We start from the raw sequence: 288,358 nt of genomic DNA, 5'->3' as shown, positions 1-288,358 counted from the left end.
CACTGCGGAAAGTATTGTAGTGAATAATAAGAAGTGGAAGGTGAAAATAAAGCTGATACAAGATTGGGAGCTAAAAGGCAAACCTAGACAAGAAACTAATGTGGTTAAATATGTAAAGATGAGCAGGGTTGTGCAACCACTCAACTACTGAGGGCACCTGTCGCAATAGCATGAAGAAGTCACATTAATTACCAAAAAACTCAATACTTAAAAATACAATACATTACATCTAGAATAAGCACCAACTACATACATGCAGTATTACGAGAATGGGACTAAAAAACTTAAGAAAAAAGTCGTACTTCGTGACTATTTCACTAAAATTATCTCCTCTATACATGGCTGACGTTCTCGAACACTAAACCGGGAAAAGGCTGGCGCATACGACCTCGTGTGAACTGTCTTAAATGTATTGATGCCAACATACCGTTCACTTTCACAATAGCTCCAAAAACGTAATCAGTAGAGCAAATATGAAATCAGGATTGAAAATGAACACAAAGACCAGAAACTTGGATGGCGTATACTCTAACGGAAATGCAATACCCATTATCGTTGACATGCTTCTGACAAAAGTGCGCATCTGTTAAAACTATAAGTAACCAGCGCGTGATAAATAAAGCGAAGGATGATGATTTTCACCTCTTTGAAAATGTCATTTTCAGTTTATAAGTGAATATCCCTACGTACATGAGAAGCATGATGTACAGTCATTGTATATTTTGGCTTCGAACACAGTTATGAGACATGTAACCTTTTGTGTATAGGTGAAGAACTAGTTTGCAGTATTCATCGCGATAAGTAACTAAATGGACAATCGAACTGAGTATCAGCAGAAATTCCAGGAAATAAGCAAGACTTTTCTAAGGGAACCCAAAGTGGAGGGAAGTGACTAAGGTTGAGGTAGAAATAGAAGGTGACGCGTTTCATTGAATTTCTTCGCGACTTGCCCTAAGAATAAACTGCCTGCCATTTCGTAAATGGTACTACTATAATCCATCAAAGGATAATGTGCGGTAAAACAGCGTTCCGTGTTACAATTAACATCTGCCATTTCGCATCCATTAACCTTTGTGGGAACACGCTGAAACAGTGTTGGACAGAGGGGCTTTCAGCTTGATGACGCAAGCCATAATGACCACTTACGTAGTTGACAAATGACCAAGAGCGTCGTCTATTCGTCGAGTAACAGCAGACGCCTGGCGCGTCATGTTTGTTTGTTAGTAAAGATTGCTTATCTTCAGTTAGTGAAACGCCGTGTTATTCGGAAATCTACACATTTCAACCACCCAAATGTTGGGCATCATCAAAGCTAGACTCTATAAAATATTAGAAAGAGTTTTCTTCTGTTGAGCTGTACAAGGAGAGAAAATGCAACGCCGTAACTGAAATCAAAGCTGGAAACTTTATCTTTGAGACATGCTCAAAATCGTATTTCTAAACCTGCGCATTTCTAAACATGATAACTTTCATCTTCTCGAATGTGGAATGTGTAATTCTTAGAATTTCTCAGTGGAAAGCACGTAAATAGTAAGAAACTCCTACGTCGTCTTCAAAACAAGCTGCAACAGATTAGTCGATATAAACTACTGTATAGTGTTTGTTTTATTTGAGAACGGAATGTGTGGCAACACTTACTACATCGTCTTATCGCACAACCAGCTAAATTTCGTATCACTCAAATAATTGTAACCAAGGCAAGCTCAAAAGTTAAGCAAAGAAACCATATAAAAATGGCAGTATGGAATGTTAGATCACAAGGAGTTCGTGAGACTCTCGATGACATAAAACGCTTGACGATAAGGCTGCAAATAGGTAAATTAGGAATGAGCGAAGTTGAATAGGGAGGTGAGGGGGATTCCTCGAGCGACAATTTCCTTGTAATAGGCGCTCAAAAGAAAATACGCTCTAAGACGGAAGACATAGGCGCACCACGAAGGAATTATCCGAATGGGACGAACATCGAAAGATATGATGTACTTGTACAGGAAAACAATTGTTTACAATATCGGAAATTTAATTCAAGAGAAGGAGCTCCTCAAATTGAGCATGTCAGTGACGCATTTGTACACCTATGGTCCGTGCGCAAACAGTATTCGGCTTGCCATTGATTGACAGAGTTATTGGATGTCCTTCTGCGTCACATCGTACCACATTCTTTCCAGTTGGCGCGTTAGATCGTCAAAATTCCGTGCTGATTGGAGGGCCCTGCCCTTGACGCTACAAATATTATCAATTGGAGTGATGTCCAATGACCAATGACGTTACTGGCCAATGTTGGTTTGGCAAGCAGGAAGACAAGCAGCCGAAAAATTCGCCGTGTGCGGGCGGGCATAACCTTGCTCAAAATGTAAGCTCGGGATGGCTTGCCTAGGGACAACAAAAGGGGACGTAGAATATCGTTGACGTACCGCTGTGCTGTAATGGTGCCATGGATGATAACCAAATGGGTCCTACCCCCATGAGAAGAAACAGTACGCGGCTTTGCTGGTCATCGGAGCTGAGTTCGAATAGGGCATCACCACTGCAGATAACTGTACTCCAGTCAATACCAGGCCGAAGACGTGACCAGGAGCTGCGATCTGAAGGTGGTCATTATGGACCAAAGTCGATAGCGCGATGACAAGTTTTTATTATCACAGACTGCAATTAACGAAACTATTAATGCCAATGATTACCTTGAAAGTTTTTGTGGTCATCGACTGGAGTTACGGAAACTAATTGTGTCACTGATTACTTAAAAAATTTTTGCATTTTCTGATACGACCATCAAGGTGATATTGGCAGGAAAATAATCTTTCTAGTTGATTAACCTCTTGCACGAAGTTAGCGCTGACCACTATACCACACGCACGAAATCAATGTATGATTTAAAGCATTTTCTGTGTTAGTCCCCAGGAGAAGTTAGGGATTATTATACGCCACTCTTGTAGAGATGACTACCAAAATTTACTTGATGGCACAACATTCTTAAAACTGACGTTAAATATCGTGCACTACGTGCGAAATTTGGTGGGTGAAGGGGAACGTGGAAGGAACTAGCAGGTTGCCAAGGGCGAGGAAAAGACTTATTATTGTGAAGGATACTTGAGTTAGTTCAGAGAGCTCAAAAAAAAGCATAATGACAGTGAATGAATTATAATGCATTAAAATATAATCGTGTTAACTTCTTTTATGTGTAAATTCAAACCTTTTTGGAAAAATAAGAAATGTAAGAGCCAGAAGTGATTATTTTCTATTTGATTGCGGTGGTGGCATTATGTTATCTGTGGAGCACTGTATAAACTTACGTTATTAAAGCCATAATTCTTCATAACGAAATAGTGTGTAAAATTAGACCGAATTCCTACATGCATAACAAAATTTGTTACGATTTCATGTTATTATTATTATTATTATTGAGAAAGGGAAGATAGATTTATATGTCAGAGAGGTTGTTACACAGTCTGGTAGATAATTACCAGCAAAGATCCAAGATGGAAGCCAGATTCCGCAACTTTATTCTACTAGAAAGGTCCATGGGAAAATTTTTGCATAATACTTTTAGTAATATAGTAATATAAAACATTACTCTTTTCTTCGTATTCCTTTACTGTTGTCATATTTAACTCTCATAAATAATACGACATAAATCATCAAAATATAACGATGGGACTGTAAAGCAAAATACCAGCAACATTTAATGTTAAACCATGAGAACGTTCGACGGAGATTTTCGAGCAAGTTCCGCTGTTGGCTCGAGATCTCACTACTTCTACTGAGACGCCTTAGGATGATATCTTGACTGTCACTGGCCATTAAGATAGTAAACAAGGACGATATTAATCATTCGTCAAAGAATATGTAACTGCGCAAAGGGAGCTCAAATTATTGTTAAAGAATTTCACAAAAGTAGTGGCTTGTGCGAGTTCGTGTTAGTGTGTTTGTATGTTTGTATGTGTGACTGTGTGTATTTGCGCGGCCGTATTTCCTTGTATGCGGTCCTCATGAATTCAGGATCTAAATAAATTTATTGCCATTGATACACTGGCTTCATCCGCCCCACGAAGGATATACGCATGCATAAATCCATACAAACGACCAGTATACACCAATAAATAAAGCCGAATCAAGCGTCATTAACTATATGCAATACTTAACCTTTTCGATACCACCGTTGTACACCATAATACATCATCAACGGAAAATACGAATATCAGTAAAACGTAGTATCGTGCTTGTCGCGGCTAGTCCTTTGTTTAAATGCAGATGTTTTATACGTTGTTGATATACTTCAAAAGTAGCAAGTTAAAGTGCTACACTATTAATAACACTTGTTTATGGATGGTAATATTTAATTTGACTCCATGCGAAGCACGTTACACGGGAAGCAATGCAGCTCAGTTTTATGAAACCGAATAAAAATTATGTTTGACTACGGAAATATGTCTGTGCTGCGTCTCAGTAAAGTCAGATATCTGCAAAACGTTGCATCTGTGTTGAAACGATGTTTGAATGATAACGGGTCTAAAGACTGCAGAAGCCTAACTTGCGGAAGAAGAAACACAGTCTGAGCAACAGTCATGACCGCCAGATTCAGAGGAGTCGAAAAAGGGGAGCTCATACGCCAATACAGATACTTCCGTTTGGGGTAAACGACTCTGTAAGTACTTCAAATGCATATATTACTGGACGGTGCACTACACTTTACAGCGATGACCATTTTATACGCGTAATGGGTCACTGCTTTGTAAACAAGGCTATGGAACAGCTCACAATTCTTGTTATCGTTGTATATACTTTTCTCACTATAATATCTCAAGTACAGTTGCATCTGGTGCTATGTTTACTAATGTAACTGTGCACTCTCCTTCTTTATTAACTGCTACTTGCGAGATTATGATTTACAAACAGTTTCGCTCTCAATGATGTTCTTAATTACGTAGTGTCGTACTCGTGTTTGCCAATGACATGTCTTTGAACGCATCTAATGAGATGTTTTTTTCAGTGCTTATTCAAGTCGTTTTTACGATTTGAATGATATGAATATGGTTGTAAAAACAGCTCAAACTAGTCAAAATGCTTTAATTGTATAATGAAAATGCGGTCTAGGCGTTAAAAGAATTTTCATTAAAATTTTTGTTTAAAACGTTACTTTAAGACAGCTGTCTCCTTCCTGACAATGTCAGGCCTCACCAACGTTTGTATACATGACGGAAGAAAGGGCCTATTGTAGCCATCCTACAGTAAACGGTCAAAATTTAAACATTACACACTTCCTCCAGACCAGACAAATTGAAAAAAAAGGTTCAAGTGGCTCTAATCACTATGGGACTTAACATCTGAGGTCATCAGTCCCCTAGACTTAGAACTACCTAAACCTACATCCATGCCCGAGGCAGGATTCGAACCTGCGACCGTAGCAGCCACGTGGTTCCGGACTGAAGCGCCCAGAACCGCTCGGCCACAGCGGCTGGCCGAATTGAGAAAATCGGTTACATCTTTTCTGTTGTGTGTGGCCTAGTGTGGGCCCTAGTCTGCTTCTATAAGCATCATTTGTTCAGGGATACTTCCTGAGAAAACCCCGAAAGACGATGTCTTAAGTACGAAAAGTAACAGTTGTGGGTATGGTCACTTGTATAATTTCTGATCAAGGCAGATCGTCAGTATTTTTGCTGTATGTTATGAGGATGAAATTCTCAGGGAACTTCAAAACTTTTTCCATATCTTTATCAGTTACTGAGATCTAGAAGTTCGAAGTTACCGTCCTTACGCACGTAATATCCGGTCTGAGTCGTAAACGCAGTCTTAACCGATGTAGTTTTAACGTCTTAACGAGACTTGGTCATAAATTCAGTTTTAACGGACGTATTGAACACACTGCAAGGGTTCTCGGTTAATCACAAGGGTTCTGAGGTCGCCAATAAAATTTTATGACGCGTTGTTTCTGTATGATCGGCAGTTTATGCCTGCACAAATATGCCCAAAGTGGTACTGCAGTGACAAAGAATGGGCTAAAACGGGTATTAACAGAGCTGAAAAGAACTTATCATTTAATTACTACCGAAAATTATGTAAAATTGGAACGACTGCAAATTCAGCATAATATTTCTAATAATTTTTTTAATCTTTTAAGATACAAAGCATAAGCAGGGCGTTTTCTATCCATGAGCAAACCATCCAGAAATAGTGTATAGCAAACGATTATAGTTAACCTTGCATTACATATATTCATTTGTTGTTTATATAAGTATATAAAAGTGTCGAAACATTTAATGAACTGTCAGAACTTGAATGGCCTATAGGAATAGTTTTGTATAAGCAACACACATTGTATTAACAGGGGAAAGAAGGGAAGGAGAGGAAAAGTGCTCCTGTAGGAACACAAAAAATGCGAATATCTCTCTCTTTAAAAGACTGACAGGAAAGTGGGGATACAGCGGATTCAGTCCTCATTCTACCTTCATCAAAAAAATTTTGGCATGCAGACATATTGGCCCCTTTTCCCGCTGAAAGATAGTAATAGAGACATAGTGACGGTGGAAGAGAGACAACACAGCGCCATTAAGAGAAAGAGAGACAGTGATGTGAGAGAGAGAAAGTGGCAGTGAAATAGGAAGAGATGTATGACGACAAATGCAGTGGCAGTAAAGGAAAGAGGAGATATTGATGATCAGTGAGGGACAGTGGCAGCTTAAAGGGAAGAAAGGTGACAGAAACAGTGGAAGCAAAAGAGAGGGGAGGGAGTGGAAATTAAAAACACAGATGGGTGGAGACTACACACAGGCGTAGGGGTTCTGGACCCTCCCAAATGGGAGGCACAGCAGACGTAGCATTTTGGGCCGAAATTTTAAACACATGGTTATAGGGGAAATAAAGTTTTGAGTTGCCGATTATGGTGGAGACAGTGGCAGTGGGAGACACAAAAAAATAGACAGTGTAAGTGAGAGAGAAGGCAGTGGCAGCAGGATATACTGTAAATCAATCAGAGAAAAATGGATCAGTTGGAGATATATAAAGACATATAAATACAGTGACAATGGGAGGCAGATAGTATGAGATCTTAACTATAAAGAGAGTCTGGGTTAAGGGCTTGAGATTGTTCTGTGTTAAAAAAGCACGAATATGTTCGCATGCCCAAATAAAATTTTTGGAGAGGACTTCTTGTCAGTGTTTTTCGTAATCTCCTTTCTTCTGAGTCATTTCGTACCATTTATTCACATTGGAGGCTAATTTTTCAAATGTGAGCCCCGAGATTTCGGTCGATCATGGAAACGCGTTTTATGTAGTTGCTAAGCTTCCATCCTCTAAAAAAAACATTTCCATGATTATTAGCGGTCGTTAGTTTAATTAAAGACAATCGAGAATTATTTAGGCCCGACGAAGAACACATATACAGTTAAACAATGGAAGTTTAAGAGCTTATGATCCTGCGTCCAACAGCAGTCTCATTCTCCTGATTTCTCAGACATATTGATGAACTGTCCATTTCAACAGATAGAAGAAGCTGTAATTACAGGTGCTGTCTACTATAGAAAAATTTCAACCTTAACAATCTACACTAGCATTCATACTGTACACTGCATTACAGTAGTATTTATGCTCGGTTTAGACTCAATCTAGAAATACTGAAGTTCAGTAGAAATCTCGTGTGGAACAATTACCGCTTCTCATCACGCATGCGACGCGCGATTGTTAACCTTCATCACTTCTTCTAATTAATTTCGAATGCAGCTTCCTTCATAGTTTCTTATACATTTGTTTCCTCTGACTTATCTAATTAATACTCTTTATCTCATCACATTTCTGCTTCTTACGTATCGTGGATATTTATTTAAGTTTTAATCGTGAATTATTTGCAATATAACATTGTTACACTCTATATTCTGTCTGCGTCTACTCGCGACGCAACATACACGCTTTTCGGTCCCATAACGCACATACGCTCATGTCGTCGCATTTCCAGCACGACAGTGCCCTGCAAATGACCACATCCCAGAGAAATTTGTCCAGGTTGAGCGTGGTACACATACAAGTAGCACTGGAAATTATCGGAGGGCCGGCAGAATTCAATGCATTGCCTATATCAAGATCAAATGAGAAGGAAAACTCGATTGTAAGAACTGAAAGTCTGAAGTCACTGTAGACATAAAATCTTTAAAGGCACAACCTTAAGTAAATTGTTAATTAACTTATCAAGGATTTCTCTGAAGGATCATCATTCGGTTAATGTGATCGTGCAGAACTCTGGAAACAATAAATAAGGATGACTGGAAAGGAAATTGATCACGCTCTCGTCAAATACGATTCCAGTACCTTAACACTTCTGTCAAAAAATTTAATTATGTTTTTGGAAGGCACACTGCAGGATATATGAAATTTATTTCAAGCAAATTCAGAGAAAATTACGTGGATGTCTCCTTGTACAAACAGTGCTGCAAAAGGGAGAAAAAATGTGATATTTATAGCGGCGTAGCACACTGCTTCATTGACTGCCTATTTCATAAACAATCATACTTCAATTAAAGTAAGTAAATCTAGCGTATGCACATTTAGAACCCCGTGGTTAAATAAAATTTTTATTTCAGTCGCGTTGAGACATCTCATGCCGAGCTTCTTGAATCTATTCGTTTACTCCGGAACTGAACTTTCCAGCATGTGAGCGCACGTAAGAAACAACCACAATTTTCACGAGTTGAGACATTAGTCGCAGTAAAATACTGAGTGATTCAGAAAACCGTTTACGTCTTTATTCCCCTCCCAAACCACAGTCTATAACAACAGTTAATTATTTCTGTCCTTGATGAGTTGAATACAAACGGTTTCCTGAAACATCGAGCCGTCATACACAAAGTACCGTAAGTACAAATGTTGGCTGTATGTGCTAGAAAAGCATTTATACTCATGTCTTGAAGATGATCATCATAGACCGAAAGTACTATTGCTTTAGATTTGAATCTGTAATTGCAATAAAGGTATAAACGATAATTTTAACTGATTTAAATGATTTTAGCTGATTTGCACCAATTCAAAACGAAGAGTCCCGGTGCTGTATGCACCTGCGCGTAAGCAGAGACAGTGGGGGCAAAGAACGCATCTTCCTCCTCTATCTACATAATTTTTCAGATAGGAGCCGACTTCAGAGTTACATCTTTGGTTGCCACAGAAGTAGTATTAACAAACAGAAGGGCAAAGCAAATGAGAAGTGATAGCTGTAAGTTGATCCAATGTTAATGTTGAATGGCTGCGGCCTTTAATTTGAAGAGTCAATTTAATGTTACGCACACTCGGCTCTCATGAATAAAATTACGCAAAAAATAATTTAAAATGTTCCCTAACCATCCACCCCTTTTCCCCCAGTTACGACCAAGTTTATCAGAGAGGGTTTACCTCATTGTCAGGTATGTACTGTAACTGATAACTTCCTCCCATTTATTACTGATAGGGAATCCCCTCTGTCATGAGCTCTCCTGGTAATGGGTGAAATAAATCGAGGCCGAAACTAAATATGTCCACCCTATTCCTTGGAGAGAAGAATGAAAAATGCAAAGGAAGCTCAATTTTAATCGCCCAAGCTAAAATTGCGTGGTATCTTGGCTTATGCACTTTCGCTAATTTCCAACAGTCTTTTCCTGAAGGGAATAAAGAGTGTCTGTAAAACCAACACAGCTTCCAGAAGGGAGAAAGAATCTGGAAGCCATCAGTTTGTAATATGGAAGGGAAAAAAAGATGACGAGGTGGTGAATCCGGTAATGCAGAATTAACGAAGACGAGAGAGCAGAGAGGCGAAAATTAATGGTTCTCACGATCGAAGACGAACACGTTAGTTTGGGGAGCGTCCACCAGCCAGAGGCCAGCCCCAGCGCGCCGTAACTCGCAGAGCTGCTCTCGCGATGCAGCGCGCCCGTAAATCTGTGAAGCGCCTGAGAGGTAGGCCGTCCCGCGACGCGCAGCCCCCACCCCGAGGCGGCTCCCGCCCCGCCTTGTTATCTGCACGGCAGCCCCTCTGGATTTCGCGGCCTCGTTACCGTCCCAGACCCCACCCAACCTCTGGCCGTTTACCCTCCCTCTGCTTTCGGCGCTCTTTCTTCGGCGGAACCGCAATCTAAACGACTCTACAAAAGCTGCGGCTCTAACGCTCGGGGGATTAAGTTCAGTGGTAGCGGCAGTAGGCCGAACTAACTGTTGGCTTTTTACCAGCATCCGTAGCAGGAGTCGCTCACGCACGCTAGTGGAGTGGCGCTCTACTTCGAAGTAGGCAGTTCGAATCACACCTGACCGCCTCGTGCAACCTCTGCATGTTAAAAGTGGTTTCATTCACACCGGAAGTCATGTAATCAGGTCTCAGAAATCTATATCTGCAATTAAAAGACACTCACGTTAAGCGGATACATAAATTTCAACCGTTGACAACGACAGTGTTACTCATCGTTTTTTCCGCATTTTTCAACACCAGAGTACGGTGCCACTGCTTAACCCCTCCTCTAATATTCCGCATCCCAGATATATTGAATTGAGTTACTGAGCACCGTAAGTATCCAAATAACAGAAATTCAGTTTTGATAAAAATATGTGTTCATGAGAATCAAAGCTATAGACAAACCAGCAGTCCCATAGGTCTTAACCGTATTTGAACCAAGTCTGAAATCCTATACTTCCTATGAAAAAATAATGTATGTTATCTATTAGATGATATACAAATACATACACACACACACAAACACTGTTAATTCACAAAATTTCTATGTATAGGCTAGCGACAGTAGCTTTTTTTGGCAACTGCAAAGTTTGTAATTAATGTAAAAAAGAAGCACATTCTGTGCCTTGAGTTTAAGATAAAACTACAGGTACACCTCCGATTATCGAGTATTACTACTACTACTACTACTAAGTACTTGATATAGAGATTAAATTATGTTTTAAAACCCCAGATAACAACTGAGCAGCGCAGAGCAACAAAATTATGCATATTGCTTTGGGCTCCTATGGAAACGAGTGTCTAAGGTAAGGTGAGACTGTTTTGCGTGAATGACTATACACTCAGGTACCAAAACTCATGGGACAGCGATATTCACATATACAGACAAGACATAAAAGGGCAGTGCATTGACGGAGCTGTCATTTGTATTCAGGTGATTCATGTGAAAAGGCTTCCGACGTGATTATGACCACATGACGAGAATTAACAGACTGTGAATGCGAAATGATAGTTGGAACTAGATTAGATGCATAGGACATTCCATTTCCGACACGGATAAGAAATTCAATATTCCGATACCCACAGCGCCAAGGGTGTGCCTAGAATACCAAACTTCCGGCATTAGCTCTCACCATGAGCAAGAAATTTCTGAGAATGTTTGTCTGGAATATAGTACTGTATGGCCGACGGCTTTCACTTAACGACCTAGAGCAGTCGCGTATTCGAAGAGTGGTCAGTGCTAACAGGAAAGTAACACTGCGTGAAATAACCGCAGAAATCAATGTGGGACGTACGACGAACGTATCCATTAGGCCAGTGAAGCGAAATTTAGCGTTAATTGGCTATGGCAGCACGCGAGCGCCGTGGTTGCCTTCGGATATCACTTGCAGCGCCTCTCCTGAGCTCTTGGCAACATCGGTTGGATCCCTCTTTTCTGGGGGGGGGGGGGGAAGGGAGGGTCATCAGTCTTCTGACTAGCTTCATGCGGTCCGGCACGAATTTCTCTCCTGTGTCAACCTCTTCGCCTCAGGCTAGCACTTGCAGCCTAAATCCTCAACTATTTGCTGGATGCATTCCAATCTCTGCTTCCTCTTCTGTTCTTGCCCTCTACAGCTCCCTCTAGTACCATGGAAATCATTCCTTGATGTCTTAACGTATTTCCTATCATCCTGTCCCTTCTCCTTGTCAATGTTTACCACATATAAATTTCGTCTCCGGTTCTATCCAGAACCTCCTCATTCCTTATCATTCTACCTATATTTCAACATTCGTCTGTAGCACATATCAAAATCTTCGTTTCTCTTCTGTTCTGGTTTTCCCACAGTCCTGTTCCACTACCATACAATACTGTACTCCAGACGTACCTTCTCAGAAACATCCTTCACAGATTAAGGCCTATGTTTGATACTAGTAGACTTCTATTGGGCAGGAACGCCCTTTTTACTGGTGCTAGTCTGCTTTTGATGTCCTTCTTCCTCTGTCCAACATTGGTTATGTTGCTTCCTAAGTAGCAGACTTCCTTAACTTCATCTACATCATGAACATCAGTCCTGATGTTAACTTTCTCGCTGTTGTCATATGTGCTATTTCTTATTACTTTCGTCTTTCTTCTGTTTACTCTCAGGCCATATTCTGTACTCATTAGATTCTTCATTTCATTCAACAGATCATGAAAACTTCTTCACTTTCTCTGAGGATAGCAATGTCTTCAGCGAATTGTATTATCGACATGCTTTCACATTTTTTTTATTTTACTTCCACTCTTGAACCTTTCTTTTATTTCCATCATTGCTTCTTCGATGTACAGACTGAACAGTAGCGGGGAAAGACTACATCCTTGCCTCACACTTTTTAATGCGAACGCTTCGTTCTTGGTCGCTCATTCTTATTATTCCTTCCTGGTTTTTGTACATATTGTATATTACGCGTCTCTCTGTATAGCTTACCCCTACTTTTCTCTGAATTTCGAAGATCTTGCACCGTTTTACGAGGACTATTCGGAAAGTGAGTAACGATCGGTCGTGAAATGGAAACCACTGTAAAAATCGGGCGAGACTTTTCACAGACGTTTTGGGCAGTGTCTCTAGTATGACCGTCGATCGCATCAAGACGCTCTTTTCAGTTGTGAGCGCACTGTGAGCGAGTAAAGGTGCCTAGAACAACGATGTCTCCCGCCAAGTAGGAGGGCCCACCGAGAGGCTTCGCCTTAATGAATGCAGCCCACCTAACACAACTGCCACGCAGTTTCTTCTTCATGGCAATTCTCAGCCGCACTCTGCGTGCGCAGTGAAGATCCTCCTGCAGCCTTTTCGGGGGAAAGTGTTCGAACACCCACAACACAGCCCTAATTGGTTCGTCCTGAGTATCATCTCCGTTCACATGAAACGCTGGAAACGAAGACAACACTTGGGTGCACGCTACGCGTTATAGACCAGCGTACATAATTATCAGAAAGCACAGGCGGCTGCCTTGTATGACGATAGCGTTGGAAATAACGCTTCGACAAATGTCTAAGTCGGAGCAGCGACTATATAGAGAAGTACCTGGAAGATGTAGCTAAACATGCAAAGAAAACAGTTTTGATTTTCACAATGGTTTCCTTTTCGCGACCGATCGTTCCTCACTTTCAGAACAACCCTCGTAGATTGTCGAAAGCTTTCTCCAGGTCGCCAAATCTTATGAGCGTGTCTTGATTTTTCTACAGTCTTGCTTCCATAATCAACCTCAACGTCAGAATAGCCTCTCTGCTGCCTTCATCTACCAAATCCCCAATTTTCTTTTCCCTTCTTCTGTATATTATTCTTGTCAGCAGCTTGGGTGCATGAGTTGTTAAGCTGATTGTGCGATAATTCTCACACCTGTCAGCTCTTGCAGTTCTCGGAATTGCGTGGATGATATTTTTCCGAAAGTTAGATTTTATGTCACCAGACACACACGTTCTACACACAACCACGAATAGTCGTTTTGTTGCCACTTCCCCAATGATTTTAGAAATTCTGATGGAATTTCATCTGTCCCTTCAGCATTATTTGATCTTAAGTCCTCCAAAACTCTCTTAAATTCTGCTTCTAATACTTGATCCCCCATCTCTCCTATATCGACTCCTGTTTCTTCTGTCATTTCATCAGACACGTCCTTCCCTTCATAGAGACCTTCAGTGTACTTTTCCACCTAGCCGCCCTCTCCTCTGCATTTAACAGTGGGAATCTCATTGTGCTCAATGTCACCACCCTTGATTTTAATTTCACCAAAGGTTGTTTTGACTTTCCTGTACGCTTGTCAGTTCTTATGAAATCATTTCTTTTTCTATTTCTTCACATTTTTCATGGAAGCATTTCGTCTTAGTTTTCCTGCCCTTTCTCGTTATTTCATTCCTCGGTGACTTGTATTTCTGTATTACTGAATTTCGCTGAACAATTTTGCAATTCCTTCTTTCATCGATCAACGGAAGTATTTCTTGCGTTAAACATGGTTTCTTCGCAGTTATCTTTTTGTACCTATGTTTTTCTTGCTCCTGTAATTGCCTTTTTAGAGGTTCGTACTGAACTAATCCTTATTGTTGTATCTATAACCTTACAGAACTTCAAGTGTATCTCGTCATCAGTATTTCCGTATCCCACTTCTTTGCGTATTGATTCTTAGTGACTAATCTCTTAAACTTCGGCCTACTTCATCGCTACTGCATCGTGATCTCAATCTGTATCTGCTCCTGCGTAAGTCTTACAATCTTGTATCTGATTTCTGAATCTCCGTCTCACCATGATGTAATCTAACTGAAATCTTCCTGTATCCACCTCCTGTGACTCTTGAACAAAGCATTTGCTAGTACTAACTGAAATTTATTACAGAACTCAATTAGCCTTTCCCTGTCTCATTCTTTGTCCCAAGCCTGTAATCTCCTGTAACCTTTTCTTATGTTCCTTCTCTTTCAACTGCCTTCCAGTCTCACATGACTATTAAATTTTCATCTCCCTTTACGTACCGTATCACCCTTTCGAAATCCTCATATACGTTCTCCATCTCTTCATCTTCAACTTGCGAAGTCGACATGTATACGTGAACTATTGTTGTCGGTGTTGGTTTGCAGTCAATTCTGAAAAGAACAACCCTATCACTTAACTCTTCGCAATAACTCACTCATTGCCCTACCATCTTATTCATAACGAATCCTACTTCTGTTATACCATTTTCTGCTGCTGTTGATATTACCCTATACTCATCTGACTAGAAATCCTTCTCTTCTTTGCATTTCGCTTCGCTGACCATTATTATATCTAGATTGAGCATTTGCATATCCGTTTTAAGCTTTTCTAGCTACCGTAGAACGTTCAAACGTCTGACATTCTACACGCGGATTCGTAGTATGTAATTATTTCGGGTTTTATTCGTTTTTTGCTCATGGTCACCTCCCACTAGGCAGTCCCCTCCCGGAGATACGAATTGGGGAACTATTCCGGAATATGTTTACAGTGGGGAAATTATTATGACGCTTTTCCAATTACAGGTCACATGTCCTGTGGATATACGTTACGTGGCTTTAATACAGTGGTTTCCATCGTCTTCTGCCGTTGATCATTGCTGATTCTTCTGCCTGTAGGGTCAGTTTCCCACCCCTTGGACAGGAGAGTGCCCTGAGCCTCTGTCCGCTCCTCCTCCCTCTTCCCTCTTTGACAAGGCCGTCGGCTGAATGAGGGTGACTTCTTATAGTGGAACTCTTCAGTTACCAATGCTGATTATTAATCAAAATCTAAGCGGTGGCGGGTTTCGAAACCAAAACCGTGAATGTTTTGATTATTTATCAAGTACGCTACCCCTACTCCTAGAGTGCGCCTTGACTGGATCCTATACGACTGGAGAACCGTGGCGTGTCAGACGTGTTCCGATTTCAATAGGTAATAGCTGCTGACGATGACACGCTTTACATACCCCCCCCCCCCCCAATTGCCAGTGCTGCCACCTGCTGCTTGCAAGTGATTACTGCACGTTGACATCGAACATAGGTGGCGGTAACATCATTGTGACAGGACCGCACATGCCATGAAGCCATGGAGCCATGTGAGACAAGGCACTGTGCAAGCGGTTGTGGCTCCACAATCATTGTGGGGCTGTGTTTGCATGGAATGGACTGGGTGTTCTGATAGAACTGAACCGGTCAATGGCTGGAAATGGTTATGTTCGGCTACTTGGAGAGCATCTGCAGCCATCCATTGTCTTCATGTTCCCAACAACGACGAAATTTTTGTGGATAACGATGTGCCAAGTCACAGGGCGGCAGCTGTTCGTGACTGGTTTGAAGAACATTCTGGACAGTTCGAACGAGTGATTTGCCAACCAGGTCGTCTGACATGAATCCCATGGAACATTTATGGAACATAAGCGATAGGTCAGTTCGTGCATAAAATCCGGCACCGGCATCATTTTCGCAACTATGGACGGCTACAGACGCAGCATATTTGTGCAGGGGCTTCCAACGACTTGTTGAGTCCATGCTACATTGAATTGCTGCAATACATGCACTACACCGGGTAAAAGTAGGTCCGATACGATGTTAAAAGGTATCCATGACCTTTTGCACTTCGGCGTACATACAGTGTACAAACATTTCAACAGATGTCAGAGCATATATACATGCTATAATCTAAAAATTAATACGGTTTACTTTAGGCTCTCAGAACTTCAATTACATTGTCTTGAAAAAAAAAACTGTACAGGATTTTCCAAAGTCTTTGCTTTAAACTTCCATAGGTGATAGATCACGGCCATGGAAAACAACTTTTGTCAAGAAACAAAACTGCTAATGACATTTCGCTAGGCATGCTTTAGTATTCGCTGGCCCTGGGACGATGTGGTTTCAGACAATTAGAAGTGTCCACTAACTAGGTTTGCTGCATATTACTTACACCAGTAAATTAAAAGTGATTTTCAACTTGAAAACCATGTCTCTAAGTGGATATGCGGATCAGAAACTTTAATTTTGATTCGACTCAGCATCACAAGATGCATGCAACGTTTGTCTTCTTCTTTATTGAATTTCAGTTCCCCATCTGTGGCGGGCTGGCAGCAGCATATGCACTGCTTTTCAGCCAAAAGACAATAATGATACAAAAGAAGACATTTAAAATTACAAAGGAGAAAATACGGCGGACAGGGGGAACATAATGGACGAGAAGAGACAAAAAAAGGGGGCTACTGTAAAATGGAGACAAGAACCTTAAAAAGTATTGAGCACAAAAAACCTCACACTTTGACAATTTAAAGAACACAGGCGAAGTATGGCTGCAGCATAAAAGTATCGATTGACGGCGTAGCACATAACGATCACTGACAGTAACACTTATGTACAAGTCCAGCACACAATTAAAATCACAGCTCTCGACCCACAGGAGAACAGCACCAAACACAACACTGACGTAGCACACTGATGACAATGAGCAAAAAATAGGATGTGGCAGGGGGATGGATATGAGGGAGAAGGGAAGAAGGGAGGGAGGGTGGGTAGAGGGGGAGACGGGTGCGGGCATGACAAAGGGGGCTGGGGAGGGAAGGACGTGAGACGGACACCGTTGGGGAGAGGCTGCAGGAACTCAGAGGAGGGGGGGGGGCGGGAGGAGGGAGGAGGAAAATTCGCTCTGGGATGCAACGTTTGTGCACTCCAGTTGATATGATGCAATTACAGAAATCTCCACGAAGGAGAAGAAACACTAGATCAACCTTGCGACAATCCGATTTTATGACCAGTGCCAAGTTAGTGAGTCAGAATCGCCCAATTTTCTGTGCCAACAGCAAATATTTATGTGAAACTGGACAAGGTGGAAAACCAGTGCTCATGAGCAGCAGAGTACCCCATTCTCGACCCTGTCACATTGATGTTACCGCCACCTATGTGCGACGTCAACGTGCAGTAACCAATTACAAGCAGCAGGTGGCAACACTGGCAGTGGAGGGTATATAAAGCGTGTTATCGTCATAATGCGGCCAGAAGTAAAATATCTGACACGACACCAAAAAGGGCATCACCATTGGATGTCGGGTCAAGTGGGAAACGTTTACAAAACGGCTAAGGTTGTACACAATTCACGTGTCGCCGTGGTTAAAATATAGAGCTCATGGCAAAACAGTAGCATCCAAAAATGATGCCGAGACAACTGTGGTGAGCCATGGGCCATAGATGACACTGGTGAGCGACAGATGCTGGGATATGTACGGGCGAACAGGTAGGCTTTGTTCTAGGAATAAGAGGGGAGAAAGACTAATTGGGTTCTGATAGAAAAAGCGAATACCATATACAAGAACCACAAGGAGGAGGATCTATACCTGTAAATGGCTGGGAGATATGGGAAGATTTAGATTATATCATGGTCAGACAGATATTCCAAAACCAGATACTGGATTGTAAGACGTACCCAGTAGCTGATTCAGACTCATATCACAATTTAGTAGTCATCTACATCTACATCCATACTCCGCAAGCCACCTGCCGGTCTGTGGCGGAGGATATTTTGAGTACTTCTATCGGTTCTCCCTTCTATTCCAGTCTCGTATTGTTTGTGGAAAGAAAGATTGTCTGTATGCCTCTGTATGGGCTCTAATCTCTCTGATTTTATCCTCATGGTCTCTTCGCGAGATATACGTAGGAGAGAGCAATATACTGCTTGACTCCTCGGTGAAGGTATGTTCTCGAAACTTCAACAAAAGCCCGTACCGAGCTACCGAGCGTCTCTCCTGCAAAGTCTTCCACTGGAGATTATCTATCATCTCCGTAACGCTTTCGCGATTACCATATGATCCTGTAACGAAGCGCGCTGCTCTCCGCTGGATCTTCTCTATCTCCTCTATCACCCCTATCTGGCACGGATCCCACACTGGTGAGCAATATTCAAGCAGTGGGCGAACAAGTGTACTGCAACCTACTTCCTTTGTTTTCGGATTGCATTTCCTTAGGACTCTTCCAATGAATCTCAGCCTGGCATCTGCATTACCGACGATCAACTTTATATGATCATTCCATTTTAAATCACTCCTAATGCCTACTCCCAGATAATTTATGGAATTAACTGCTTCCAGTTGCTGACCTGCTATACTGTAGCTAAATGATAAAGGTTCTTTCTTTCTATGTATTCGCAGCACATTACACTTGTCTACATTGAGATTCAATTGCCATTCCCTGCACCATGCGTCAATTCGTTGCAGATCCTCCTGCATTTCAGTACAATTTTCCATTGTTTCAACCTCTCGATATACCACAGCATCATCCACAAAAGCCTCAGTGAACCTCCGATGTTATCCACAAGGTCATTTATATATAATGCGAATAGCAACGGTACTACGACACTCCCCTGCGGCACACCTGCAATCACTCTTTCTTCGAAAGACTTCTCTCCATTGAGAATGACATGCTGCGTTCTGTTATCTAGGAACTCTTCAATCCAATCACACAATTGGTCTGATAGTACATTAGATGACTGTGTGGAACTGTATCGAACGCCTTGCGGAAGTCAAGAAACACGGCATCTACTTGGGAACTCGTGTCTATGGCCCTCTGAATCTTGTGGACGAATAGCGCGAGCTGGGTTTCAAACGATCGTCTTTTTCGAAACCCATGCTGATTCCTACAGAGTAGATTCCTAGTCTCCAGAAAAGTCATTGTACTCGAACATAATACGTGTTCCAAAATTCTACAACTGATCGACGTTAGAGATATAGGTCTATAGTTCTGCACATCTGTTCGACGCCCCTTCTTGAAAACGGGGATGACCTGTGCCCTTTTCCAATCCTTTGGAACGCTACGCTCTTCTAGAGACCTACGGTGCACCGCTGCAAGAAGGGGGGCAAGTTCCTTCGCGTACTCTAAAATCGAACTGGTATCCCATCAGGTTCAGCAGCCTTTCCTCTTTTGAGCGATTTTAATTGTTTCTCTATCCCTCTGTCGTCTATTTCGATATCTACCATTTTGTCCTCTGTGTGACAATCTAGAGAGGGAACTACAGTGCAGTGTTCCTCTGTGAAACAGCTTTGGAAAAAGACATTTAGTATTTCGGCCTTTAGTCTGTCATCCTCTGTTTCAGTACCATTTTGGTCACAGAGTGTCTGGACATTTTGTTTTGATCCACCTACCGCTTTGACATAAGACCAAAATTTCTTAGGATTTTCTGCCAAGTCAGTACATAGAACTTTACTTTCTAATTCATTGAACGCCTCTCGCATAGCCCTCCGAGAAGAGGCTGAAGTTCAAGAGACTAGTCAGTAAGAATCAGGGCACATGATGTGGGATGCGGAAGTACGAAGGATGTGGGTTAGGGAAGTACTAACGAATAAAGAGATACACTTTAAGTTGTATGAGGCTACAGATAATGCGATAACGAATAGCTGAGTAGGCAGTTCAGTTAAAGAGGAATGGACAAATCTGAAACGGGCAATCACAGAAGCTGCAAAGAAATACTTAGGCACATAGAAGGTAACTGTGAAGAAGCCACGGGTAACACGAGAAATACTTCAGTTGATCTATAAAAGAAGGAAGTACAAAAGTGTTCAGGGAAATACAGGAATACGGAAATACACGTCATTGGGGAATGAAATAAATCGAAAGAGCAGGTAAGCTAAGGCGAAATGGCTGAATGAGAACAAAACGAAAAAGAAATGATTGTCTGGCGGACTGATTCAGCATAGAGTAAAGTCAAAACTACCTTCGGTGAAATTAAAAGAAAGGTTGCTAGCATTAAAAGTGCAATGAGATTCCCACTGTTTAATGCAGAGGAGAGGGTGGATAGGGGAAAGACGTGTCTGATGTTAGAAGAAAGAGGAGTCGATATAGAAGAGATGGAGGATCCAGTATTAGAATATGAAAGAGATCTGGAAAACTTCAAATAAGGTTCAAATGGCTCTGAGTACTATGGGATTTATCATCAGAGGTTATCAGTCCCCTAGAACTTAGAACTACTTAAATCTAACTAACCTAAGGACATCACACACATCCATGCCAGAGGCAGGATTCGAACCTACGACCGTAGCAGTCGCGCGGTTCAGGAATGAAGCGCCTAGAAGTGCTCGGCCACCGCGGCCGGCTATCAAATAAGGCCGCAGAGATAGATAACATTCCATCAGACTTTCTAAAAGTATTGACGAAAGTGGCAACAAAACAACTGTTACGTTCGTCTATATAATTTATGAGTCTGGCAGTATACCATCCAACTTTTGGAAGAACATCATTCACACAATTCCGAGGATTGCAAGAGCCAGGAAGTCCGAGAATTATCAGACAATCAGCTTAACGGCTCATGCATCCAAGTTACTAACAAGAATTTAATACAGAAGAGCGGGAAAGGAAATTGAAGGTTTGTTAGATGACTATAAGTTTGGGTTTAGGAAACGCAAAGGTACCAGTTAGGCAGTCCTGACGTTACGGTTGATAATGGAAACAAGACTAAAGTAAAATCAGCAACATGTGTTGTCAGGTGCACTCAGTGGTTGCGGAGCCTCGTTCGTGATGCAAAACAGCGCGAATGCAAGAGAAACGCGTGCAACGCGATATAATGGGTTTTATGCAAGTCAGTAAAATTAATGATCAATATGAACAAGGATTACAGTTATTCGTGAGATCTGGGAGAATTGGAACGTTTTGAATTCATTTAATTAGTGGCGTCACTTACTGCGGATCCTATTAGGTCACCTCGTACCGAATGCGGCCTTACACAAGCTAGGTACTTGGGCTGATTGTAATAAATTATTAGCATTTACCATTTCAGTAAGTAATATTCTCACGCATTACGTTGCCATGTTTAGATTTAAGTTCCGAAGGCCATCCGTTGGAATTACGTATTCCGTCAATGCGGCCTTTTCCTAAGCCGCTGTAGCAAAGCAGCACTGACTATTTGTCAGAGCTGCAACCCAAAGCCATACTCTAACCATAGGAAACGTTTTTATTCAGTTCGTCAATGTACTACCTGTTCCCTGTATCTAGCGATATACAACTCGACTGAAGTAGAACGCCTCTCGGCTGAGAAGGACTTACACGACAGTCGGAATGCGACAGATGCCCCAGAGGTTGCCTGATGACGTCTTTTCTCCTTCAGTATTCATCCAATCTTCTGACACGTTATCGCATGTTAGGTTTGAGGAGTTATTATAAAAGTTTGCATCATTATCGCAATCTGGGTCACTAACCCATGATCAGCACTGTATATGACACACAACGCTCCATCGCAGCGCTGCACGTTAGACGCTGAAGTGTGCACGGACCTTAAGCTTTCGGCACACGAGCTGTGCAATCGAACGTCAACGTTCGGTGTGCCGCACTGAACAGGCTGCTGAACGCTCAGAAACGATGCAGCGTGTGGGTACTGTACGCGTGTCTCAATGTGGTATACGCGATCGTAGCGCGCACCAGCGACAATTATCGGCTATATCACACAGTTTGTTTGCGAAATGGACTAGCGTAAAAGTCCTGTACAGCTCTGTTAAAATGCACATTTCCTTCCTTGTACATATCATAGTCATGTCATTATGTCTCCAGTATACATGAATAAAAACTTCTGTATCCATGTACATGTTGTAAGGAAAAAAAGCGAAGTTCCATATGTAGTCATGAAGGACGTCGGCTTCAAAAACTCCGCTAAAAATTTATAAATTTACAGTAGTCTTTCACATCAGATAAAAATTCTTTCATCGTTCCCATCTTTCAGTAAAACTCTAAGGTGATTCTCATTTGATTGCTGTTGTTATTCAGTAGCAGAATCTTTACAGTATGTGGAATACAAGGCTAAACAAGAAAGTTCAAAATGTCTTACTGCGAGTAGTGCAATCTCTCTTTCAGACAAATCCAATCAAACGCACGCATGATCCTGAGAGAGAACGCAATCAACGCAAGTACGTTTACATGACACTGAATATTATAGAATGCACTCGTGTTAAAATAGTAAGAAGGCCTGTTTTGTATCCCGCCTGGAAGGCTGCGCGTGGGTCTGCTCCTGAAAACTGAAGGGTAGACTGAATGTATGAAGCTAGGAGGAGCAGTGAGGTAGAACTCTCGGCACTCCAGTATGAACTAAAATCACCTTCACTTAACTTTGCGTACAGATGAGCACGTAGGTGCGAAGCCGTACATAAAGTTACTAAGTTACAAGTAATCGTTAGCCCACTGTGATATAGAAACAAAGTTGCTAGGTCGTCTCCTGGGAATGAAACGGGTAGACTCTCCAGCGGCGCTCGTAGAGCTGAACAGCGCCGGCTAGAGGGCGCTGTCGTCGGTGTTGGTGTCGTAGTGCCAACCTAAGAACTTGCACCCACGCCGTGGCATCGTAGCTATTGATACCACAGTCTCAGAACCTGTCGGAAAACGCGCAGGTGAGTGAATGACATCTGGATGCTGTTGGACGCGAAATTATAATACATCAGCATCACTTCATCTAAATCTGCATCTCTATTCATTACGCTACCCTGAACTGTCATAACATGCGACCTTTCTGGTATCTATCTTTCGAAGGCTTTGATCGCAGATATCTCACTAGCTATCATTTACGAATAATTGTAACAAATCGTACCAAAGATAATGTGCTTTCGATGGATCTTCACTGAAACGGCGTACTTTCATAGCTCACAAGTTACAATTCTAATTCTCTTTAACCACGAAAATAACGTTTCCCGTCATTTTATGATAATAAATCTTGCCAATAAAAAACGTGTTTTCGGGCGATCAGTTTTCTGGCGCTTAGAAATGGCATATATTCATAGGACGTAGGTTATAATATAAAACCCAACACATGTGGGTTTCAACTGAAAGCTAACATGGCGTCTCTAGACCGTCCTGAAAAGATATGGCGTATTTGTGACGTGGGTGGCGTTCTTCCATCTCATTGGCCTGTGTTCAAACAAACGTTCGGGATTTTTGCTCTACATCACGGATGGGCAACCAGATCCGTTTTGAATCCTGCTCAAGGAAGAAATTCCTGGGAGAGAGAGCGAGGCGCTGCAGAATTTTGCAACGAAATTTTTAAGACGGTTTTGTAAAATGTTGTAAACAAAGCTACAATGTTCACGATGCCTAAATAATTTTAAACATCTTAAGATTGGGTGAACATAAAATGAATGTTTACTATTAAAAACAGTCTTGATCACAATTTATTTAACAAGGTGACCGGTTTCAACCACTACTGTGGTCATCTTCAGACCATTGAGTAGGAACCTCTTTCCTTGAAGAATCACTACTCAGTAGTGATTCTTCAAGGAAAGAGGTTCCTACTCAATGGTCTGAAGATGACCACAGTAGTGGTTGAAACCGGTCACCTTGTTAAATAAATTGTGATCAAGACTGTTTTTAATAGTAATTATTTATAAGACATTGATCACTGTTGTGCCCATAATGTATTCAAAAGTAATAAAATGAATGTAGTTTCAACAACGCATGTATTGAGGCATAATTTGTGAACGTAGCACTTCGCGAAAGAGGTGTCACTCATACCCCATAAACCACTGACGACAAGAAAATTACTGTTTCACCTTCATGCGCTAAAAGCGCTGTTGTCGTGTCACGAGACGAGGTTGCCCATGAGCTTAAATGAGTATGTGAATCAGGCCAAACTGTTTGAGAAGGCAACGCACTCTAGAACTATATCTCAGCTTAACAACAATATCATCTTCATCAAATCAGAAGAGTTCCTCTACTGAGAATTCATTTATATGTTCACTCACCAGATTTTATAACTGTTTAATAACAGAAAAGCGTCCGTTGGCATTTGCTGTGATATGTTTAAAGATTTTGAGTGTGTGGATCACAGTATACTTCTAGATAAATTGAAGTTTTATGGGATTGATGGTATAGCCAACCAATGGATGATGCCATATCTATCCAAAAGAATGCAGAAGGTTTTACTAAGTAATTGTACCACTCTAGCCCGGGATCATAATTGTAACTGGGGAGAAATCACATTGTTCATCACACATGAAAACGATCTTGCATCCAATACATGACAAGCGTAGAGAAAAGGAAGGAATGGTAAACAATGTTCTTAAAAATATGACTGACTGGTCTTCTGGGAATGATCTCACCTTCAAGGAAACGACAAAATCAGCCCATTAAAAAAAGGAGGACATAATTTTCGCCGTTGACTGTAGAAATTATTTATTTCACTATGACAATTTCGGTCTTCTGGCTATTTTCATGGGATACAAGACCGAAATTGCAACTGTGAAAAAAAATAATTTCTACAGTCAACGGCGAGTATGATATTCTTTAAAAAATCCTGCATGATTGTGAACCCTGACCACGAGAAGTTAATCATATTCAGTTCTGGACGTCTAGAAGTGCTACACCAGTGATAAGTGTAACAAATAATAAATAGGGTAGAAACTTCAAAATCCTTAAGAGTCCACAACGATTATAATTTACACTGGGAAACGCACACTTTGAAACTCCTAAAACAACTTACTTCAGCCACATTTGTAATACTTGGAGACAGACAAATCAGTGAATTGACATTTTTTTGAGTATTTTCATTCAATAATCTTACATGGAATAACGTTCTGGGGTAACTCATCTTTAAGAAAGAAAGTTCAAAAAATGGTTGAAATGGTTCTGAGCACTATGGGACTTAATTTCTAAGGTCATCAGTCCCCTAGAACTTAGAACTACTTAAACCTAACCAACCTAAGGACATCACACACATCCATGCCCGAGGCAGGATTCGAACTTGCGACCGTAGCGGTCGCGCGGTTCCAGACTGTAGCGCCTAGAACCGCTCGACCACTCCGGCCGGCAAGAAAGAAAGTTTTCGTTGCTTAAAACGAATCTATAATAATAACATGTGGCGTTCAGCCTCGATCATATTTATTCCCTCAAGAAGTTCGTTGTAAATAATCCACTACAATTCAAAAGGAACTATGGTGTTATGCAATGACGAAAAATGACATTCATTACTCCATTGTCTTTAGCACAAACAGAGGTGAACAATGCTCCAACAAAAATTTCTCATCACTTACTCAGTGATATAAAATGTCTGACAGGCAGCAAAGTGACGTTTGAAAACAAACTAAGAGAGTTTCTCCTTGACCACCATCTTCATTTTATTATTGTAGCATGTAAAAGGCAGTGGCTAGGAAGTAGTTAATCACAGCTGTACATTTTTTCCCTACGAAAAAAGAAAAATACCTTAGAAATACTCAGCATGTAACCATATGCAGAATTAATTAGCAACGTGAATGTAAAATGACTCGTTCCTCATCACTACGATTTATCGTGTTAAATGATACTTGGAATATGAAGGTAAGTAAGTAACTAACTCACCAAAGGTTGCTCATGCTACCTCTACATGTTCAGGAAGACTCCCCAACATGCTTACTTCACACTGTGACGTCAGAAACAGCACACTCAACGTGGGCGCTCGAATGCAGGCACCGTGTGCCGTCGGCTTTAGCGTGGCAAACAGTCGCCAGATCGCCAGATTCGAACTAAGCCACCTAAGGCTGAGCTCCCCGGGGTGTGCGTCATTCACCACCGTCCACAGGCGCGCGGAGCTTATGGAATGCTACGGACACACCCCACCCGCCCCCACCTAAACGTGTCATCCCTCACCCCCAGGCGACCTCGCTCCATGGACTTGAATCCGATTGAATATGCATGGGACGCACTAAGCCGAAGGAATTGAGCGTTAATGCTGTCACCACTGACAATTATTGACCACTAGAGGGCGTTTGTAAAGCGCTAGGTGACGTTTACACAGGACATGCTGTACACCCTGCTCCTCTACAGATACGACTGCTGTGTACACCGTGTCCCCATGCGAGGACATCGCAGTGATTTGCGACGTCACACTAAGCAATACTCAGGCTCCACAGTCGGTTCCCTGTTATACTTTCTGTTGTTTTCATTGTGCCACCTGTCACAAAGTTGCTAGTGATGACATTATCGATACACTCCATGTGGTTCCGTTGATCTCGATGACTCATTACCCTACCTGTATGATCTCTTCCTCTACTTTTGCTTTTTAATTATGGATTGTTGCTTCATAAACCAATGTCTTTCTTTTTAACAGCTGTCGTAACTTTCTGTAACCATCTATATTATGGTGTGTGTGTGTAAGTTTGTGCGTGTGCGTGTGTGTGTGTGTGTGTGTGTGTGTGTGTGTTAGTATATACAAGAAATGTAACTTTTATTTCTAAAATTGTCCCTTCTGTCCTACTCGACTATCTTCGATACCGATAATGTGATTTCTAAGTTTTCACATTAATGGAGAAATCTAGTCGTCAGTGCACTTTTCCTCTGCTAATCGACACTAATTCTGAGGATGGCAGGGGTAAAATACAGGGAGAGAAAGGCTATTTACAATTTGTACAGAAACCAGATGGCAGTTATAAGAGTGGAGGGGCATGAAAGGGAAGCAGTGGTTGGGAAGGGAGTGAGACAGGGTTGTAGCCTCTCCCCGATGTTATTCAATCTGTATATTGAGCAAGCAGTAAAGGAAACAAAAGAAAAATTCGGAGTGGGTATTAAGAGCCATGGAGAAGAAATAAGAACTTTGAGGTTCGCCGATGACATTGTAATTCTGTCAGAGACAGCAAAGGACCTGGAAGAGCAGTTGAACGGAATGGACAGTGTCTTGAAAGGAGGATATAAGATGAACATCAACAAAAGCAAAACGAGGATAATGGAATGTAATCGAATTAAGTCGGGTGATGCTGAGGGAATTAGATTAGAAAATGAGACACTTAAAGTAGTAAAGGAGTTTTGCTATTTGGAGAGCAAAATAACTGATGATGGTCGAAGTAGAGAGGATATAAAATGTAACCTGGCAATGGCAAGAAAAGCGTTTCTGAAGAAGAGAGATTTGGTAACATCGAGTATAGATTTAAGTGTCAGGAAGTAGTTTCTGAAAGTATTTGTTTGGAGTGTAGCCATGTATGGAAGTGAAACATGGACGATAAATAGTTTGGACAAGAAGAGAATAGAAGCTTTCGAAATGTGGTGCTACAGAACAATGCTGAAGATTAGATGGGCAGATCACATAACTAATGAGGAGGTATTGAATAGAATTGGGGAGAAGAGGAGTTTGTGGCACAACTTGACTAGAAGAAGGGATCGGTTGGTAGGACATGTTCTGAGGCATCGGGGATCACAAATTTAGCATTGGAGGGCAGCGTGGAGAGTAAAAATCGTAGAGGGAGACCAAGAGATGAATACACTAAGCAGATTTAGAAGGATGTAGGTTGCAGTAAGTACTGGGAGATGAAGAAGGTTGCACAGGATAGAGTAGCATGGAGAGCTGCATCAAACCAGTCTCAGGACTGAAGACCACAACAACAACAACAATCGACACTCAAGACATGCTTACTGCACAAGAGATATTTTCACTCGTAACACGACGTCGTCTTCTGAATTGGTTGCAAAACTTACACATTTGCACTTATGCTTCAATGTTTGTCACTAGACGGCTTGTACTATGACGCAAGACGTCGTATTACTGGCAAGGCCATCCCTAACCTCAAAGCTACAGTCTTGCAGCCCATGATGAAATGTCTTTTAAGAGGGTACTTAGTATGTTTTGTTTTAAACAGTTATTTTCTCGGTGCTTCTATAAATTTAATGGTTCATTATAAATACTCTGCGATTAGTCGTTTATTATTGCAGCTTATGCTCCCTATTTTATCTTAAAATATTTTTGTATAAGAGGCTGATGCAAGAGCAGCACGGCATGCCTTGTCTCGTTGAAGCGCTCGTGAGTGCTCACGGTCTGCTACATCCAATATGCCTTATGTGGGCTGAGGCACCGACGCATAAGCAAATTATAATAAGCAAGAACGCCTTTCGCAATCCTGGCTATTGTGCGGTATTTTCAAAGACTTGAAGAGAAAGCCAAGTTGGATGAGAAGAGCTAAACCTTGGCAGACTGGAGCCAACAGATGTCATTTTACTAATGGTAAGAAGTTGACAGCTGCTCGAGATGTTCGCATTACTGATGCTGTAACGTGCGCGTGGGGCACACAATACTCTTTAAAGCCTGTACTATGGTAAGTGAGTGGGGTTTACCTTACGAGACAGGATTTTTGTATAGATATTGACCGCGTGTACCTGAATGGAGGCAAATCAGACTTACAGCCACCCTGTAATAACAATGATACGTCAAGCAAGTCCGAAATGCAACTACACGTCAGGACGGACAAGAAACAACACAGAAGATGCTGCCAATTTGTTAATAATACGGTCGCCAGCCTAATTAGGCATTAACTGAGTTTCTTTCCTGTACAAGTTAGTGTATATTCATGCAAACCAACACGTAGTAACACTGCATAATATAGTAAATTTTAGAACCAGAAAATTTATTGAACTGATAGTTTCACGTTCTGTACTGATATGGAAAAACCATAAATACATAACACTACACTATAATGTATACTACAAAACTTCGTACTGTCTATTGATGTGATTAAAATCGGGCATAGGTTACCCTAGAAATAGTAATTTCAAGCCACAAACAAAATGTCAATTTTAATAAAGATAAAACACTGATAAAGTTTTGCTTTTATATTGACTTTAACTTTTGCTGGTCAAATCAATTTAGAACACTTCAGAATTCAAATGAATAAAAAAAAAAAGGGGGGGGACCCCTGAAACTGTCATGATCACAGCATAAAAAACATTAATTACTGACACCATTATGCGCTCAAGATTTCCAATATATGAGTTACTATTCTCTTTATCTTATTTCCTACTCATTTAAATACCTTTATATCTGTCTCGAAATAATAAAACTTCATTACTAAATCAATATTAAAGTTATCCTCCAACTTTATCAGACCTTCGTTATTCATTTACAGGTTCATTAACAAAACAGTTCTTTAAACACCATTCTAACATAGTTAGGTCTGCAAGTAATTATTATTAACACAAAATTTAATTTTTCATTTCGGGACACTCGGATTGCACAACATTTGGAAAGGACCCTATCTAGGTTAGTTGTGAGGATAATTAAATGGTAGGCCGGCCGGAGTGGCCGCACGGTTAAAGGCGCTTCAGTCTGGAACCGCACGACCGCTACGGTCGCAGGTTCGAATCCTGCCTCGGGCATGGATGTGTGTAATGTCCTTAGGTTAGTTAGGTTTAAGTAGTTCTAAGTTCTAGGCGACTAATGACCTTAGAAGTTAAGTCCCATAATACTCAGAGCCATTTGAACCATTTGAACCAATTAAATGATAGGAAAGTTCTGGTAAAATTTAAGTTGTTATTGAACAGTATGGAACAAAAGTAACCCTGGTCCATACGAATACAGTACTAAAAGTTTCAACCTGTTCGTATCGATGCGGCGGTTGGCAGGTGCGAGATGGCGAGGCACAAAGCACACATACAACCACAGCTATGGCTCTTGACGTATCGGCACTTTATTTCTTCATAGCGTCGCAATACTTTTCCATTTAGTGCCTATGGAATTTTGCCATGCTGTATGGGCGTTGGAACGGCAGACCCGAGGCTCAATGAAACTACGTCTTCCAGGAGAGCCTCCTCGCTCCAGAAGGTGTTGCTCAGACCAGTGCCAAACTCCAACTACTACTGCTGAGCCCGTTGTGCCGTGCAGCGCCCGTGCGCATTTTCCCGTGCTCGCCTGCCATCCACCTTTCACCGCTCCCTTACAGACAGGGTATTCACCCGAGGTTTTGCATTCTACATATCCTAATACATTGCCTACGTATGGACCAGACGCACAGTTACAATTTTAAACATCTTACAACAGTCTCAACATTTGTTACATTTCAATTCTATTACAATATTGTTTGACATTTGACATAAACATCAATATTCACATTGAAAATTGTTTACAGTTTTCTTAACACAATGGCATGAAACAAGAAAACAAATGAAATCAGAACATCAATTACTCCAAGTTTAACGAAAAATCACATGGGGAAAAAATTTACTTATACGTACAATAGTACAGCGTCGTTGTTGTTACAATGCATTCTGGCAAAAATTCGCCTCATTGTCGTTGGTTGACTTAGATCAGTAATTTCTTGATGCAATAATTTACCAACAGCCGTATGATTTGTAGAAGTTTATTTTATTTTATGAACTTCTATGTGCTACTAGTTTCGGCTTTACATTGATGCCATATCTTCAGGCCCCACTCGTCATAGTCGTAAAATCGCTATACACGGAAGGAGCCATATAACTAGATCCTTGAATCAATCGTCCTGCACCAGCTCTTGGTGGCCACCAAGAGCTGTTCATAAAATAAAATAAACTTCTACAAATCATACGGCTGTTGGTAAATTACTGCACCAAGAAGTTCATGCCAGCCGTCGTCCCACGATCCATAATGGATCCACGAAGATTAGATCACTAATTGATTCGTTATGAAAACGCTAAAGGAATGTGTCTGTAAATTTTTTAACATTTACTCTCCATGCTGTCTCTACTGTTCATCGGAATCACATTTAAAAATATTCCGTCAATAGTCAAAAGGAAACATTGCTGTAGTATTAACGCGACAGGAAACGAAGGTACTAACAAAGTTATTAATACACTTTTACATCAGTATCTACTTTTATATATTAAGCGAATTATTCATACGCAAATGTCTGTCACAAGATGGATGCGTAACATTAGCTTAATATTTCCAATAAATAGCACGTTTTCACGCTGCGCTGCACTTGAGATAATTAGATTTCAATGCTACTCGTATAAAATTTATATTATTAATATCTAGGTTTCGTTTGTGGATGATACTCTCGAAACATTTTAGTTGCAATTAGTCTACATCAGTGAATGCCACTCGTCGAAACGAATTTTTTAGTGCCGACATGTGCCGCGCACGTGTGGTGAGAGACAGTTTAACGCCCGAAAAATTTTAGACCAAATTGTTTCGCTTCATGCTTTAAACGCGACCGTAATATTCAGAATTTGACAGGTGTGGAAATGAAGTTCTGCGTGACATATTTCGGTGCTAAAAAGACAACATTAAAAATTTCCGGTCTTAATTCCTCAAATGTGACGCGTTTGAACCACATTCCAGTTACGTTCAGATGAATAAATTACTAGGTTTCAGAAGACTTCCAAATGCTGTAAAACTTTTCTGCAGTGAAGTGGTGCACATGCTCACAAGAAACAAACTGACATGGTGATATTGTGATTTGTCCTCGCTGAATCTGTGCTGAAGCGGTACATAGTTTACTGGAATAACGAAAGTGTGAAATAAATTAGGCTACTCGAGGCGCTTATAGTGAAATTTTCATTCATAGTGTTGTACTAGCGTCCAACTAATTTATCGATCAGAATTCCTCCAATAATTTTAAATTCCGCTATTGAATATCACTTAGCACTTTCGATAAGAAGATCATGGAAAAACGATTTTTCTCATGCTTACGTCATCTGTCAACCAACATTCAAGTAAAACGCCCAAAGATAGCATAGAATTTGATTTTATAACCGATAACGCTCGTTAGATGCGATCATCATCATTGTGTCGTTGTCCTAACGACAGCATGTTAGCGTAAGCCCCACAGTTTGAATGCTATAGTGGAGACCGGAGGTGATTCTGTGATGTTCTTCGTAACACGACTGGGCCCTAGTCGTTCAGGTTACAATGAACATTAACTCGTATGTTGATGTCAACATTACTGGTATCGGTGTGTAGCCTCTGCTCTGCATCTTCATGATGAGTGTGCTTTCTTCAAAGGCGACGACAGCCGTCTTCACGGGGTTGCACGCATGCGTTCCTTGCCTGACAAACCCTGTCGCATTCTGGTACCTCTACGGGATCCATTTCAGATGGCCTTGAAACTCACTGACTGCAGCAGAATTATCTTCATTGATAACTCCCACTTCGGACTGACCTCCAACGATGTGTCGGCAGACGTCCCGCATAGCAGTGGGATAGCAACCAGACCGTCGCCCGACATATGACCTGACAACAAGGAGCAATGATCTGGGATGTCGTTTCATTTCATAGCATGAACGCCTTGGTTAGCATCCGCGGCACTCATACAGCACAGATATTACACGCCCTGTTTTCTTACCCTTCACGGCAAGTCATCCTGGACTTGCATTTCAGGAAGACAATGCACGGACGTAAAGGCCAGAATTTCTACCCTTTGTCTTCATGTTTGTCAAACCCCACCTTGGCCAGAAAGGTCACCGGATATCTCTCCCAACTGATAACGTATGGAAAATTTTCGGCGGGGTCCTCCAGCCAGCTCGGGATTGTGACGACCTAACGTGGCATCTGGACAGAATTTGACGCGTTATCCGTCAGGAGAGCATGCAACAATTGTAGCAATTAATGCAAAACCGAATAACTGTTTGGGTAAGGGTCACAGGTGAACAACGCGTTATTCACTTGCTCAATTTGTGAAGGTCTTTCTCTTTAATAAATCACCCAAATTTTCTGAAATTGTAATTATTTGTTTGACTCTACCTGTACATCACGTCTACCAGTTTCCGTCAGATTAGGATAATTCCTTTGTGATGCGTCTTTTTTTAAAATTTCTTTTCTCTTAGAGTGTATTCGCCGTAAGCACACACTTAAAATACGGTAGCTCTTCCCATTCATCGTTTTATCGCTATTCCGATTACTAGCTGTAACGAAAGCGGCTCCATCGAACTAGCAAATCAAAACCATGCATTGCACGAAAACGTTTGAGATTTTTTAGATTTGTACGTTTCGTCTCAGGGACATAGAAAAGTCTACCTAACAGATCAAAGTGTTCTGTACTAAAAAGCAGTTATCACTTTAGAGTTACAAAATTATTTGCGTGGAACTCTGATTACCAATTGTTCTTCAGAATAGTGGCTGAAACATTTTCCTAAAATTATTACTGAATCTGGCAAACCACAAACATATTTCTCGCTTTAGAGGGTTGATTCTAGTAGAACTCTGGCAGGAGTGCTTTTACTAGCCACCGTGTACCTTCTGTTAGCAAATTACTACACTGAATTTCTGATTCTAATTTGCTCGTTTGAGTTTGTTTCAAATGATGGTGTGTGGCTGAAAATAAAGCTCTGTAAGAACAGGGAATAAGAAGTTTATTTTTTTTTATTTTCTGCTTTTCATTGTCTCAAAACTGGAATAAGTATGCAAAGAAATTATCGACGGCACACCTCTAACTAAAAGTAAATCTTTAATATAACAGACGAGGCAATGAAGTTTTCTGGTGCCTTCTATATTCTGCAGTCTCCAATGACGCACCACTTTTAAGCAGGCCAAGATAGTATTAGACGTATTCCAAGGAAATGAGAAATCGACATGTTTTGTGATAAAAACAGGCAGCAGAAAGAAAAAGTCAGCTGACGTGTAATCTACGAAACTAGCTTTCTGGTTCCTCCTATTGTCTACTATCTCCTTTTTGTGGTACCTACTATTGTCTACTATCTCCATTACCCATCACTTCTAATACTTTTGCACGTATCCAAGAAAATTAGGAAATCGACATTTTTTCAGATGAAAAACGAAGAAAGAAAGATCAGCTAGAGTGACTGAATTTAATAATAATATTATATATTAACGACTGAGGAGTATCAAGTGTGTTGTTAATTCCATTCTATGTGAAAGTGTCTTCATCAGTGAATAGTATTAATTGAAGCAAATGACGATTCTCAGCCAACCAGTGACAAATTCAGGTCGTCTCATATTGTCTGAAATGGGTACAAGTTTCGCATGTTATGTTCACCCTACACTTGTTCGTGGGACACTGATGTATGTAGAAACTCGCCGTGTGCTGGTAGTAGAATTGCGCTACATCATTTGAACAATGTGTTGCTGCTCCTGCACAAGTTGTTGAATTATACATTCAAGAGAAAATGGTAACTTGGTGGAAGAATATTTTCTTACACAGTGCCATGAAAATTCTGGTAAAAATTCTACGATCAGGAATTCAATAGGTCGGAAAGCGCTGACGGTATTCTTCGAGCAGTACGATCACAGAAGCCACTCACGTACACCATATTCTTTATTAGTGTAGACGTGTGTATTTTAGCCAGCACGTGTAGAGACACAGGCGACTGACGTTTCTTTCTGATACTCTCAATCGTTCATGCTACTTCACACACAACACACCACTGTGCGTTCAGTGTGCTCGTTTGAAGGCAGAAAGACATAGCGAGCGAAGAGGTCGAAAGCGACAAGGTAGGTTGGGATAGAATAAAACGTCAAAGTGGTTGGATGGGTAAGACACGTATGTGCGCGCCGCTAGCCCATGAACAAATGTACTTCATAGATGTTCTATCTCGGGAACTATTCGGAACAGTGCATGTCTGCACACAATGGCTTTTTTTTCTTTTTTCTTCTTCTTTTTGCTTCAAATGACCGTTCCCGTCATATCACTGATTACTGATAATTCCTCTGGGGCTCCAATCAATAATAAACTGTGTATTATCACGCTTCTCTTCACCTTACTCTTCTACCCCTCTCTGTTATACCCATTACTGCCAGCGCTCATGATTAAGAATTACCTTCCCGTAAAGACAATTTATTGTTGTACCTATCATGAACTAGTATCAAGTACAATTTTTTATTTCTAAATATAGTATAGCATTCTCATCGTAAAAAAGGGGAAAGGACTTTAGAACATTGAAAACTCATGCTGATTTATTCATTTAACTTGCAGATACGGTTTAGGTGTCATTTTGTAGTAGAACACATCTAATTTTTTACCTTATCAATAAATGTGATTTCCATTGGTTACGCGTCGCACATCTCATTTGAGTCGATTTCTTGCCAAACTTGCGCCGGCCGAAGTGGCCGCGCGGTTCTGGCGCTGCAGTCTGGAACCGCGAGACCGCTACGGTCGCAGGTTCGAATCCTTCCTCGGGCATGGATGTGTGTGATGTCCTTAGGTTAGTTAGGTTTAACTAGTTCTAAGTTCTAGGGGACTAATGACCTCAGCAGTTGAGTCCCATAGTGCTCAGAGCCATTTGAACCATTTGAACCTTGCCAAACTTGCGGCAGTATATTAGGTGTGACTAGTTCAGTTGATAGATTCTAGCTCTGAGCCCTAGTGGAGATGTTGGTATGTGTGGAACAAACACGGTATCCTCCATGAGTCCACGAAAGGAAAACTGAAGAGGTGTCAAATCCAGTGAAAGTGGTGGCCATGCTCTCGGCGCATCTCGCCCTGTCCACTTACTTGGAAATAGAGCGTTCTATGGCTTGAGAGGCAACCCTTTTCTTAATACGAACAAGTCATACGTGGAATACACAGCTCTCGAGAAACACGCCTGGTCGATTTTGTAGGACTGCTCACGAAGCTTTTATCTCACGTACTCTACGACGTAGTCAGACGCACGGGGACGACTTGCAAACTTTTTACGTCTTATGGAACATCCGGTTTCACTAACACTCATAAACAGTAGCGCTATTGGGAGGACCCTTACCCAACGTCGTTCGAAAGCCACTTTACACAGAGGTCGCAAACTCTGACTCCTCAAACCAAAACACGTATTAGGTATGCACGGGGCTGGTAATGGCAGCCATCTCTACTGCAAGTGTCGCTACTGCGTTCAGTGGTAGGATTACGTACTAGGACAACAAGAGAGTCAAAACTTCATCTATTTTACTTCAGGATGGTACGAAGATTATGTATGCATAACGTATGAATAATTCCATACAAATTTTCAAAGTTGCAAAGTCCACCGTCTCGTTAGTTGTTCGAGAGGACCTGATGGCCCTAATCTTGCCAGGTTAAGTGGATCAGTAAGTAAATAAATTAATACATTCCAGAAAAAAAATTCGTACACCTTTTTAAAGGTTTCTAATACACTGAAGATTTGTTGCTGCAACAGTGAATTTGGAGTACATGTTAGGATTACATTTACAGATCAATAGTGCAAGCGGTTCTGAGGTATCAGGTATCAACCCATGGTGAAACACCGAATTTAGTACGTGGTGTAGCCTCCAGGTACGGCAATGATGGCTCTGACCGTGGCATCCATTCTGTTGTGTCTAGAAATGCTGCATACCCGGTTCGCTAGACGAACAATCAAACAACTCGCATTAATGAGTTTTATTAGAATAACACAAGATACAATAATTAACTTTGAAACATGTGTCACGAGCAAAGGGCGATATGCAAAATAATCAGTCTACTTCAGACTCTTCAGGCTTTCCCGGCGATCTAATGACATCTTCGGTTGTCGGGTGTTCTGCCAGATATCAGCGTCGTACTTGCACGATATTTCGGTCACGTAGCTCGTAACCTTCATCAGGTGCGACCTGAGACTGCTCCTCGAGTGTTTTTTTTTTTCTTTATTGTAATTTTAATCACCTCATACAAGGCGGGCTGGCAGCAGCTTAATACGCTGCTCTTCAGCCTTATGGGGTACAATAATATGATATAGGTGACACAGACAATACAAAAAATGGCGGGCAAAGAAAGTAGTTACAAAAAACAAAAAACAAGAAGCCTTTCACGTTGGACGATAAAAACACTAACACTTGTTGACACGGCGCACAAAACACGGAGAACGGCGACGGCACATGTGAACAGTTGAGTTGTAACTGCACGAAACACAAAACGAAGCACACACACTAGACACTGATGGCGATGATCTCCGGCGCGCGAATGTTCACTATGCGTGTGCGAGTCCGGGGACCTGCCAAGAGAGGAGGAGGAGGAAGGGGAGTGGGAGAGGGAGAGGGGAGAGCAGAGATGCCACGGGCAGTGGAGAAAGGGGGGAGGGAGGAAGGGGGAGGGGAAGCCCGGGGGGAAGAAGGGTGGAGGGAGGGGACGGGGGAAAAGGGAAGGGAAGGAAAGAGAAGGGAGGGAGGGAGGGTGCCTAAAGGAAAGGACACTGGAAGTGGGGGGTGGGGCAGGGTCAAAGTTGATAGGAGGGGTAGATGGAGGGGAGGAGGACATCATCAGGGAGGGGGAGCTGGCGGAAGCCACCTTGGGAGAGGGTAAGGAGGGTGGAGAGATGGAGACCAGGTGGGACGTGGGCATACAGGCACGGCAGCGGGCGGGGGTGGGAGAGGATTGGGGAGACGAGCGGGTGAGGAGGATCGAGTTTGCGGGAGGTGTACAGGATCCGTATCCTTTCAAGGAAAAGGAGGAGGTGGGGGAAGGGGATGAGATCATACAGGATCCGCATAGGGGAGGGGAGACGGATGCGATAGGCGAGGCGGAGAGCATGGCGTTCAAGGATTTGGAGGGATTTATAAAAGGAAGGGGGGGCAGAGATCCAAGCCAGATGGGCATAACAAAGGATAGGGCGGATGAGGGATTTATAAGTGTGGAGGATGGTGGAGGGGTCCAGACCCCACGTGCGGCCGGAGAGGAGCTTGAGGAGACTGAGTCGGGAGCGTGCCTTGGCTTGTATTGTCCGGAGGTGGGGAGTCCAGGAGAGGCGACGGTCGAGGGTGACGCCAAGCTACTTAAGGGTGGGAGTGAGGGCGATAGGACGGCCATAGATGGTGATGTAGAAATCAAGGAGGCAGAAGGAAGGGGTGGTTTTGCCTACAATGATCGCCTGGGTTTTGGAGGGATTGACCTTGAGCAACCACTGGTTGCACCAAGCTCCTCGAGTGGACCTGGTCCAGTATTTATGCCTATGGCCTTCCCCCTCCACCAACGGCTGCAGGCGCTTCCTCTGTGGTCCGCGCCCATTCCCTGCGACCTGCTGGAGCGTTGCTGCTCCGTTTTTCGTCCACTGCAGCTCTGGATGTTCCCTCTGCGGTCCGCGCCCACCAGTCCCACTTCTGGGTGTTCCATCTTCGGTCTGGTGCTCCTGGCAGTCCGTCAGAGGCTCGTTTTCCATCTCCATGTCTCTGGTTCTTCTGTTTGTGCAGTGTTGCAGCTGGCCCCGTTGCTCCTTTAACAATTCCAGAGCCGGATCCCAGGCACACTAGATTAAGACAGGTGACTAAGTCAGCCATTGCTGAACACTGTCTATAACTAGATCATGCCATGAAGTATGAGGATACCAGGATTCTAGCACAAACACCCAGATTTTGGGACAGTGTTATAAGAGAATCGATAGAAATTAAAATGGCTGACGATCTTATGAACCGTGACACAGGGTACCAGCTAAGCAGAGCCTGGGATCCGGCTCTGGAATTGTTAAAGGAGCAACGGGGCCAGCTGCAACACTGCACAAACAGAAGAACCAGAGACATGGAGATGGAAAACGAGCCTCTGACGGACTGCCAGGAGCACCAGACCGAAGATGGAACACCCAGAAGTGGGACTGGTGGGCGCGGACCGCAGAGGGAACATCCAGAGCCGTAGTGGACGAAAAACGGAGCGACAACGCTCCAACAGGTCGTGGTGAGCGGGCGCGGACCGCAGGGGGAACGCTTGGTACCCCAGACCGTAGATGAAACCCCCAGGAGCGGGGTTGGTGGGCGCGGACCGCAGAGGGAACACCTAGAACCGCAGCGGACGGAAAACGGAGCAGTAACGCTCCAGCAGGTCGCAGGGAATGGGCGCGAACCACAGAGGAAGCGCCTGCAGCCGTTGGTGGAGGGGGAAGGCCATAGGCATAAGTACTGGACCAGGTCTACTCGAGGAGCAGTCTCAGGTCGCACCTGATGAAGGTTACGAGCTACGTGACCGAAATATCGTGCAAGTACGACGCTGATATCCGGCAGAACACCCGACAACCCAAGATGTCAGTCTACTTCAGAATAGACTAACAACACAGGTCTGTGCTACGTAGAAAGTACTAACGAAGTGGCTAACAATGAATTTGCTATCGAAGTGGGTGACACCAGTCGGGAGCGGTGCTTATGTCCTCTTCACGTAGGGGTCACTGCTGTATGTAGCGTTGTCATCCTGGAGGGAGGTCAGTCAGCGTGCGATTGGCTGACTTCCTTTCATATGGTTCAAAAGGTTCTAAGCACTATGGGACTTAACATCTGAGGTCAGCGCGGCATTAGCCAAGCGGTCTAGGGCGCTGCAGTCATGGACTGTGCAGCTGGTCCCGGTGGAGGTTCGAGTCCTCCCTCGGGCGTGGGTGTGTGTGTTTGTTCTAGGATAATCTAGGTTAAGTAGTGTGTAAGCTTAGGGACTGATGACCTTAGCAGTTAAGTCCCATAAGATTTCACACACATTTGAACATCTGACGTCATCAGTCCCCCAGACTGAGAACTGCTTAAACCTAACTAACCTAAGGACATCACACACATCCATGCCTGAGGCAGGATTCGAACCTGCGACCGTAGCAGCAGCGCGGTTCCGGACTGAAGCTCCTAGAACCGCTCGGCCACAGCGGCCGACTGACTTCCTCTCTGCGACCTAACAGCCCAAAGATGTTCTGGCTCACATGCGGATCCTCTCTCTTCGCCGAAATGTCTTGGCTCAAACTCGTCTAGTGGTGGAACCGCACGTGTCGCATTACTCGCCCTAAATTAGACATATGTGATCCTTTGGTTAAATTGGCTGGCTGATGGCAAGTTTGCAAAATACAAAGTTAACATAACATATAATAACAGTAATAATAATATCGGGAACTAAATTAACGACCCACAAATGATGTAGGCCACACAGTTGCGATTTGGTTAGAACAATGTTTATTTAGAAAGCAAACTAATAGCGAAAGTGGTCGTATATAGAGTTACTGTTACACTCGAGAGCATATCCATTTGACACAATTCGATCAATCACAATCTTATCTACGCGAAAAGTTAGAGTTCACACCAGGCGCTCGGCTGCTCACCGCTTAGAGACCAAGTCCCGCGATACCACACAACGCGAAATTTTCTAAGTCGTTCCACTTCCTAACTGCCTAAAGACCGACCGTCCGCTTTCGCGTCTCAATCCGAACTGTACCTTTTCCTGTCTCCAGCCGAACTGTCCGCTTTCGCGTCTGCACCAGCACCGTCCCTCTGCCCGTCCCCGGCCGCGTTTCCGGCGTGCCGAGCACCCTCGCTCAACTGCGAGGGCACTTCCCTTCCCTCAAGCTGTCCGTCTGATTGGCTACAGCTTATTATACATTATTTTACATTTTAAGATATTTGAATAATCAAAGCTTGACCCCTTTCACGTTCTAAATCAAGTGACAATAATATCCATTACATAATAAACGTTAAATTCTTTTACGTGAAACCAATAAAATTTCCTTCTTAACTTTGAAAGCCAATGTGGTTTCTGATAAATAAATAAAGAACAAAAGTAAGTATTATGCATTAAATTTTACAGCAAATATTCTATTACCTAATGGTTCAGTAAGGCCCCATGCTGTCATCGTTCAATGTGTTTTGTGTGGAGGAAAAGATGATGCTTAACTGAAAATACCGATAATTTAAATGTACTATATCTTTTAAACAAATAAAGTTACAGAGTTGATACTTACATTGTTTGTCATTTTAATGATGCTCTTCTATATGAAATATCGGTCGTTAAGGTCGACCAAACCATTCCGATTTTAGCATTCAGGTCTTTGTTACAAAACTTATTAATTTCACTTTAATAGTAAATCCTAAACTGTTATAGATATGATCAGCATTCAAGTTTCGTTCAGATCACTATGAAAATTTATGAAGTATTGTAAGTTGGCTGTTTAGGTTTTTTTATTGGTAACGCCACCTCTGTATGAAAATCACTGGCTGTGCTGTGTGCAGTCTGTGGCTGCTTTGCATTGTTGTAATACTCGCCATTGTAGTGTTAGGCACCTGGCTGTGAACAGCGCGTAGCGTTGCGCAGTTGGAGGTGAGCCGCCAGCAGTGGTGGATGTGGGGAGAGAGATGGCGGAGATTTGTAATTTGTCATGAACTGCTATATATATGATGATATCAAGGTAAATACATTGTTTGTTCTCTATTAATATCTTTCATTTGCTAACTATCCCTATCAGTAGTTAGTGCCTTCCATAGTTTGAATCTTTTATTTAGCTGGCAGTTGTGGCGCTCGCTGTATTGCAGTAGCTTGAGCAGCGAAGATTTTTGTGAGGTAAGTGATTTGTGAAAGGTATAATTTAATGTTAGTCAGGGCCATTCTTTTGTAGGGAATTTTGAAAGTCAGATTGCGTTGCGCTAACAAAAATATTGTGTGTCAGTTGAAGCACAGTCGTATGTAAAATTGTTTAAAAAGGGGACGTTTCATATGTCGACCCTTAGCCGAGGATACCTCACTCGAATCTTCTGATTTTTTCCTTGTAGTTTGTGTAATTAGTGTAGCTTTTGTTTATTGCCAGCGCGTGATTATAGAGAGAATTTCCTTTGTAGTTGTAGTTTTTCATTGTTGTACAGTAAAACAGTTGTGGCATGCATGTAGATTTGCACCAAGTATTTCGCAGCTGCAATTAATTAGATATTATTTTCAGTGTTATGTTAATGTGTTCTCTTATTTTTGCTCTTCAAATTGTGTTTTTCTGTGTTGTTGTGTGAAATACTGTGACAATAATGGCGTGTGAAAAACGTAATACTAGGCTCCAAAGTAAACTGCGAAATGACAGTGAAAACGAAAGCAGTGTGTTAGCGCCACCGAGTAATGAATTAACTGATGTTCAAAGTAATAATTTGGTAATTGTGCATAGGGAAATGGAGCGGGCGGCAAACAATGGCGTGGACAGTGAAACAATTAGTGAGCAGGGAAGCATTATCGATCGATCGGTCGGCAATAGCTCGCCTCAGGAATCCGAAATGACAGGACACAATTTTGCAAATACTGTAGATTCAGGTTTTGCGTCCTCACCGTTTTCTCAAATAAGTCAAGACACAATTTCTGCTAGTCAAAATGTGAATGTTGCCGGTGCAAATGCACTGCCGAAAAGCATAGAGGAACAGATTCCAGACACTCATTCATTATTATTGCAATTAATGCAACAAATGAAACAAAATCAGAGACAAACACAGCAACAGCTAGACACAGTGGAACAAAATCTTAAAAAGTTAGACACAATGGAACAAAATCAGAGACAAACACAGCAAAAGCTTCAAAAGTTAGACACAATGGAACTAAATCAGAGACAAACACAGCAACAGCTTCAAAAGTTAGACTCATTGGAGCAAACTCTTGAACAAACACGCGAGGATTTAACTACTGAGTTACATCACATTGAATCGAAATGTCAAAAAGTCTGTAGTGACGTAAAAACACAAATTTGTGAGCATTTCCAACCTATTTTTTCGCGGCATGAAAATGCACTACAGAATCACGAAGCAGCCATAAAAGAACTGCAAACTACTGTTCACGAAAATCATGAGACCTTGCAAGCTAAATTTGACTCAGTTGCATCTACCGATTCGGTTACGCAACTTGCAAAAACTCAGGAAAACTTGAAGGACACAGTAGATTCGATTTCAACACAAATGGACACTCTGAAACTTGGTTCAGAAAAACACACTGAGGAAATGTGTTCACTATCGGAGAAAGTAGCCGAACTTTCGGATCAGGTCACTAACTTATCTACAAAGGTAGATGATGATCTGAATGACACAAGACCTGTAGCCTTCACTGACACAGAAGAGTGTGAACAAATTAGAAAATTCAAACAAAATCAAAATCAAATCAATACACAGTACAAAAGAGAAATCCGGGAAGTACAAGATCAGTTGACGCAGGTAATACAAGAATTACATATTTCAAAGGACACTCGCGCTCCAGTATAGGAAGAGGGACATAGAAATACGGAACAGCCACAAAATAATAACACAGCACATTCCGGAAATTATGAAAGAAACTGGCAAGGTGCACCGAATTTTGAAGTGGAACCGCCGAAACGACGTAACAATGACCGATATGCTACTCGCCGACACAATGATTTTTACTATAAGCTGTTAAAAAGAAAAAAAAAAAAAGAGGGAGGCAGAATAACTTCAGACGCAACAGTTCGGCGCGCAGTTACGATTCCGGGAGAAATTCTCCACCACATGACCGACAAACAAGAAACTATGTAAACTACCGACATAACGACAGACCTGAATTTCATCAGAACTGACGGGATTATAACAGAGCTGGGCCCTCTCGGCAAGGCGAATTTGTAGAAGCTAGGTCTCCTAATCCCAATAACGACGCGCGCCAACAAGGGAACAGACAATGACTCGCACCGCAGGGAGCCGCGTGCGCCGGCTGGCTCAGAGAAAAATAACATAGACGCTAACCTTGAGAAAAATTTCAGTATTCTTTACCGATGTATACCGCACGATAATTGCATTCAAGTTCAAACTCTGAGTACTATGAAGAGTAAAGGATTGCACCACACTTCACATGTAAAACCGTGTATTGAGAGATAATCTTCTTTTTAACTTTGTCTTTGCCATAAAACTTTCCACTTTACATTACTAGTATGCTTTGTCAGACTTAAGAAACTGTTAACATGCAACAATGTTTGTAGTTGAATATCCAGTCAAGAACCAAGAGATCTTATTTAAACAGAAATTACGAATGCATTGTTATTGTGAACAGACGACACAGTGTTATTGTGTGTGTACATTTTTGCTTGTTAGTTGCTCGATTACGTAACGACTATAAGGCTCACATACTTAGAACATTTACCAGTACTGCTAATGAGATTTTCATGCAACATTTTGGTTTACTTAAAAAAAAAATTCTGGATTTAAAGTACTTTCTGTGAAATACCGTAGGACACAGTGGTTAGTTTATGTGACAGCTACATGATGTTATCACGACGCTACTAATGAGTGACAATTTACAATGTTGCTTTTGCAGTGTATCTGTTTTACATCTGCACAATTTTTCTGAATTCTTCTGGAAAGTGAAACATGTTTTAGTATTTAACTTTTGTGGTATAGCAACAATGAGACAGCCTTTTTCGTGGCACAAAAATATGTTACAGTACAGTACTTTCTTCATCACAACAATAAGCGTAATAACTACGATATCTATACACAAAGCATTTCACTTTTGTTTATCATGAGGTAAGTACATTGACTTCTGCAGAACTTAGCTTTCGGAGGACGATAAATACGAGACTTCCACAGAGATTATCTTACAACATGACGCACAGTTTAGCGCTACAGTACACGTATTTGAGTGATTAATTTCGCACTTAAAACATTTATTTTTTTTAAGATATTTGAAGTGCAATGATACAAGGGTTTTCCGTGATACATTTCATTCCATTGCTGTAATCTGTAACACCTGAGGTTATAATTACATTAATCCTCAGGGGGGTACACGCCTACTTTGTGTACCATGTGTTTGGCAAGCACAAGGAGCCCTAGCTAATATGGTATTTGCTTATAGAACTTTACACATCGGTACCATATTCCTCTAACACACAAATTATACACAGCTATCTGATCATTTAACTGAGAGATAAACATTTTTTTTATTACGTCAGTGACACATGTTTACGCAATTACAGAGTTGGATTACTTCACACTTACGAAATTGTATTTTGTCTGTACATTGTGAACTGTTCATATTTTTTTCGGAACCATTGTGATATTATGAGAGCTTTGAATGATATATTTGGTATGAGATCATGATTTTTAAAGTACGTTTGAGGTAGATGACACTATTGAAATGAGCAGAGAATTTTTTTTAGGTTTTGAAATTATTGGAGGAAGCTACGACGATTTTGAGAATTGACTGAGATGTTATGATATTATTACGACGACGATGTGTACTATGCTGTTGAGATATGTTTATGATCAATAAGATGATGCTACCGTATATGAGGAATAAGAAGTATGTTGGAAACCAAGAATCGTACTTTAAGAGTTATGAAATGTGTGTTAATGCGTGACTGTATCACAATGTTGACGAATATTTTTTTTTTGACACTTATATTTATAGGATTTTGTTTCTACAGATTTGTAACCCAGATTCTTGACCTGTGAAACATATTTATATGAGACTGCCACTGTAGCGGAAACTGCTGTCGTAAATTTTTCCGTACGAAAGTTAAGTGACCACCTGCACGTAATGCGTCGCGGGCACCCAGCTGTGTCAGACGCCTGGAGAAAAAGCCATTATTGCGAGCCCTTTTCAGCGGCACAGGTAGAAAAAAAAAAAGGGAGGCCATTATCTTCGCTATTGACGTTCCTTTGTAGAGAGCATCGCAAAAACGACACGGTCGAACTTGAAAACATATGATTACACTGTGAAGCTCTTAATTTATGATATTTACTAAAATGCCTAATGAAACGATGAGAAACATTTCACGGCTATTGTCTTGCTAATTGAGAGAAATGCCATATGGCTTGCTTTATGTATTTGTTTACTCATTTCGTTTAATATCTAGTTTCTAGCTGCACTGCAGCATTGCTTAAAATAAAATTCTATAGATGTACTAATACAAATATTTTCTGTCTACAGATCGAGTAAATAATAATTTTTTTCAAAAAAATGAGGGAGCACAAAATGACATTTACCTTCACAGGAACTGCATACATAATTTTCTTTTCTAGTACTTAGTAATTTTTTGTATAATTAGCTTTTGTGGTGCACCACTTTAATGACATAGGTATTAAGATGTGAATAGACATTTCCCTTATCTGCATTGTTGTCTTTAGTGTAATATTTTTTCCTGCTTGATCTTTGCCATGGTTAGGTATTAGCTATAGCATTTGCTGCTGCTGTGTGCCAGGCATAGTGCTACTGAATTTTAATTTGTATTACTCTGTTAAGCTAGTTTTACTACTGATTTATTTTTCTTGTTGCTGCACATTGGCTCATATTAGTGGTAATGTTGCATTGCTTGGTAATTTAGATTTACTGTAGCTTGCTTTGCCATTTGAATATTTTATCATTGCTGTTTGTGTTAATTGTTTTGTGCTGCTGCATTGCCTCGTTCCTTAGTTTAGCATCTGAGCTCAGTAGATTTAAGTTAGCTTAAGAGGGGGTAGACTATATAAGAGACTGCATTGCGATGAATTGGAAGAAATGCATTGAGAGGTTATACAAAAAAAGTACAGAAAGCAGGTATAGATAGGACTTTTTGGAAATAATGAAGAATGAAGGGAGATCTCCAAGAAGTAAAGTAAGTTTTGTTTGCAAAATACTGCAGTAAAACAAACCCTGTCCTTTCCTTGTGTTATCCCACAATGTTTTTGAGTACCCTTGGGTATTTATGTTTTTCCTGTATTTATATTTTTATCTGATAAGACTTATGTTTAGAATTTTTCAACTACTATGTTATTTTCTTTGTAAAGATGTTTAGACATTATTTATTCTGATCTGTTTTAATGCTCATGTGTAAAGTTGATGTTTCAAAAGTTATTCTGATCTTTTATGTATGTACTCATGTCATAATTCCTGTAACACTGACGTATATGTTATTTCGATTCTTTTGTAAAGCCTGTATTACAAATGTTCTCTGTATTGTTATGTTCTTTAATGATGTATTGCGTACCATTGTAATTGTATTCTTATGTTATATAATTGTATTGACACCAGTTCTTCAAATTAAGTATCATTTCACTGCACACGTTTTTGTTGGTCATAGTATATGGACAATATGTGAGAAGTAGGGACTGTTAGTGTTTGCACGTGTGTTAATAATTCAGCAAGGGACTGGATAACAGCATTGCTGGTTCTAAGGACAATTCAAAAAACTTTGTGAGTGCACAAGTGGTGGTTATGGACTTGCTATATTAGCCGCAAGACTCTTCAATGGTGATTGTGCACCTGCACAGTCACAACAGATGGCTGCTGGCCATCTCTACAAGGACTACAGTGGGTCTAAATCTTTGATGATCCATCAATACCATTATTTGCGTTATCAGTACCTCTACATCTACATGATTACTCTGCAATTCACATTTAAGTGCTTGGCAGAGGGTTCATCGAACCACAATCATACCATCTCTCTACCATTCCACTCCCGAACAGCGCGCGGGAAAAACGAACACCTAAACCTTTCTGTTCGAGCTCTGATTTCTCTTATTGTATTTTGATGATCATTCCTACCTATGTAGATTGGGCTCAACAAAATATGTTCGCATTCGGAAGAGAAAGATGGTGCTTGAAATTTCGTAAATACACTCCTGGAAATGGAAAAAAAGAACACATTGACACCGGTGTGTCAGACCCACCATACTTGCTCCGGACACTGCGAGAGGGCTGTACAAGCAATGATCACACGCACGGCACAGCGGACACACCAGGAACCGCGGTGTTGGCCGTCGAATGGCGCTAGCTGCGCAGCATTTGTGCACCGCCGCCGTCAGTGTCAGCCAGTTTGCCGTGGCATACGGAGCTCCATCGCAGTCTTTAACACTGGTAGCACGCCGCGACAGCGTGGACGTGAACCGTATGTGCAGTTGACGGACTTTGAGCGAGGGCGGATAGTGGGCATGCGGGAGGCCGGGTGGACGTACCGCCGAATTGCTCAACACGTGGGGCGTGAGGTCTCCACAGTACATCGATGTTGTCGCCAATGGTCGGCGGAAGGTGCACGTGCCCGTCGACCTGGGACCGGACCGCAGCGACGCACGGATGCACGCCAAGACCGTAGGATCCTACGCAGTGCCGTAGGGGACCGCACCGCCACTTCCCAGCAAATTAGGGACACTGTTGCTCCTGGGGTATCGGCGAGGACCATTCGCAACCGTCTCCATGAAGCTGGGCTACGGTCCCGCACACCGTTAGGCCGTCTTCCGCTCACGCCCCAACATCGTGCAGCCCGCCTCCAGTGGTGTCGCGACAGGCGTGAATGGAGGGACGAATGGAGACGTGTCGTCTTCAGCGATGAGAGTCGCTTCTGCCTTGGTGCCAATGATGGTCGTATGCGTGTTTGGCGCCGTGCAGGTGAGCGCCACAATCAGGACTGCATACGACCGAGGCACACAGGGCCAACACCCGGCATCATGGTGTGGGGAGCGATCTCCTACACTGGCCGTACACCACTGGTGATCGTCGAGGGGACACTGAATAGTGCACGGTACATCCAAACCGTCATCGAACCCATCGTTCTACCATTCCTAGACCGGCAAGGGAACTTGCTGTTCCAACAGGACAATGCACGTCCGCATGTATCCCGTGCCACCCAACGTGCTCTAGAAGGTGTAAGTCAACTACCCTGGCCAGCAAGATCTCCGGATCTGTCCCCCATTGAGCATGTTTGGGACTGGATGAAGCGTCGTCTCACGCGGTCTGCACGTCCAGCACGAACGCTGGTCCAACTGAGGCGCCAGATGGAAATGGCATGGCAAGCCGTTCCACAGGACTACATCCAGCATCTCTACGATCGTCTCCATGGGAGAATTGCAGCCTGCATTGCTGCGAAAGGTGGATATACACTGTACTAGTGCCGACATTGTGCATGCTCTGTTGCCTGTGTGTATGTGCCTGTGGTTCTGTCAGTGTGATCATGTGATGTATCTGACCCCAGGAATGTGTCAATAAAGTTTCCCCTTCCTGGGACAATGAATTCACGGTGTTCTTATTTCAATTTCCAGGAGTGTAGATCTCGCCGCGACGAAAAACGTCTTTGCTTTAATGACTTGCATCCAAACTCGCGTATCATATCAGCCACACTCTCTCCCCTATTACGTGATAACACAAAACGAGCTGCCCTTTTTTGCACCCTTTCGATGTCTTCCGTCAATCCCACCTGGTAAGGATTCCACGCCGCGCAGCAATATTCCAACAGAGGACGAACGAGTGTAGTGTAAGCTGTCTCTTTAGTGGACTTGTTGCATCTTCTAAGTGTCCTGCCAACGAAAAGCAACCTTTGGCTCGCCTTCCCCACAATATTATCTAAGTGGTCTTTCCAACTGAAGTTGTTCGTAATTTTAACACCCAGGTACTTAGTTGAATTGACAGCCTTAAGAATTGTACCATTTATCGAGTAATCGAATTCCAGCGGATTTCTTTTGGAACTCGTGTGGATCACCTCACACTTTTCGTTATTTAGCGTCAACTCCCACCTGCCACACCATACAGCAATCTTTTCTAAATCGCTTTGCAACTGATACTGGTCTTCCGATGGCCTTACTAGGCGGTAAATTACAGCATCATCTGCGAACAAGCTAAGAGAACTGCTCAGATTGTCACCCAGGTCATTTACATAGATCAGCAAGAGCAGAGGTCCCAGGACGCTTCCCTGGGGAACACCTGATATCACTTCAGTTTTACTCGATGATTTGCCGTCTATTACTACGAACTGCGACCTTCCTGACAGGAAATGACGAATCCAGTCGCACAACTGAGACGATACTCCATAGGCCCGCAGCTTGATTAGAAATCGCTTGTGAGGAACGGTGTGAAAAGCTTTCCGGAAATCTAGAAAGACGGAATCAACTTGAGATCCCCTGTCCATAGCGGCCGTTACTTCGTGCGAATAAAGGGCTAGCTGCGTTGCACAAGAACGATGTTTTCTGAAACCATGCTGATTACGTATCAATAGATCGTTCCCTTCGAGGTGATTCATAATGTTTAAATACAGTATATGCTCCAAAACCCTACTGCAAACCGACGTCACCCAGCTGGCATATGCCGTCACCGGATCTAAATCGACGTCGTCTTTCTAGGTGTGCTAATCCTTTTTCCCGGTGGGGTATACTGCAATAAGTGTTCTAAGTGGAATATATTTCTCATAATAATGTTACGGCAAAAGAGAAATTTGTTTCTGTAGCGCACCCCTTCAAGAGCCAAACCGTATGTTATAAATTGCACGTCGCTTCCACGTCACTTTCCTGCGAATTATTGGCGCCGTTTAGTTAAGTCGTGTATTCAGCAGCACGAAGCAAATATCCGCACGTGACAGGCGACCCGACACCGAAATGTCGGGCACGCAGCGAGGCAGATGCCATCATTTCAAATACTGCGCGTTAAACCACGACAGATGACATAAACTGCGATTTGCAGTAGCTTCGCGTTTCACACCGCGTCGCACATGCACTGCTGTGTCACCATCTGGCGCCCGTGTCACGCAGTCAGACTACAGAGCCGAAAAAAGCGGGTAACACCGCGTCAGCAACAAATCCAACACGCCGGAAAGAGTCACTTGCTGCAGAAGTGGCCTCTTTTGAGTTATGACGCGTGCGTGCGTCCCTCTCTCGTGTGTGTGTGTGTGTGTGTGTGTGTATTGTAACGCCGGAAATGCATATCCTCCTATTTCCATCTATTGTACTGTAAGTTTTTTCCCTATTTTGTTACCTGAATATATGACATTTCTGTGCCTTTATATATTGTAATTGTTTTACTATTTGTATATATATATATATATATATATATATATATATATATATATATATATATATATATATATGCATTTATGTCGATGTATAATTGGTTTGTTTCGTAAATATTATTTGTATTTTTACGCTGGGTCTTGCCTAGGGAAAACTGCTATCGATCGATTACATCGATAGGCCGTGTGAAGAATCAAAGTGTGTAGGATCTTTGGTAGTGTTAACTCTGCCGCGTGGAGGGCGGGCAGGGCAGTTGGAGTCTGGCTGGAGTAGCGAGTGGAGCAGGTGTGTGGTGTGACGCTCCCGCGAGTTGCCGCGCTTTCGGGGTTTAGCAGCATGTAATTGCGCTCGACTTGCGATGATAGTTTCTGACATGGTGTCGCGGACGGGAAGCATTAGCTGGCGCACATCAAGAGCCCGTTTCGTCTGGTGACCGTGTTCAGAAGAACGCGCGCCAACATCCAGCTTCTGCAACAGCGACGGCCGACAATGAGTGACTGTCGCCACCTCCTCGATCGACGGCTTCAAACCTTCAATCAACTAACAAGGAAGACCAAAAGCACGTAAAGTTTCAGAACTGTATGGCAGACCTCAGCTTTTCACATTGTTCCATTTGCCTCGCAAAATTACAGCAACTTAGCATGAACCTTTGTTGCTCATTGTCCCAATTGCATTACCAAGCAGGGTCTCTTCCTTTTCCGAAATGAAACCGAGTGTCGTTGAAATTCAGACGCCAGCATTAAAGTACTATCATTGCATTTCATTACTTTAGTTTCCAAGTGCAGTTAAAGCATAGCTGGCTACAATAGTTAGATTACACAAGCACAAATTAAGAGTGCGAGTTTTGTTAGCATATTTTAGCTTACCTGTGACTGCAGCTCAGCTTGGTACGTACTAAATTTTACTATTGTTAATTATTCAGAATCATTTAATTCAAGTTCAAAGTTAAATCTCTTGTTTCTAAATTGCGTAGAGTCAAGTTGCTTTTGAAATGATTGTTGAGGTAGTCCAAGGCTAACCGTATTCTGCTGGATTTCGATGTGCTTCAGAAAGAAAGCTCACTATTAACTTCAGTCACTAAATTAACTTTCGATTTTCCGGATTTATTAATTCTTTTGCTAAATTAAGTCAGAGTGTAGCGAAATTTATTACTTCTGACAAACTTTCAGTTTTCACACTACACGTGTCAATCTTCAGTTGCCACGCTTCTAGTGCTAATTATATGTGTAATAACCTTTCTTTTTCAGTTACTATAGTAATTGTCCTTAGGACTGGCGACCGTGATTTCCCCCAAATCTCAAATATCTAATTACCGCTAGTTAATTGTTGACGTAACGGCCGCACATTTACTTTCTTTATTAACTTTACCCCTTTTCAAAATTAATTTCCACCAGTTTCATTTGCATTTTTCCTTTCATTTGGATGTAACCCTTTCCTCCCTCTTTACCGACAGATTAACTTCGGTGACGATTGCTTTTCCAAAATTCCCATTAGGTACACGCGGTTTAATTTTTCACTGTCACTAAGGTCGATAAGTGAGGGGGAGGTTACAGTATGTCTTCCTCTCTCTCGGCTTTTGTCGTTTTTCCGCTGTACACACCGATTCTTTAGTTGCGCACCATGATATAATGGTCTCTGTAATTTCGTCACGTTTCACGATATTCGTGTATTTCATAATGAAAACTTCTTTGGTCATGTGACTAGCTATTTGACGTTTTACCTTGCAGTTCTGAGATACCAGAGTACTGCTGTTTCCCTTATTGTGACCACCAGCGCTAAAACGCTCGTCTACACCTATATCTATATCTAAAAACATACTCCGCAAACCACCATGCAGTGTATGACTGTGGCTACCAAACAATCGCAAATTGCTGCTTGCCCTGCTGTTGTCCTAACGATACATTTGTCTCCGATTAATACTCGCCATCCAGGCTAACGGACGTCTTCGAGCCACTTCATATACACTCCTGGAAATGGAAAAAAGAACACATTGACACCGGTGTGTCAGACCCACCATACTTGCTCCGGACACTGCGAGAGGGCTGTACAAGCAATGATCACACGCACGGCACAGCGGACACACCAGGAACCGCGGTGTTGGCCGTCGAATGGCGCTAGCTGCGCAGCATTTGTGCACCGCCGCCGTCAGTGTCAGCCAGTTTGCCGTGGCATACGGAGCTCCATCGCAGTCTTTAACACTGGTAGCATGCCGCGACAGCGTGGACGTGAACCGTATGTGCAGTTGACGGACTTTGAGCGAGGGCGTATAGTGGGCATGCGGGAGGCCGGGTGGACGTACCGCCGAATTGCTCAACACGTGGGGCGTGAGGTCTCCACAGTACATCGATGTTGTCGCCAGTGATCGGCGGAAGCTGCACGTGCCCGTCGACCTGGGACCGGACCGCAGCGACGCACGGATGCACGCCAAGACCGTAGGATCCTACGCAGTGCCGTAGGGGACCGCACCGCCACTTCCCAGCAAATTAGGGACACTGTTGCTCCTGGGGTATCGGCGAGGACCATTCGCAACCGTCTCCATGAAGCTGGGCTACGGTCCCGCACACCGTTAGGCCGTCTTCCGCTCACGCCCCAATATCGTGCAGCCCGCCTCCAGTGGTGTCGCGACAGGCGTGAATGGAGGGACGAATGGAGACGTGTCGTCTTCAGCGATGAGAGTCGCTTCTGCCTTGGTGCCAATGATGGTCGTATGCGTGTTTGGCGCCGTGCAGGTGAGCGCCACAATCAGGACTGCATACGACCGAGGCACACAGGGCCAACACCCGGCATCATGGTGTGGGGAGCGATCTCCTACACTGGCCGTACACCACTGGTGATCGTCGAGGGGACACTGAATAGTGCACGGTACATCCAAACCGTCATCGAACCCATCGTTCTACCATTCCTAGACCGGCAAGGGAACTTGCTGTTCCAACAGGACAGTGCACGTCCGCATGTATCCCGTGCCACCCAACGTGCTCTAGAAGGTGTAAGTCAACTACCCTGGCCAGCAAGATCTCCGGATCTGTCCCCCATTGAGCATGTTTGGGACTGGATGAAGCGTCGTCTCACGCGGTCCGCACGTCCAGCACGAACGCTGGTCCAACTGAGGCGCCAGGTGGAAATGTCATGGCACGCCGTTCCACAGGACTACATCCAGCATCTCTACGATCGTCTCCATGGGAGAATAGCAGCCTGCATTGCTGCGAAAGGTGGATATACACTGTACTAGTGCCGACATTGTGCATACTCAGTTGCCTGTCTCTATGTGCCTGTGGTTATGTCAGTGTGATCATGTGATGCATCTGACCCCAGGAATGTGTCAATCAAGTTTCTGCTTCCTGGGACAATGAATTCACGGTGTTCTTATTTCAATTTCCAGGAGTGTATGAGAATCTGTTTCACATAACTGGGTCTTTGTTAGTAGTCTGCAGTTTGGCAGTTTGTCAAACGCTTTCGGTAAATCTAGGATTATACTGCCCTTCATCTGTGGGTCGCAGGGAAGTAAGAGAAGAGCAAGCTGAGCTTCGCACGAAAGATACTTTCTAAATGCATTTTGATTTACGTATAGTAGCTTTTCTCCCAAAATGAAGGTTATTAGTTGCATATTTAACCTTGAAATATGTTTAAGAATTCTGCAGCAAACCGACTAGAGGAGATGCTTCTCTAATTTTGCGGGCCGTTCTTTTAGAATTTCTTTGTACGGGAATAATCTGCACTTTTTTCCTGTCGCTTGGAACTTTCCGCTGGACGAGGGATTCGCGATAAATGCAAGCTACGTATGGGGCCAGTGCCGAAGAGCACTCTCTGTAAAACCTAACTGAGATTCCGTCTGGATCTGGTAACGGATTTGTTTTTGACTTCTTCAGCTTCTTCTCAACCTCTGAGATACCTATTTCTGTGTCCTCCATATGGGATATTGTACGACGGTCACACTATTGTAGTATTTACGAGCCTCCTATGCGAATGAGTACAAAATTTAGAATTCCGCTTTCCTTCTGTTGCCTTCGACTGCCCATCCATACTGCTCTACTAATTAGTTAATAGAAGCCTTCGACCCGCTAAGTTATATTACCTAGCACAAGAATTTTCCTGGATTCTGGGCAAGATTTGTATTGTGATGGAAGTTATTACCTTCTTTACTCATCCATTTTTTATACGCGAAATAATTTCTACTACCTTTTGTCTGTTTACATTTCTGGTTGTTTTTTGAGACGAGAGTGCAACAATCTCTGCTGTGTTTTCTCAGTATTTTTTCGAATTTTGCTAACGAGCCACAGTGGTCTTCCCTTTCTTAACCCATTTACTCGGCACATACTTCTTCAGAGCTCCACTTTCCAGTTTACTTGCTGCAAACAAGTATGTTAGAAATGTCCTTAGCGGAGCTAAGACGAGATTACTTCGTCGATTAAGTGTGTATTTGGAGTGAAAACATCGCCCCCTTTGTTCTCAAGATCTGTTTTTGTTAAGATATACTCTTCTTAACATTTGACACCAAATAATCCTAGCCCCTCCACTTTTCCGTCCTTCGATATGTCTCCTCCTCTCTCTCCCTTCCCATCTTCTAGCGCTTTACGCATTGTTCTTTACTTAAATAACTGTGAAACACGAACTGATTTGAGTAACGTGATGTGTACCTATAGAACCAGTTATCTATCCATTGATGCTGTCTTTTTCAAATTTCTTTATTTTGCAACACCAGGCTTTTATCAGCAGACTATGACCGACCGTCAAGCTGAACAAAACGGCATCATTGGGTTGTCAAATTACTATAACCCGTTTATCCTCTTGTTCATCAATTTAAACAGGTAATTATTGTAATTTTTTCATTCTACCTGAAAGTAACCATTCTATGTGATCAAATCTCGTCATCAAGAATTTATGACACGCAACTGCGATTCTAAAGATATAATTTATTTAACTATAAATGTGGCTCAGGAATATATGTCACGGAATGTTGAAAAATTTTAACTGCAGCTGTAGAAAAACACCTACATGGGGAGTTCAACACCATTAGTATATTGCATAATGTATAGTACCCTCTGCCGGACAAGTTACAGTAACTTATCATATTTTAAGAAGTGTTGAAACTCTCCAGATGTGAATAAATTCTGCGCCTCACGTATTAGCAGTCTAAGCGTTGCGATGAAAGAGAATAATCGCTTACTGAAAACTTCACAGTATTATTAACTTAACGGTAGGTGTTCCTTAAATGGAGAGGAAACTAAAACTTCAGCTCTGTTGAATTATGCACTACACTAAAAATGTCTCCGGACGTTGTTGCCAACGAGCGATCTCGAGAGTCCCGGCACCCTTGAAAAACTTGAGTGATTTTCATTTAAAAGAGCCTCCTGAAGCTGCATCTTTCGATTGCTTTCACCCATCTCAAGACTCCAGCGGGAGTCTACAGCAAAAACGTTGAATGATAAAGACGAATGAGTAAGGCGGAAAAGCAAATCAGCATAATTATTTCCGGCCTAAAAAAAAACTCATTTTCCACATCAACAGTGCGTCAACGCTCTCTCGCCCTACGGACAATCTTGTAATACCACTACTCACCGAGCTCCTTTCCGCCCACGTATTACTAATATGCTGCGACCTTATTTTATGGTGCCGCACCGGTCCGTCTATGGCGATTTCAATAGCGCACACAAAGGGCAGTGCCAACTGACGTAAGCCGGCCGGTCGCACGCGGGCTATTGTGTGACTCTGACAATCCTCTGATTCCGTCCACAATGGCGCGGGTCGGAGTCGATAGCGCGCCTTTCGATTAGGCTCCTTGTACAGCTCTGTCATTGTGCTCGCCGGGGCATTTAACCGCCCCAAATTGGTGACGCCGAGGCATTTGTCTGCCGTCTGCGTTTGCAATGGCAGAACAAGCCAGTTTACTCATCTTTAGCGGCTGCAGCTCTTGTCTCTTCCTCTCTCATCTACTCCACTAAATCACGTCGCAACTATGGCGTAATCCAGGAATCAGTGTAGATAAATGTCTTTAAAAGTCCTACACGCGTATCTACACCTATACTTCACAAGCGACTTTCACGTCCCGCTCGTACAGGGTGTTTCAAAAATGACCGGTATATTTGAAACGGCAATAAAAACTAAACGAGCAGCGATAGAAATACACCATTTGTTGCAATATGCTTGGGACAACAGTACATTTTCAGGCAGATAAACTTACGAAATTACAGTAGTTACAATTTTCAACAACAGATGGCGCTGCGGTCTGGGAAACTCTATAGTACGATATTTTCCACATATCCACCACGCGTAGCAATAATATGGCGTAGTCTCTGAATGAAATTACCCGAAACCTTTGACAACGTGTCTGGCGGAATGGCTTCACATGCAGATGAGATGTACTGCTTCAGCTGTTCAATTGTTTCTGGATTCTGGCGGTACACCTGGTCTTTCAAGTGTCCCCACAGAAAGAAGTCACAGGGGTTCATGTCTGGCGAATAGGGAGGCCAATCCACGCCGCCTCCTGTATGTTTCGGATAGCCCAAAGCAATCACACGATCATCGAAATATTCATTCAGGAAATTAAAGACGTCGGCCGTGCGATGTGGCCGGGCACCATCTTGCATACACCACGAGGTGTTCGCAGTGTCGTCTAAGGCAGTTTGTACCGCCACAAATTCACGAAGAATGTCCAGATAGCGTGATGCAGTAATCGTTTCGGATCTGAAAAATGGGCCAATGATTCCTTTGGAAGAAATGGCGGCCCAGACCAGTACTTTTTGAGGATGCAGGCACGATGGGACTGCAACATGGGGCTTTTCGGTTCCCCACATGCGCCAGTTCTGTTTATTGACGAAGCCGTCCAGGTAAAAATAAGCTTCGTCAGTAAACCAAATGCTGCCCACATGCATATCGCCGTCATCAATCCTGTGCACTATATCGTTAGCGAATGTCTCTCGTGCAGCAATGGTAGCGGCGCTGAGGGGTTGCCGCGTTTGAATTTTGTATGGATAGAGGTGTAAACTATGGCGCATGAGACGGTACGTGGACGTTGGCGTCATTTGGACCGCAGCTGCAACACGGCGAACGGAAACCCGAGGCCGCTGTTGGATCACCTGCTGCACTAGCTGCGCGTTGCCCTCTGTGGTTGCCGTACGCGGTCGCCCTACCTTTCCAGCACGTTCATCCGTCACGTTCCCAGTCCGTTGAAATTTTTCAAACAGATCCTTTATTGTATCGCTTTTCGGTCCTTTGGTTACATTAAACCTCCGTTGAAAACTTCGTCTTGTTGCAACAACACTGTGTTCTGGGCGGTGGAATTCCAACACCAGAAAAATCCTCTGTTCTAAGGAATAAACCATGTTGTCTACAGCACACTTGCACGTTGTGGACAGCACACGCTTACAGCAGAAAGACGACGTACAGAATGGCGCACCCACAGACGGCGTTGTCTTCTATATCTTTCACATCACTTGCAGCGCCATCTGTTGTTGAAAATTGCAACTACTGTAATTTCGAAAGTTTGTCCGCCTGAAAATGTACTGTTGTCCCAAGCATATTGCAACAAACGGTGTATTTCTATCGCTGCTCGTTTAGTTTTTATTGCCGTTTCAAATATACCGGTCATTTTTGAAACAACCTGTATATTCCACTCGCGAATCATGTGCGGGAAGAACAGTTATTGGTAAGTCCCCGTGTGAGCACCAATCTCACTATTTCTTTCCACGACATATAAGTGGGAGTAATGAACATAATAGTTGACTTATCTAGGAACGCAAGCTTTCTGAATTTTATATCACGCTGTGAGGCACAAATCCTCTCTCGTACCGACTGTCATTGGTGTTCTCTGAGCTTCATCGTGATGCTTTCCCGCGGACTAAGCGAAACTGTTACGAAACACACTATTTTCGAATTTTCTCTGTTTCCTCTATCAATTCGACTCGTATATACTATGGATTCCAGACTGACCACTTTTTGGGTGGATCACACGTCCTAAGGGTTCTACCAATGGATCTGTCATCTGCCTATCCCGCGATTAGGTTTATATGGTCATTAAGCTTTAAATCGCTCTGTACACATGCTATAAGATATTCAACGAGTATTGTTTCTTCTACTGATCGTTCGGCAAAAATGTGATCATACAATTGTAACCTCCCCCTCACTTATCGACCTTAATGACAGTGAAAAATTAAACCGCGTGTACCTAATGGGAATTTTGGAAAAGCAATCGTCACCGAAGTTAATCTGTCGGTAAAGAGGGAGGAAAGAGTTACATCTAAATGAAAGGAAAAATGCAAATGAAACTGGTGGAAATTAATTTTGAAAAGGGGTAAAGTTAATAAAGAAGGTAAATGTGCGGCCGTTACGTCAACAATTAACTAGCGGTAATTAGATATTTGAGATTTGGGGGAAATCACGGTCGCCAGTCCTAAGGACAATTACTATAGTAACTGAAAAAGAAAGGTTATTACACATATAATCAGCACTAGAAGCGTGGCAACTGAAGGTTGACACGTGTAGTGTGAAAACTGAAAGTTTGTCAGAAGTAATAAATTTCGCTACACTCTGACTTAATTTAGCAAAAGAATTAATAAAACCGGAAAATCGAAAGTTAATTTAGTGACTGAAGTTAATAGTGAGCTTTCTTTCTGAAGCACCTCGAAATCCAGCAGAATACGGTTAGTCTTGGACTACCTCAACTATCATTTCAAAAGCAACTTGACTCTACGCAATTTAGAAACAAGAGATTTAACTTTGAACTTGAATTAAATGATTCTGAATAATTAACAATAATAAAATTTAGTACGTACCAAGCTGAGCTGCAGTCACAGGTAAGCTAAAATATGCTAACAAAACTCGCACTCTTAATTTGTGCTTGTGTAATCTAACTATTGTAGCCAGCTATGCTTTAACTGCACTTGGAAACTAAAGTAATGAAATGCAATGATAGTACTTTAATGCTGGCGTCTGAATTTCAACGACACTCGGTTTCATTTCGGAAAAGGAAGGGACCCTGCTTGGTAATGCAATTGGGACAATGAGCAACAAAGGTTCATGCTGAGTTGCTGTAATTTTGCGAGGCAAATGGAACAATTTGAAAAGCTGAGGTCTGCCATACAGTTCTGAAACTTTACGTGCTTTTAGTCTTCCTTGTTAGTTGATTGAAGGTTTGAAGCCGTCGATCGAGGAGGTGGCAACGGTCACTCATTGTCGGCCGTCGCTGTTGCAGAAGCTGGATGTTGGCGCGCCTTCTTCTCGACACGGTCACCAAACGAAACGGGCTCTTGATGTGCGCCAGCTAATGCTTCCCGTCCGCGACACCATGTCAGAAACTATCATCGCAAGTCGAGCGCAATTACATGCTGCTAAACCCCGAAAGCGCGGCAACTCGCGGGAGCGTCACACCACACACCTGCTCCACTCGCTACTCCAGCCAGACTCCCACTGCCCTGCCCGCGCTCCACGCGGCAGAGTTAACACTCCCAAAGATCCTACACACTTTGATTCTTCACACGACCTATCGATGTAATCGTTCGATAGCAGTTTTCCCTAGGCAAGACCCAGCGTAAAAATACAAATAATATTTACGAAACAAACCAATTATACATCGACATATATATATATATATATATATATATATATATATATATATATATATATATACTACAATACATAAAGGCACAGAAATGTCATATATTCAGGTAACAAATTAAGGAAAAAACTTACAATACAACAGATGGAAATAGGAGGATATGCATTTCCGGCGTTACACAGTAACGGTCTTTCGGCATATTCATGACCAATACGTTATATTTCTTGCTTGCTACTTTGTGAAAGACATCATTGGAGACCGGGGCTGTTATATGAAATAAATTGGTGTACAGCAACCAGCCAAAAACTGGTTTCAGGCTTTATTCAAAAAGTACCTTTACCGGCTTAGAATTTACACCATTAGACGGCTTTCATGCTTTCTTCAAAACATGTGATGCATCGGCTTACACATGAGTTCACCGCAGTTAACCAATAATTCAGAGTTACAAACGTGTAACAAAGATGGTTGCGCTATAGATATGGTTGCGCTATAGATTTTTGACAGAATGGAACTTGAGTAAAATGTGCAGCTGGAGCATTTGTTATTGCAGTATTCTTCCAACGAGCTATATTCGCAAAAACGTTTGTATTTTCACCATCACATACGTCGGTTTGCATTTCCGAGACCCCTACAGTAAATCAGAGTTACGTATAAGCTCCAATGTGATTGGTGCTCATAATTATACATTGGTAAGACAGGCAGAAGTTTTGAGATAAGGTACAAAGACCGTCTGGATGGTTTAATGCTTGGACACGTGAACAAATTTACTTTTGCAACCTACCATACAATGGAGAAGAAAACCATTCAGGGAGAAACATTGACAGCAACATGCAAGTACTACTTTTAGCATAAAACAGTCACAATGACTCGGCCAGAGAAAATAGTATACACACACACACACAAACACACTTCCTGACAATACAATTAATGAGCAAACTGAGTTGGCTAACAATCCTTTCCTGAAAAACTTCTACAAATGTAAATAATGTGTGATGATGATGATGATGATGTTTGGCTGGGTAAGAGGGGGGGGGGGGGGGGGCTTTCAACTGCGCGGTGGTCATCAGCGCCCATACAAAGTCAAAATTTTTACTTTGTCCAATTTGTTACACAGCGAAATCTCGCAACTGTCACGAAAGATGATGATGAGGAATTGAAGAGGACAACACAAACACCCAGTCCCCGGACAGAGAAACCCGGCCGGGAATCGAACCCAGGACTCCGTGACCCAGAGGCAGCAATGCTAGCCACTCGACCGCGAGCTGCGCACAGATATAAATAATGATCGTACATCTGTCAGCAGAGCAAGTAACTGATCTTATAATACTGTATGTATCTACAGTATTTAATGTTATGCATGATACTAAATAGGCTATTAATAAATTAAGTTCACTGTCGTCATCACAGTTTAGCACATACGGATTTCACATACTTTCTTGTACACATTTGTTTCTATATTATTTGTAACTTAAGTTTGTAACGCCGTAAAAAAAAATTGATCTTTGTCTGTCTGCATTTAATGCCCCACATTTAATGTAAAATACTTTTGAGTTTAACAGAATAATAATTTATGCTTCTTGACAATAATGCCATATCTTTATTTCATTGCATCACAGCATCTTTGACAGTCGTGTACTTTGTAGACATGGTATTTGTTTTCGTAAGTTGTGAATCAAAACATGCGATGGAAATTCGTTTTTCCACCAAACGAAAGTGTTTCGTAATGCAGACTTTTGTAATTCAGACCGACGTATGTGATGGTGAAAATACAGACATCTATGCGAATAGAACTCGTTGGAAGAAAACTGCAATAACAAATGTTCCAGATTGACATTTCACGCGAGTTGCATTCTGCCACAAATCTGTAGCACAACCACCTCTGTTATAGGTTTGTAACTCTCAATTATTGTGTATCCTGGGGCAGCTCAGCAGTAAACCAGAGCATCAAATGTTTTGACGGAAGCATGAAAGCCGTCTAATGGTGAACTGTGTAAATTCGAAAGCGGTGAATAAAGTAATATAAAACATTTGTCTCTGTTGAACGTCAACTATTAATCCCTGCACCGAGCATCGATCCTCTAGAGATCATTCTGCGCTTTTTTTTCTTTTTTTTACAGTTTTCTAGCGCTGCAAATTCTTCTGTATACAACAGCGTCATCCGGGAACTATCTCATGGCGCTTCCGATGTTATTCACTCAGTCAATCATAAATTGAGACGCCCTGATAAACTCGCAGGACAGGACTGGTAGTTTGTAGTTTAAATTGTGAAAAGGGGCCAAAATTACCGGCTGTAAGTTACACTCGAACATACAACTTTATTTATTTGTTCAAACATTACAAGAGCCAAGAAAAATATTCTTAAAGCATTAATTTTTGAAACTTAATTACCGGCTGAATGCGCCATACAATTCCATGCCTTAAGGACAAGACCACTTTAATTTAAAATCGGCTGAAAGCCAATAACTTAAGACTCAAATCAAAATCAGAAATCTAAAAGGCAGAAGGCCTTAACTTAAATCAGTTCTTTCAATTAGTCGGAAGGCGCAAACAATCTCACACGTTAAGAGCAAAACAACTTTAATTTTTTTAAAAAATTAAATTTTTAAAAGGCAAAAGGCCTTATCTTAAAACAGTTCTTTAATTAGGTTTAAGGCCCAAACAGTCTTACGCCTTAAGGGCAAAACAACTTTAATTTAAAAATCGGCTACAAGCCATACAAATACAAACAACAAAACCAAATAAGAAAAGGCAGTACACCCAACGGCGTTCAGAAATTTCCGAGGGTCGGCCTGGAATTCAAACACTAGCGCTCCCTTTCGTGAGACAGGCAGACGGCCCAACCATTCTCGATCCGACTACAACCCAACCGACAGACAGTCAACGGACCCACCGACAACATAACTTCCGCTCCACCCGACCAGCACACAACAGCACTACACACTGTGCCGGACAGAGACAAGACGATGAGGAAAATTCGCTGCCTTAATTTAAGTCAACGGCCAGAACAGGTAACCGGAACGTTAACGGCCACAAGGCAAAATATTCCGCTGGTGCACTTCAATTCAAAATAACCAAGTACAGTTAAACTCCACCGGAGGGTGGCTATAATTTGCAACTTGAAACCACACGTTGTTGCTAGCGGGAATGTCCCAACAGCCGACAGCGAAATCCAAACGACACAATGTGAACAGTCTTGACTTGCTGGTAGATTAAGTCAAAACTCAACTTTCGTGTCCAGGATCGGTGAGCCACGGACGTTCGTAGCACTGGGAACAGCACCGCACACTCAGACCGCGCGTGGACGCCGCAAGCGGCCTCGGCAAAACTACGAGGGGCAGAGATTTCCTCGGTGCTCCACGCCAACTGACCAACTGCCCAGAGCCGGAAACTGTGAAAGGACCAAATACACGTTGGCCGATAAGGCGACCAAACGAACACCAACCAACGGTCGTCCCGCTCCAATCTCCCTCCGTCGGACAGTTCATGTGTGTCGCCAGCGGTCAGCGAGCACTGGCTGTCGGCGCCTCACCGGCGCTCCGTCCCAGACTTCACTGCTGCTGCGACTCCAACTGACTGATAGGCGCAAGACGACGCGGAAATACTATCGGTAGCTCCAGAGATGGTATAACAGTGCTCTTATCGATACGCGCTGCTGCGGCTGCTTACGGGGAAGTAAGGCAGGGAGTTATTGACGCCAGTAAATGGAATAAGAAAAAAAGGCGGCAGTACTGTAATAGAAGATGACAAACAATAAATGGGACAAACGCGAGCTGTCACGGCTCATAAATATAGTGAGCAGTAATCGTCCTAGAATACTCCCCTGAGGTATACCAGAAATTACTTCAGGTCTGAAAATTTCCTTCCACTCAGATTGACAGTCTTTGATCTACTTGCTAGGAACCCTGCCATCCAATTACAATGCCGGTCTGACGATCTGTATGTTCCTATTTTCTTCATTGGGAACAGTGCAGAACAGTCAGGAACGCGGTATCAGTCAATGTGCAATATCTACTGCCTCTGATCTCCTAAACGGACAGAGATAGATTTCGCACCATCGTTCTTTACTGACATTGCTTCCATTGTGCCTTCGTTCCTACATGAATCGTTGCAGAGAGTTTCACTGACGCCAGTAGTCGGACGCTAGGAGAAAGCTAGAAGGAGCTACGTGAGCAGGCAGGCAACCTCATCGTAGGAGTGTCGAACGGGTTGCCTGCCCTCAGGGGCTACAGCAACCGCGAGGCACCACACGGCTGAATGGGTGTCGAAGCTCTGGCAGATACGTTTTTAAAACCCTCAACATAGGTGCGTCTATGGCACGGAGAGTGTTTCCGAACTGGGTGGTTTTAGAGCGATTCTTCGCCGTTTTATTCACGCACATTTCAATGTTGCACCCCTCCGTGATCACTCTACCGTACGAAGCGAAGAAGCACAAACACACTGCTTTGGATCGTTCCCAAGTTTCGTCGAATGTTTTTGAATTGTCCCTAGTGGTTTCACCCTGTATACCACTGCGAAACCTGCCGTCGCACTACACTCCAAAGGGGTCACATAACGTTCAGTAGGATTACAGACCCACGATGTCCCTAGAGTAGCAACTGAAAGGAAAGAGCTCTCGGTCACTATTTTTAACGAACTAACCGGGTTTCGACACTGCTAGGAGTATTTGCTATCAAAAACAGACTTGATCACAATTTATTTATTACGGTGACCGGTTTCGACCACTACTGTGGTCATCTTCAGACCAATGAGTAAGAACCTCCTTCTGCTGGAGAATCACTACTCCAGCAGAAGGAGGTTCCTACTCATTGGTCTGAAGATGACTACAGTAGTGGTCGAAACCGGTCACCGTAATAAATAAATTGTGATCAAGACTGTTTTTGATAGTAAATATTTGTAACACATGGAGCACTGTCACTCCCATAATGCATTCAAAACTAACTGCTAGGAGTGTCTTCCTCAGAATTTAAATCAAAGAATGGTCTATAACATGGTCAGAGAATTATGGCTAAAAACGTATGATACAGAGTATAAGTGCAGAATCATCGTGAAAGACTGGTAGTATTTATGTCATTTATATGTCAGTCCGTTTGCAACCTGTAACCACGTAAGTAACCAGCAGGCCTTAGTAGCTCGCCATCACAATTTTTATCTTAAATATCTTTGTGACTAATGCCCCTTTGGCATATTTATTATTTTATAAATCACATATAAGTTCTGCCTGTCTTTGACGATGATTCTGCACTTAAACTCTGTACAATACATCAGTAAACACTTCCGGGCAAAGTAGCCGTGGTCGATCTGTAGAACTTCTTCTCCCTGACGTTTCGTTCTCAACTACGGAGAACATCTTCCGAGGTGAGTCGACGACTGGCTGCTAACAGCTGGGGCCGCCGCTTATATGGAGATCGTAGGGGGCGCCACCACACGTCACGTGGCGTCGATGTGCTATCTCTGGCTATCGTCTGTTCTCTCGATTGCAGGCAATCGATTGTCGCGTGATTGATGCAACGTCGACCACCATATCTTATCCAATTGTAATCCTTCTTCTTTACGATTAAAATTACTGGCTTGTTTTCGATTATCTAAAGACATACAATTTATTATAACTCTGTCACCGAAATGGGTTATGCGCCAGCCATCATCCCACTTTGGTCACTGATTTTCATCGATGAGCCTAAAAATGATAATCTTATTTAAATAATTCTATAGGAATATCTTTAACAGGATGCTGATTTTTCTATGGGCGTAAGTAGTCTTCTGTTGAAGTTTCATTTGCGGCCTGTCGTTCAGCTGCAGCCTGGGTGACTGTGTAAGAGTAGCGGAGTCGTTCTTTCTTTACGCCTCGCATTATCGCCGTCTGCCGTAGACCCTCATCGGATGCCCTCCCTCTATAATCCTGACGACACGGATCCTGAAGGCACTAATAAGCTCCGAGGCTTTGACGTTGCCAAGAGGCGGATATTTTCTTTTCACAGTAAAGCATAGAGGCTCTTCAATTACGCTTTGCTGGAGCAAAAATAGCTCCGATGGTTGAGAGCTAGCCATCAGTCCTTTTATTCCCTCTTGATGGGATGGCTGGCTGGCTGAATGATGAAAAAAGAAACTATGTTTATCGGTATAGCTCGCCCATTGTCGAGGATTCTCAAGAAAGGTTACTGTTATATTTCTTGAATGAATCCAACACAGCTGCCTGTAGTAACAAAAATGTTAAAAAAAAGTCTTGCTGAAAATCTCACAAGGAACCTTTCTTATTCCCGTGGTCGCAATGTTCCGTTAACAAGTGAAAGAGCGAGGTGGTTCTGTCTTCCGGATGATTCGGACCTCGGTACTTGATCGTAGAAATAGGATCCAAATCGCCATTGCGTCATCTTAGTTAAACTTTCCTGGTATTCTTATACCTGATTGGGTCTTTAAATAAATCATAACCGATTTCTATCTCCATCCTTGTCAATTCTCTCACATAATTTAAATTGTATAATAAGTCTCCCATTAAGATGTTTGAGAAAAGAATATTTGCACCATCAGCTGTACAACTATATATTTATTCAATAAATATACAGTTGTACGGCAGATGGGGGAAGTTTGCTTTTTACAAAATAAATTATGTGAAATATCTTCATATTCAAAGCGTATTTCTTACCTCTGTGATAAAATTTGTAAAAATTTAATTTCATTGAGAACAAATATGAAATTTTGTCGACTTCAAGAATTGGTAATAGAATTTTAATAATATTATTTCTTTTCTCTATACATGTCATCCGTGCATTTTCTTGTATACTTTTAGTTTATAGGGTTGTACAAGTGAAACTTGACTACCTTGACCTTGGAGTTAACCTGTTAGTATTAAGTATCATTTCAGCAAATAATATGATGATAATCACAGTTATTTTAGTGTACAGGTGAGCGAAAAGGATATCACAGCCTCCAGGATATCACATTTACAGAAATATTCCAATTATTTCTCGAGGCACTCTATACTGCCTACGTGTAACCATCTATTTCTCTGTTGTATACAGACAAAAATCCCATTGTATTTCGAATTTTCACTAAATTTATTTATTTGTTTACCGAAGTTCGTAGGACGATGTGGAACAAAGAAGCTTAGTCATTGAAATAGTCAGTAAACAGGTCTAGTTTACACAATTTTTTTAGAACATGTATAAACAAACTAATTAATCAAGTACGAAAAAAATGTAGAAGAGTATATGAATAAATAACACATTCCAGAGCAAAGTTACGAAATACGGCTAAGACCTCCTGTGCAGAATAAAAGGAGTGTGCCACAAGGAAACTTTTCAACTTGTCTTTGAATACCTGGGATTTATCAGTCAATTTCTTTCTCAGTTCTGTTGGTAATCTATTGAAAATGGAAACCGTTGAACAGTGCCCACCTTCCCTACAATGCTTGAGGAGATGTTATTCAGGTGTACATAGTTTTTTCTCGTATAGTATTTGTAAGTTACTTTCTATATTTTGTATTTATCCGTTATTTAAGCCCAGCTTTACAGAACTTAATATGAACTGAACTGTAACTAATATGAATGCAGCTTGATTTTGTATTAAATGCCCAACGGAAGTCAATCAAGTATCTGGCCCTTATTAAAATTTCCACTTACCTCACGTCTGGAAAACATTGTTACAGATTTCTCGAAAGCACAACGGCAGACAGCAAGCAGGCAGTGGCTACGCTAGAGTTTTGTTTGTAAATACGTGTTCAGACTGTTGCTTGTGGCAATGCCTAATGATAAACAATAGGGTTGGCAGAGTAAATATTCCTATGAAACGGAGTTCAGAGCGAAATATACATTCAAAAGACTGAGTAATACTTCGCGTGACATTTACACATAACAATGGTCTGAACAATACTATGGTTATGAAACGGAGTTTAGAGCGAAATATATATTCAAAAGACTGAGTAATACTTCGCGTGACATTTACACATAAGAATGGTCTGTACAATACTATGGTTAAAGTGAATAATGATTTTTAAAAAAGGCTGCAAAGTTAACAAAGATTTTCTATTAAAAAAATCAAACAGCTTAATCAATTAATATGCATATACATGACTCGGGGAAGTGAGGTGCTCTTTCTTTCAGCTCTGAGCAAGTTAACTAGCTCACAATAATCATTCCTAGCTGCGCAATGCTGCAGTATTACCTCAAATTCCTTCTCTTCAAAAATAATGTCATTATTAAAAATTTATATCCCTTTCATTTTTCAATGTACCCATCATTCTCATCCTTGCTGTACCTTCTTCATTTAACAGATACAATCACAAGTCCACCACGTCCATCTGCTACCACACCTCAACTAAGACTGCACAGAGGCGAAGGATGTGCCACAACAAGGCCAAAGATTTTGTAATACTCATAGTACTGCAATTTGCTCTCTCTCTCTGAGATGCACACCGATGATACACAAAAATCAAAATGACATGACCACCTTACAAATTCACTGAATGAATGATGCAGCTTTTTCTGAAAGACACAATATTCTCAACAACAAATCCCGTGATAAAATGTATGTACAGGGCCGGCAGAGTCAGAATTCCGAGCCTGTTGAACAACAGCCTACACGAAATTCGCCAGTTGACACAGTCTGACCGATCGTTTGAGAGCTGATAATATTTTTCATGAAAGTAAAAAAAAAAAAATGGTTCAAATGGCTCTGAGCACAATGGGACTCAACTGCTGAGGGCATAAGTCCCCTAGAACTTAGAACTACTTAAACCTAACTAACCTAAGGACATCACACACATCCATGCCCGAGGCAGGATTCGAACCTGCGACCGTAGCGGTCGCGCGGTTCCAGGCAGTAGCGCCAGAACCGCTCGGCCACCAGCGGCCGGCCATGAAAGTACAGAGTTGCGCAAAAATATAGAATCTTATGAGAAAATAAAGTGAACAAACCTTCGTGTTTCAGTATTAGAGACATTGGATATCATTTCTATGGTGAAAATAGCAATATTGAGTTTTTGCGCAAGACATTGAAAGTGATATTTCCAAGAAAGCCTCCCAGCCACACTCTTTCCTAAGAATATCATTGGCATGACTGTTTGACCACTTTGGCACACTAAAATTTCGCTTTCATACCATTTCCTTGTCATAAACTGTATGTACTTCATTTTTGTTGCAGTTAAGCATTAATCTGTTCCTGGAAGCAACGTGCTGTTTTGCTCACAACCCTAGCGTCAACATCGTTTGTCTTACGTTCCACGTCTTTCTCTACAAATCTTTAGCCATTTGCAAAGAGTCATCTGTCGTGTTCAGTAGCAGATAGTTGACATATTTCAATAAAAGACACGAACCCAGAACAGAACCTTGGTGACTCCCTCATTTTCACTTCCCAGCCAAGAGTCAAATCTCTTCTCTGTTTGTTAACACTGGAGAATAACATTTTGCTTAATATTTTGAAGATAAAAAGTGACTGCCGAGATTTTTCCGTAATTCCACGATGTCCCACCTTAGCAAAGAGTATGTCAGCACACTTTCCTTTAGCCTTCACAGTGCCTCACACACAAAACGATAAATTGCGTTTTCTGTGGACACTCCGTACCTCAAGCGAAACTGCGAGTCTGATAACATTATACAGGCTGTTAGGTGCACAGGTACAAGTATTATGATCATTGGTATCTTCGATGTGTGTTTTCTCTGTGTCCGACAATCTTCCCGCAAACGTATCACTTAATTTACTACCTGATGTTTTATGAACAGTCGTAACTGCACCGCGAAAAGGACTACGCCTGTGAGTACAAACTATCCTTTTGCTCCCACGCATCCATATTTCAAAACCTGACCTACTGCTTACAGGAAAATAAACTTTAATTGCTTGTGCCACACGTACTACTCAACCCAGAACATCTACATCTACATCCATACTCCGCAAGCCACCTGACGGTGTGTGGCTGCTTGTCACAGTTACAATCGTTAGTCTGCGAATGAAGTAAACACTGACGTAACGTTGTTCAGTGTACTGTCCTCAGTCATCACTAGAAATATATGCACCTATACCCCCTAACACCCTGTATGTAGTGAGATGTAGCACAAATCACTTACTCAGTGCTTCCTCGAAAACAACAACGCTTGAAGCAAAGAAATTGGCAGTAATTGCCTATAATATCTCCTTCGTTAGTTTTATGAAGTGGCTTCAGTAACGAGTATTTCAGCCTGTCAACAAACGGATAGCATGTGAAAGATCGTTGCATAGGTGGCTGTGTATAGATACGGTGCACCGATCTTGATAATCGAACTTGAAATTTCATCATACCAAAGGGAGTCTTCCCTCTTCAATGATTTAATAACACAATTAGTTTCATCTTTCCTTGTTTCCTATACTGCATGTGATATAGTTGCGTCGGAACATCGCCTTGCAAGAGTTCTGCGTGATTACATGTGCTAATAAAATTTTATTCTAACTTCCAAAACGATATTATTTTGCACAACTCTGTTGAATGACTAAAAGTTTGATTCTCACACAAGAGTAGTTTGTTATACCGAGTCCCTACTTCGTGTCCCAAGAATTATCTACTCTCTTGGTGCAATATAGCGTTTTCTTGAGCACTTTGCAGTATGTATGTAGTGAAATCCTGTAAGCGGGCACTGACATTTCTTCACATTTTGGTACAGCTCCCGTCTCTTCCTATAAGATGTCTTATTACCATTAGTGTCTATACTGTACACTATTTGCCAAGTATACCTTTCTAGATTGGCATTAAATGTCTGCGTGGCAAGTGAACTCACATCTCTAAGTCTTTAGCTTTTCTCTGTGGGATATAACTGCGGCGATTCCTTAAGCTCTACTGCACTATCTATGCAAAGTGAAGTGACAGGACGCTACTAACTTTTGTCACACTATTTTCAATCTCATCTACTGTTCATTAGAACAGTCTATGAAGATGTTTGTGTGAACATGCTGTTGCTTCCACGGACAAGCGATTGTAGATCCCTGTTTCATAGGAAGGGAGGAGGTATGAAACGCCTTTGAAAGAATAACAGTAAATGAATAGATCTGGAACACGAAACGTAGGCGTTGTAGAATGAAAACATGAGAAATCTTGGCCAAGAAGGGTGTTTTCTTACATAGTAAACTCACAGACATTTTCCCTCAGAATTTCGTAACGGTAGTTTAGAGATAATCCTACATAGCTTGAATAAATACGCTTCTTAACTGCCGTTGTTTGTGTTATTGTTATCATCGCTGTAAGTGCTTTACTTCGCCATATTTAGCACTTATTTATTCTATACAGGATCACTACTTGTTAAGTAGTAGTTTCCAAATTACTACATGCGGCCAATGTGGGCTTATGCTTCAGAAACAGTAGTTTTATTATCAGGAAAAGGTAATGAAAATATAAGGGGAAAACATATATCGCGAGGAGATTACTGACCAATAAAAAAAAGGACACAGAAAAAAAATAAAATTAAAAATTAGAAGCCTACTGGAGAAGTCATGGAGAAGGTCCCTATTTTAGGTCATATCCTAACGTGCTGACAGGAAAGATTGGACAGCATGGTGAAAAATCGGAAAGTACTCCAATTCGTGTAGGGAAAACAAACGGGGATATGGAGGAAAATGGCAAAATTAAGCAGTAAACTTAATTCTATATTCATAGAAACAAAAATAAATATGTAGGAGAAATTCATTGCAAATCAAAAGTGCAAGGCAAAAATCACAAGCCAAAATGTGAATGGGTAATACTGGAGGACAGATTAAACTGCCTTTCATGTCTATAACTGGCTTGTTGCAGGCGTATATCGGGAAAAAAATACTATAGGATATTTGACCTCTCCACACTAAAACACATTTAGATTGCTGTTGCACGCAAAGTCTACAATCTTTTTAAATGCAGACGCGTGGCACGCTCACAAATCGAGTGAAGTAGAACGAAAGTGACTTGATTAATACAGAAAAGCCTGTTCCCCTTTAAACATTTCGTGGTTGGACGATATAAATGTGTCATATATTTGCAGGTAATAAGAGAAATACGTCAACAATACGTTTAGTTTACTGAATTTTCTACTTTGCAATGTTTTAAAGTGTTACATATTCACGTCGCCGAATTTCAATTTTATTTTATGCGTGTCCTTTAAAAAAAGCACTTTATAAGACTGAGCGCATCATCACATGTGCTCAAGTGGGATACTTAAGCGTATTACAACGTCGTCAGACTTCTATGATGTTTCTCACATCGCTACGCAGCGAAGAGTCACGAGACCTCTTTTCTTAGAGGCATTTAATTATAGCGCCATCGTGTTGTTGGTGAAAAGCTGAGTCCACCGGTGTGACGGCACACCATAAAAGCAAGAAAGACTGTAGTTGGCCGCCCCAGTCAAGGCGACTTCCCAGTACCCCAAGGCATACTTGAGGACAAAGAAGGTCACCCATATGCATTCATGATGTCTACGATCTTTTGTTCTATGAACTGTGTTAGTAGGTGGCAACTACGAAGCGCACAGACCACACTGATGACAATGAACACAAGAGCATGAGTCTAGCGTGACTGTGAGAAAAGATAACACGCCGGCACCTCAAGGCCAAGAAGAATGACCAAGAATGACTGAAACAAATAAGATAATAGTTTCAGATCAACGAACTGTCCGTTTAGTCTGGCAGAAATAACAGTACCGGTATCTCACCGATCACTTTTTTTAGCAAGGAAAACATCGTACACAGAGATACCTCGACTCTGGAACTTATCTAGAGATGAATCAGTGGTTAACAAATACTCGTAAAAATGCTCTATACACACTAACGTTTGGGTGTTACTTACACCACAAACACATCACGGGAAAATCTTAAATATCCCCTCACATATGTCGTAATGCAATGACTGGACATTCAAAACAGGTAGTGAGACATATCCTTCTATTTGTGGATTCTTACAAGGGAACCTCCCCATCGCACCCCCCTCAGATTTAGTTATAAGTTGGCACAGTGGATAGTCCTTGAAAAACTGAACACAGATCAATCGAGAAAACAGGAAGAAGTTGTGTGGAACTATGAAAAAAGAAGCAAAATGTACAAACTGAGTAGTCCATGCGCAGGATAGGCAACATCAAGGATATTGTGGGCGCAGGAGCGCCGTGGTCCCGTGGTTAGCGTGAGCACCTGCGGAACCGGATGTCCTTGGTTCAAGTCTTCCCTCAAGTGAAAATTTTAATTTCTTTATTTTCGCAAAGTTATGATCTGTCCGTTCATTCATTGACGTCTCTGTTCACTGTAATAAGTTTAGTGTCTGTGTTTTGCGACCGCACCGCAAAACCGTGCGATTAGTAGACGAAAGGACGTGCCTCTCCAATGGGAACCGAAAACATTTGATCGCAAGGTCATAGGTCAACCGATTCCTCGACAGGAAAACACGTCTGATATATTCTATACGACACTGGTGACGGCATGTGCTCCACATGACAGGAATATGTTGTCGACCCACCTAACTTGTACACTTGGCGAATGGGTAAAAAGATTCTTCTACCTTTCCCGATTTAGGTTTTCTTGTGGATGTGATAATCACTCCCAAAAAAGTGATGAAAACATAATGGTTTGTCACATAAACTGCAACAATTGAATGCAACAGTTTCATAGTCGCACAGTTTTCACTGTGCTCTGTCAAAACATATGTTTTTAACGTTTTCAAATTTTTCCGTGTGTAGACCGTCAAATCCTGCATATGTCCAAGCAAATCTGAACATGTCCTGGAATTTTGGAGAGCGAAGTTGATTGTGTGTGAGTGCCTGAACTTTGATAATTGTGTGAAAATAGAAAATTTAACTTTTGACTCGAGGGTAGACTTGAACCAAGGACCTCTCGTTCCGCAAGTGCTCACACTAACCACGGGACCACGGCGCTCCTAAGCTCACATAGTACTTGAAGTTGCCTGTACTGCACATGGACTACTCAGTTTTTATATTTTGCTTCTTTTTCATAGTTCCACACAACTTCTTCCTGTTTTCTCGATTGATCTGTGTTCAGTTTTTCAAGGCCTATCCACTGTGCCAACTTATAACTAAATCTGAGGGGGGTGCGATGGGGAGGTTCCCTTGTTAGGGACAAGTTACTTGGGGGACATAAACGAAATGTGCTGTTACTCATAATTAATGACACAAAATAGAGATGTTTTCCTTTTCAGGTACCGGGAGCATAATGTCTAGAGTGTGAACTCTCATATCCTGCCTTATTTATTTCTCAAGACCATAACAGTTTTATCGATAAATAAAGCATAATAATTAAGAGTAACATAGAACAATTTTTAAGAACACGCTTTAAACAGTTCCATTATATCCTACCTGAAACGAGGTCACAAATTATTTAATTCCCATTTTTTCATTGATTTTATGAGCTACGGCGATAATTGAGCAACGTTATTCCTGGTACAGATTTGAATGGAGGTGGTGTTGGGTATGAGAGATTTTCTTATTTTTAGTGATTTTTCTCATATCCTTAAAAGTGATTTTCGTTAATCTTCAAATATATATCACACAACTGTCCAAAAGATTGTTTTCGTAGTCAATACATGCGTAGTGGAGTTTGAGACCGTAGCATAATAAATAAATTGGACTAGCGCAGCTGCAGCTGAAGTATGTAATGTATCTTCTGGTTACTACTGTGATACAAGTCTTTAATAATCTGTGCTAGATCTCCAAATACATTCAGCACTTCTTTTGTTAAATTTTTCAGCCTCGGCTCACACAAAAATTATCGTTACGGGTTTCACCTCCCTCCATCTTAGCAAGTTCTTTTATTTCCTTATTGCTTCTCCGACGTATGGACTAAACAGTGGAGGAGAAAGACAGTGTCGCTGCCTTACACCCTTATTAATCCGAGGGATTGTGTAGTCCTCTTCTAGTCTTACTGTTCCTTCGTGGTTCTTGCACACGTAGTACTTACCTGTCTTTCCCTGTAGCGTATACTACACTGTCCAGTCACATTAACGTGACCACCGGTCAATATCTTGAATAAGCAGCTTTTTCAAGAGCGGGCAGCTGCAAGATTTGCAGGAAGAGGATAAAGGAGGTTCCGTAATGTATTGTCAGGTATATGCCGTGGGCAGCTGCGCTAGGTTTCTTGCCTGAGGATCCTTGGTGTCGTATCCTGCCCACTCGTCTAATATAGCGTGCCTAGTGGGAGTTGACGAGCATTGCGCTCTCATTGAAATATATGGCCGAAAGAGTCAGCCTTGAGGAACTGTGAAACGGACGCTGTCGTCCAGGACCGGATACCACAAAGGGCGCAGATTCACCTCGAGATGGGGAAACTCACAGGCGTCTATTGACTATTGAGGCCTAAGCGCTGCAGTGTGCGAGTGAGACGGACGAAAACCTACGTCTTAGGGAAACCCAGTAGAAGTCTTTTGTAGCCAAGGAGAAGTGGCAGTGTTTAATAAAATGGTTCAAATGGCTCTGAGCACTATGGGACTTAACATCTATGGTCATCAGTCCCCTAGAACTGAGAACTACTTAAACCTAACTAACCTAAGGAGCCGGCCGAAGTGGCCGTGCGGTTAAAGGCGCTGCAGTCTGGAACCGCAAGACCGCTACGGTCGCAGGTTCGAATCCTGCCTCGGGCATGGATGTTTGTGATGTCCTTAGGTTAGTTCGGTTTAACTAGTTCTGAGTTCTAGGGGACTAATAACCTCAGCAGTTGAGTCCCATAGTGCTCAGAGCCATTTTTTAACCTAAGGACAGCACACAACACCCAGCCATCACGAGGCAGAGAAAATCCCTGACCCCGCCGGGAATCGAACCCGGGAACCCGGGCGTGGGAAGCGAGAACGCTACCGTACGACAACGAGATGCGGGCGGTGTTTAATATGGCGGACCTAAGATCGGCCATAAAGGGAAACATTTATGAAAACCGTTTAATTCTGTAGTAGTGCACGGAATCAAGTCACAGTAATTTTAATCTGCCGTCCTCCATAAATTTTCATGGTGATCCCAATAAAACTTGAATATTGATGATATCTATAATACGAGGTGTGGCTAGAAAAAAACCGGACTAGTACTGGTGAAAGAATAAAACGAATGCAATAAGGCTGAAAGTCGCGTGGCCTTTCACGTGACTCTCGCTCCGCCTACTGCTCGAGTTTCATCTGCCTCCTGCACTCAGTCTGCCCATGGCGTCTGTTTTAAGTAGTTGACGTTTTGTCTGTGCGTCGGAAAATGTTGAGTGTACAGAAAGAACAGCGTGTTAACATCAAATTTTGTTTCAAACTAGGAAAATCTGCAAGTGAAACGTTTGTAATGTTACAACAAGGTACGGCGATGATTGTTTATCGCGAACACAAGTGTTTGAGTGGTTTAAACGATTTAAAGATGGCCGCGAAGACACCAGTGATTACACTCGCACTGGCAGACCATTGTCAGCAAAAACTGATGCAAACATTGAAAAAATCGGTAAACTTGTTCGACACTTTCCTTGTCAACTCCTGTTAACTCAGACACTGCTCTGATTGTTAAACGGCGATCTTGTCGAACAAGTTTACCGATTTTTTCAACGTTTGCATCAGTTTTTGCTAACAATGGTCTGCCAGTGCGAGTGTCATCACTGGTGTCTTCGCGGCCATCCTTAAATCGTTTAAACCACTCAAACACTTGTGTTCGCGATAAACAATCATCGCCGTACACTTGTTGTAACATTACAAACGTTTCACTTGCAGATTTTCCTAGTTTGAAACAAAATTTGATGTTAACACGCTGTTCTTTCTGTACACTCAACATTTTCCGACGCACAGACAAAACGTCAACTACTTAAAACAGACGCCATGGGCAGACTGAGTGCAGGAGGCAGATGAAACTCGAGCAGTAGGCGGAGCGAGAGTCACGTGACAGGCCACGCGACTTTCAGCCTTATTGCATTCGTTTTATTGTTTCACCAGTACTAGTCCGGTTTTTTTCCAGCCACACCTCGTAGTTTAGGATTTACTGTTAAACTGATATTAACATGTTTTGTAACAAAGACCTGAATGCTAAAATGTGAACGCTTTGGTCCACGTTAACGATCGACATTTCATGTAGAGGCGCGTCATTAAAAATGACAAACGTTGTAAATATCAACTCTGTAACTTTATTTGTTTAAAAGATATAGTAAATTTAAATTATGAGTATTTTCAGTTAAGTTTCCTCCACACAAAACACACTGAACGATGACTGCATGACACCTTATTGAATCATTAGGTAATAGAATATTTGTTGTAAAATATAGTGCATCATGCCTGCTCGGTTGGCCGTGCGGTCTAACGCACGGCTTTCTGGGCGGGAAAGAGCGCCTGGTCTTCGGCATGAATCCGCCCGGCGGATTTGTGTCGAGGTCCGGTGAACCGGCCAGTCTGTGGATGGTTTTTAGGCGGTTTTCCATGTGCCTTGGCAAATGCGGGCTGGTTGCCCTTATTCCGCCTCAGTTACACTATGTCGGCGATTGCTGCGCAAACAAGTTCTCCACGTACGCGTACACCACCGTTACTCTACCACGCCCACATAGGGGTTACACTCGTCTGGTGTGAGACGTTACCTGGGGGGGTCCACTGGGGGCCGAACCGCACAATAACCCTGGGTTCGGTGTGGGGCGGCGTAGGGCGGAAGTGGACTGCGGTAGTCGTCGTGGGGTTGTGGACCACTGCGGCTGCAGTGGGGACGGAGCCTCTCCGTCGTTTCTCGGTCCCCAGTTAACATACAATACAATAGTGCATAATAGTTACTTTTGTTCTTTATTTATTTAGCAGAAAGCACATTGGTGCAAGGCAACAGGCCGTGCATTTAAAGTTAAGAAAGAAATTGTATTCGTTTTATGTAAAAGAATTTAACGTTTGTTATGTAATGGATATTATTGTTAGTTTATTTAGAACATGAAAATGGTCAAGCTTTGATTATTTAATATGTTAAAATATAAAGTAATGTATAATAAGCTGTAGCCAATGAGGTGGTCGGCCTCAGGAAAGGGAACTGCCCTAGTCAGTTGAGCGAAGTTGTTCGGCGCGCGGGAATATGCGGCCGGGGCACGGGAAGAGGGACAGTGCTGGTGCAGGCGCGAAAGCGGACAGTTGTGGTCGAGACGCGAAAGCGGACAGTTCGGATTGAGACGCGAAAGCGGACAGTCGGTCTTTAAGCAGCTAGGAACTGAAACGACTTAGAAAATTTCGCCTTGTGTGGTATCGCGGAACAGTCTCTGAGCGGTGAGCAGCCGGACGTCTCGTATGAACTCTAACGTTTCGCGTAGACAACTTGCATTTCGCGATGAGAATGTGAGTGATAGAACTGTGTCAAATGGATATGCGCTCGAGTGTAACAGTAACTTTAAATACGACCACTTTCGCTATTAGTTTGCTTTCAGAACAAATATTATTGTAACCAAATCGCAACTTTGTGGCCTACATCATTTATGAGTCGTTAACTTAGTTCCCGATATTATTATTACTGCTATTATATTAGGTCTACAACTTTGCCTCCGCCGTTTTGAAACAGACGGCAGCAGTGACAAGTGGGTTCAGGTGGTTGATCATAGGTGTAATATAATAAGCTTAGGCATCTGTAAACATAATGCCATAAAAATATTACTTGACTTGTGACTGCATCATTAGGTTATTCTCGATTAAGTACGTCAACGTACGTACCCATTTTCGCTATTTGCGGTAAGTTTTAATTTTCTGCTTTGACGTGAAGAAATCTGCGGCTGTGGCTCTTCAAATGCTGGGTAAGACCAATGGTGAGGGAACTATTAGTGGAAGAACGTGCAGAGAATGTTTTTAGTGCCTTAAGAACAGTGATTTTGATGCCGAAGGCCGTCATGGCGGTGGAAGACAGAACGTTTTCGTAGCTTCTGAAACAGACGAAGACAGTCACAGGACATCATTATCGAAAGCAATTGATGCGTTCGAGCCCAGCACTGAAACACAAACGGCCACAACACAGCTATAGACACGTAAAGGTAATTTTGCAGCAGGTCAGTGCTCGACCCCATGTAGCAAAACCCGTCAAAATATCCATGGAAACGTTGAAATGAGAAGTCCTATGCCTCCCGCCGGATTCTCCATACGTTGCTCTGTCCGACTACCCGCTTTTTCGATCACTGGCATACAGTCTGGCTGACGAGCACTTCCGATCAAATGAACAAGTGCAAAATTGAATCGATTCGTGGATCCCCAAAAAAGAAGCCCAGTTCTTCCACCACGGGATTCGTATGCTATCCGAAAGATGGGAGAATGTAGGGGCCAGCGATGGGCAATTCTATGAATCATAATTTTTTTGTCAGGTTTTCACAGTAAAGCCTCGAACCTCGTGAAAAATGGCGGAAGCAAAGTTGTAGACTTAGTACGTTATGTTAACATTGTATTTCGCAAACTTGCCAAACAATTTAACCCACGGTCACAAGTGTGTAATTTCGGGCGTGTAATACGACACATGCGGTTCATCCCCTAGACGAGCTAGAGCCAAGACATTTCGACGAAGAGGAATCGCAAGTAAGCCCGAACATCTATGGGATGTTAACTCGCACTAGGAAGCTGTTTTCTAGAATAGTTTGACAACAATTCAAGCAGATCTTACTAATGGAGTTTATTCATCTACATCTACATCTACCTTTATACACCGCAAGCCACCCAACGGTGTGTGGCGGAGGGCACTTTACGTGCCACTGTCATTACCTCCCTTTCCTGTTCCAATCGCGTATAGTTCGCAGGAAGAACGACTGCCGGAAAGCCTCCGTGCGCGCTGAAATCTCTCTAATTTTACATTCGTGATCTCCTCGGCAGGTATAAGTAGGGGGAAGCAATATATCGATACCTCATCCAGAAACGCACCCTTTCGAAACCTGGACAGCAAGCTACACCGCGATGCAGAGCGCCTCTCTTGCAGAGTCTGCCACTTGAGTTTGCTAACCATCTCCGTAACGCTATCACGCTTACCAAATAACCGTGTGACGAAAACGCGCCGCTCTTCTTTGGATCTTCTCTATCTCCTCTGTCAACCCGACCTGGTACGGATCCCACACTGATGAGCAATACTAAAGTATAGGTCGAACGACTGTTTTGTAAGCCACCTCCTTTGTTGATGGACTACATTTTCTAAGGACTCTCCCAATGAATCTTAACCTGGCACCCGCCTTACCAACAATTAATTTTATATGATCATTCCACTTCAAATCGTTCCGTACGCATACTTCCACATATTTTACAGAAGTAACTGCTACCAGTTACAGTAAGTTAAATTGTAAACACTTAACTTTGCGTTTTCACAAAGAGGTGTGGCAAACAATTGGCGGGCGACATGTAAGTAATCTATGACCTTTGGTATATTCAATTCAATGCAAGCAAAACACAACAGTTCGTAAGTAACGGGTAAAGCGTTTGGATGACGGATCTTCTTCTGCTGTGGCTGCCGCTAGGCCGAGTGGCGCTTATATTCTCTTCGTATAGATTCCGCTGCTGTCGTGTTGTCGTCCTAGTCAGCGTACTATTGGCTTACGTCGTCTCACAGCCCCCTCAAAAAATGGTTCAAATGGCTCTGAGCACTATGGGACTTAACATCTATGGTCATCAGTCCCCTAGAACTTAGAACTACTTAAACCTAACCTAAAGACAGCACACAACACCCAGTCATCACGAGGCAGAGAAAATCCCTGACCCCGCCGTGAATCGAACCCGGGAACCCGGGCGTGGGAAGTGAGAGCGCTACCGCACGACCACGAGCTGCCCCCTCAACTGTAACGTTTCATGCCGACGTGCCGGCGCTTGATCTTACGCCTGAACACTTGGGACGTACAGCCCGATCAAGGTTGTCCCAGGCATTGTCTATTGGGTGGCCATGGGAGTACGGTAAATTAATTATGGTGCTTTTCCAACCCCGCACATACACAGCTGTGTGACACGTTGCATTGTCCTGTTTGTAGATACCATCGAGTAGAGGAAAAGCTGACCACTTAGGGGCTGACGTGGTCCCCTAGATGCATACTTGTACTGATCCACTGTGCCTCCCTGACTGACGAGATCACCTAGGGGATGCGGCGAAAACGTTTTCCTGCCGACGATTGTTGCAGGGTGTTTTCGTTTAGACTTTTCAAGCCGAACATGGCCGCGGCCTAATGTTCTGATGCAGTATTAAACTATTCCGATGCAGTATGAAACGTGAGTCATCTGAAAAAGCCACCTGTCGCCACTCAGTGGACGTATAGCTCCGGTAACAGCCTGCAGATTCCTGCCTTTGTCATCCATGAACAGCACTCAGCCTAAGTGAATTCACGAGGCGCCTGCTGTGCACGCATAGCAGTGTTCGCTGAATGGCCGTTGAGGAGACACTGCTGGTCCATCTGGGCGGCCAGTTTCTCAACAGCTGCATGTCTATTCTCGAGGACACATCTCCCCAACCCTCGTTGACATCTGTCATTTAGGGCCCATGGTGTACCACAGTTGTCTCGTGTCCGGTTTTGGCTACCGCCATTTTGCCATGGACGGTATACTTTAACCAAGGCGGCATGCCAGCATTTTTCAAACAGCCATTTCGGATATTGTATCACTCTTGGCTCGAAACCCGATGATCATGCCCTTTTGGAGCTCAGAGAAAGCTCTCCTTTTCCTCATTACGACAGCCATACATTATATTTTGCTCCCGCCGACCCCCTTTATATAGCCCCCCCCTCCCCCACTGCTAGTTAGGTTTAAGTAGTTCTAAGTTCTAGGGGACTGATGACCATAGATGTTAAGTCCCATAGTGCTCAGAGCCATTTGAACCCACTGCTAGTGCTACCGTCTGTGAGTAGCCATTCCAGGTTGACGTTGAACATAGGCGATGATGACATTAACGTGACTGGACCGCCTATTATTCTGAGGGTGTTAATCATCTCGCTCTACTTTAAATTGTCTTTGTTTTTATCAAGTCTTGCTTCCATTACAAATTAACGTCAGAACTACAGGCCTGTAACTTTATCTCTTTTGAAGCCGAATTAATCCTTCTCTAACAGATCGTCAGTTTTCTGTTCCAGTATTCTGTACACTAATACTGGCGAAAATAAGAATGGCCTTTGTGACGGGTACATGTCAGCTTGACACGTATTGTATCAAATGACACTGGATGTCCCATTTTTCTGGACGTCGATCTAAGAGTCCAGTAACACAACGAATTAGAATGATATATTAATACCTTCAGCTGCTGACGGGCGTTGATGTAATCAACGGTGATAAGTGTAAATGTGTGCCCCGCCCGGGACTCGAACCGAGGATCTCCTGCTTGTATGGCAGACGCTTTATCCATCTCAGCCACAGAGGGCACAGAGGATAGTGCGACTGCAGGGACTATCTCTCGCACGCCTCCCGCGAGACCCACATTCTCACCTTAAATGTCCACACAGTACATTCGTAGTGTCTCTACCCAACACACTCATTACGCGTGGAAGACTTTCTTACTAAGTGGCGTGAACATCTGAAAGTATTAATATATAATTCTAATTTCATTCTAGACGGCTGCAGGTCATCAATGGTGTCTGTTCTTTCGGACATGTCCGAAAGAACAGACACCATATCCACGTAAGTGTACAGTTCTGGCAATACCGGCCATGACGTTCCTCTTATGTGCGGATGCACACATGTTACCCGAACTCTTACGGGACTTGGTAAGAATGTCTCCCACGAGTAATGAGTGTGTTGGGTAGGGACGCTACGAATGTAGTGTGTGGACATGTAAGGTAAGAATGTGGGTTCGCAGGAGACGTGCGCGAGGTAGTCCCTGCATCCGCGCTGTCCTCTGTGCCCTCGGTGGGTCAGATGGATAGAGCGTCTGCCGCGTAAGCAGGAGATCCCGGGATCGAGTCCCGGTCGGGGCACACATTTTTCACCTGTCCCCGTTGACATATATCAAAGCCCGCCAGCAGCTGCAGGTATTAATATATAGTTCTAATTTCGTTCTAGAGGGCTGCAGGTCATCAATGGTGTCTATTCTTTCGGACATGTGCGAAAGAACAGACACCATATCCAGATAAGTAAATAATACAACATGTCCCGAGTCTTCATGCTGTAAACACGAGAAATAGAAACGGGGCTCGAGGGAACTGCTGCAGCCTGAATGGAAAGTAAGTCCGAAGAAATATTTTATTACCATGGTAAGAAGAAATTCTAGTGCCTGTACTACTTCGCGCGTAGGGACCTGAAAATCGAATGATAACTTTCCCTTTCAGACTGATTTATTAACGGACGCGGATATTGCCGACAGAAATCGTACCAGTCAGCTGTACAATCAGGAAATGAAGAACGGAGCATATCTAACCTCAGAAGAGAGTTAATACGTTTTCAGCGATAGAGGACTTCCTTTTTATACGTCGCAGGCTTGTGGTCGTAAAAGGCGGGGCGCACTTTCCGCTAATTGAAGATTGGACTGATCGAATCTGCAGAGTGCCGAGGCAAAGCGATAAAATGCGGTTCACCTAAAGGTTTCAGAGTGACTCCGCTTTACCAGCGCTATTATGCTGGCAGAGCTTTTCGTAGTCTCATTTCCGATCACTCTAGCCGAGTATAGAGTGGGAAATGACTATGTAGGTAGTTGAATTATACCGTGGCTGTCCCTGTGCAAATCAAGATCCAAAATAAGCCCTGAATCAATTAACCACTATATGACAAATATTCTTGTCCGTCATTATTGCATACATGTACACACAAATTTACTGACTATTAAAATATATGAAAGAACAAGTCAGCTTGTAAATTTGCTGGCAGAAACTGACAGGTCACTCTTATAGCAGACGTACTCAGATATGAAGATGTTTTGATGAAACCGAAACCAGTCACAGTTATACAATCATTTGTAAGCCGGAAAGATAATATAATTTGTTGTACAACCACCGGGTCCTGATTTTCTCCAAGCATGACAACATGCCAACTGCACTGCGAATGGACTTTTCCCCTGAGTACGATTTATTTTGTAGTGATTCGGTGTTTGGCGACACTTATTTAGGAGATACTATGTGGACAAAGGCTATTTTCAGGTTTGCAGTTATTATAAACCATACGGCGCCGTGGTCTCTTATGGTTTGCCATGTTAGAAACCTGCCCCAAGTGATGGCAGCTGGAGATACAGAAAAGAATTCATACCGCGTGTACTGCTAAGGGCGATGAAATTTGGAAAAGGTTTCACTTTTTTTAATCCTGTGTGGTAACCCAAAACTTCAACGTAACGCACAGTATACAGAATACGATCGTTGTAGTTTTCAATAAAACCGGGCGTAGTTCCCCTTACCTTGACGTATCCTTATCAATATTTATTATAGAATCTGCCCTATGTTCCACTTAACAGTTCTTCAGAGCCTTTGTTGATTTCAGATTGATGGTCTATAACTTCCAGTTAACATTTTTCGCATTCTTTCAACAGTCCCTTCGCATGTGTTTAGATAGGGGCTGACTTTTATAAGTACTTTGACAGCATTGTTTTGATGTTATCTCGTCAGTGTTAATATTCCTGTGCGACTAATCGGGGATCATGCAGGGAGTTACTCAACTGCAGTGCTACAATTGCTACGTCGAAAATAATAATCAAGACCAGAGAGATCGAGTGAACCCGCCCGGAGAGCCGAGCGCCTTATGACGCTGCTTCCGTGATTCAGCAACGCGCGAAGGCTGCAGATCGAATCTAGCCTGGGATTAACGACGAGGGCCGGTGTGCTGGCCAGCCTTGATGGGGTTTTGAGGCGGCTTCCACATGCAGCTACGTGAATACCGAGCTGTGCCTCTGTTATATGATGTGCAAACATTTCAAAAATGTTGGCTCACTTTTACACGGTGTAACACCAGACACAGGCAGTTGAGGTGCACCTATTCCTTCCCATAGGGTGGGGGAGGGGGGGGGGGGGGAACTACATCAGGGAGGGCATCCTGGCGCCCTCTACAAGTAACAATGCCAATAACTAACACGCCGACCGCGTGGAGAAATGGCTATTAAGGCCAGGAAAGTGAAGCAGAGGAAAGATCAAGTGGAAGGTGGGACTTTATAATGCTTCCACAAGTCACATATCGGAACATTTCATTGCAAGCAAGCAGTAGCACCGCGCCTCTACATTGAGAACTTATTTCTTGTGAATTATTGGGTAATTTATTCGTTTGCAGCAATTATATATTATAAGTTCACAATATGCACGAAACACGGGAGTACGTTTAATAATGAATAAGAAAATTGAAAAGCGGGTAAGCTACTACAAATGACGTAGTGAAGGCGTTGTTGCAGCCAACATAAACACGAAGCCCACACCCACCACTCTAATACACGTTTCTGTGCCAGTCAGCTCCGCAGATGATGAAGAGACTAAATAAATGTGTGATGAGATACAAGAAAGTATTTCGATCGTTAAGGGAGACAAAAATTAAATTATGATGGGGGACTGGAATTCGATGTAGGGAAAAGAAGAGAAAGAAAGATAATGGATGAATATGGAATGGGGAAAAGGAGTGAAATAGAAAACAGCCTGGTAGAGTTTTGCAAGGAGTGTAATTTAGTCATTGCTAAAGCTTAGCTTAAGAATCATGAAATAAGGCTTTATACGTGGAAGAGGCCTGGAGACCTGGAGAGTTTCAGACTGATTGTATGATTGCCAAACAGAAGTTTCGGAACCAGCTTTTAAACTGTAAGACTTTCGAGGGGAAGGTGTGGAATCTAATCCAATTTGTTGTTTATGAATTATAGACTAAAACTGAAGAAATTGCTAAAAGGTAGGAAATTAAGGAGATGGTACATGGATAAGTTGAAAGAACGAGAGGCTGTTGAGACTTTCAGAGAGAACATTAGCCAACAATTGACTAGACCAGGGAAAAAAATAGAGTAGAAGGGGAATGGGTAGCTATGAGATATGAAGCAGGGAAGGCAGCAGAGGATGAAATAGGTGAAAGACAAGGCCTAATAGAAGTCCTTGGACCTGAGTGGAAATATCGAAACTAGGTGATGAAAGAAGAAAATATAATGACGCTGTAGATTAAGTAGACGAAAGTAAATACAAACGTCTAAAAATCGAGACGGGCAAGAAGTTAAATTGACTAAGCACGAATGGGTAGAGGAGAAATGTAACTTTGTAGAAGCATGTGGTCTCCACACTTCATGTTATTGCAGACCGTATTCTCCTAAATTTGCAGTTATATTTTTGACAAGAGTTGATTTTCCTCTGTTGCCTGCTTAAGTGTATGATTGTTTAGAACACTTTCACTCTGACTCCCAGGATGCAATCCTCTGGCTGCAGATAGTTTCGATCTAGCTTAATTTAGACCTGTGACACATTTCTGATCCTAGTTAATACGACATTAAAATAAATTAAAACTAAAAACTGACTTCCGGACACAAAAATGGATCAGTGGAGGGCGTCGTAAATGTAAGTAGCACCAGTGAAAGTTGAGAGAGGAAACCTCGAAAGCAATATGGTTTTACTAATAAATAAATAAATAGTAAAAAGAATGACTTTTAGAATTTACTTTGTTCATTGACATATTCCTCCTGTAAAAAGTCTTCCTTAATACATTCTTTGTCAGAACTCTCTTTCCTGGATAGTTCACGGAGACTCATACTGGCAACGTGTCCTGATAATAAGTAACAAATTTCATGACAAAGGATTTTTACTTGGAAGCAGAAAGCGTGGTGAACCATCTTCCCGTCACTTGAGGCAAAATTTAATAATGTTATGGGGTCATCTAGAAGGAAAACGAGCCATCCGACTTGGCCGGGCGGTTATAGGCGCTTCAGTCTGGAACCGCTCGACCGCTACGGTTGCAGGTTCGAATTCTGCCTCGGGCATGGGTATGTGTGATGTCCTTAGGTTAGTTAGGTTTAATAGTACTAAGTTCTAAAGGACTGATGACCTCAAATGTTAAGTCCCATAGTGCTCAAGCCTCTTTTCTTCTTCTTTTTTTTTTTTAAAAAAAAAAAAAAGCCCGATCCACGACCACAGCAGTCCAGCAGCGCCGCCTTGCTGGCATTTCTGTGGTGGTTGAATATCTCTGAGTTCTGCCCCTCAGAATCAGGGCCAGACGAGTGCACTAGTACGGTTACGGTGGAGTCGATGAGCGCCGAATCTTCTCGGCGGTGTGTGACAAATTGCTCGCGCAGCAGTGCTGACGGCGACGCAAAAGCCAGCCTCGAGGGCGTGGCTTTGGGACCACGTTATTGAAGATACAATGCCTTGCCAGCGGGGTATTCCAGACTGCTTGTTTAATCGGAAACAGTACAAGCCGGTTCTCTCGATTGCTTTGAGGATTCGGCATGTGGGCGTACGAAATATTTTAATATAGCTCCCAGCTGACATAAGACCTGGCCCTGAGAATGTCAAATGTATTATGTGAGCTTCCCACAGTCTAGAAAGTTGATAAATTATCACGGAGAATACACTACTGGCCATTAAAATTGCTACACCAAAAAGAAATGCAGATGATAAACGGGTATTCATTGAACAAATATATTATACTAGAACTGACACGTGATTACATTGTCACGCAATTTGGGTGCATGGATCCCGAGAAATCAGTACCCAGAACAACCACCTCTGGCCGTAATAACGGCCTTGATACACCTGGGCATTGAGTAAAACAGAGCTTGGATGGCGTGTACAGGTACAGCTGCCCATACAGCTTCAACACGATACCACAGTTCATCAAGAGTAGTGACTGGCGTATTGTGACGAGCCAGTTGCTCGGCCACCATTGACCAAACGTTTTTAGTTGGTGAGAGATCTGGAGAATGTGCTGGCCAGGGTAGCAGTCGAACATTTTCTGTATCCAGAAAGGCCCGTACAGGACCTGCAACATGCGGTCGTGCATTATCCTGCTGAAATGTAGGGTTTCGCAGGGATCGAATGAAGGGTATAACCACTGGTCGTAACACATCTTAAATGTAACGTCCACTGTTCAAAATGCCGTCAGTGCGAACAAGAGGTAACCGAGACGTGTACCCAATGACACTCCATACCATCACGCCGATTGATACGCCAGTATGGTGATGACGAATGCACGCTTCCAATGTGCATTCAGAGCGATGTCGCCAAACACGGATGCGACCATCATGATGCTGTAAACAGAACCTAGATTCGTCCGAAAAAATGACGTTTTGCCTTTCGTGCACCCAGGTTCGTCGTTGAATACACCATCACAGGCGCTCCTGTCTGTGATGCAGCTTCAAGGGTAACCGCAGCCATGGTTTCCGAGTTGATAGTCCATGCTGCTGCAAACGTCGTCGAACTGTTCGTGCAGATGGTTGTTGTCTTGCAAACGTTCCCATTTGTTGACTCAGGGATCGAGACGTGGCTGCACGAACCGTTACAGGCATGCGGATAAGATGCCTGTCATCTCGACTGCTAGTGATACGAGTCCGTTGGGATGCAGCACGGCGTCCCGTATTACCCTCTTCAGTCCACCGATTCCACATTCTGCTAACTGTCATTGGTTCTCGACCAACGCGAGCAGCAATGTCGCGATACGATAAAGCGCAATCGCGATAGGCTACAATCTGACCTTTATCAAAGTCGGATACGTGATGGTACGCATTTCCTCTCCTTACACAAGGCATCACAACAACGTTTCACCAGGCAACGCCGGTCAACTGCTGTTTGTCTATGAGAAATTGGCGAGCGGCTCTAGGCGCTACAGTCTGGAACCGCGCGACCGCTACGGTCGCAGGTTGGAATCCTGCCTCGGGCATGTATGTGTGTGATGTCCTTAGGTTACTTAGGTCTAAGTAGTTCTAAGTTCTAGGGGGCTGATGACTTTAGAAGTTAAGTCACATAGTGCTCAGAGGCATTTGAACCATTGGAGAAATCGGTTGGAAACTTTCCTCATGTCAGCACGTTGTAGGTGTCGCCACCCGCGCCAACCTTGTGTGAATGCTCTGAAAAGCTAATCATTTGCGTATCACAGCATCTTCATCCTGTCGGTTACATTTCGCGTCTGTAGCACGTCATCTTCGTGCTGTAGAAATTTTAATGCCCAGTTGTGTATAACAGTACAGCTCGCGCAAAATAACGGTGGCCTCTGTGCAGAAATGCCTTCTCTTACTGGAGTTCTTCAGGCCACAAGTGGTCGGATTGTTTCGCTTTGTTTGATCCACTGTTTATGCGACTATATTGGTATTTTACTGAGAATTTATTGCTTCTGAACACCTACACAAGGTGTTCCAGGAGAAACCGTCAGCACTCAGAGAGACGACAGAGCGCTCATTTGAAGCAAAAATCTTCCTACTGATGAATGCATTATCCCGAATAGTTACTAAGATGAATACATGTAATGAATTGCATAATCAGTTACAGGGCGATGGGCCCAGTCACTTCACAGCGAATGAAGAGACGGAATTACTCGAATTTTTCGGAAAATTCGTGTGTTGAACATCTTAAGGACGTTCATTTGGCCTGGCGGACTCTATTGTACTCCCAGCACGACGGAGCTCCTCCACATCTTACCACAAGAGTGAGGGAACTTGTGAAACTCACTTGCCCTAACCCCTGTATTTTGTGTAGTCAGCTGGTCACCATGATCATCGGAACTCACGCCATTAGATTTTTGTTTCCGGGGTTGGATGAAGTGTGAGGTGTACAAACGAAAGGTGAATAAGGGGATGAACTTCTTGGTCACCTCATGGACGCTGCTGCCCTCATCAGCGAAACTGCAGAGGCACTCAACCAACACAACATGAGCTCCCGAGAGAGCGCCAATGCATTGAAGGTAACGTTAGGATATTTGAAAATATATTGAACATATTGTGAACTGTGCAACAGCTGTAATGAGACGCGAACGATGTTATTCGTTTGATTCCTTATGTAGTGCCGGCAGACTTGACAACACTACGCACACTAATTGAAAGAGGCGGCCAAGATGCACGCGCTAACTCACGAAGGATGGAGTGAGGTCTGAAACAGGAGACTTAATGAATGCTATAAAGAAAAGTACGTAGCTTCTGGACTACTTAACTTTTAATCCATTCTTGTATACATCGTTCTTGATGAGACATCTGGAGATTGTGGCGATACAAGTGAGACTCTTTAGATACATGCAATGTTACAAATGGCGCCTTGCTAGGTCGTAGCCATGGACTTAGCTGAAGGCTATTCTAACTGTCTCTCGGCAAATGAGAGAAAGGCTTCGTCAGTGTAGTCGCTAGCAAAGTCGTCGTACAACTGGGGCGAGTGCTAGTAAGTCTCTCGAGGCCTGCCTTGTGGTGGCGCTCGGTCTGCGATCCTGACAGTGGCGACACGCGGGTCCGACATGTACTAATGGACCGCGGCCGATTTAAGCTACCACCTAGCAAGTGTGGTGTCTGGCGGTGACACCACACCTTATATAATTCATTTCCTTATATTCACTATTGTTGGACATGTATAAACATAACAAGGTTTTGAATAGTACAGAAAGAAAGTAACAATTTGTTCTGTTTCGGAAAACGTTTGGAGTAGGGCATATGCCCATATGTAGTTATTTTCTTCAAGTGATTGTTCCGTCATATCCCTCAAAAATGACCACGTGTTCAACCTATGATACCCTGCATTTGTAGAAATATAGTACTGACATGACCTTTAATTTGACAGTTTTCAGACTCGCTGTAGCTTACAAGTTATGCGAGACGATAAAGAAATACGAGACTCAGTGGATAAGCACTCAGTCCTCATTACATTCGCCAAAAACAATCAAGCCGTTTGCTGTTTTCATTGTGTGATACAGCAACTGTGAGTCAAATACTGGCCTTTACAAACAAGTGCAAATTCAATTGCCACTGTAATATTTTCAGTGTTGAAATAAACTGCGTTGTAGACGAGGTGCCAACCATCCGTGGAAGTAAACCTGTGATTGACAGCATAGTAACATATACAGAGAGAGCGATATAAAGCTGGGCTGGATATACGATAAACAATCCAATTTGCATACTATGTCGGGGTCATGAATGGTAGCCTACCTTCAGGTGAATAAAATCACCGTACACTTCGTGATGGACTGTAGTACCATGGAATGTACTGACGGAAGTACTTCGAAGTTCTTGACAACGTGACTCAAGATAAGTCTATTTTTATAACAGAGAGATTTCCCAAGAAAAGGCAAACCAACTATAACACCACGCTCTGTATGACGTGTAGTCACCGTGAACGTGAACGTCCTGCAAAGCTACGCTACTACGATGCTTATAATCAGTACGATCATAATGTTTCTGAGAAACATTTTGCAACTCGTTCAAAAGATCAGTCTCCTGTTCTGGCTTCATTTATGAGAGATGAGAGATGTTGACCTCGCTACGCCTTCTACGAAACCCAGACATTTTCAGTATATATAAGAGAGAGAGAGAGAGAGAGAGAGGAAATTGCTGTTTCAGATGATGATCCACCATTCACTCATGCCAAAAATGATACTGAAATGTTTTATGTCGCATGCGTTCTGGTGCTTATCTGTAGTCAAATTTGATATTGAATTTTGACAGACCCATTTAGGATGGTCCTCCACCAAATAGCTACATGTGCTGTGGTCCCATATTGGTAGCTGGATACACACTTAAGAGTTCACGTACGTTAGGACTACCTACAAGAAGGCGACTACGTTCACACTGGGTTGATACTCAGCTTTCACTCGCTGGGTCCAGGGTTCACCACAACTGGCAGACATTTTGTGGTCTAGTAATACGGCTTGCAGGTAAGAAACAACGCCCTTCGCTGGTTGTTATTGTATATCATTACTCTGCAACAATCTCTAATCACTCTGATACTGGAAACTATTTATTATATTTGGTAGGTCCAGTAGTAGAGCATTGCCCCAGGACTATATCAGACGTCCAGACGATGTGTCTGCATAGACGAAACTGTCTTTCCTCTACTCCTCTAATAACAATGGGTGGCTGTACTGTAAGTTGTCCAAGCCATCTTCCAAATGCGCCGAATATACTGCAAGTATTAGTCCCCTTACCCATGGCGTTATACAGGTATTGTACAGTACACACGCCCGTGAAAATTCCGTCCCCTATCATACCAGGTCTCATTTTTACGAAAAGCGCTCCCTGACAATTCGGCAATGAGCATTGTCTTAATATGTAGAAACTGACTCTGTAAACGTTCGTCAAACATTGGGACATTATGTGTAAAAGTTCGACATGCAGTAAAGAAATAAACCATGACTCATGTGATAACAATAGTGAGGAAAAAAACAGGAAAAATATTGTTGAAATGATACTCGCAAAAGTACTTAGTGGTTGTGTCCGACAGCTGAAATAACACCGTGACAGTTTTAATTAATAAAATAACGAACAGCGGATGTGAGTAATTACTATCCCATTGTCGTTCCTCAGTGATGCATAGCTTCTATTCTCTGCAATTATTTAGAAAATCTATTTCATTTTAATATACAAAAAGAAGTAGTCTTTTGAAATTTGAAACTACAAACAAAAGACTCAGCAGACTGAGAATAAAAGAGGAATTCAGTAATATAATGGTTGGTTGGTTGGTTTTGGGGAAAGAGACCGAACAGCGAGGTCATCGGTCTCATCGGATTAGGGAAGGAAGTCGGCCGTGCCCTTTCAGAGGAACCATCCCGGCATTTGCCTGGAGCGATTTAGGGAAATCACGGAAAACCTAAATCAGGATGGCCGGACGCGGGATTGAACCGTCGTCCTCCCGAATGCAGTAATATAATGATATTACCAGTGTACCCACCAGCAGAGGAAGCAGAAGAAGGAATAAGAAAACAGTTTCATGAAGTCCGCGAAAATAAATGTTGTAAAGTACAAAACTACGACCTTTCGCTTCTTTCAGAAGACATTAAACGCGAAGGTTGAGCAAAATGAATGTGGAGGGGTATCACGCAGATACACTTTACAAGGAGCTCTGCTTTGCCAGTTTGCTGCCAGAAATGCTTCAATCAGTTTGTTTTCCTTGCAAGAGAATATATTTTCGAACGTAGAAGTCGAATACAAATGTTTAACCAAATCGACCATGTGTTGCTAAAAGCACGACTTGCCTCGTCAATAATAGATGTACGAAGCTCCTAGTGTCCAAACTATGATTCCACCACTACACTAAAAACAATGAGGACAGAGAAGTTAACCGTAATATATAAGAAAAGAGCAAATTGAAATATAGAAATACTGAATGATTCCGAAACTGTTGAATACAGCTTGTTGTACGACATATTTTCAGTCGTGCTAAATGAAGGGCTAAAAAAATGCAGTGAAACTATTCTCAGAGAATACCAAAGTGGTTTCCAACCAAACAGAGGCACTCCCAGCCAACTGCTTGCTATTAGTTTACTACTGGAAACCCCCCATGAACCATAGACCTTGCCGTTGGTGGGGAGGCTTGCGTGCCTCAGCAACACAGATAGCCGTACCGTAGGTGCAACCACAACGGAGGGGTATCTGTTGAGAGGCCAGAAAAACGTATGGATCCCGAAGAGGGGCAGCAGCCTTTTCAGTAGTTGCAGGGGCAACAGTCTGGATGACTGACTGATCTGACCTTGTAACATTAACCAAAACGGCCTTGCTGTGCTGGTACTGCGAACGGCTGAAAGCAAGGGGAAACTACGGCCGTAATTTTACCCGAGGGCATGCAGCTTTACTGTATGGATAAATGATGATGCCGTCCTCTTGGGTAAAATATTCCGGAGGTAAAATAGTCCCCCATTCGTATCTCCGAGCGGGGACTGCTCAGGAGGACGTCGTTATCAGGAGAAAGAAAACTGGCGTTCTACGGATCGGAGCGTGGAATGTCAGATCCCTTAATCGGGAAGGTAGGTTAGAAAATTTAAAAAGGTAAATGGATAGGTTAAAGTTAGATATAGTGGGAAATTAGTGAAGTTCGGTGGCAGGATTAACAAGATTTTTGGTCAGGCGAATACAGGATCATAAATACAAAATCAAATAGGGGTAATGCAGGAGTAGGTTTAATAATGAATAAAAAAAAATAGGAGTTCGAGTAAGCTACTACAAACAACATAGTGAACGCATTATTGTGGCCAAGATAGACACGAAGCCCATGCCTACTATAGTAGTACAAGTTTATATGCCAACTAGCACTGCAGATGACGAAGAAATTGATTAATTGTATGATGAGATAAAAGAAATTATCCAGTTCGTGAAGGAAGACGAAAATTTAATAGTCACGGGTGACTGGAATTCGAGAGTAGGAAAAGGCAGAGAAGGAAACATAGTAGGTGAATATGGATTAGGGCTAAGAAATAAAAGAGGAAGCCGCCTGGTAGAATTTTGCGCAGAGCATAACTTAATCATAGCTAACACTTGGTTCAGGAATCATGAAAGAAGTTTGTATACATGGAAGAACCCTGGAGATACTAGAAGATATCAGATAGATTATATAATGGTAAGACAGAGATTTAGGAACGAGGTTTTAAATTGTAAGACATTTCCAGGGGCAGATGTGGACTCTGACCACAATCTATTGGTTATGAACCGTAGATTAAAACTGATGAAACTGCAAAAAGGTGGAAATTTGAGGAGATAGGACCTGGATAAATTGAGGAACCAGAGGTTGTAGAGAGTTTCAGGAAGAGCATAAAGGAACAATTGACAAGAATGGGGAAAGAAATACAGTAGAAGAAAGATGGTTAGCTTTGAGGGATGAAGTGGTGAAGGCAGCAGAGGATCAAGTAGGTAAAAAGACGAGGGCTAGTAGAAATCCTTGGGTGACAGAAGAAACACTGAATTTAATTGATGAAAGGAGAAAATATAAAAATGCAGTACATGAAGCAGGCAAAAAGGAATACAAACGTCTCAAAAATGAGATCGACAGGAAGTCCAAAATGGCTAAGCAGGTATTGCTAGAGGACAAATGTAAGGATGTAGAGGCTTATCTCATAAGGGGTAAGATAGATACTGCCTACAGGAAAATTAAAGAGACCTTTGGAGAAAAGAGAACCACTTGTATGAATATCAAGGGCTCAGATGGAAACCCAGGTCTAAGCAAAGAAGGGAAAGCAGAAAGGTGGAAGGGGTATATAGAGGGACTATACAAGGGCGATGTTCTTGAGGACAATATTATGGAAATGGAAGAGGATGTAGATGAAGATGAAATGGGAGATATAATACTGCGTGAAGAGTTTGACAGAGCACTGAAAGACCTGAGTCGAAACAAGGTCCCGGGAGTAGACAACATTCCATTAGAACTACTGACAGCCTTGAGAGAGCCAGTCCTGACAAAACTCTACCATCTGGTGAGCAAAATGTATGAGACAGGCGAAATACCCTCAGACTTCAAGAAGAATATAATAATTCCAATTCCAAAGAAAACAGGTGTTGACAGATGTGAAAATTACCAAACTGTCAGTTTAATAAGTCACGGCTGCAAAATACTAACGCGAATTCTGTTCAGACGTATGGAAAAACTGGTAGAAGGCGACCTCGGGGAAGATCAGTTTGGATTCCGTAGAAATATGGGAACACGTGAGGCAATACTGACCCTACGCCTTATCATAGAAGCTAGATTAAGAAAAGACAAACCTACGTTTCTAGCATTTGTAGACTTGGAGAAAGCTTTTGACAATGTTGACTGGAATAATCTCTTTCAAATTCTGAAGGTGGCAGGGGTAAAATACAGGGAGCGAAAGGCTATTTACAATTTGTACAGAAACCAGATGGCAGTTATAAGAGTCGAGGGGTATGAAAGGGAAGCAGTGGTTGGGAAAAGTGTGAGACAGGGTTGTAGCCTCTCCACGATGTTATTCAATCTGTATATTGAGCAAGCAGTAAAGGAAACAAAAGAAAAATTCGGAGTAGGTATTAAAATCAATGGAGAAGAAATAAAAACTTTAAGGTTCGCCAATGACATTGTAATTCTGTCAGAGACAGCAAAGGACTTGGAAGAGCAATTGAACGGAATGGACAGTGACTTGAAGGGAGGATATAAAATGAACATCCACAAAAGTAAAACGAGAATAATGGAATGTAGTCGAATTAAGTCTGGCGATGCTGAGGGAATTAGATTAGGAAATGAGACACTTAAAGTAGTATATGAGTTTTGCTATTTGGGGAGCAAAATAACTGATGACGGTCGAAGTAGAGAGGATATAAAATGTAGACTGGCTATGGCAAGGAAAGCGTTTCTGAAGAAGAGAAATTTGTTAACATCGAGTATAGATTTAAATGTCAGGAAGTCGTTTCTGAAAGTATTTGTATGGAATGTGGCCATGTATGGAAGTGAAACATGGACGATAAATAGTTTGGACAAGAAGAGAATAGAAGCCTTTGAAATGTGGTGCTACAGAAGAATGCTGAAGATTAGATGGGTAGATCACGTAACTAATGAGGAAGTATTGAATAGAATTGGGGAGAAGAGAAGTTTGTGGCACAACTTGACAAGAAGAAGGGATCGGTTGCTAGGACATGTTCTGAGGCATCAAGGGATCACCAATTTAGTATTGGAGGGCAGCGTGGAGGGTAAAAATCATAGAGGGAGACCAAGAGGTGAATACACCAAACAGATTCAGAAGGATGTAGGTTGCAGTAGGTACTGGGAGATGAAGAAGCTTGCACAGGATAGAGTAGCACGGAGAGCTGCATCAAACCAGTCTCAGGACTGAAGACCACAACAACAACGCTGGAAACATTTTTAAGGTATGGCATATATCTCCATTTCTTTTCTGTTGATTTTAAACAAGGTGTTGACATTATGAAGAGGCCAGCATATTATAAAGTACTAAATGGATTGGGCACCTGTAACTAGCTAAAAAGATTATTTATGTCAATACTAAAGGGCACAAAGGCAAAAGTAAAGCTGAACAACTAAACTACCAAGGACTTTAATTTGACAGATGAAGTGAAACAGTTTGATTCTCTCTCTGCAGTCCTGTTTAACTTATCACTACGTAGTCTGATACAGAAAATAGTATGCAAGAGACATACAATAATGATGAAACCAGTCAGACACATAAATATTCAGATGATACTGGAGATGTAGCAATAAATCTAAACGCCCTTAAAGAACTCTACAATATAATAGAAACAAAAAATTTGGACCTAGTATATACCAGATCGAGACATAATTCACATTATTTTCCAATTGTGGGGCTATAATTACTCTAATAAATGTTTAAATGTTTAGAAAGGAGGTTTAGTTGCTTCCATTATTTAGGTGTCGTTTTAACTAGCGATAACAATATGAGATAATCTATTAAAACAACTATACATGCTGGAAATAGAGCTTACTATGCGAACTAACAGATATATAAGAATTATCTAATTACAGGACCACAGATATAAGGGTACACCATCCCCCTGCACAACCACTAGTTACATATGGGTCAGAAATGTAGACAATAATAGAAGCAGGTATAAACAACCTATAGACATTTGAAAGACAAAATCGAGCGAAAAAATTTAAGGGCCTGTGAGAATGGCTGAGATTTGGACACTAAGGTACAACCATGACATACAACAGCTTATACAATGGAAAATAAAGTCATATTTATGAAATCTCAAAGAATATGCTAATTGGGACATATGGAGAGGATGGCAGAAGACAGGATGACCAAACGAATAATGGAAGTAAGATTGCATTTCGTCGGAAGGAACAATCAGCCAAGGGGTAAATGGCTGGATATTGTGTTGGCTAACCTTACCAATATAGTTATCAGAGGATAAGAGAGAAAAGCAGAGACTAGAGGTGTGTGGAAGTAGATTGTTAGGGAGGCTAAGGCCCATAGACAACTATAGCACCAAAGAAGAAGATTGCATCTTAAACATGTGGAGAAGCAAACTTGTTCCACAAATGTATGAAAGTGTTAACATTATCTGCAAGCTGGAAATAAGTGAACTCCCACATTGTTCAAGACACGGTGAATTTTGTGAACGTTTTTAATTTCAACATGTCGAAATATTTTCTTCTATCACTTAGAGAACAAGGATTCTGACGAATATGTAATTTGAAATGATGTTTAAAGTATGAGTATAGAATAAACCAGAAACAACTGTATTCAAGATTGGAAATTAGAAAAATGACTTAATTGAAAAAAAAAACTATGTCTCAAGCCATACACAAATTATGACCTACATTTGAGTAGGAGGGGAAAGGACAGATTAGCTTAGCATCTAGTGGAAGATGTAATAGTGTCTACAACCACACAAGACAAAATACCTGTGATTACCAAAGCCAGAGGAGCACGTCCTTTAGATTAGAGTAAGGTTATAAACAGACAGTCCGGCAAGAAATTAGAACAGGACCACAATAAGTGTAGTAGTTCCCAGAAGTATAAAATTAATTAGTTTCAGTAGTACATTAGGGGGATGAACAACAAGATAGATGATCTTCTGACATATCTAGAAGACACAGAAAACTCTGAAGTGATAAATATTCTGTGCTTGTTTCCACAGAGATGGAGAAGTTAAATATGAGAGTTTATACCCTAGCATCATTTTCATGTAGAGTTAAATTCGAAAAGGCGAATTACAACATATGTGAGTGTTGAAAACACAGTCATAATTATTGAAATAAGGAGTTTTTGTGTAGATCAGCACCTAGAAGCATGTGTTTGTTAGTTATAATTGCAGAATACTTCCCTGCTAATTGCAACAGTCTACAGATTCCCTCCAGGAAACTTTCATCTATTTATGAGAGATCTAGATGTATTACTGAGCTACCGGTCAGGCAAGAAGAAACAGTCAGTAGTTTGCGGATATTTCACCGTACATTTCTTTAAGGGGACTGGTCTGTGAATACTTAGGAAAACCTTAAAATTGTCAGTTCTCTAACAAGTGTAGCTCGAAGAATAAGATCTGTAAACCCATATAATGCTTACCATGTTTTAAGACATCTTATGCAAACATTTTTATGTATGAACCACACCTTTATGTGGTACACTTTTTTAATTAATTAATTTGTTGCAAGTGTAGCGAACCATGCTAATTATTTATGTACATCATAGGTACACATTACTCAAAATACGAACACAGTAGATTTACTTTTTTCCTGTACGTTCTTTACTCTATTACCTTTAAATTGGGGCCCAAAAAAATTTAAGTATGGTTCAAATGGCTCTGAGCACTATGCGACTTAACTTCTGAGGTCATCAGTCGCCTAGAACTTAGAACTAATTAAACCTAACTAACCTAAGGACATCACACACATCCATGCCCGAGGCAGGATTCGAACCTGCGACCATAGGGGTCACGCGGTTCCAGACTGAAGTGCCTAGAACTGCACGGCCACACCGGCCGGCAAAATTTAAGTATGACTATCAAAAATTTTGGAAATGAATTCAGGCTTTTTCTTCAAAAAAGCATTTCATTTTCAAAGTTAACTCACAAGAGTAAGCAACTTTTTAGTTAAGCATGTTTTAAGACAGTGTACAATATTTCAACTCTATATCTTAAATAGTTTTTTACCAAAATGCACCAGAACATGAAATAATTTAACTTTTGCGAAATTCAAGTTTAAGTTAAAATTTGCTTTTTCTATTAAACTTGTATGGCCCTAATGTATCCCAGGTCCATATTCATCTTGTTTCCTGTGTTTTCTTTCTCTCTTCTCTTTTCATGCTTCTCGTTGTTGTTATTCTTCGCGTCTTTGGTGGCTTCAAACTCTGATTTTTCTGCTTTGAAGAGTCTCCTTCGATCAGTGGCTATTAGAGCTCTATGTATATTTAGTCCACCAAGCACTCCCATCAGTTCCACAATATAAAGGCTTCACACTGCACAATCATTGAAACATAGAGCAGCATCTAGCACACTTATTTTATAAAAGTATTTTAACAATTTTTGGTATCTGTTCCCATAGACAAATGTTCAGACATTCGTTTGGATTTTATGTCCTACCATGCAAACATTTCTCTAATAATCTGGTGTCTGTAAGAGCCCTATGTATAGGTTTTATAAATTCCTTTATAGCAAATGGCAACGAATGTTTATTCTAACAGCCCTCTGGTAGCCACACCATGAATCGCTGCCAGGCGAGCAGAGTGCATGACATGGGAGGATTTATGAAAGGAGGTAGCCCATACTGCGTTTTTCATTTCCCCAAGGTCATTTTTATTTTGTCTTATAGCTTGCCTGTAGTAATACAGCAGGCTTTTTCTTCGTCTGTAAGCCAACTGTGTACACTAATGCACTTACCATCAGCTAATTTCTTTCCCTTCAAATTCCTCTTCAGATTCCTCAGTCTTGTACCTAACCTTTTCTGGACATGTCCAATACATTCCATTCTTTCAATTTTTGTGTCAGCATAATGTTTGGATTCCAAAACTTTTTGGTACACTTTTCAATCTCCACCTCCTAGGTAAGATGTATACATCACACCATATTTCTCCACTGACCTGTCAAATATCTTCAGATTCCATCCCTCTACTATAACCACTGAAATTAATCAAACATTTATGATTTCCATTTCCACTAGTACAGCCATGACAGTATTTGGTAACACATTTCACATCAATGACTTTACTGTTGTCCAAGGAGGAAGCTATCATTACACCATTTAAGGAACTATGGCCTCTTCATTGCCAGGATGCATCCAGTGATGCTGACATACATGGGTTGCTGTCATTCAAGTCTACACTTTCCTGAACAGCATGTTTCACTCTAACATTTGCTACTTCTTCTAAAGTCTTTAGAATAATTGTATCTGCCAAGCCTAGTAGGGGGAGGTAAGTCCATAAGAGCACTGAAAATTTCTGCAGTTCTGTGTCCCTTGCCTATACACCTCATAGCATACACAAGTTTAATATTTGTGTTATACACTCTCTGTTTAGTAACGCCACAAGTATAACCACATTCTCTTAAATCACCAAGATTACAAACAATTCTTAATTTTGATACACAAGCTCTTCTAGCATGTATCTCATCTGCTACCTTCACATGAACTATTGCCACATTCCTTCCAATGCAAAGCTTTATTTATTAGATGCATGCTCTTCTAGCATGTATCTCGTCTGCTACCTTCACATGAACTATTGCCACATTCCTTACAATGCAAAGCTTTATTTATTAGTTCATACAGAACAGAGAGTTCAACAGTAATACAACCTGAATCAGTACATGGCGTCTCTTTATTGTCAGCATGAATACTGTCAAGCCCATTGTCCAAATATTTCAGTTTCAGCTTCAAAGCGTTTGGAGTAGTTGAAGCCAATTCAAGTGCTGTATCACGTTGTATTTTAGTATTATCAGAGTTAATCCGCTTGGTGAACCGATTTCCATAAAATTTAAATTCTTTAACATCGAACTTCTTAATTCTTCCCTTTGCTTTCAAGTGGAAGAAGAAACTCAAACACTCAATAAGAAATTCACACACAGAATTACTTAGCTGCAAAGAAAATATTTGGCCCAAAACAAACAATGACTAAACTTTCTGTACAAACAAAAGATAAGCAACTGTAAAGTTATTGCAGGTTAGCCAACTTAAGGAACTAAAAAGTCATAAAAACGAAACAAATGAGAGCAAAACTTTATTTTTATCAGAGCTGACTGTGCCATGGGGACATTTTGGTGCATGCAGCCACTTTTAAATTCCTCTAATATTGGTACTTTCTGTGGTCCATGGTTGCCACACTCGTATTACTGAACTAGAAATCATCTACAGTACTTCTGCATGCCAACGGGTGTTTCAGAAATGAATCACGCATATGGTAACTTCCAATAATATAGTTAATGCTGAAGGAGAAATATATGTTTGAAACGCTATTTGGAACCGTCAGGAATGGAAACTGTATGAACAGTAAAAACTCGTTAGAATTTTTGTTTGGTTGCAAACGCCATATGGTAATGACTTTCGAGACAGTGAAGACGAGCTATGATAGATAACAAACACATTGGTGCAGTTAACGTAAAAAAAATGAAATAAAGTTAAATGTCCTGCAGGAACTGCTGAACTCGACAGAACACCCGGATGCACTCCATTAAACGTCCATTGAACTTACACCACTAGATTATTGTTTGCTACAATACATAAAGTCTTTTCTTTACCTTCAAAAGTGCCAATAGGTGAAAAATTATTTGCCAATTTTCAGTTATCGATTTACTGTCGGCAGCTTGGTCCTGAACTCTGACCATTTCCAAAAAAAGCCTCTGAGAATGTTTGGATGCTGTTTCGTCATCCTATTGGTCCTGAAGTTTACTGTTTTTCTACTCACACTTGCTGTGTACCTCATATCATAATAAAGCCAGGGTGTGCTGAAATCTGAATGTGACGACGTCACTGAAATCAGGTAAAAATTATACAAAATAGCAGCGTTAGCCACAAAATAGTCTCATATTAACTATTCAGAACGACAATTTTGTTCCTGTGGATCCATATCAGAAAGATTTGGATTTTGTAGTATCTGCACGTGGTTTTTCTGTAAGTTCTTGCAAATGGCGTTGACAAAAATAATTATTATTGTTAATAATTAATGTATTCGTTCTCGTTGTGTTATCGTTAAATAGTTTCAGAACCACAAGTACCGGTATCTAAGTAATTGGTGCAGTGCATCATAGTTAAATCACAGCTTTCAACTACTAAAGACGCTACATGATGAGAACATTACATAACAACCAACCAAAGATGAAACTTTGTGTGCAAAAACGTTGTCGAGAAGCAGTTTGCTACATTTAAAGGCGTACGCTTTACAGAAGACATGAAATTATTGTGTGTTAGTGCAATTATATCTTTAATTTATTTTGGATTCTAGATACAGGCATAAGCGACAGTCAAATGAAAACGAAACAGATGGCAAAAGTCGTAACTTTTCATACATCTATTCCACTGTAAGACAACGTGGAAAAAAATTTAGGTTTGTCTACGGAACTGTGATTCTACACAGGTATCCATCACTTCGATTGAAGAAAACTAACAGTCTCGGGTGTCTTCCTTCAGGGCTCCAGAAGTATGGAAATCGTATTGGGAGAGATCGGGACTGTAAGAAGGATGTGTAAGAGTTTCACAGCGTAACTTCTACACCTTGTCGCAACAACCTAGACAATATATGGGCAGGTAATATTTTTGGAGCCCTGAAGAAAGACTTCGTGGCAGTCAATCTTCTTTGGACGAAAATGTGGGCGCCTGGTTAAAAACATAGTTCCATAGGCAAAAGTAAAAATCTTTCTATCAGGGTATTGATTGTCTTGTGTCACAGCGAAATAAATGTAGTAAAAGTTATGGTGATTACCTTTGAAATAATGAACAGTTTACGTACCATTATTGGTTGTAAGGTCCACCCGTTATATAAAAAGCTGTTTTTTTTCCTGTGATCCAAACCTGTATCAGCACATCTATCCCAGCATAAATGGGTTTCCTTTATTCAGATCTGTGAAATGTGAACATACTTTTAAGTGATACCTAATCAAAGAAATTGTGGCCTGAAGATCTTAATTTCACATTATAAGTTTTTACAAACCATTTGTGCATTGTTCTGCACTGCATTTGCAACCAGATAATGTTATGTGAATTTTATTATCGAGTTAACATATCTCTTTATGTTTAAAAGTAATTTTGTTGCAGCGAGATGTTTCGCAACTGCTGCAGATTCTCCTTTTGCGTTATCATGAGTTGTTGAGCGCAAAATACTCATACTACATATGTATGGCAGTGTTATGGTCGTAACGAACGATTTTCACTTCACCAAAACACCGTGTAAACATTGTTGATGTGTGTCCTAACCCAGTCATCATTCATCTGTTCTCCAGTGAGTTCGGCGCTGAATTTCAATTCTGATTATCTTCTGTCTGTCATCTGCCTCTTCCTTTGCACGTGTAGGCGTTATTAGCTGTTTGTATTGTCTTTTCTGCAAACTCCTTTAATGTATTAAATAGTGTGTTTTGGCAGAGTGCAGTGTATTCGTTCACTGTTTTCCTTCTGCTATTGCCTTCTGTATGTTGAGGTTTTCTTCTAGCGTTAGTTTATGGTATATGTTATAGCCGGATTTTAGTATTCTTGAATTTGTTTCTATGGATAGTTGGGTGATGATTATGGGCTGTTAGATGGTCAGAAAATGTGCTACAGGAGCTCTGAGGTGTTCTGGATATGCTGTTTTAAAATTCCTGCATGATTGTCCTATGTATACTGAGTGAGCATGTCACTTCATATAATCCTGGTCTGTTGAATACGTTGTGGGTTTCTCCTGTGTTCTGAGATATTTCTGTACATTGTTGTCTGTGTTCTACTGTAGTTGAAGTCACGGTTGCTTTAATACATATGTTGCCTATTCTATCTACAATTTCGTTATTGTACATGAGTATGTGAAATTTAATTTTATGCGTGTGTTGTTGGTCTGTTCTGTCTCGCGTGTGGTTATGATTTGTGTCTTGTGTTCTGCTGAACTATGTAAGGTCTTGTGGGTATGTGGGCCCTACCACTCTTCTTCCTTTTAAATATTTTACGGTTTAGTTTATCTGCCAAATGGGTATCATAACCATGTTTCACTGCTATTTCTTTTATTGTGTATAACCTCTGTGCTTATGGGAGTTATCTTAAACCTGTGGAGCATGAACCTGAAGCATGCTTGTTTGTATGCCATAGGTTGCTTCGAGAAATTGTAAATGGCGTTGCTCATGGGTGTTAGTTTAGTAAATACTGTAAATCCACAGTTGTTTTTTGTGTGTTCTTTTTATCTGCTATTTTTCCGATGTACACTCCTGGAAATGGAAAAAAGAACACATTGACACCGGTGTGTCAGACCCACCATACTTGCTCCGGACACTGCGAGAGGGCTGTACAAGCAATGATCACACGCACGGCACAGCGGACACACCAGGAACCGCGGTGTTGGCCGTCGAATGGCGCTAGCTGCGCAGCATTTGTGCACCGCCGCCGTCAGTGTCAGCCAGTTTGCCGTGGCATACGGAGCTCCATCGCAGTCTTTAACACTGGTAGCATGCCGCGACAGCGTGGACGTGAACCGTATGTGCAGTTGACGGACTTTGAGCGAGGGCATATAGTGGGCATGCGGGAGGCCGGGTGGACGTACCGCCGAATTGCTCAACACGTGGGGCGTGAGGTCTCCACAGTACATCGATGTTGTCGCCAGTGGTCGGCGGAAGGTGCACGTGCCCGTCGACCTGGGACCGGACCGCAGCGACGCACGGATGCACGCCAAGACCGTAGGATCCTACGCAGTGCCGTAGGGGACCGCACCGCCACTTCCCAGCAAATTAGGGACACTGTTGCTCCTGGGGTATCGGAGAGGACCATTCGCAACCGTCTCCATGAAGCTGGGCTACGGTCCCGCACACCGTTAGGCCGTCTTCCGCTCACGCCCCAACATCGTGCAGCCCGCCTCCAGTGGTGTCGCGACAGGCGTGAATGGAGGGACGAATGGAGACGTGTCGCCTTCAGCGATGAGAGTCGCTTCTGCCTTGGTGCCAATGATGGTCGTATGCGTGTTTGGCGCCGTGCAGGTGAGCGCCACAATCAGGACTGCATACGACCGAGGCACACAGGGCCAACACCCGGCATCATGGTGTGGGGAGCGATCTCCTACACTGGCCGTACACCACTGGTGATCGTCGAGAGGACACTGAATAGTGCACGGTACATCCAAACCGTCATCGAACCCATCGTTCTACCATTCCTAGACCGGCAAGGGAACTTGCTGTTCCAACAGGACAATGCACGTCCGCATGTATCCCGTGCCACCCAACGTGCTCTAGAAGGTGTAAGTCAACTACCCTGGCCAGCAAGATCTCCGGATCTGTCCCCCATTGAGCATGTTTGGGACTGGATGAAGCGTCGTCTCACGCGGTCTGCACGTCGAGCACGAACGCTGGTCCAACTGAGGCGCCAGGTGGAAATGGCATGGCAAGCCGTTCCACAGGACTACATCCAGCATCTCTACGATCGTCTCCATGGGAGAATAGCAGCCTGCATTGCTGCGAAAGGTGGATATACACTGTACTAGTGCCGACATTGTGCATGCTCTGTTGCCTGTGTCTATGTGCCTGTGGTTCTGTCAGTGTGATCATGTGATGTATCTGACCCCAGGAATGTGTCAATAAAGTTTCCCCTTCCTGGGACAATGAATTCACGGTGTTCTTATTTCAATTTCCAGGAGTGTATATTGTTTATTTCATTGAGTATCTGCTCTCTCTCTCTCTCTCTCTCTCGCTCTCTCTCTCTCTCTCCCCCTCTCTCTCTCTCTCTCTCTGTGTGTGTGTGTGTGTGTGTGTGTGTTTGTGTATGTGTGTGAATTCCTAAGGGACCAAACTGCTGAGGTCATCGGTCCCTAGACGTACACACTACTTTAACTCGAATCTCCGGCGGGAGGCGCCGCGCAATCTGTGACATAATTCACAGCACATCGTTTGATAACGGATGAGGAGCTATCACTACAGGACAATGCACAAGGGGTTTGCAAAATCATAAAATGTAAAATCAATTTTAAAACAAAAAAACAAAAGCTATCTTCAGGTTTAATTTTCTTAGATTAGTTATCTCTTCACGTTTTACATTTTTGATTGAAGAAAATCCATTGATGATGGCACAGAGGGTCTGAAATATATTACACGCGATAATTTAAAACGTGGAAAATTGCAAGAGTTGCAAGTCCAAAAGATGAATATTTTACTTACATTTTCCCAACTGTTTCGTTTCCATTTGACTGTCCCTTGTACATGCGTTGCTTGAAAAATAATAAAGAATTAGCAGGTGTGCTGCAGGAATGTTACTGAAATAGTGGCTACTGCCGAACTCAGTTTTTATAGCTAGCTTTATTTAACATTTAGGTGGGTTACCTGGTCAGCACAAAGCTCACCAATGAAGTTCTGGTTACCAGGAGTGAGTTTTAAAGGATTTCTTCACTACTTCATGCTTGAACTAAAATGGCTTTACTCCAGAAATCGCCTTTTCGAATAAACTGTCTGCATTGATCACTGACCCATCCGTTTTTTAAAAACAATAACTTTTGTTAATAGTGGAATGTCTAGCTCCAATATTTCATTTTGAATACCTTCTTACAAAAATGCTTTTAGTGCTTTTTTTTTTTAATTTATTCACTACCGAGGATTCTATGATTTTATTTGCGGTTTTATATCGTCAAGAACTTAAATTCCGTGGAAGGCCAAAATGTAATGAGCATTTTTAGTAATGACGAACCCAACAATCTGTGACTCTCGGGAAACATCCTTTCTGTTTAACACTGTCCGAACACTTCTCTTCTTATGTCGGTAAGGTAATTCCTTAAAAACAGTTCATTTCTCTGTTTTCATCAAATCACGGTAAAGATCAGGAATGTTCCTTCTCATGGCTGTTTTACAGACCCCTGTTTTCTATGTCTTGCAACAAGACTTATATCCTTAAGGAAGACTTGGAAAAAGAAAACATTCGTCAAACGAGATCAATGATTGAGAACTCCTTTTCATTCAGGCACAGTCATATCGCCTCAAGATGGCCAGTTTAGACCGAAACCGGTTTACACAGCAAATAAATATAAAAAACATGAGTTTCAGATGCATTCGAGATTCGGAATTAAAACAAAAATGATTTAATTCTGATTGCAGACAGTGGATTCAATTTACCCGTTCGAAAATATGACGTATTTCTGCCCTTTAATTAAAATCTATATTGTATGCTGTTCCCCATATACTCAGTGAACTCTTCCGTACCGATGGTTGGAGCATACTTCTCGCTATATACATAGCAGAGGTGGCCACGTCGATTGTTGGCCGGATATATTATCCCTTCCAACTCTGCCAAGAACAGTTCTCCAATAGGCCTTCCACAACTTCCCACGACTAAATTATTATCCGAGTCCATATTTTTCTTCTGGATATACCACAGGGTGTGATCACGACGTAATACAACTAGAATATTGCCGTTTCCCAGGTATACCTTCCAAGGCGTGTGTTCTGTGTTACGAAAGAAGCTGCTATCTTGAGTAATTAGGAAAATCTTTGATGTATTAAGCTACGCTGTGTTGTATGTATATTTATGACCAAGTAACCGAACTGTGAACGCGATCTGGCCATAAGTAGTATAAGTCGTTACAGGACATACACATTTACTTAGATATACGCAATAGTACATGAATGTGTATAGTTGTGCACCAAAGTATCAAATAGTAGGTTATCATCAAATTGTATCCATAAAGCCATTTATTGGGTGTGCTTTGAGCTTATAGTTAAAAGCAGTGCCGTGAAGAAGTTTGCACATAGCGGTAACTACTAAATCGATCCTCGAAAAAGCTGTTACTGAATGTTTCATCAGATGAATAAGACCATGATTTACTTCAAAAGCAAAGTCTGCACATACTATTGAAAAAGAGAATGCTTCGCCACCAGGTATTCACGAAATATATCACCATTATACAAAGTAACACAGTGCATAGTCTTCCACAGTCGTCTTAATTCCAGAACAGCGTTCAATAGCTCACATTTCTGCATCTGTAAATCACTTATGCACAGAGCAGGATATTTAGTATTAATGGGCTGAAATAGCACAGTACGTTAAACTATTTGCCTGACTTATAACTTATGAAACAAAGACTGTAGTAACAAGGCTCTACAAAATGGAAGCTTTCCGGCAAGTAGCTATTACATGTTCAATAACGAATGAATAATTTGGATTAAGCAAAATAATTAACAGGAATATTGAATACTGTTGATATATTGTTCTCAGAACTATGCAGCACATCTCGAATGCCACAAGTATTCTCAGTTCACGTAATACGAATTGAAGTTCTAGTGAAAGGCACAAAATTACATGTTCTTCAGATACGTCTTCTAGAAAGACATTACGAAATTTATAATGCCGGAGGGAGCGTTAATACAATGCAACGAATTGGCTAGAATTACTCGGTCTCGTAAGTCAGCTTCCAGTTTACGAAAGTCGAGCTGCTTGTGAGCGTTTGTGTCGCTACGCACATGAGTACTACTTTACGTTATAATTCACTCAAAGTACTCTATGTGAAATGGTTTCACATACTGTATAACTACTTAGGTCAAACGCCTGAAGTAACCTACATGTTGCCTAACAACCACCATCACAAAGTAATTGAAAGATCTCACCCAAAATCTTCAACAATGCAGACCTCTGAACCACCTCACGCCAACACCAGCACACAAAGTATGATGCAATGCAATCCCTATTGCAATCTCTACAGCTGCACGGCCTGTGGCCTAGTCCACTCGGATCACTGGCTAGCTGGAGGGGAAGCTTGTCAAAAATACAAACACGCTTCAGTAGCGTCATAGACAGATAGTTCAAAAAGTGAGGCTCGACTAATCGAAGCTGATTATAGGATGCCTTTGCTGAATATTACAAAAATAAATTCTCGATTTTATAACAAAAAAATTGAGGGAAAAATGTAAGTACAATATAGCGAGCAAGATTCAGCAACCTCTCTTGTGATTTTTGAATAGTGTATTCGCTGTTAATTGGGGAAACTTAATGCAGGGCTGCCTTTCTCCAATCTCATTCCTACTTTCCTAATTCTGTCTACTAATCCATTCCATATAATAGCGTTCAAATGCCCCGTGATTATTAGATTATCATCTCCATTTGCACAATGAATTACCTGTTCAATGTCGTCATATACTTCATCTGTCACTCCCTATTCTGCTTACGACGTCGTCATGTATACCTGAACTTTTCTGATAACATCCTTATCACTGAATTTTTAAGAGTAACTCCCTTCTCTAACTCCTGTTATACGATTTTCCGTTGCTGTTTATTTCCATACAAATTATAAAACTAGATGTATGTATGAATTTATGTATATATATATATATATATATATATATATATATATATATATATATATATATATGTTCCACATCCCCTCCTAAACCACTGGACCGTTTTCAACCAAGATTGGTACACATATAATTCACTGTGTGGGAAGACTGGCGTTACGAACCACCTATCGAAGGGGTGGGGGTGGAACAGCAGTTACACCACGATACGAGAATAACCATACTTCGAGACTTGCAACAAACTTTACACATAATGTCAAACCTTTACGAAATGTTTTCTCGCTGAATACCCCCACAAAACGATGAAAGGAGAAAAGTTTGTCTCTTGCTTGATTTTTGCTGTTTATGCAGTAAAGCTGGCACTAGAAGCATAACTTCGTGGCAACTAACTCCATTCGCAACACTTTTCGCAGACAATATCCCAAACCTGCCACCGAATGTACATTCAAAAATGTATCATTGTTTTGGAGATACGTCAAATACTGAAGAAAATCATCCATGAAACCTGTCAGTAGAATTCAAAATATTACTACGCCCTAGAACAAACCAACCAGCAGAACTGTTTATAATTTGTATGTGCGTACATTGTTCCAAAATGTGACTTAAATAGTAAAAATATGTACATATTCCAGGCCACTGGAGATGCATTGCAAAGGATAAAGGCGAAACGCGTATGGCACCAAAATTTTGTTTCATTCAGTTGTAGTTAGACGGTCAATTAGTAAAAACTAACAATATACTGTGATCTGGGAAATATATTTGGCATGGGCGTAAGCAAGCATAGCCACGGTTAAAAAGCTCATTCCAAACCCTTGGAATAGTTTCAGTCAATTTGGTAGACATATTAGCTACAATCTGTAAAGAAATACTGTGGGGCTAAGAGCCACCAGTCTCCTACTGGGTTGAGGGTGATAACAGGGGAAGAGAAGGAATGACGAGGAGATAGACAGACACCGAGCGAGAAGGAAGAGATAGGCACAGAAAGGAGGAGGAGGAAGGGGGAGATGTGCCAACAGCACACAGGAGTAAGTTCATACGGGGGCACCACCAGACTCTCAGCTAGTTACTCCATATTTGTCTGACTAGAAATCGTTCTTGTCTTTCCATTTAAGTTCACTGGCCCCAAATATAACTACTCTGAGCCTTTGCGTTTTCCTTTTCTGTATTTTTATCACGTTCAACCCGCTGATATTCAGCACTCCGACTCGTAGGATGTTACACTTCCGTTGGTTTTTCAATATTTTTCTCACGGTCTCCTCTTCGTTGATAGCCGCTCCTGGGATGCAATTAGCTGACTATCTGGAATCTTTTGCCATTGGAGAGCTATTCATGACACCTTTTCAATGACAGGCCACTTGTCTTATGGAGACCCTATTCACATGGCATTCCTGGGATTCACCAACATCGCAAGCCGATAAACCACATTCTCGACAGCCCACGATCTCTCCACTGTCTATTTCCGGCATGTTCCTCATTCTTAGGCGGGGCATAACACCGATCTCCTCGCAACCGACGAACAATAAAATACTGTTTATGACTAATCTGTTGGGTAATCTTTCCTTCTGCAAAAAATATATGTGTCCACATACTTTATGCGGTGTGGTGAAATGCTATTTGTATGACAAAGCATGTAGTACACGCCCGTTTCACGTTTGTTGCATAGCTCTTCCACGGGGTTGCAATTTTTGTGTCCAGCAGTGTACAATGCATAAAAGAGTACATAATTTTGAAGTTAATTTATGAATATGATAATTAAAAGAGCTCCTCACAGGTCGTGCAGGCCCAAGAGGTGCCTACCGGCCGGCGTGTCATGCTCTGCCTCGAAGCGTCATACGGATGCGGTATGGAAGGTCACGTAGTCATCACACCGCTCTCCCGGCGCGTTTTTCCGACTTTCCAGACCGTGGAACCGCCACTACTTGCTGAAATAGCTCCTCAAATGGCATCACGGGGCTGAGTGCAGCCCGAGCGATTCCTCCCACCAAGGAAAAAGCCTTGAATGTACCGGGAATTTAACCCTGGTCCTCCATATGGCAACCATCTATGCCGACCATTCGGCTACAGAGACTGACTGAACATGGAAATTTGCGATTATAAATTTAGAAGTTTCGTAGGCGGATACGTTGCCCCTTTACAACTTCTCCTCCTCTATAAATATAAATAAAAGTAAAATTTAAATGTAAAACGTTTTTAAATCGGAGCGAAAGTATAAAATAATTTCTCAGAGAGCCATACAGATGTCCAATGGTATACAGACAGTTCTGAAAGTTTTTGATTGTGAATTTTCTGATAGCTATGAAAATACTTGTAAAATTTATGATGGAAAACCTGGAGTGCAGCCAATAGACAATAGTTATGAGGCGAACTATTCAGGCATCAGTTCGTATGGTATGTGTCCTATGTTTCTCGTTAAAAATCTCATACGTAATTTCATGGCTATTAAAAATTCACAACCATAAATTTACAGAACTCTATGTATCGTATGGTGGTAGCAATCTCTAATGGGGTAGGAGAAATTGTGTTACACTTTATAGTCAGATTGAAAAGCTTGTTACATTAAAAATTCATATTTATTTACTTAATTATTTTCTGATATTTAGTCTTGTGCGTGTGAAATTTTCTGTGGATTAAAACACTTTCAAGAGATTATAAGCGACATGTGCTAAATTGCTGGTTTATTTTAGTGTCTTTTCATTTGGTCATAATATCTGAAATAGAATCGTGTGATGCTTAGCTATTAATAACATATTACTCTCTTTAATTGTCATTTGCCTAAAAAATAAAATACGTTGAAATGACAAAAGTCATGCATAGCGATATGCACGTATACAGGTGGCAGTAGTGTATCGTACACAAGCTATAAAAGGACAGTGCATTGGCGGAGCTATCGTTTGTACACTAGTGGCTTGTGTGAAAAGGTTTCCGACGTGATTTTGGCCGCACAATGGGTTTAACATACTTTGAACGCAATATGGATGTTGGAGCTAGACGTATGGCTTTTTTTTTTTTTTTTTTTTTTTGTGGAGTTCCAATTTTTTTGCAGCCCATTTTTGTACCCAGTCCAATCTGAATGATGAATATGATGGTGAGGATAATGATGAAAGGATGAGGACAACACAAACACCTAGTCCCGGAGCAGAGAAAATCCCCAACGCGGCCGGGAATCTAACCCGGTAGCCCGTGATGCACAGGCAGCAGCAACGCTAGATACTAGACCACGAGCTGCGGACAGGAGCTAGACGCATGGAACGTTCCATTTCAGAAGGAATCCAATATTCCAAGATCACAGTGTCAAGAGTATGTCGAAAGTGCCGGAGTTCAGGCATTACCTCTTACTACTGATAATGCAGTGGCCTACGACCTTCACTAAATGACCGAGAACAGCAGAGTTTTCGTTAAGTTGTCAACGCTAACAGACAAGCAATACTGCGTGAAAAAAACCGCAGAAATCACTGCAAGAGGTACTGCGAACGTATCCATCAGGACAGTGCGGTTGAGTTTGGCGTTAAGAGGCTCCGGAACGCCCTATACTTGCAATGTTAAAATAACGCTTATAAATTACATCTTTCCTCACAAAGTATTTGAGGTAGGAAGTTGAACTTTTTACAGATTATTTATTGGAATATGGGCTACAACTTAACACAGGGATTTTACAAAATTTTACTTCAGTTGTAATGAAAATTCACAACATTTTTTTTGCAATTTTTTATTTATATATTAAAAAATATACAGTTTTTTGGAAAAAGGCTGTATTAAATTATGCAGAAGGTACTGTGTAACATATACTGAAAGTTTGAAATAAATATGTTTGGAAGATCCTTAGAAAACATGTAATTAGTATGAGAAAATAAAAGTTTTGGGAATCGAGCGACAAAGATTAGATTAACTTTTTAGTGCATTCCAGGTCAATAGGATGGATTATCTTCATCCTCTGCAAACTCCTCCTCCAGCTTCCTCTTGTTCCTCCTCCTGTTTACTCTTGCTTGTATTTCTAGACTTTTTACAGCCCTGTCTGCAGCCCGAAGGTGTTCCTTGTCTAAAGCAAGCATCGCTCGTACCATGTTAGAACCTATCTTCATTCCCATATTTCTAAATACCTTGCACCTTACAATGTTGCCATCATTGAAAGTCGCAACAGCATCATACACACCGAAGTGAAGTGTTTCTATTGCAACAAATACAGTCTTGGGGATTCTCGACCATATAACACTATTTACACTTTCATTGGGGTTTTGAGTTTTTCTGTGAATACACTTTTTGAGAACCGACATATCAAATATTTCATTCACATCCGATTCGCCCATAAAACATTCATAGTTTTCACTCATTGAACCAAGCTTCTTCTGTGAAGTATTTTCTTTCCCACTTTGACTGCTATCGGCAGGTGTACTTGAGAGGTTAGGTTCACTCACTTGGTTTTCATCTTTATTGTTTACAGTAATAACACATACCTTTGGCTTTCCAACATTTCTCCTTTTCTTAAAAGCCTTCAGAGGATTTCTAATAACTTTACTTTTACTCATTATTATACTTCAACAAAACAGAGACTCAAGAAACAGAATTAATTACGAATATTTTCGAGATAACGACAGAGTAAATAAACATGAAACAATCGACAATCACACCAGCGATATATATTGAACCATCACAGGTTAGCCACAACACATACTTTATCTCACATCACTAAAATGTACCTGATGAACACGGACGTTAATAATAACACCATTTGACAGCAGTTTAACAGCGCCACAGTGGGTCACGCCCATGTAGAACACATTTCAAAAAAAATTTAAAAATAGTTGTAGTCTTCGGAATTGAATAAATTATATATCTATTAAAAGGTAATAGTCTGCAGATTCAGAAAACGCAAAAAAGTAAAAATTGAACTTTTCATGATTTTGAGCCTTTCCGGAGCCCCTTAATGGGCTATGCGTAACAGTATGATATAGCCTGCAGTGCCTCTGCTGGGTTCGTGACCTCACTAGTTGGAACTTGGACCACTGGGAAACCGTAGCCTGATCAGATTGTAACACTACGCTACTGGGCACGATACTTATTAAAGCCTGTACTATGGTAAGTTGACGGGCTTCACCTTGTAAGAAAGGATTTTGGTGTATATGTTGACCGCGTGTACCTGAATGGAGGCAAAATCAGACTTTCACCCACTCAGTAACAACAATGATACGTCAAGCAAGTCTGAAGTGCAACTACACGTTAGGACGGACAAGAAACAACACCGCAGATGCTACCAAATTGTTAATAATACGGTCGCCGGCCTAATTAGGCATTAACTGAGTTTTTTCCCAGTACAAGTTGAAGTACGTTCATACAAAACAACACGTAACTACACTGCATACTATGGTAAATTTTAGAACCAGAAAATCTACTGAACTATTAATTTCACTTTCTGTACTAATATGAACAAGCCATAAATACACAACAATACACTATAATGTTTACTACAAACTTCGTACTGTCTACTGATCCGATTAAAATCGGGCATAGGTTACCCTAGAAATAGCACTTTCGAAACACACATGCAATGTCAATTTTGAAAAAGGTAAAACACTAATAAATTTTGGTTTTATATTGAGTTTAACTTTGCTGCTCAAATCAGTTCAGTACACTTCAGAATTTAAATGAATAGAAAAGAAAAGGTTGGGGGGGGGGGGGGCCTGAAACTGTTATGATCACTGTACTGAAATTTTGGTTATTTAAATCATTAAGCACTCAAGATTTCCAATATATGATTTACTACTCTTTTTGTCTTATTTCTTGCTCATTTAACTACCATTATTTTTGTCTCAAATTAATTAGCCTTCTTTACTAAACCAATTTCAACATTATCTTCCAACTTTGTTCAAATGGTTCAAATGGCTCTGAGCACTATGGGACTCAACTGCTGAGGTCATTAGTCCCCTAGAACTTAGAACTAGTTAAACCTAACTAACCTAAGGACATCACAAACATCCATGCCCGAGGCAGGATTCGAACCTGCGACCGTAGCGGTCTTGCGGTTCCAGACTGCAGCGCCTTTAACCGCACGGCCACTTCGGCCGGCCTCTTCCAACTTTGTCATACCTATATTATTTACTTATTGATTCATTAACAATAAAGTTCTTTAAACAATTTTCTAACATAGATAGGTCTGCAGGTAATTATTATTAACATAAACTTTATATCTTCATTTCGGGACACTCGGATTGCACAACATGTGGAAAGGACCCTGTCTAGGTTAGTGATGAGGATAATTAAATGATAGGACACTTCTGGTAAAAGTTAAGTTGTTATTGAACAATCAGGAACAAAAGTAACACTGGTCCACACGAATACAGTACTAAAAGTTTCAACCTGTTCGTATCGATGCGGCGGTTGGCCGGCGGCGAGATGGCGAGGCGCAGAGCACACATGCAATCACAGCTATGGCTCTTGATGTATCGGCACTTTACTTCTTCATAGCGTCGCAATATTTTTCCATTTAGTACCTATCGAATATAGCCATGCTGTATAGTCGTCGGAAACGGCACATCCGAGGCTCAACGAAATCACGTTTTCCAGGAGAGCCTCCTCGATCCAGAACGTGTTGCCCAGATCAAAGCCCAACTCCGACTACTACTGCTGAGCCCGTTATGCCGTGAAGCGCCCGTGTGCATTTTCCCGCGCTCGCCTGCCATCCACCTTTTACCGCTCCCCTACAGACAGGGTATTCACCAAAGGTTTTGCATTCTACATATCCTAATTCATTGCCTACGTATGGACCAGGCGCACAATTACAACGTTAACATCTTACAACAGTTTCAACATTTCTTACATTTCCATTTTGTTATAATTTTGCTTGCAATTTGACATAAACATTAATATTCGCATCGAAAATTGTTTACAGTTTCTTTAACATAATGACATGAAGAGAAAAAGAAATGAAATCAGCACATCGATTACACTAATTTATCGAAAATCAGAAGAAAAATTATTATATGTACAATAGTACAGCGTTAGTGTTGTTACAAGATGAGTTCCGATTTCAGTTGGTAAGAGCCGATGCTGCGGTTACAGTGTGGCGCAGACCCCACGCAGCCATGGACTCAAGTTGTCAACAAGCCACTGTGCAAGCTGGTCACGGTTTCACGATGGTGTGGGCTGTGTTTACATAGAATGGATTGTGTCCTCTGATTCAACAGAAGCGATTATTGACTCGAAATGTTATGTTCGTCTGCTTGCCCCCAAACAACGATGGGAGTTTTATGGACGGAAGTGCGCCATGTCACCGTGCCACAACTGTTCGCTGTTGCATTGAAGAACATTCTGGATAATTCGAGCGAATGATACGGCCAACCAGTTCGCCTGACATGAATCCAACCGAACATTTATGAGACATAGTCAAGAGGTCAGTTCGTGCACAAAATTACGCTCCGGAAACACATTAGCAATTATTGTAGACGGCTATAGATGAAGCGTGGTGCAATATTTCTCCAGTGGAACTCCAACGGCTTGGAGTTCCAGCGGCTTCTTGAGGCCATGCCACGTCGAGCTTCAAACTACGCCGGGCAAAAGAAGAACGGACACGTTGTTATTAGGCATCCCATGAATTTCGTCACCTCAGTGTCAAGTTAATTTGTGAATATGATAGTTCGTGATTATAAATCCAAAATTTTTGGACAGAATTACACTGTCCCTTTACAACTTCTACTCCTCTGTCTAAAGCCCAAAAAAATAATAATTTAAATAGAAATAAATTTTTAATACAAGACGTATATAAATCAGATTAAAAGGTATAATATAAATTCTCTTTGTGCCATACGGATTCCTATCCCCATACAGATAGTTCCGAAAATTTGTGTCCGTGAATTTTTAACAGCTATGAAAATATTCATAAGATTTCTAACGAAAAAAATATCAAATGTGTGTTAATTCGTAAGGGACCAAACTGCTGAGGTCATCGGTCCCTAGACTTACACATTACTTAAACTAATTTTATCTAACTTATGCTCAGAACAACACACACACCCATGCCCAAGGGAGGACTCGAACCTCCGGCGGGAGCGGCCGCGCAATCAGTGATGTCGAACCTCAAACCGCGCGGCCACTCCGCGGGGAGTAACGAAAAACATGGAATACATGCAATAATTAATAGTTAAGGCAGTGAACTATTCATACATCAATTATGCATTGCATTCGACCCACGTTTTACATTACAATTTTTACACTTATCTTCATAGCTATTAAAAATTCACAATCTGTATGGGACTTGGAGAAAAAATGCTATTCATTTTAGTCAAATGTAAAAGCCTGTTAGGTTTAAAAAATTTATTTAATTACTTACTTTCTACTTCTTAGTCTTACGAGTGTGTAAAATTTCTCAATGAATTTTATACACTTTGATGAGATTATAAGAGACATGTGTTAAATTTTGAGTGATTATTTCAGTGTCTTTTCACCTGATCATGTTGTTGTTGTGGTCTTCAGTCCTGAGACTGGTTTGATGCAGCTCTCCATGCTACTCTATCCTGTGCAAGCTTCTTCATCTCCCAGTACCTACTGCAACCTACATCCTTCTGAATCTGCTTAGTGTATTCATCTCTTGGTCTCCCTCTACGATTTTTTCCCTCCACGCTGCCCTCCAATGCTAAATTTGTGATCCCTTGATGCCTCAGGACATGTCCTACCAACCGATCCCTTCTTCTAGTCAAGTTGTGCCACAAACGTCTCTTCTCCCCAATCCTATTCAGTACCTCCTCATTAGTTACGTGATCTACCCACCTTATCTTCAGCATTCTTCTGTAGCACCACATTTCGAAAGCTTCTATTCTCTTCTTGTCCAAACTAGTTATCGTCCATGTTTCACTTCCATACATGGCTACACTCCATACAAATACTTTCAGAAACGACTTCCTGATACTTAAATCTATAATCGATGTTAACAAATTTCTCTTCTTCAGAAACGATTTCCTTGCCATTGCCAGTCTACATTTTATATCCTCTCTACTTCGACCATCATCAGTTATTTTACTCCCTAAATAGCAAAACTCCTTTACTACTTTAAGTGTCTCATTTCCTAATCTAATTCCCTCAGCAACACCAGATTTAATTTGACTACATTCCATTATCCTCGTTTTGCTTTTGTTGATGTTCATCTTATATCCTCCTTTCAAGACACTGATCATAATATCTGAAAACGAATACCTACCTATAACTAGCTATTAATAACATATTAATCTGTGTAATAGTCATTTTCTTCTAAAAAAGAAAAGAAAAGAATATTTATTTTATGTAAGATTTTTGTTTCGATGGTATCATTATACCCGTACCCTGAGCCTTGTACATATATGTCACATACCGCGTGTCTCTTCTAAGGGCCGTCAGGCACACTTTCTCTGACGTGTCGATAGATTTTTGCAATTTTGTTTTTGAATTGCGTAGCTGAAGTCAGGGGCAAAAATAGTGCGAGCCCCAGTGTCGACGGAAAGCGTCGGTTTGTTTCCCATTACAAAGAAAATGATGTTTAAAGGAGACCATTACGTACCACTTCGACAGAGCGGCCCCAAATCAGTCCAGTGTGATATTAGTTTTATCGATGTGTATTAACAGGTACAGTAAAGCTCGAACAATAAGTAGCAGTCCATCAGCGGCTCAGCAGCGGCGCATGCTTGGCAGTACCAGTCAGTGCGGGCCAGGGCAGTGCCACCGCTGCTGGAGTATCCGTTATTTTCTGAGTTTTACTGTCGCAGTTGATACATATCGATAAAACAAATTTCACATTAGACTAATCTGTCGAATGGGAACTTAAAATTCCGGTTTAAAAATGATTTTAAAAGGAAACAAACCGACGCTTTCAGTCCACACAGGGCGTCGCTTGAGAGATGTGATGAGCATTCTTTGTTTGGGCTGACTCCGATTACACAGTGCAAAACAAAGTTGCAAATATTTGCTGAAACACCAGAGAGAAAATGCGTCTGTCGACTTATATTGCTCACGTCTCCTCACCCTCTCTCTCTCTCTGCCTCTTTCTCCACCACAATCTACCCTGTCTCACTCCCAATTCCCTCCCCCCCTCCACCCCACTGCGTGAGGTAGTCGGAGGTTCGAGTCCTCCCTCTGGCATGGGTATGTGTTGTCCATAGTGTAACTTAGTTTTAGATTAAGTAGTGTGTAGGCTTAGCGACCGATGCTCTAAGTAGTTTGGTCCCATAAGACCTTACCACAAACTTCCAATTTTCCTTCTTCCGCCCCCCCCCCCCCAACCACCACTCTGTCCGTCTCCTCCCGCCCCCCCTTTTTGTCCATTGCCTCCTCACCATTCTCAACCTGCTCGCCCTACCCCTCTCTCCACCCTTTTCCTCCTCTCCCCTATCTGCACTTCCTGCTCCCACCTTTAACCTTCACTCACCTCCTCGCCGCGTCTTTGTCCAATTTACCTGCCCTGCTCTCACTATCTCTACTTAGCCATACACAATTACATGTGTACCCCTTTTAATGGATTCCTATACTGCCTGCTTGCCAGATGTCAGACGTTTTCAACCATTTCACCACGACCCCTACCGAAAAACAGAGCGAGTTTGTATTGTATTACCATTTAATTTTGAGCTATGTCAGTCACGTCATCATTAACTACCGTCTCCCTCTGTCAGTTTCCTCCTAGCCCACTGTCCATCTCCCCCTCCCCTCTCTCTCTTTGTCAATCACTTCCTCCTCACCTCTCCCTAACCTTCTCCCCCTCAACGTCTCTCTGTTTATTTCTTGCTCCCTTCTTTCTGTCTGTTGATCTTCTCCTTCCAACATTAACTCTCAATCACCACCTTTCACCTCCTCCTCTCCATCTCTGTCCATCTTATCTGTCACACACTCACTATCAATCTCCTCTTCTCCCTATCTCTGCATAGCGATCCCCATTCAGATGTGTACCCCCTGAAATTGTTTCCTATACTACCTGCAGAACATGCCAGTTGTGCAGGCCAGCCTAAATGCCAAGTGTCACCAACCTTTTTCACTCCCACCCCTACGAAACAGACTGACAAGAAAGCGAGTTAATATTCCATTGTCATCAAATTCCGAGCTATGTTTAAAATTCCACGTATCCAGCTCATCGAGAATTTAGTTTTAAAATCAAATCCAAAATCTGTACCGAACAAGCAGACAGACAAGTCATGATAAAAACATGTTGAAAAGGCATTGACTTCAGAGACATGTTGCCACTTGTACGTTCCGTCTGCGTCCCCGCAGTGAGTTCAGTGAAGCCGGACCTAACTGCAAACAGTAGTGGGAAGCAAGTACGGAGTGAAGCGCGCGCCTCCTTCAGGGGCGGCGGCAGCGAGCGGCCGGTGGCTGAGACAGAGGACAAAGCGCCGCCTATCGCCCAGACAGCCGCGGTGTCGGCTTTTGCGGACAGCAGAAAGCTCCGCAAAAAGCTGGAGGCCCGCGGCGGCCGGCCAGACGCCTGTGGCGCCTCTGGACCGCCACCGCCGCTGCCGACGCTGTCACCCAGAGATACCGGCCCTGCCGTCAGGGCGAAGCCGAGCTTCCGTCAGCGGCCTGACACGCAGAAAAAAGGGAGCCCCGTCCTCTGTTCCTTGCTGGAAACCGACACTAATCATATGCACCGTCTCTGCTCGTAGTCGGAGCTCTTCTCTCCGACGCCGCGATTGCGATACTGTCTTGCTACTCCCATAGCTGTTACAAAGAGACCTAGAACAGGTCACTCGCATCGTTACTGCGACAGAAAGGAACACCTGCAACCGACTGTTTATGTTCTCAGCATGAGTCTTCCATCATGTGGCAGTCTGAGCGCCTTTCTGTAGCTTCCCGGCAGATAAAAGCTGAGTGCCTTAGCAAAACTACAACTCTGAACCCAGCTCTTGGCAAGCTGTGTTGTCATCTGATGAACCATCCAGACGCGACTGCAACTTTCTGTTGATCCATCTTGTACACGGGACAGTAGCCGGTCAAGCATTTACCAACGAAACCAGATGTATGTTTTCGATATTTGTTATTTTATTTACACGAGGGGTTTCGGCACCTGATCAACCCCATCTTCAGGCCTCTATGCAGTTCATGTACAGGGTAGTCTACTGATAGTGACCGGGCCAAATATCTCACGAAATAAACATCAAACTAAAAAACTACAAAGAACGAAACTCGTCTACCTCGAAGGGGGAAACCAGATGCAGCAACGGTTGCCCCGCTAGATGGCGCTGCCATAGGTCAAACGGATATCAACTACGTTTTTTTTTTAAATAGGAACCCCCATTTTTATTACACATTCGTGTAGTACGTAAAGAAATATGAATGTTTTAGTTGGACCACTTTTTCGCTTTGTGATAGATGGCGCTGTAATAGTCACAAACGTATAAGTACGTGTTATCACGTAACATTCCGTCAGTGCGGACGGTATTTGCTTCGTGATACATTACCCGTGTTTAAATGGACCGTTAAGCAATTGCGGAAAAGGTCGATATCCTGTTGATTTATGGCTATTGTGATCAAAATGCCCAACGGTCGTGTGCTATGTATGCTGCTCGGTATCCTGGACGACATCATCCAAGTGTCTGGACCGTTCGCCGGATAGTTACGTTATTTAAGGAAACAGGAAGTGTCCAGCCACATGTGAAACGTCAAACACGACGTGCAACAAATGATGATGACCAAGCAGATGTTTAGCTGCTGTCGCGGCTAATCTGCACATCAATAGCAGACAAATTGCGCGAGAATCTGGAGTCTCAAAAACGTCGGTGTTGATAAAGCTGCATCAACATCGATTGCACCCCGTACCATATTTCTATGCACTAGGAATTGCATGGCGACGACTTTGAACGTCGTGTACAGTTCTGCCACTGGGCACAAAAGGTTTTTTGCACGCGTTCTATTTAGCGACGAAGCGTCATTCACCAACAGCGGTAACGTAAACCGCCATAATATGCACTATTGTGCAACGGAAAATCCACGATGGCTGCGAAGAGTGGAACATCAGCGACCTTGGCGGGTTAATGTATGGTGCGGCATTACGGGAGGAAGGATAATTGGCCCCCATTTTATCGATGGCAATCTAAATGGTGCAATGTATGCTGATTTCTTACGTAATGTTCTACCGATGTTACTACAAGATGCTTCACTGCATGACAGAATGGCGATGTACTTCCAACATGATGGATGTCCGGCATATAGCTCGCGTGCGATTGAAGCGGTATTGAATAGCATATTTCATGACAGGTGGATTGGTCGTCGAAGCACCATACTATGGCCCGCACGTTCACCGGATCTGACGTCCCCGGATTTCTTTCTGTGGGGAAAGTTGAAGTATATTTGCTATCATGATCCACCGACAATGCCTGACAACATGCGTCAGCGTATTGTCAATGCATGTGCGAACATTACTGAAGGCGAACTACTCGCTGTTGAGAGGAATGTCATTATAGGTATTGCCAAATGGATTGAGGTTGACGGACATCATTTTGAGCATTTATTGCATTAATGTGGTATTTACAGGTAATCACGCTGTAACAGTATGCGTTCTCATAAATTATAAGTTCACAAAGGTACATGTATCACATTGGAACAACGGAAATAAAATGTTCAAATGAACCTACGTTCTGTATTTCAATTTAAAAAAACTACCTGTTACCAACTGTTCGTCTAAAATTGTAAGCCGTATGTTTGTGACTATTACAGCGCCATCTATGACAAAGCCAAAAAAGTGGTCCAATTAAAACATTCATATTTCTTTCCGTACTACACGAATATATAACAAAAAATTGGGGTTCCTATGTAAGAAAACGCAGTTGATTTCCGTTTGACCTATGGCAGCGCCATCTAGCGGGCCAACCATAGCGCCATCTGGTTTGCCCTTCAAGCTAGACAAGTTTTGTTCTTTGTAATTTTTTCGGTTGACGCTTATTTCGTGAGATATTTGGCCCAGTCACGATCAATGGACCACCCCGCATAGAGAAACAGATATATCCGTATATGCATAACTGGAGCCATCAGCACCAGCATTCCACTATTTTTTTGTAGAGCGTGTGCCTCGAAGATTTGACAACACATTTTGTTCGCTGTTTATTTTCTTATTTACTGGTTTCATTTGACATTTCTCATGTAGTTACCTTTGCTATAACAGTGTAACACTATATTCTTGGACAAGCTGTATCTAATAAGTTCTTGCATCCGACTGCGTATATATGTGAGGTTCTCAGACCTTTGTTAACAAAAATAGGTTTGTCACTTCTTTCTAGAAAGTGATCTGATGATATATTAAAGCTTCTGTCGACTCTTGCATCTCTTATTTTCTCCCATACATTTTATTTACTAGAATGTAGTCTATCACTGAAGCTGTACCTCCTTCTTTCCACCGTTATTTAGTGTATTTTCACCCTCTGCACGTACTATATCCTTAATAGGTCTCTTACCTAGTCGGATTTTTAAGTTACCCATTAGAAGTAAATAACAAGTCATTCATTTTCCTTATAGCGTTCTGTCACAGGTCATAAAATTCCATAGTATTTTGAGTTCTTCCGCATTCCGGTGCTTACAAAGACAATATTGAGACGTACCCTCTATCATCGCCAGATAATTTTGAAATTCAATGGTAGCAGCAGCAGCATCGATTTTAACTTTGGCTAATTCTTGTTCCAGTTCTGTTTGTGTGTCAGATCGCTTACATAACACACTGACGGAGAAAAACCACACCACCACGAAGGAGTTGTGTGACATAAGCGAAAGTTGGTGGGCGTGTTTATACATCTCAAAGATGATATCTACTCAAATTTCGTCCAAGTCGGAAAGAGTGGCGTTAGTAACACCACTGTTGTTGTTGTTGTTGTGGTCTTCAGTCCAGAGACTGGTTTGATGCAGCTCTCCATGCTACTCTATCCTGTGCGAGCTCCTTCATCTCCCAGTACCTACTGTAGCCTACATCCTTCTGAAACTGCTTAGTGTATTCACCTCTTGATCTCCCTCTATGAGGATACAAATGAGCTCTGCTTTAAATGCACGCTGTAACGGCCGCCAACGTTAGCTACCTCCGAGATTTGACGTGGCGAGGTGACGTCGGTCAAGACTGTATTTAAGGTGACAAGGACACCATTATCAACAACTCACTGAGTTTGAAAGAGGTGGTGTAATAGAACTACGAGCAGCTGGACGTTCTGCGATAGAGTCAATCGGGGTACTTTTGTACCACTTTTTTCCGTTTTTTGAAAACACTAGACACAAAATAAGTTACGGAGCACAACATATATTGTCACATTAGACAGCTATAGTTAATGAGAGCTTGGGAAAGTAAGCTTGTTCACTAACTATGCTGTATTATAATGATATTTCTGTTTTAATAATGGTACAAAGTTACACCGTCGTTTAGTGTAACTTTAGAAGAGTCTTGAAAGACGTAGTATTTCTGTTACATCTGATGCTCTTGGTAAATTTAGATTATGCTAGAAGGAATTTGTCAGCATCGTGTAAAAACATTATTATTAGACTTCTTTATGGAACATCATCGAGCTGTAGCTATAAGTAAGGACTGTGCATTGTATTCTGTCCACCATTGTGTCCTTGCAGTATGCGACGCCACCATCAGTCCTAAGAACTGCTCCAGTTCTTTAGTTCTACTATGAAATATGAGCTCAGAGTCTTGTAGATAGTCGCACTCTTTTAAATGTGATGTCAGAAATCATGCGTTGTGTTTTAGGAAATTTAAGATCCCTGGTTATGTCAATGAACTCATGTGCCGTGAATAGAGCTGATGTACCTGCGGAGAAGTCTGCATCTTCTAAACTAAATGGCTTGTCATTCTTAGTGAATTATACATCAGAGCTCACACGAAGTTTCTTTACTCCTGGTTGTGGAAATTTCCTGTCATGAGGAACATTGAGAATTGAAGTACATATATATGGGTTGCAACACGTGATGTTTCTTTTTTTTTTCTCTCTGGGTCTCTTTTGTTCATACAGTGAACGACACAGAACTGACAATCAGTAGAATGTGTCCAGATTGCTTATCCTACAGCCAACAAACAGCAAAAATACTTGTTTCATAGAAGATGTAACAGAACACTTTCCTTAAGCAAACAGCACTCCATTGCAAATATGGATGAAGTTCCCTGTTTAATTAACAGTTCTATGAGAAATCATTATATAAGTGTTGTTTGAAGTTTGTCGGTCCCAACAGAATTGTCACCAAAGGGCTTAGAGAAGCGTCAAAACACGAACATTTTATGAAAAACTGGCACGAGGCTTCTAATTGCTTTAAAAAACACGTTCAGACCATTTTCTCGATAACTTGAAGGTACGACATCCAAAGTAATGCTGCCAACTGCTTGTGCGTGAACTCTTATATTTAGTGAAAAAGCTGCATTTACAGGTAACTGATGCGATTCGAAAATAATATACGAATTGTAACGTGAGTTCCTAATTCAGTGACACCATGTAAATAATTTTTTTTCTCAAAAAAAAAAAAAACAGTTCTGCAGAGACATAAATGAGCATGTGTAATAGGTAGATGTACGAGAACAGTATTAAAAATAAGTCAGTAAGAAAAGTTTAACACGAAGGAATGGGTTCACAACACGGAAGAACCATATGGATGGCTCTACTGTCGTGTCTGCAATATCCTCAATACGTTTCAAGTAGTCAGAACAGTGTTGTGTAGTTGTGAGTGCATTATGTCAGAGATGAGTGAATTCGAACGTGGGCAACTTATTGGTGCTCCTATGGTGGGTGATTCCGTAAACGAGGTAGCTGGTGTTTCAAGATACGCCTTATCAAATACTGATCGTGACGGAAGGTCATTGAGATGAGTGTGGCAAATAATAAGAGTAAGAAAGCTAGAAGTCGCAGCAGATCTGAATGTCGCATTTGTGGTTCTTGTCAGCACCGAAACAACACAAAGGGTGCTCCGTAAGCAAAAATTTGGAAATCTGCAATTTCAAAACCACCCATCAGTGATGCAAATGCCCATAACCGGAAAAAGTGTACCCGAAACCATATGAATTGGACTATGGAGAAATGGAAGAAAGTCCTTTGGTCTGACGAGTCTTGCTCCACACTGTTTGCAACTTCTGAGCTAGTTTCTGACTCAAGAGACAAACGTGGTGGGAGTGCTTTGATGATTTGGGCAGCCCTACCGTGGTATACCATGGACCCCATGGACACTCAGCAAGATCACATCACTACCAAGGATTATGTGACTGTTTTGGCTGATTATGTCCACCCCATGATACAATTCTTGTTCCCGAGTGGTTACGCTGTGTTCCACGACGAAAGAGCTCTCCACGCAGCTCGCAACGTCCACGACTGGTTTTGAAATTTCCAGGCAGATTAAAACTTTGTGCCGCACCGAGACTCGAACTCGGGACGTTTGCCTTTCGAGGGCAAGTGCTCTCCCATCTGAACTACCCAAGCACGACACACGCCCCGTTCTCACAGCTTTACTTCTGCCAGTACCTCGTCTCCTACCTTCCAAACTTTACAGAATCTCTCCTGCAAACCTTGCAGAACTAGCACTCCTGAAAGAAAGGATATTGCGGAGACATGGCTTAGCCACAGCCTGGGGGATGTTTCCAGAATGAGATTTTCACTCTGCAGCGGAGGTCCTGAGTTCAAGTCTAGGCCCGGCACACAGTTTTAATCTGCCAGGGAGTTTCACATCAGCGCACACACCGCTGCAGTGTGAAAATCTCATTCAGGACTGGTTTTGTGAGCACGGAGATCCATTTCGAGACAACCAGCAGCTGATTTCAGTCCCGACGGTTTTCCTGTACCGTAGTAGGCCTAGTAATGTGTTGTGTATTTGGTGTTCTCCTATTTTTGTACACCACATGTACGGTACACACACACTCGTACATGTACTGATCTGCACATGGCATCACGCAGGCAAGTTAACAAACGGGGATATCATATGTTGACATGTGTGAACATACGTGTAAACCAAACCACATTTGTTAAGTAGGATACGCATTTTTAGCAATGCAATAATCGTCAGTAACGCACGTATTACAAACCTAACAGACTAAAGATAATTTAAAACGAAATGACCGAGGATCTGCACAGGAGACACTGAGGTGACAAAAGGCATGAGATACCTCCCATTATCGTGTCAGACCGCCTTTTGCCCGGCTTAGTGCAGCAGCTCGATCTGGAAGTCCCCTGAAGAAATATTGAGCCATGCTACACCTATAGCCGTCCATAACTGGGAAAGTGCTACCGGTGAAGGATTTTGTGTACGAAGTGATCTGTCTAATATTTCCCGTAAATGAATGGGATTCATGCCGAACGATCTGGGTGGCCAACTCATTCGCTCGAATTGTCCAGAATATTCTCCCAACCAATTGCGAAAAGCTCACTAATTATTTAACATCACATAACGTTTTAGATGAATACCAGTCTCATATCTGGTAAAATCGCAGGACGACAAGTGTTCTTATAAAAGTGACTAACGATTTAAAACAAACCATGGACAAACAGCAGACGACTGTTACGTGCTTTTTAGATTTCAGCAAAACATTTCACACTGTGGACTTTGATATTTTACTTGCTAAACTCAAACTCCTAAACTTTTCTCCAAGTGCTCTAGAATGATTCCACTCATACCTTACATCGTGCTAGCAATGTGTAATGATTGGAACAAAAATGTCACATTGGAGGACTGCCGTATCAGGAGTCCCCCAAGGATCAGTATTTGGCCCACTACTATTCTACTATATGTTAATGACGTCTCAACTGTTCTCTTCCACTGTAAATATCATATATACGCTTATGATCTCCATCTATATCAAAGTGGAAATCCTATAAACTTTTGCATAGCCATCCAGCAAGTAAATGCTGATTTACCTTTCCTTCTAGGATTGGATGCAGAAATTAGATTCGAAACTTAATCCATCTAAAACACAGGCAATCTTACCACCATTAATCCTAAACTGCACCGAAATAACCTTTCCTTCGTCTCCAAATAACTTGGGTACAATTCTCGACCATCATCTAGACTGGACGGAAAACACAATTGAAGTCTGTAACAAGGTGTCAGCGTCACTTCTCTCACTACAGAAACATAAAAAGTTGTTTCCTTTCGAGCTTAAAAAGAAGCTTGTAGAGTCACTTATACTCCCTATACTCGACTATGGTGGTACTATTCTCCAAGGACTTTCATACGAAAGCTCATGCATGTTGGAACTGGCGATGAATGCTCGTGCACGACACATTTTTGACATTAGCTTTTTCGTCCGTAGCACTGTTGCCTAGAAACAATTATGATGGCTACGTGCCAGCAAGTGTAGAGACTATCATACCCTATGCCTGCTCCCTCGTCTTCTCAATCATTGCACTCCCTCTTATTTATCGTCAACTTTTACTACTATCTGAACAGCATTGCAGAAAGACCCACTCTCAACACAGTAGAACCCTCTCTGTACCAGCACATAACACTGTCATATTCTCTAAATCATTATCTGCATCAAGAACCCGACTCTGTAACAATCTTCCACAAAACACCAGAGATGCCAAATCCCTTCCAACCTACAATGGATAGCTAATGATAGCTAATGGCCCACCTTCTATCACAATAGCCATCTGTCTCATACTCATATCCGCAGCTTGGTCACGTAAATTCCCTCTCCCCCCTGCCCTGCTCTTTTCATCAGAGTTCTTTGTTCATATTTTATTGTTTCCTAGCTTTTAATGTCGCTGTCATTTCAGTCTTCTCCTTCATCTATATTCTTTCACTCCTGATAACTGTAATCATAGACTCAAATGTACTAAAATAATTAATACAATTCCTTATGCCACTCACTATTATTATTATTAATATTATTATTATTATCATTACCATTATTACTATTATTATTGTTACTATTATTAGTGTCAACTATTACTGAAGATGTTCAAAAATCAGCCAATCAATTGCAAAGAAATGTTTATCTGATCTTAGGTTTCGATATTTGTAAAAATATCTACTTCAGAAGGAGCAGGCTTTGTTACATCACATGATAGTACATAAGATCAGATGAAGCCGAGCGGCTCTTGTCATGTATGAAATTGTCAAAACAAGAATTATCCCAGGCCATGGCTTAAGACAGCGGCCATATTGCGTAATATAACACAGCCCACACCGTTGTGGAGCCACCACCAACTTGCACAGTGCCATGTTGAGAACTTGGGTCCACAGTCTTGAGTGGTCTGCGACACTTTAGAACCCTACCATCAGCTCGTACCAACTGAAATCTGGGAAATCAGGACTCACCTGACCTGACGACGCGTTTCCAGTCTAGGGCCCAACCGATATGGTCACGTGCCTAGGAGAAGAGCAGCAGGCGATTTCGCGTTGTAAGCAAATGCACTAGCGTCGATTGTCTGCAGCCACAGCCCAATAATGCCAAATTTTGCCGCAATGTCCTAACGGAACACTCGTTGTACATCCCACATAGATTTTTGCGGTTATTTCACACAGTGTTGCTTTTGTGTTAGTACTAACAGCTCTGCGCAAACGCCGCTGCTCTCGGTCGTTACGTGAACGCCACCGACCACTGCTTCGTCCGTGGTGAGAGGTAATGCCCGAAATTTGGTATTCAAGGCACAATCTTGACAGTGTCGATTTCGTAATGTTGAATTCCCTGACGATTACCGAAATGTAATGTCCCATGGATCTAGCTGCAACTACCATTCCGCGTTCACAGTCTGTTAATTTGCATCGTGCAGCCATAATCTTGCCGGAAACCTTTTCACGTGAATCACCTGAGAGCAAATGACGTCTGTAACCTCCCCCTCACTTATCGACCTTAATGACAGTAAAAATTAAACCCACGTGTACCTAATGGAGATTTGGGAAAAGCAATCGTCACCGAAGTTAATCTGTCGGTAAAGAGGGAGGAAAGGGTTACATCTAAATGAAAGGAAAAATGCAAATGAAACAGGTGGAAATTAATTTTGGAAAGGGGTAAAGTTAATAAAGGAAGTAAATATGCGGTCTTTACGTTAACAATTAACTGGCGTTAATTAGATATTTGAGATTTGGGGAAAATTACGGTCACCAGTCCTATGGACAACTACTATAATAAGTGAAAAAGAAAGGTTATTCCACATATAACTAGCACTAAAAGTGTGGCAACTGAAGGTTGACACGTGTTTTGTGGAAACTGAATGTTTGTCAGAAGTAATAAATTTCGCTTCACTCCGAGTTAATTTAGCCAAAGAATTAATAAAACCGGAAAATTGAAAGTTAATTTAGTGACTGAAATTAATAGTGAACTTTGTTTCTGATGCACTATGAAATTCAATAAAATATGGTTAGTCTTGGGCTACCTCAAAAATCATTTCAAAAGCTACTTGAATCTATGCAATTTACAAATTAGAGATTTAACTTTGAACTTGAATTAAGTGATTCTGAACAATTAATAATAGTAAAATTTAGTATGTACCAAGCTGAGCTGCAGTAACAGGTAAGCTAAAATATGGTAACGAAACTCGGACTCTTAATTTGTGCTTGTGTAATCTAAATATTGTAGCATGCTATGAATACCTTAACTGAACTTTGAAATTAAAGCAGTGAAATCGAATGATATTACTTTAATGCTGGCGTTTGAATTTCAAAGACACTCGAGTTCATTTAGGAAAAGGAAGGGACGCTGCCTGGTAACGCAATTGGGACAATGAGCAACAAAGGTTCATGTTAAGTTGCTGTATTTTAGTGATGTTAATGGAATAGTTTGAAAAGCTGAGGTCTGCCTTGCAGTTCTAAACCTTTACGTGCTTTCAGCCTTCCTAGTTGGTTGAGTGAAGGTTTGAAGTCGTCGTCGAGGAGGTGGCGAGAATCATTGATTGTCGGCCGTCGCTGTTGCAGAAGCTCGATGTTGGCGCGCCTTCTTCTCGACACGGTCACCAGGCGAAACGGGCTCTTGATGTGTGCCAGCTAATGTTTCCCGTCCGCGACACCGTGCCAGAAACTATCACAGCAAGTCGAGCGCAATTACATGCTGCCAAACCCCGAAAGCGCGGCAACTCGCGGCAGTCACTCAACACACCTGCTCCACCGCCCTACTCCAGCCAGACTCTGCTCTGCCCGCGCTCCACGCGGCAGTTAACACTACCAAAGATCCTCAACACTTTGGTTCTCCACACGATCTATCGATGTAATCGTTCGATAGCATAGTTTTCCCCAGGCAAGACCCAAGGTAAAAATACAAATAGTACTTACAAAACAAACCAAAACAATTACAATATATGAAGAAAGACATAGAAATGTCATATGTTCAGGTAACAAAATAAGGAAAAAAATGTATTGTACAATAGATGAAAATAGGAGGATATGCATTTCCGGCGGTACACGTCTCTGCCAATGCATTGCCCTTTTTTCCCTTGTGTTCACGATTCTACCGCCGTCTGTATATGTGCATATTGCTGTCCCACGGCTTCTGTCACCTCAGCGTATTCTTCGAGAGGTACCTGATACCGAAAATTCTGAATCTATGTGTACTGTGTGCTCACCGCAAGTGTACGTTCACTCATTGTGGCTGCAACCTCTTCTTCTCTTTCCGGAGAAAAAGAGTGGCTCAGAATTCTGAGGCCGTACGTCGCCGCTGCATCATTTCCTTTCGACCGACTCGTGCGCAGACGCTACGCAGCCAGTCAGCAGGAACAGCCGACAGCCCGCAGCGGTGCGTAGTTGTGTGCAGTGGCGCGTGGGCCGAATTCTTTCGGGTCGGTGGCCTGCAGAACGCGACCCCCGCAACTGTTGCCCGCGGTCCCGGCTGGCGCTCCCCAGCCTCCGCCGCCGTCAGAATGAGACGGGACAACTGCCACAGCGGCGCCGCCATGCGTATCTGGGACACACATCTGCCAACAGGGCGGCACTGAAGCCGGCAAATTTGTCTGCGCGCTGCGACAGCCCTTGCTTTTAATTAAAAGATAACAGATGGCGGAAACTGCTTCTCGCCGTCGCTTTGTCTGCATTCTATATAGAGTACTGGGCGAATTTGCACGTTTCTTGTGGGTCAAATACCCTGTCAGGGTGCGCCCTGACCTCAGTAGAACTTGTAGTTGAGTGAGGCCTCACTTAGCTCGTTACCCAGAGGTGTATGTAAGCCACCCAATTATTCAGGTACAGTTCATTCCACTCTGTGGTACTCTACCTTCTGAAGATCTTGTCTTCGTAGCGTATGTGCCAAGTGATTACGAATTTAATAGCGGTTCTAAATGAAGTAGGTGAAATGGTAACGGTGAGGTGAACCTGGACTGGTAAGCACCCAAGTCCATACTCAGCAAAATAGAATTTCACAATTTATTTCAACCCGACAATTTTACATAAGGGGCTACCTAGTATCCTGAGCGCACTTTCTCATTAAATTAAACACTCTTAAGGCGATTCCTGGATTGTTTAAAATCATCAACAGCTAAATGAGACACTTAAAACATCTAAATAATCAGTTGCATGCAGAAAATATCATTTCTTAACCGGTTTCAAACACTTAGTTCCCTTCTTCAGTAGTTTATAACCATCGCATTATTTGCAAGTGTCAACAATAACATCCATACAGCCGTATGCGTCTTAATGTTAACACCCAAAAACAATGGGATCATTATAACTTTCTGAGGAGCGGCATTAAGTGCTTGAAACCGGTTAAGAAATTAAATTTCTCTTATGCAACTGGTTGCTAATTTTTTCAGTATACACAACTACTGTTGCTGAAGAGGTATAAAATACTAAACGGAAACACTTTCCCTTAAAAGGATCTCTGCCTCAGCGTGCAATTATTCCGCAACAAGTAACTTATGGAATTCCAATTACAAGAGTTAAATTAAAAGCCACAACATAATTACATTCGCAAAACAGCAGACTAATAGCCGATAAAGGAAGTTAGAAACTCATCCTGAAAAACTCCGTTCAGACGCTGCTTCAATAATTATTTACATTCGGCACACTTGTGAAGAGGCCTTCCCAGCAGCTGTAATCAGGTATCATGAACCAAATAGGTTTTAGAGCTCTAAAACAGATAAAAACAACATTACAACACATGCCACAACATCCTATAGCGAAGGTACCACAGGTGCAATGTTTCTAGCAATCAACAGCATGAACCAGTTTATTACATCGGTGATCCAGTAACTCGGTTGACTGCACGACCTCGTTGGCTCGAGTACTCACATTAAATCAGAATCCCAGCTAATACCTAGACAACCAAACCTCGGAAATATACTCTTGTCTTGTTACATAAAGCCAACCGAAAGGAACAGCACATACCCACAAAAGATGCCATAATAAAAACGCTTTACCACAGACAACGATCTCTGCATCCAGTCCAAAACAAAGTGAAGTTTGCGGCACCCGGGATTACATTAAATAACAGGAACATACTCTCTTTGGAATCCATACACTTAACAGAGGTACATATATACTCATATGTATGTACATATGTTCCACATCTCCTACACCACCTTACCGATTTCAACCAAACTTGGTACACGCATCACTTTGTCTCTGGAAACCATCGCTGTAGGGGTAAAAACCACCTGTCTATCAAACGGGGGCGGGGGGGGGGCGGAGGAGTGAAAAAGAAGTGCACCCCCACAGTGTGCCAATACCCATGCTTTACATTTCCAGTACCCACATAATTTCGCATAATTTCAATCTTTTACAAACTTTTACTATCTGACCACCTCCAAAAAATTATGAAAGGAAAAAAGTTTACCTCTTAATACATTTTCGCTGTTCATACAGTACAACTGGTGCATGAAGCGTGACGTTTCAATTTATTACTTCTTTAATGTTAGCTGTATTCATGACATATTTTGCAGACAATATTCATAAATATCGCGGAAAGCGACAGAAAAGTTCTATCATTGTATCACATCTAGTTCAGGAAATATGATGTAATAAACTCTTCGATGCATGAAAACTGTGGCATCATGCAATATGTTGAAATTTATTACTTCGTTGCTACTAACTACACTCCTGGAAATTGAAATAAGAACACCGTGAATTCATTGTCCCAGGAAGGGGAAACTTTATTGACACATTCCTGGGGTCAGATACATCACATGATCACACTCACAGACCCACAGGCACATAGACACAGGCAACAGAGCATGCACAATGTCGGCACTAGTACAGTGTATATCCACCTTTCGCAGCAATGCAGGCTGCTATTCTCCCATGGAGACGATCGTAGAGATGCTGGATGTAGTCCTGTGGAACGGCTTGCCATGCCATTTCCACCTGGCGCCTCAGTTGGACCAGCGTTCGTGCTGGACGTGCAGACCGCGTGAGACGACGCTTCATCCAGTCCCAAACATGCTCAATGGGGGACAGATCCGGAGATCTTGCTGGCCAGGGCAGTTGACTTACACCTTCTAGAGCACGTTGGGTGGCACGGGATACATGCGGACGTGCATTGTCCTGTTGGAACAGCAAGTTCCCTTGCCGGTCTAGGAATGGTAGAACGATGGGTTCGATGACGGTTTGGATGTACCGTGCACTATTCAGTGTCCCCTCGACGATCACCAGTGGTGTACGGCCAGTGTAGGAGATCGCTCCCCACACCATGATGCCGGGTGTTGGCCCTGTGTGCCTCGGTCGTATGCAGTCCTGATTGTGGCGCTCACCTGCACGGCGCCAAACACGCATACGACCATCATTGGCACCAAGGCAGAAGCGACTCTCATCGCTGAAGACGACACGTCTCCATTCGTCCCTCCATTCACGCCTGTCGCGACACCACTGGAGGCGGGCTGCACGATGTTGGGGCGTGAGCGGAAGACGGCCTAACGGTGTGCGGGACCGTAGCCCAGCTTCATGGAGACGGTTGCGAATGGTCCTCGCCGATACCCCAGGAGCAACAGTGTCCCTAATTTGCTGGGAAGTGGCGGTGCGGTCCCCTACGGCACTGCGTAGGATCCTACGGTCTTGGCGTGCATCGGTGCGTCGCTGCGGTCCGGTCCCAGGTCGACGGGCACGTGCACCTTCCGCCGACCACTGGCGACAACATCGATGTACTGTGGAGACCTCACGCCCCACGTGTTGAGCAATTCGGCGGTACGTCCACCCGGCCTCCCGCATGCCCACTATACGCCCTCGCTCAAAGTCCGTCAACTGCACATACGGTTCACGTCCACGCTGTCGCGGCATGCTACCAGTGTTAAAGACTGCGATGGAGCTCCGTATGCCACGGCAAACTGGCTGACACTGACGGCGGCGGTGCACAAATGCTGCGCAGCTAGCGCCATTCGACGGCCAACACCGCGGTTCCTGGTGTGTTCGCTGTGCCGTGCGTGTGATCATTGCTTGTACAGCCCTCTCGCAGTGTCCGGAGCAAGTATGGTGGGTCTGACACACCGGTGTCAATGTGTTCTTTTTTCCATTTCCAGGAGTGTATATTCGCAGTATGTTTCACTCACAGTATATACGTCTACCGCTAATATATCTATAAAAGTATATCAGTGTACGACAAACAGTTTAGGAGATATGAGGTCAAATGTTGAATGCGTGAAAAACAGTGACATCATGTATGACGTTTTAAATTGTTACTTCTTTATCTGTAACTCTATTCGCAACTTATTTCTCAGATAGTATCCAGATTTGCTGCCGAATGTACCAAGAGAAACATAATATTGTATGACATGGAGTTCAGGATAGATGATGACATAAACACTGAAAAACTGCCTCATCATGTATGACGTTTTCATTTATTACTTCTTTACTTTTAACCCTGCTCACAATACTTTTCACAGACAGTTGCCACATATACCACTGGATGTACCTGCAAAATTATATTGTTGTACAGCAAATAGTTCAGGAGATGTGACATCATTACATTGATCAGTGTGTGAATGAAGATACAGGGCGAAATTCGCTAGAGATGCAGGCGAAATACGTGTAGAGATACTTGCGTAATATATTAAATGCGTCTGAAATATATTTGACATGTGCGTATCCAGCACATTGGCTTAAAAGCTCCTCCTAAGCCCCTGGAAGGATATCAACCAAATTTGGTATACACATTAGTTACAGTCAGAAAGAAATACTGTGGAGTAAGAACCACCAGCCTCCTATTGGGGTGTGCATGACAACGTGTAGAGAGAAAAGGGGGGATGAGGAGATGGACAGAGGGGAGAGAAGGAGATCTACAGAGGAACGTAAGTGGAGCAGATAAACAGGCTGAGTGAGAGGATGGGATGGACAGAGAGAGAGGAGGAGGAGATGGACAGAGAGGGAAGGTGGAAATGAACAAAGAGGAGGGGAGATGGAATTGGATGGGGAGGAGGTGATGGACAGAGCGGAAGGAACAAATCGGTAGAGAGAGGGGAAGGAGCAGTTACACAGAGAGGGGGGATGAGTAAATGGACAGAGACAGGGGCAGGAGGGTATTACAGAGAGTGGGTGGTGGGGGAGGTGGGCTAATAGAAGAGGTTTGGAGGATATGGATAGGGTGGGAGGTGAAAATTGACGGAGAGAGGAGAGCCAGGAGAGGCACTAGTACAAGACTGAATAAATACATACCTGGGCAACGCCGGGTGCTCAGCTGTTCTTAAATACAAAGAACACAAATTTAATAGTAGAACCAGATATTTAACAGTTTCATATGTAAATAGTTTTATTGGTTCAAAATCACGACCGGTTTCGGGCGATTATACATCTGAAGATGGACTTATATTGTCCGAAACCGGATATAAATTCAACTTACTGTACCACAATTGTTGGCATCTGATCGCCAAACATCTAACAGACAACCAGTTTTGTTGATGCTTAAATGATGGGACAGGCGATCCCACAAGATCATTGCAAAGATTTACCCACGCAAGTGGTATGTTCACTCGCTTTAGTACAACTAAGCCCCGTTGAGATGTAGCTCAGCACATATAGCTCACCCTTAACTTTCTTTATATGATAATGACTGCCGCAACGATCTCGCAGCGTGTATACCTCGGTGAACTACATTCGTGGCAGGATCAGAGCCTGGTTCTGCCGCAAGGAAATGTTGTAGCAGTGGAAACGCCACGTTCGAAATGAAAAATTTACACGTGGCTACCAGTCACATAGCCACCTCCAAACTGAACAAAAATCCACCGCCTTTCCTAGCTGGCAATTGCCTCTGTGTGGTCTGCGTGCGGATTATGTTGACGTGTTCATTGCTGCCAGGAGATTCCATGGGTAATGTACTCTTACTTCAAAAGGCCGTCCCCCGTACCGCGTTTGCGCACTGTCTCTACATCTGAGCACGCGGAACCCTCGCACTCTCGAGTCGAGCCAAGGAGACTCCAGACACCACAAGTCAAGGTACTGACACTGGCTTTCAATATATCAATACGATTGTATCACTAAGTTATTTAGAATATCATTGGAAATGATTTTATGCCGCACACAGCAACTGAATATTGTCCTAGTCACAATCTTCCACAACAAATTTTTCAAATGCTCAGAGATATCGTAGAGACAGATACCGTGCGTCGGTTTCAGAATTCTTATTTATTTTTTTGTAGGATATATATACTTCATAATTCATACTTACATGCTAAAAACTGACAAAGCTGAGAAAAATAAAAAAAGACTCCTTTTACAAGTTTAAACACAGCAAGCTCAATACGATACGAACCATAGAAATATTGGTTGTCGAGAGAGATATTTTGGTAATTGAGGAAAAAAAGTATCTGTTTCAGGGAGTTCAGTTGTTTTCATGATGTGACGTGACACGACTGAAATTGTTTCCCGGACTGGAACATTTTTTACGTTTCAAGAAAAGTCAACAAACTCCGATCGCCTTTGCTGTCTCGAACGAATTTCAGATATTTTACATGTCTTTTGCAGCTGATATGCTTTGAGCTGACACCGAAAACGTAGTTCCGTGGTGGCCGCTCGCAAATAACACTTTTCCATACAACGTCGCAGCTTTGGACCGAAAAATTCAGATTCCAACTAATTTAAATTAGGCTATAGTCCATTCTGACTAGGGATCGACAGTTATTTAATGTTCACGTCACGATATATAAGCGCACGGCTCCACGCACATGCAAATTTGTTTTCCAGCATTTACATTCTTTACTGCTGCTGGCCTGTTTTCTGCTCATGGTATCTACAACTTTGTGAGTCACCAGTCTAAGTGTTAATATACTCTAGAGATATTAATAATTATAACTGCATGTTGTAGCTGTCTATACACATTCTACTGGGACGTAGTGTCGTTCCTTTCTGCTCAACATAGTCTCGATTTCGCTCACATAACTCGCAAAGGAAGGAAAAAAGCTAATTTTTGCCAGTGCCTTTAGGTATCTCTCCATTCTCGCCAGATGTCTAACCGATGTTGGACCACCGAAAATGATAAAACGTGCTGAAACTTGATGGAGTTTAACCTTGTAACTTTCCGCCCCACACTAACTCCTCCTTTAATGACCTCATCGGAGATGTTTAACCTTAACAATTTATATTCTTATTTCTCTGCTTCTTGTCTTGGTGTCTCTTACTATATGAGCAGACTCAGTTAAAACTGTTTTTCTCGAGGGAAACCTTATCGTAAGAGCAGTACTATTCTTATCTGAAGCCTAATTACGTAAGGAAGAAATCAGCGTATTTCTGGACCTTATTTATGTTATTAAAAGGCACCTGAGGGTGGCATACTTCTCGCGTAAATCAATTTTCCGCCAGTATAATTTATTTCAATAATATACGACCAGTGGATCACGTGTCGGTGCTCCACTCTTCATTCTGCAATTAACCCGTTGGGCAACAGACGCGGTAAGTAGTGACCTTTACATGGTAAATGCTTCGTGAGTACCGCAACAGCAGTATACAATAGTATATTTTAGTATAAAGTCTCGTGGTCTTCGGTACCCAGTTGCAGAGTATTAATGTAATTACGAATTATTTATTTTGTCATCCAATCATCTTCGTTTCTGTCAAAAATATACGCAATCATCAAAACATACGAAACAAAGCACAAACTTCAGAACCATCACGCTCACTTTTATCATAGAGTTTGGAATGCTCTCTGTCAGTCTACAGTACAGTCCGCAACAAATGTAACATCCGCGAAAAAATTATCCCGAGACATGACCGAGTAATAGAGAATGCAAGCTTGAAAGTAGGTAGTAGCTTGTGCATTGTGGTTGTGAAAATTAAGTGCCGTGAGTGAATGGAACAAATTTATTTACAAACGAAACACAAACGCAAATCGTAGAAATTTTCCACTATTGTGCAGATATTTTCAATGAATATTGACCAAAAGTTAAAAGGGATAAGAAAGCAAGTGAAAGACAATTACTTTTCAACAAAACACTGGAAAAATTGGTACCTCAAACTAAACTACTCTAACAAATTTCCTTTATAACCTTCGAAATTCTCTGAGTGGAATTCGGTTTTGCCTCGTATAAGAATGATTTGGTGGATACCGTCGCAATGTCTGTGACTCTCTTCGCTGCTAATGGTGCTGATGATGTATTTTGGCGAGTCGCAACACAACGACAACATGTTTTTCCGTGTGTTTGATGTTAATTTGAGTTAATGACGGACTTTAACATTTTGTTTTTTATTTATTTACAAATAATTATTTTTTTAGAAGTACAGTAGATTCCCTTATCACACAATAGGGAACCCAGATGAAAAGAATACCCTTAAATTCTACCTGTCCACCACTGTTTATCTTATGTAATTATAGAAATTTTTCGTAGTGCCTGAACTAAGAAATGGAGAGATGCATTCCAAGTTTTCGAAGACTGGAAATACTGTAATAATGCATACCACAGTAGGCACCCAGTTGAAGATAAATCGACATCTCTAAAAAGGACAATCGCAGAACTTGAATTGTATTGGTACAAGAAACGTAACTGCGTATAAATGTGTTCATCTGAGGACATTAAAACACCTATTCCAGTTTGTGTGATCAATCTATGAAACTGGAGAAATACCCTCACTTTCGGCAAAACATCGTCAACACATTCCGGAAGATAGTAAGGACAGGTAAATGCGAGAATCATCGTACAATTAGCTTAACATAAAAAAATGCATCCAGGTAGCTGACAAGAATAATATACAGAACGATGGGAAAGAAGGTCGAGGAGCTGTTAGAAGATCATTTTGTCTTTAGAAAACGTAAAGGCACCAGAGAGGCAATTCTGACGTTGCACATGATAACAGAACCAAGATTTAAGAAAAATCAAGACCTTCATAGTATCCGTCTACCTACAAAAAGCGTTCAGCGACGTCAAATGGTGTGATGTGATCAAAATTCTCAGAGAAATCGTGTAAGCTGTAGGGAATACAGTATATATAAGAACCTACAAGAACCAAGTGCTCGAATTTGAAATTGTGTAAGAAAGCGATGCAGTTCTTAGTGAACGTACAGAAGGTCTACTGGAGCCCTTGAAGAGAATTAACAGCGTAATGAGCACAGAGTATGAACTGAGAATAAACCGAAATTTGACGAGAGTAATGAGAAGTAGCTGAAATGAGATGAGCGATCAACACTTAAAATTAAAATTCGGAACCATGAAATAACGAATATTACAGTCTTGAAGGAAAATGACAGAGGGCAAAGCAAGGACATGAAAATGAGACTGGCACTGGTAGACAGAACATTTCTGGTCTAAGGAAGTCTACTAGGTTCAAAAATAGATCATAATTTGACGAAGACGTTTCTAAGAATGTGCGTTTGGACACAGCATTGTATATTAGTGAATTATGGACTGTGGGAAAACCAGAAAAGAAGAAAATCGAAGCGTTTGAAATGTGATGCTACAGAAGGAAGTTGAAAATTCGGTGGAATTATAACGAATGATACGTTTCTAGATAAATCGAATAAGAAATATACATATGGAAAGCACTGGCATGAAGGCGGGACAGGGTGACAAGACGCTACGGACTTACTTCCACGGTACAAGAGGAAGCGGTGGAGGATAACAAGTGCAGGGGAAGATTGTAACACATCCAGCAAATAATTGCGGGTACAATGTGTAAATGAGGCTCTGAGATGAAGTTTGCAGAAGAAAGGAATACGTGACGGGCAGCGTCAAACCAATAGAAGACTGAAGACTCAAGAATAGAAAAGAAAAATTATTTGAACTGCAATACGCAATTGTTACCTGGAAATTTCGAGAAAGTAGAACGCCAGCCCGAATAATTTCTTAGAAGAACTCAAAATAACGTTCATGGGAAAGCAGAAGGTGTGAGAGACAGCTTTCGTGCCTTGCAGTGGCTAGCGTGTCCAACATCGCTGTTCCCTGAGCCTGCTTTAATTGCGCCAGGGAGCTACTGGCACGCCAGCAGATACTTTCGTCCCCGTTTCTCCGACCACCACACCTGATATCACCGCAACTTCTTACTCGAGGAAAGCAGCGGCTGCCTGTTTTCCTCTGTATCCCATTGCAGATACATCTACGAAGTATGACAGCTCTCGTCTGACTCAGTTGCATCTGATGCTTATCTACGTTGCGCAATTTTTGACAATAGTCCTCTAAATCAGACAAGAATACACTACCCTCCCACTTACACGAAACATGCATGGTAAAATGTTTACTGTTGGGAAATAACTAAAATTACAACAGAGTTGGCAACAATTAGACAATGTTCTACCATAGACTTATTAATTGATCATCAAACATCCCTTGTGATATTTTACTAAGTTATAAGCAAGTTACTAGAGTAACTGAGGAAACCAAGGTTGTATACCGCCACCTCATAAGTGTAACATCTAAACATTGTAGTCACCATGGACGCACAGGATGTCAGGATTTCAGTTGCCGACTGAAAATCAACAAGCTACGTTTTGCAGGTGATACTATGCTCGTAGCAGGAATAGAGGAAGAACTTAGTGATCTCTCTCAAGAGTTTTTTGGTTCTCAGCATTCTTCTGTAGCAAAAATCACAAATACTTCTTTTCCCACATTCCATGTCTCAGTGCCGTACAATGCTGTGCTTCAGACGTACATTCTCAGAAATTTCTTCTTCAAATTAAGATCTGTGTTTGATATTAGCAGACTCCTCCCGGCAACGCATGCCCTTTATGCCAGTGTCAGTCTGCTTTTTGTGTCCTACTTGCTCAGTCCGCCATCGCTATTTCGCTGCCTAGGCAGCAGAATTCCGTAACTTCGTCTACTTCGTGATAACCAATTCTGACATTAAGTTTCTTATTGTTGTATTTCTGCTACTTCTCATTATTTTCGTCTTTTTTTTACGGTTTACTCTCAATCAATATTTTGAACTCATAAGACTGTTCATATAGTAGTAGCAGCTTTATTCACCCGTAGATCACTTTCTACGAGGATATAGTACATGTCAAAGTATTTACAAGTTTAGACCAATTTTAAATAAGCTAATTCGTATACACATACATTTACAGACGTCTTGTTAGAGACTATCATTATATTTACTCCTGCTATACAACACTTTTTTTTTACAAATAATTTATTAAAGAATGTAATGCCACACTGTTCACTAATATCTCACGATCAGTCACTGCACACATTATACACACATTGTTTCGTAACACTTCACTCACTGCACACACAAACACACACACACACACACACACACACACACACACACACACACCGGTGACCTCTGGGCCATTTCCCGTACCACAACTTCTCATTTTCTATCCTGAAAAAGTGAATCAGCATCCCCCTATAATGAGTGAGATGTTGAGATCAGAAAGAGGAAGAGGTGTTAGTGTTGTACTATGCATAGCTTAGGCGTAAGTAGTTATAGAAAAGTGCGTCGGGTTGGGTCGCAATCTTTCCTACGATTAGTCAGTTGTACCTGCACTCCCTCTGGGCATTCCAGCGCTCCTTTCACCTGATGACAGACGCAACCTACACCACAAACTGGTTTGAGAAACACTTTAGATGAAAAACTCAAGAGAATTCTACTTAAGCGCCTGGTCAAAAGGAACCAAACGTCTCCTCTCAGATATTGAGCAAAGCTCCTGCTGTCCGTCGGTAACGTAGCTACATTATATGTCAAGAGTAAAGCGCACATTTTTCGTTATATGAATACCAAAGGTAGATACGGTTGGTCGATATTATCGTGTTCTGGAATTTATGAATTTATTCGCGGAGGAATATTCACTGCGTTGATGCACGACTGATAGAAATGTCTCCCAGATAATATGTCCAACACGGTCATCTGAGTTGCACGGGCAGCATTTTTCTCCAATTAGGTCAAGCAACCACAAATCAAGCTACAGTCAGTCTTCGCCTCTTTCCTTACTGTCCAAAATTACTTTCTTGAATCAGTGAGATAGTATAGCCATATTGGAATAACGTGCCCGATGAAAATTAAGTGTCCGCTTTCGACTTCTAGCCCTGCAACGAATCACTCATCAGTGCTTACTGTACTGCACTTTGATTTCATTTAAAAATCAAAGAAAAATCCATACAGAGTTAACTTGATGCGTAAGCGTCATAGAGGCTGTTAAGTTCAGGCCCGGTGAAGTGAAATAAAATGCCAGTCACACCCTCTCTCCTAATAAGCGACCATTTAACAAAATCCCCCCCCCCCCCCTTGCCCGATAGGCATCTGGACATCCAGGAGCCATACGTTGCCAAACGAGCGTCATGTTCTGCCTCTGTTAACTCCCTCGCTCATATCATTGACTAATTCTAGAGAATGCACTCATAACAGTGCCTCAGTATAACACACATTGCTGTACGGTGACGGATGATTATATTCGTATCATTATAAAACAATATGTTACACATTTATACATACAAATTAACCTAATGTAGCCCATTTTCCGTGCTGGTCAGACGTCGACTCGTTTTACATAATAACCTTTACTTCTTATTGTTATTCACGTCGATCAGTTGTAGAATTTTGGAACACGTATTATGTTCGAGTATAATGACTTTTCTGGAGACTAGAAATCTACTCTGTAGGAATCAGCATGGGTTTCGAAAAAGACGGTCGTGTGAAACCCGGCTCGCGCTATTCGCCCACGAGACTCAGAGGGCCATAGACACGGTTTAACAGGTAGATGCAGTTTTTCTTGACTTCCGCAAGGCGTTCGATACAGTTCCCCACAGTCGTTTAATGAACAAAGTAAGAGCATATGGACTATCAGACCAATTGTGTGATTGGATTGAGGAGTTCCTAGATAACAGAACGCTGCATGTCATTCTCAATGGAGAGAAGCCTTCCGAAGTAAGAGTGATTTCAGGTGTGCCGCAGGGGAGTGTCATAGGACCGTTGCTATTCACAATATACATAACTGACCTGGTGGATGACATCGGAAGTTCACTGAGGCTTTTTGCAGATGATGCAGTGGTGTATCGACAGGTTGTAACAATGGAAAATTGTACTGAAATGAAATGCAGGAGGATCTGCAGCGAATTGACGCATGGTGCAGGGAATGGCAATTGAATCTCAATGTAGACAAGTGTAATGTGCTGCGAATACATAGAAAGATAGATCCCTTATCATTTAGCTACAAAATAGCAGGTCAGCAACTCGAGGCAGTTAATTCCATAAATTAACTGGGTGTACGCATTAGGAGTGGCTCAAATGGTTCAAATGGCTCTGAGCACTATGGGACTTAACTACTGTGGTCATCAGTCCCCTAGAACTTAGAACTACTTAAACCTAACTAACCTAAAGACATCACACACATCCATGCCCGAGGCAGGATTCGAACCTGCGACCGTAGCGGTCGCGCGGTTCCAGACTGTAGCGCCTAGAACCGTTCGGCCACCCCGGCCGGCCATTAGGAGTGATTTAAAATGGAATGATCATATAAAGTTGATCGTCGGTAAAGCAGATGCCAGACTGGGATTCATTGGAAGAATCCTAAGGAAATGCAATCCGAAAACAAAGGAAGTAGGTTACAGTACGCTTGTTCGCCCACTGCTTGAATACTACTCAGCAGTGTGGGATCCGTACCAGATAGGGTTGATAGAAGAGATAGAGAAGATCCAACGGAGAGCAGCGCGCTTCGTTACAGGATCATTTAGTAATCGCGAAAGCGTTACGGAGATGATAGATAAACGCCAGTGGAAGACTCTGCAGGAGAGACGCTCAGTAGCTCGGTACGGGCTTTTGTTAAAGTTTCGAGAACATGCCTTCACCGAAGAGTCAAGCAGTATATTGCTCCCTCCTACGTATATCTCGCGAAGAGACCATGAGGATAAAATCAGAGAGATTAGAGCCCACACAGAAGCATACCAACAATCCTTCTTTCCATGAACAATACGAGACTGGAATAGAAGGGAGAACCGATAGAGGTACTCAGGGTACCCTCCGCCACACACCGCCAGGTGGCTTGCGGAGTATGGATGTAGATGTAGATGTAGATTCCTTTCTTCTTCTTCGTCGTCGGCGTCTCTTCTTTGAGTCTGTCGTTTTCGACTTCCACAGGCGCCGGTCGCTGTGGTCTATCGGTTCTAGGCGCTTCAGTCTGGAACCACGCGGCTGCTACGGTCGCAGGTTCGAATCCTGCCTCGGGCATGGACGTCCTTGGGTTAGTTAGCTTTAAGTAGGTCTAGGGGCTGATGACCTCAGATGTTAAGTGGCTCAAATGGTTCAAATGATTCTGAGCACTATGGGACTCAACTGCTGTGGTTATCAGTCCCCTAGAACTTAGAATCACTTAAACCTAACTAACCTAAGGACATCACACACATCCATGCCCGAGGCAGGATTCGAACCTGCGACCATAGCAGTCGCACGGTTCCGGACTGCGCGCCTAGAACCGCGAGACCACCGCGGCCGGCAGATGTTAAGTCCCCACAGTGCTTAGAGCCATCTGAATCTATTTTTTTTTCTCTCTCTCTCTTAGGTTTCTGTCTTCTATTGCTTCCTGTATGTATTTTCCTCGCCTTATGGTTGCCTTTCCCTCCTTCTTCGAAACAACTAGCAGTTTCCTCGTTCACTTGTCGTTAGGCATTCTCTGTGCGTGACCGTACCACTGAAGCTCTCTATTCTCCATTCGCTCGCATACCTCGTCATTTCGTATCCTGTCTGCCTCAGTAACTACGTAGTAAATTTCCACTCTTTAAATTTTCCCCCTGACTTTCCTTGTCTGACGCCACATTTCAGCTCCATGTGCGAGGACTATTCCTTTATTAAGGTCTGATGGGTCGGGAAATTACAGTGAAAATCAAAAATGTTAGTTATACGAGGGGCGTTCAGAAAGTAAGCTTTGATCGGTCGCGAAATGGAAACGACTATGAAAATCCGATAAAGCTTTGCACAGATGTGTTGGGTAGTGTCTCTAGTATAACCCCAGTTAGCATCACGTCGCTCTTCTCATTTCTGAGCTCGCAGTGAGTGCGTAAAGATGTCTAGAAAATAGTGTCTGCCGCCAAGTACGAGGGCCTGGTGAGAAATTTCGCCTGAAGCTATGCAGCTAACATTACATAACTGTCGTGCTGTTTCTTCTTCAAGACAATTCTCAGCCGCATTCTGCAGGGGCAATGAAGATGTTCCTGCATCGTTTTCAAATGGAAATGTGAGATTACCCACAATACAGTCCGCAATTGTCTCCCCCTGAGTTTCATTTCTGGTCACATGAACCGCTGTCTTTGAAGACAACATTTTGACACAGACAACGAGGTGTAGGCCAGCGTGGAGAATTGGCGGAAAGCACTGGCGGCTGCCTTCTATGATGAGGCTGTTGAAAAGTTGGTACAACGCTATGACAAAAGTCTAAGTCAGAACGGCGACTACGTAGAGAAGTAGCTGAAAGGTGTAGCTAATTGTTACAAGTAAAACATTTCTGATGTTCACTGTGGTTTCAATTTGGCAATCAATCGGAGCTTACTTTCTGAACAGGCCTCGTATGTTCCAGCCAGTTAGAAATTTGCCGTAGCGATGTACCAACATTCTAATATCCTCGTCACAGAAGACAAAGTGTTCTTGTCATAACCAACAGTTCATGTGAGTAGGGATGAAAATTAGAGGGAGCCAAGTCCGGGCTGCATGGAAGGTGATCAAACAGTTCCCATCGTAAACGTTTCAGAAACGTCGACATTTCCCCTGCAACGTTCGTCCTAGATTTCTCATGAAGAAGGAAATGCATGACAATTTCTTTATGAGGACTGCATGAAATCAAGCTAATTCACTTTGTACCTGATACTTTATTTTCTAGGCATATTTTCGTGTTTATTGTGCATTCGGAACTAAAAATTATGACGTGGCATGATCGACATGCATCATACAGACATTACGCAATACATCTGTGCACAGTGTCATTGGATTTTCATTATGGATTTCGTTTAACAGCCTACCACACCTTAATAAGCGAATAGCCGTCGTAGAACCGTTTTCTCCACCATACTGTGATTATTTATTTCTTAGTGTCCTGCCGAATATTATTATTCCATATTAACCTTCGCAAAGCTTTTGTAGCTTTCTTACGCACTTTTGTTCTGGAGCTAATATATGTATCGGAGTTGTCTATTATTGTTCTCAAATATTTGTAGCTTCTGCAGAATTTTATTTCACCTTCCTCTGTTTCAATTTTCACAAACTCCTATCACATACACATTATCTTATCCAGATTTAATCTCAAACCACATCTGCTACAACGATACTCCTCTTAAAGTTTTCTCAGCAAGTATTCCATATCCGTCTTGAGAGAATCAGAAACTAAAAGAGAGTAAAAGTATCGTCACCAATCTTCATGGCCACGCCTGAGCATTTTCTGTACCAGCCATTCAGTTTCTCCTCCACATAAATGTTAAATAGGATGGATGATATTCTTTAACTTCGTTGTACACCTCTTTCAAAGAACATACTACGAGGAACTTTCTAATTTTAATAGTTGTCTTATGTTTTGTTTTTAGTAAGGTTAATCCATTTTTTTCTCACATTAAACCTCCTCATTGCTTCACCACACTCTTATTCTAGGGACATTGTTGCATTTTTCCAGTACATGCAAAGCAGGTTGACATAGGCTTAAATGACAGCTGTAGGATTGTTGCAGGCTGGCTAAGTGCAACCCCCGTGGACACAGTTCAACGTCTCGCTGGGACTGCTCCATGAGACATCAGAAGAGAGGTCGCCGCTAACACCGAGAGGCATAAATTAAATACAGTGACCTCAAATCCACTCTTTGGAAATCAACCTGCCAAGCCAAGACTGAAGTCCAGGAAGAGTTTCCTAACAACTTCACAGCCCTTAGAAGGATCAGCTGCGGCTACCCGACTCACCAAGTGGAAAGAAAGATGCCAACACCTGTCAGACTGGATGACAGCTCAGGAATCCCTGCCCCATGGATACGTGGAGAAGTGGGTCATCTGGAAGTCCTTGAACAGACTACGGACCGTGAGGCGTAGCGCCGTATAACTATCCTGCCTTGGAGGCGGTTAAGTGGGAGATGTGTCTCAGAGCTAGAGAGCGACAGATGGTGACGCAAGACGGGATGCGCAAGTAGTTTGTGTATCAGCCGATAGAGGACAACTTGGATAGGGGGACTGTGATTTTAGTTCCGATTGTGACCACTAGAGTGCACTAAAGTAATAAAATGTTTTTCATAAACTGTTCTAGTACTTTCATAAAGTGTTATTATGTCTTTTTGTGTATGTAAAATGTTATAAATCTGTTTTAGCCGTATGAATGATGCGTGAGTGTGGTTTAAGGTTAATATGAAGATAATTGTTTAACGAGTTATGTAGTAGGATTTAGTGTGGGAACATTTCGAAGAAGTACGAATATGGACAAAAGGGATTTTTGTACAATAAATTTTTAAAGTAAGTTTATGGTAAAGAAAAAGTTAATTCAGGTATAAATAACAATAGTAAATAACTTTATGCATAAACAAAACTTCAGCATATTAGATAATTACGTCGGTAAAAAGTGCAGTCGTGAGGCTTCCTATTTTGCGATTGGTTATGGATGAAAAGCGCGGACTGTTTTGCTATTGGCTGTTAAGTAAACTGACCAATGGTAAAGCAATATTCTTCGCGCGCCTTTCTCTGCTGGTAGAGAAGACTTAGAGTATTCTAAAAATGAGTCGAAGGCTAGCCATGAAAGAGATCGGACGTATGCAGTAGTAGTTCCGATGGAAATGATAAGTTGCCGGATCTAGCAGTGTTCCATACATCAAAAGTGTGGGAAAGTGACGGCATAATTATTCCGATGTGTGTGTTGGAATATCGGAATTTTTAAGTGAATTTTGTGAAGAGAAAAGACATAAATTCCGCGTAGCGTACTGAGCAGGTCGGTGGCTAACAACTCTGACTGCATTTGGTACAGACAGACTTAATATTTGGCGAGCGTTATCGATCTAAAACAATCAGTATTTTTGTAGCTATTACGTTTCCGGGAAATGCAACACCATAAACTTGCTAACGTGAGTGAAAGCAATTATGAGTGACTGTGTTAAGACTAGCATGGGCTTGGCAGTGATACTTGTTCACCTAAGTTTCAGAATATGTTAATTGAGGACAAAATTTCCAAACTTTCATTTCGTATTTCTCCCGAAACGTAGATTAGTGACTTTAATTGCAGCCTGGTTCACGTCGAAGTACAGTAGGTTTCACTCGGCTTTCCCACTGATGATCTGCTGAGACAATGTTCACAGGTAGGTGCAGGTCCTTCGTAAAGGGACGGAAAGAACCCCACCGCCGCAACCGAAGTCGCAAGATCGAGGCACAATCTCCTTAAATGGAACTTCCAACCGCCAACTGCCAACGCAAAACTGTGCGAATGCGGTGAACTGCAGACAACTCGGCATGTCTTCAAATGTAACTCACGCCCAACCACCTGTAGCATGAAAGACGTAAAGTCTGCAGCACCCAATGCTATCAAAGTTGCCCAATTCAGCCTGGATAATCTACAGTTTTCTTTATATGTATTGTATACGTGTTCATTTTAGTTTACTTCTGATACGAATAAAGAAGAAGAAGTAGCAGTAACTGTCTGATATGGTGAATGTTACTAACAGATGATCGTACTTGTTTGAAATTACTTCTTGCTTAAAGTCGACACATCCTCTTCTATTTTTTTACACAAAGTACTGGAGCAAAGCCTAGCTGTCGCTGGTATAACCCTTATCTCTCTATAATTTGTGCATACTATATTTTCAACTTTTTTTATACAAGATGTCACAGACATATTGCTACGAACTTTGAGAGGTTTTTGAGGGTGTCTTAAGGAAGATATCGGGGATAGGAACACTTGTCTGGAAACGTCATGCAATGACGCTACAGTGAGTCTAAGTTACAGGCTCTGGATTCTTCCATTAGACTACCCCTTCAATGCTCTGTAATGTCATTGGATGACGTTTCCGGACAAGTGTTCCTATCCTCGATTTATTTCTCAGGACTCCCTCTACAACACCTTAAAGTTTGTTGCAACGTTTCTGAGACACCCTTTATATGTTACAAAATTACGTGACACAAGTCCTGTGGCCGAGCAGTTGCAGACGCTTGAGTTCGGAACCACGAGGCTGCTGTGGTCGCAGGTTCGAATCCTGCATGGGGCATGGATGTGTGTGATGTCCTTAGTTTTAAGTAGTTCTAATTCCAGGGGAATGATGACCTCAGATGTTAAGTCGCATAGTGCTTAGAGCGAACCTAAATAACCTAAGGACATCACACACATCCGTGCCGAGACGGGATCCGAACCTGCGACCGTAGCAGCAGCGCGGTTCCGGACTGAAGAGCCTAGAACCGCTCGGCCACAGCGGCCGGCTTGGCTTAGATCCATTTGAACACAGGTCCACACTCAATGCTATCCCTTTAACCCTAATTTCCATTTAGGTATCAGTGCAGTTATTTCACTTGTGACGTAGTACGAAAGTCTAATTCTCAAGAGAAACGTCTGCTTGTCGTGTTGCAGCAGCGGCGGAGAGCGCAGCGGCGTCGGCGGCTGGAGGCAACGGCGACGCTTCGGGGGCGGGCGGCCCGGGAGGCAAGTCTGGTGGCGGCGGGGGCGGCGTGAGCAAGTCGCCGTCGTGGCGGCTGCTGCAGGCTCCCGAGCCGGGTGGCGGCCCGCACGCGCGGGGCCACCGGCACAGCTCGCCCGAGCCGCCGCCCGGCGTCGTGGACGCCGTGCTGGCGGGGGCGGGCAGCGCCGCCTGCCTGGCGCCGCCCCCGCCGCCCGCGCGCCCCGCCGCGTCGCCCACGTCGTGCGCCGGGCCCGCCACCGCGCTGCACCGGCTGGCGCGCCTCCTCAACCAGCGGCCGGCCAGCGCCGCGCCGCAGGTGCAGCTGCCGCAGCACGACCCCCACCACGACCAGCAGCGCCGCCTCAGCTGGGAGAGGTAGGCCCGGAGCCGCCGCCGCGTCTCTCTCTCTCACTCTCTACCCGTACCTCTACCTGCTACGTGTCCCAGCGTGCTCTCCAAGCTACTGATCGAAATCCTCTCGGATTTCAACTTGCATCAGCTCGAATAAAACATTCGAGCTTTCTACCGCTATATACGCGTCAGCAGGTGAGTCAATGCTTTTTTACTCCTGTTGACGACGGGAGGGACAGCGGCCGAAAGCTCGAGTATTTTATTCGATGGGATGCAGCTTGGAAACTGAGAAGGCTTGATTCAGACGTGCCACTGCCACGACTTCAGTTTATCCTAAGGTGTCCTCACAGCGGTCTTCAGAGCGAAAGTGGACCTAGAGCTAGAAACGTTTCGTGACATGACAACCTGGATTTTCAATTTGATGAACATCCCATACCTGAAAGGCAGGATTAGAGGATAAACAGTGCCCTTGCACCCCACCTCTCCGAGTTTCGAACTATGTAGCTAACTCATAAAATGTCACATTTCAACCTAACATAGAACTTGAGAGGTAAAGTTGTGCTTCCAGCTGTCCTGTCTCGCAAACTGTAACCTCCCCCTCACTTATCGACCTTAATGACAGTGAAAAATTAAACCGCGTGTACCTAATGGAAATTTGGGAAAAGCAATCGTCACCGAGGTTAATTTGTCGGTAAAGAGGGATGAAAGGGTTACATCTAAATGAAAGGAAAAATGCTAATGAAACTGGTGGAAATTAATTTTGAAATAAGGGTAAAGTTAATAAAGAAAGTAAATGTGCGGCCGTTACGTTAACAATCAACTAGCGGTAATTAGATATTTGAGATTTGGGGGAAATTACGGTCGCCAGTCCTAAGGACAATTACTATAGTAACTGAAAAAGAAAGATTATTACACATATCATTAGCACTAGAAGCGTGGCAACTGAAGGTTGACACGTGTAGTGTGAAAACTGAAAGTTTTTCAGAAGTAATAAATTTCGCTACACTTAATTTAGCAAAAGAATTAATAAAACCGGAATATCGAAAGTTAACTTAGTGACTGAAGTTAATAGTGAGCTTTCTTTCTGAAGCACATCGAAATTCAGTAAAATACGGTTAGTCTTGGACTACCTCAACAATCATTTCAAAAGCTACTTGAATCTACGCAATTTAGAAATAAGAGATTTAACTTTGAACTTGAATTAAACGATTCTGAACAATTAACAATAGTAAAATTTAGTACGTACCAAGCTGAGCTGCGGTCACAGGTAAGCTAAAATATGGTAACAAAACTAGCACTCTTAATTTGTGCTTGTGTAATCTAAGTATTGTAGTCAGCTATGAATACTTTAAGTGAACTTTGAAATTAAAGCAGTGAAATGGAATTATGCTGGCGTTTGAATTTCAACGACACTCGGGTTCATTTCGGAAAGGGAAGGGACCCTGCTTGGTAATGCAATTGGCACAATGAGCAACAAAGGTTCATGCTAAGTAGCTGTAATTTTGTGATGCCACAATTTTAAAAGTTTGAAAAGCTGAGGTCTGCCATAGAGTTCTAAAACTTTACGTGCTTTTGGTCTTCCTTGTTAGTTGATTGAAGGTTTGAAGCCGTCGATCGAGGATGTGGCGACAGTCACTCATTGTCGGCCGTCGCTGTTGCAGAAGCTGGATGTTGGCGCGCCTTCTTCTCGACACGGTCACCAGACGAAACGGGCTCTTGATGTGCGCCAGCTAATGCTTCCCGTCCGCGACACCATGTCAGAAACTATTATCGCAAGTCGAGCGCAATTACCTGCTGCCAAACCCCGAAAGCGCGGCAACTCGCGGGAGCTTCACACCACGCACCTGCTCCACTCGCTACTCCCGCCAGACTCTCTCATGCTCTGCCCGCGCTCCACGCGGCAGGGTTAACACTACCAAAGATCCTACACACTTTGATTCTTCACACGACCTATCGATGTAATCGTTCGATAGCAGTTTTCCCTAGGCAAGACCCAGCGTAAAAATACAAATAATATTTACGGAACAAACCAATTATACATCGACATAAATGCATAAATATGTATATACGAATAGTAAAACAATTACAATATGTAAAGACACAGAAATGTCATATATTCAGGTAACAAAAATAAGGAAAACAAATTATAGTACAATAGATGGAAGTAGGAGGATATGCATTTCCGGCGTTACAAAACCACCTCAGAGATCCGTCACTGACTGAACTGAAGACAGGTTCCTGATAACTAAATACGATTCAGGGGGAAAGGTACATGCTTTCATGGGTGATAGTATTACTGATTGTGAACAATTCATTTGGACATATGCCCTGTCTGAGGTAGAAGATATTTCTTGAATAATTCGAAAACTGCACCCTTCAGCGAAATCCTGTCAAAGTTTAAAATTGTTGTTGTTGTTCTGGTCTTTAGTCCTAAGACTGGTTTGATGCAGCTCTCCATGCTAATCTATCCTGTGCAAGCTCCTTCATCTCCCAGTACCTACTGCAGCCTACATCCTTCTGAATCTGCTTAGTGTATTCATCTCTTGGTCTCCCTCTACGATTTTTACCCTCCACGCTGCCCTCCAATGCTAAATTCATGATCCCTTGACGCCTCAGGACATGTCCTACCAACCGATCCCTTCATCTAGTAAAGTTGCGCCACAAACTTCTCTTCTCCCCAATCCTATTCAATACCTCCTCATTAGTTACGTGATCTACCCACCTAATGTTCAACATTCTTCTGTAGCACCACATATCGAAAGCTTCTATTCTCTTCTTGTCCAATCTATTTATTGTCCATGTTTCACTTCCATACATGGCTACACTCCATACAAATACTTTCAGAAACGACTTCCTGACACTTAAATTTATACTCGACGTTAACAAATTTCTCTTCTTCAGAAATGCTTTCCTTGCCATTGCCAGTCTACATTTTATATCCTCTCATCAGTTTTTTTGCTCCCCAAATAGCAAAACTCCTTTACTACTTTAAGTGTCTCATTTCCTAATGTAATTCCCTCAGCATCACCCGACTTTATTCGACTACATTCCATTATCCTCGGGAGTTTATAAGATTCAGTGCAGAACTTGTGATTCAAAATATATAGGGCAGACAGGAAGATCATTCGCGATCCGGTATAAAGAACATAAAGATGCGTTCAGGTTAGGAAATTATGACAAATCAGCTGTTGCGAACCATATATATGAAACAGGCCATCCCCTTAATAGCATAGAAGATAACGTAGATATATTGCATGTAGAAAAGAAAGGGAGGAAACTTGATTTACTAGAGGAATTCGAGATAGCTATCCATGAAAAGAAGCAAAGCAATATTCTAAATGCACAAGATAATTTTAAAGAAATGAGATTTTTTAGCGGGTTTTTAGAATTATTTTAGGGTAGGTATGCGACTTTAAACTTGTAGCATGTCACTGACGGAGTTGCGAGAGGGTAACGATGGCAGACCAATGCAATAAGGAAATAAGGCGCCCAATAGCATAGCGTTACCGTCAAGCACACGGCTGTAACCACGCCACAACACCTAGGCACGTCAGTCCACAACAGCTCCCGAGCCGGCACAGTGCGATAGCATACTTGGTAGCTATGGGACGGCCATAGACTTGTGTCAACAACTTCAATGTAAGACGAGGACCCACAGTCCAATATACTTTTAATTCTGTTTTACTCTATGGACTTCCCAACTATTTGTGATGGTATTTGGTCTCTTTAGTCCGTTTAAGTGCATGACATAGACTTTACAACCTGATGATGAGAGCATTGTCTCTTGAAACGCGTTGTTAAAATATATGTATAAGAATCGCGGTTGAATGCTAACAGTGATAACCAGGAATGTTGTCTACTTCCGGGGCCTTGTTTCGACTCAGGTCTTTCAGTGCTCTGTCAAACTCTTCACGCAGTATTGTATCTCCCACTTCATCTTCATCTACATTCTCTTCCATTTCCATAATATTGTCCTCAAGTACATCGCCCTTGTATAGACCCTCTATACACTCCTTCCACCTTTCTGCTTTCCCCTCTTTGCTTAGAACTGGGTTTCCATCTGAGCTCTTGATATTCATACAAGTGGCTCTCTTTTCTCCAAAGGGCTCTTTAATTTTCCTGTAGGCTGTATCTATCTTACCCCTAGTGAGATAAGCCTCTACATCCTTACATTTGTCCTCTAGCCATACCTGCTTAGCCGTTTTGCACTTCCTGTCGATCTCATTTTTGAGAAGTTTTTATTCCTTTTTGCCTGCTTCATTTACTGCATATTTATATTTTCTCCTTCCATCAATTAAATTCAATATTTCTTCTGTTACCCAAGGATTTCTACTAGTCCTCGTCTTTTTACCTACTTGATCCTCTACTGCCTTCACTACTTCATCCCGCAGAGCTTCCTATTCGCCTTCTACTGTATTTCTTTCCCCCATTCCTGTCAGTTGTTCCCTTATGCTGTCCCTGAAACTCTGTACAACCTCTGGTTTAGTCAGTTTATCCAGGTCCCATCTCTTTAAATTCCCACCTTTTTGCAACTTCTTCAGTTTTAATCTATAGTTCATATCCAATAGATTGTGGTCAGAGTCCACATCTGCCTCTGGAAATCTCCTACAATTTAAAACCTCGTTCCTAAATCTCTGTCTTACCATTATATAATCTATCTGATACATTTTAGTATCTTCAGGATTCTTCCATTTATACAACCTTCTTTTATGATTCTTGAACCAAGTGTTAGCTATGATTAAGTTATGCTCTGTGCGAAATTCTAACAGACGGCTTCCTCTTTTATTGCTTAGCCCTAATCCATATCCACCTACTATGTTTCCTTCTCTCCCTTTTCCTACTGTCGAATTCCAGTCACCCATGACTATTAAATTTTCGTCTCCCTTCACTACCTGAATAATTTCTTTTATCTCATCATACATTTCTTCAATTTCTTCATCATCTGCAGAGCTAGTTGGCATATAAACTTGTACTACTGTAGTAGGCATGGGCTTCGTGTCTATCTTGGCCACTATAATACTTACACTATGCTGTTTGTAGTAGCTTACCCATACTCCTATTTTTTTATTCGTTATTAAACCTACTCCTGCATTACCCCTATTTGATTTTGTATATATAACCCTGTATTCACCTGACCAGAAGTCTTGTTCCTCCTGCCACCGAACTTCACTAATTCCCACTATATCTAAATTTAACCTATCCATTTCCCTTTTTAAATTTTCTAACCTACCTGCCCGATTAAGGGATCTGACATTCCACGCTCCGATCCGTAGAATGCCAGTTTTCTTTCTCCTGATGACGACGTCCTCTTGAGTAGTCCCCGCCCGGGGATCCGAATGGGGTACTATTTTACCTCCGGAATATTTTACCCAAGAGGACGCCATCATCATTTAACCGTACAGTAAAGCTGCATGCCCTCGGGAAAAATTACAGCTGTAGTTTCCCTTGCTTTCAGCCGTTCGCAGTACCACAACAGCTAGGCCGTTTTGGTTAATGTTACAAGGCCAGATCAGTCAATCATCCAGACTGTTGCCCCTGCAACTACTGAAAAGGCTGCTGCCCTCTTCAGGAACCACACGTTTGTCTGGCCTCTCAACAGATACCTCTCCGTTGTGGTTGCACCTACCGTACGGCTATCTGTATCGTTGAGGCACGCAAGCCTCCCCACCAACAGCAAGGTCCGTGGTTCAGGGGGGGGGGGGGTTCAAAATTATAGTACATTAAATTTCCTACAAACAAGGTCCTATAAATTTGTCCTCTAAAATAAATGTCGTGTGACTAGGGCCTCCCGTCGGGTAGACCGTTCGCCAGGTGCAAGTCTTTCGATTTGACGCTACTTCAGCAACTTGCTCGTCGATGGGGATGAAATTACGATGATTAGGACAACACAACACCCAGTCCCTGAGCGGAGAAAATCTCCGACACAGCCGGGAATCGAACCCGAGCCCTTAGGATTGACATTCTGTCTGACCACTTTTTTTTTTTAATCTTCTTTTGTTCGTTGCAATTGTTCGTGGCGGACGTCCCCTGACGCCCGTGGAAGTTCATTACTGAGCCATTAACTCAGTTTTTTTATTGCAGAGGGCTGCTAAACTTCTGACCGAACACGCCGAGCTACCGTGCCGGCGTCCATTCAGCTACCTGGGGCGGAGAATTTTTCCTCTACGACTAAGCGTTTGCTCAAAGAGAGCGAGAGAATGTTGAGAAATTCGCGCGACAGGCATGTGCTGTAACTCAGGTGGTTTTTGCAGGCCAATATCAAGTGGTTCCCCAACTTCATACACCGCAAGTATCCTGTATCAAATTATTCGCCCCAACTTCCTCTACACTACTGTGCTACACTGTAAACAATGACAACGTATGAATAACACAGAAAATAAGTAACAGTGCACATTGAATGTGTTCTAGCTCGGAAATAACTTGGAATACAGCAGATTTCCGTATGAATGTTTTTCGTTCTGAACTACTATCACTAATCGAAGCACGTACCTCTCCTCCTGTCTCACGCTGTATTAATTCTGGAAACTTTACAGGGTTCCTAACACACACCTATCCACACTCCCACAGAGTGCCACCTGTCCGCAGTCCTTGTGCGTTATACTCCTGTTCTCTGCTTAGCAGGTCGGACGTATTTGTGCATTCGCACTGAAGAAAGCAGATCCATTGCAAAGCCAGTGCGAATGCACAAATACGAGGGCAGTTCAATAAGTAATGCAACACATTTTTTTTCTCGGCCAATTTTGGTTGAAAAACCCGGAAATTTCTTGTGGAATATTTTCAAACATTCCCGCTTCGTCTCGTATAGTTTCATTGACTTCCGACAGGTGGCAGCACTGTACGGAGCTGTTAAAATGGCGTCTGTAACGGATGTGCGTTGCAAACAACGGGCAGTGGTCGAGTTTCTTTTGGCGGAAAACCAGGGCATCTCAGATATTCAAAGGCGCTTGCAGAATGTCTACGGTGATCTGGCAGTGGACAAAAGCACGGTGAGTCGTTGGGCAAAGCGTGTGTCATCGTCGCCGCAAGGTCAAGCAAGACTGTCTGATCTCCCGCGTGCGGGCCGGCCGTGCACAGCTGTGACTCCGGCAATGGCGGAGCGTGCGAACACACTCGTTCGAGATGATCGACGGATCAGCATCAAACAACTCAGTGCTCAACTTGACATCTCTGTTGGTAGTGCTGTCACAATTGTTCACCAGTTGGGATATTCAAAGGTTTGTTCCCGCTGGGTCCCTTGTTGTCTAACCGAACACCATAAAGAGCAAAGGAGAACCATCTGTGCGGAATTGCTTGCTCGTCATGTGGCTGAGGGTGACAATTTCTTGTCAAAGATTGTTACAGGCGATGAAACATGGGTTGATCACTTCGAACCTGAAACAAAACGGCAATCAATGGAGTGGCGCCACACCCACTCCCCTACCAAGAAAAAGTTTAAAGCCATACCCTCAGCCGGTAAAGTCATGGTTACTGTCTTCTGGGACGCTGAAGGGGTTATTCTGTTCGATGTCCTTCCGCATGGTCAAACGATCAACTCTGAAGTGTATTGTGCTGCTCTTCAGAAATTGAAGAAACGACTTCAGCGTGTTCGTAGGCACAAAAATCAGAACGAACTTCTCCTTCTTCATGACAACGCAAGAACTCACACAAGTCTTCGCACCCGAGAGGAGCTCACAAAACTTCAGTGGACTGTTCTTCCTCATGCACCCTACAGCCCCGATCTCGCACCGTCGGATTTCCATATGTTTGGCCCAATGAAGGACGCAATCCGTGGGAGGCACTACGCGGATGATGAAGAAGTTATTGATGCAGTACGACGTTGGCTCCGACATCGACCAGTGGAATGGTACCGTGCAGGCATACAGGCTCTCATTTCAAGGTGGCGTAAGGCCGTAGCATTCAATGGAGATTACGTTGAAAAACAGTGTTGTGTAGCTAAAAGATTGGGGAATAACCTGGTGTATTTCAATGCTGAATAAAACAACCCCTGTTTCAGAAAAAAAATGTGTTGCATTACTTATTGAACTGCCCTCGTACGTCCGAACTGCTGTGGGAATCTCTAAGTAGCGGAAGGAATATAACGGACGAGGACTGAGAACAGGTGGCGCTCTGTGGGAGTGTGGATAGGACGTGAGGCGTACCGGGATAGTCGGGATGGCGCACTGCTTACCCCACCTGCCTAGTAAGCCGGACATACCGGTTTCGAAACCCGGTCGAGTGCACACTTTCGTTCGTCACCACTGATTCCGCTTAATGTCCCGCTGCAGCTGACAACAATGATCCACTTCAATTTACACATGCTATTTCACAGCTGCGGAATTTGCGTGGTTGTCTGTTTTTTTATTCCCCGAAATAAGAGACACTATGCATTCAAATAATTTCATCAGGTTAGCTGTAGTCTGGTACAAGTGATTTTTGGAGAGATAAAATTAATTATTATGTATGTTCATTATGGTCCTCCAGCCAGTGAACGTCATTCTTTTATTCATCACAAATCAGCCTGTCTAATTGCAAGTTGCTGATAAGTATATTATTTATACTTACTTTAATTCACATGTGATAACGGCATCATCGACCATACTCCTGCTCTACGAGCCTCTTCCATTTCTTTCTGTCGAGTGCACTCTTTGTCCCTTCCGTATTCATGTTCATCCTAGCCGTATTCTCCCGGATGTTATCTCGCCACCTAATTCTGGGTCTTCCTCTTACTCTCGATGCGTCTATAGTCCTGCCAAATGTTATTCTAGGCAGTCTGTTTTCGTGTCTTGCTGTTCGGCTTGCCTCGTTCAACCTTCTTTTATTTAGCACTCAAACGACTTTACGGTGTTTGTACAGCTCTCTTCATTTCTTCCCTTGTCCTCCATTCAACGTTATTTTGATAATATACCGGCCCAAAAATTTCTATTTATATTTTTCTTCCGAATATTACCAGTTTTTCTTCATATTTCTATCTAAATACTAATGCTTCACATCCGTGTAATGTTACCGGTATAATAGTCGATTGATACAAGTAGATTTTGAAGTCAATACTAATTGATCATTTTTTTAAGAGTTTCGAAAAATTGAAGAACGTTTTTTCACTGTTACTAGACAGGCATCTATTTCTTTAACCGTTCTACTGCTGTTACTAAAAGGATTGTAAGAAGTAGAAGCGGTCAGATCTAAAGCCAGAGGGTCATCACTTAAGATTTTAATACGTATGGTCAGATATACTGTCTTATCTTCATTAACAAGTAATCCTGTTTCCTCAACCAATTTGCAGTAATTTTGTATCATTCAGATTAATTTCGTTTTCAAACTACTTATTAACGCTATAACATCTGCATAGGAGAGTCTAGTAATGTTCACTTCCTGCATTTGAATCCCTTGTGGATTAGTTCAACTATCGATTATCTCTAAGATGGAGATAATGATATAGATGAAATGCAGTCCTCTTGGCTCAGTCCAGTATACAACTTAAAACTTTCAACAGAACGAAAGACCAGTTCAAACTGCAGCATATTTTTACTTTTTATTCATTCTTTTACTAGTTTCGGCCCGAGCCCAGATTGAATAAAAATTAAAAACTTGCAACTTCGACTGGTTTTTCGTTCTATTCATTAACGGAAGTTGCTGACCTAAGGTACTTCACCATTCTAGAAGTTCTTAAAATTTTCAGTTTCTCCTACAGGTGTCTCCATATGACACCATGTTTCGTGTACACAAATTTTAACTAATCTAATTAACTTTTAGGGTATTTCAGATCCAGTCATTATATGTAGGCGTGTCTGCCGGTTTGTGATCTCGTAAGTCTTTTTGAAATCTAGAAATAATATAAGGACACCAACATTGAATTCCCAAGCCTTCTCAACTGTTTGTCTTCGAGTGAATAAACAAAACCGCAGTTGTAGTCCTTCAGTTATTGGGATCAGCCTATTTAACAGGTACGTCGATAGGCTTTCATAATGGACATCCAGTAGAACAATTATTCTTCAGTCACATCAGTTCCTCTGTAGTTATAGCATACAAGGGGATCACTCATTTTAAATTTTGGGCTTTCTGTTAAAGATTGCACTTCTAGTTCCACTTAGGGCAATCCATTCTTTAATAACTCACCGTATATCTGGTCTTCATGGAAATTAACTCCTCAAGCTGATTAGAGCTTAATAAATACATTACTATACAAATGTCGTACCCAGTGTGAATTCACGAAAACTATGTTAAACGGCACACTACAGCGCACTCACCCTGAAGATGTAGTCGTCAGTATTTAATTTATTAGCGTATCTCGTGTTTCTCCTTCCTGTTAGGTTCAAATCGATGTTTACGTAGCGTTAGCAGTTGTTTTCAGTCATGAAATCATAGTGCCTGTATGACAGAGTTCTTAAGCAGGTTCACACTGAACTTAGCCATGGTTGATTTCAACAGGGAAGCTAAGACAGCTCAGGTCTAACCCACCACTGCCCGCACCGAAACTGAGTATATTGTGCGGTATTAGCCATGGTTACTTATCAGTGCGTGTGGTAACGTTTGCTTTTGGTAAATACATCACTTATGGGAAGAATGTCATATTATTCGGTGGCCACGGACCTTCACATCTGGATAGAACATTGATTCTTAGTACCATTAGCTACCGTCGCGGTCTACCAGTGAAAATTGTGGATTTGATGATGTGCTTCCTTACACACATGAGGGGTCATAAAAACTTAATAACGCACTGAATAGGGACTAGGTGGGTCACAACTTCTGGTCATGGTCCGTAGGTAGCGGCGGACGGTTATTTACCACCTCATGTTGTCTTAGGTTTCGTCGAAGTGTTATTATTCAACAGAGACGTTGACCCCATGAAATATTTTTTGTACTACGAAATCTCATGTTTAACAACGCCGATTATAAATAAGGTAAATGGTTTTACAGCTTGATGTAAAAATTTCCTAGAACTGAATTAAATTTTTTTATCGGATTTCTGAAGTGGTTTCCGTTTCCGTTACTTTGAACACTATCGTACTTGGTCGAAAAGTGCTTTCGCTTTATACACACCTCCAGAAAAAAAAAAAAAACATATATGCTTCTGTCGTTCGTAAAACGCAGATACCAGCTGCATGGAAAGTTTGAATACTGCCACACTGTTTCGTGACGAAGTAATTGTTTGCTGCTGGAAATTAATTACGCTGATACGAGATATGTGCATCTGAAGCCGCTTCTCCACTGTTACACATTTGCAACATTCGTTAATCCACTCCTGGTGTTTCTCAAAAAGAGAAAAAATAAGGAACCATCGAAACACGTTGTCACGTTACACTTATTTTACTTTAATTTTCTCCTTTTTCTTTCCCGTATTCATCTCAACACCCTTAATTATTGGGAATTCCTACTCGCTTAGTTTACTAGTTTATCGCGCCAAATGCAAGGAGGTGCCCAATGCTATTCTCCACACTCTATACAAAGGTCGTTGAGATAACGTCGGTATCTCGATGTAATGCATGTCCCCTGCAACCACGGAGCCTGTTTTTATTCAGAATACGAGCAATAACGTCGAATCCCAGGTTCTTCGGAATATGCAACGAATACAATAACCATTAGATCGACTCATTCTCGAATAAAATTGATCATATTAGAAGGAGTCAAAGAAGTGCCACCGCATATTTATTATGTTTAAAATAATTTCCTTGCTGACGAAGATCTGTTGAATCAAATTTCATTATGCTCTTCAATCACAATTTATGAAGTACAATACACTTAGTTGTTCTATCTCAAGTTTATTCCTCTACTATGTAGTACTGGAAATTTTGAGGCTTATGACCTACGGGGCATAAACCATAACGCACGAATTTAATAATTTTTTTATTCTTTGAAGTGGCAGTAGTTTGCGAGTCTATGTACCGGTATGTGCCTTTCTCCTCTTTCAAAGACTTAATGTACTCTACGAACATGACAGGCATGTCGCACTGCCGAATTCAGATCGCGGGTATGTGACTAACCGATTTTTGTTTCGCCGTCCGTAGTAAAAAAGAGATTATCGAAGAAGAAAGGATACATTTAATAACACCATGCGAGGGTTCACTAAACGAAAATTGACGAATAGAGCTTCAACTTTTTTATCACTTTCTTTACACCGTAACGTTGTTTTTGTAAGATAATTTAAATTTGGAAATTTCTATTTAAGGGGACGAAACTGCTGGGGTCATCGGTTACTAAGCTTACACCCTACTTAACCTAACTTAAACTAACTTACTCTAAGGCAGACACACACAACCATGCCCGAGGGAGGACTCGAACCTCCGACAGGGAAAGCCGCGCGGACCGCGACAAGGCGCCTCAAACCGCTGGGCTACCGCGCGTGGCTTGTAAGATAAAATCAGCTCCACGCAGAGGTACAAAACGACAGGCATACGATTAATTCTAGTTCTCACTTCCTTATTAACAAATTTGCATTCCTGCGCTTGATTCTCCCTCCTACTCGGTCGAAGACGTTCAGAGCTTGTAATAATAATTAAATATCTTAAGCAACGTTAGCTCATTATCTGCGCTTATACCTACTAATTTCAGAGTCAAATATCGAACACAATATGAGTCGAATTCGCTGGATCACGCTTGTGACTAGCGTGTCTCTTTCCTGCAAAATAAGATGAGTTATCATTTCTACGCGTTGTCAGCGGCTATAAGCCAAAACTGCATGCCGGTTTCGGACTTCAAAGCCATGTTTCCCTCTGTACGTACACTACCAGCCATTAAAATTGCTACACCAAGAAGAGAGAAAAAAAGTAGATGATAAACGGGTATTCATTGGACAAATATATTATATTAGAACTGACGTTTGATTACATTTTCACAAAATTTGGGTGAATAGATCCTGAGTAATCAGTACCCAGAACAATCACCTCTGGCCGTAATAACAGCCTTGATACGCCTGGGCATTTATTCAAACTGAGCTTGAAAGGCGTGTGCAGGTACAGCTGCCCATGCAGCTTAAACACGTTACCACAGTTCATCAAGAGTAGTGACAGGCGTATTGTGACGAGCCAGTTGCTCGGCCACCATTGACCAGACGTTTTCAGTTGGTGAGAGATCTGGAGAACGTGCTGGCCATGGCAGCACTCGAACATTTTCTGTATCCAGAAAGGCCCGTACAGGACCTGCAACATGCGGTCGTGCATTATCCTGCTGAAATGTAGGATTTCGCAGGGATCGAATGAAGGATATAGCCACGGGTCGTAACACATCTGAAATGTAACGTCCACTGTTCAAAGTGGCGTCAATGCGAACAAGAGGTGACCGACACGTGTAACCAATGGCACCCCATGCCATCACGCCGGGTGATACGCCAGTATGGCGATGACGAATACACGCTTCCAATGTGCGTTCACCGCGATGTCGCCAAACACGGATGCGACCATCGTGATGCTGGGAACAGAATCTGGATTCATCCGAAAAAATGACGTTTTGACATTCGTGGAGCCAGGTTCATCGTTGAGTACTCCATCGCAGGCGCTCCTGTGTGTGATGCAGCGTCAAGGGTAACCGCAGCCATGGTCTACGAGCTGATAGTCCATGCTGCTCTAAACGTCGTCGAAGTGTTCGTGCAAATGGTTGTTGGCTTACAAACGTCCCCATCTGTTGACTCAGGGATCGAGACGTGGCTGCACGATCCGTTACAGCGATGCGGATAAGATGCCTGTCTTCTCGACTGCTAGTGATACGAGACCGTTGGGATCCAGCACGGCGTTCCATATTCTGTTAACAGTCGTTGGATCTCGACCAACTCGAGCAGCAATGTCGCTATACGACAAACCGCAATCGCGATGGGCTACAATCCGACCTTTCTCAAAGTCGGAAACGTGATGGTACGCATTTCTCGTCCTTACACGAGGCATCACAACAACGTTTCACCAGGCAACACCGGTGAACTGCTGTTTGTGTATGAGAAATCGGTTGGAAACTTTCCTCATGTCAGCACGTTGTAGGTGTCAGCATTGGCGCAACCTTGTGGGATTCCTCTGAAAAGCTAATCATTTACATATCACAGCATCTTCTTCCTGTCGGTTAAATTTCGCGTCTGTAGCACGCCATCTTCTTGGTGTAGCAATTTTAATGGCCAGTAGTGTATTTTCAGTGACGATAAACTAAAACTGCACCCCGCTTTCAGACTCCACACGCGAAGGGTGTCCTTATGTGAGCTATCTGTTGAGCCATTCAAGGATAGCTGGGTTCCCACTATAGCTCTCCTTCCTGTAAATTCTTTCAGAAAATGATAGACCGAAAAGAGCGGCGGAGAATTCGCTGTGGTAAATATTCACAACAGATTTAAATAGTCTGCTGCGCTATGATTAGTAACTGGGTTCGAAATTAATCTTTAACTGTTCGTATTTTTCACTGTTACTGTAACCAATATTAAGTGGATGTATTGAATTTCCTCTCCTTTCCTTCAGTCAGTACCTTGCTTTCGTCTGTTCTGCCGCTCCCTTCTTCCCCACCATCCGCCAAAACACGCACACGTGTTCTGTAAGCCTGTTCCTATTGAGCAGTGCTGTTGCGATAGCGCAATTCAATCAGCTCTGCAGCCAAGCGATAGCACCGGTATGCAGACCCAGGCACAGTACGGCTGCACTGTGGTCGGTCAGCTGTGTAGTCACAGCCAGGTTGACGATGCTGCCATGGCTGGAGCTCTGCATTGTACCCAAATGCCCCTAAATATACCACACACATTTTTATTTTTTATTTATATATTTATTGTTCCGTGGGACCAAATTAAGGAGAAGTCTCCATGGTCATGGAACGAGTCAATACATGAAATTATAACACGATAGTAGAAACAGATAAAATGAAATATAAGAAACATATTCATGCGAGAAATCGAAAGTTTAAATAAAGAAAATCAACAATGTAACACTGGACTTTGCTTAATTTTTCAGTTCTTCCAGGAGCTCCTCGACAGAATAGAAGGAGTGAGCCATGAGGAAACTCTTCAGTTTAGACGTAAAAGTGTTTGGGCTACTGCTAAGATTTCTGAGTTCTTGTGGTACCTTATTGAAAATGGAGGCAGCAGAATACTGCACTCCTTTCTGCACAAGAGTCAAGGAAGTGCATTCTACATGCAGATTTGATTTCTGCCTAGTATTAACTGAGTGAAAGATGCTAATTCTTGGGAATAAGTTAATATAATAATACCATACGAAATAAGCGTATGAAAATATGCGAAGTAGACTACTTTTCGTGTTGAGCTGTCACTTATTTCAGATACTGTTCTAATGGTAAATAAAGCAGCATTTAGTTTCTGAATAACGTCCTAAACATGGGTTTTCCACAAAAGCTTACTATCTATCTGAACGCCTAGGAACTTGAACTGCTCTGTCTCGCTTACAATATACCCACTCTGTCTGATCAAAATATCGGCTCTTGCTGAATTGTGAGTTACAAACTGTAAAAACTGAGTCTTAGTGTGATTTAGCATCAAATTATTTTCCACAATCCACGAACTTATTTCATGGACTACATTATTTGATACTGTTTCAATATTACACACAAGATCCCTCACTACCAAGCTGGTGTCATCAGCAAACAGAAATATTTTTGAATCACTTGGAATACTAGAAGGCATATCATTTATATAAATAAGAAACAGCAGTGGCCTCAGCACCGACCCTTGGGGAACGCCCCACTTAACAGTGCCCCATTGGGACTGAACATCACTACCACTCTCAATATCGCGGAGAATTACCTTCTGGTTTCTGTTCTTAAAGTAAGAGGCGAACCAGTTGTAAGCTACTCCTCTTACTCCATAATGGTCCAACTTCTGCAGTAATATTTTGTGGTCAACACAGTCAAAAGCCTTCGTTAAATCAAAGAGAACACCTAGCGTTCTCAACCTTTTATTTAATCCGCCCAAAACCTCAAACAGAAAAGAGAATATAGCATTTTCAGTTGTTAAACCATTTCTAAAACCAAACTGTACATCTGACAGCAAATTATGTGAATTTAAATGCTCCAGTGACCTTGTATATACAACATTCTCGATAACTTTAGCAAACACCGATGGCATAGAAATAGGTCTAAAATTGTCAACATTATCCCTGTCTCACTTTTTATAAAGTGGCTTCCCTACCGAGTACTTTAATTGGTCAGGAAACCGACCACTCCTAAGGGAAAAGTTACAGATATGGCTAAGTACTGGGCTAACATACATAGAACAATACTTCAGTATTCTGCTATTCAGTATTGTGCCACTGTTACGCCTAATGACTTTGATAAGTGCTAAGAGGACAGCAAAATACTTGCAGTGCAAGCAGTGTTACGCACACACACACACACACACACACACACACAGACAAACACGCGCGCGCGCGTGCGTGCGTGTACTCACGTGACTTGTACACACACAGGTGGAGAGAGAGGGAGAGAGAAAAAGAAAAGACTTTTTAGGCTGTGAAATGTTTTTCATGACCTCAAATTGAGGCAACCATGGTCAAAATTATCCCAAAACCCCTGGGATTGCAACTTGATAATAAGTTCATTTGGGGGAGGATACTAAACAGCTGCTGGAGCACCTAGTCGAAACAAATCTTTATTTACAATGACGATGTTGTCAGACACAGGTGATACAAAAGATAGAAAAGCAAGCATGTTTTGCTTACTTCGATTCCATTATGTCATACCGGATAGCCTTTTAGGGTACTCCATCAAGCCAAACTACAGTTTCCGAAGTACAAACCGGTGTGATAAGAATTACACGGTGAATTCAACAACGTCTTTCAGAGGGCTGTTCAAGGAGATGGAGGTTCTAACTACTTCCTCACAATATGTTTATTCTTTAATGTAGACAGTCAAAAATGACATTCTTGCTATGTCTCCTCCGATTTATTGATTGCTCAAGGGTTCGGAGGACTGGACCCACATGGAGATTAAGCATCATTCGTAAAATATAGGACAATTTATTTAAAACCGTATAACAAAATAGAAATACTATCTTGACAGAATACTTCAAACAATTACCACAGTCTTTAGTAGTGAGAGCAATGTTCCGATTAATACAGAACAAGAGCCTTTAGACTTCATTAGAGCTTTGGTCTCATAATTATTCTGAAAAGCTAATGGCAAACCAACGCCCCAATGGCATGCAATGGAGCAAGAATTATTAAGAGTTTTGGGAATTTAAAGGAACAAGAAATAACTTTATTAACCACAGTCCCAAATGGAAAATATCAAGTGCTCCAAGGGCTACACCAAAATTCTGCAAACAAGAACAATTTCAGAACAATAACGGTACCATAACTACAGCATAACATAAAAATTAGTGAAAATCGCCTCAGCCGGCCAGGCGGAAGTGCAGCATCACGTCCTTCGCCGATTGGGCAAACAACGCGCTGCACTCACCTTCAGGGTAAGCACGGGAGAAGAACATGTTTATAACACACAAAACACTCTCTTAGAAGTACACATAAAAATAAAATACCATTTTAAGCAACCAACCGCAATGTCGCCTGTCGATTCAGCCTAGGACAGATCAAGGAAACGAAATCTTCAGGTGAACGATCTAAGAACACAAAGAATAATTTGTGTTGTTATCTGCTTCTCCTACTTCCGGAATAGTAAACGACTTGCGTGGAGCCCCAGAAGAAGGTAAGGTTAGGCCAGTGACTGAATAAAACACTGGGGAAGGTGGCGCACAAAAAGTAGCACGAACAGTCAGAAAATTTAAGTTGGCTCGCCCACACTGCTTTTAAAACTGAACAAGCAACACATCCCAGGATAAATGCGTTATTGTTCTATCGATTAGTTTGTACTACAATGTCCCTGCCAAAAGGGAGCAAGTTAAACAACAGAATGGCACAAAGAAAGTAGGTCCTTGGAGTTTCACAGCTTAAGATACACAAATACGAGTACAACAGGATAATAAATATTCACAGCACTAACTTCTTAAACAGAAAATAATCAGCAGCCAAATCGGGGCCAAAAGAAGGTTAACGAACAGGCTGGCACACTCATTAAAAGCTGTCGCACGTAGAATATCCCAGAATAGATAGAAGTGCAATTTAAAATACCAGGAGGCTGAGCAAAACCACTCTATAGAACTTAGTCAAATATCAACTACTGTCAGTATTACTAGCGACTGTTAGGAATCTGGGAGCAACCGTTAGTACGGATCATTAAGTAGTCGTCGAATTGACCTGCACCAGCCACCACTTAAATGCAGTGCAGAAACGGAACCGTATTTCAAATTATTTCTCGCTAGGTATGTCTTCACCGGACTCTCCGTCGGCGCTGAAATTAAATTGTAAGTAGGCTGTTTATGTTTTTATGTTGCTAACGCCACGTAGCGCTTTGTAGGAAAATCACTGACTGTGCTGTATGCAGTCTGTGGCTGATTTGCATTATTGGAATATTTGCTATTGTAGTGTTGGGCAGTTGGATGTGAACAGCGCGTAGCGTTGCGCAGTTGGAGGTGAGCCGCCAGCAGTGGCGGATGTGGGGAGAGAGATGGCAGAATTTTGAGAGCGGACAATCTGGACTTGTGTCCATCAGAAAGAGTAAATTTGTAATACTGGATGTCATGAACTGATATATATATTACGATTTTTGAACACTATTAAGGTCTAGGGGTAGCGTCTTTGATTCATAATCAAAACGTCTTCGGTCCCGGGTTCGATCCCCGCCACTGCCTAAATTTTGATAAACAATCAGCACTGGCGGCCGAAGACATCCGGCGTAAGAAGTCAGCCTCATTCTGCCAACGGCTTATCAAAGAGGGCGGAGGAGCGGATAGAGGTTCAGGGCACTCTCTTGTCCTAGGGGTGGGAAATTACCCCTAAAGGCGGAAGAATCAGCAATGATTAACGACATGAGGATGCAGAAGGCAATGGAAACCACTGCATTAAAGACACGTAACGTGTATCCACAGGACATGTGGCCTGTAATTGAAGAAGTGTCATGATGATCTCTCCATTGGCAAAAGATTCCGGAATAGTCCGCCATTCGGATCTCCGGAAGGGGACTGCCAAGGGGGAAGGTTACCATGAGAAAAAGATTGAATAAGCAACTAAAGGATAACGTTCTACGAGTCGGGGCGTAGAATGTCAGAAGCTTGACCGTGGTAGGGAAACTAGAAAATCTGAAAAGGGAAATGCAAAGGCTCAATCTCGATATAGTAGGGGTCAGTGAAGTGGAAGGAAGACAAGGATTTCTGATCAGATGAGTATCGGGTAATATCAACAGCAGCAGAAAATGGTATAACAGGTGTAGGATTCGTTATGAATAGGAAGGTAGGGGGTAGGGCAGAGGGTGTGTTACTGTGTAACAGTTCAGTGACCGAGTTGTTATAATCAGAATCGACAGCAGACCAACACCGACAACGATAGTTCAGGTATACATGCCGACGTCGCAAGCTGAAGATGAACAGATAGAGAAAGTTTATGAGGATATTGAAAGGGTAATGCAGTATGTAAAGGGGGACGATAATCTAATAGTCATGGGCGACTGGAATGCAGTTGTAGGGGAAGGAGTAGAAGAAAAGGTTACAGGAGAATATGGGCTTGGGACAAGGAATGAAAGAGGAGAAAGAATAATTGAGTTCTGTAACAAGTTTCAGCTAGTAATAGCGAATACCCTGTTCAAGAATCACAAGAGGAGGAGGTATACTTGGAAAAGGCCGGCAGATACGGGAAGATTTCAATTAGATTACATCATGGTCAGACAGAGATTCCGCAATCAGATAATGGATTGTAAGGCGTATCCAGGAGCAGATATAGACTCAGATCACAATATAGTAGTGATGAAGAGTAGGCTGAAGTTCAAGACATTAGTCAGGAAGAATCAATACGCAAAGAAGTGGGATACGGAAGTACTAAGGAATGACGAGATACGTTTGAAGTTCTCTAACGCTATAGATACAGCAATAAGGAATAGCGCAGTAGGCAGTACAGTTGAAAAGGAATGGACATCTCTAAAAAGGGCCATCACAGAGTTGGGAAGGAAAACATAGGTACAAAGAAGGTAGCTGCGAAGAAACCATGGGTAACAGAAGAAATACTTCAGTTGATTGATGAAAGGAGGATGTACAAACATGTTCCGGGAAAATCAGGAATACAGAAATACAAGTCGCTGACGAATGAAATAAATAGGAAGTGCAGGGAAGCTAAGACGAAATGGCTGCAAGAAAAATGTGAAGACATCGATAAAGATATGATTGTCGGAAGGACAGACTCAGCATACAGGAAAGTCAAAACAACCTTTGGTGACATTAAAAGCAACGGTGGTAGCATTAAGAGGGCAACGGGAATTCCATTGTTAAATGCAGAGGAGAGAGCAGATAGGTGGAAAGAATACATTGAAAGCCTATATGAGGGTGAAGATTTGTCTGATGTGATAGAAGAAGAAACAGGAGTCGATTTAGAAGAGATAGGGAATCCAGTATTAGTATCGGAATTTAAAAGAGCTTTGGAGGACTTACGGTCAAATAAGGCAGAAGGGATAGATAACATTCCATCAGAATTTCTAAAATCATTGGGGGAAGTGGCAACAAAACGACTATTCACGTCGGTGTGTAGAATATATGAGTCTGGCGATATACCATCTGACTTTCGGATAAGCATCATCCACGAAATTCCGAAGACGGCAAGAGCTGACAAGTGCGAGAATTATCGCACAATCAGTTTAACAGCTCATGCATCGAAGCTGCTTACAAGAATAATATACAGAAGAATGGAAAAGAAAATTGAGAATGCGCTAGGTTACGATCAGTTTGGCTTTAGGAAAAGTAAAGGGACGAGAGAGGCAATTCTGACGTTACGGCTAATAATGGAAGCAAGGCTAAAGAAAAATGAAGACACTTTCATAGGATTTGTCGACCTGGAAAAAGCGTTCGACAATATAAAATGGTGCAAGCTGTTCGAGATTCTGAAAAAAGTAGGGGTAAGCTATAGGGAGAGGCGGGTCATATACAATATGTACAACAACCAAGAGGGAATAATAAGAGTGGACGATCAAGAACAAAGTGCTCGTATTAAGAAGGGTGTAAGACAAGGCTGTAGCCTTTCGCCCACACTCTTCAATCTGTCCATCGAGGAAGCAATGATGGAAATAAAAGAAAGGTTCAGGAGTGGAATTAAAATACAAGGTGAAAGGATATCAATGATACGATTCGCTGATGGCATTGCTATCCTGAGTGAAAGTGAAGAAGAATTAAATGATCTGCTGAACGGAATGAACAGTCTAATGAGTACACAGTATGGTTTGAGTGTAAATCGGAGAAAGACGAAGGTAATGAGAAGTAGTAGAAATGAGAACAGTGAGAAACTTAACATCAGGATAGATGGTCACGAAGTCAATGAAGTTAAGGAATCCTGCTACCTAGGCAGTAAAATAACCAATGACGGACGGAGCAAGGAGGACATCAAAAGCAGACTCGCTATGGAAAAAAGACATTTCTGGCCAAGAGAAGTCTACTAATATCAAATACCGGCCTTAATTTGAGCAAGAAATTTCTGAAGATGTACGTCTGGAGTACAGCATTGGCCGGCCAGTGTGGCTTAGCGGTTCTAGGCGCTACAGTCTGGAACCGCGCGACCGCTACGGTCGCAGGTTCGAATCCTGCCTCGGGCATGGATGAGTGTGATGCCCTTAGGTTAGTTAGGTTTAAGTAGTTCTAAGTTCTAGGGGACTGATGACCTGAGAAGTTAAGTCCCATAGTGCTCAGAGCCATTTGAACCATTTTTAGTACAGCATTGTATTGGAATGAAGTGGAAGAAGCCATAAAGAGGATGAAAGGGGGCAAGGCACCAGGTTGGGACGAAGTTACAGTGGATATGATACGAACAGCAGGAGAAGTAGGAACCCAGTGGCTATACAGAGTGCTGAGGGTGGTGTGGAAGGAGAACAGAATTCCTGAGGATTGTAAGAAAGGAATTATAGTCCCGATCTTCAAGAAAGGGGATAAAAGGAGATGTGAGAACTACAGAGGAATCACCCTGCTATGCCACTGTGGAAAAATCTATGAAAAGATCCTGGAGAAGAGAATAAGAAGCAGTACTGAAAGTAGACTGCAAGAGGAGCAGTATGGTTTCAGACCGGGAAGATCAACAACGGACCTCATATTTGCGGTTAGGCAACTGCAGGAAAGGCACTATGAGTACGGGAAGGACTTAATCATGGCCTTTTTAGATATTGAGAAGGCGTATGACAGTATCTGTAGGGACAAGCTCTGGGATGTGCTGAACGCAAAAGGGATAGATGAAGAGATAACACGAAAAGTCAGAAAAATGTATGAGGGAAGTGAGAGTTGTGTGAAAGTGGGGAGGGAACGTACTGCATGGTTCAAGCTGGAAAATGGGCTGCGACAGGGAAGTGCACTTTCGCCTTTATTGTTTATTATTGTTATGGATGAAATCCTACAGCAAGTATCAGATGCAATTGGAGATCATAAAATGAAAGCAGTGGTTTTTGCCGATGACCTGATGTTATGGGGAAATTGCGAGAAGGAGGTGCAAGAGCAGTTAGATGTATGGGAGGCAACGGCAGCACAATATGGAATGCATTTCTCTGCAAAGAAAAGTGAAATAATTGTCACAACAAGGAAGAAGTTGTGGAGGGGAAAAACTACAAGTGGTAGAGAACTTCAACTACCTGGGAATCATGATTGAAAGTAAGGGGGGAAACGCAATGGAAATAAATGAAAGGTGCAGAAAAGCAGGGCAGTTCTACAAATGCATTAGGGGGCTTATTTGGAGCAAGGAGGTGCCACAGAAATCCAAGGGAATTATATACCGAACCTACTTTGTCCCCATATTGGCATACGGAAGTGAGACATGGGTAATGCACAAAAGCGACAAAAGTAGAATACAGGCTAGTGAAATGAAGTTCCAGATGATCAGGTTGAGTGTAACAAGACGAGACAGATTGCGAAATGTGTATGTGAGGGAAAGACTAAAGGAGGAACCAGTACAGGACAGGATAGAAAAATCAAGACTGCAGTGGTATGGACACATGAAGAGATTGGATGAGGGAAGAATTCCAAAGAGGATGTTTGATCTGCAACTGGAGGGGAAGAGGCCCAGAGGAAGACCAAGAGATAGATGGGTGCAGGGAGTGAAGGAATGTGTGACGAGAAGAGGAGAGAACTGGACGAAGGTGGAAGAGGGGGAATGGTGGAAAGACAGAACACGATGGAGAGGCTTGTGTTCGCGACAGACCCAGCCAGTGGCTGGAAACTGTCCAAGATGATGATGATGATTGTATGGTAGTGAAACATGGACTGTGGGAAACCCGGAACAGAAGAGAATCGAAGCATTTGAGATGTGGTGCTATAGACGAATGTTGAAAATTATGTGGACTGATAAGGTAAGGAATGAGGAGGTTCTACGCAGAATCGGAGAGGAAAGGAATATGTGGAAAACACTGATCAGGAGAAGGGACAGGATGATAGGACATCTGCTAAGACATGAGGGAATGACTTCCATGGTACTAGAGGGAGCTGTAGAGGGCAAAAACTGTAGAGGAAGACAGAGATTGGGATACGTCAAGCAAATAATTGAGGACGTAGGTTGCAAGTGCTACTCTGAGATGAAGAGGTTAGCACAGGAAATGAATTCGTGGCGGGCCGCATCAAACCAGTCAGTAGACTGATGACCAAAAAAAAGGTAAATACATTCCAGAATGAGATTATCACTCTGCAGCGGAGTGTGCGCTGATATGAAACTTCCTGGCAGATTAAAACTGTGTGCCCGATCGAGACTCCAACTCGGGACCTTTGCCTTTCGCGGGCAAGTGCTCTACCAACTGAGCTACCGAAGCACGACTCACGCCCGGTCTCACAGCTCTACTTCTGCCAGTATCTCGTCTCCTACCTTCCAAACTTTACAGAAGCTCTCCTGCGAACCTTGCAGAACTAGCACTCCTGAAAGAAAGGATATTGCGGAGACATGGCTTAGCCACAGCCTGGGGGATGTTTCCAGAATGAGATTATCACTCTGCAGCGGAGTGTGCGCTGATATGAAACTTCCTGGCAGATTAAAACTGTGTGCCCGATCGAGACTCGAACTCGGGACCTTTGCCTTTCGCGGGCAAGTGCTCTACCAACTGAGCTACCGAAGCACGACTCACGCCCGGTCTCACAGCTCTACTTCTGCCAGTATCTCGTCTCCTACCTTCCAAACTTTACAGAAGCTCTCCTGCTTCATTTGCTAACTATGCCTATCGGTAGTTAGCGCCTTCAGTAGTTAGAATCCTTTATTTAGCTGGCAGTATTGGCGCTCGCTGTATTTGCAGTAGTTCGATTAACGAAGTTTTTTGTGAGGTAAGTGATTCATAAAGGTATAGGTTATTGTTAGTCATGGCCATTCTTTTGTAGGGATTATTGATAGATTGCGTTGCGCTAAAAATATCATGTGTCAGTTCAGTGATAATCAGAATAAGGAAAGAGAGAAATGTCTGAGAACGTTCAGCTTTGCTCAGTTGTTTGAAAATCAAATGACGTAAGGGGTTTACCAGCACAGTAGTTCATAATTTTTTCTAAGGGGAGGTTTCAAAATGTTTCGTCTGACGACTGCAGGGTGGTTGACGGACGAAATTCCCGTAGGTCACATCTCCAAAGGCAGATCCTACTACAGAGAGACCACGTGTTTCGGACTGCTCGAATGTGTTCCACTCACACACACCAACTAGCGTCCCGCTCTACATTCCCGGAATCCTGTGTAAACATAAAGTCTTCTGTGGGACCCAGGAAACTTGAAAGCCAGAAGGCCACGGGCTAACTCCGTGCCACTCAGCTCGCTTCTCCTCGCATTGGCCTCTATTGTCAAAGTCCTCTTTGCCTCTCCACGCGCGCCTTCTCGCTGGGACGCTCCGCGTACTAGGATGTTTGCTTCATAGAAGGCCTACGAGTTACTGACAGGTCGTGGCACGGCTCAATGTCTATTTTGGAGAACAACAGCTCAGTCCATGCAATCAGTACCCGAAATAAGTATAATCTTCCTGAAGTTTGCAGTTGCTTCGGGCCAAAAACATACAGCCTGTTCATTCTTGTATTTAATTTCATGAAATGACACCATTTCAAAGACTGTAGTGGTCTTGTACAAACATGATTTTATGTGTATAGACTGAAGCGATAAGTGAGAATTTGTACCAAGGCCGGGATTCGAACCCGGGTCTCCTGTTTACTAATCAGGTGTGTTAACCACTAAACCAACTTGCGATAGTTTATTTATTTATTTATTTATTTATTTATTTATTGTTCCGTGGGACCACATTCAGGAGAAGTCTCCATTGTCATGGAACGAGTCAATACATGAAATTATAACACGATTGTAGAAACAGATAAAAAGAAATATAAGAAACATATTCAGGCGACAAGTCGTAAGTTTAAATAAAGAAAATCAACAATGTAACACTGGAATTTGCTTAATCTTTTAGCTCTTCCAGGAGCTCCTCGACAGAATAGAAGGCGTGAGCCATGAGGAAATTCTTCACTTTAGACTTAAAAGTGTTTCAGCCACGAACTTATTTCATGACCTACATTATTTGATAATGTTTCAATATTACGCACAAGATCCTTCACTACCAAGCTGGTGTCATCAGCAAACAGAAATATTTTTGAATCACCCGGAATACTAGAAGGCATATCATTTATATAAATAAGAAACAGCAGTGGCCCCAGCACCGACCCTTGGGGAACGTCCCACTTAACAGTGCCCCATTCAGACTGAATATCACTACCACTCTCAATATTACGGAGAATTACCCTCTGCTTTCTGTTCTTAAAGTAAGAGGCGAACCAATTGTAAGCTACTTCCCTTACTCCATAATGGTCCCACTTCTGCAGTAATATTTTGTGGTCAACACAGTCAAAAGCCTTCGTTAAATTAAATAAAACACCTAACGTTCGCAACCTTTTATTTAGTCCGTCCAAAACCTCACAGAGAAAAGAGAATATAGCATTTTCAGTTGTTAAGCCATTTCTAAAACCAAACTGTACATTTGACAGCAAATTATGTGAATTTAAATTCTCCAGTAATCTTGTATGTACAACCCTCTCGATAACTTTAGCAAACACCGATTTGTAGAAATAGGTCTATAGTTGTCAACATTATCCCTGTCTCACTTTTTATAAAGTGGCTTCACTACCGAGTACTTTAATCGGTCAGGAAACCGACCACTCCTAAAGGAAAAGTTACAGATATGGCTAATTACTGGGCTAACATACATAGAACAATACTTCAGTATTCTGCTAGATACCCCGTCATATCCATGAGAGTTCTTCGTCTTTAGTGATTTAATTATTAACTCAATCTCTCTCTTGTCAGTATCATGGAGGAGCATTTCATGTAACAGTCTCGAAACACTTTTTTCTACGAGCGCTATATGATTCCCTGTTGGGACTAAGTTTCTATTTAGTTCACCTGCTATATTCAGAAAGTGATTATTAAATACTGTACATATATGCGACTTATCAGTAACACGGACATTCCCACTATGCACTGATTCTATGTCCTCGACCTGTCTCTGCAGACCAGCCACTTCCTTTACGACTGACCACAGCTTTCCTAAAAAGTTGATAACTATATTTAACATGTGTTGCAGCACAAAAATCTTTTAGAGTTAAAATTTGTGCATCATGATCTGAAAGGTCATTCACCTTTTTGCTAACAGAATGCCCTTCTAGTAATGTGGAATGAACAAAAATATTGTCTATGGTTGTCCTACTGTTCCCTTGCACTCTCGTTGCAAAGAATACGGTTTGCATAAGATTATATGAATTAAGGAGGTCTACCAGCATCCTTTTCCTTGCACAATCACTTATACAATTAATATTGAAGTCACCACATATAACTAAATTTTTGTATTTCCTATAAAGTGAACCAAGAACCTCCTCTAGCTTTAGCAAAAATATTGTGAAATTGGAGTCTGGGGATCTATAAATAACAACAGTAAGAAGTTTAGCTCCACTAAATTTAACCACACCTGCACAACATTCAAACACATTTTCAGTGTAGTACTTTGAAACATCAATTGACTCAAATGGGATACCGTTTTTCACATACATGGCTACTCCCCCACACCGCAAAGAGCTCCTAGAAAACCTGCCAGCCAACCTGTATCCTGGTAATGGAAGCGTCTGAATTATCTCCTTATTTAAGAAGTGTTCAGATATACCAATAATTTCAGTCAACATCTATAAGCAGTTCACTAACTTTATCCCTAATACCTTGTATATTTTGATGAAATATACTAATTCCGTCATTAATCGGATACCTAAGCTTTGTCGAAAGTGGTTTCTTTGTTAGAGAGACTTCCCTTAAGCAGGAATACCTATCAGCTGACTTCAGTCTAAAAAACGTACAGCTCTAACACCCACAACTACCGGAATTTTCCAATGAGTGATCCCACCACCCCCACCTATGCTGTCACCTATAAGCTTTGCCAACCTCCCCTTTCCATACCTGTTGAGGTGCAGGCCATGTCTAGTGGTTCACACAAGTGCACGATTAGCCTGTCACGCCTCCCTCCATGATCCAAATTTTAGCTGCCGCCCCAATCTACTTTAAATTCCCCCTTACACACGAACAGAAGTGGCCAGGCGCTCCATGTTCTGGAATAGCATCTCAGCATCTACCATAAATGTGGGATGCAGCCTGAAACTGAGGTGCAGGTACTTTTAAAAATGAAATGAGACAATTTCAGAGATTGTTGTTGTACAAATATGATTTTACGGATATAGACTGAAGCTGCAACTGAAAATTTGTACCAAGACCAGGAATTGAACCGGGGTCTGCTGTTTACTGCGCAGGTGCATTAACCACTGAACCATCTTCACACAGTGGGTCATCCAGGGAGGCGTGCGAGGATAGTCTACGCAGGTGTGTGAACCATTGTGACAAGCTGGCTTAGTGGTTAAGACGCCTGCCTATTGAGCAGGAGACCTGGGTTCGATTGCCAGCCACTTATCGCTTCAGTTTATATAAAAATAATAATAATTTGATATTCCACAATATATGGACACTAGCTCATATTATCTCCTAACTTCTGCAAGAACTAAGCCGGGTGGTGCAATGGTCAAAATACTGGTCTCGCATTCGAGAGAATCAGAGTTCAGTTCTCTGTCCGGCCGTAACTGTATAGGTTTTACTTCCCTAATCCGATCTTGTACTGCGCCACTAACGATCTCATCGTCGACTGGACGACAAACCCCAGTATTCCTTTCGATCCCTTAATGAGTTGTTTCATCTCAAATCTCTTCATAGCTCTTTGTCGAATTGTAAAATTCAGCTCCGTCGTCTCAGACGGCTGGACTACTCTTTTACATGGTAACGTAGATTGATATTCCGGTTTTCAATTAATGATATTTGATTTTAAGTGTTGGTCCAAGAGACCCTCGTGCTTTTTAAATGTACTTCTTTTTTTGCCTACAGAGATATAATCAGATAGTGAAATTAATTATCAGTTAAGTATATTGTTGTTAGCAAGCTGACCATCGAAAAGCGAAATTACATTTATGAGCAGTCGAATATTCGTTCTGTTCACGCATCAGTAGCCATTTCACTATATGGGTGATAGTTCTCACAATTCCAGCTTCAGTCCAGTTTTAACTTTCACATACCATCGTAAATGACAAAAAACTCTTTCTTTCCTAACTGCTGATCTCGTGATGACGATCAGACCCTTTCGTTTGCTTTAAGCTGTTTTAAACACGACGACTACCGCACTTTAATATTATAAATACCAGGTATTTGTTCCTTTTATGTATACTCCGATACAAGTTGGCACTTTGATCAAAATAGTCAAGCTGTTTTCTTCGCTTTCTTTTGCGGCTCATGCTACGACTGCTACATCCTATCGTACACGGAGTTATCAGATAACGAACAATAACACTTTTAAATATTTCACTGTGAAGAAATCTCAAAAATGATGCGGACAGGTGAAATGTGAGGTGAATATACAGGGTGTTTCAAAAATGACCGGTATATTTGAAACGGCAATAAAAACTAAACGAGCAGCGATAGAAATACACCGTTTGATGCAATATGCTTGGGACAACAGTACATTTTCAGGCGGACAAACTTTCGAAATTACAGTAGTTACAATTTGCAACATCAGATGGCGCTGCAAGTGACGTGAAAGATATAGAAGACAACGCAGTCTGTGGGTGCGCCATTCTGTACGTCGCCTTTCTGCTGTAAGTGTGTGCTGTTCACAACGTGCAAGTGTGCTGTAGACAACATGGTTTATTCCTTAGAACAGAGGATTTTTCTGGTGTTGGAATTCCACCGCCTAGAACACAGTGTTGTTGCAACAAGACGAAGTTTTCAACGGAGGTTTAATGTAACCAAAGGACCGAAAAGCGATACAATAAAGGATCTGTTTGAAAAATTTCAACGGACTGGGAACGTGACGGATGAACGTGCTGGAAAGGTAGGGCGACCGCGTACGGCAACCACAGAGGGCAACGCGCAGCTAGTGCAGCAGGTGATCCAACAGCGGCCTCGGGTTTCCGTTCGCCGTGTTGCAGCTGCGGTCCAAATGACGCCAACGTCCATGTATCGTCTCATGCACCAGAGTTTACACCTCTATCCATACAAAATTCAAACGCGGCAACCCCTCAGCGCCGCTACCATTGCTCCACGAGAGACATTTGCTAACGATATAGTGCACAGGATTGATGACGGCGATATGCATGTGGGCAGCATTTGGTTTACTGACGAAGCTTATTTTTACCTGGACGGCTTCGTCAATAAACAGAACTGGCGCATATGGGGAACCGAAAAGCCCCATGTTGCAGTCCCATCGTCCCTGCATTCTCAAAAAGTACTGGTCTGGACCGCCATTTCTTCCAAAGGAATCATTGGCCCATTTTTCAGATCCGAAACGATTACTGCATCACGCTATCTGGACATTCTTCGTGAATTTGTGGCGGTACAAACTGCCTTAGACGACACTGCGAACACCTCGTGGTTTATGCAAGATGGTGCCCGGCCACATCGCACGGCCGACGTCTTTAATTTCCTGTATGAATATTTCGATGATCGTGTGATTGCTTTGGGCTATCCGAAACATACAGGAGGCGGCGTGGATTGGCCTCCCTATTCGCCAGACATGAACCCCTGTGACTTCTTTCTGTGGGGACGCTTGAAAGACCAGGTGTACGGCCAGAATCCAGAAACAATTGAACATCTGAAGCAGTACATCGCATCTGATGTGAAGCCATTCCGCCAGACACGTTGTCAAAGGTTTCGGGTAATTTCATTCAGAGACTACGCCATATTATTGCTACGCATGGTGGATATGTGGAAAATATCGTACTATAGAGTTTCCCAGACCGCAGCGCCATCTGTTGTTGAAAATTGTAACTACTGTAATTTCGAAAGTTTGTCTGCCTGAAAATGTACTGTTGTCCCAAGCATATTGCAACAAACGGTGTATTTCTATCGCTGCTCGTTTAGTTTTTATTGCCGTTTCAAATATACCGGTCATTTTTGAAACACCCTGTACGAGTATACTGCATCGATCATCAAAGAAATCTGTAGACGATTATCACCAGAATAAGAGATAGGTTTCAGCAATTTGTGTTAAGGCATTCATGAATATTTAAATTTTCACAGTAGAGAGTATTAGAGGAGAGAAATATAGTCGCAAACCAAGATTACAATTTGAAAAATAGACTGTCTGAGAAGCAAAGAAACATAAATAAAGGTGGAACGATTTACACAAGCAAGTCAAAGATTAAAAAACGCTGTCAAATCACTTAGTAGACGTTTTTAATATCAAAGATTGTAAAGTAAATTTGATATCATAAATACTTGTTTTGTAAATAAAACTGTATTTTCCTGCTGCTAACGGAGGATGGCCACACAAACAAACTTGATTTCATAATATTGTCATTCGCTTTAGAGCATTCGTCACTTATCATAATAAAACCAGTATATAGCATACAATTCACTTCAGATTTCCTGAAAAGTGATTAGTTCTGAACAATTTAAGCTTTTCAGTAACCAAGGTAGTCTGCCTTCGAAAAGTATCACTTTTATTCATTTATTCCACAACACACTTAACTTTCCAATAGAAAGACAAAGTTTGTGTGATGTTACGGTGAACGTGTAGCAAATTACTTTAACTTTAGATAACTGTACGTAATACTTAATGCAGTGTATGGATAACTGTAATATGAGATAATAACCGAGTACGAAGTGCAATGAGCTGTCCATAGTTTAGCGAGACATTAAGCATCGATAATGAAATTAATAATGAGTACGCGCGCAGCACGGCAAGCGAAAATTGCGTGCATGCGACCCGCTGTGGCAGATTAAAAGTTATGCAATTAGGGGAATCTTTTTAAAGCAATTACATAGCAGTTAGCGCAGGATAATGAGCTTCTGCCCTGCGCAACTCTGTCCAAATTTTCTAAAATCGAGTTAGAAGTAAATCGGCGTTGGTCGCTCTCACAGTTTAGGCTTTAACTGTTCATTACGATCCTCTCTGATTATCTAGCAGCAGAGATTTTATCTGTTCTTCACTTTGTGTGATCTCGTGCCTATGCTGTTTCTAATTGTTGCCCTACTGAAGCCTTGTGCTTCCTGAATTTACTGCGCTCCAGGAAGCGTGTGGCGCACAAATTATTCTCGGGTCTGAGACCTGGCTGAACCCCGAGATAGGAAGTTTCAAATATTTAGTGAGGGTTGGAAAGTGTATCGGAAAGACAGATGACACCGTAGGGGGTGGTGTCTTCACTGCAGTTGACAAAAATATTGTGTCTACTGAGGTCGAAGTAGAGTGTGATTGTGAAGTTATCTGGACACGTTTAACAGGGCTAGGAGAAATAAAGTTAAATGTTGGGTGTTATTACCGGCCACCAGGTTCCACCGTGACAGTTCTAGAATCATTCAAAAGGAGTCTACACTCTGTATCGCGGAAGTACCCGGATAATGCTATATTAGTCGGAGGCGACTTCAACCTACCTAGTATGTCTATGGATTCATTACAGGTGGTACAGACAAGCCGTCGTGTGAATTACTTTTGAACTGCGTCCGACAACTGTCTTGAGCAGTTAAATCGACAGCCAACGCGTAGTGGAAATATTTCAGATCTGGTAGCCACGAACAGACCAGACCCCATCGACGGTGTCAGTGTTGAGACAGGGATTAGTGATCATGATGTCGTCATTACGACTATGGTTACGAAAGTTAAAAACTCGGTCAAGAAGCCTAGGAGAGTATTCTTACTAGAAAGAGCAGATAAGCAGTTGTTAGCTTCCCACATAGTAAATGAATCGAATTCGTTTACTTCCGGTACGATGGACGTGGAAGAACTATGGGCAAATTTTAAACGCATTGTAAATCACGCATTGTAGAAGTATGTGCCGAAAAAGTGGGTTACAGACGGGAAAGACCTACCGCGGTTTAACAGCGCAATTCGGAGAATCGCACTCGCCGTACAAGAAAGATCGGGAGAATGAGGACAGGCAAAAGTTAGTAGAGATTCGTGCTGCTGTAAAAACAGCGATGTGCGAAGCATACAACCACTACCACCGTCATACCTTAGCAAAAGATCTTGCTGAAAACCCAAGGAAATTCTGGTCTTACGTAAAATCGGTAACCGTGTCGAAGGCTTCCATCCAGTCACTCACTGATCAGTCTGGCCTGGCATCGGAAGACAGCAAAACGAAAGCTGAAACTTTAAATTTAGCATTTGAGAAATCTTTCACGCAGGAGGATCGTACAAACATACCGCCGTTTGAGTCTCGTACAGATTCCCGTATGGAGGACATAGTGATAGACATCCCTGGGGTTGTGAAGCAGCTGAATGGGTTGAAAATAAATAAATCGCCAGGTCCTGATGGGATTCCAATTCTGTTTTACAGAGAGTACTCTACTGCATTGGCTCCTTACTTAGCCTGTGTTTATCGCGAATCTCTTGCCCAACGTAAAGTCCCGAGCGACTGGAAAAAAGCGCAGGTGACGCCTGTATATAAGAAGGGCAGAAGGACGGATCCTCAGAATTACAGACCAATATCCTTAACATCGGTTTGGTGCAGGATTCTCGAACATATTCTCAGTTCGAATATAATGAATTTCCTTGAGACAGAGAAGTTGCTGTCCATACATCGGCACGGCTTTAGAAAGCATCGCTCCTGCGAAACGCAACTCGCCCTTTTTTCACATGATATCTTGCGAACCATGGATGAAGGGTATCAGACGGATGCCATATTCCTTGACTTCCGGAAAGCGTTTGACTCGGTGCCCCACTGCAGACTCCAAACTAAGGTTCGAGCATATGGGACTGGTTCCCAAATATGTGAGTGGCTCGAAGACTTCTTAAGTAATAGAACCCAGTACGTTGTCCTCGATGGTGAGTGTTCATCGGAGGTGAGGGTATCATCTGGAGTGCCCCAGGGAAGTGTGGTAGGTCCGCTGTCGTTTTCTATCTATATAAATGATCTTTTGGATAGGGTGGATAGCAATGTGCCGCTGTTTGCTGTTTGCTGATGATGCTGTGGTGTACGGGAAGGTGTCGTCGTTGAGTGACTGTAGGTGGATACAAGATGACTTGGACAGGATTTGTGACTGATGTAAAGAATGGCAGCTAACTCTAAATGTAGATAAATGTAAATTAATGCAGATGAATAGGAAAAAAATCCTGTAAATACTCCATTAGTAGTGTAGCGCTTGCCACAGTCACGTCGATTAAATATTTGGGCGTAACATTGCAGAGCGATATGAAGTGGGACAAGCATGTAATGGCAGTTGTGGGGAAGGCGGATAGTCGTCTTCGGTTCATTAGTAGAATTTCGGGGAAGATGTGGTTATCTGTAAAGGAGACCGATTATAAAACACTAATACGACCTGTTCTTGAGTACTGCTCGAGCGTTTGGAATCCGTATCAGGTCGGATTGAGGGAGGAAATAGAAGCAATTCAGAGGTGGGCTGCTAGATTTGTTACTGGTAGGTTTGATCATCACGCGAGTGTTACGGAAATGTTTCAGGAACTCGGGTGGGAGTCTCTGGAGGAAAGCATGCGTTCTTTTCGTGAATCGCTACTGAGGAAATTTAGAGAACCAGCATTTGAGGCTGACTGCAGTACAATTTTACTGCCGCGAACGTATATTTCGCGGAAAGACCACAAAGATAAGATAAGATAGATTAGGGCTCGTACAGAGGCATATAGGCAGTCGTTTTTCCCTCTTTCTGTTTGGGAGTGGAACAGGGAGAGAAGATGCTAGTTGTGGTACGAGGTACCCTCCGCCACGCACCGTATGGTGGATTGCGGAGTATGTAAGTAGATGTAGATGTAGATGTAGAATGTACAGTGCCATATTTGTCGATGTGCTCATTTCAGCTCGAGCTCAACCAGCAGAAGAGACGTCCTTGGTGTACAGTAAGGCAGTCTTTGCTTGTCGGGGTCAGACGCTGTCGACTGGAGACTTGGTGATGAGCATGCCTGACCTGCCCTTACTTTCACATGCAGTCCACCATCAGGCCACTGTCACATCTGAATGCCCCGCATCTGAATCTTGCGCGACCCGCAATGAGGGCCCTTTCAGACTTTGTCAGATGCTGGTAACACGGTCTCACGTGGCAATTACGTATCCTTCACCTTGAGTACTCAACATCTGACGCTGTTTAGATTCCTTATTTATGCAACTACGCCTGGTGACAACATTAAACATGAACAATATTAATTCAGTCTGATGGCCGTTTTACTCCTACCAATCACAGGGATTTTCAAAACGCCGGCAGCTGTGGCCGAGCGGTTCTAGGCGCTTCAGTCCGGAACCGCGCTGCTGCTACGGTCGCAGGTTCAAATCCTGCCTCGGGCATGGATGTGTAACGTCCTTAGCGTTAGTTAAGTTTGTTTAAGTTAGATTAAGTAGTGTGTACCGATGGTCTCAGCAGTTTGGTCCTCTAAGACCTTACCACGAATTTCCAAATTTTTACATCGATTTACGACCAAGTGGACTGTACGACAGCCTTCCACAAATAACATACGAAATTGCCATGACAATAAAATCAGAAGAAGGTCGAGCTACTGCAAACACTTATTACGAAGTGTTGTTCGCACAATTCGAGAGATGGAACAGCAGACAGAAATACAACTGATCGGTGGGAGAAGGGGGCATGTATACGTTCATACCTCGAGGTACAACCACTATACTGAATTTCCCACGGGCAAGCACTAAGAATTCGCATAGCGAAGCTGCTGCTGCCAGTTCAGTAAGCGTCAGATATTGTGTACATTAAGTGACATCTACATCTGCGTGATTACTCTACAATTCACTCTTAAGTACCTGGCAGAGGGTTCATCGAACCACCTTCAAATTATTTCTCTACTGTTCCACTCTCGTAAAGCATAAGAGAAAAACAAACAAAGCTTTCGTGCGAGCTCTCTGATTTCCGTTATTCTTATTATGATGATCATTTCTCCCCATGTACGTGGGCACCAACAAAATATGTCCACACTCTGAGAAGAAAGCTGGTGATCGAAATTTCATGAGAAGATCATGCTGCAACGAAGAACGCCTTTGTTCTAATGATTGCCATCCCAATTCGCATATCATATCCGTGGGGCTCTCTCTCTAATTTTGCGACAGTACAAAACGAGCTGCCCTTGTTTAAAACTTCTCGATGTCCCCCGTCAGTGTTGTTTGATGCGGGTCCTACATAACACAGAAATTCTTCAGAAGAGGGTGGAAAAGCGTAGTGTGGGCTGTGTCTTTAATAGACATGTTGCATTCTTCCGATGAATCATAGTCTTTGGTTTGCTTTCCCCACGACATTATATATATGATCGCTACGATTTAAGTTATTCGTAATTGTAATCCCTAAGTATTCAGCTAAATTTGTAGCCTTTACATTCTATGATTTATCATGTAACCGAAATTTAGCGGATATCTGTTACTACTTATACGGATATCTTCACAGTTGTTTTCATTATTTAGACTAAACGGCCACTCTTCGCATCATACAGATATCTTGTTTGAATAATTTTGCAATTGGTTTTCATCGTCTGATGAGTTTACAAAACGGTAAATGACAGAAGCGTCTCCAAACAATCTAAGAGGGCTGCACAAACAGTCGTATAAAACGTTTATATAGATTAGCAATAGCAAAGGGCCCATAGAAATTCCTTGTACAACGTCAGATACTATTTCTTTTGTATTCGATGACATTCCGTCAGTTATTACGAACTGTGACTTTCTGACTGTAAATCGTGAATCCAGCCACGCAACTCAGACGACACCCCATAGGCACGCAATTTAATTAGAAGTCGCTTGTGAGAAACGATGTTAAAACCCTCCTGGTAATCTAAAATGTGGGATCAGCTTACCACCTCCTGTCGTTACTTCGTGAGTATAAAGAGCTAGGTGTTTTTTTTTTTTCAAAAGAACGATATTTTCTGAATGTTATTTGTCAATAAATCGTTTTACTGTGGGTAATTCATAACGATCGAACACAGTATGTGTTCCAAAATCCTATTGCAAATCGACGTTAGTAATACGGGTCTATAACTGAGTGGACTAATATTTCCTTTCTTGGGTACTGGAAAGAGTCATGTAACTTTTCAGTCCTTATATACGGATCTTTCGAATAGCGAGCGGTGGTATATGATTGCTAACAAGGGAACCTCCCCATCGCACCCCCCTCAGATTTAGTTATAAGTTGGCACAGTGGATAGTCCTTGATAAACTGAACACAGATCAATTGAGAAAACAGGAAGAAGTTGTGTAGAACTATGAAAAATAAGCAAAATATACAAACTGAGTAGTCCATTGCTCACATAGGCATCATCATGGACAATCTGAGCTCATAAGCGCTGTGGTCCCGTGGTAGCGTGAGCAGCTGCGGAACGAGAGGTCCTTGGTTCAAGTCTTCCCTCTAGTGAGTATTTTACTTTATTTTTGCATAGTTGTTATCTGTCCGTTCGTTCATTGACGTCTCTGTTCACTGTAATAAGTTTAGTGTCTGTGTTTTGCGATCGCATCGCAAAACCGTGCGATTAGTAGACGAAAGGACGTGCCTCTCCAATGGGAACCGAAAACATTTGATCGCAAGGTCATAGGTCAACCGATTCCTCCACAGGAAAACACATCTGATATATTCTATACGACACTGGTAACGGCATGTGCGTCACGTGACAGGAATATGTTGTCGAACCATCTAATTTGTACACTTGGCGAATGGGTAAAAAGATTCTTCTACCTTGCCCAATTTAGGTTTTCTTGTGGATGTGATAATCACTCCCAAAAAAGTGATGAAAACATAAGAGTTTGTCACATAAACTGAAAATAAAAAATTAAAATTTTCACTCGATGGAAGATTTGAACCAAGGACCTTACGCTCGGCAGCCGCTCACGTTACCACGAGACCACGGCACTCCTGAGTTCTCAGTGTCCTTGATGTTGCCTATCTTCCCTTGAACTACCCAGTTTGTATATTTTGCTTATTTTTTCACAGTTCCACACAACTTCTTCCTGTTTTCTCAATTGATATGTGTTCAGTTTTTCAAGGCCTATCCACTGTGCCAACTTATAACTAAATCTGAGGGGGGTGCGATGGGGAGGTTCCCTTGTAAGTATGGAGCTATCATATCAGCGTACTCTGTGATACCTTACATCAAGAGTTGAGATAATCTTATGGGAAATCATATGGAAGGTGGACCCACATATCTCGTTTTGCTGTTTCATGGAATACGCTTTATTGATTAACAACAATATTATAATTACAATTTTAAAAGAATAACAACGCTCACAATCTTTTAAAAAACTCGAATTGACTCAGTTCATTACTAACAAACTTTAACAATTTATACTAATCAAGACAGGGGTTGAAACCAGGAATACACAATCCCTAAATACAAGTAAAAAAACACACCAACCAGGCCTGGCTGCAAGCGGGTTCAAGAAACGGAATTTTGTCAGTAAAATGAATTACAACGACTGTCTCTAAATGTACTAACAATTCCCAAGCATAGGTGACACGTTACGCAAGTCGATAACGCCCATTCAAAATACAGAAAGGATAAAAATCACGCCACTGATTATGGCTGTTGGAAAGCCCTTAACAATTTATAAGCCTTAATAAAATTCCTGTGAGCGATAAAATCTCCGAAAATACAAACAAAGCTGGAAAGGCATAAAATTTAAATGTTACTCCCAACTGGTACACACCAGCAAAAACATCGCCAATGACCCTTAATAAAAAAACAATTGCCCAAAAAACAAGATAAGATGAGACCTACAGTAACGACTACCACAGCCAACACAAAACAGTGAGTGGTGTTAGCTACTGACTGTGGATCAAAGGAAAGGTGCAGCAGCTAATCTCTCTCTCTCTATTCGTTTAGTCGGTTCCGACTCTTCGTGACCCCATGAACCAAATCACGCCACTTTTTCCCGTCTTGCACTTTCTCCCGTAGACCTTCCAGGTTGGAACACATTGCTTCTGTGATGCCATCGATCCATCTCATCCTCTGACGTCCTCTTCTTCTAGTTCCTTCAATCTTCCCCAGCATTAATGTTTTTTCCAGCGAGGCATGCCTTCGCATTGTGTGTCCAAAGTAGGTCAGCTTTTGTTTTAACATTAGACCTTCCAGGGAGAAATCTGGTTTAATTTGCTCCAATATTGATCTGTTGGTTCTCCTTGCAGTCCATGGAAGTTTCCTCCAACACCACAATTCGAAGGAGTCAATTCTTCGCCGTTCAGCCTTTCTAATGGTCCAGGTCTCACATCCATACATTACAACTGGAAAGACCATAGCCCTCACAATACGGATCTTTGTTGCTAGTGTTATATCTCTGGACCTTATAACCTTGTCAAGGTTTGACATCGCCTGTCTACCGAACAACAGGCGTCTCCGGATTTCATGGCTGCAGTCGCCGTCAGCAGAGATCTGGGAACCGAAATAACTGAATGTGGTCCATGATTTCTCCTGCTATATCCCACGAATTGGTAGGTGTAGTTGCCATAATTTTCGTTTTCTTCACATTCAGCATAAGACCGGCCTTTTCACTTTCGTCTTTCACCTTCAGTAAGAGTGTTCTCAATTCTACTTCACTTTCCGCCAACAGGATCGTATCATCCGCGTACCTGAGCAGCTAATACTGATAAGTAAAAGACTCTAAAACATAAACCGCTCTAGAAACAGCAATAAGGGTGCAAGGCTTAAACGAGTGGCTAAAGAGCAGGTATAGCGAGGAAGAACTTCGGGCTTGCAGGACACACTTTAAGCTTCATGAGGTTACTGAATTCACCGGATAGGACAGATTAATAATTCCCGATTAATCGGCGACACTGCGCCGTGGTAAGCATCAAACGATCAACTTTTTTTTGACCTGAGCCACCACGACACGGCTGTCAGAGGCACCAGACTGGGGGCGACGTTGGGACTGCCGTCGCAGCAGAAAGCAAACACGTCTCTGCTCCTGGCCCAGGCAACATGAACGCATCGTCCGCCGCCAGAGTTGCCCAGCCAACACACATCAGAAGGGAAAAGTAATCCGCACAAACAAGGTTACAGGCGAGAATGCCTAAGACGTAGCAAAATTTTAACTTATCGTGGAAGCGACTACGCATACAAATTAAAAGCTTAACACTCCTTAAAATTATATATATGACGGTAGTATCTGTTCCCGAAAGAACAGTTACCGTGGATGACCATGCAGCTTTGCTAGAAATGAAATGATAATTAAATAGACACCCTAACTGCAAGCAGGCGTTGATACACTTCATTGTAAGCAGGAGATCCCGGGTTCGAGTCCCGGTCGGGGCACACATTTTCAACATGTCCCCAATGAAGTGTTTCAACGCCTGCTTGCAGCTAGGGTGTCTATTTAATTATTATTCCTTAAAATTATTTGTGGATGACAATACTAAATACCGGCGCCTGCTAATACAATGATTAAGGCATACTCATCTACAAAGGGTGCCTTGCCTTACACACAGGTTATGTTACAAATTTAATAACTGAGAATACTTGTACACTTGCACGGAATATGGTCGGGAATAGCAAACTGCAATCAGTTAGCTGGCCGATGATCACACAGAAAATCACTCGGAGGCGCGTTAATATAACAAGTCCAATTCCACATCAACACAGGCGTGACCTTACATTGCCAAGTACCGAAAAAACAATAAAAAACAACACTTAACTCCACTCAGGGGTGAAGAAGCCGTGACTCAAGAATTGCAAGCCGAGCGGTTATGGCCTCCAGTCCTTACGGGGAATACCTGGCAGTAGGTGGCAGCACAATGCACCTAATATGACAAAAGTATGTTCTTGGGGGTGTCCGGATAATTTTGGTCCCATAATGTATGATCAGATCGATATCGGCAGCCTAAGTAGTTAGTGGCGCCAACAGAGGGCCATGCGGTCAAAATTAAAGCCGCCACGGCTCTCTCTGAAAGGAACATGACTCGTGTACAGTTTCTCCTGAGGCATTGCCTTCACTCATTTACGTTGCTTCGCTACGCTGGCGATATCTACACTCCTGGAAATGGAAAAAAGAACACATTGACACCGGTGTGTCAGACCCACCATACTTGCTCCGGACACTGCGAGAGGGCTGTACAAGCAATGATCACACGCACGGCACAGCGGACACACCAGGAACCGCGGTGTTGGCCGCCGAATGGCGCTAGCTGCGCAGCATTTGTGCACCGCCGCCGTCAGTGTCAGCCAGTTTGCCGTGGCATACGGAGCTCCATCGCAGTCTTTAACACTGGTAGCATGCCGCGACAGCGTGGACGTGAACCGTATGTGCAGTTGACGGACTTTGAGCGAGGGCGTATAGTGGGCATGCGGGAGGCCGGGTGGACGTACCGCCGAATTGCTCAACACGTGGGGCGTGAGGTCTCCACAGTACATCGATGTTGTCGCCAGTGGTTGGCGGAAGGTGCACGTGCCCGTCGACCTGGGACCGGACCGCAGCGACGCACGGATGCACGCCAAGACCGTAGGATCCTACGCAGTGCCGCAGGGGACCGCACCGCCACTTCCCAGCAAATTAGGGACACTGTTGCTCCTGGGGTATCGGCGAGGACCATTCGCAACCGTCTCCATGAAGCTGGGCTACGGTCCCGCACACCGTTAGGCCGTCTCCCGCTCACGCCCCAACATCGTGCAGCCCGCCTCCAGTGGTGTCGCGACAGGCGTGAATGGAGGGACGAATGGAGACGTGTCGTCTTCAGCGATGAGAGTCGCTTCTGCCTTGGTACCAATGATGGTCGTATGCGTGTTTGGCGCCGTGCAGGTGAGCGCCACAATCAGGACTGCATACGACCGAGGCACACAGGGCCAACACCCGGCATCATGGTGTGGGGAGCGATCTCCTACACTGGCCGTACACCACTGGTGATCGTCGAGGGGACACTGAATAGTGCACGGTACATCCAAACCGTCATCGAACCCAACGTTCTACCATTCCTAGACCGGCAAGGGAACTTGCTGTTCCAACAGGACAATGCACGTCCGCATGTATCCCGTGCCACCCAACGTGCTCTAGAAGGTGTAAGTCAACTACCCTGGCCAGCAAGATCTCCGGATCTGTCCCCCATTGAGCATGTTTGGGACTGGATGAAGCGTCGTCTCACGCGGTCTGCACGTCCAGCACGAACGCTGGTCCAACTGAGGCGCCAGGTGGAAATGGCATGGCAAGCCGTTCCACAGGACTGCATCCAGCATCTCTACGATCGTCTCCATGGGAGAATAGCAGCCTGCATTGCTGCGAAAGGTGGATATACACTGTACTAGTGCCGACATTGTGCATGCTCTGTTGCCTGTGTCTATGTGCCTGTGGTTCTGTCAGTGTGAGCATGTGATGTATCTGACCCCAGGAATGTGTCAATAAAGTTTCCCCTTCCTGGGACAATGAATTCACGGTGTTCTTATTTCAATTTCCAGGAGTGTACTTCTAAGTCACTCGTGCTGGCTGTTGTTTTTCAGCCGAATTCTGGAATATTTACTTCGATTCCTTTGATAAATGAATTTCGGAAAACCCTGTTTAGTAACTCTTTTAGTGGCACCATCATCAATAACGTCACCACTGTTATCGCGTAATCAAGGTATTGATAGAGTCTTGCCGCTTTGTGCTTTACATACGACCAGAATCTCTTTGGGTTTTCTGACAGATTCCGAGACACGGTTTCGCTGTGGAGACTATTAAAAGCGTTTGGCATTAAAGTTCGCGCAGTATTTCGTACTATGTAAAGCTTCGCCATCTTTGGGGTTACGTTTTCTTTTAAATTTGACCTGCTTTTCTTGTTGCTTCTGCAACGGTGTTCTGGCCTGTTTTTGTACTATGAGGAATCAGTACCATCTCTTTTTAATTTATTTGGTATATGTTTCAAATGTCGTCGATATTATTTCTCTGAATTTAAACTACGTTTGGTCTACGCTTACTTGGTCAAATTGGAAGGAGAGAGAACGTCTTTTAGGAGGGCGTCAAGCGAATTTTTGTCTGATTTTTTAAATAGATAATATTTTGCATTTTTTTCTGGTGGGTTTAGACGTTACGGTATTGAGTCTCGCTTCAACAACCTTGAGGTCACTAATCCTTGTATTCTTTATGATTCTTCCTATTTGGTCACGATTATTTATTGCTAAGAGGTCAAATATGATTTTCCAATCATTTTCACTTCGAGTGGGCTCCTGAACTAACTGTTCAAAATAATTTTCTGAGAACGCGTTCATTACGATTGCGGACGACGTTTATGCCAACTTTCAATACGTATTTTTGCCAACATATTGATGCTAGATTGAAGTAACCAGCAGAATAACTATGTGAAGTACCTATTAGAAATGAGCCTCAAGTTTACTTTGAATTGTTCAACAACTGTATCATTTGAGTTGGGGGATCGGTGTAATGAACCAATTATTAATTTTTGATTTTGCTGAGCAACAATCATACGACAATTTTCAAATGAACACTCCGCCATTTGACTGTATTGTTGTTTATTTCATAACAACGCCGGTTTCAGCATTTCTATGCCATTTTCAGGTGATTAAGTTTATGTCATTAACATATATTGCCGGACATCAAGCTCAAAATTGGCCATAAATTAAGAAAAATATTCGTGGGCAGCGGATATTTTTCTTAATTTATGGCGAATTTTGAGTCTGATGTCCTGCAATATGCGCTAACGACATATATTCAATCACTTGAAAATGGCATAAAAGGCCAAAATCTGGGTCGTAATTAAATAAACAACACAGTCAAATGGTGGTGGTTCGTTTAGCAATTACCAATTTATTCCAGTTGTGAAGAACAGCCTCTACCCTACTAACACATAGGAACTATCTAATTCAATCTCAGTACAAGATGAACTACTTCTTACAGCAATAAACACCCCATCGCAATTGTATTTAATGTATCCTCCATGAAAATTACAGATGAACTTATTTCCGACTTTCACCAGCTTTCCGTACCTTTAATGATTCGAGCACCGGTGCTTTCTATTAGCTCTCGGAGCTTTAGTTCCTTTGCAACACAGTACGGTAACGACAATTTACAACTACACCGCATCCACCTTTCTGTGTTTGCCCTGCACCCTTCTAGACTGACGCCCTTCCTTTCTAAGCTGTGGAATCACAGGTAATGCATTTTAGTTATTCTTAGATATTCTTTACTAAGATATTCTTTATTAAGGTAATCATACTCTCCTACCGTTCTCAAAATGCTGTCAATTGTCTGGTGAAGATTAAATGTGTAATGCTGATCCGCATGCTTTCGTGAAGCGTTTCACGGAAACGAAGTTCAAAAATTAAAATGAAAGGAATTATTGCACAAGAAAGCGTGTCTAATGTTTCGTATACTTTCGTACAGGAGATGCTGACGAGAGTTTCCTCTTCAGACGTAAGGGAAACTTAACACAGTGTGCAGCGCAGGTTTTACGCTTAGCTTCATTAAAAAGAATTGTTTCCGTGAAGAAAAATATTTAAATACATCCTGTTTCCAGAGAGCCTATGCACTCAGCATTCAATTTTTGTTTCGTGCCGCTGGCGGCAGAATTTCACTGCTGACACTCCAGCACCCACCCCCGTACACCCACCGAGGCGGAACTTTTCTCGGAGGTCCTCTCAACCTGCCGGCGCGTCGTCCCACATTTCTTTTGCTGTGGCGAGAGAACTTTTTTGCATGCAAACACCTTGCTTTGCCGAGGAAGCCTGTCTCTCCTCACTCCTCTTTCTTTTTGCCTCGCAAATTTAAAACACAGAACGTTAGGAATTCACCAACTGTGTTCATTCGCTAAGAACAAAAGAAATTCGACTCACAGACTGCTACGAAGCGCACCTCATTGTCAGTGTGTCGGTACCTCTGCCGTCCATCCAATACAAGTTCCCAAAGAGCTTCAAAGAACTTCGTAAATCCTGTATATGGCTGTTGCAGAGGCAGAAAGAGAAACAAATATAACTGGAGATACACTAGAATGGCGCAATAAACTCGCAACTCTGGATTATACGAATGACAATACCCATACCTTGTATAATCTACAGTAAAGTAAAAGAAGCTGTTATTACGGATCCTATTCAGGAATGTAATAAAAATTGCTAATTCAGAAGGCTGCAGAGGGCGAATCTTTACATAGTTTGTTGCGCAACTACTTACACATTTTCAATTAAGCTTTTACTTACTGTAAGATGGTATAGTTTCTTCGCATTTACTCAACGTCCTGTTTGCAAAACCAATTGGCTTATGAATAACCTGCCCATCTCCTTCCTTCTCCTGAAGAATCTGAATTCATGGGACAAAACTGCACACTGAGTCCCCATATAAAATAGTCCATTCGAATCGAGAAAATACAGTATTATTTCTTCCATAAGGCATTCTTTTAACTCTTCGAACACAGATTAGCATTCTAGTGTCCAAACGAATACACTGTTCTTTTACAATAAATTATTCAAATGAGAGCAGTTAATTAGTTGTCCGTTCATGAATCGGCAAATAAATCTTATAATTTCTGGGTACGGTTTCAACTGTCTTCTAAAGTTTGGTTTCGGATAATTTGTAGCTGCATTTACTTTGAATTGATCTTTTAGTAGTTGTTTAGTAGCTACTATATGCCCCAAAATTATAATTTCTGTCTTTACAAATTAATTAATTTTCTAATTTCCACGTCATACCCCCTTAGAGCTTGAAATATACCCCTCATTATTTTAAGTGTTCTTGCCAATTTTTGGTGCATATTATTAAATTGTCCAAGTACATTGAAACTGACTTCTTTTCTCATCATGTAAACTGAAACAAGTATATTCAGTCCGAATGGAATCAATCTGTAGTGGTAATTGGTGGTAGCATTTTCCTGCAAATATGAATGCTGTATACTTTTTTGATATGGGAGTTAACAGAACTTGCCAGTAGTTCTGTTAGAACCATACCGGTCACACACAGTACAGTAAAATTTTCATAACATTTCACGTAAATTCTCGAGATGATCTGTTTTCGATTTTATTACTTTGTTCAAAGTACAAGCATCAGTGACAACACAAGCTGCTCTGTCTTTCTTATTCACTATTATCAAGAAATTTTTGTAGGGGCTAGTGCTTTGTTGTGTTATTTCATATTCAATCATTTTCTTAGTGTCTTTATCTCTTCCTTCATTGAAATGGGAACCGGATATGCGTGGACAAAAGTGGTTCATATATTTCCACTTGTGTTCATAGCCTTTCACTAGTCCTGGTTTATCGAAAAACAGTCGTTCATTGTTCTTTACCATTTGATACAGTTCCTGCTTTTATGTTAATGATAACTCCCTAATCTGATTCGTTCCTTAATATCTTCCATTTTGATATCATCATTTTTAAAAGGACCTACATCACACTGTTCTGAATTATTATTACTGTCATTCACGTTAATGCACATAATCGTCAATGAATCACATTGATTCAAGGCTCTTTCACATATTGCATCGCACTCCATATGCCTTAACTGGTAATTTATTATGCATGTCATTAGTTTTCTATTATAATCGATTAAGATCTGGTGCATCACCGACCAAGAATTACTTCGGTGCTCCACTCCAGTACCACCAAGAATTCATGGCTAAACCCGTGATCTTGTATCATACTCTGCCACGACTTGATTCTTGATAGCTTAGCTTCCTTTTCCAGTTGCACCTATACCTTAATATCTACCACTGGCATCACTATTATTTGTGCTTGATTCTTCATTGTTTCAAAAACGTATTTGACATCACACTAATTTGTGCACCAGTGCCACAAAAAACTTATAAATTATTTCTATAGTTATATGTTCTGTAGTGTATGTTCGTTTACTGAAGTCTTCTTATTATCTCTCCATAGCTAACTCCTTACTGCTGCAAGACTCCTCCAAGATATTTAACCAATTTCTAAACTGTCAACTTTATCTGGAGGTCTTTTTTTATACTACTTTCTACCACTATAATCACTTTCTGTTTGTGCTGAATTGGCACACCTTCTTACACCTCTGATCCACTTATTTGTATGTTCTCAATTTCTGATACTTTTTGAAACTTTTTACATAAGTGCTTCACGCTTGTGGGCACCATTGTTTCATTGGGATTGTACACAAGGTCTTCACTGCTCTCTTCACGCACATTACTATACACTTCAGCTTTAATTTAGTAATCATTGTAATCATCATGGGTTTCTATCAGAACAGTTTCATAATGCGCTTGTTCTCTTCAAAATTTACTGCTTTTATCGGACCAGTCTTATGTCTGTAGCTTGAGATTGGAGTCACTTGTACATTATCATGCTCTTCTGTGGCATTCTGTATTTCTTTCTGGATTTGGCAGAAAATTTATCAGATCTCTGCCTCTTATTTATTCTCTCCTACTCCTCTTTTCCCCATTCACTAAAACCACCACACGTCTGGCCGAGTTCCTTAATTCAAATGTCAAAATTTCTGAATTGATCCACTTGATACATTCTACTACCACTAGAAGCTATGTTATGCCCTTTCTTTGGCAACACTGACTTGACAAAGCAATTTTCTTCCTGTGCTCCAACTGGTTCCCTCTTTCTCTGTTATTTTCCTGTGCGATCATAACCATATTTACTGATTCGTTTCTCTCATTTATCACCCTTATATCCATTCTCCTTTTGTCAGTCTTTGCTACAAGAACTGCTATTCATTCCAGGAACCCACATCCCAAATCTTACATATCTAAAAGTTTTATTTTGATTATACCATTTATTTCTTCCCACAGTCGAAAGGCCTACAAAGTTTTCTGAACAATTCCTCTCTCCATGGTTACCGTAATTATCACATCAATGTTTCACATATTTTTTTTATATACATTCACACTTCGAAATCTGTTGCTCTATCGATCTTCGCCAGTTGTCCTCATCCCGAACTTGCTCTAAAAACGCTTCAAAGGTTTTATGTTTACTGTTAATAATCTTTTAAAAGCGTCTGGCAAGTTTTCTCGCGGTTCCAATACTATTTCACATTCCGATTTCCTTCCCTTTAAATTCTGTAATCAACGAAACCAGTTTACAGATTAATCTATTACGGAATTTTTCGTGAAGAATACTGTCATTCTTGTGAGTACAAACTCACGACGCACCCTGTCTTGCTTCTGTTCTGGTCAATTTCCTTGTAAGAACTGGTCCTTAAATTCAGAAATGTGTACCCAGTATTTCTAAATTTAATCCCCGTCATTTTGTGCCATCTGCTAGGGCATCAATCACGAACTTGATTTTTACAAGTCGTTCATTTCTGCTGGCGAAACTCTCTCACAATGATTTATGAATTCCACAGAGTGCCACTCTCCTGTTTCTTATGTACATCAAATGTCTCTCCCTTATTTAAACGTTCAAACCCGTGTACTACATAAAGTGAACAATTCGATTTATTTCGCACCTGCTGTTGCTAAGATTCTTCTTTGCTACGAATTTCTAAAGCTGTCGTTTTTCATAAACCTATGTGCTGACTTACGCTGCTAAGTACTCAATTTCTAAATTTTTACAAAATTCAACAACTGTTTCCTTATGAATTTCAGTTTTAATTACTGTTAATTACTGTTCTTGTCCTTCCAATTCAGCCATAGGTTCAATATTCTGTTTTATTCCCCGTAATTCAGTATGAAGCCTACTATAAATATCTGTAGCCTGATATTGAACTTTGTGTACATCTTTCTTAACAGAAGTCACAGCTACATTCACCGTGATTATCTTTTTGAACTGTTTTCTCGACCCATCAGTTAAGCTGTCATTTAATTCCCTCAATTCCTTTTGCAAATTCTGTCACCTTCCAAAGTGGCCTTATTCTTTTCGACTTACTAGAAGATCGGTTCCGAATTCGGTTATCTTAGTGTTCATCCGTCCAAAAAGTTCGCATTTTTTTGTTTATATCCTACTTGGACGATTACTTTCCACGAGAGTCATGTTTTTACTAGAACTGCTACCCGGGCATTCATGTTTTCTCTCATATTGTTGGCAAAGTAACTTGTTATAGAGTAATTTACCTTGAGAAATTTCCCTCCGAAAGTGAATATTCTACTCTCTGTTTCTGTTCGCCAGTCCTGAAGAGTCGAAATTTGATAATAATTTTGTTCCATTAACTTGAAAAAAGCAATGAGTTCACCTTTGAACCAAATCACGTTTCATATTTCTGTACCAGAATGAAACCAACAGGCTCTCAGTGACTTATTTTACTCAAAATATCTACACATAACTTTTCAATAAAAATGAAGTCATATGTTCTAAATGAATTTTGTTTAGTCTTGATAAACTAAGCAAATGAATTTAGTCAAGTGTGCAATAATGCACCCCATGCAAGGTGTGTATCTCCACTTTCTTACGTAAAAGTAACACAGGAACTTGATATTAAATACATTACTTTTTCGCTTAACAGTTAATGACACTAATATAGGATTTAAATGAAGTACATGAAGTGTAATTGAAATAATAAGTTGAGGCTTTAAAGTTAAGCTGTTGTTCTATTAGTCCAAAAAGAATTTTCCTCACAGTTATTTTTAACACTACACTGGCTTTCCTTTACGAAGTGGATATTCCATCACAAACCGAACACAGATCAAGCATGAAAACAGATAGAATGTGTACTGAACTGTCAAAAAAGAAGCCAAATAGAAATAGAGAATGGTCTAAGCTCGAGCGAATTTGAGTAGCCACACCTTTGTTGTTATGCGGCACGCTGCTGGACTGCGAAGGGGGAGATCCTTTTTCACATCTCCCTCATGACCCTTTTTTTTCCAAAATTATGAATTGTCCGCCCGGTCATTGATGTGACCGTTCGCAATATTCACATTTGTGTCTGTGTCGTAATGTAATGTCCGTTTGCAACAGTGAGGTGTAAGAAAGGGACCTCCAGATGTACATACATCCTATTTGTTCTACACAAGTTATTATGTGTTATGACTGTTGCGTTCCGTTTTGAAAGTTTTGAATTCCTTTGCTGTAACATATCTCAATATATATATATATATATATATATATATATATATATATATATTCGTCAGTATTTGATGTGGTTTACGAAATATATCCAGCGGTAATGTTAGGTGACTCACCCTCACATCAAATACTGACGAATCGATTCCACAGACCGAACGTGAGGAGAGGGGCTGGTGTAATTGGTTAATACAAACCATAAAAAATGCACGGAAGTATGTTTTTTAACACAAACCTACGTTTCTTAAAATGGAACCCCGTTAGTTCTGTTAGCACATCTGAACAAATACGTAATCAGTGCCGTTTGTTGCATTGTAAAATGTTAATTACATCCGGAGATATTGTAACCTAAAGTTGACGCTTGAGTACCACTCCTCCGCTGTTCGATCGTGTGTATCGGAGAGCACCAAATTACGTAGGGATCCAAAGGGAACGGTGATGGAACTTAGGTACAGAAGAGACTGGAACAGCACATTACGTCCACATGCTAACACCTTTTTATTGGTCTTTTTCACTGACGCACATGTACATTACCATGAGGGGTGAGGTACACGTACACACGTGGTTTCCGTTTACAATTACGGAGTGGAATAGAGTGTGTCCCGACATGTCAGGCCAATAGATGTTCAATGTGGTGGCCATCATTTGCTGCACGTAATTGCAATCTCTGGCGTAATGAATGTCGTACACGCCGCAGTACATCTGGTGTAATGTCGCCGCAGGCTGCCACAATACGTTGTTTCATATCCTCTGGGGCTGTAGGTACATCACGGTACACATTCTTCTTTAACGTACCCCACAGAAAGAAGTCCAGAGGTGTAAGATCAGAAGAAAGGGCTGGCCAATTTATGCGTCCTCCACGTCCTATGAAACGCCCGTCGAACATCCTGTCAAGGGTCAGCCTAGTGTTAATTGCGGAATGTGCAGGTGCACCATCATGCTGATACCACATACGTCGACGCGTTTCCAGTGGGACATTTTCGAGCAACGTTGGCAGATCATTCTGTAGAAATGTGATGTATGTTGCAGCTGTTTGGGGATGTCCCTGCAGATGCTGCTCGCTGACCGTGGCCCGTGTTTGTTATAACACGCAACTGAACGTCGGAGGTTTGAAGCGTCAACTTTAGGTTACAATATCTCCGGATGTAATTAAAATTTTACAATGCAACAAACGGCACTGATTACGTATTTGTTTATATGTTCAGATGTGCTAACAAAACTAACGTGGTTCCATTTAAAAAAACGTACGTTTGTGTTAAAAAACATACTTCCGTGCATTTTTATATGGTTTGTATTAACCAATTACAGTAGCCCCTCTCCTCACGTTCGGTCTGTCGAATCGGTTCGTCAGTATTTGATGTGGTTTACGAAATACTATATATATATATATATATATATATATATATATATATAGTATTTCGTAAACCACATCAAATATATATATATATATATATATATATATATATATATAATCTCACAATAAATATATTGTTTTGATTTCAGTGAGAGGTCTACGCGACATCTCACCTGCTCTCGCCATTCATCGCATTTGCTTGTAATGGTAATACATTCTTTTCTTTTGTAAAAGAGAAAAAGACGGAAACACACTTCTGCATTATTAATAGCTTGCCGTTCTTTGAACGCTGCTGACATTCGCTGCAATTGCTAACACTTCATGCACTCGTTTTAGGTATGAAGAAAGCCGGAGCTCTGAGCTTTGCCGCCCCCCCCCCCCCTCTCTCTCCTCAGGAGATCAGCACTGTAGGCTGAGGTGGTGGTGTTGGCCCAGTGCAGCAGTCTCAGTGAACAAGCTATCCAACTCCACCAACAGTTGTATCTGTGAACAAACCCCAGATCGTAAATAAAAGGGTACAGTCAGTGACGCGATCCTTGAGTTGAGTTGCTGCTTGCAGACCCTGCTCGTCGGCGAATGACTGGGAACACATGCCCCCCCCCCCCCTCCCTGTAGTAATGTTTGTATGGGTAGTGTTGAGAGCTGTCAACTGCTGATCAGCTGCCATCTACCAGATCTACCAGGCAGCCCACTGCGCATCCTCCGTGCGCTTGACGTCATTCTACTCCTCCAATGAAGCTCTGCGAAACCATCAGTGCGCCGCACGCGACACGTCACATATCTCGCTCCAGTCAACAGATGTGCAGCACATGTGCCGCTCTGCTGCTGTCTCCGGCGATCACACAAAACCCACATGGAACAGCTGAGATGCCACAAACGACATCCATTACTTAACCTTTGCAGTTGCAGGCACAACACCTAACTGCTTTTGCTGGCTATACAAGGACAGATCGAAGTAAATAACCTACGTTCGCAGGAACATCAGCACAGGCGAATCACTGTATAATATTTTTCTAATCCATGCTGACTCAGTACGTCTCAGTCCATTCTTCTTGTTGCCTAAGTATATAGCATATCGTTTTTAAACTGGCTTCTCCAGGGCTTTGTTGCTGTTGCCTAACTTAATACTATAATTCACAGTTCGTACCTGACGATTGTCCCTTGTGCACGAAAAGCAGCAGTAGGTCATGATGCTTTTTTGTTTTTGTTTTTGTTTTTTTGTTTCACCAGCGGTTCAGTGCTAATGCGTAGTACACGATTTTTTCTTTATTTGCCCCTTGCTTCCGAATATCACTGTGCACTTGTCTTTTTTCCGCGCATATCCCTACCGCACTTTTAGGCCCCCATCTCTGTTTATATTGCTTCTTCTTTCGTTGTCTTGCCTTCCTCACGACGCCGTTCAAAAAAATGTTTCAAATGGCTCTGAGCACTATGGGACTCAACTGCTGTGGTCATTAGTCCCCTAGAACTTAGAACTACTTAAACCTAACTAACCTAAGGACATCACACACATCCATGCCCGAGGCAGGATTCGAACCTGCGACCGTAGCAGTCGCACGGTTCCGGACTGCGCGCCTAGAACCGCGAGACCACCGCGGCCGGCCGACGCCGTTCGAAGTTTCATCTGTGTTGTCGTTATTCACTTCCGTTTCACTACATTTTTCGAAACTGAGAGCTTTCTACACCGTTGGATTTTGCAGGGTCACGCGTTCTTCTGTCTCCTCATTGTCTAGTACTGATTTTCAGGAGAGAAGCCTTTCACTTTTTGACTGTAATGAAGCGGGGTTCGCGCTGGTGGTTGTGTAGGTGTAGGTTCAGTTTAACAACTAACGTATAAAACATAAAATCTTCTTGACGGCAGAACATTGGTAATTAAAAGAATTTGATTTGGAACCCCAATATACCGGGTGATCAAAAGGTCTGTATAAATTTGAAAACTGAATAAATCACGGAATAATGTAGATAGAGAGGTAAAAATTGACACACATGCTTGGAATGGCATAGGGTTTTATTAGAACCAAAAAAATACAAAGTTCAAAAAATGTCCGACAGATGGCGCTTCATCTGATCAGAATAGCCATAATTAGCACAACAAAATAAGACAAAGCAAAGATGATGATCTTTACAGGAAATGCTCAATATGTCCACCATCATTCCTCAAAAATAGCTGTAGTCGAGGAATAATGTTGTGAACAGCACTGTAAAGCATGTCCGGAGTTATGGTGAGGCATTGGCGTTGGATGTTGTCTTTCAGAATCGCTAGAGATGTCGGTCGATCACGTTACACTTGCGACTTCAGGTAACCACAAAGCCAATAATCGCACGGACTGAAGTCTGGGGACGTGGGAGGACAAGCATGACGAAAGTGGCGGCTGAGCACACGATCATCACCAAACGACGCGCGCAAGAGATCTTCCACGCGTCTAGCAATACTTTTTTTTTTTGTTCTAACAAAACCCCATGTCATTCCAAGCATGTATGTCAATTTTTACCTGTCTATCTACATTATTCCGTGGTTTATTAAGTTTTGAAATTTATACTGACTTTTTGATCACCCAGTATTCCTTGAAAGAAAGACTGAAACGAGAGAATAGCAATTAAATGCCTTCACCTGAATGAGACAAAATCTATTGTAACAGGAGTAAAATAAGCTTTGCCCTAACACAGAGAACGGGGCAACGTAATAATGATTACAATATATGGCCCGTAGGGCACGGACAGAAAAGGCAATAAATATAGCTTCTGCAATTAATCTTTTAACACCAAGACAGTTCTCAGATTTAATTAAGATCACACACACAGCATGCACGGAACATTGCTCTGTGGCTACTGCCACCGCCAATTAGTCACAACGACAAGGCGCTATCAACAATCTGCACGGCTACTTACACATGTATCTCAATAAAATCTGCTGTACAGTACTAAAACATATAAACGAATCACTCTCTCAAAGCAAGAAACAAAGTAATTTTCTTCGTTTAAATGACATAAACCAAATCAGTCTCGCTCACAGTCACATAATTAATCTCACGTAAATGGCAGTTATGTTCTATTAAACAGGTACAGCTACAAAATATGAACCGCTTCCTAGCGTTGACTGTGTGGTGTTGTCTTGAGACCAGACAATAAGGAAACGCTGAAGAACATCTGTTCGTGAATTACTGGCTTGGGTGATTCAATAATTCACTCAAATTAAAGGGAAGAATCACGCTTCTAGGAACGTCTGGAGAAAATTCTTGGGTGACGTCTAACTAATTGCCAGCTATTAACAAAAACGCTTTATCTCTTCCGTAGCACATTTAATTGCCAGAATAAAATATCTAAGGAATGAAGTGGAAATACTGTTCGTAATAAATATTAAAGCTCCCGACTCCAACAGTAATCTAGATGGATGAGGAAAATGCCTTTAATTTGTCTAACACTGAGGAATTACACCTAATATTTTCAGATCATACTCGCGTTAATTAATTTGAACACTAATTAGCTACTACACTCAAGAACAAGTATTACTGTGGTATAAGAGCAGTGATAACATTAATCATCCGTGGAGGAACGGTTTGTGATTTTCCTGGCATTACTGTTTGGAAAAGATGTTCTCTGATCATTCATTGGTTTTATGGTCATCAACATTGAAGCACTTGTCTTTTAAAGCTTGCCACAACAATTAGCTTTCAACTCAAGAACACAACTTTCGTTTCGATAAATTCAGAAAATTAAAAACAGGGCAAAAACTCATAAAAATATATCAAGGAGAACGTCATTATGCCATAACACGATTTCAGAGGGAATTCTTATAGGTAGATTCAAGTACAGATCAATGCAGCGTAGTTCACTTTACGAAAGGTTCTCGGATTACCTTACACAATCACAGCAGAGGTGTTTTAATTTGACAAAGGCTTTAAATCTGTATCATTCAGAAAACACCTTCCAAAGGAATGCCTATGGATGTGGTACCGCTACGACACTACACCTTCATGAAGACCTTCAGGCTTCTATGACTTACAATTTGATATAGTGATGGTGCATGTTGACATCGTTGAGGTGTATGTGTGTGCTTATAAGAAACCAATGGACGGGGTTTCCATCGTAGAAGCAAACAACGATTAATCACAGTAGCAACGTATCTTTCCACAACACCTTCGCTCTTGCAGCAAATATGCAAGACTGAATTGTACTTTGAACGAAGTACATGAGCACCTTCTTTGATAACAGCCATCATTATACTTTTACTCGGCATAGTTGCACTCCACATTGACAATAATGGTTCTATGCCAAACTAATTTTGTGCATTACAAACAAGTTATTTTGAATACGAATTCTTCTTTTCCTTCTTGAAATTCGTTCTCCTATTATATTTACCATGTTTCATGTCGTTGCTTGCATTCTATTACATCTGGTATAAACTACTGGATATGATGTTTTTTTGTGAATTTCATTGGAGGAGGTCTTAGAGTATTGCGATGGAGTCTTGGCTTGTGACATCAGTATTTCCTATGGAAACAAAATGAAACGAAAGCCTTCTGAAATGGTGGTTACGCCAAGCACGATCAAAGGAGACGCAGAGGTGGGAGTAGCAGTTAATTGTTCGATTTTGAAATATATTACGAATACTTGAGTGAATGGAGAAACTGGACATATATATATATATATATATATATATATATATATATATATATATAGAGAGAGAGAGAGAGAGAGAGAGAGAGAGAGAGAGAGAGAGAGCGGGTTTCAGCTAGAAAAGGTGTGATTTATTTGAGGATGTACGATAAAAAATAATCTGAAAATTAAAGCTAGCACAAAAAATTCTAGAATATCTCTCTGATAGGTAGAACCTGCTAAATATTTAACAGAGTCTGTGTTGTCTGTGTATTTACAAGGTAAGAATATTGCTACTATCTAGTAGTATTCGTTGATCTCAGACCTCAAAACAGCGAAGAACGTTTTTATCATGACGTTTACTTTACACAGTAAATAGCAGTTTTCACAAAGAGACCAATAGAGAAATGCGGGGACAATATTCGCGTTCCAACGCGAGTTGTGTCTGGACACGTATTGAAAATGCATCTAAATTTACGAATAGCGCTTCAAGTTCATTTCTAAGCAATCTAAGAAATCTAATAGTGTTTTTAATAGTTTAAGGCAGGATTTTTTTTACTGAGTTAGTGTTTGAAACCGTATGGGGCCAGTATCCTAGACAATATACTTCATCGTACGAGATATCCTTACATATATTCATTTCCAGATCACGGCAGGTATATTGCAGTTCTCATGTTCTTTTGACTACCTCAAAAACAGATCGTTTTCGCCAGGCAATATTTTGTCCAAAGATCGTAAAACATCAGGGCCAATATCGCTGTAACAAGGAAGAAACTCATATAAGCTGACAAGGGTCCGTAGGAAAGAGCTCTTTCTGTGATCGTAATTGAGACATATGGCACTTCCCCGATATTAAATCCATCGAGCGGTGCTGAAGCCAACGACGGCAGTCGAATGAGACAATGGAGAAAGTGTGTTCCTTCTGGCGATGCCAGATGAAACTTTAGTTACTATGATACATTTCAGGGGACGACGCGCTAGCGGAATATATTGCTGGATGGAGTACACAGTCACAGCAAAAGTTATTAAAAGACCAGTTCTACCTGTCAAACATCCGTTCTCAAGTTTTAGTCAACAACGAAGTCACCAAATCGTTACAGTGAGACGCACATTACGTAAGCACAAGAGGCAAACAATATGCACCCCCAGGAGACATCACACATACTTCGTGTAACAACGCGTCTAGCCCTTGTTCGAAACCCGATTTTTTTTCCATTTTTCTTCCCACGTCCGTAGAAGGTTACTACATGAATGATTCTTATCAAGCTGGGTGACACAAGGATGATATATTAATTATAAAAGTAGAACTGAATTCCACAATAAGTGTCATACATTTATTGCTAGTCTGTAATATACTTGCGTATGATATTTTCAGAGATTACAACCTTTTCAAATTGTCACGTTCTTGCATTTCATTCTTATATCAATTCCTATGTTAATTGTTAAATGTGCGGCTGATCCCGGAGGAGGTTCGAGTCCTCCCTCGGAGATGGATGTGTGTCCTTAGGGTAATTTACTTTAAGTAGTGTGTAAGCTTAGGGACTGATGACCTTAGCAGTTAAGTCCCATAAGATTGCACACACATTTGAACATTTTTTTTAATTTTTAAATTTTATTCTTATGTTCACTCTTCAGCAAGACTTGGTGCATTACCTTGGGTGATACCGATAGCAGAAATATTCGAAACATAGAAATTCGGAACACCATGAGCATCGCGAGAAGGTAGGTTTGCCACAATGACGTTTCTTCGTATGAATCTCACTCGAGAAGGTCGTTAAAACTGCTGAAAATTTCACGCGTTGGCAATAATTGCGAGGTAAGCCACGCATAATAGATCACTTACCGTAAAGTGGTGCTTGCAATTAGTTATGTATCAAGATACACTATAGGAATTTCACTGAAAACTCAAATAATTTTCGCTTCCATTTACTGCTCTCTTTCTTTACTTCATTGACCACGCATACAGTGAGTTGACGGATGAGGGGAACGTTATGTCAAAATTCATTGGAAAACATTCATGTCATAATCTACTACATCGTAGGCAGATAAATGAAAAACAAGAATGAAAATCAGGTTTCGAACACAGAGGGCTGACGTGCGAAGCCGCGACGCTAATCATTGATCCACCGCTTCCTTGCACAATTTACTCTCTAAAGCGCACATAAAGTACCTCAGACACTTTGCCCGTTGTTTTCTCGGAAACGGTCGAGTTCTAAGACTAAGCCGAGAACGAGTTCGCTTATTTTGATCCGTCTTCGACTGAACGATCTTATTGAGGAATCTGATCGCGGTACTTGCCACGTTCTCCTCGTCAGTCACAGAGAGTGTTGAAATGATCGTCTCGGTTCGTCACGGTAACATGGATGAGTGCGTCCGAGTCATATTACGAAAAACACCCCGTCTGTCCTAGACTTCACACTCAACACATTGCCGGTAAAAACCTCACTAGAGCGACGGTGCATTCGATGCCTTGCACCATTTGAAAAGAAGCAAACCCGTGATTCATTGGACTACAATACAGGCTTTCTGACAGGTATTTTCCAATTTTTGTGTAGCTTGGCCTATTCAAGACGTGCAGCTGTATGCCATTGTGAACAATAGCGTTTTGGGACGTATCTCATTTCAAATGTCCATTGCATGCACTTCCCTTCGCAGTATTCGCGCAGACTCTGGTCTAAATGTATCTGCATCCACTGACAGCAGCAATACCTGCTAGCTTTGAACCTGTTGGCATTGAAAAGGAGTGACAATCGTCTCTGGTCGCTGTCACTTACGGTCTCTTTACGACCAATGTTCTTAAACATTGTGACAGGACTGCGAGTGGCGTACCATTCCTTGTAGACACACCGCAGAGTTCGCGTTCATGCGCCAACACATTGTTTAACTTCATTCACTATATGGTCTTGGGCGCGTCCAGGCTCGGCACCCCCTATCTGCCCTTCAGTGACGGGTCATCTCATATTACTGCCCTCATTACAAACAATCGACTGCTGCATGCACACCACTTCACTGCCGTCAGTGATGGACCGTCACATGACCACCTGAACTACATCTATACTATTTACAGGGCTTCAAAGCGACGACTGTGCTTTTTTGAGGGGTGTCATGTGAACTTGCTAGTGCTTAGTTCCTGCTTTCCCATACCACCATGAAAAGATATTGTTTAAAGTTCTAATTTCATGAAAAACAAAATAGAATGTATTGTAGTTTTACTGTCAGTCGATTGTGGTCTAGTTTCTATTCGTATTTCAAATTTTATCGATCCTTTCACATGCAGTCTGACTCACTCAGGCTCGTATTTTCGTTACAAGCAATATCTTCATCAGCAGTTGCAGCTAATGTTAGAGACCGCCTGGTTTATATCATGAGTAAACTAGCTGAGTAACCCAGCGTTGCCTAGGTAATTATTTATTCCAGTCTTTTATCAGTCCAATTCCTATTCCCTCCTCTCTCTCTCTCTCTGTCCATATCGTCCTTCCTCCTATCTCCGTCCATCTCCTCCTGTGCCGTTCTCTCTATTGATCCTTTCTCTCTTTATTCACCTCTCCTCGCTCCTCTCTCTATCCATACCCCTTGCCATTATCCATCACCTCCACCCCTCCCTCTCTCTGTTTGACTCCAATACCCCCCCCCCTCTCTCTCTCTCTCTCTCTATCTCTCTCTCTCTCTCTCTCTCTCTCTCTCTCTCTGTCCAACTTCTCCACCCCTCCCTCTCCGTCCATCTCCTCATGTTCCTCTCTCTGTTCATCTCCTTTTGCAGGTACATTCAGTGCAATATGTGGATAGGGTCTGAGAAATGTGTTGCTAACAGAGTTAGTAGTAAAGAAGTAATAAATGAAAACTACATGTATGACGCGGTAGTTTCTGACGACACTCGCGGTTTATGACGTCATATTTCTTGAACTATTTGTCGTAAAATGATATGTGCTTCTAAGAACAATCAGTGGCGTATGTAGACGGCGTCTGCAAAAAGCGATGCCAACAGAGTTAGCAACAAAGAAGTACAAAATTAAAACGTCATTCATGATGTTGCAGTTTTTCATGCATCTCAATATTTGGCGTTATATCTCCTGAACTATCTGTCGTACAGTGATATATTTTTGTACGTACATTCAGCGGAAAGTATGGAGACTATCTGTGAAAAGTGTTGCTAATACAGTTAGTAACAAAGAAGCAATACTTTTAAATGTATTGCATGATGCGGTAGTTTTTGACGCATTCAATGGAATGGTTATGACGTCGACGTCATATCTCCTGAAATAATAGATATTTTTTTTTTTTTTTTTTTTTTTTTTGTCATCAGTCTACTGACTGGTTTGATGCGGCCCGCCACGAATTCCTTTCCTGTGCTAACCTCTTCATCTCAGAGTAGCACTTGCAACCTATGTCCTCAATTATTTGCTTGACGTATTCCAATCTCTGTCCTCCTCTACAGTTTTTGCCCTCTACAGCTCCCTCTACTACCATGGAAGTCATTCCCTCATGTCTTAGCAGATGTCCTATCATCCTGTCCCTTCTGCTTATCAGTGTTTTCCACATATTCCTTTCCTCTCCGATTCTGCGTAGAACCTCCTCATTCCTTACCTTATCAGTCCACCTAATTTTCAACATTCGTCTATAGCACCACATCTCAAATGCTTCGATTCTCTTCTGTTCCGGTTTTCCCACAGTCCATGTTTCACTACCATACAATGCTGTACTCCAGACGTACATCCTCAGAAATTTCTTCCTCAAATTAAGGCCGGTATTTGATATTAGTAGACTTCTCTTGGCCAGAAATGCCTTTTTTGCCATAGCGAGTCTGCTTTTGATGTCCTCCTTGTTCCGTCCGTCATTGGTTATTTTACTGCCTAGGTAGCAGAATTCCTTAACTTCATTGACTTCGTGACCATCAATCGTGATGTTAAGTTTCTCGCTGTTCTCATTTCTACTACTTCTCATTACCTTCGTCTTTCTCCGATTTACTCTCAAACCATACTGTGTACTCATTAGACTGTTCATTCCGTTCAGCAGATCATTTAATTCTTCTTCACTTTCACTCAAGATAGCAATGTCATCAGCGAATCGTATCATTGATATTCTTTCACCTTGTATTTTAATTCCACTCCTGAACCTTTCTTTTATTTCCATCATTGCTTCCTCGATGTACAGATTGAAGAGTATGGGCGAAAGGCTACAGCCTTGTCTTACATCCTTCTTAATACGAGCACTTCGTTCTTGATCGTCCACTCTTATTATTCCCTCTTGGTTGTTGTACATATTGTATATGACCCGTCTCTCCCTATACCTTACCCCTACTTTTTTCAGAATCTCGAACAGCTTGCACCATTTTATATTGTCGAACGCTTTTTCCAGGTCGACAAATCCTATGAAAATGTCTTGATTTTTTGTTTGGCCTGGCTTCCATTATTAGCCGTAACGTCAGAATTGCCTCTCTCGTCCCTTTACTTTTCCTAAAGCCAAACTGATCGTAAGCTAGCGCATTCTCAATTTTCTTTTCCATTCTTCTGTATATTATTCTTGCAAGCAGCTTCGATGCATGAGCTGTTAAGCTGATTGTGCGATAATTCTCGCACTTGTCAGCTCTTGCCGTCTTCGGAATTGTGTGGATGATGCATTTCCGAAAGTCAGATGATACGTCGCCAGACTCATATATTCTACATACCAACGTGAATAGTCGTTTTGTTGCCACTTCCGCCAATGATTTTAGAAATTCTGATAGAATGTTATCTATCCCTTCTGCCTTATTTGACCGTAAGTCCTCCAAAGCTCTTTTAAATTCCGATTCTAATACTGGGTCCCCTATCTCTTCTAAATCGACTCCTGTTTCTTCTTCTATCGCATCAGACAAATCTTCACCCTCATATAGGCTTTCAATGTATTCTTTCCACCTATCTGCTCTCTCCTCTGCATTTAACAGTGGAATTCCCGTTGCACTCTTAATGTTGCCACCGTTGCTTTTAATGTCACCAAAGGTTGTTTTGACTTTCCTGTATGCTGAGTCTGTCCTTCCGACAAACATATCTTTTTCGATGTCTTCACATTTTTCCTGCAGCCATTTCGTCCAAGCTTCCCTGCACTTCCTATTTATTTCATTCCTCAGCGACTTGTATCTCTGTATTCCTGATTTTCCCGGAACATGTTTGTACTTCCTCCTTTCATCAATCAACTGAAGTATTTCTTCTGTTACCCATGGTTTCTTCGCAGCTACCTTCTTTGTACCTATGTTTTCCTTCCCAACTTCTGTGATGGCCCTTTTTAGAGATGTCCATTCCTCTTCAACTGTACTGCCTACTGCGCTATTCCTTATTGCTGTATCTACAGCGTTAGAGAACTTCAAACGTATCTCGTCATTCCTTAGTACTTCCGTATCCCACTTCTTTGCGTATTCATTCTTCCTGACTAATGTCTTTAACTTCAGCCTTCTCTTCATCACTACTATATTGTGATCTGAGTCTATATCTGCTCCTGGGTACGCCTTACAATCCAGTATCTGATTTCGGAATCTCTGTCTGACCATGATGTAATCTAATCGAAATCTTTCCGTATCTCCCGGCCTTTTCCGAGTATACCTCCTCCTCTTGTGATTCTTGAACAGGGTATTCGCTATTACTAGCTGAAACTTGTTACAGAACTCAATTATTCTTTCTCCTCTTTCATTCCTTGTCCCAAGCCCATATTCTCCTGTAACCTTTTCTTCTACTCCTTCCCCTACAACTGCATTCCAGTCGCCCATGACTATTAGATTTTCGTCCCCCTTTACATACTGCATTACCCTTTCAATATCCTCATAAACTTTCTCTATCTGTTCATCTTCAGCTTGCGACGTCGGCATGTATACCTGAACTATCGTTGTCGGTGTTGGTCTGCTGTCGATTCTGATTAGAACAACCCGGTCACTGAACTGTTCACAGTAACACACCCTCTGCCCTACCTTCCTATTCATAACGAATCCTACACCTGTTGTACCATTTTCTGCTGCTGTTGATATTACCCGATACTCATCCGACCAGAAATCCTTGTCTTCCTTCCACTTCACTTCACTGACCCCTACTATATCTAGATTGAGCCTTTGCATTTCCCTTTTCAGATTTTCTAATTTCCCTACCACGTTCAAGCTTCTGACATTCCACGCCCCGACTCGTGGCACGTTATCCTTTCGTTGATTATTCAATCTTTTTCTCATGGTAACCTCCGCCTTGGCAGTCCCCTCCCGGAGATCCGAATGGGGGATTTTTCCGGAATCTTTTGCCAATGGAGAGATCATCATGACACTTCTTCAATTACAGGCCACATGTCCTGTGGATACACGTTACGTGTCTTTAATGCAGTGGTTTCCATTGCCTTCTGCATCCTCATGTCGTTGATCATTGCTGATTCTTCCGCCTTTAGGGGCAATTTCCCACTCCTAGGACAAGAGAGTGCTCTGAACCTCTATCCGCTCCTCCGCCCTCTTTGACAAGGCCGTTGGCAGAATGAGGCTGACTTCTTATGCCGGAAGTCTTCGGCCACCAATGCTGATAATTTATCAAAATTTAGGCAGTGGCGGGGATCGAACCCGGGACCGAAGACGTTTTGATTATGAATCAAAGACGCTAATCCTTTTTTTTTTTTAATTTGGGAGATGGATCAGGTAGTGGGCTGGCGGAGGCAAGGTGGGCAGGGGTCGCGACCCGAGGCCTGTCCACGATGTCTCTCCCTTCCCATCCTGGGGATGTGATGTGGTACAAAGGATGCAGTTGGTGTATTATTGTGATTTTTTAATTTTATTTATTCATTTATTTATTTTTAATTTTGTTTTTAAATTTTTTCATTTTTTATTTTTTTTTATTTATTTATTTTTTACAGTAAGGAACTGAAAACTAGTAAGTGCACTCGCTGCGTCGAGTTGGGGACGCGCATAACTAAAACCATGCTAATAGTTGTAGAAAAAGGCATAAAGAAAGAGAGCAAAGTGCGGGGCGAAGGAAACCATAAAACAAAACTGAAGGGTGGAATCCATACCACCATTAACCAGTGCTACATCTTGCACCGGATGTGAAAACTAAAACTGCGAAGACCTTTTCGCACCGGGGACAAAAAGAGGAAATGGGGCAAATACTGCTACAGAGTGTGAGGGTTCACAACGAAACTCTCCATCTGCTGTATCATCCAGGTATGACCAAGGTAGATCCCACGTTGTACCGTGTAGTGTTCTATCATCGTCTTGTAATTTTAGCTTCTCTTACCCGTGATGTCCCAGCTACGTGGAGGGTCGTGGAACGCACTCCACAAAAAAATGGAAAAATATTGTCGATACTTTGGGTTACGGAGGATCTTGCAATGTCGTTCCTGCAAATAGTTCCAAAAGTCGAAAGTGTCCTTAGTGCCGTCTTGAAACAAATAATGCACAGCATGTCCACGAAGCCACGTCAGTGCATTAGTTTTAGTGCGTGGGTAATACGTTTCATCCGGGAATAAGATAGTCTTGGGGTCGATATGATGCGGCGTTACCCGAAGGAAGTATGCTGACATTTGCCTCACTAAGTGCCACACTGCCGCAGACTCGCCACAGCTAAGACGGTGTTCGTCGTTGTCTTGAACGCCACAGCTCGTGCACGTGGGTGAGTCTACCATGTGGATCGCATGTAGCCTTGATCTGGTCACCTGCTTACCGTTGACAGTGATATACCACATCGCCGTGACGTCAGTATCCAGTGTTACGTGGTGAACTGTCCTCCACACTACTCGCCAGTTGACGTTCGGGTGCTTCCTCTCCACGACGTTATCGGGTCGTCCACGTTGCAGGATCCTATAAACCGTCTTTGCCGTCGCCAGTTGAGTCGCTCGTAAGGCAAGTCGAACGTAACTGAGTTCGAGGTAAAAGACACCGATGTAGAAGAGCGAGGAGGGGACGTGGTGTATCGGCACAGGCGGCAACATGGAGGGCGGTGCTAGTTCTCCTATTAACAAACTGGTCAGACTGTCCGGACGGCGGTGCCATAGTTTGACTAATGTGCTCACAAATAGGGCAACCGCTCTGTCATGAACGTGATAAAGGCCAAGCCCTCCCCGATCCGGGGGAAGGGCGAGAGTCTCATATTTGATCTTGAAAAGCATTCCTGAACTCACGAAGGACCCAAAAGCCGCAAGTATACGGCGAGCTAACATCACCGGTGTAGGTAATATCTGGGCGACGTGCGGAATGCGTGACGCTAAATGTGTGTTAACATACTGGGTCCGTTGGACGATGTCCAGGGCTCGTAGGCGGTTGTTGGTAATTCCAGTCCGAACATTTCGTAAAAGCCGTCGAAAGTTGTGAGCAGCGGTCCGTCGTATATCGTCTGTAAAATCAATGGCGAGACATTTCAAACTATCTCTGAGCTGTAAGGGGGTGACACTGTTCTCAGACAATCCGACCCCGATGTTCATCGCCACCGATTTTGCGACGTTGATACGACTACCAGTGGCCATGCCATATTTCGCTATCCAATTTAGTGCGCTAGCGGTGTCGTCGCCGTTGCGGATGACAATCACCAGGTCGTCAGCGTACGCTTTACATCGGAAAGTGTGGCCTCGTAACGTCATACCCGTTAGTCGTTGGCGCAGGCCGCAGAGGAGAGGTTCCATGGCCACAGCGTAAAGTAAAGTGGACAGATGGCAGCCTTGGCGTATCGATCGAGAAATGGTGAGGGGCTGCGAAGGTCGGCCGTTGACGATCACCTTGGACGTCGCGCCACGGAGTAGTCGCATGACGACAGTGACGATTGGCTGTGGGTACCGCATATGTTGGAGGACCGCTTCCAAATAGTTGTGGTCCACTCGGTCGAAAGCTTGACTAAAATCGATTGCTGTCAGTGCACCCTTCAGACGACATGCCCTCGCCAGTGAGATCAAGTCACGATATTCACTGAGTGCTGTTTGAATATTATTGTCGCCTCCTAATGACGTTTGAACGGGTGAGATAACATTTCGTAGGGTCTGGCGTATCCGCGCCGCCAACAGTCGAGAAAAGATCTTAAAGTCGCAGTTCAATAGCGTTAACGGGCGGTAGTCCTGCAGTCGTGAGCCACCGGACGGTTTGTGAATAGGAATAATCATCCCTTCCACCAGGGCCGCAGGGAGCGGCACGTCCGGGGATAGTAGTTCGCGACAGATGTCCGTCCATCGGGAGGCTAATAAATATTGAAACGTCCGGTAAAATTCCAAGGGGAGGCCATCAGGACCCGGAGACTTGTTGACAGCTCCTTTTCTAATGGCGTCGATCACTTCTTCTTCTGTAATTTTTTCCATCAAGGCCGCTTCCATTGCCGGGGTGACGGTGCCGTAAATCGTCTGAGAGACGTCCTCCAGTGCTGTCAGATCAGGGGTCTGAGCGGAATAGAGTTGGGAGTAATGATTGTAGAACGCTGTGTTTATGTCTTGTTGCGTGGTGAGGCGATGACCGTCCTCCGTGTCGATGAAGCGTATCAGCGCTCGTTGGCGTCGTTTACGTTCACGAAGGACGTGGAACATTGACGGGCGTTCGCTCGGTATCCGATCCTGCGCCCTCGAGCGGAGGACTACCCCCTCTAGGTAGGGTCGCATATGAGCGAGGATCGCCGGCCGAAGTGGCCGCGCGGTTCTGGCGCTGCAGTCTGGAACCGCGAGACCGCTACGGTCGCATGTTCGAATCCTGCCTCGGGCATGGATGTGTGTGATGTCCTTAGGTTAGTTAGGTTTAACTAGTTCTAAGTTCTAGGGGACTAATGACCTCAGCAGTTGAGTCCCATAGTGCTCAGAGCCATTTTTTTATGAGCGAGGATCTGAGCCTTAGCACGGTGGACCGCCGTTTGTCGTTCCGGAGACGGCGCCATAGCATCGCAGTCGCGCAGGACCCGGAAGTAAAAGTCGAGTGTATGTCTTCGCCAAGTAGCGTGGTCGCGACCGTAGGTTATCAACGTTCGCCTCAGTGCCGGTTTGGCGCAGTCCAACCACCAGCGGATCGTTGTGGGATATGCACGGAGGCGATTTTCACACGAATGCCACGTATCCTCAACGGCTTGGCGGCAATCCGGGTACGTAAACGATGTTTAATTTCCACGGGTTGAGGCTTCTCCACACTTGTTGCCGCCGCAGGGTGACGGCACAAATGTAAACTGAGTGGTCCGAGAATGCTGCAGGCCACAGTTCCGCATCCTGTGTTCCAGCGGCAAGAGAGCGTGAGACATAAATCCGATCGATACGACTCGAAGAGTGACTCGTGAAGTGCGTGAATCCCGGTCGGTGGCCGTGAAGATGTTCCCAAGTGTCCACCATCTGCAGGTCTCGAATTAACTTCTCGAGTTTCGGGCACGGATTATGTCGTGAGAGTTGGTCTCCGGGCGCCAGTACTCAGTTGTAGTCACCTCCAAACACCAGGTGGTGGTGGCGGCCTTGGAAGAGCGGGGCGACGTCTTCCGCAAAGAATCGTGAACGTTCGCGACATTTGTCCGTCCCGGAAGGTGCGTAGATATTGATAAGGCGGACACCCAGTACTGTGAGTGCCATTCCTCTTGCCCCAGGCAGAAACAGGATATCGTCCGCCACTATCCCTTCCCGAAGAAGCACAGCGACACCGCTGCGTGTTGGGGAAGCTGGAGAGACGCAAGCATCGTAACCGTAGATGCCTGGGAAGTCGTCGGCGTACACTTCCTGGAGAAGGGCTATGTCGATGGAAGCAGAGTTCAACATATCCTGAAGCAAGGATAACTTAGCGCGCGTACGTATAGTGTTGATGTTTATAGTTGCAACGCGATACGTTTGAGGTCTATCCACAGCTTCCGTGTTGGCCATCAATATCCTTGTAAGGCTGTCGCGTCACTGTAACTGTTGGCGGGAAAGGATCAACACTGGTGGGGTAAATTTCCCTCCGTGTCGTCCGACACGATGGGCAAGGAGTGTTCCTCACAGTCGTCCGGCCAGTCGCCATGAAATACCATCGGCTGTTGGTGGCTGTTAGTGGCTGCTGCGTCACTCGGCGCTGACTCCCTCGGCTCTGCTGGCTGGGAATCGGCAGCGGCTGTCTGCTTGTGATCCTGTTGTTCTGTGGGGTCGGAGGGGCTGAAGCCGTCACCACGGCGATCTGTTGAGTTTGAAGTTACAGCGGCCTCTGTACCGCCGGTACCGTCGTCGGAATTTCCACAGTCCATGTCAGACGATCGCTGCAAACACTCGTCCGATGGAGCACGCCGCCGTCTCTTGTGTTTTCGCGGGGAACGCTGCTTACGGACGTGTGTTTCAGTATCTGAATTTGGGTGGATTTCTTCAGCTGCTCCGGTGTCTGGAAGAAAAGCCGCTGTCGGCACAACCCGTGGGTCAATGTCCATCCTGGCATCCACGCCTTCTTGCAAGGTCGGTCGGTGATTATCTGCAGGTGGGGGCGCCGTTGTAGAGGCCGGATCCTGGACTGCAGAAGCCATTATGGTCTCGCCATCGGGGGCGGTTATCGGACTAATGTTGTCAGCATCGGAAAAGGTTGCTGCCCGCGTAACTTCGGCGTAATTGAGAGGAAGGGTCGTCACCGTAGAAGGAGTCGTAGATTCACCTGTCGGGATTTGAGTAAGCCGTCGTCGGAGACAATCCGACCGGACGTGCCCTACTTGGCCACAACCAGAGCAAGTGCGTGGCTGACCGTCATACATAATGATCGCCCTACATCCGCCGGTGACAAGATATGACGGAACATGTTTGGTCAGTTCAATTTTAATCTGTCGTACCCCGTTAAGAACGGGGTACGTTGTAAAGGTGGTCCATTTTTCGGCCATATGGCTGATCACTCTGCCGTAGGGCTGGAAAGCCGCGGTGACTACGTCCAGTGGTACTTCGAAAGGGAGTTCGAAGACGCGTATCGTACGGAGGCCAAGCCCCGCGTGATCGATAGAGACCGCCTCAATATTTCCATCAGAATGTTTGAATTTAAGATCGTTCGCACGTGCGCTCACGATTCTGTTGCACACCTCGTCACTTACTAGCTTGACGTAGACAACATTGCTCGTGATAGAGAGATGGATACCAACTATGTCTCGCGGGTCAATTTTAACGTCGTCACGTAGAAAACGTTCCACTTCAAAAGCTCGCGGTCGTGCATGATCGGTTTGAAAACTGATCTTGATGGTGGTTTGTCTGTATGAATGTGCCATGTTGCGTCGGTAGTGATGGACTCTAAACTAGCGACAACGCAGTAGTAGACAACTACGGGCACTCGCGACCGCGCGGACGGGACGTAAACAAGACGTCCTCGCCGCAGCGCTGCGGAAAGCAGACTTCCCCTAGACCAGGGTGCCTTATGGTCGTACAACGATTTAATGTTTCTGATAGATTCAGTGATATACGTGAAGAATGTCTGCAAAATGTGTCACGACTACAGTTAGTAGTAAAGGTGTAACAAACTGCCGGCCGGTTTGGCCGTGCGGTTCTAGGCGCTTGAGTCTGGAACCGCGTGGCCGCTAGGGTTGCAGGTTCGAATCCTGCCTCGGGCATGGATGTGTGTAATGTCCTTAGGTTAGTTAGGTTTAAGTAGTTCTAAGTTCTAGGGGACTGATGACCATAGATGTTAAGTCCCATAGTGCTCAGAGCCATTTGAACCATTTTGTAACAAACTAAAACGTCATTTTTCATGTACCAGTTAACAGCGAAAATGCAGTAAGCGACATAATCTTTTCATCATTTTGTGGGGTTGTCAATGACAAAAAGTTTCTTAAAGGTTTAAAATTATGTTTCAAATTTGTTTCAAGTCTGTAAGCGCTCTCACTCTCAAATACTGGGTGACTGATATATGCGTATTCTCGCGTCGTGAGATAAACTGCTTTCTCACTTCCACCCCCACCGCTTTGATAGGTGGGCGTTTCTTAAATCCTCAGTGATTCTTTCCAGACAGTAAATGATACGTGTCCCAGATTTGGTTGAAATCGGTCGAGTGGTTTAGGAGGAGCTGTAGAACGTATGTACATACATACATACATACACACACTTATTTCCCTTTTTATAATTTGTATCGATGCAGATGTAGAATACATATCACACATTTTATAGATTGTTTGGTTATAGTAAAAAACATAACACTTCCTAAAGCTCTGAAAAAAATTATATTTATTTGATCTTCAGGCCTGATAAGCCGAAAGCCGCTTCTGACTAAATAAATACAGTTTTGCAGAACATTATACACTCCTGGAAATTGAAATAAGAACACCGTGAATTCATTGTCCCAGGAAGGGGAAACTTTATTGACACATTCCTGGGGTCAGATACATCACATGATGACACTGACAGAACCACAGGCACATAGACACAGGCAACAGAGCATGCACAATGTCGGCACTAGTACAGTGTATATCCACCTTTCGCAGCAATGCAGGCTGCTATTCTCCCATGGAGACGATCGTAGAGATGCTGGATGTAGTCCTGTGGAACGGCTTGCCATGCCATTTCCACCTGGCGCCTCAGTTGGACCAGCGTTCGTGCTGGACGTGCAGACCGCGTGAGACGACGCTTCATCCAGTCCCAAACATGCTCAATGGGGGACAGATCCGGAGATCTTGCTGGCCAGGGTAGTTGACTTACACCTTCTAGAGCACGTTGGGTGGCACGGGATACATGCGGACGTGCATTGTCCTGTTGGAACAGCAAGTTCCCTTGCCGGTCTATGAATGGTAGAACGATGTGTTCGATGACGGTTTGGATGTACCGTGCACTATTCAGTGTCCCCTCGACGATCACCAGTGGTGTACGGCCAGTGTAGGAGATCGCTCCCCACACCATGATGCCGGGTGTTGGCCCTGTGTGCCTCGGTCGTATGCAGTCCTGATTGTGGCGCTCACCTGCACGGCGCCAAACACGCATACGACCATCATTGGCACCAAGGCAGAAGCGACTCTCATCGCTGAAGACGACACGTCTCCATTCGTCCCTCCATTCACGCCTGTCGCGACACCACTGGAGGCGGGCTGCACGATGTTGGGGCGTGAGCGCAAGACGGCCTAACGGTGTGCGGGACCGTAGCCCAGCTTCATGGAGACGGTTGCGAATGGTCCTCGCCGATACCCCAGGAGCAACAGTGTCCCAAATTTGCTGGGAAGTGGCGGTGCGGTCCCCTACGGCACTGCGTAGGATCCTACGGTCTTGGCGTGCATCCGTGCGTCGCTGCGGTCCGGTCCCAGGTCGACGGGCACGTGCACCTTCCGCCGACCACTGGCGACAACATCGACGTACTGTGGAGACCTCACGCCCCACGTGTTGAGCAATTCGGCGGTACGTCCACCCGGCCTCCCGCATGCCCACTATACGCCCTCGCTCAAAGTCCGTCAACTGCACATACGGTTCACGTCCACGCTGTCGCGGCATGCTACCAGTGTTAAAGACTGCGATGGAGCTCCGTATGCCACGGCAAACTGGCTGACACTGACGGCGGCGGTGCACAAATGCTGCGCAGCTAGCGCCATTCGACGGGCAACACCGCGGTTCCTGGTGTGTCCGCTGTGCCGTGCGTGTGATCATTGCTTGTACAGCCCTCTCGCAGTGTCCGGAGCAAGTATGGTGGGTCTGACACACCGGTGTCAATGTGTTCTTTTTTCCATTTCCAGGAGTGTATTATTAACATATTCTGCCAAGGGTCGACGGAAAATTCAAGTAAGATTTTTCAATTGTTTCGTTGAAACGATTTGATATGCGATTGATACTCTGGTTATAACGTATCATTTTATGGCCTCTCCTTCGTGGTTACTGTGTTCGTAAGAGCGACTTTCTCTTAATACTGCGAAATGATTGGCGGTGTGGACCCAATATGCTTTTACGAGTGAGTGATTTGCCCAGGTTGCCCGTTACTTCGAACACTGGTTGGAAATAATATTTGAAAGGCCGTGGCAGTAAGCTGGTATTTACCGAATGCTATTTGTGGCAGCTGGAAATGTACAAAGGAAATGTCTCAATTTTCTGATAGCCAATTGCTGAAAGGACGGATCGTTGTAATAATTTTGTGGGGCAGTTTGTGGAGCTCACAAAACGGTTGGCTGTCCTCGCAAGGGTAACAGGAGAGTCGTAGGCGCTGTGGGCCGGAGCTGACACGTTGAGGGAGTGCTGCGCACATCAGGTAGGGAGTAGAGTGTGGCGGTTTTTGCGTATCATCATCATGGACAAATGCAATGAATATGGATGATATCATACTCTATGGTATTCTGCGGTTTGAATTCACTCTGTTTTTTTAGCAGTTGCATTGATTTGATTTTGTAAATGATACTGACAATATTATACACATGTATAATGCATTATTCATACTACAACTTCTCCCGGATAATTATTTCGTTCAAATTGCACAAGAATTCCACCTGACGTTGTGTAATAATGTTGACTGTAAGTTGTGTTCATATCACTAAAATTACAGATCGTACATCAGAGCTTTTATAATTTTTGTCTTCGATGGATTTAATTATTCTTAGCAAATTGATCATGAAAAGGAACCACAGAATACCACCCGCACACAACACTTACGTATGCTACTAGAAATATTTATCTCCATGATTCGTGCGTAGTTTAATTTTGGCCTCATACATCAGCAATGAAGTCTTGTTCAACAATAAATACCATCAGCGCTGTTCTTAGAAAATGCAGTCTGATTCGATTAATTTTTTCTTTTATAATAGAGTTCAGTACCACAGTTGCACATTTATTTCTTACACATCGGAATATTGTTTGCAGTTTCAAGTAATTTAAATTTGCTGCTGTGATAAAAGTTAAGATGGCGGCCAACAAAAGATAGATGATTTCTTTATTAATTAAGATTTTCCTTTGCTCAATAAATAATTAATCATTTAAATTGATGCCACCAATAAAAAATTATTAAATTGTTTTGAAAATTAGTTAACACAAACCCATGCTATTTTCAACTAGAAGTACAGACGAAGTTGCTATATAATCGCAACTAACAATGGCTGCGGTTCTTGCAGCTATGATAAAACAATTAATACAAAATTATAATTAAAAGAGGAAGTGATTTTTCAATAATTAATCATAAATAGTTTTAACGCATTTGGTTCTATTTGTTTTTTACCAGGAAATGAACATAAAAGTAGAAATAATTTTACATTAAATGTTTTTCATTCAACAGACCTCAAATCGATTCGTGTCTTGCGTCGGTTACGTACATCAGAAGAAGACGACAAAAGGGTACAAAACAAAAGAAAAGAATGACATAGATTAACAAAGAATGTGAGACAAATGTTGTCTCTGTTTTACATAATTATTATCTTTTTAAGAAATAATTACATAATTGAATGAATCTTATTGAGTTACGTAATTTTCCACACGTTCATTTTCCACTCGTGGATGTTATAAGAGGATCCTTACTGGTCAATAATGTTATGCTGTTTGCGCGGGAAACTTGGAAAAGTTCACTGGTGTACGGGAGAGAGAACCAGCTTCGACATTTGCCGGTCTTGTAGGCTCTGTTGCAGTTTGCGATCACACACGTGCTCTCTGCAGAGGGGCCCAAGTAGGAGAGCCTAAAGCCGTTGCGTAGTTAGAAATGTTTAAGGAACGAGGTGGACAACGTCAGGTATATTAGAAGACACTACTTTAAGGTTGTTAAGGCGGAAACTCGAAATGTCATGTTTTGTGTGCGCCGTTCCCCTTTTTGATCAAATGTTTGAGCGAAGCGAAAACAAAACTCGTTAAAAATTACGATTTTAGGCCGAATTTTCGTTGCCAGATGAAGAGCAGCGTGATATCTAATTTTGCAAAAGAAGCTTAAATTGTTGAAAGTATTCAGGGTAATTAGGAAAAACTTAGTGACTTGAGGTACGACTGGAATATTTCAAGAACAGCTGCTGCTGGCTAAGAAAATAAAATGTCGAAAAATTCATCTCGTCGAGGCCTAGCTTTTTGTTCATAAAATGCTACACTGGTGTACAAAATGAGAAATTCTTTTTTTCATGGTGAAAAAAAATAAAATAAATACCATATTGGAGCGTAAACGTAAACTGTTCTGTTTTATCTTAGCCTATATTTACTTAATAATAATAGAATAGCGATCGATATTTAAGTATGTTACATTCCACGCTGTGACTGCGTAGGCTTTCCTGGTTTAATATCTGATAATATGCTTCTCGGGTCTGCAACTGGATCATGAAACGAAATTTCTGCGGTCCATCTGGCGACCATCTTCAGGTGAGTAAGCTGTTGCACCAACTCAGTGGTGCGGATCCTTCATAGGCCGCGGGAGGCCAACAGAGCGTACACAAGGAACGGTTTTAACTGCGCTCTAACGGAAGTGAACATATAGCACCGCAGTTGTGGAGGCTGGCGAAATCGATAAATCGCCATCAAAAGTTATTCTGATGGCTGAATCGAAGACCATTGTTTCTTAATGTCTGATAAAACAAGGTTCCAAATCGTGCTTAAAGGATAACCCTTGTCCCTGTTTATAATATTGTCAGGGAACAGAAATGCTCAAATGCTTTGTGAAATGATTTGTTAAAAAGCAAGAAATAAAACAGATTACAGAAACAAAAAAGTATGGCTCTGAGCACTATGCGACTTAACTTCGGAGGTCATCAGTCGCCTAGAACTTAGAACTAATTAAACCTAACTAACCTAAGGACATCACACACATCCATGCCCGAGGCAGAATACGAACCTGCGACCGTAGCGGTCGCTCGACTCCAGACTGTAGCGCCTAGAACCGCACGGCCACTGCGGCCGGCAATTACAGAAAGATTTGTCACGTTCATTTGCTGTAGATGACTTCGAGTATAATCCAAAGACACTTCAAAAGTTTCTCTAATTTGTTTTCTTTCTTTCTTTTAAACAAATCATTTCACAAACCGTTTGATCGTTTCCTTTTCTAAAACTAAGCTCTTTCTTTACTTTAGAGATTCTGATTTGTCAAATTTCCTGACATTTGCAATCAGGCGATACCCGATCCATCGCAAATTTTTTGTTTATGTTAGGGGTTGAAAACCTGTGAAGTCAAGATCGCACAACAAATCTCTATTTGGATGGATTACTAGTTTCGGCTAACAATCTACTCATCTTCAGATCTAAGATGTAAAACAGAATTTTTTCATGCTAGCAACATAACACAGCTTACAGAACTGTACATAATGTTATAGTAGCGTTCAAAGGTACATGTTATTGTTGTTGTGGTCTTCGGTCCAGAGACTGGTTTGATGTAGTTCTCCATGTTACTCTATCCTGTGCAAGCTTCTTCATCTCCCAGTACCTACTGCAACCTACATCCTTCTGAATCTGCTTAGTGTACTCATCTCTTGGTCTCCCTGTACGATTTTTACCCTCCGCGATGCCCTTCAATACTAAATTGGTGATCCCTTGATGCCTCATAACATGTACTACGAACCGATCCCTTCTTCTAGTCAAGTTGTGCCGCAAATTTCTCATTTCCCGAATTCTATTCAGTACCTCCTCATTAGTTATTTGATCTACCCATCTAATCTTCAGCATTCTTCTGTAGCACCACATTTCGAAAGCTTCTATTCTTTTCTTGTCTAAGCTATTTATCGTCCACGTTTCACTTTCATACATGGCTACACACCATACAAATACTTTCAGAAACGACTTCCTGACACTTAAATCTATACTCGATGTTAACAAACTTCTGTTCTTCAGAAACGCTTTCCTTGCCATTGCCATTCTATATTTTATACCCTCTCTACTTCGACCATCATCAGTTATTTTGCCCCCCAAATAGCAAAACTCATATACTGCTTTAAGTGTCTCATTTCCTAATCTAATACCCTCAGCATCACCCGACTTAATTCGACTACATTCCATTATCCTCGTTTTGCTTTTGTTGATGTTCACCTTATATCTTCCTTTCAAGACACTGTCCATTCCGTTCAACTGCTCTTCCACGTCCTTCGCTGTCTCTGACCGAATTACAATGTCATCGGTGAACCTCAAAATTTGTATTTCTTCTCCACGGATTTTAATTGCTACTCCGAATTTTTCTTTTGTTTCCTATACTGCTTTCTCAATACACAGATTGAACAACATCGGGGATAGGCTACAACCCTGTCTCCATCCCTTCCCAATCACTGCTTCCCTTTCATGCTCCTCGACTGTAATAACTGCCATCTGCTTTCTGTAAAAATTGTAAATAGTCTTTCGCTCCCTGTATTTTACCCCTTCCACCTTCAGAATTTGGAAGAGAGTATTCCAGTCAACATTTTCAAAAGCTTTCTGTAAGTCTACAAATGCCAGAAACGCAGGTTGCCTTTCCTTAAAATGACAACATCCGTGAATCTCACAGTCAAAAACAACTTTTCAACGTTTGTGGCTTGTGTAATTGAATGATGGCCATAAATCTGAAAACATACGTAAATATAGAGATGGATTTCCGTTTTGTTGCCGGTTCGAAGAGATGAACCCATGTTTCATCGCCTATGACGATGTTCGACAAGAAATTGTCACGGTCAGCCAAGTAACGCGAAAGTTAATCCACACAGATGGTCCCTCGTAACTCTTTATGGTCTTCCGTTATACGGCGAGGACCTGGATGGGCACACGCGTTTGAAAACACCAGCTGGTGGACGAGTGTGACAGCACTAAGAACAGAGACATCCAGCTGTGCAGCGAGGTGTTTAACTGTGATCTGTCGATCACCTCGAATGAGAGTATCCGCACGCTCTAACATTGCAGGACACACAGTTGTTGCAGCAAACCGGCACGGGAGATGTCAGACACGTCTGCACGATCTTGTTGTGATGACGACAGGCGCCTCGCCCAAAGACTCGAAGTACTTTTGTTCACTGCCAGGTCTCCGTAGACATTCCGCAAGCTCCTAAAGATATGTGAGATACTCTCGTTTTCCGCCGGAAGAAACTCAGGGGCAGAGCTTAGAACGCACTTCCGTGACAAACTTCGTTTCGGAGGCTACGTACAGCACCTCGACCTGTCGGAACTTCATGAAAATACAGGGGCTGAAGCGGGAATATTCCACGATGTCCCACGATAAATCCGCATATTTCAATCGAAATTGGCCGAGAAAAAGATTTGTTACTTATTGAACAACCTTCGTAGTACGACAGAGGGGCGAGGCACCAAACGTCAAGTCGGTTGCGTGGAAAAATGTTTTCTAACCGGCCCTGGCCGCAGACATAAAAGTAATAACATAATAAAACTGAAACACTTAGGGAACAGCATTAATTGCTACATACATCCATATATCACACGGTAATGTACTACCAAGTGTTATCATGTAACAGGCCTATATTTTGTTCTTTCGGTTCTATCAGTAGAAAACAGTTTACGGTTTATATTTTAGCCTTAAGATAAAATAATTCTCTTTACCCTAACGTTTTAACCAAAATTTTGTCATATCAATGTGCTTTGTATTTCTGAAAACAAAGGCGGGCAAAAATTTTAAAAGTAATAGATTTACAATGTTTTCCATTTCTGGCTGCTTTTAGAAATATTTAAGAGTCTTCGCTACCTCAAGTTTATAAGATCGAACGTCCTGCAACAGTTCGGCAAAATTCAAAAGAGGTGGAATGTGAGGCAAGAAATGATACCAAATGTTTCAGCATATAATTAACGTTGAGAAATGTAGTAAATTAATTTACACTAGCACATCTCCTGTGCTTCAGCAATGGGCAACCTTTGGTGACCGGCGGGCCTAATTCACGTACTTAAGCTCTCCAGCCGCTCCGTCACGTGACGCGTACATCAGTGGTCCTAGCACATAAAGCGACCGTGACATTAATATTTATACCTTATGGGGTAACGCAAAGATGCAAATGGCACCGCATCCCGACACGCCATGTCAGCAAATTACGCCTCAAAACAAGCATTTTAGAAAGTACATTCACATTATGCTCACTCCATCTTCCAACTCTTACATTTATTTAAGCGTCGTGAGCATTACTTCTTCATTTACGACGTTTCACAATAGTTTGGCTTCTGCATAATTAAGCCGATATATGTTAAGTTCAAGGGACTTATGTTTTTAACCTTTTTAAAATGAGCAAAGAAATGATGGCTTAACTTATGTAGCGTTACAGAAACGACCCATGCAAAACTACAAAGTTCTGCAGCACCGTTAATACAGAAACAATTTACACGACACGCAAAAACATTTATACATCTGTAGAGGGTATACCTTGCTCTTTAAATGGCATTGTAAAATAAAAGCCCATAAAAGAAACTAGTGGCACCTAACTCAAAAATTATCTTGAATTTCAGTAGTTTCTGTGTTCAAGCACGTCCACACCGCACAAGGATTATTAGTAATGTTAATACGATAAAGAATAGAAAAAAAATACGGCAACATTTAAGACAGGCAACCCTAGTCAACACACAAATAAGAATAACTGCAGTTTTTGGCCACAGACAGTCATTCGAATGTTTGTAATTTAGTCTTTTAATGTCCATAAATACAGTTAGCGACTAATTTTTAAATTTTTGTCTAAAAATATTTTTGACGACTGATCGCATATTAATAGGTTGTTTCTGTAGAACTAAATGAATTAAGCCTTATTTATTGATTCATTTTAAAAAGTTGAAAAGTCGAAATCACTTTAAATTAGCACATATACTCTGTAACACACTGGTCCCCAGCTCGTGGCCTAGTGGCTATTTTTGCTATCCCTAGATCATGGGGTCCCGGGTTCGATTCCCGGGCGGGCGGTGATTTTCTGCGACCGGGGAATGGGTGTTTGTGTTGTCCTCGTCATTTCATCATCATTCATGCAGGTGGCGAGACTCGACTGTGTAGAGATTAGGAATTTGTACAGGCGCTAATAACTGCTCAGTTGAGCGCTCCACAAACCAGACATCATCATCATCATCATCTGTATTACACAGAAGCAAAACTGGAAAAATGCGAACAGCAGAATGGCGAATTCTCAAACCGTCAATACTCGGCATCACACGCTCCATATGTAATAATAATACTGGGATATTTTGGTCGGCATCAATAATGTTCGTCAGTATTTCTGGTATTGATAACACGATAATATTCACCCTCATATGGTCATTATATTGCGGTATTGACGTCCCCTTAACTCGCTTGCTCTTTCTCACGAAATTCTTCCGCGGGCCGAATTGAAATCAATCGAGGGCCAGACGCGGCCTGAGAGTCGACGGTTACCCACCCGTGGTGCATTTGGTTGATTACAGAAACAGAAAGGCAATTCAAGATAGCAAAAATTTACGGAATTATCTTCGCTCTAAATTATATTTGTAGCTACCGTTACAAAGGCATATAAGCGTTTTGGTAATAACTGTATTTTCCATAATTGTTGATTAAGCTATTCTCCTTCGCAAATAAAACACACTCGTTGACTAAAATCGTTTTTAGATGGAGAAAATCAGCTACCTACATGAATAAATTATAGTGTAATATTGTAAGGATTTTCAGTATTACTTACGCTATTTATATCTTCAGACTGTGGAGACAGACAGGGTGATCTGCTGATATTTCAGCTTCAGTATCGTGGCACAAAGCGCTCAATGTCTAAAGGTCGCAAAGCTCCAAGGGTACATGGAACGACAATGTCTGCTGGCTGCCTTCACTCAGACAGGCCGAGCACAGGCTATCGCTCCAAATGGCTTAAGGGAGTTGGAACGCCCTATCCCTGTACTTCAGGAACCACTGTAGCCATTCACATGAAACCTTTACGGGACATTAAACTATATGGTCTGAGTCTACTGAACTACAATAACTGCATTTCAGTCACTGCTTTGGGAAATACAATTTTTTAATTACACAGTTAAAATTTTGTGTACTTTTTTTGTACGTCATCCTAAAGAATTTTAATTATACATAACGTTATGTTCTTTTAGTTCAGTAGACTTAGGATATGTATGTTGTTACTCCCCGACAATCTGAATACTCTACTCGAAGTGGTTTCTGAGATTTAGGGAAAAATGCAACTGAAAATGTAAATTTTCAGGAACGACTTCTTAAGTTTCAAAAGACTGTACCTCACCTAATAGATGCTTATTTTTTTTATTTTTAGTCACTCATAAGTACCCCGCACCCGACTGTATATCATCCTCTTGATCTTTTTCCAAGTTTTTTTCCTTCTTTCCTTGTTTCTGGACTCCTTAGTGGCCAACTGTGCTGCATACTCTGCTTTATCAATGCGAACCTTGTCCATTCGCTCAAGTTCTCTGGTGTAGTTTGCTCCAAGATTAATTCCCACTTGCTGTAGCACTTTCACCCTACCAATGTTGCCATCATTAAAAGCAATAATAGCACCACTGACTCCCGACTTTAATGTCTCCATTCCCACAAAAACATTTTTTTTTCTGAGCGAGTCCATATAAGATTGTTGAATGAGTCATTGAGATTTGAGTCTGACCGTGCAAACACTTCTTCAGTAATTCAGGAATTGCCAGGTATCTGTAAATGGGATTTATGATATCCATGACTGCTGCTAGGATGGAATGTTCATGGTTGTATGAACCGTTTGAGTACTGGGCATTGCAGTAATTGCACCATAAATCAGGTCCAGGAGGGCAAATGTGGCATACTGGTTTTTCATCAGATGACAGTCTGTGGAAGAAGGTAGCCCACACTACCTGCTTCATTTTCAACAATTCCTCAGTATTATTTCTAATTGCCATCCCATAATACTGCAGTAGTTCATCAGTCATTTTGTCTGTCAGTCTGCCTCTTATGGTTTTACAATCAGAAAGTTTCTTGTCTTTCAAACTTTGTTTCAACTTCCTCAACCTGGTGCGCATCCTCTCCTGGACATGACCCTTATAACGCAGCAATCCACAGCCTTCTGTATAAAAAAAATTACCGATTTTATTAGATCTTGAAGTAATGCACGTAAAAATTTTAGCGTTTTCAACTGGTGTAGATTATATTTAAAAAATAAAATAAAATACTTCCAATGTGAGTTTATAAGTGATATGTATGCATCATTTTGTTCGGCAAATTGCAAATTTTATAATGAGATAAAAATCCGAAAATTTGAAAAAAAAATTGTTTTGCATTCTAACTCCACTTAAGCCTTCCTCTCAGCTGGAACAAGTGGGCGCAGAAGTTCGGCGGCTTGTGTGTCTGCGGAGAGACAGAACATGCGCCAGACATTTACGTTTCTACTTATAGCTTTAGAGTGATATTGTACACTAGCAGGAGATAAGTGAACAGAGAACGAACTCATTGTGTTGAAATATGATGGCTTTATTTTTATAGCCCTGAATCTCTAATGTTTTTTCTTTGTGATGCACTCGCTCTTCAACGTAGGTGGACTATCAAAAATGGTTCAAATGGCTCTGAGCACTATGGGACTTAACATCTGTGGTCATCAGTCCCCTAGAACTTAGAACTACTTAAACCTAACTAACCTAAGACATCACACACATCCATGCCCTAGGCAGGATTCGAACCTGCCACCTTAGCGATCGCGCGGTTCCAGACTAAAGTGCCTAGAACCGCTCGGCCACTTGGGCCGGCAGGTGGACTATCAAAAATTCTGAATTGATGTACGTGAAATACTCGTATTTCATTTCTGTTCCAAAGAGAATTATTCTCTTCAACTTTGCAGTGAGCTTTATAAAACCACTGAGCTAAGGGAGTCCATGCAAGCCCATATATAGTGAAATAACATCCATGAAACCGTAACGCACAGAAGATATATTACTGCAAAATCAATCATAATTATATGTGCATTCTACCTGCATTCTGTTCTTTCCTCCATACTTCACTGTTAACGCCATCAGAATTTTTACTTCGGCACAAATCTATCTGAAATGCCGCAGAAAATTTTTCTTTGCTGTCCCAGAAATATTTCTGCATCTAGCAAAACAAGTGACAAAAATTCAAATGGCTCTAGGCACTATGGGGTTTAACATCTGAGGCCATCTGTCCCCTAGACTTAGAACTTCCTAAACCTAACTTACCTAAGGCCATCACACACATCCATGCCCGAGGCAGGATTCGAACCTGCCACCGTAGTAGCAGCGTGGCTCCGGACTGAAGCGCCTAGAACCGCTCGGCCACAGCGGCCGGCAAACAAGTGACGTTGTAGTTAATACTGATCTCGTACATAGACAAACGCTCTGCCAAAAACATGCTCCTTTCATGATGCTATTTTACTGCGATCAGCAAGTCGCTTAGAGTAACGGATGGAACAAACTGAAACATCAGTTTCGCACTAAAAGCACCTTACATCAGGAAATGAAACAACTTATAAAGAAATCTACGGTCATGTAGTGTCGATAGATAGAAAAAAGGAAGGATACTTTCGACTTCTGTTCCCCGCATGTTCCTTGCATACTAACGTAAAACTTAAGGAAGGTTCGTAATAAATCATCACATGACACTTCAGTTTAATCGATTTTTCCAGATGCATTTGTTATTATTACAACTGCTGCGAGGAATGACGATGTGTAAATATGGGCTTTTTGTTTTACATTTGAGGCAGAAAAAGCACTGCTAACATAATCTGAGATCATAAACCCACACAAAACACCCACCCACTGACACACACACACACACACACACACACACAAAACAAATATAGGATCAGAAACGTTACACCTCGCGCTTAAATTAGCGGAGCGTAGCCACATAAATTCGTCTAAATTTGACAGCTGACGCCAGTCAGTGTAGTGTTTCATCGATTCGCACGGCGATGAATTCACATGTTCGCCGGGAAGCTTGCCAACAAATGCGGCAGGTAAACAAAACAGACAGGCCGGCCGGCACAGCTGCGGGCACTGGCCTGTTTGTTCCGTTTCGTTGTTTTTTGACACAGCCAGGTGGCCTTGTTTCACTTTACTGACAGCACGGCTCAGCTAATTCTATTCCTCTGCGCTGTTTTCTCCCCTGATGATGCCGACAGTTTTGCATTTCTCGGTGTGGTGTTGCGCTTCCTCATATTTTCCTTGCGGACTGGAGTAGACTACAGTCAGAAATCTTGTGTGACACATATGGCCACGATTCCCTTGATGTAACCTCAGCAGGTCAATAGTTGACAAATACTTACAGTACTGCCTCCTGATGACCAAAAATAAAACGAAGCTTGAACCACACGAAGAAAAACATGGCAAAAACTTTACAGAACAGCAATTTCGAAAACTGAGACATAGTGATTCATAAGCCAATATATTTTTTTCTGAAACCCCTAATTTAATTATTAGTTCACGATGGAAGTACCTTTAGATATTTTGCTTGTTATACGAGCATGTTTCTTTTTTCTTTTCTTTCTTTTGCTACTGCTTTCATCCCGCATTGTGCGCAGGGTCGGCAGGGTCGGCAGGGTTAAGTAAGGATTTGGCATGGTTAATTTTGAAGGGGTGGCCGGATGCCATTCCTGCCACCATCCCATACCACCCCCCCCCACCCCCCCGGGACGGAATTAGTGTACCCCAGCCGAGTCGTGTAACTGAGGCGGGACCAGCCCGTTATTCACCTAATAGGATGTGGAAAACCGCTTAAGAACCACATCCAGGCTGACCAGCACACCGGTCGTCGTTAATCCGCCAGGCGGATTCGATCCGGGGCAGGCGCGGCTACCCGACTCCAGGAAGCAGCGCATTAGCGCTCTCGCCTACCCTGGCGGGTTTATATGAGCATGTTTATAAAAAACTAAAAATGAAATGAAACCATTGTGACTTGTAACGGGTAAAGTGGTAGTACAAAATCATATACACATAACCGCACATAGTATTTATTCAGAGGTTAAATTTTTAAGAAAACATGGATATAAATTTTTTTTCTTGGTCATTGTGTCTTAATTATTTAATATTTTTCACATAAACGGACCTGTCTCATTAAAGTGAGCACCTGTCAAAAGCCTGTATAACCACATTTTGCAGCGCGGACATGCAGGAAGAGAATCAGTGAGGTTCTGGAAGTTACCGACAGGAATGCGGAGCTCTGCCGATTCCATTGCCATGGCCCGCTGCTCTAGGTTTCACGTTTGAGTGTCGATGGCACGAACGGATCCATCGAGGTGGTTTCACAGAAGATCAAATGGGTTTAAATTCGGGGTTGGGTGGGGGGGGGGGGGGAGGGAGGGAGGGGAAGTAGGTCTGGTGGCCGTGACATTACAGTAAACTCACCCTGGTGCTCTTCGAACCACGATTGTACGCTCGAAGATCTGTGCGACCCGTTGCATTATCCCGCTTGTTCGAGGATTGGAACTTAAATAGTGGCAACTGTTTATTCACAACCGATACAAAAGAGTTACATGTTTGCCCCTGTTACGGTCCTTCAAAGTAGTCACCAGCGTTATGTTGCCAGCGATGTGGAAGGCGTGGTATACCGTTAGCAGAGCCTGTTCGGTTGTTGGTGCGAATGGAGCGGTCTACTGCCTGTCGAATCTCTGGAACACTTCTGAAGCGAATGGCACGAAGTGGTTCCTTCATCTTCGGAATCAAATCAAAGTCACAAGGACTTAAGTCCGGGGAGTATGGTGGACGGTACAGTACTTTCCAGTCCCATCGACCGAACAGAGCAGCCACAGCTTGCGCTGTTTGCGCCCGCGCATTGTCGTGCTAAATGATGGGTGGGTTGCGCAGAAAGTGCCGCCGCTTCTTTCGCAAAGCTGGTCGCAAGTGATGCTCCGAAAAGGAACAGTAATACTGTGCAATGACGGTTTGGTGTGGAGGAACGTAATGCGTTAGGATAACGCCACCACAGTCCTACACGAGAATCTCCATAACTTTAGACCGCTTGCGGCGGAGCGGTTCTTTCCGTCCCTTTACGACGAACCTGCACCTACCTGTGAACATTGTCTCAGCAGATCATCAGTAGGAAAGCCGAGTGAAATCTACTGCACTTCAACGTGAACCAAGCTGCAATTTAAGTCACTAATCTACGTTTCGGGAGAAAGTTTTCACACAAATGAAAGTTTGGAAATTTTGTCCTTGATTAATATATTCTGAAACTTAGGTGAACAAGTATCACTGCCAAGCCCGTGCTAGTCTTAACACAGTCACTCACAATCCCTTTCACTCACGTTAGCAAGTTTATGGTGTTGCATTTCCCGAAAACGTAGCAGCTACAAAAATACTGATTGTTTTTTATTGATAATGCTCGCCAAATATTAAGTCTGTTCGTACCAAATGCAGTCACAGTTTTTTGCCACCGACCTGCTCAATACGCCACGCGGAATATATGTCTTATCTCGTCACAAAATTCACTTAAAAATTCCGAAATTTCTACACGCCCATCGGAGTAATTATGCCGTCACTTTCCAACACTTTTGATGTATGAAACACTGCTAGATCCGGCAACTTATCGTTTCCATCAGAACTACTACTACATACGTCCGATCTGTTTCATGGTTAGGCTTCGACTCTTCTCTAGAATACTTTAAGTCATATCTACCGGCAGAGAAAGGCGCGCGAAGAATCTTGCTTTACCATTGGTCAGTTTACTCAACAGCCAATAGCAAAATAACATTCTCCCGCGTCAGTCCGCGCTTTTCATCAATAACCAATCGCAAAATAGTAAACCTAATGACTGCACTTTTTACCGACGTAATTATCTAATATGCTGAAGTTTTGCTTATGCATAAAGTTATTTACTATTGTTATTTATACCTGAATTAACTTTCCCTTTACCATAAACTTACTTTACAAATCTATTCTACAAAAATCCCCTTTGTCCAAATCCATACTTCTTCGAAATGTTCCCACACTAATTCCTACTACATAACTCGTTAGACAATTATCTTCATATTAACCTTAAACCACACTCACGCATCATTCATACTGCTAAAATACATTTATAACATTTTACATACACAAAAAGACATAATAACACTTTATGAAAATAGTAGAACAGTTTATGAAAAACATTCTGTTACTTTAGTGCACTCTAGTGGGCACAATCGAAACTAAAATCGGCTGATACATAAACTACGTGCGCGGCCACCCGCGTCACCATCTGTCACTACCCAGCTCTGAGACACATCTCCCACCTAACCGCCTCCAAGGCAGGATCGGTATACGGCGCTACGTCTCACGCTCCATTTGCGCCATCACCAGAATAGGCTCTGCTAACGCTATACTACGCCTTCCACATCGCTGGCAACGGGTTCTACACAACGCTGGTGACTACAATGAAGGACAGTAACAAAAATTGCTAATTTGTGTTAAGGTCTTGTGGGACCAATCTGCTGAGGTCATCGGTCCCTAAGCTTACACACAACTTAATCTAATTTAAACTAATTTACAACTAAGGACGACACACACACCCATGACCGAGGGAGGACTTGAACCTCCGACGGGGGGAGCCGCGCGGACCGTAACAAGACGCCCGTAGACCGCGTGGCTATCCCGCGCGGCAAGGACAGTAACAGGTGCAAACATGTAAGTATTTTGTATCGGTTGTGAATAAGCAGTTGCCACTATCTAAGTTACAACCCTCGTAGTTACCATCGTGTCGACGAAAAGCAAACTGCATACAGGGGTGCACATTGTCGCCAAGGGTAGATGCGTACTTGTACTGATGCAATGCGCCTTCCTGAATGACGAGATCAGCCAGAGAATGCCACGCAAACATTCTCCATACCATAACGCTCCTTCCTCCACCTTGGACCTTTCCGATGGTAGTTACTGTCACAGGTCTGATGGAGCATAAAACGTGATTTATCTGAAAAGCCCACCTGTCGCCATCAGCGAACGCCCAATTGCTGTACTGGCGCACAAATTCCAGTTTCGGTCGCCGATGAATGGCACTCATATAAGTGCATGACGCAGATGCCTGCTGCAGAGGTCACTGGTTTCCGCTTCCCCAAACATCCTTTACATACCCTCCGCTACTACTGCTGCCACCTGCCGTCTGTGAGTGGTCATTGCATGTTGACGGCAGGTGGTGGGTCATTAATGTGACTGGTCCGTGTAATGCTATGTGACTAATTTTGTAGTGAATGTAGTACGTTGGCAGTTCAAATGGCTCTGAGCACTATGGGACTTAACAGCTGTGGTCATCAGTTCCCTAGAACTTAGAACTACTTAAACCTAACTAACCTAAGGACATCACACACATCCATGTCCGAGGCAGGATTCGAACCTGCGACCGTAGCAGTCGCGCGGTTCCGGACTGCGCGCCTAGAATCGCGAGACCACAGCGGCCGGCCGTTGGCAGTGAAGAGTAGCAGTTTCTAATGAACAAAAGTATAAAAATATTTTGGAAATATTTGATTATGTATAATAAGCTGCAATAACGTAATAACATTATATATATATATATATATATATATATATATATATATATATATATATATATATATATATATATATAGTAACCTTCCCATAAAATTTCGACTGTCTCTCGCGCGCTACTACATGCTCTCGCAACTCGCTACGTACAACTGAACTGTCGCGCTGTCAGGCGCAGACTAGCAACGATAAATAACTCTCTGGTCAGAGATTCTGTCATGCCTCGCCATCGCTGGTACTGAATACATGAATACATACGCGTTTAAATATATATATATATATATAAGGGAATGTACTCGAATTAAGTCGGGTGATGCTGAGGGAATTAGAAGACGAAATGAGACGCTTAAAGTAGTAAATAAGTTTTACTATTTGGGGAGGAAAATAATTGATGATGGTCGAAGCAGGGAGGATATAAAATGTAGACTGGCAATGGGAAGGAAAGCGTTTCTGAAGAAGAAAACTTTGTTAACATCGAGTATAGATTTAAATGTCAGGAAGTCGTTTCTGAAAGTATTTGTATGGAGTGTAGCCATGTATGGAAGTGAAACATGGACGATAAATAGTTTAGACAAGAAGAGAATAGAAGCTTTTGAAATGTCATGCTACAGAAGAATGCTGAAGATTAGGTGGGTAGATCACATAACTAATGAGGAGGTATTGAACAGAATTGGGGAGTAGAGGAGCTTGTGGCACAACTTGACTAGAAGAAGGTATCGGTTGGTAGGACATGTTCTGAGACATCGAGGGATCACCAATTTAGTACTGGAGGGCAGCGTGGGGGGTAAAAATCGTAGAGGGAGACCAAGAGATGAATACACTAAACAGATTCAGAAGGATGTAGGCTGCAGTAGGTACTAGGAGATGAAGAAGTTTGCACAGAATAGAGTAGCATGGAGAGCTGCATCAAACCAATCTCAGGACTGAAGACCACAACAATATACACTCCTGGAAATGGAAAAAAGAACACATTGACACCGGTGTGTCAGACCCACCATACTTGCTCCGGACACTGCGAGAGGGCTGTACAAGCAATGATCACACGCGCGGCACAGCGGACACACCAGGAACCGCGGTGTTGGCCGTCGAATGGCGCTAGCTGCGCAGCATTTGTGCACCGCCGCCGTCAGTGTCAGCCAGTTTGCCGTGGCATACGGAGCTCCATCGCAGTCTTTAACACTCGTAGCATGCCGCGACAGCGTGGACGTGAACCGTATGTGCAGTTGACGGACTTGAAGCGAGGGCGTATAGTGGGCATGCGGGAGGCCGGGTGGACGTACCGCCGAATTGCTCAACACGTGGGGCGTGAGGTCTCCACAGTACATCGATGTTGTCGCCAGTGGTCGGCGGAAGGTGCACGTGCCCGTCGACCTGGGACCGGACCGCAACGACGCACGGATGCACGCCAAGACCGTAGGATCCTACGCAGTGCCGTAGGGGACCGCACCGCCACTTCCCAGCAAATTAGGGACACTGTTGCTCCTGGGGTATCGGCGAGGACCATTCGCAACCGTCTCCATGAAGCTGGGCTACGGTCCCGCACACCGTTACGCCGTCTTCCGCTCACGCCCCAACATCGTGCAGCCCGCCTCCAGTGGTGTCGCGACAGGCGTGAATGGAGGGACGAATGGAGACGTGTCGTCTTCAGCGATGAGAGTCGCTTCTGCCTTGGTGCCAGTGATGGTCGTATGCGTGTGTGGCGCCGTGCAGGTGAGCGCCACAATCAGGACTGCATACGACCGAGGCACACAGGGCCAACACCCGGCATCATGGTGTGGGGAGCGATCTCCTACACTGGCCGTACACCACTGGTGATCGTCGAGGGGACACTGAGTAGTGCAAGGTACATCCAAACCGTCATCGAACCCATCGTTCTACCATTCCTAGACCGGCAAGGGAACTTGCTGTTCCAACAGGACAATGCACGTCCGCATGTATCCCGTGCCACCCAACGTTTTCTAGAAGGTGTAAGTCAACTACCCTGGCCAGCAAGATCTCCGGATCTGTCCCCCATTGAGCATGTTTGGGACTGGATGAAGCGTCGTCTCACGCGGTCTGCACGTCCAGCACGAACGCTGGTCCAACTGAGGCGCCAGGTGGAAATTGCATGGCAAGCCGTTCCACAGGACTACATCCAGCATCTCTACGATCGTTTCCATGGGAGAATAGCAGCCTGCATTGCTGCGAAAGGTGGATATACACTGTACTAGTGCCGACATTGTGCATGCTCTGTTGCCTGTGTCTATGTGCCTGTGGTTCTGTCAGTGTGATCATGTGATGTATCTGACCCCAGGAATGTGTCAATAAAGTTTCCCCTTCCTGGGACAATGAATTCACGGTGTTCTTATTTCAATTTCCAGGAGTATATATATATATATATATATATATATATATATATATATATATATATATATATATATATATATATATATATATAATGTTACGTAGAAGAAGGTGTAATTAGATGAATGATGAACACTAACTTCACTTAACGAAGGTTTATTCAGCGCTTGCACATACAAGAGCGCGGAGCAAACTGCCTCCTCCCAGAACACATACAGTATACATACAGCTACAGAACATTCCAGTACAATGATTCTTGACATTTATGGATTCTTCTAGACTGTACTCGAACCGAATACAGAAATTAAAACTGTGCAATACATGTGAGTTGTGAACTCACGAGCCACCATGCTACAGTTTAGAATCATAACCACTACAACCACGGTGTTACTCAGCTTCTTCTGCGAAAATATACACTCACAGACAAAAAAGTGAAGCACCAAGAAGTATGGCCTGATTTGGTCGGACGTCATTGCAACTTCGTAAATGTACGCACTATCGGCAGGTAAATGATTCTCTCTGACAGGTAGACTGACCACCAAAGTACATTAGTGTTATTCGTGTTTAGTGTTGTTACAAGGGTCGGTAGGCCACATAACGGGATTGAACAGCGTCAGATGTTGAACGATCACTGTGTAGGACGTGGCTTGTCTGCGTACTAGAGTGAGACAGCATTATCAGTACCTGACAGAATGTGAAACAGGTCTGATTGTAGATGTCAATTTGTCCATCTGGTCGAATCGTGTAATAGCCAGATTAGTGGGGCCTTCGGAGGTGACAGTGACCCTGTGGTGGACTTCATAGAAATGTGAGGACAGGCAAACTCGTTGTCAAGGATTCGAACGACTACTTCTGATCATTAGAAAAGACGATCGCAGTACAGCGTATCGAGTACGCATCTCTGCCTCCCATCCGAGTACAAGTAATCGGCTCCCTGCAACAATATGTGTCATGCCGATTCGGTCTTCGAAGACTAGCGGTAGCCGGACTCTAGAGATTTACCGTCCCATGGTATACCCACCGTACCGCAAACTTCAAACTATATCGTCAGCTGCGGTACCAGAGGAGAAAAAATTTATTATGCGCTACTTTCCGATCCTCCTTCGTATAAAGTGTAGTCGAAAAGTTTCCGTTCGAAATCCTTATAGTCAATAATCAGTATGCCATGCAGGCTAAATCGCCGTGAGCATTGAGGCAGTCATCCCACCGACACACCAGGTCCAAGATATCTGTTAGGTAAAATACCATCTCTTGGTGCGTGAAGAAATTCCTGAATGCCTGGTGCACATCGTCGTCCGACAAGAATCATCGACCCATCAAGGCATTTTTGAAGTGATCGAAGGTGTGATAATCGCTTAGCGAGAGATCATGACTCTAGCGCGGATGCTCGAGTGTCTCCCACTTGGTGACCGAGCGGTTCTAGGCGCTTCAGTCTGGAACCGCGTGACCGCTACGGTCGCAGGTTCGAATCCAGCCTCGGCCACGGATGTGTATGATGTCCTTAGGTTAGTTAGGTTTAAATAGTTCTAAGTTCTAGGGGACTGATGACCTCAGATGCTACGTCCCACAGTGCTCAGAGCCATTTGAACCATTTCTCCCACTTCAGTTAGCGTAACTTCTGCGTTACAGCATTTGCTACATGAGGATGTGCGTTATCAAGAAGCAGCAGCTCACCTTGCCGCTGTTTTCCCGGAAGTTTCGCCTTAATTGCACGATGTAATTTCTCCAGCGTTCTATAGTACGGTTCTCCAGAGACACAAATGGTCCAAATGGCTCTAAGCACTATGGGACTTAATATCTGAGGTCATCAGCCCCCTAGACTTAGAACTACCTAAACCTAACTAACCTAAGGACATTACACACTTCCATGCCCAAGGCAGGATTCGAACCTGCGACCGTAACAGCAGCTCGGTTCCGGAATGAAGCGCCTAGAACCGCTCGGTCACAGCGGCCGGCAGAGACACAACATTCTTTGAAATCAATAAACAGTTGGCCCCAGTAATCCAAAAACAAGCTGAACACTACCTTTCTTGAACCTCTTGGGATCAGGGTACGGTGAGTGACACCAGTGCATCGTCGACGCTGTAGTCTCCCCAGCGCTGGCACCAGCTTCCGTCGCCTACAACAAGCGCTCAAGGAAGTTGTTGCCCTCAACATGGAAAGGCAGCAGTCACGTGATTCAGGCAGACACTGTCCGGTTTGCTTTTTGTTTCTGCATTGAATGCCCAAACTAACCACTGGCTGCCCAAGTCCTGCCGGATAATGTGTTGCAAACAACCGAAGCTGATGTCGAGATCCTCTGTCAGCGCACGAATGCTTACGAGCCGGTCTGGACCCGCGCGACCGCTACGGTCGCAGGTTCGAATCCTGCCTCGGGCATGGATGTGTGTGATGTCCTTAGGTTAGTTAGGTTTAAGTAGTCCTAAGTTCTAGGGGACAGACGACCACAGAAGTTAAGTCCCATAGTGCTCAGAGCCATTTGAACCATTTGAACCTTGTTATTGTCCGTAATGTATGAAGCTGCCCACCCAGATCGACCTGCGTCTTGTGTGGAATCACGACGAGCACGGAGCTTGGCGCGACATTCCAGGACACTGGTATTCGACAGACGTGCTGCCCCATACATACTCTGCATTCCCTGATGGATGTCTATCGGTGTTAGTCCTTCTGTAGCCAAGAAAAGAATAACAATCTTGGTCCTGTTTGAACACAGTTGGTAATAACGTCGCCATAATTTCACATTTCCGCATTTACCATACGCACACCGGGAAAATATGAATGCCACACCAATCGCTTCACTACACGTCGCCGGCGGGTGTGGCCGAGCGGTTCTAGGCGCTACAGTCTGGACCCGCGCGACAGCTACGGTCGCATGTTCGAATCGTGCCTCGGGCATGGATGTGTGTGATGTCCGTAGGTTAGGTTAGGTTTAAGTAGTTCTAAGTTCTAGGCGACAGAGCCATTTGAACCACTGCATGTCGGTGTTTGCATGCCCACACTGGAATCGCGTTGCATATAAGATTCAGTAGCGCCCCGAAACAGAAACTTTTTAATCGCCCCTTACATCTCGTAAAAGAGTACTTAACAAAGTTTCAGCTGTCTGTATGAAGTGCAGGCCTTAGAGATAAAGACTAGATTAATTACAGCGCACACATAGGCATTTTCGCGTTCTTTCGGCGCTCCATACGCTATTGGAACGGAAGAAAATCGCAACATTTAGTACATCGTCACGTATCCTCTGCCTTGTACTTCACAGTCGTTGTATACTAGCCCCTGCCTACCTTTTATTTGATTTTGTGTGCGTGTAGCGCATTAGCAGAACTGAAATACGCGCTCGCTTCAAATTACGGCGATCGCGATGGAAATTGTTATTACTGCTAACATGGTAGTCGCTGCGCTTACGATCGGGCAATAATCGACTGTGAGCGAAAACTGGCTTCTTACGAATCGAAGAGATAAATTGTGTGGCTGTGGTTTAATTAACCTTTCCCAAATAACAAGCAAGCACACGTGCATATCATATTGATTTTCTGCTGCTAATAAGGCGAGTACACCGTTCGCTTGTTACACATTTTTACGAGCTTCAAACAGGTACAACTTATTTCAGTTATCTGGGTAGTTACTATTTTATTTTCGTAATTTCTTGCGTGTTTGAGTGCCTACTAGACACAACCTTTTATTTTAATAACAGTGTAGTGTACAGTATCGCCGTTGCTATCGACCCTCGTATCGTACAGGCTTTTGTTTGTTTGGTTAGAACAGCTCAGTGTCGGTTAGACCGTCAGTGAGAGAGCACTTCGATTTCCTGCTGCTAATAAGGCGAGTACACCGTTCGCTTGTAGGGTAAACATAGTCATGTGTAGGGACTGTGGTTGTTGTGAGCGGACGCAAGGAGAATTGGCCACTCTTCGGGGGCAGGTGGAGGCTTTGTCTGTTAGGCTCATCGAGCTCGAGGCGCAGGCGTCGGCTCGTAGTGGCGTTGGGGCAACTGTGGTGAGACCTATGCCTACTTCGGTGGCCTTGGAATCGCATGGAACCCCTGATGTCGCTGCGTCTTCCGGCAGTGAGCATCTTACCGGTCAGCCATCACTCCAGGGTGAATGGCGGACAGTGGTGGGCTCGCGCGTGCCTGGCCGAAAGGCGAAGGTGGGATCTGGCCGCGTGGCAGCTGCCTTACCCCTTTCCAACAGGTACGGGGTACTTCCTAGTGGTGATGACATCGTTTCCGAGCCACCACAGGATGCCTCGCCTGTTGGGCCAGTGGCCGATTCTCCGGCAAGGTCCCGACAGTCACAGAGGGCGGGCCTATTAGTTATAGGGAGCTCCAACGTTAGGCGGATTATGGAGCCCCTTAGGAAAATAGCGGGCAGGTCGGGGAAGAATGCCAGTGTGCACTCGGTGTGCTTGCCGGGGGGTCTCGTCCGTAATGTGGAGGAGGCCCTTCCGGCAGCTATTGAACGCACTGGGTGTGACCGGCTGCAGATAGTAGCACATGTCGGAACGAATGACGCCTGCCGCTTGGGTTCTGAGGCCATCCTTGGTTCCTTCCGGCGACTGGCTGATTTGGTGAAGACAACCAGCATCGCACGCGGAGTGCAAGCTGAGCTTAATATCTGCAGCATAGTGCCCAGAGTTGATCGCGCTCCTCTGGTTTGGAGGCGTGTGGAGGGTCTAAACCAGAGGCTCAGACGACTCTGCGACTATAATGGTTGCAAATTCATCGACCTCCGTTATTGGGTGGAGAACTGTAGGGCCCCCCTAGACAGGTCAGGCGTGCACTACACACCGGAAGCAGCTACTAGGGTAGCAGAGTACGTGTGGCGTGCACACGGGGGTTTTTTAGGTTAGAGGGACCCCCCCTTGGGCGAAACGATAAAATACCTGACGGCTTACCAGAGAGGACATCATCATCGTTGATAAAGAACGTCCGTCCTCAGAGACCAAAAACAGGAAAAGTCAACGTAATATTGGTAAACTGCAGGAGTATCCAGGGCAAGGTTCCTGAATTAGTATCTCTTATTGAAGGAAATAGTGCGCATATAGTATTAGGAACGGAAAGTTGGTTAAAACCGGAAGTGAACAGTAACGAAATCCTAGACACAGAATGGAATATATACCGCAAGGATAGGATAAACGCCAATGGTGGAGGAGTATTTATAGCAGTAAAGAATTCAATAATATCCAGTGAAGTTATTAGCGAATGCGAATGTGAAATAATCTGGGTTAAGTTAAGTATCAAAGGTGGGTCAGATATGATAGTCGGATGCTTCTATAGACCACCTGCATCAGCAACCGTAGTAGTTGAGCGCCTCAGAGAGAACCTGCAGAACGTCGTGAAGAAGTTTCGTGATCATACTATTGTAATAGGGGGAGACTTCAATCTACCAGGTATAGAATGGGATAGTCACACAATCAGAACTGGAGCCAGGGACAGAGACTCTTGTGACATTATCCTGACTGCCTTGTCCGAGAATTACTTCGAGCAGATAGTTAGAGAACCAACTCGTGAAGCTAACGTTTTAGACCTCATAGCAACAAATAGACCGGAACTTTTCGACTCCGTGAATGTAGAAGAGGGTATCAGTGATCATAAGTCAGTGGTTGCATCAATGACTACAAGTGTAATAAGAAATGCCAAGAAAGGAAGGAAAATATATTTGCTTAACAAGAGTGATAGGGCACAAATCGCAGAATATCTGAGTGACCACCATCAAACGTTCATTTCTGAGGAAGAGGATGTGGAACAAAAATGGAAAAAATTCAGAAACATCGTCCAGTACGCCTTAGATAAGTTCGTACCGACTAAGGTCCAAAGCGAGGGGAAAGATCCACCGTGGTATAACAATCATGTACGAAAGGTACTACGGAAACAAAGAAAGCTTCATCATAGGTTTAAGAGTAGTCGAATCATAGCTGATAAGGAAAAGCTGAACGAAGCGAAAAAGAGCGTAAAGAGAGCAATGAGAGAAGCATTCAACGAATTCGAACATAAAACATTGGCAAACAATCTAAACAAGAACCCTAAAAAGTTTTGGTCATATGTAAAATCGGTAAGCGGATCTAAATCCCCTATTCAGTCACTCGTTGACCACGATGGCACCGAAACAGAGGACGACCGAAGAAAGGCAGAAATACTGAATTCAGTGTTCCGAAACTGTTTCACTGCGGAAAATCGTAACACAGTCCCTGACTTCAGCCGTCGCACGGACGCCAAAATGGAAAATATTGAAATAAACGATATCGGAATTGAAAAACAACTGCTATCACTTAGTAGCGGAAAAGCATCCGGACCAGACGAGATACCCGTAAGATTCTACAGTGATTATGCTAAAGAACTTGCCCCCTTTCTATCAGCAATTTATCGTAGATCTCTGAAAGAACGTAAAGTACCTAGCGACTGGAAGAAAGCGCAGGTCGTTCCCATTTTCAAGAAGGGGCATAAATCAGATGCGAATAATTATAGGCCTATTTCGCTTACGTCAATCTGTTGTAGAATAATGGAACATGTTTTATGTTCTCGTATTATGACGTTCTTAGATAATACAAATCTCCTTCATCATAACCAACATGGATTCCGCAAACAGAGATCATGTGAAACTCAGCTCGCCCTATTTGTCCAAGAAATTCACAGTGCCGTAGACACTGGCGAGCAGATTGATGCCGTATTCCTGGACTTCAGGAAGGCATTTGATACGGTTCCGCACTTACGTTTAGTGAAAAAAATACGAGCTTACGGAATATCGGACCAGGTTTGTGATTGGATTCAGGATTTCCTAGAAGAAAGAACACAACATGTCATTCTTAACGGTTCAAAATCTGCAGATGTAGAGGTAATTTCGGGAGTACCGCAAGGAAGCGTGATAGGACCTTTATTGTTTACAATATACATAAATGACTTAGTTGACAACATCGGTAGCTCCGTGAGGCTATTTGCAGATGACACGGTTGTCTACAAGAAAGTAGCAACATCAGAAGACTCGTACGTACTCCAGGAAGACCTGCAGAGGATTAATGAATGGTGCGACAGCTGGCAGCTTTCCCTAAACGTAGATAAATGTAATATAATGCGCATACATAGGGGCAGAAATCCATTCCAGTACGATTATGCCATAGGTGGTAAATCATTGGAAGCGGTAACGACCGTAAAATACTTAGGAGTTACTATCCGGAGCGATCTGAAGTGGAATGATCACATAAAACAAATAGTGGGAAAAGCAGGCGCCAGGTTGAGATTCATAGGAAGAATTCTAAGAAAATGTGACTCATCGACGAAAGAAGTAGCTTACAAAACGCTTGTTCGTCCGATTCTTGAGTATTGCTCATCAGTATGGGACCCTTACCAGGTTGGATTAATAGAAGAGATAGATATGATCCAGCGAAAAGCAGCGCGATTCGTCATGGGGACATTTAGTCAGCGCGAGAGCGTTACGGAGATGCTGAACAAGCTCCAATGGCGGACACTTCAAGAAAGGCGTTACGCAATACGGAGAGGTTTATTATCGAAATTACGAGAGAGCACATTCCGGGAAGAGATGGGCAACATATTACTACCGCCCACATATATCTCGCGTAATGATCACAACGAAAAGATCCGAGAAATTAGAGCAAATACGGAGACTTACAAGCAGTCGTTCTTCCCATGCACAATTCGTGAATGGAACAGGGAAGGGGGGATCAGATAGTGGTACAATAAGTACCCTCCGCCACACACCGTAAGGTGGCTCGCGGAGTATAGATGTAGATGTAGATGTAGATTTTTATGTCCCGGCTATTTTGAACATATCTTTGGCAGTGGCCGATATAAACATCCACGCTCACTAATTTGCATTTGATATTAATAACTTTTACGTAATGAATGGAAATGTGACCGTATGCCGCCATGAAAGTTAATTTTTGCCAGTAACTTTGTGCAATTGTCTAGTTTTCTCTCTCTGTACAAAGAAATACTTTTAATTATGAACACTTTAATCTTGCAAATGTAAATAATATTTATATTCAGTTCTCAAGGTTATTACGGCCGTGAATATGAATTTATATTTACTGTTAGTTCAAAGGCGTCTAACCGCCATTGACTAAGCAATACTGCAAGCAAACGGCCAATCTGATAATCAGTTGATATGGTGGGATGGGGAAGCAGAAAATGGCTCTTTGGATAAACGAAAGGTAACACATAAATCTTAGAATCGATATTCCGCAGAATTGCACTTACATTCTCAGACGAGAGCAGACAGGCAGCGTTTTTATAGATTTCATCACCAATGCCGGCGATTGAGACCTACCTCCATGAAACGAGACAAACGAAAGTGTCCTCCTTCATCAAACGAATTTTTGTGCAATTTGTGCAGTCCCTCATTTGTCTTCACGTAAACTGAGATTCGTAAACTGTAGACAGTACAGTTACGACAAATACAAACCGTATACACGTTCAGATAGGTATATAACGTTTGACTCGTGTAGTTACAAGCCACAGCACACTACTGTCCAAATTAAAAAAAATTCTATTCTTTTGTGGCAGGGTGTGACAGCAACCAGTTTCGAATTACTTCAGTATGAAAACAGTCTTGGCTGCGAAATTACACTCCTGGAAATTGAAATAAGAACACCGTGAATTCATTGTCCCAGGAAGGGGAAACTTTATTGACACATTCCTGGGGTCAGATACATCACATGATCACACTGACAGAACCACAGGCACATAGACACAGGCAACAGAGCATGCACAATGTCGGCACTAGTACAGTGTATATCCACCTTTCGCAGCAATGCAGGCTGCTATTCTCCCATGGAGACGATCGTAGAGATGCTGGATGTAGTGTTGTGGAACGGCTTGCCATGCCATTTCCACCTGGCGCCTCAGTTGGACCAGCGTTCGTGCCGGACGTGCAGACCGCGTGACACGACGCTTCATCCAGTCCCAAACATGCTCAATGGGGGACAGATCCGGAGATCTTGCTGGCCAGGGTAGTTGACTTACACCTTCTAGAGCACGTTGGGTGGCACGGGATACATGCGGACGTGCATTGTCCTGTTGGAACAGCAAGTTCCCTTGCCGGTCTAGGAATGGTAGAACGATGGGTTCGATGACGGTTTGGATGTACCGTGCACTATTCAGTGTCCCCTCGACGATCACCAGTGGTGTACGGCCAGTGTAGGAGATCGCTCCCCACACCATGATGCCGGGTGTTGGCCCTGTGTGCCTCGGTCGTATGCAGTCCTGATTGTGGCGCTCACCTGCACGGCGCCAAACACGCATACGACCATCATTGGCACCAAGGCAGAAGCGACTCATCGCTGAAGACGACACGTCTCCATTCGTCCCTCCATTCACGCCTGTCGCGACACCACTGGAGGCGGGCTGCACGATGTTGGGGCGTGAGCGGAAGACGGCGTAACGGTGTGCGGGACCGTAGCCCAGCTTCATGGAGACGGTTGCGAATGGTCCTCGCCGATACCCCAGGAGCAACAGTGTCCCTAATTTGCTGGGAAGTGGCGGTGCGGTCCCCTACGGCACTGCGTAGGATCCTACGGTCTTGGAGTGCATTCGTGCGTCGCTGCGGTCCGGTCCCAGGTCGACGGGCACGTGCACCTTCCGCCGACCACTGGCGACAACATCGATGTACTGTGGAGACCTCACGCCCCACGTGTTGAGCAATTCAGCGGTACGTCCACCCGGCCTCCCGCATGCCCACTATACGCCCTCGCTCAAAGTCCGTCAACTGCACATACGGTTCACGTCCACGCTGTCGCGGCATGCTACCAGTGTTAAAGACTGCGATGGAGCTCCGTATGCCACGGCAAACTGGCTGACACTGACGGCGGCGGTGCACAAATGCTGCGCAGCTAGCGCCATTCGACGGCCAACACCGCGGTTCCTGTTGTGTCCGCTGTGCCGTGCGTGTGATCATTGCTTGTACAGCCCTCTCGCAGTGTCCGGAGCAAGTATGGTGGGTCTGACACACCGGTGTCAATGTGTTCTTTTTTCCATTTCCAGGAGTGTATATGATATCAATAACGCGTTTTACCCTTTTGGGGCACCATCACACTGTGTAAGAGTAGCTACGTAGCCCATCCGCCAAATACACTGATCACCCGGAACATTGTCACCACCCACCTGATAGCCGGTATGTCCAACTTTCGCTTTGACAACAACGACGACGCGTCGCGGCGTGGAAGCAGTGAGGCCTTGGTAGGTCGCTGGAGTGAGTTGTCACCACATCTGCACGCACAAGTCACCCAATTCCCGCAAATTCTGAGGACCTCTGACACCATGTTCAGTCACGTTGCGGATGTGTTCGATCGGGTTCAGATATGGTGAATTAGGGGCTAGCGCATCAATTGGAACTCGCCTCTGTGTTCCTTGAATCACTCCATCACAGTGCTGGTCTTGTACATGGTGCATTATCTTGCTGAAAAATTCCACTGCTGTCGGGAAACATTGCCGGCACGAAGGGGGTCTAGGTGGTCTGCAACCAGTGTGCGATTCTCCATTGGACCAATGGACGTACACGGAATGCTCCAAAGACCAGTAATGGGGCCGCTGCCATCGTACCTCAGTCCGCAGCACAGTTGTCAGGGAGCTGGTCCCTTGGAAGACGACGGATTCGCGCCCTCACATGGGCACAGTGAGGATTCATCACCCACCATGCAACGATCTGCCACTGTGCCAACGTCCAGTGCGAACGGTCACGTGCGTATTTTAATCGAATTTCCGGATGTCGTGGCACCTGCTACCAATATATGACTTTCTTTTAATTGTATGTAAATATTTGCAGTTTAAATGCTTTCTTTTAAGAAGTAAGGACATTGCTTCACTGTATGTGTACATTTAGGTAGAAGTCTGTTGACGTTTCATTGTACACTCCTGGAAATGGAAAAAAGAACACATTGACACCGGTGTGTCAGACCCACCATACTTGTTCCGGACACTGCGAGAGGACTGTACAAGCAATGATCACACGCACGGCACAGCGGACACACCAGGAACCGCGGTGTTGGCCGTCGAATGGCGCTAGCTGCGCAGCATTTGTGCACCGCCGCCGTCAGTGTCAGCCAGTTTGCCGTGGCATACGGAGCTCCATCGCAGTCTTTAACACTGGTAGCATGCCGCGACAGCGTGGACGTGAACCGTATGTGCAGTTGACGGACTTTGAGCGAGGGCGTATTGTGGGCATGCGGGAGGCCGGGTGGACGTACCGCCGAATTGCTCAACACGTGGGGCGTGAGGTCTCCACAGTACATCGATGTTGTCGCCAGTGGTCGGCGGAAGGTGCACGTGCCCGTCGACCTGGGACCGGACCGCAGCGACGCACGGATGCACGCCAAGACCGTAGGATCCTACGCAGTGCCGTAGGGGACCGCACCGCCACTTCCCAGCAAATTAGGGACACTGTTGCTCCTGGGGTATCGGCGAGGACCATTCGCAACCGTCTCCATGAAGCTGGGCTACGGTCCCGCACACCGTTAGGCCGTCTTCCGCTCACGCCCCAACATCGTGCAGCCCGCCTCCAGTGGTGTCGCGACAGGCGTGAATGGAGGGACGAATGGAGACGTGTCGTCTTCAGCGATGAGAGTCGCTTCTGCCTTGGTGCCAATGATGGTCGTATGCGTGTTTGGCGCCGTGCAGGTGAGCGCCACAATCAGGACTGCATACGACCGAGGCACACAGGGACAACACCCGGCATCATGGTGTGGGGAGCGATCTCCTACACTGGCCGTACACCACTGGTGATCGTCGAGGGGACACTGAATAGTGCACGGTACATCCAAACCGTCATCGAACCCATCGTTCTACCATTCCTAGACCGGCAAGGGAACTTGCTGTTCCAACAGGACAACGCACGTCCGCATGTATCCCGTGCCACCCAACGTGCTCTAGAAGGTGTAAGTCAACTACCCTGGCCAGCAAGATCTCCGGATCTGTCCCCCATTGAGCATGTTTGGGACTGGATGAAGCGTCGTGTCACGCGGTCTGCACGTCCAGCACGAACGCTGGTCCAACTGAGGCGCCAGGTGGAAATGGCATGGCAAGCCGTTCCACAGGACTACATCCAGCATCTCTACGATCGTCTCCATGGGAGAATAGCAGCCTGCATTGCTGCGAAAGGTGGATATACACTGTACTAGTGCCGACATTGTGCATGCTCTGTTGCCTGTGTCTATGTGCCTGTGGTTCTGTCAGTGTGATCATGTGATGTATCTGACGCCAGGAATGTGCCAATAAAGTTTCCCCTTCCTGGGACAATGAATTCACGGTGTTCTTATTTCAATTTCCAGGAGTGTATTTATCTGTGTTTTACTGTGAAACTTATAAGCTCTGGGAAAAAGCCAAAGGAATTGTTATTTGTATCGACTAGCAACGATAATAGCAGTGCTTGTGCATTGTAAAATCTTTGGATAGGGAGAGAGCGAGAGACGGGTTCCAGTGCTTGTAGCGTGCGGAAGTGTGGTGTTAACGCTCTCGCAGTAGAGTGTACCTTTTCGGCGGCATCATGTACGCTCACCAGTCAGAGCAGGAGTACGGACAGTGGACGGGTGGAACAGACTGTATTAATTACAATTGCCCGTTCCTATAGTTAGCCATGGCTCCACAATGTGCTACTGTCTTCATCAACAGAAGCAGTTCCAGCAACATAGTTTCGTCGTCGGCTCCGAGTTTCGTCGTATGTACAGTACTGAAGTAAGACTGTTCATTGGTAGAAAGTATTAATGGCTAACCCAGCAGCACAACTCAATGTGATTTGATTGATAAGATTTATTTAAATAATAACCAGTTAAACTCAGGGCGATTGTGTCCTCATTGCCCCCAGACATTGATACCAAGCAGCGTCCTTGTTCCTTTTTATCCCCAATATGCTAACTGCGTGTAATAAGAAACAAATTGAATAGGTGCAACCAGTTTATTAATGAATAATTTCCCTTTTAAGAATTTTAGCCTGAGTCTACTTTCAATTAACTGTTGCACAACAGAGGCTTCAGTATATCACTGAAGTAAAGCAATTTCATTTTTCTAGTTTGAGAATCGATCACTGGAAAAAAATCCAACTCTAAAGAAAGGCACAAATTAAAGAGTGCGGAAGTTTTATTTATTTTACATATAGCTTGGAGCACATGGCTGTTTGGTTTGGTACGTATTCTAGTATTTAATTCTATTCAAGTCAGTAAAAAAAGGCTCAGTTTTTCAGACAATAATATGTAATCCAATTTGCAAAATAAGTAATGGCAAAGAAAAAAGTGCTTGCTTTTTTCCTAAATTTTTATGATGACGTTAGGCTCAGGTTACTGAAAGTCATTGCCTTTTTCAAAATTTAATGCCAAACATAACGTAAGAGTTACTTCTCAATTTTCTTTATCATTACATACTCAATCAAAATGAGTAAAAAAAACCTTTAGTTGCCACGTCAGTGTTTATTAATACATGTTTTTCTTTCCCATCATCTTGTACAGGATTTTGGATGTAAATTGCCCTAGTGGGCTGGCGATCGCTAATTACTTCCTTTTTTTCATTAGTGTAACTTTTGGATTCATGATCAGTGGTATATCCCTTTCTGTCCAGTGTTGTTCGTCAGTGAATGCACAAAATAACTTTGATTTTCGAAATTATAGCCCTGTTCGGTTTCATTACTTTTATTTTTAGTAGACTTTCCATCAGAAGGGTCGGTTGTACACTTTCCTCCTACCCATCGGTATCACTTCTTCGGGAAAGATTATACAATTAAAAAAATCCATTAGGCATCCACGCGATCCACCGTGATATTTTTTTATCGCAAGCAGGATAATCCGACTAGTAAGAGGAAGGTTATAGTCAGCTGTGGAGCCCCATCATTAGAAGTGGCAGCACTGTGTGTCCACATTTGTACTGCGCCCAGCATTGAAGTCTGATGTTAGTTCCGGCGTAGTTCGCCGCCTATCTTGTTTCACCAGTCGGCGCAGCCCACGACGTCCGACATCTGTAATGAGGGGTGGTCCACGACATCTGGACGTGGTTTCACCTTGGTTTCGCTACGTGTTGAAGACACTCCCCACAGCACTCCTCAAACACCTAACAAGCTGCACAGATCCGAAATGCTCGCGTCGAGCCTTCGTACCATCACAACATACCCTCGGTCAAACTCTGATAGATGGCGCGCCTTCCAAATTCTTCATACGAACAACACGCTGAGTGAAACTATTTGCACCGTGCATGTGTCTGACTTGCAGCCATTCCTCGCCAGGTATCACTGCTATCGCTTGAACGGGTCTTAATGTTCTCACTTTAAAACGAAACATAGTCGCAACAGTAACTACACTCGTGGAAATGGAAAAAAGAACACATTGACACCGGTGTGTCAGACCCACCATACTTGCTCCGGACACTGCGAGAGGGCTGTACAAGCAATGATCACACGCACGGCACAGCCGACACACCAGGAACCGCGGTGTTGGCCGTCGAATGGCGCTAGCTGCGCAGCATTTGTGCACCGCCGCCGTCAGTGTCAGCCAGTTTGCCGTGGCATACGGAGCTCCATCGCAGTCTTTAACACTGGTAGCATGCCGCGACAGCGTGGACGTGAACCGTATGTGCAGTTGACGGACTTTGAGCGAGGGCGTATAGTGGGCATGCGGGAGGCCGGGTGGACGTACCGCCGAATTGCTCAACACGTGGGGCGTGAGGTCTCCACAGTACATCGATGTTGTCGCCAGTGGTCGGCGGAAGGTGCACGTGCCCGTCGACCTGGGACCGGACCGCAGTGACGCACGGATGCACGCCAAGACCGTAGGATCCTACGCAGTGCCGTAGGGGACCGCACCGCCACTTCCCAGCAAATTAGGGACACTGTTGCTCCTGGGGTATCGGCGAGGACCATTCGCAACCGTCTCCATGAAGCTGGGCTACGGTCCCGCACACCGTTAGGCCGTCTTCCGCTCACGCCCCAACATCGTGCAGCCCGCCTCCAGTGGTGTCGCGACAGGCGTGAATGGAGGGACGAATGGAGACGTGTCGTCTTCAGCGATGACAGTCGCTTCTGCCTTGGTGCCAATGATGGTCGTATGCGTGTTTGGCGCCGTGCAGGTGAGCGCCACAATCAGGACTGCATACGACCGAGGCACACAGGGCCAACACCCGGCATCATGGTGTGGGGAGCGATCTCCTACACTGGCCGTACACCACTGGTGATCGTCGAGGGGACACTGAATAGTGCACGGTACATCCAAACCGTCATCGAACCCATCGTTCTACCATTCCTAGACCGGCAAGGGAACTTGCTGTTCCAACAGGACAATGCACGTCCGCATGTATCCCGTGCCACCCAACGTGCTCTAGAAGGTGTAAGTCAACTACCCTGGCCAGCAAGATCTCCGGATCTGTCCCCCATTGAGCATGTTTGGGACTGGATGAAGCGTCGTCTCACGCGGTCTGCACGTCCAGCACGAACGCTGGTCCAACTGAGGCGCCAGGTGGAAATGGCATGGCAAGCCGTTCCACAGGACTACATCCAGCATCTCTACGATCGTCTCCATGGGAGAATAGCAGCCTGCATTGCTGCGAAAGGTGGATATACACTGTACTAGTGCCGACATTGTGCATGCTCTGTTGCCTGTGTCTATGTGCCTGTGGTTCTGTCAGTGTGATCATGTGATGTATCTGACCCCAGGAATGTGTCAATAAAGTTTCCCCTTCCTGGGACAATGAATTCACGGTGTTCTTATTTCAATTTCCAGGAGTGTATATATGTAATCGATCAGCATGAAAACATATAAAATGCCAGGTGTACCTTGAGCACGCCAGCCGACTCCGACGTAGCAGCTTAATGTAGAGCCACTCCTACAAAACCGACGCGGTATAAGCCGCAAGCACCGCGTTTATTTCGTAAGTGAGACCCTATTCTGCCACTGCCACGGTGGAATCGGCTAGTGTGCTCGAGGCGCAATTTTATACATTTTTATAACGGATGGATTAATATCCAGTTACCGCTACGTCCACTCATTACAAATTAACAATATATGTGTAGACCAGATGTGGCTTAAATTCGAAGCAATAGTATCGGCAGTAATTGAGAGATTTATACCAAATAAATTAACAAACGAAGGAACTGATCCTCATTGGGACACAAAACGGGTTAGAACACTGTTGCAAAAACAACGAAACAAACATGCCAAATTTAAACAGACGCAAAATCCGCAAGATTGGCGATCTTTTACAGAAGCTCGAAATCTAGCGCGGACTTCAATGCGAGATGCTTATAACAGTTTTCACAACGAAACCTTGTCTCGAAACCTGGCAGAAAATCCAAAGAGATTCTTGTCGTATGTGAAGTACAGGGTGTTTCAAAAATGACCGGTATATTTGAAACGGCAATAAAAACTAAACGAGCAGCGATAGAAATACACCGTTTGTTGCAATATGCTTGGGACAACAGTACATTTTCAGGTGGACAAACTTTCGAAATTACAGTAGTTACAATTTTCAACAACAGATGGCGCTGCAAGTGATGTGAAAGATATAGAAGACAACGCAGTCTGTGGGTCCGCCATTCTGTACGTCGTCATTCTGCTGTAAGCGTGTGCTGTTCACAACGTGCAAGTGTGCTGTGGACAACATGGTTTATTCCTTAGAACAGAGGGTTTTTCTGGTGTTGGAATTCCACCGCCTAGAACACAGTATTGTTGCAACAAGACGAAGTTTTCAACGGAGGTTTAATGTAACCAAAGGACCGAAAAGCGATACAATAAAGGATCTGTTTGCAAAATTTCAACGGACTGGGAACGTGACGGATGAACGTGCTGGAAAGGTAGGGCGACCGCGTACGGCAACCACAGAGGGCAACGCGCAGCTAGTGCAGCAGGTGATCCAACAGCGGCCTCGGGTTTCCGTTCGCCGTGTTGCAGCTGCGGTCCAAATGACGCCAACGTCCACGTATCGTCTCATGCGCCAGAGTTTACACCTCTATCCATGCAAAATTCAAACGCGGCAACCCCTCAGCGCCGCTACCATTGCTGCACGAGAGACATTCGCTAACGATAAAGTGCACAGGATTGATGACGGCGATATGCATGTGGGCAGCATTCGGTTTACTGACGAAGCTTATTTTTACCTGGACGGCTTCGTCAATAAACAGAACTGGCGCATATGGGGAACCGAAAAGCCCCATGTTGCAGTCCCATCGTCCCTGCATCCTCAAAAGGTACTGGTCTGGGCCGCCATTTCTTCCAAAGGAATCATTGGCCCATTTTTCAGATCCGAAACGATTACTGCATCACGCTATCTGGACATTCTTCGTGAATTTGTGGCGGTACAAACTGCCTTAGACGACACTGCGAACACCTCGTGGTTTATGCAAGATGGTGCCCGGCCACATCGCACGGCCGACGTCTTTAATTTCCTGAATGAATATTTCGATGATCGTGTGATTACTTTGGGCTATCCGAAACATACAGGAGACGGCGTGGATTGGCCTCCCTATTCGCCAGACATGAACCCCTGTGACTTCTTTCTGTGGGGACACTTGAAAGACCAGGTGTACCGCCAGAATCCAGAAACAATTGAACAGCTGAAGCAGTACATCTCATCTGCATGTGAAGCCATTCCGCCAGACACGTTGTCAAAGGTTTCGGGTAATTTCATTCAGAGACTACGCCATATTATTGCTACGCATGGTGGATATGTGGAAAATATCGTACTATAGAGTTTCCCAGACCGCAGCGCCATCTGTTGTTGACAATTGTAACTACTGTAATTTCGAAAGTTTGTCTGCCTGAAAATGTACTGTTGTCCCAAGCATATTGCAACAAACGGTGTATTTCTATCGCTGCTCGTTTAGTTTGTATTGCCGTTTCAAATATACCGGTCATTTTTGAAACACCCTGTATGTTAGCGGCAAGAAACAATCAATGCCTTCTCTGCGCGTTAGTAATGGAGACACTATCGAAGACAGTGCTGTCAAAGCAGAGTTACTAAACACAGCCTTCCGAAATGTCTTCACAAAAGAAGACGAAGTAAATATTCCAGAATTCGAATCGAGAACAGCTGCCAACATGAGTATCGTAGAAGTAAATATCCTCGGAGTAGTGAAGCAACTTAAAACACTCAATAAAACCAAGTCTTCTGGTCCAGACTGTATACCAATTAGGTTCCTTTCGGTGTATGCTGATTCATTACCTCCATACTTAACAATCATAAACAACCGTTCGCTCCACGAAACATCCATACCCAAAGAGTAGCACAGGTCACACCAATATTCAAGAAAGGTAGTAGGTGTAAGCCACTAAATTACAGGCCCATATCGTTAACGTCGATATGCAGCAGAATTTTGGAACATATACTGTATTCGAACATTACGAATTACCTCGAAGAAAACGGTCTGTTGACACACAGTCAACATGGGTTTAGAAAACATCGTTCCTGTGAAACACAACTAGCTCTTTATTCAGATGAAGTGTTGAGTGCTATTGACTAGGGATTTCAGATCGATTCCGTATTTCTGGATTTCCGGAAGGCTTTTGACACTGTGCCACACAAGTGGCTCGTAGTAAAATTGCGTGCTTATTTAATATCGTCTCAGTTATGTGACTGGATTCGCGATTTCCTGTCAGAGAGGTCACAGTTCGTGGTAATTGACGGAAAGTCATCGAGTAAAACAGAAGTGATTTCTGGCGTTCCCCAAGGTAGTGTTATAGGCCCATTGCTGTTTCTTATCTATGTAAACGATTTGGGAGACGATTTGAGCAGCCGTCTTCTGTTGTTTGCAGATGACGCTATCGTTTATCGACTAATAAAGTCATCAGAAGATCAAATCAAATTGCAAAACGATTTAGAAAAGATATCTGAATGCTGCGAAAAGTGGCAGTTGACCTTTAATAACGAATAGTGTGAGGTCATCCACATGAGTGCTAAAAGTAACTCGTTAAACTTCGGTTACACGATAAATCAGTCTAATCTAAAAGCCGTAAATTCAACTAAATACCTAGGTATACAATTACGAACACTGTAGATTGGAAGGAACACACAGAAAATGTTGTGGGGATGGCTAACCAAAGACTGTGTTTTATTGACAGGACACTTAGAAAATGTCACAGACCTACTAACGAGACTGCGTACATTACGCTTGTCCGTTCTCTTTTAGAATACTGCTGCGCGGTGTGCGATCCTTACCAGATAGGACTGACGAAGAACATCGAAAAAGTTCAAAAGAAAGGCAGCACGTTTTCTATTAGCGCGAAATATGGGAGTGTCACAGAAATGATACAGGATTTGGGCTGGACATCATTAAAAGTAAGGCGTTTTTCGTTGCGACGGAATGTTCTCACGAAATTCCAATCACCAATTTTCTCCTCCGAATGCGAAAACATTTTGTTGACACCGACCTAACATAGGGAGAAACGATCACCACGACAAAAGAAGGGATATGAGAACTCGTACGGGAATATATAGGTGTCCATTCTTTCCGCGTGCTATACGAGATTGGAATAATAGAGAATTGGGAAGGTGGTTCGATGAACCCACTGCCAGGCCTTAAATGTGATTTGCAGAGTATCCATGTAGATGTAGATGTAGATTTTCCATTTTATATGGCTTTATGACGGATGGATTACATATCCAGCGACTCTTAACACAACCTGATGATGTCCCAAAAGGGTGAAACGCATCAGTGATATTGAGTAACTTCGCAACCAAGGCTTCTTGTATTCTGAGGGACACTTCCATTCACCAGACTTTTACCACCACAACGGTCTTCAGCGGAAGGTCCAAAATGTCCTGCGACTGGATCACGCTGTAGGAGTCTAGCTATTTTTCGAGGTCTTCGTCATATTCTGACGCTTAAAGCGCCATCTGTATACAACACAATAACGTAACATACCTTTACAGTTTTTGCTCGGGTGGAAGGTTGTTTTATGTGTTGATCCCCACTAGCTGGACTGTTGACCGAACTACGGCTGTCATTGTTGCCGGTGTGATAGCAACACAGAATGTGTTGATGGTTCCTCGTAGGTCGTTCAGTGCAGCTGGCTTTTTTAAAGGTTCCCCATAGGCAGAAGTCAAGAGGTTTAAGGTCTGGAGACCATGGTGGGTGCTCAACAGCTCCTATGGACATATCCATCGTAGCAGTAGATTTTCATCCAAGTACGCTCTGACATCTCGGTAGTATTGAGGCATGGCGCCATCTTGTTGTAGGTAAAATCTTTCATTTCCAAACGCCTCTCGGATGGCAGGTAAAATCGATGTTTGCAGCATACGAAGGTACACATCAACAGTTATGGTACCTTCAAAGAAGAATGGGCCAATGAAATCGCGCGATGACAGAGCACACCACACATTAACACCCAGTAGATAAACATTTTTGTAGAGTTGAACGTGAGAATTTTCATGAGACCAGTATACGCAGTTGCGGCGTTTACAGTACCCTTCATTTTGAATTGCGCCTTGTCAGTCCAAATAACCATCCTTGCAAACCGTTCATCCTCGCGAAGCATGCCTCCAAATCACTCACAGTACTCCATCCCTCGACCCGGGTGGTCTTCGTTCATAGCGTGCAGCGATCTTGGATTGCACACTTTCCATTTTGCAGCCTTCAGAATTTGTCCTATTCTTGATCGGCTCACCCCGCTTTCACATACACCCTGCTTCACAGATTTCTGCGGTGACCTAATAAAATGTTGCAACACAGCAACGCTGGAAGATGGGCTTGTTGATGTGTTTGGTCAGCCAGACATTTCCTTATGCACACCCTGAACAGCACCGTCGGCTTCAGATTCATGCCGAGCACGATAAATTGTTGTACGTATTGGGGGATGAGTTCCGTATACATTGCGCCATTGCCGTTGTACCTCCATCATATTTTCGTGCTTCCTGTATCACTTCAATACGGCCTTTCGTTGCTCAAACGACTATCTTGCTTAATCTTACTTCATTCATTGCTGAACTGTCATCTGTTGGAAAACGCGCGCCAGGATCTGTTGAGGAAACAATGAACTACGCTACCGTGCAAAATCGCAACGTTATGTCATTTTGTTGCAAAGACTCCTGCGTATGCTATTCAAATCTACATCTACATCCATACTCCGCAAGCCACCTGACGGTGTGTGGCGGAGGGTACTTGGAGTACCTCTATCGGTTCTTCCTTCTATTCCGGTCTCGTATTGTTCGTGGAAAGAAAGATTGCCGGTATGCCTCTGTGTGGGCTCTAATTTTTTTTCTCTCCGCGAGATATACGTAGGAGGGAGCAATATACCGCTTGACTCCTCGGTGAAGGTATGTTCTCGAAACTTCAACAAAATCCCGTACCGAGCTACTGAGCGTCTCTCCTGCAGAGTCTTCCACTGGAGTTTATCTATAATCTCCGTAACGATTTCGCGATTACTAAATGATCCTGTAACGAAGCGCGCTGCTCTCCGTTGGATCTTCTCTATCTCTTCTATCAACCGTATCTGGTACGGATCCCACACTGGTGAGCAATATTCAAGCAGTGGGCGAACAACTGTACTGTAACCTACTTCCTTTGTTTTCCGATTACATTTCCTTAGGATTCTTCCAATGAATCTGTCTGGTATCTGCTTTACCGACGATCAACTTTATATGATCATTCCATTTTAAATCACTCCTAATGCCTACTCCCATATAATTTATGGAATTAATTGCTTTCAGTTGCTGACCTGCTATATTGTAGGTAAATGATAAAGGATCTTTCTTTCTATGTATTTGGAGTAAATTACACTTGTCTACATTGAGATTCAATTGCCATTCCCTGCACCATGCGTCAATTCGTTGCAGATCCTCCTGCATTTCAGTACAATTTTCCATTGATACAACCTCTCGATATACCACAGCATCATCCGCAAAGTCATTTATGTATAATGTGAATAGCAACGGTCCTATGACACTCCCCTGCGGCACACCTGAAATCACTCTTACTTCGGAAGACTTCTCTCCATTGAGAATGACATGCTGCGTTCTGTTATCTAGGAACTCTTCAAACCAATCACACAACTGGTCTGATAGTCTATATGCTCTTACTTTGTTCATTAAACGGCTGTGGGGAACTGTATCGAACGCTTTGCTCAAGTCAAGAAACACGGCATCTACCTGGGAACCCATGCCTATCGCCCTCTGAGTCTCGTGGACGAATAGCGCGAGCTGGCTTTCACACGATCGTCTTTTTCGAAACCCATGCTGCTTCCCACAGAGTAGATTTCTAGTCTCTAGAAAAGTCATTATACTCGAACATAATACGAGGGCAGTTCAATAAGTAATGCAACACATTTTTTTTCTTGGCCAATTTTGGTTGAAAAAACCGGAAATTTCTTGTGGAATATTTTCAAACATTCCCGCTTCGTCTAGTATAGTTTCATTGACTTCCGACAGGTGGCAGCGCTGTACGGAGCTGTTAAAATGGCGTCTGTAACGCATGTGCGTTGCAAACAACGGGCAGTGATCGAGTTTCTTTTGGCGGAAAACCAGGGCATCTCAGATATTCATAGGCGCTTGCAGAATGTCTACGGTGATCTGGCAGTGGACAAAAGCACGGTGAGTCGTTGGGCAAAGCGTGTGTCCTCATCGCCGCAAGGTCAAGCAAGACTGTCTGATCTCCCGCGTGCGGGCCGGCCGTGCACAGCTGTGACTCCTGCAATGGCGGAGCGTGCGAACACACTCGTTCGAGATGATCGACGGATCACCATCAAACAACTGAGTGCTCAACTTGACATCTCTGTTGGTAGTGCTGTCACAATTGTTCACCAGTTGGGATATTCAAAGGTTTGTTCCCGCTGGGTCCCTCGTTGTCTAACCGAACACCATAAAGAGCAAAGGAGAACGTGATCCAAAATTCTACAACTGACCGACGTTACAGATATAGGTCTACAGTTCTGCACATCTGTTCGACGTCCCTTCTTGAAAACGGGGATGACCTGTGCCCTTTTCCAATCCTATGGAACGCTACGCTCTTCTAGAAACTTACAGTACACCTCTGCAAGAAGGGGGGCAAGTTCCTTCGCGTACTCTGTGTAAAATCTAACTGGTATCCCATCAGCTCCAGCGGCCTTTCCTCTTTTGAGCGATTTTAATTGTTTTTCTATCCCTCTCTCATCTATATCGATACCTACCATTTTGTCGTCTGTGCGACAATCTAGAGAAGGAACTACAGTGCAGTTTTCCTCGGTAAAGCAGCTTTGGAAAAAGCTGATGTCATTCTGAGCAGTGATTCTCTTTCTACAGCGGTTGGAAACTGTATCTTTAATTACGGACATCCTGTACGTAAGTAGTGGTATGTAGGTGTAGAGTGCCGCCCCTTGACACACTGCACGGATCAGCAGCCGATCGCTGATCCCGTACGTTCCGAGAAGGCGCGCAGCCTGACAACCCGTCCCCAGAGGGCGCAGCTGAGTCGCCGATCAAACGACGCAGAGCCAGCCTCCAGACGGGAGCCTTTGGCGCGCCTCCGCCTCCGCCTCCGGCTCTCCCTCCCCCGGGATAACGAGCTGCTCCACGGCGGCCGCCTCCGCAAAGGATCAGATCCCGCCCCCCGTCTCGGTCCGCTGTTTGTCTGCACAGCCGTCTCCGTCCGCAATCTGCCTTAAACTGGCCCGCGGTAAAGCTGGTAAGGCGCGGGGAGGCCAGGGCGCGGACAGCCAGTTATTGGAAAGGCAAATTCACTTATTCGGCCCCACAACTCTCATCTCGTTCCGCAGATTCTCTTAGCAGGCGACCAAAGCAGATTGCCGCAGAGCATGCACCGAAAATAAGAGCTTTGGACTCCGCACCTGCTATCTGCTGTGGACGGATTCTTTCCTTCCTTCCTTCCTTTTGGTGAGAGGAAGATGAGACATCGCGTAATCCTGTTCTCTTTCACGCTGTAAACAAAAGGAATTGTGGTTTTCAGCTCGAGGAAACATTACGGTTTAAGACACGTTTCTCTCTTTTTTTTTTGCGCTGTGTAGCAGAGTCATTGGATTTAAAGCTTTGTTTGGATTACGAAAATAACAATTACTTCTTCCAACATTTTCTGTGTCTTCCGTGTTTCTAAGTCAGAAACTGAAGTCCGTCTCTGCGAGTAAATAAAAGCTTTTTGTTTGACTCTTGGATCTCGTTTTCTTTTTGAATCATTATCCGTGGCGACTATGTGCCACGTTTGAGTACTGCACGTCCTATTACTCAGATTTGCGTGCACATACCGGATGTTACGTTTTAAGTTTTACTAGTATGTTCTAAACGCATTTTTCTACAACATAATAACATTCACGTCAGTATCTTCTTCACGTAAAGGCTATGTCTTGTCGCTGCAACCATTCTGCCTTATTCTGTGCTGCCCTTTTCATTTCCTGATAGTTTAGGTAATCTGTCAATCAAACAGATCTTCGATCATGATCTTCTTCTTCTCCTTCTATATGTTCCTTTTGTCCAAGACTAAAGCCTATTTTCTTCAGTGCCCTCACTCTACCCTAAGACTGTCAGTCGATCTTTTCCTTGGACGGACAGTATTTCTGTTACCAGGTAGTGATTTATTCCTTATGATTTTAACAATTTTCTGTCATCCATTCTGTCTATGTGTTCGTTTCTTTCATGCTTTCTCTCATGTACCCACTCATTAATAGAGTCCACTTTACACCCTTTTCTAATACTTTCACTTCTCTATCTCTCAGTGCCTTCCCTGTAAGCTTTCGCAAACTTTTCATTCCCCTGGTTTCCAAACGGCTTTTGGTTTTTGGTATTTCTGATTTTGTCTCAACTGCGTACGCTATATCGGTCTCACTATTGTTAAATGCTACCATACTATCACAGAAAATGAGGTGATTAGTTCATCAGCCACATTCGTCGCCGTTCTGAAAGGGTGATGTTCTCTAACAGCGCACGTGCTTTGTAGCACAGAAACTGTTTGTAGACAGCAACTATTAATTTGTCTGGTGAAGTGTGGGGCCCAATGACTCTCTCACCCACAACCACTCCACACACATTGGTACCAAAGCAAAACCTGTTGCCGTGCGGTCTAAGGCGTTGCAGTCATGGACTGTGCGGTTGGTCCCGGCGGAGGTTCGAGTCCTCCCTCGGGCATGGGTGTGTGCGTGTGTTTGTCCTTAGGATAATTTAAGTTAACTAGTGTGTAAGCCTAGGGATTGATGACCTTAGCAGTTAAGTCCCATAAGATTTCACACACATTTGAACATTTTTGAACAAAACCTGTTACTATGTCTGACAACATCATCACAGTCAAAAGGTTAAGTAGAGACATAAACACAACTAATAAGAAATTGACACTGAATATCAACTAGTTGCCAGCCAACACTCCTTAGTACTGACCATTCTCGGCTTAGATGAAAGGGGCCGTATCTCAACAAGTATTTGTTTCCCGACATATCTTAGTAGAATGTATACTCTCACTTTGTATGCAGCCGGTCAGTATAGCTGCGATGTTTTTACAGTGTGAATCATCGATGTATCCTCTCTGTGCGATATTGCCGACTTTAAAACACGGTTTCCATTAGCGAATTGTTAGGAGTTCCTCTGATGAGGACATATGGTGTTTAGTGGGCAAGGGAGAAGAATCTCAGCACTTAGATACAGTAACTCACTTACAAGAGTGTATGGGGTTGTTTAAATGTGATACCTAAGAATGCAAAATAATAGAAAATACACCTAAAAAAAGAAAGAAGAAAATGCATGATACCTGGTAGTCAGGGGAAGGCAGGATTCGGTTACGACTGTGGACGTGGTCGTAATCAGTTTCAGGTGGTTGCCTTTTACAGTTACACAATTTAATTTAAACCAGTACTTCCAGACTCAACAATAAATAAAAAAACCAAACGTTGTTAATAAAGGAATAAACAACTGTGTAAATAATAGTGTTTCAAGTGCGTTACAAAAAAATGGCTCTGAGCACTATCGGACTTAACATCTGAGGTCATCAGTCCCCTATACTTAGAACTACTAAACCTAACTAACGTAAGGACATCACACACATCCATGCCCTTGCGACCGTAGCAGCCGCTCGGCCACAACGGCCGGCTAGTGAGTTACAATTTAGCAAATCACCATTAAATACAGATACAGCAGATAATGTTTTAAAAGCAAGCCGCTGTGATCTGGGCAGAAGACCTTACACGCGAGGAATGGCAATAAATTAAGAATTGTGTAAAATTCGCTGCAACTTACAAACTAGGTATTGAAATATTAAAGGCAATTCGCCACAAGCACAGCAGAAGACATCAGACGCCAGGAATGGCAATAAATAAGGTTTTAAAGGCTTACTGCTAAAATACAAATACCAAATTAGAATTTTAAGGCAAATGGCCACAATCACTGCTAAAGGCCTTACACGCCTGGAGCGGCAATAAAACACAAAATTTAGAACCCTGCTGTAAAACAGCAAGGTTAATTTAAAAAAAAGAAACAAGCAACTGATCACCTAATGGGTGAAAGAAGATGATGGTAAAGTTTGTAACATAACCCTTAACATCCACTGAACACTACACTGCTAGATATATTCCAGGAGGCGACCAGAACTATTAACTTGACATATACGAGGTGCGGCTAGAAAAAAACCGGACTGATGTTGGAAAAAACATTTATTTACAATTATTTACAATTTCATGTTATCTCCTTCAATGTACTCTCCTCCTCGGTCTCTACACCTCTCCATACGAATTTTCTACTGTTCATAGCAATGCTGCAGATCATTTTCGGTAAGTCCATACATTACTTCCGTCGCTTTTTCTTTTACTGCTTCAACAGTCTCAAATCTAGTTCCTTTCAAAGCTGACTTGACTTTAGGGAAAAGAAAAAAGTCACAGGGGGCCAAATCAGGTGAGTAGGGTGGATGATCTAAGATGGGAATGTTGTGTTTTGCCAAAAACGTCTTCACTGACAACGCACTGTGAGCTGGGGCATTGTCTTGGTGAAGGATCCATGACTTTTTTCTCCACAAATCGTTCCGTTTTCTCCGTACTCGCTCACGTAGGGTAGCCAGGACGCTAATGTAGTAATGCTGATTCACTGTTTGTCCCTCTGGTACCCAATCAATGTGCACAATCCCTTTGATGTCAAGAAAAACAATCATCATTGCCTTGAATTTCGATTTTGACATTCGTGCTTTTTTTTGTCGTGGAGAACCGGGAGTTTTCCAATGCATCGATTGGCGTTTAGTTTCGGGATCGTAAGTAAAAAACCACGATTCATCGCAAGTAATAACATTTTGTAAGAAGGTGGGATCACTTTCAATGTTTTCCAGGATGTCAGAACAAATCATTCTTCGGCGTTCCTTCTGTTCAATTGTGAGACACTTTGGAACCATTTTTGAACACACTTTGTTCATGTTGAAACTTTCATGAAGAATCTGCCTAACACTTTCCTTGTCAACTCCTGTTAACTCAGACACTGCTCTGATTGTTAAACGGCGATCTTGTCGAACAAGTTTACCGATTTTTTCAATGTTTGCATCAGTTTTTGCTGACAATGGTCTGCCAGTGCGAGTGTCATCACTGGTGTCTTCGCGGCCATCTTTAAATCGTTTAAACCACTCAAACACTTGTGTTCGCGATAAACAATCATCGCCGTACACTTGTTGTAACATTACAAACGTTTCACTTGCAGATTTTCCTAGTTTGAAACAAAATTTGATGTTAACACGCTGTTCTTTCTGTACACTCAACATTTTCCGACGCACAGACAAAACGTCAACTACTTAAAACAGACGCCACGGGCAGACTGAGTGCAGGAGGCAGATGAAACTCGAGCAGTAGGCGGAGCGAGAGTCACGTGACAGGCCACGCGACTTTCAGCCTTATTGCATTCGTTTTATTGTTTCACCAGTACTAGTCCTGTTTTTTTCTAGCCACACCTCGTATAACCTTTAACGTAGGCATTACAAGGTATTGTAATAAATGATACAATAATAAAATACAATGACCAGTACATAAGTTCCTTAAAGGGTACGGGGCAGATTATACCCGCAGAAGGCGTGGACTTAAGGAGCGTTACACTAAACTGCTGGCCATCAGACCTCCTTTTAGAACAAACATGTCTTACAAGAACCAAGGAGCCACAGACGGTGGTCCAGGAATCGACCTCTGAGATGGTCTAGCAACAAACACTTTCGCGAGCGATGCGATAGGCGGCCAAGAGTTGCATCCATTTCACAAAATGGTAACTCAGACTAGTGGCAGTCTAACGAATGACTAATGATAATCTTGCTGAAGCTACTTGACGCTTTGCTAATCCAAATGCAACGATGGAACAATACGCCAAAGCCGGACCCGGCGGTCCGCACTACGTCCCTGAATACTGTGCTTAGAGTGCCCGGAACGAGAAAGTAATCACTACCACCAGAGTAGAAGAATCACCAACTGGCCCCCAGGGCAGGTAACTGGGGCGTTAGCGACAACTGGGCAAGAAAACTTACCGCTGGTTGAACTTAACAAATTGTAACAAGTTGAACGCAGTAAATAGTAATAAGAAGTCGAGGAAAGCTAATCAAATCCGACTTCCCCAAGCACTCCATTCGCTGCTCTTCGCCTCGGCGACACTACAAGCAGCAACACGAACCCAAGTCACTGGAGAATCGCGAGATTTCGCAATGGTGGAGGTTCCTCTACTGAATTGAAATGTACTCGTATTAAAGCCTGAAGGATCCGGCTTACGACAAGGTCGTGCACTCTCGTGACCACAGCCCTTCAATCTGGCAGTCCATCCGCGCCACCAGAGGTCCCAGCGTGTTCCCGCACTGCGCGGACCTGGCTCCTCCTGAGTCCCCAACCGAACTGGCCCACTCACACCACCCAGAAAAACAACGACGTCGCCCCAAAGATAGGGCGTTGCTACACATCGATAACCGCCGCTGCTGCCACTAGCGGACAGACAACGCTTGCGAAACCGAGTGGCGGCAGTCAACACGAGAATAAGACAACCACACCCACGCCAACCAACCGATACCATCTGGCTTCCAACAGAGGGCGGAAACCTACAAACAGCACCATCGCGAGCTGCAGCACGGCTCAATGCAGTCAGTAAGAGGGACAGAGATAAAGGATATACTGCAGCATAAGCTAGTGAGCCTCTTACCACAAAATTGATTACCTGCAAGGCCAACCGGTTAAATGGAGCTCCTCTGCACGCACGATTTCGAGGGTTTGTTCTCGGACACTTGTGTGTAGTGAGCGAGGTGTCATCCAGCACTGTGAGAGTCTGACAGATGTTGGCAGCTGTGCTTTTCAAAGGTGGGTGTCGCGACTTAGCGTTACAACATCGTGGCTGCAAAACTGTGCAAGTTGTTGACCTAAAAACCGCTAGCTCCAGAAGCCTTCCGATCGAGGATATCGAACTAGCTATGTTTCTTGAATGGTGGACAAATTTGACGAAGTTCGTTGAGCCCCACAAAAACTGAAGTAGTTTCTTGTGACAGTCGTGTTTTTCAAACATTTTCCTGCATCTTCTTCCTTCTAAGATCGACGAACGGTATGAAAATCCACTTGTGGCGAAACGTAAAGAATAAAGGACTGAAATTTAGTTACGATTCCAAAGTTTCAAATGGCTCTAAGCATTATGGGACTTAACATCTCAGGTCATCAGTCCCCTAGACTTAGAACTACTTAAACCTAACTAACCTAAGGACATCACACACATCCATGGCCAAGGCAGGATTCGAACCTGCGACCGTAGCAGCAGCGCTGTTCCGGACGCAAGCGCCTAGAACCGCTCGGCCACAGAGGCCGGCTTTAGTTTCGATAGAAAAGAAAATTATTCGTGCTTACAAGGTATGCCAAATGCAAAATCTGGAAGTATCTCATGTTCTGCTATGCCAACCAAGTCAATAGTTCAATAGTCAGAGCGTTCCTAGTGTTAATTGTTGATATCAAGGGAAGGGGGGGGGGGGTTCTTCCGGAGAATTTTAACACGAGTTGATCAATCCTAGAGCACTAGTTTCGGTGTAAGCTTAGGTTTTTTTCACATTTGCATTTCGCATTGAAAGGGAAAATCAAGCGACAAACAAGGCACGTCAGTAGTTGTCTCATGTACTATGTTCGAGCCGCTAATGAGGTGATAAAAATCCGTACAGGAAGAGCAGGGACATGTCAGCGAAATTGTAAGGCGAACATAATGTTTTTTTGTTTGGTGATCACCGATCCCCTATTCTACAAGGACATTTCAGTGATGTTCCCGTGTGTAAATCACAACATTAGATGGAAATGGCAAATCGTTTAAGATCAAAGAAACCCCTGCCTTCTGTAGCTCTACTCTCTCCTAACCGAGATTGAAAGAATGTTACGTGTTTAGGTAACCAACCTCAAGTGAGTAATTAGAGGCGGGCAAACACCACAGCAAACAAGCACGGATGTTATTTCATCACACTGTGCGTTACGCATTTCGCGAACCCCGAGGTCCTGACTAGGACGTCTGGAATTCTGGTCCGGAAGCTTTGACAGACCATTACGTGCATGTCTCGTGAGGGAACCAGGAACGAAAGCTTCAAGAAAAAGTAAATTTTTGCCATGTCTGAGGACAAACAGCGTACAACTTGTGCGAATTATTTATTCGTATGGCGAGGGCCCCCGTCGGGCAGGCCGTTCGCAGTGTGCCGGTCTTTCAATTTGAGGCCATTACGGTGACCTGCAGTCGATGAGGATGATAGGATGACGATGAGGACAGCACAACACCGAGTCCCTCGGTGGAGAAAATTCCCCGACTCAGCTGGTAATCGAACCCGGGACTAGAAGATTGACAATCCGTCACGATGACCATTCCGCTACCGGAGACGGACGACATGGAAGAAGTAACAAGTAGCTCGTGCCCTCACAAACTTTTTTTCTTTCGGAACAATACAGCACTGAAAAAAGTGTGTAAAAAGTCTAAACTCTGAAGTACTTCCACCGGATATAACATAAGGAAATCTAAGACCAAATATTTACAGTTCGCAGCTCTTGCTAACCCAGTGCTCGTGTTCCGGTTGCTCAGAGATACGGACGGTTTTTAATTTTCGAAGTACTCCATACGTCGCTCATTTTCTCTGAAAAATATTTCTCATAACGATAAGAACAGAGACTGTAGCAGCGTTACATCAAAGGCGAGATATGAAAAGAAGGCGGAAGCGGAACAAAAGGGGCGCCTTCCTTAGAACGCATACTGCCTGCTGCTGCATGCGGTACTACCAGGCAGTACTAAGAGACTGTCCCGAAATACGATGCAACAACTACAGTGAAGACAGTGAACGACCAGCACACTCTTTCTCTTCTAAAATAAAGCTAAAAATTTGGCTTAATTAAATTTTCTCAATGGTTGTTAAAGGAGTTTTTCATACTTCACAATCAATGCATTTTTGAAAATGAATCGCGGCAGTTTGCATCAGAGTGTGATTTTTACGCACATCGATTTTGTCTCATCCAAAGTACATTCGGGTTACGTCATTTACAACGGTATAGTCCCTCTATTACGGTGACCCATAAGAAACAATCGATCGCCGTAAAGTGTGGAGAGCATGCTGGAAACAGAATTTGTCCTCTGCGTCCTATCCACTGGTCTTGTACATTTTCATCAAGGTATGATCGCATATCCCGATGACTGGGTGGCGGGACGTCATCTTGTAGTTAATAAAACATTTACTGTATTATAGTACACAGTGAGAAAGTAAAACGAAATCAGCAAGCACAAGTAGTTTTCTCCAGTAAGCTAAAACAGAAAGGCCAAATGAATCCCGAGGAGACAAACTGCACCACAAATTCACACTATACAACTTCACAGCCTTTTCAACAATAATTTGACCACAGTTGAGGGTCAAAGCCGGTGCGAGAACCAGGGGTCCATTGCACTCCGTATCAACAAGCTAAAAGATCAAGAATAGCGGTGAATGTCCTTCATTCTGAGGCTAATGTCCTTATCTTTGTCTGCATGGTCAATGTCCTGAAGGCATCGTCTCTACCTTCAAGGTTATGGGTTACTGACATCCTTAGTCAAAGTCAACTATGAAATAAGGAATCCATTGTTCTATATAAGTCATCAACTTGGCCTCAGTACTTTTATTAATGACACATGGCGTGAGACTGGAATATTCACCAGCCATCGGATCCCGACCTCTGACACTTGTGATGTCACCAACTCAGTTGTCCAATCTCGACGGGCACTGACCGTTACAGCTGGTTTCAGAAGTGGCTGAGCACGTTGAAACTGGTGGTCAGGAGTGGTATTCACGACAACCGACATTGTCGCAGCTGTTCGTCGCGTTGCCATTGCTGCAGTCAGCTTCGCTCGTCTCGCAGTCTGCACTTCAGAATAAAAGTTGTATTGTTACCGTGCTGCTGCCCTTTCCGTTTCAATGTATAATTTGTTGCTCGTGGTAGATCGCAGAGACGTTATTTTTAATGTAACCTGTCTGAGTTCAGAGGCAACATATTTGTGAAACGTATTTGACACCTGTCCAAGTTGAATTTTTTAATCTTTCTGGTCTTGAGATTCTGCGCATCAAGTCTGTCCCAGTGAGATGCTTTACTTGTCGGCGCTGGGGTCATTTTCACCGGATTGTAATAACGTAGATTGGCTACGACATCACATGAGAATTAGAGTAACTCCTTTTGTAATTTGTATCTTACAATTTGAACCTGGTTCGAAACTTCCTGGCAGATTAAAACTGTGTGCCCGACCGAGAGTCGAACTCGGGACCTTTGCCTTTCGCGGGCAAGTGCTCTACCAACTGAGCTACCGAAGCACGACTCACGCCCGGTACTCACAGCTTTACTTCTGCCAGTACCTCGTCTCCTACCTTCCAAACTTTACAGAAGCTCTCCTGCGAACCTTGCAGAACTAGCACTCCTGAAAGAAAGGATATTGCGGAGACATGGCTTAGCCACAGCCTGGGGGATGTTTCCAGAATGAGATTTTCACTCTGCAGCGGAGTGTGCGCTGATATGAAACTTCCTGGCAGATTAAAACTGTGTGCCCGACCGAAAGTCGAACTCGGGACCTTTGCCTTTCGCGGGCAAGTGCTCTACCAACTGAGCTACCGAAGCACGACTCACGCCCGGTACTCACAGCTTTACTTCTGCCAGTACCTCGTCTCCTACCTTCCAAACTTTACAGAAGCTCTCCTGCGAACCTTGCAGAACCAGCACTCCTGAAAGAAAGGATATTGCGGAGACATGGCTTAGCCACAGCCTGGGGGATGTTTCCAGAATGAGATTTTCACTCTGCAGCGGAGTGTGCGCTGATATGAAACTTCCTGGCAGATTAAAGCTGTGTGCCCGACCGAGACTCGAACTCGGGCAAAGGTCCCGAGTTCGAGTCTCGGTCGGGCACACAGTTTTAATCTGCCAGGAAGTTTCATATCAGCGCACACTCCGCTGCAGAGTGAAAATCTCATTCTGAAGCTGGTTCTTTTACCTTGTATTGAATATTTCTTGTTTAGCCAGCAGTAGCATACACAGTACGCTGATTGCAACACGCTTCGATAATAGGTGTGACTATCTTGCTGCTGTGACGGAACGTTGTCAGATTAATAGCTGCACTGAAGCAGAAAATGGGCATTGGACTAGAAAGCAGGCAGAAGCACTGTAGGCGTATGAGGATCAAGTATCGGTACAATTTGAGGAGTTAAAATTACCCTCTCCTCTCGATCAAATGTTCAAATGCCTGTGAAATCTTATGGGACTTAGCTGCTAAGGTCATCAGTCCCTAAGCTTACACACTACTTAACCTAAATTACCCTAAGGACAAACACACACACACACCCATGCCGGAGGGAGGACTCGAACCTCCGGCGGGACCAGCCGCATCCTATCGATCCTGTGATAGCAAATTTAAAAGTAATAACGCCTGTCTCTGGTGAGGCAATGGACGGACGAAGCTGTATGTCTTTGCGACGATATACCTTCAACCAATCTGGTTGGTTGGTCTGACGACTGGAGAAGCTAAAGCGTATGTCACCGTCCATGGAACTTTGCGAGATGCACAAAAATTTAAACTATTGGTTGAGGGCTCGGAGACATCGGAAACAGAACGTTCCTCATTTCTTTAAGGAAAAATTAAACACGTTAACCCAGATTCACAAGACAGTCAGTCTCGGACAGGATGCAAAGTTTCAATGGTCAGACGTATGCGCCGAAACGAAATGAAGAATCAAGTGCGATGTGACACCGAGAAGATGAAAACAGAGCTCTCGATATCTTTTTGCGAGGTACGTCACGTAGGATTAGGATAGAGAACCTTTGGATTTTGCTGCAGCTATGCACTTAGGATAGGTATATAGTTTCGGGGATGTTACTTGGCATATTACTTTTCGTTATCATTCTTTCGGTAGCTGTAATTTAATACCTTGTCAGGGGTTGTCAATTCGAGCTGTCTATCAGCAATGTTTCTAGTTTTTACTTACAGGAACACAGTTGAAGGCAATGTCACTGCAAATAAGCAGCGCGGATCTTCCTAAACCATCTGTTCTGTCCACGGAATGAGTTTCAGGAAGATGGCCAGGGTTCACTAATCGCGTAAAGCAGCAGCCTCAACATTTTTTTTTTGTTTTTCGTTTTTTTTTAGAGGAGGTGTGTTTTGAGACGTGGTGATATAGACTTTTCAAGAGTGGAATATCAATTTTGAAGGTACGCACAACTCAACACCCAGTTCCCGAGCGGAGAAAATTTCCAACCCGGCCGGGAATCGAACCCACGCCTCTTCAGTTAGCAATCCGCCACACTGAACGTGCAGCTACCAAGGTGGTAATACATTATTTTATTGCTGTCTCACACCTATAGAGTGTCAAATATGAGTTCTACATATGCGCGCTTCCGTCTTGCAACAGGAGCACTCTTTAGCAATAAAGTAGTGACAGGTTAGCAGGGCGCCTTTAGCTACTGTTCGTGCCGTGATATGAAGTGATGAACATGCGTCTGGTGGGTGCGACCTCACGGGAGCCTTTCCCAGCACATGAAACGGGCGTTAATGATAACGAGAGACACGCCCTGGCAGACTGCCGTTAGTTCACGGAGGCGTCCAATTGGAGGCGCCGGCCGCGGCTGTATTATCATCTGCCATTACACGCCGGCCGCCCCCTTATTGCTTCTGAGGGCCGGCCGACGCTGCGCAGCGCCTCGCGCCGCCGCATTTAAAGCCGACGTGTCGCGGCAGCCGCTGCTGTTTCCACTTCGGGGTCTCCAGGCGCGAGCCAGCCACCCGCTGTTGCCACTCCCCGCTACACAGCTGTACGGACAGAGGCTGTCGTTCCCGAGACCATTACACGTAAAGTATGTCAGCTTTAACACTCGTTGCAAAACTCAGACTTCGTAATGCGTTTCAACAAATGTCGCCAATAGGTCAGTAGGTAATAATACACTCTAACAAGGGAACCTCCCCATCGCACCCCCCTCAGATTTAGTTATAAGTTGGCACAGTGGATAGGCCTTGAAAAACTGAACACAGATCAATCGAGAAAACAGGAAGAAGTTGTGTGGAACTATGACAAAATAAGCAAAAAAATACCAACTGAGTAGTCCACGCAAATGATATGCAATATCTAGGCTAACGTGAGCCAAGGAGTGCCGTGGTCCCGTGGTTAGCGTGAGCAACTGCGGAACGAGAGGTCCTTGGTTCAAGCCTACCCCCGGGTGCAAAGTTTAACTTTTATTTTCAGTTTATGTAACAAACGCTTATATTTTCATCAATTTTTGGGAGTGATTATCACATCCACAAGAAAACCTAAATCGGGCAAGGTAGAAGAATTTTTTTACCCATTCGCTAAATGTACAAGTTAGGTGGGTCGACAACATATTCCTGTCATGTGAAGCACATGCCGTCACCAGTGTCTTATAGAATATATCAGACGTATTTTCCTGTGGAGGAATCGGTTGACCTATGACCTTGCGATCAAATGTTTTCGGTTCCCATTGGAGAGGCACGACCTTTCGTCTACTAAACGCACGGTTTTGCGGTACGGTCGCAAAACACGGACACTAAACTTATTACAGTGAACAGAGACGTCAATGAACGAACGGACAGATCATAACTTTGCGAAAATAAAGAAAGCAAACATTTCACCCAAGGGAAGACTTGAACCAAGGATCTCTCATTCCGCAGCTGCTCACGCTAACCACGAGACCACGGCGCTCCTGAACGCACAGTCTCCTTGATGTTGCCTATCTTGCACATGGATTACTCAGTTCGTATGTTTTGCTTATTTTTTCATAGTTCCACACAACTTCTTCCTGTTTTCTCGATTGATCTGTGTTTAGTTTTTCAAGGCCTATCCACTGTACCAACTTATAACTAAATCTGAGGGGGGTGCGATGGGGAGGTTCCCTTGTAAGGAGGAAAAAAAAAGGCAACGGCCTTGCCGCAGTGGATACACCGGTTCCCGTTAGATCACCGAAGTTAAGCGCTGTTGGGCGTGGCCGGTACTTGGATGGGTGACCATCCATGCGCTGTTGCCATTTTTCGGGGTGCACTCTGCCTCGTGATGCCGATTGAGGAGCTACTCGACCGAATAGTAGCGGCTTCGGTCAAGAATACCATCATAACGACCAGGAGAGCGGTGTGCTGACCCCACGCCCCTCCTATCCGCATCCTACTTTGAGGATGACACGGCGGTCGGGTGGTCCCGGTAGGCCACTCGTAGCCTGAAGACGGAGTGCTTAAGGAGGAAAAAAAACGCACCACCAAGGAATTATCCGAATGGGACGGGAATCGTTAGATGTGATCTACATGCACAGACATCCAATGATCACAGTTCCAGGAAAACAGGATGATTTACACAAGAGAAAGAGCAAGTCCATACGCAGTCGTCCACTTCTGGCCTTTTTGCAAGAAGTTATTCGTTTGGCACTGACTGACAGAGCTGTTGAATGTTCTCATGAGGGATATCGAATTCCGTCCAATTGTCGCGTTAGATCGTCAAAATTTTTAGCTGGCCGGAGGACTTCGCCAATAATGCTTGATGTGTTATTCCTTTCGACACAGCGGTTCTAGGCGCTACAGTTTCCGCTACGGTCGCAGGTTTGAATCCTGCCTCGGGCATGGATGTGTGTGATGCCCTTAGGTTAGTTAGGTTTAAGTAGTTCTAAGTTCTAGGGGACTGAATACCTCAGATGTTAAGTCCCATAGTGTTCAGAGCCATTTGAACCATTATCTTATCAGTCCACCTAACTTTCAACATTCGTCTGTAGCACGGCACCTCAAATGCTTCGATTCTCTTCGGTTCCGTTTTTCCCACAGTCCTTGTTTCACTACCATACTATGCTGCACTCCAGACGTACATCCTCAGAAATTAAGGTCTATATTCGATACTAGTAGACTTCTCCTGGCCAAGAATGCCCTTTTTGCCATTGCTAGTCTACTTTTGATGTCTTCCTTGCTCGGGTCGGTCATTGATTATTTTACTGCCTAGGTAACAGAATTGCTTGACTTCATCAACTTCATGACCATCAATCTTGATGTTAAGTTTCTCGCTGTTCTCATTTCTGAGAGCTACTTCTCAATACTTTCGTCTTTCTTCGATTTACTCTGAATCCATATTCTATACTCAGTAGATTGTTCATTCCATTCAACAGATCATGTTGTTCTTCTTGACTTTCACTCAGGATAGGAATGTCATCAGCGAATCGTATCACTGATATTCTTTCACCTTGAATTTTAGTTCCACTCCTGAACCTTTCCTTTATTTCCTTGATTGCTTCTTCGATGTACAGATTGAACAGTAGGGGCGACAGACAACAGCCTTGTCTTACACCCTTCTTAATCCGAGCACTTCGTTCTTGGTCGTCCACTCTTATTATTCCCTCTTGTCTCTCCCTATATCTTACCCGTATTTTTCTCAGAATTTCGAACATCTTGCACCATTTTACATTGTCGAACGCTTTTCCTAGGTCGACAAATCCTATGAACGTGTCTTGATTTTTCTTTAGTCTTGTTTCCATTATCAGCCGCAAAGTCAGAATTGCCTCTCTGGTACCTTTACCTTTCCTAAAGCCAAACTGATCTTTATCTAGCGCATCCTCAATGTTCTTTTCCATTCTTCTGTTATTATTCTTGTCAGCAACTCAGATGCATGGGCTGTTAAGCTGATTGTGCGATAATTCTCGCGCTTGTTAACTCTTGCAGTCTTCGGAATTGTGTGGATGATGCTTTTCCGAAGGTCAGATGGTATGTCGCCAGACTCATACATTCTACACACCAACGTGCATAGTCATTTTGTTGCTACTTCCCCCAATGATTTTATAAATTCTGATGGAATTTTGTCTATCCCTTCTTGTTTGAACTTAAATCCTCCAAAGCTATTTTAAATTCTGATTCTATCTCTTCTAAATCTACTACTGTTTCGTCTTTTATCTCATCAGACAAATATTCCCTTTCATAGAGGTTTCAATGTATTCATTCCACCTTTCCGCTTTATTCTCTGCATTTAACAGTGGAATTCCCTTTGCAGTCTTAATGTTGCCACTCTTGGCTTTAAAGGGAACGCAGGTTGTTTTGACTTTCCTGTACACTGAGTCTGTCCTTCAGATAATCATTTCTTTTTCGATTTCTTCACATTTTTCATGCAGCAGTTTCGTCTTAGCTTCGCTGCACTTCCAATTTATTTCATTCCTCAGCGACTTGTATTTCTGTATTCCTCAGTTCCCCAGAACATTTAGGTACTTTCTTATTTCATCGATCAACTGAAGTATTTCTTTTGTTACCCATGGTTTCTTTGCAGTTACCTTCTTTGTACCTATGTTTTTCTTTCCTACATTTGTCCTTTTTACAGATATCCATCCCCTTTCAACTGTACTGCCTACTGAGATATTATTTATTTTTGTATCTATATCCTCAGAGAACTTAAAGCGTATCTCATCATACCTCAGTACTTCTGTATCCCACTCCTTTGCGTATTGATTCTTCCTGACTAATGTCTTAAACTTCACCCTACTCTTCACCACTACTATATTGTGATCTGAGTCTGTATATGCTACTGGGTACGCCTTACAATCCATTATCTGATTTTGGAATCTCTGTCTGACCATGATGTAATCTAACTGTAATCTTCCCGTATCACCTAGTCTTTTCCAACTGTACCTCCTCCTCTTGTGATTCTTGAACAGAGTATTCGCTATTACTAGATAAAATTTATTGCAGAACTAAATTAGTCTTTCTCCTCTCTCATCCCTTGTGCCAAGCCCATATTCTCCTGTAAACATTTCTTCCCCTCTTTCCCCTACAACTGCATTCCAGTCCCCCATGACTATTACATTTTCATCTCCCTTTACGGACTGTATTACCCTTTCAATATCCTCATGTACTTGCTATGTGTCTTCATATTCAGCTTGTGCCATCGGTATGTTTACCTGAACTATCGTTGTCGGTGTTGGTTTGCTGTCGATCCGGATAAGAACCCTGTCACTGAACTGTTCACAGTAACACAGTCTCCGCCCTTCGATCCTATTCAGAACGAATCCTATTCCCATTATACCATTTCTGCTGCTTTTGATATTACCCTATACTCATCTGACCAGAGATCCTTGTCTTTTTCCAATTCACTTCCCTGACCCCCAAAATTCCTGAGCCTTTGCATTTCCCTCCTCATATTTTCTAGCATCCCTGCGATGTTCAAGCTTCTGAAATTCCACGCCCCGACTCGTAGGACGTGATACTTTCGTTGATTGTTCACTCTTTTTCTGATGGTCACCTACCCCTTCACGGTCCCCTCCCGGAGATCCGAATCGAGGACTATTCCGGAATCTTTTGCCAATAGAGAAATCATCATGACACTTTTTCAATTACAGGCCATATGTCCTGTGGACACACGCTATTTGTCTTCAATACAGTGATTTCCACTGCCTTCTGGATTCTCATACCGTTAATCAATGCTAATTCTTCCCCCTTTAGGGGCAGTTTCGTACCCCTAGGACAAGAGAGTGCCCTGAACCTCTATCGGCTCCTCTGCCCTCTTTGACAAGGCCCCTGGCAGAATCAGGATGATTTCTTATGTCGCAAGTCTACGGCTGACGATGCTGATTATTAATCAAAATTTAAGCATTGGTAGGTTTCGAACCCGGGAAAGAGGATGTTTTGATTACTACTCAAAGATGCTACCCCTTTTTTACATTTCATTTTGCTTCTTATTGTTCGTTGCATTTGTTTGGTGCGGCTGCACTCTGACACCCATTCAAGTTCATCGTTGATACATTCACTCAGTTTTCTTTTTTATTATAGAGAACAGCTCACCCCCTGACCGAACACGCTGAGCTACCGTGCCGTCGTCCATAGATCACACGTGCAAGTACTATTGAATTATGCTTTATTGTTAAAAACTACAATCAGTTTACGTAATAAGTGCTGGAAAGGTCATAAAGTTTCATGAATTATGGTAAGCAAATACACAAATCATAAACGGTGATTATAACTTACCTCTGAAGGAAAAGGTATTACTCAAAACCTCATTAGATTCTGAAGTTATCTCAGTCATTACACAGATATAATAGAAAAAGAAAAACATACACGAAATAAAAGAAACAACGCTGAGTCATTAACATATCCTACCTAATAATATGGGTAGAAGCTGTTATTTCTTGCCTCGCAGCCCTACCGGTCGCATAACAGAAACAGTGCAATCGCGTAAGAGAAATAGTGCAGTCGCTAATGTTCACTATATCGTGTACCCAATGACAAAAAAAATAGTCATCGACTCAGTGTGTTGCAACGTTTCTTACTGTCCGTTACGGGTACTGCGTATTTTTAAAAAATGTGTAGCTGCTAATAGCACGAAAACGCCCAATGATCCAGGAAATGTTTTATCATTGCTGAGAAATTTATATAATAAAATTTTGTGCCCTATTTTGTAACCCAGTTAACAAACTAAAATCTCCTTGTGTCATTGCCATATGGAGAGTAACTTATAACCATTAAAACACCTGTTCAGGGGGCAAAATGAAATGACGCAGATTTGAGATAAATGTCTCATTCAGAACAAGATTATATGATTCTATAAAGGTAGGTAAATCGAAAAAATATAGTGAATTTAAAGCAAACTGAACATACGGTACGAAAGGAAACGCTGACGAAGACTCATAAGGGGCACATTCCTGACGTCGTCATCTGGAAATGAGCCTCGAAAATTTAATAAGCGGTAAAAATGAAACATCCAGCGCAGGAAAATGAAATTTTTAAGGGTGGTTAAAGACCGTAATAAAGAACTAGCCAGAAAAAGAAGGTGGAGCTGTAGAAAATAGTTTTATATATGATGCAGCAAAGAAAACGAGAGGGAACCAAACGAAAATATGTGTAGCATTAACAGAAAAATGTTATTCATTATACTTGCCAACCGGTAACTTGAGGCTATAATTCTTTCTGTGAAAATTACCAGTTATTACGGAATTGCTTCCTTATGTCGACGCATCTGATAATCATTGCTCTTCTCACTGTTTCTGCTGCAGGACTTACACCAAGTTACGAGTAATGTTCACAAAGTTTTGAACTTACGTAATAATATTTTCCCCTTATGATGACCATGTTATCAAAAACTATGATTATTATGTTTTTTATGACAGTTACGCAACACGTTTTGTTTGAGTTGAAAAATTTTTGAAACTGGAACGATTCGCACAGAATGGAAGCGACTTTAAATAGCTTGCAAATATATCACATAATGTGCAAATACGAGGTTCAGTGTCTCAACTTAGAGAGAAGGCGTGCGACCACTCGCGAAGCAGGCTCGGCAACATCACGATTGTCTAACTACAGCTTAAATACAGCGAAATGATACAATTCTAATCGTCGAACGTCATTGCATTTATGGCTCTTTCTTGGGTCTTGTGGTTGCCGCAGAACACTTCAGGAAATTGAAATTCGATTGCTCAGCGACCGTAGCAGTAACTACGTCATCAAACAATCTAAAACCGTCTGACAAGTCGTTTTCTAGTGTTTTAGTTCCAAACCCGCCCTAGATACGAGAGGAGCAGTTATACAATTTGGTTAGTACACCACTGGCCATTAAAATTTCTACATCAAGAAGAAATGTAGATGATAAACGGGTATTCATTGGACAAATATATTATACTAGAACTGACATTTGATTACATTTTCACGCAATTTGAGTGCATAGACTCTGAGAAATCAGTAACCAGAACAACCACCTCTGGCCGTAATAACGGCCTTGATACGCCTGGGAATTGAGTCAAACAGAGCTGGGATGGCGTGTACAGGTACAGCTGCCCATGCAGCTTCAAGACGATACCACAGTTCATCAAGAGCAGTGACTGGCGTATCGTGATGAGCCAGTTGCTCGGCCACCATTGACCAGACGTTTTCAGTTGGTGAGAGATCTGGAGTATGTGCTGGCCAGGGCAGCAGTCGAACATATCTGTATATACAGAAAGGCCCGTACAGGACCTGCAACATGCGGTCGTGCATTATCCTGCTGAAATGTAGGCTTTCGCAGGGATCGAATGAAGGTTAGAGCCACGGGTCGTTACACATCTGAAATGTAACGTCCACTGTTCAAAGTGCCGTCAGTGCGAACAAGGGGTGACCGAGACGTATAACCAATGGCACCCCATACCATCACGCCAGCTGATACGCCAGTATGCTTCTAATGTGCGTTTACCGCGATGTCGCCAAGCACGGAAGCGACCATCATGATGCTGTAAGCAGAACCTGGATTCATCCGAAAAAGTGAGGTTTTGCCATTCGTCCACCCAGGTTAGTCGTTGAGTACACCATCGCAGGCTGTCATGTCTGTAATGCAGCGTCAAGGGTAACCGCAGCCATGGTCTCCGAGCGCATAGTCCATGCTGCTGCAAACGTCGTCGAACTGTTCGTGCAGATGGTTGTTGTCTTGCAAACATCCCCATCTGCTGACACAGGGATCGAGACGTGGCTGCACGATCCGTTACAAACATGCGGATAAGATGCCTGTCATCTCGACTGCTAGTGATACGAGGGCGTTGGGATCCAGCACCGCGCTCCGTATTACCCTCCTGAACCCACCAATTGCATATTCTGCCAACAGTCATTGGCTCTCGACCAACGCGAGCAGCAATGTCGCGATACGATAAACCGCAATCGCGATAGGCTACAATCCGACCTTCATCAATGTCGGAAACGTGATGGTACGCATTTCTCCTCCTTACACGAGGCATCACAACAACGTTTCACCAGGCAACGCCGGTCAACTGCTGTTTGTGTATGAGAAATCGGTTGGTAACTTTCCTCATGTCAGCACGTTGTAGATGTCGCCACCGGCGCCAACCTTGTGTGAATGCTCTGAAAAGCTAATCATTTGCATATCACACCATCTTCTTCCTGTCGGTTAAATTTCGCGTCTGTAGTACGTCATCTTCGTGGTGTAGCAATTTTAATGGCCAGTAGTGTAATTGTGTGAGGGATTTTATTTGCATCTGAGTCTGTCCTGATAGGCTACAGAAACAACAAGACATCCTATGAACCCCGGGGCTGGTGGTTTGTGTTATACACCTCATGGACTGCGTTTCCCAAATTTGATTAATCTGTCCAAGCGTTTACTGACTATTCATAGTGTTCGATGGGCACAATGTTTCGGTGATCAATCGTGTCCCATCATCAGAACCATTTCCCAAATTCGTTTAACGCTGACTGTAAGGGAGGCTCACAATACATGACGAATGTTGGTTTCAAACTCTGCTAGCCTGGAGAGGGCTCTGAGATTTCAAATGACGTCTTATATTCTCCCAGTACAATTAAATTGGAAATAATATTGCGAAAAGTCTTACCAAGAGGCCATACTTTTTAGATAACATATATGTTAGCTGGAGATGGGAGTGACAAATGAGGAACCAGGCCTGATTAGCTGGCAGATTTGAATGTTTAAATAATTTCGCCAGTTGTTAGGAGCTCACGAAATTAAGGAGCCTGTTGGAAACCTTCCTAGAATCTGGAGGACAGGCGTTAGACCTCTGGGGAGAAACCGTCTTTGAAGTCGAAAGTTAGAAGTTAAGGAAGATTAGTTTAACGACGGAAGATAGGAATCTGCAGTATTATATAAAACTACTTTTTCAATTTACAAAGCACACAGAATTGTAAATGGTATTCCGTTGGGCGGATACACATCTTGGATCACTTTTTCTAGTTTGGTACGTGAGTGTTGTGGCCTAACAAGTGCCAATAAGTTTAATAGCTAGAGGCCGAGTAATACTCATATATCGTGGAGCTAACAATTATCTGGAACTGGTGTTGGATGGAAGAGACGAACTTGGCAAGATTAACTGAAGCTAAGAAACAGCATATTTTTCTATCTCAACATGATTTTATTTCTAGTGTGACTCTCGACCTACGTAGATTTGAATTGTGACCCTGTTTTGCGAACATTTCTGGGAAAGTTGCAAGGAACCAGTTAAAGGCGGTGGACACGCTCTTAGCAATGCACGTTTTACAATTAATGCTCGGATGTTGGTATCTCTTCTGAGAGTAGTTAGATTTCCCAAATGAGTTAGACACTTTACTGCATCGTCGACTACGACTCATGGTACAACAGCACGGAATATCTTCGTAGACTGACACAGGTAACATTTGTGATTTGGTCAACAGATTTTCCTAATAGAGCATAGTGCGTTTTGTTACCGGACGGCGAATGCTCAACAGAATCTAAAATAACCATGCAGTGCCCACCTTAGTCGTAATACGACGTCTGATGTTCTCAATATGCATAAATAATGTATCAGATCGTAGTATTACAAACACTACTTTGCTGATGATGCTGATGTTTACAGGAAATTATCGTCGTTGGATGATCGGAAAGAAATGTTGTACAAAAATTCCACTATTAGTGAATAACACTTCATGTAAAATGCGGTCAGATGCAAGCTCTTTGCCTTCAGTATTTTGGGAACAAATAGCAGGCACCAAAACAAAACAAAAAATGTCTAGTAAACATGGGCCCTAAAATACATAGTGTAACAGATATGTAGACTTTTTCAGCAGAAGTGTGTTTCACTATATCTAATATGAACAAGTGCTCGTAGCTCTTATCTAGCATTTTAGAGCCCATATTTACTGGATTTTTTTCTTCAAAAGAAGAACCTATCCTCTATAACGGAGAAGACGAATCTTGTTATAAGATTAGTAATTCTTAAGCGCATTACATCGTTTTAGTATCTATGGGTAAGGTTAAGAGGCGATACGAACTGAGATACACACGTAAAATCGAGGCTAGGGAAGGCGAATGGAAGAATTAAATTTGTTGTAAAGTTTCCGGGAAAGTGCTGTGCATGTGTAATGGAAAACGCATACAAGATGTTAGTACGACCAGTTCTAGACTATTTTTTTCACCGTATGGCTAATCACGTAGGCGTGACAACAGACACGGAACAAATTCAGAGAGGCGCCACTAGGAACGTAACACATCGGTGTAGCCTATATGAATGTTTAGCAGAAATACTTACGGACTTGGAAGAAAGGCGTCGTAGTTCTTGGACAATCCCAAAGAGGACGTCTGCGACTGTTTTGCTGTCACCACTTCGGATCTCGCGTAACCATCATGTTAGTAAGATAAGAGACATCGGGGGGCTAGAGAAGCAGTCATTTTTCCGTCGCTCAGTACGCAAATAGAATACGGCGCAAAACTGCTGATATTAGTACGAAGTACTCATCTGAAATTCACTGTGTTGTGGCCTGTGAACACTGTAGAATAGGGTTGGGTTGTTTGATGGAAGAGACCAAACAGCGAGGTCATCGGTCTCATCGGATTAGGGAAGGACGGGGAAGGAAGTCGGCCGTGCCCTCACGGAAAAGCTAAATCAGAATGGCCGGACGTGGGATTCAACCGTCGTCCTACCGAATGCGAGTCCAGTGTGCTAACCACTGCGCCACGTAACTCGGTCTGTGAACAATGTACACTGTGGTGACAAAAGTCATGGGATGTCTCCTAACATATGGTCAAGCATCCTTTTACGCAGCGTAGTGCAGCAACTCTACATTACAAGTCATTGGAAGTCCCCTTAGCAAATACTGAGAAATGCTGCGTCTATAGCAATACACAACTGCGGAAATGTTGTGCGCGTACTGACCTCTCGCTTACGCCCTATAAATGTTCGATGGGATCACGTCAGGCGATATGGTTGGCCAAATCATTAGCTCGAACTGTCCAGAATGTTCTTCAAACCCGCCATCAACAGCTGTGGTCCGATGAGATGATACCGTTGCTTGGGAACATGAAGTGCATGAGTGGCTGCTTCTCCAAGTACCCAAACATAGCCTTTCCAGTCGGTTATTAGTTCAGTTTGACCAGAGGACCCAGTCCGTTCTATGAAATACAGCCCAAACCATTTTGGAGCCACCGCCCTCCTGCAAAGTCCCTTCTTGACAACCTGTGTCCATGGCTTCGTGGGCAGCGTGCCACCCTGTCATCAGCTCTGACCACCTGACACCGGGACTCATCTGACCAGGCTACGGTTTTCCAGTCGTCTAGGATCCAACCGATACGGTAACGAGCCCAGCAGAGACGCGCCAGGTCATGTCGTGAGGTTAACAAACGCACCCGCGTCGGTCGTCTGCTGCACAGTCCATAAATGCCAGATTTCAGCGCACTGTTCTGATACTTTGATACTTAAAATGTACGTGTCACACTGATTTCTGCGGTTATTTCACGCAGTGTCTCTTGTCTGATAGCACTGATAACTCCACCCAAAACGCCGATGGTCTCGGTCGGTAAGTGAAGACCGTCAGCCTCTGGATTATCCGTGGTGAGATATGATTCCTGAAATTTCGTGTTCTCGGCAGACTCTTGACACTGTGGATCTTGGAATACTGAAGTCCCTATCGATTTCCGAAATGGAATTGCTCTTGCGTCTAGCTCCATCTACAATTCCGCGTTCAAAGACTGTTACTTCCCGGCGTGTGGCCACAATCTTGTCGGAAACCATTTCATATGAATCAACTGAGTACAAATGACTGCTCCTCCAATGCAGTGCCCTTTTATTAATTGTATACGCAATACTGCCAACGGCCTTGCCGCAGTGGTAACAGGAGGCAGAAGTTAAGCGCTGTCGGGCTGGGCTAGCACTTGGATGGGTGACCATCTGGTCTACCGAGCGCTGTTGGCGAGCGGGGTGCGCTCAGCCCTTGTGCGGCAAAACTGAGGAGCTACTTGATTGAGAAGTAGCGGCTCCGGTCTCGGAAACTGACGTACGGCCGGGAGAGCGGTGTGCTGACAACATATACGCATCCAGTGATGCCTGCGGTCTGAGGATGACCCAGCGGCCGGTCGGTACTTTTGGGCGTTCATGGACTGTTTGGGAGGAGTTTAGTTTAGTATACGCAATACTACCGCCATCTGTATGTGTGCAAATCACTATGCAGTGAGTTTTGTCACCTTAGTTTAGGTAGATATAGAACCGCGGATTTAACACCTTGAAGTACTGATTATTTTGAACTCGTAACTCCCCATCTATTCAGAGTTTATCGTCAACGCAAAAGACGATCTGTTTAAAGATGCGGCTTGTGCAGTCTCCACGATTGAAAATTATACCAATGTGGTAGAAGACCTGCAGAGCTTTGCCCGTGGTGCAGAGAGCGGCAGTCCATCTTCAGCATAAATAACTCGCAATAAATGGGCACAAAGATCCGTTATATATGATTATACAATTGCAGAACGATCACTAAAAGAGGATACACCCATCAAATATCTCGCCTAGGATGAAATACTTCATATCATTGATCCCACAAAAAAAAATTTTAATTAAAATACTTAAGCAATTTAAACAAAGAAATTTTCACCCTTTAAACA

Source organism: Schistocerca nitens, chromosome 2 (assembly GCF_023898315.1).
Source record: "Schistocerca nitens isolate TAMUIC-IGC-003100 chromosome 2, iqSchNite1.1, whole genome shotgun sequence".
Lineage (NCBI taxonomy): Eukaryota > Metazoa > Arthropoda > Insecta > Orthoptera > Acrididae > Schistocerca > Schistocerca nitens.
The sequence above is the reverse complement of the archived record's forward strand: the minus strand, read 5'-3'. Positions refer to the sequence as shown.